The 238374-nt window shown below is 51.8% G+C and overlaps 9 protein-coding genes and 1 pseudogene across 24 annotated transcripts; 5 read left to right on the top strand and 5 right to left on the bottom strand.

The window, feature by feature from the left end:
* Positions 1 to 3763: 3763 nt before the first annotated feature.
* On the bottom strand, positions 3764 to 19535 carry GIPR (gastric inhibitory polypeptide receptor). The gene is made up of 13 exons (XM_033229273.1): positions 19317 to 19535; positions 18168 to 18267; positions 17482 to 17589; positions 15612 to 15715; positions 14069 to 14172; positions 13424 to 13568; positions 10530 to 10689; positions 10255 to 10315; positions 9837 to 9906; positions 9622 to 9710; positions 9374 to 9512; positions 4604 to 4645; positions 3764 to 4520 (listed from the first exon to the last, which is right to left on the bottom strand). Exons 1-13 carry the CDS (start codon positions 19386 to 19388, stop codon positions 4314 to 4316), a joined length of 1401 nt encoding a protein of 466 aa, XP_033085164.1. The 5' UTR covers positions 19389 to 19535; the 3' UTR covers positions 3764 to 4313.
* Positions 19536 to 39332: 19797 nt separating this feature from the next.
* On the top strand, positions 39333 to 77993 carry EML2 (EMAP like 2). 7 transcript variants are annotated; one of them, XM_033223703.1, is made up of 22 exons: positions 39333 to 39682; positions 42585 to 42803; positions 42888 to 43011; positions 43184 to 43288; positions 46691 to 46719; positions 46927 to 47056; positions 50764 to 50913; positions 52288 to 52357; positions 52456 to 52566; positions 55493 to 55588; positions 57136 to 57270; positions 59333 to 59432; positions 64393 to 64547; positions 64698 to 64823; positions 66844 to 66975; positions 68337 to 68404; positions 69165 to 69253; positions 69460 to 69557; positions 70110 to 70197; positions 71899 to 71994; positions 72915 to 73045; positions 77607 to 77992. In XM_033223703.1, the coding sequence occupies exons 1-22, from the start codon at positions 39511 to 39513 to the stop codon at positions 77730 to 77732; spliced, it is 2550 nt and encodes an 849-aa protein (XP_033079594.1). In that variant the 5' UTR covers positions 39333 to 39510; the 3' UTR covers positions 77733 to 77992. The 7 variants fall into 7 exon arrangements, 6 of the variants coding, with proteins under 6 accessions (XP_033079594.1, XP_033079593.1, XP_033079592.1 ...); XM_033223702.1 differs by having other exon boundaries at positions 43181 to 43288; XR_004440419.1 differs by lacking the exon at positions 69460 to 69557 and having other exon boundaries at positions 77607 to 77993.
* Positions 77994 to 84827: 6834 nt separating this feature from the next.
* Positions 84828 to 97045, top strand: GPR4 (G protein-coupled receptor 4). 2 transcript variants are annotated; one of them, XM_033223693.1, is made up of 2 exons: positions 84828 to 85177; positions 95000 to 97045. In XM_033223693.1, the coding sequence occupies exon 2, from the start codon at positions 95827 to 95829 to the stop codon at positions 96913 to 96915; it is 1089 nt and encodes a 362-aa protein (XP_033079584.1). In that variant the 5' UTR covers positions 84828 to 85177; positions 95000 to 95826; the 3' UTR covers positions 96916 to 97045. The 2 variants fall into 2 exon arrangements, with proteins under 2 accessions (XP_033079584.1, XP_033079585.1); XM_033223694.1 differs by lacking the exon at positions 84828 to 85177 and adding an exon at positions 87527 to 87914.
* A 5470-nt stretch (positions 97046 to 102515) lies between these two features.
* On the top strand, positions 102516 to 161548 carry OPA3 (outer mitochondrial membrane lipid metabolism regulator OPA3). Of its 3 annotated transcripts, none has more exons than XM_033223697.1 (2): positions 102516 to 103782; positions 159887 to 161548. In XM_033223697.1, exons 1-2 carry the CDS (start codon positions 103641 to 103643, stop codon positions 160285 to 160287), a joined length of 543 nt encoding a protein of 180 aa, XP_033079588.1. In that variant the 5' UTR covers positions 102516 to 103640; the 3' UTR covers positions 160288 to 161548. The 3 variants fall into 3 exon arrangements, with proteins under 3 accessions (XP_033079588.1, XP_033079589.1, XP_033079587.1); XM_033223698.1 differs by lacking the exon at positions 159887 to 161548 and adding an exon at positions 137483 to 138540 and having other exon boundaries at positions 103507 to 103782; XM_033223696.1 differs by lacking the exons at positions 102516 to 103782; positions 159887 to 161548 and adding exons at positions 136541 to 136881; positions 137483 to 138540.
* LOC117091408 (60S ribosomal protein L7a-like) lies at positions 150888 to 151775 on the top strand. Its single transcript, XM_033223695.1, has one exon. It carries the CDS (start codon positions 150910 to 150912, stop codon positions 151708 to 151710), a length of 801 nt encoding a protein of 266 aa, XP_033079586.1. The 5' UTR covers positions 150888 to 150909; the 3' UTR covers positions 151711 to 151775.
* A 781-nt stretch (positions 161549 to 162329) lies between the features above and the next one.
* Positions 162330 to 183478, bottom strand: VASP (vasodilator stimulated phosphoprotein). 4 transcript variants are annotated; one of them, XM_033223689.1, is made up of 13 exons: positions 183120 to 183478; positions 172168 to 172339; positions 171907 to 172072; positions 168179 to 168263; positions 167365 to 167414; positions 167007 to 167248; positions 166787 to 166887; positions 165883 to 165934; positions 165700 to 165736; positions 165438 to 165483; positions 164939 to 165029; positions 163317 to 163374; positions 162330 to 163180 (listed from the first exon to the last, which is right to left on the bottom strand). In XM_033223689.1, exons 1-13 carry the CDS (start codon positions 183122 to 183124, stop codon positions 163143 to 163145), a joined length of 1143 nt encoding a protein of 380 aa, XP_033079580.1. In that variant the 5' UTR covers positions 183125 to 183478; the 3' UTR covers positions 162330 to 163142. The 4 variants fall into 4 exon arrangements, with proteins under 4 accessions (XP_033079580.1, XP_033079582.1, XP_033079581.1 ...); XM_033223691.1 differs by having other exon boundaries at positions 165700 to 165733; XM_033223690.1 differs by having other exon boundaries at positions 166787 to 166884.
* A 5450-nt stretch (positions 183479 to 188928) lies between these two features.
* Positions 188929 to 193915, bottom strand: PPM1N (protein phosphatase, Mg2+/Mn2+ dependent 1N (putative)). Its single transcript, XM_033223699.1, is given in 6 exon segments — positions 188929 to 189414; positions 191350 to 191410; positions 191499 to 191580; positions 191583 to 191603; positions 191998 to 192115; positions 192651 to 193915. Coding segments are annotated over 6 exon segments (1290 nt in total). The 5' UTR covers positions 193590 to 193915; the 3' UTR covers positions 188929 to 189345.
* Positions 193916 to 194966: 1051 nt separating this feature from the next.
* RTN2 (reticulon 2) lies at positions 194967 to 208696 on the top strand. 2 transcript variants are annotated; one of them, XM_033223688.1, is made up of 11 exons: positions 194967 to 195242; positions 196941 to 196985; positions 197075 to 197554; positions 197660 to 197914; positions 198692 to 198910; positions 203861 to 204068; positions 204420 to 204558; positions 204698 to 204767; positions 204889 to 204935; positions 207872 to 207930; positions 208200 to 208696. In XM_033223688.1, exons 1-11 carry the CDS (start codon positions 195209 to 195211, stop codon positions 208279 to 208281), a joined length of 1638 nt encoding a protein of 545 aa, XP_033079579.1. In that variant the 5' UTR covers positions 194967 to 195208; the 3' UTR covers positions 208282 to 208696. The 2 variants fall into 2 exon arrangements, with proteins under 2 accessions (XP_033079579.1, XP_033079578.1); XM_033223687.1 differs by lacking the exon at positions 198692 to 198910.
* A 4300-nt stretch (positions 208697 to 212996) lies between these two features.
* Positions 212997 to 213899, bottom strand: LOC117091403 (annotated as a pseudogene). The gene has a single exon (XR_004440418.1). The product of XR_004440418.1 is annotated as a ferritin heavy chain-like (transcript).
* A 4439-nt stretch (positions 213900 to 218338) lies between these two features.
* FOSB (FosB proto-oncogene, AP-1 transcription factor subunit) lies at positions 218339 to 225520 on the bottom strand. 2 transcript variants are annotated; one of them, XM_033223685.1, is made up of 4 exons: positions 224799 to 225520; positions 222563 to 222883; positions 222212 to 222319; positions 218339 to 220952 (listed from the first exon to the last, which is right to left on the bottom strand). In XM_033223685.1, the coding sequence occupies exons 1-4, from the start codon at positions 224922 to 224924 to the stop codon at positions 220491 to 220493; spliced, it is 1017 nt and encodes a 338-aa protein (XP_033079576.1). In that variant the 5' UTR covers positions 224925 to 225520; the 3' UTR covers positions 218339 to 220490. The 2 variants fall into 2 exon arrangements, with proteins under 2 accessions (XP_033079576.1, XP_033079577.1); XM_033223686.1 differs by having other exon boundaries at positions 222563 to 222766.
* Between the last annotated feature and the right edge of the window lie 12854 nt (positions 225521 to 238374).

The following is a 238374-nucleotide window of genomic DNA, read 5'->3' as shown; positions in this document are numbered from 1 at the left end:
GGTACCAAGCCAGGCTTAGCGCTTTTCAAACATCCTCCCAACAGCTCTGGGGTGGGCCTGTTAATTTATTCTCCTCCTTTTCCAGAAGAAGGAACTGAGACACAGAGAGGCGATGTCACTTTCCAGGGGCAAACCAGCCAGGAAGTGGTAGTACGGTGATTTAAACTCACCTCCTGAGCCTGTGACTTCACCCCTGAGCTTTGCTGCCCCTCAAATTCAACTGCATTACCCTTGAGAGGAATTGTCTGACAAATATGGGGAGATAGATGGAGGTGGGAAAGGGAGGCGGGGAGGTGGTATATATTGGAGGAGGGATAAGGAAGTTCCCTGTGTTGCTCTGACACACACATCGTGTGTTCCCCATATCTTTGTGGGTGTTGTTTTTTTTTTTTTTTTGAGACATGGTCTCATTCTGTCTGCCAAGCTGGAGTGCAGCAGCACAATCATGGCTCACTGTAGCCTTGACCCCCCCAGGCTCAAGTGATCCTCCTGCCAGCTTTTTGTAGAGATGAGATTTCGCTATGTTACCCAGACTGGCCTTGAACTCCTGGGCTCAAGCGATCCTTCTGCCTCGGCCTCCCAAAGTGATGGGATTACAGGTGTGAGCCACTGCAGCAGGCCCTCCCCTCATATCTTTGTCTCTGCCTATGTCTCTGTCCTCTGGATATAGGCAAACACCTGAAAGGTGCAAGAGTTTGCAGCCCTGAGGTCAGTGCACACTCAATGAGATGTGTGGCCCACTCTGAGCTGTGAAAGGCACAGTCTGGGGCCTGGCGGAGTGCCTCACACCCTGTAATCCCAGCACTTTGGGAGGCCAAGACAGGCGGATCACAAGGTCAAGAGATTGAGACCATCCTGGCCAACATGGTGAAACTGCATGCCAGCCTGGTGGATGCACTCCAGCCTGGCAACAGAGTTAGACTCCATCTCAAAAAAAAAGAAAAAGAAAACAAAAGAAAAGAAAGGCACAGCCTGAGATACACTGTGAACATTGTGGCAGAGCTGGGACCCTGCAGCAGAGAGAGGCCTGATACACAGAAAGCAGTGGGTTATGGGGTTATAAAGGTGTGCATTTACTACATCTAATTGGAAACAACCATCTGTGGGGTAGATACTGGAGGTATCCTTTTTTTTTTTTTTTTTTTTTTGAGACAGAGTCTTGCTCTGCCACCCAGGCTGGAATGCAGTGGTACAATCTCAGCTCACTGCAAGCTCTGCCTCCTGGGTTTACGCCATTCTCCTGCCTCAGCCTCCCAAGTAGCTGGGACTACAAGTGCCCACCACCATGCCCGGCTAATTTTTTGTAATTTTAGTGGAGACGGAGTTTCACCGTGTTAACCAGTATGGTCTCGATCTCCTGACCTTGTGATCTGCCCACCTCAGCCTCCCAAAGTGCTGGGATTACAGGCGTGAGCCACTGTGCCCGGCCTTTTTTTTTTTTTTTTTTTTTGAGATGGAATCTCACCCTGTTTCCCAGGCTGAAGTGCAGTGGCACCATCTCGGCTCACTGCAACCTCCGCCTCCTGGGTTCAAACAATTCTCCTTCATCAGCCTCCCAAGTAGCTGGGATTACAGGCACCCGCCACCATGCCCAGCTAATTTTTGTATTTTTAGTAGAGACACAGTTTCACCATGTTGGCCAGGCTGGTCTCAAACCCCTGACCTCATGATCCACCCACCTCGGCCTCCCAAAGTGTTGGGATTACAGGCATGAGCCACCATGCCCGTCCTAAGTGATCCCATTTTATAGATGAGATAGTTGAGGCCAAGAGAGGGTAAGTGACTTGCTCAGGGTCACCCAGTTAGGAAACAGTGGTACTATTTCCAAACCCAGGGAGTCAGGTCCTCCGGAAAAAGTCTGAACTCTTGGGTAGCAAGATGGAGCTGCATTGTCCTAATCTGTAAAGTTGGGACAATGGGCATGCCACAGGAGGTCACCCGGGGTTTGTTTCTGATGCAGAAAGTAAAAGCCCTGGAGTCACAGTCCGGGTTCTGTTCCTGCCGGGAACAGGTGTTGACCTGTACTTACTGGGAAATGGAAATCAGTTTCCCCACCTTGCGGGTTGGCACCCAAGATTCCAGTCCTGGCCGTTCTGCTCAGCTTGTCTGAATTTCCTTCCTCACCGCCTGCCCCACATGCTTTCCATTGCGTCCGCCTTTAGAGGGTGAAATAAAAGCAGAGGTGGCAGGAATAGCCCTGGGCAAATTGGCCCAGCGTTGCCCACACACCAGCACCAGGCAGGGTCCTAAGTGTCACTCATGGGCATGTCAGGTCACCCGAGGATGCAGGTACCATCCGTTCGTATATGTCGCAGAGATCACATGTGACATGGCCACCTGGGGACTCTCTCAGGAAGGAGGGACGGTGGCAGCAGGTGTCCCGTTTTCGTAGCAACATGGATAAATTTGAGCAAAGCCACCACGGGTCCGCACCCCACCAGGCAGCCTGCCTCAGTCATTTCCCTTTGTGACGCTGCCAAGAAGATGCTTCTACCCAAGAAAGACAAAAAGCAACTGTTTCTTATACTTTATTTACAAGGGCCCTGCCCTGAGGCCCCCACCCCATGAGAACCCACAAGGTGGGGGGAAGGGGAAGCGGGCAGCAGGGCCACAAGCTTGAAAAGGCTGGGTTCAGCTTTGGGGCACATCGGTCCAGGGAGCCACGGACCCCAGGGAAAATGCTCGACAACACCCACACAGTAACTAAGTGTGCATATGTGTAGGGGGAGGATTTAGGGGTGAGGGTCTTGTGGGTGTATGTACAGGTGGTCCAGCTATAATGAGACTATCAGCAAGCCCCCTCATTCTCCCAGGTCCCAGAGGCCGCCCATCTCAGGACAGTGGGGATATGCGTCCTCACTCCGCAGCCAGCAGTGGCCCTGACTGCTCTGGATATAAGGTTTCAGCTGCGAGGCCTGCCTTGCCTCACCTGTGCTCCGGTCCACACCAAATCACCCTCTCAGGACTCAGTGCCTCTCACATTACTATCTCCAGCTCTCCCCTCTCCTGAGAGCGCCAGACCCTTACACTCAGTGTCCTGTCCTGTGGTGTCCTACAAACACTGCCAGCCTAACATTTCCAAAGAGCACGCGTGGTTCCCACCCTCCCCGAACCCAATCTCCCTCTTTCGGCTCTCCTCCATCCAAAACCAAGGAGTCCTCTCTGCTACTGTGTCCTCATGGGATCCTTCATGAAATTCTCTCACCTCCACCTTTGAAACAGCTTCAAATCTGACTGCTTCATACCCCTCAGTGGCCTCCATCCTGGTCCGGCCACCGTCACTTCCCACCTGCAGTCCCCTCCTTTCGGGGCTCCAGCTTCCACCCCTGCCCCTGTCAATTTGTCCTCCTACAGGGCAGACAAGAAGGATCTGCTGAAAACATTAGCCCACTTGGGCCAGGCGTGGTGGCTCATGCCTGTAATCCCAGCGCTTTGGGAGGCAGAGGTGGATCTGCCTCCCAAAGTGGATCACTTGAGGTCAGGAGTTCGAGACCAGCCTGGCCAACGTGGGGAAACCCCCTTTCTACTGAAAATACAAAAATTAGCCGGGCATGGTGGCAGGTGCCTGTAATCCCAGATACTTGGGAGGCTTGAACCCAGGAGATGGAGGCTGCAGTGAGCCAAAATTGCACCACTGCACTCCTGCCTGGGCGACAGAGTGAGACTCCTTTTAAAAAAAAAAAAGGCCAGGCGCAGTGGCTCATGCCTGTAATCCCAGCACTTTGGGAGACCCGTGGTGGGAGGATTACTTGAGCCCAGGAGTTCAAGACCAACCTGGGTAACAGTGAGATCCTGTCTCATTTTTAAAAAAATAAAATTATTACCCCCAAGAGACACTCTTAAGAATCTCCAAAGCACCTGAAATGAAATCCCAACTTGTGTGCCCCTGCCCACTTCTCTCTCTCTCCCCACCTGTTGGCTCTGACTTAATTCTACTCCAGCCAAGGCTGAGCGCCTTCCTGCCCATGGGCCTTTGCCTATGCTATCGCTCCCGCCTAGAATCCTGTTCTCCAGTTCTCCCCAAAATGATCTCCTTCACCTCTTTCAGGGATGGCTTAAATGTCACCTCCTTGGAGACACCTCCCTGACCACCCTAGGCCCCCTTCTCACTTCCCTTCATAACCATTCCATAGCGTGTGTGGAACTTAATGTTTTGTGTTCACGGTCTGTTTTCCCCACTCAGTTGTCATCTCCAGGAGGGACCTTTTTTCTGTTTCCTTCACCATTTCCCCAGCGTCCTCCATACTGGGCCTGGCACGCAGTAGGCACTCAATAAATCCATTCTAACTGAACAGACACACGGATCCCGCCCCCTAGCAGTAACTTTCCAACACCCGTCTGGCCTCATTCCCAGGCCCTGGGAGGGTCCCCGAGGACAAGCCGCGGCCGGTGGGGACCTCGCCGGGGCCGGAGCTGGAGGGCAGGGCCCGGAAGGCGCGCTCCGGGAGCTGGCGCTGCTCCTCGCCCAGGCTGCGACGCAGGCGGCAGTGGTGCCAGCCACGGCGGATCTCCGACTGCACCTGCGACACGATGGCGCTCAGAGGCTGCGCCGTACCCGGCGCTGCCGCCAGAGGGCGGGGGCGGCAGCCGGGGCTCTTCCTACCTCCTTGTTGATGAAGCAGTAGAGGAGGCTGACCAGCAAGCCCTGCCAGAGGAGGCGCGGGGGTTACAACGCTGGTGGGGACAGGACTGTAACCGCCTCCGCGCCCCCCTTCCTGTTTTTTTTTTTTTTTTTTTAAAGAGTCGGAATCTCGCTCTTGTTGCCCAGGCTGGAGTGCAGTGGCGCGATCTCGGCAAACTGCAACCTCCACCTCCCGGATTCAAGCGATTCTCCTGCTTCAGCCTCCTGAGTAGCTGGGATTACAGGCGCCCTACACCACACCCGGCTAATTTTTGTATTTTTGGTAGAGACGGGGTTTCACCCTGTTGTCCAGGCTGGTCTCCAACACCTGACCTCCGGTGATCCACCCTCCTCAGCTGGGATTACAAAGTGCTGGGATTACAGGATGAGCCACCACGCCCAGCCTATGTAATTGTTCTCTGGCCTTTTGCCAGGCCCTGAAACACCTCAGCTACCGCCACCTTTGTCCTAAACTATTAGGGTCATCTTTTCACTGGTTCCTGGCTTCCCCCACACCAATCCCACTGTTAGCCCCAGAAGGTTAGCTGAGCACTGCTGGCTGGGGGTTAAGAACTGTGGACCTTGGAGGTGGGCTCCCTGGACTCAAAAACCACCTCTCCACTTTATTTCCCATTTGGGCAAGCTGCTTAACCGCTCAGTTTCTTCATCTGGAAAATGGAGCAGTAATATAGTGGTAGTTGTGAGAATTTAGGCTGATTGTGTTGCTGTTTTTCTTTTTCTTTTTCTTTTTTTTTTGGAGACAGAGAGACAGAGTCTTGCTCTGTCGCCCAGCCTGGAGTGCAGTGATGTGATCTCAGCTCATTGCAACATCGGCCTCCCTGGTTCAAGAGATTCTCCTGAATTAGCCTCCTGAGTACCTGGGATTATAGGCACGTGCCACCACGCCTGGCTAATTTTTTGTATTTTTAGTAGAGACAGAATTTTTGCCATGTTGCCCAGGCTGGTCTCGAACTCCTGAGCTCAGGCAATACACCCGCCTCAGTCTCCCAAAGTGCTGGGATTACAGGCGTGAGCCAACACGCCCAGCCTGTTTTTGTTTTTTTGAGACAGGGTCTGGCTCTGTCGCTGGAGTGCAGTGGAGTGATCATGGTTCACTGCAACCTCAACCCCTGAGCTAGAGGGATTCTCCCAATTCAGCCTCCAGAGTGGCTAAGACTACAGGCATGCACCACACCAAGTTAACATTTTTTTTTTTTTTAAATACAGGTTCTTGTTTTGTTGCACAGGCTGGAGTGCAGTGGTGCAGTCTCAGCTCAGGGCAACCTCTGCCTCCCGGGTTCAAGCGATGTTCCTGCCTCAGCCTCCTGAGTAGCTGAAATTACAGGCATGTCCCACCTAGCCTGGATAATTTTTGTATTTTTAGTAGAGACAGGGTTTCTCCATGTTGGTCAGGCTGGTCCTGAACTCCTGACCTAAGGTGATCCGCCTGCCTTGGCCTCCCAAAGTGCTGAGATTACAAACATGAGCCACTGCACCTGGCCACTAATTTTTCATTTTTGGTAGAAATGGGAGTCTCGGCCAGGCATGGTGGCTCACACCTGTAATCCCAGCACTTTGGGAGGCCAAGGCGGGTGGATCACGAGGTCAGGAGATCAAGACCATCCTGGCCAACACAGTGAAAACCTGTCTCTACTAAAAATAAAAAAAATTAGCCGGGTGTGGTGGCGGTTGCCTGTAGTCCCAGCTACTTAGGCAGGAGGCTGAGGCAGGAGAATGGTATAGGTAAACCCGGGAGGCGGAGCTTGCAGTGAGCCTAGATCGCGCCACTGCAGCCTGGGCAACAGAGCGAGACTCCAGTCTCAAAGAAAAAAAAAAAAAATCTCACTCAGACCAAATCCTTCTGCTGAGAGCCCTCCCATGGACCCTGCTTCAAGCAGAGGAAAAGTCGAAGTCCTCACCTGGCCCCCCGAGGCCCCTCACCTCTCTGTCCTCATCTCCTCACAGCCTCTCTACTGGCTCCCATGCTTCAGGCACCCTGGTCTTCCTCCCTGTCGCCAGCTACGCTCCTGCCTCAGGGATCTTGTCCTTGGTATTTCCCTGCCTGAAACATTTTCCCCAAATACCTGCCTGGCTTGTCCCCTCATGTTCTTCAGGTCTCTGTTCCAATGTCTCCTCAGAAATGCTTTCCCTTGTCCCCACCTAAAACAGCAACCTGGCCAGGCATGGTGGCTCACACCTGTAATCCCAGCATTTTGGGAAGCCAAAGTGGGAGGATCACTTGAGCCCAGGAGCTCAAGACAAGCCAGAGGAATATAGCAAGACCCCATCTGTACAAAAAACACAAAAATTTGGCCAGGCGTGGTGGCTCATGCCTGTAATTCCAGCATTTTGGGAGACCGAGGTGGGAAGTCAGTTGAGGGCAGGAGTTCGAGACCAGCCTGGGCAACACAGTAAAACCCCAACTCTACTAAAAATACAAAGGTTAGCCGAGTGTGGTGGTGCACACCTATAATCCCAGCTACTCAGGAGGCTGAATTGCGTGAACCCAGGAGGCAGAGCTTCCAGTGATCTGAGATCGCACCACTGCACTCCAGCCTGGGTGACAGAGTGAGACGGTATATCAAAAAAAAAAAAAAGAAAGAAAACAGCTGGGTGCAGTGGCTCAAGCATGTAATCCCAGCACTTTGGGAGGCTGAGGCAGATGGATCACCTGAAGTCGGGAGTTTGAGACCAGCCTGACCAACATGGAGAAACCCCATCTCTACCAAAAATACAAAATTGGTTGGGCGAGGTGGCTAACACCTGTAATTCTAGCACTTCAGGAGGCTGAGGCGGGTGGATCATGAGGTCAGGAGTTCAAGATCAGCCTGGCCAAGATGGTGAAATCCCATCTCTACTAAAAATACAAAAATTAGCCAAGAGTTGTGGCAGGTGCCTGTAATCCCAGCTACTCAGGAGGCTGAGTCAGAGAATTGGTTGAACCCAGGAGGTGGAGCTTGCAGTTACCTGAGATCGCACCACTGTACTCCAGCCTGGGCGACAGAACAAAACTCTGTCTCCAAAAAAAAAAAAAAAAAAAAAAAAATTAGCTGGGCATGGTGGCACACCCCTAAAATCCCAGCTACTTGGGAGGCTGAGGCAAGAGAATCGCTTGAATCTGGGATGCGAAGGTTGCAATGAGCCGAGATCGTGCCATTGCACTCCAGCCTGGGCGACAAGAGTGAAACTCTATCTCAAAAAAAAAAAAAAAAAAAAAAAAGTCAGGTGTGATGGCTTGCTCCTGAGCTCCCAGCTACTCAGGAGGCTGAGGCAGGAGGATTACTTCGGCCCAGGAGTCCAAGGCTGCAGTGAGCTAGGATCACACCCGTGCACTCCAGCCTGGGCAACAGAGGAGACCTCATCTCTAAAAAAATAAAAATAAATAAAACAGTAACCCCATCCCTCAGTGGACATCTCTTTTCTTGCTTCATTCTCCCTCTAGGCACATCTCACCATCTGACATTCTATATGCTTTACTTCTTTTTTGTTTGTTTGTTTGTTGAGACATGGTCTCCCTCTGTGGCCAGGTTGGAGTGCAGTGGCACAATCTTGGCGCTCTGCAACCTCCACCCTCTGGGTTCAAGCGATTCTCCCACCTCAGCCTCCTGAGTAGCTGGGATTACAGGCGGCTGCCACCACACCTGGCTAATTTTAGTATTTTTTTAGTAGAGACGGGATTTCACCATATTGGTCAGGCTGGTCTGGAACTCCCGACCTCAGGTGATCCGCCTGCCTTGGCCTCCCAAAAAGCTGGGATTACAGGTGTGAGCCACCACACCCAGCTAAATGCCTTACTTCTATAGTGCGTTTAGTGTGTCTTTCCCACCAGAGGATAGGGACCATTTGGTTCTTGGCTATATCCCTATGATAAGCCTGGAGAAGTGCTTAGTATATATACATGCTCAGTAATTTTTTGCTGAATTTAATGAATGAACAGTCTTGTCCAGTGAGGCTGGTATTGTCCCCACTTTAGAGATGAGAAAACTGAGGCCGAATGAGGTGAAGCAGGTTGGGGACTCAGGTGAATCAAGCAAGTGTAGAGTGGGCTTTCAATTTTGGAATGAATCTTTCCTTAGATTCTGCACGTTGGCACTTCACTTACCTCTCCCTACCCTCAACCCTGAGGTGAAGGCCACACAGCTGGCAAACAGCTAGAAAGTGACAGAACCTGAATTTGGCCCCAGCTGTGTCCAGCCCCAAAGCCCTCACTCTTCACTAGCAGGCAGGACTGCTGGGGCTGCCAATCTCCTGTCCCGGTCCCTGCTGCTCCCCGTAGCCCAGGACAGTCCTATCTCAGTATTTTGTATTGAATGAATGAACGGGCTGGGCGCCATGGCTCACCTATAATCCCAGCACTTTGGGAGGCCGAGGCGAGTGGATTACCTGAGGTTAGGAGTTGGAGACCAGCCTGGCCAACATGGTGAAACCCCGTCTCTACTAAAAATACAAAATTAGCCAGCTGTGGTGGCACATTCCTGTAATCCCATCTACTCTGGAGGCTGAGGAAGAGAATCCCTTGAACCTGGGAGTCAGAGGCTGCAGTGAACTGAGATCGCGCCACTGTACTCCAGCCTGGGCGACAGAGCGAGACTGCGTCTCAAAAAAAAAAAAAAGAATGAATGAATGAACGAACTAAATCTCATCTTCACACCCCATTCAGTGGCTGCACCAGAGAACGACTGCAGCTCTCGTGCCCCTCTGGGGAGGAGGCCCTGGGTGGAAGGATGGAGCTCCTGCACCCTGCCTGAGCACCTGGAAGGAGCTGAGGAAGATCTCAAAGCCGAGCTTGGCGAAGCGCAGGGCGCCCCGGGCCTGTTCCTCGGTCACGGGAGCAAACACCACCTCGTGGACACCCAGCAGGGGCACCAGCGTCAGCGTGGAGCGAGCCAGCCTGGGGAGAGAGGGCAGCAGTGATCCCGCAGCCCTGTTTCCCCATCTCAGCCCTGGTTCCCCATCTCACACCCGGCCCCTTCCCCTCGGTCCCCACCGCATGCCCTCACCTCAGCCGGTAATCCCGGCAGCGCATTTGCCGTGTCCTCAGCTTGGACAGGAGAATGCCAAGAATGCGGATGAAAATGAGGAAATTAATCTGTGGGGAGAGATAAGGGCTGAGCCAGCCGCGATCCCATTCTGGAGGGGGAGGAGGAGGTGGCACCCCACTTCCCGGAATGGGAAATCCCTGAGGACGGCCTGGTGGAGGCGGGACCGATCCTACCAAGATGGTCATGAGGATGGGGGTCCGTATAATCCACCAAATGGCCTTGACTTCGTTGCGCTCCCAGCACCTGAGGAAGGCGGAGTAGAGCTAATAAGAGAGAGAAAAACTCTAGACTCACCGGTCACCAAGTTCATTTGCTCTCTAGGCCCCGCCCACCGCACTTGAGACTACACACATTCTCTAAGGTCCCGCCCATTCCCTAAGGTCCCGCCCATTACGATCCAGGCCCCACTCCCTCCCCTTGCCGGTTACCCTCGAACACAACCTTTCCTAGCTCCCCATTCCTTTGGATCCCGCCCACGTACCCCCAGCACCGAATAGCCTTCCGACCCTGCCCACGTTTCCATCACAACCCGCCGACGTCCCTCAAAGCCCCGCCCACCTCCCACGCCCCGCCCCAGACCCTGCAACTCACTGCGTGTTCTCGTACAGGTACCTGACGATCACCCAGGGAATGACGAAAAGCGCGGGGGCCCCTGTGCAGACCCCGACCCCGCCCCCCCACCCCGCCGCAGCTGTCAGCGCGCTCACGGGCCCCGCCAGGCCCAAGACCCGCGGAATTCCTCTGTCGGGGTGGGGGAGGCAGAAGCCTAGAGACGGGAGGAGACCCCCAGAGGCCAACCAGCAGGGCAGTTGGGGGAGCCCAGGAGAGGCGCGCTGGGTTGGGCGGGGGACGGGATCGGGGCTCACCCCAGCCGAGGAGCAGGTAGTAGCGGAAGTGGCCCTCCTCGGAGCCTCCCACGAGCACCAGGAGACTGTGCAAGTAGACGCCCTCCACCAGCAGCCACGTGTAGTTGGCACCCACGCAGTACTGGGTCACGATCTGGGCCGTGCGGCAGGCAGCGAGGGCCTAGGGAGTGGCCAGACCGTTAGAGAGGTAGTCAACGCTGCCTGGGTGTCTCCGAACCTCCCCCAACCTTGATCGCCCTTCCACCCCATCTCTTGCCATCAAAGGTTCTTCCACTCTGTGTCCTCAGTGAATGGTATCTGTGATTGGTTTCTCTCACCCTATTCCCTTTCCCTATATGGACTCTCCCACTCTGAACCCCTTAACAATTGGTATCTGGTTGGGCACGGTGGCTCACGCCTTGTAATCCCAGCACTTTCGGAGGCCGAGGTGGGCGGATCACCTGAAGTCAGGAGTTGGAGATCAGCCTGGCCAACGTGGTAAAACCCCATCTCTACTAAAAATACAAAAATTAGTCGGACATGGTGGCGGGCGCCTGTAATCCCAGCTACTTGGGAAGCTGAAGCAGGAGAATCGCTTGAACCCAGGAGGCGGAGGTTGTGGTGAGCCCACATTGCGCCACTGCACTCCAGCCTGGGCCACAGAAGGAGACTCTGTCTCAAAAAAAAAAAAAAAAAAAAAGAATTCGCTTCTTTTTTGAGACTCCGTCTCAAAAAACAAAACAAAACAAACAAAAAACAAAACAAAAGTGGTATCTTCCAGCATTGCCATCAGTTCCCCTAGATCCCCAAAATGTGACCTCTGTCACTGGTCACCCCAGCTCCTTCTAAGAACTGAACTCTCCTGCCAGTACCCACATTATGGACTCTCCTGCCCTATGGCTTCCTCTGTTTTTTTTTTTTTTTTTTTTTTTTGAGACGGAGTCTCGCTTTGTCACCCAGACTGGAGTGCAGTGGCCGGATCTCAGCTCACTGCAAGCTCCGCCTCCCAGGTTTACGCCATTCTCTTGCCTCAGCCTCCCATGTAGCTGGGACTACAGGCGCCCACCACCTCGCCCAGCTAGTTTTTTGTATTTTTTAGTAGAGACGGGGTTTCACCATGTTAGCCAGAATGGTCTCGATCTCCTGACCTCGTGATCCGCCCGTCTCGGCCTCCCAAAGTGCTGGGATTACAGGCTTGAGCCACCGCGCCTGGTCTTTTTTTTTTTTTTTTTTTTTTTTTTAAGATGGAGCCTTGCTCTGTCGCCCAGGCTGGGGTGCAATGGCACAATCTCAGCTCACTGCAATCTCTGCCTCCCGGGTTCAAGTGATTCTCCTGCCTCAGCTTCCCGAGTAGCTGGGACTACAGGCAAGCACCCCATGCCCAGCTAATTTTTGTATTTTTAGCAGAGGTGGGGTTTCACTATGTTGGTCAGGCTGGTCTTAAACTCCTGACCTTGTGACCTGCCTGCCTCGTCCTCCCAAAGTGCTGGAATTACAGGCATGAGCCACTGTGTCTGAACCCTCAATTTTTTTTTTTTTTTGAGACAGGGTCTCAGTCTTTCACTGGATTGCACTGGCGATGTCCCAGCAGCACAACTCACTGCAGCCTCAACCTCCTGGACTCAAGTGATCCTACCATCTCAGCCTCCCAAGGAGCTGGAAGTACAGGTGCGGGCCACTATGTCTGGCTAATTTTTGTATGTTTTTGTAGAGATGGGGTTTTGCTATGTTACCCAGGCTGGTCTTGAACTCCTGGGCAGAAAGCTATCCGCCCACCTCAGCCTCCCAAAGTGCTGGGATTACAGGCGTGAGCCACTGCTGGGCCATGCTATGGCTTTTTAAAAAATTTTTTTTGGCGATGGACTCTGGCTCTGTCACCCAGGCTGGAGTGCAGTGGCGCAATCTCAGCTCACTGTAACCTACCGGCTCCCAGGTTCAAGTGATTCTTCTGCCTCAGCCTCCTGAGTAGCTGAGACTACAGGTGCCCACCACCACGCCCGGCTAATTTTTGTATTTTTAGTAGAGACAGGGTTTCACCATATTGACCAGGCTGATCTTGAACTCCTGACCTCCTGATCTGCCCGCCTCGGCCTCCCAAAGTGCTGGGATTACAGACATAAGCCACTGTGCCAGGGTGTGTGCTATGGCTTCTTCTTTTTTTTTTTTTTGAGACAGAGTTTCGCTCTTTTTGCCCAGGCTGGAGTGCAATGGCGCGATCTCGGCTCACCGCAACCTCTGCCTCCCAGGTTCAAGTGATTCTCCTGCCTCAGCCTCCCAAGTAGCTGCGATTACAGGCATGTGCCACCACCCTGGCTAATTTTGTATTTTTAGTAGAGACACGGTTTCTCCATGTTGGTCAGGCTGGTCTTGAACTCCCAACCTCAGGTGATCCACCTGCCTCGGCCTCCCAAAGTGCTGGGATTACAGGCGTGAGCCACCGCGCCCGTCCACTATGGCTTCTTAACAATTGGTATGGTCCAACTTTCGACCAGATAGTTCTCACCACGTCTACTCCCAGCCTCTAGTCTCTCCCACCCTTTCTCCTAGTAACAAACTGGCACCTACCACATCCCAGTCCCCAGTTACTTTCTTGTATCCTGCCATGCCTCACCTCCAGCAGGTGGATTCTCTCATTGGTGAAAAAGTTCAATGATGGGTGAGATAATGAGGGAGAGGAATGGAAAATTCCAATATGGGAGTGATAGGCTGGGAGAGTTCAATGAAGGCGGAGGCCGAGTTGGGAGGTTCCCTCTCCAAATGTGTCTTGATCCCCCACCCCAAGACACATTTGGAGAGGGACCCTCCCAGCTCAGATAAACTGTGAGAGTGTAGGAGATAGGAAATGCACTGAGAACTTCCTGGTCCCACCAGAGAAGCAAGATTCCCATTTGGAGGAACGGAAGGAGGATGCCCACCTGGTTCCACAGCACAGGGGCCTGGTCCCCAAGGTAGGGGCCAGGTCGAGGTAGTAGACGGTCTCGGCTGAGAATCGCCACCGCTCGCAGCGTGAAAGACGTGAACAGGTTGATGTGGATATAGTTTCTAGTGCAATGTAGTCGCCTAGGGAATGTGGAAGGCAGTTTGGGGACCCCTGGAGAGCTGTCCTCAGCCACACAAAGCTCTATTTTTTTTTTTTTTTAAACCAGGGTCTCACTCTGTCACCCAGGCTAGAATGCAGTGGCACAATCAGGGCTCACTGCAGCCTCAACCTCCCGAGCTCAAGCAATCCTCCTGTCTCAGCGCCCCACTATAGCTGGGACCACAGGTGCACCACCAGCATGCCTAGCTAATTTTTTATTTTTCGCAGAGACAAGGTTTCACTATGTTGCCCAGCCAGATTTCAAACTCCTGGACTCAAGTGATCCTCCTGCCTTGGCCTCCCAAAGAGCTGGGATTACAGGCATCAGCCACCACACAGAGCTCCTTTAACCACCCCCACTGCTCCCCATAGAACCACCAGTGGATGGTTGGAGCTGGTGGAATCAGACCACCCCATCTTACTGGACAAACTGAAGCCGAGCTCACATCTCTGCCGCCACCACTCAGGGTTAAGGTCCCACCTGAACAAACTCAAGATGAGCAGGGCTAGCAGCAGTGTGGCGAGAGACAGGGAGTAGCCGACGGTGTACATGACCTGCAACCGCTCCAAGATGAGCCTTTGGTCCTAGTGGGGGTGAGAAGGGGAAGGGAACAAGGCTTGGCTCGAGGCCCCAGGCCCAGAGAGAGACTGGAAGGACCTCTACTCTATGTTTCTGCCCAAATACCCTATTTTCTCTTGGGGAACAGCTTACCCTTATTTGAGAAGGGCCGACTCCACCCTTCAGCTCCAGGGCATGAGGCATGTGACCAGCCAACCAGAGAATTTTTTTTTTTTTTTGAGATATAGTCTTGCTTTGTTGTCCTGGAGTACTCTGGCAGGATCATGGTTCCTTGCAGCCTTGCCCTCCAGGGCTTAAGCGATCCTCCCGCCCCAGACTCCAGAGTAGCTGAGACTACAGGTGCGCACCAACATGCCCAGCTAATTTTTGTTTTTTGTTTTTTTTTTTTTGAGACGGAGTCTTGCTCTGTCGCCCAGGCTGGAGTGCAGTGGCCGGATCTCGGCTCACTGCAAGCTCTGCCTCCCAGGTTCACGCCATTCTCCTGCCTCAGCCTCCCGAGCAGCTGGGACTACAGGCGCCTGCCACCATGCCCAGCTAATTTTTTTTTTTTTTGTATTTTTTAGTAGAGACGGGGTTTCACCGTGTTAGCCAGGATGGTCTCGATCTCCTGACCTCGTGATCCGCCCGTCTCAGTCTCCCAAAGTGCTGGGATTACAGGCTTGAGCCACCGCGCCCGGCCTAATTTTTGTATTTTTAATAGAGACGGGGTTTCACCATATTGGCCAGAATGGTCTCAATCTCTTGACCTCGTGATCCGCCCACCTCGGCCTCCCAAAGTGCTGGGATTACAGGCATGAGCCACTGCTCCCGGCCAAAGTTTTGTATTTTTTGTAGAGATGGAGTTTCACCATTTAACCCAGGCTGGTCTCAAAATCCTGCGCTCAAGCAATCATCTTCTCAAAGTGTTGGAATTACAGGCATGAGCCACTGAGCTCAGCCCAACTAGAGCATTCTTGTATTTAATTATTTATTTTTTTGAGATGGAGTCTCGCTCTGTCACCCAGGTTGGAGTACAGTGGCACGATCTTGGCTCACTGCAACCTCTTCCTCCTGGGTTCAAGCAATTCTCATGTCTCAGCCCCCTGAGTAGCTGGGATTATAGGTGCACACAACCACGCCCGGCTAATTTTTGTATTTTTAGTAGACACGGGGTTTTGCCATGTTGGCCAGGCTGGTTGCAAACTCCTGACCTCAAGTGATCCACCCTCCTTGGCCTCCCAAAGTGCTGGGATTACAGGCATGAGCCATAGCACCCAGCCATCTTATTCTTTTCCATCACAGAAGCCAATACATCTTTCTCTCTCGCTCTTTGAAGCAAGTCGGAGTTGAGCTTCTCTCACAACGCAGAGCTCTGAACAGTCCAAGGGATTTCAGGCCCTGCCTGAATCTACTGCCTTTCCTTCTCTCCCTGGACTCCTAACCTGAAGCCCTCACCTCTTCTTACCAGAAAGGCCTCATTCTTCTCTGGGTTCTCACATTGTGTGTGGTCTCTCCAAAGTCCCCATTGGCCATCACTGCCACACTGGCGGAGGACGAAACCTGCAGCCACTGTGGGGAAAGAAGAGAGGGAATGAAGGCACACAGAGAAAGAGATAAATACAGAAAGACAAACCGTGAGACAATAACAGAGAGGGAGAGAGCTGAAGTGACCATGATGATGATGATGATAAACCCTTATATGGCATGTTATATGTATTAATTTAATATTCATACAAGCCCATGGAATTGGTAATATGCTTAACCTAGTTTTACATATGGGAAAATTGACATACAAAAAGTTAAGGCCGGGCACGGTGGCTCACGCCTGTAATCCCAGCACTTTGGGAGTCTGCGGTGGGCAGATCAGGAGGTCAAGAGATCGAGACCATCCTGGCCAACATGGTGAAACCCTGTCTCTACTAAAAATACAAAAATTAGCTGGGCGTGGTGGCACCCGTCTATAATCCCAGCTACTTGGGAGGCTGAGGCAGGAGATTGCTTGAACCTGGAAGGTGAGGTTACAGTGAGCCGAGATCACACCACTGCATTCCAGCCTTGCAACAAAGCCAGACTCCATCTCAACAACAACAACAAAACAACAAAAACAACAAAAGTTAAATAGGCCTGTACTCCCAGCGCTTTGGGAGACTGAGGTGAGAGGATCCCTTGAGGCCAGGAGTTTAAGACCAGCCTGGGTAACATGGCAAGACTCCGCCACTGCCAATTAAAAAAAAAAATTAGCTGGGTGTGTTAGCATGTGCCTGTAGGCCCTGCTATTTGGGAGGCTGAGGCAGAAGGATCGCATGAACCCAGGAGTTTTGAGGCTGCAGTGAACTATGATGCCGCCACCACACGGGTGACAGACCCAGACTCTGTCTCAAAAAGAAAAAAAATAGGGGCCGGGCGCGGTGGCTCACGCCTGTAATCCCAGCACTTTGGGAGGCTGAGGTGGGCGGATCACGAGGTCAGGAGATCGAGACCACGGTGAAACCCTGTCTCTACTAAAAAAATACAAAAAATTAGCAGGGCATGGTGGTGGGGCCTGTAGTCCCAGCTACTTGGGAGGCTGAGGCAGGAGAATGGCGTGAACCCGGGAGGTGGAGCTTGCAGGGAGCCGAGATCGCACCACTGCACTCCAGCCTGAGCAACAGAGTGAGACTCTGTCTCAAAAAAAAAAAAAAGAAAAAAGAAAAAAGAAAAAAAATAGGTTAAATAAATAAACTGTCTGAGGTGACATAACCAGTTAGGCTAAGATGCCCAGAGACTGACCGACTCAGGAAAAGGAGACAAAATAAGAACGCTGTGGTGGCCGGGCGTGGTGGCTGACACCTGTAATCCCAGAACTTTGGGAAGCCAACCCCGGCAGATCACTTGAGGTCAGGAGTTCGAGACCAGCCTGGCCAACATGGTGAAACCCCGTCTCTACTAAAAATCCCCCCCACCAAAAAAAAAAAAAAAATAGCCGGGTGTGGTGGCGCAGGCCTGTAATCCCGGCTTCTCGGGAGTCTGAGGCTGGAGAACCGCTTGAACCCGGGAGGCGGAAGTTGCCGTGAGCCGAGTTCATCCCACTGCACTCCAACCTGGGCGACAGAGCGAGACTTCGTCTCCAAATAAATAAATAGAAATAGAAAGAGATATGGAGACAGAGAAGCTGCATTATGTGAGAGAGTCAGGGTTGGACAGACAGGAGAAACCCAGCCTGCTGGAAAGGAGTAGGGGGCAAAGAGCAGGAGAGGGGTGCAGGTGAGCTGCGGGACTCGGATGTAGGATTCCGGGGGCAAGGGTTAGCAGCTGTTTGTGTCTGAGGAGGGCTCTGGGCCCAGGGAACACCTCACCGTGGTGGTGCCAGGGCAGGTACCAGGGGCAGGACGCACGGGCAGTGGCGTTGGGTGCAGCATAGTCCCAGCAGACGTACATATCGAAGGACCCGTTACAGGCGAGGCCTGGGAGAGGGCATGAGGGCCAGGTGCCCAGTGGACCTACCGCGCAGTGGGCCAGTGCTTCTCCGCCGGCCACACCAAGCCTGGCTCTAGCCCCGCCCACTCGGAAGGCTTTCCGTCCCGGCTGGGCCACAAGCTCCTCCCACCAGCCTCAAGCTCCGCCCCTCCTCCCTGTCCCACTCTGGGCTCCTCCCACCAAACAAGTCCCCTCCCCAGATCGTCCCACCTGGAGGGGCCCGTCAGTCTCCATCCCAAACCCCGCCCCCTTCAAGGTTTATTTATGTGCTGGCCTTGTCCAAGGCTCCACCCATTTCGAGCTTCTTCTCAGGCCTTCCGAAGGAACTGTGGTCCTGCCCCAGTTCCCACCACGCTCAGGTCAGCCCCCGGGCCTCTCCAGCCCACATCGCCCCGAGATTTCTTCTCCGCCCGTCAGCCCGAGGCCCACCCCAAGTCCACCCCTCTCAGCCTCAGCCCTCCTGGTCACACCTGAAGGCGGTTCCGCGGCTGCCCGTCTGCCCGAGGCCCACCCCAGCCCACTCCAAGCCCACCCCTCTCAGCGTCCCCAGCCCTCCTGGTCACACCTGAAGGCGGTTCCGCAGTTGCCAAGGTCTCCTGGCACTCCCTGCGGTACCGTTCCCAGCGCTGGTACAGCTCCCCCGCCGTCTGCCCTTCAGAGCCTGTCTAGGAAAAGAAAGAAGGGAGGACCCTCCAGACTGACCCCCGCTCCCAGGCTGCTAGTTCCATGTGGGCCAGAAGCGCCCCAGAGAGACTTCAAGGGGCTATCGCGTTTTGCTCGGGAGTCTTTGGTGGCTTGGAAACCAGTTCCAAGTTTTGGGGTGGGGTGCCTGGAAGCCACCCCATGGAGTTGCTATGGGAGACGGAAAACCTTCAAGAAAATTGGGGAGGGGGTGGCTGGAAATTATCAGGAGCATTTGTTGGGGGAAAAAAGGGAGTGGAAACAATAATCAAAACTTGAATCTGGGCCCGGGCGCAGTGGCTCAGGCCTGCAATCCTAGCACTTTGAGAGGCCGAGGAGGGTGGGTCACTTGAGGCCAGGAGTTCGAGACCAGCCTGGCCAACACGGTGAAACCCCCGTCTCTACTAAAAATCCAAAAATTAGCCGGGCGTGGTGGAGTGCGCGTGTAATCCTAGCTACTTGAGAGGCTGAGGTGGGAGAATCGCTTGAACCCGGGAGACGGAGGTTGTAGTGAGCCGAGATCATGCCACTGCATCCCAGCCTCGGTGACAGACTGAAACTCCGTCTCAAAAAAAGAAAACAAACAAACAAAATACCACCCAACAACTTGAATCTGGGCAAGCGGGACAGTCTTGAAACTCTCTTTGCGCTAAGGGAAGCCTTTTTTCTTTTCTTCCTGAGACAGGGTCTCACTCTGTCACCCAAGTTGGAGTGTGGTGGCACGATCTCGGTTCACTGCAACCTCTGCCTCCCGGGCTCAAGTGATTCACCTGCCTCAGCCTCCCGAGTAGCTGGGATTACAGGCGGCCACCACCACACCCGGCTAATTTTTGTATTTTTTTAGTAGAGAGGCAATTTCACCATGTTGGCCAGGCTGGTCTCGAACTCCTGACCTCAGGTGATTCACTCGCCTCGGCTTCCCAAAGTGCTGGGATTACAGGCGTGAGCGACCGCGCCCGGACGAGGGAAGCCCTAAAACCGTCCCCATACCTCCCTCCAAGCCTGGAGCTCCTCTGGCTCCTCGCGTCCTCACCTCCGCCCTCCGGAGCAGCAGCCCCCACAGTGAGAGCCGCAACAACAACTGCAGGATCGGAGAGGTAGTCATCGTGAGGGCGGCGAAGGGTCTGGTCCGTGTAGGAGCGATCAGGCCCGGAGGGTCCCAGGGCAGGGTCAGCACCTCTGCCCTCCGACTCCAACCCCAGCGTCACCCCGCCTCAAGGATTCACACACGCGGACTCCGAGGCAGCACACCCGCTCCCCCAACTCCCAGGCGTGATGATCTGCGGGGAGGGAGAGGCACAGGAGTGGATGGGACTCCGGTGGTGGGCGGGGCCCCTTAAGTGATTCCCCGGCCGCCCCTGACTGTTGCTGGGGCAGCAAAGGTGGAAGGAGGGTGTTTGCTGAGCGGGCGGTTGCCCTAGAGCTACGCTGGGCGGAAGTGTCAGTGTCACTGCGAGTCTGGACCTACAGACTCCTGGGAACCGGGGGACCGCCTTGGAGAGGAGAGAGTAGAAACCGTCAGCCTAGCCCCCTTTTCTATGGGGAACTGAAAAACTGGAAGGTTTTCAGTAACCCCTAGTGGGGTACTTGAAACGCCCATCTGAGTTCCCATAGCCTGGTGGAGAACTTGAAACGCCCATCCGATCTCCCACTCTCCAAGCCCAAAGGGTTTTCTAGCACAGATAGGAACCCAACCTTATAAAACTTTCCCCGCTGGGGGTAGATAAAGCCCAGAGTAAGTGGAACAACCCTTTTCCAGCATCCAAATACTGAGGGACTAGAGAAGCGACGGATCCGGGGTTAGGTGTGCAGATGCCTGGAAATCCATCTATCTAACGCCCAACAGCCACTCACCCGCGCCCCCCGGCCCCACGTAGAGAAAGAGGGAAGCAGAGAGGATCTCAGGTCCAGCCCCAGAAAGACAGACAACGACGTCACAGACACAAGAGACAGAAATATAAAGACTGAGAGGCGCAGAGACGGAGGGACAGAATGAGACCCCCAGCCAGAGACCAGAAAACAACAAACGCAGAAACAGATACAAATGTGGGCTAGGAGACAAAGAGGAGGCAGGGACGTGGAGGGAGACAGAGCGGGGGAAAGAGAAGTTATCTAGCAGCTAACCAGAGATGGAGACACGCAGACAGAGACATCAAGAGACAGAGATGAGCAGAGACTGTGGTGGGCACAGAGACAGAGAGACAAAGGCGGGGCAGAGAAGCAGAGAGGGAGAGTGCCAGAGACTTGAGGCGTCAAGGAGGGCAGGGAGAATGGGCTGGGATTGGGGAGCCCTCACCTGTCCCCAGTCCTGCTCCTGGTCACTTGCTCCTGCAGCCCCCTGCCACTGCTGTTCCACTGCCTCGTCTGGGCTCTGGGAGAGGTGACAGACACTGGCAGCCCAGGGTGGTGGGAGGGGGCGGGGCCAAGGCGGGACAGGGAACGGAAGTGGGGAGCTCTGGGGCAGAGAGCCGAGCAGGGGGCAGTAGTCAAGGTCATGAGTGAGGGCAGTTACTGAATGGTCTTTATCGTCCTGAGGACCCCTGCACCAAGTGTGTACAATCTCTCATGCTGTCCCACCCACAGGTACCCACCCCCAACTGCCACTCATTCCCACAGCCTCAGTCACTCAATCAAACATGCAGTGTCACACACAATCCCATAGGCTGAGCCATGAAAAGGCACAGTCATAGAACCTCACAAGCTCTTACTCACAGTCACACATTTAATCACACCCATACAGTCCCACCGTCACACCCAGACAGCCACAGTCTCTCACTCACAGGTTGACAGTCATTGACAGTGAAACAGTCACACAGCCAGGGCCACGGACTCCTGCACACACAGTAACACTCATAGTGTCCCACAATTCCAACAACACTGTCAATCACACACACGCATTCACGCAATCACTGGCTTTCATCACAAACACCCTTGCCCTGCTAGCCTGTGTGGCCCGGGAGGGCAGACCACTGGGTCCCCAGAATCATTCAGAGCAGGAGTTCAAGGAAGGATTGTCATGAAATAAATATATGCAGTATGCAGTTGTGTGGTTACTTGCAGACATACATTTTTTTTGTTTGTTTTTTTTTTTGAGACAGAGTCTCCCTCTGTTGCCCAAGCTGGAATGCAGTAGCACGATCTCAGCTCACTGCAACCTCCGCCTCCTGGGTTCAAGCAATTCTCCCACCTCAGCCTCCCAAGTAGCTGGGATTCCTGGCACACACCACCACACCCGACTAATTTTTGTATTTTTAGTAGAGATGGGGTTTCACCATGTTGCCCAGGCTGGTCTCAAACTCCTGACCTCAGGTGATCCACGTCTTGGCCTTCCAAAGTGGTGGGATTACAGGTGACAGCCACCACACCCGGCCCATACAATCATTTTTAAATTTTATTTATTTATTTATGAGAGTGCAGTTCACTGGCACAATTATAGCTCACTGCAGCCTCCACTTCCTGGGCTCAAGGGATCCTCTCACCTCAGCCTCAGCTGGGATGACAGGCATGAGACACCACGCCCTACCATTTTATTAAAAAATAATTTCAACTTTTTTTTTTTTTTGAGACAGGGTCTCACTCTGTCACCCAGGCTGGAGTGCAGTGGTGCCATCTCGGCTCACTTCAACCTCTGCCTCCAGGGTTCAGGAGATTCTCCTGCCTCAGCCTCCCGGGTAGCTGGGACTACAGGTGTGCGCCACCACACCCAGCTAAAATTTTTGTATTTTTAGTAGAGATGGGGTTTTGCCATGTTGGCCATACTGGTCTCCAACTCCTGGCCTCAAACAATCCTCCCACCTCGACCTCCCAAAGTGCTGGGACTATAGGCATGTGCCACCACACCCAGCCTCAACATTTATTTAATTTAATTAATTTATTTATTTTAATTCATTTTATTTATTTATTTTTTTAGTCAGGGTCTCACTCTGTCACCCAGGCTGAAGTGCAGTGGTGCTGTCTTGGCTCACTGCAACCTCTGCCTCTTGGGTTCAAGCAATTCTTGTGCCTCAGCCTCCAGAGTAGCTGGGACTACAGGTGTGCGCCACCATGCCTGGCTAATTTTTGTATTTTTAGTAGAGATGAGGTTTCACCATGTTGGCCATGCTGTTCTTCAACTCCTGGCCTCAAGTGATCCTCCCGCCTCGGCCTCCCAAAGGGCTAGGATTACAGGTGTGAGCCACCGCACCCGGCCTTAACTTTTATTTTAGATTCAGGGGGTACATGTGCAGGTTTGTTATAGGGGTGTATTGCATGATGCTGAGGTTTGGGGTACAAATGATCCCATCACTCAGGTAGTGAGCATGTCACCCAACAGGTAGTTTTTCAGCCCTTGTCTCCCTGCCTGCCCCCTCTAGGAGTCCCCAGTGTCTGTTGTTCCCATGTTTGTGTCCATGTGCACCCAATGCTTAGCTCCCACTTCTAAGTAAGAGCATCTGGTGTTTGGATTTCTGTTCCTGTGTTAACTCGCTTAGGATAATGGCCTCCAGCTGCATCTATGTTGCTGCAAAGGACATGATTTCCTTCCTTCCTTCCTTCCTTCCTTCTTCCTTCCTTCCTTCCTTCCTTCCTTCCTTCCTCTTTCTTTCTTTCTTTCTTTTTCTTTTCTTTCTTTCTTTCTTTCTTTCTCTTTCTTTCTTTCTCTCTCTCTCTCTTTCTCCTTCCTTCCTTCCTTCTTCCTTCCTTCCTTCCTTCCTTCTCCGTTCTGTTTCTTTTCTTTTCTTTTCTTTTTGGATGGAGTCTCGCTCTGTCACCCAGGCTGGAGTTCAGTGGCACAATCTCAGCTCACTGCAACCTCTGCCTCCCAGGTTCAAGCAATTCTCCTGCCTCAGCCTCCCAAGTAGCTGAGATTATAGGTGCCTGCCACCATGCCCAGCTAATTTTTTTTTTTTTTCTGAGTCTCCCTCCGTAGCCCAGGCTGGGGTGCAGTGTTGTGATCTTGGCTCAATGCAATCTCCACCTTCTGGGTCCCGGTTCAAGCAATTCTCCTGCCTCAGCCTCCCAGGTAGCTGGGATTACAGGCATGAGCCACCATGCCCAGCTAATTTTTGTATTTTTAGTAGAGACAGGGTTTCATCATGTTGGCCAGGCTGGTCTGAACTCCTGACCTGGTGAACCTCCCGCCTCGGTCTCCCAAAGTGCTGGGATTACAGGCGTGAGCCACCACATCTGGCTATTTGTGTGTGTGTGTGTGTATGTGTGTGTGTGTATTTTTAGTAGAGATGGGATTTCACCATGCTGGCCAGGCTGGTCTCAAATTCCTGACTTCAGGTGATCTACCTGCCTCGGCCTCCCAAAGTGCTAGAATCACAGGCATGAGTCACTATGCCCAACCCTTTTCTTTTTCTTCATGTCTATATCATACAATCTTTTTATGACACAAGCTGAAAGTCACACACAATGTCATGCAACCATACCCATTAACACTGTCACATTTCACAGTCACCCACAGAGTCCTCAAGTCACATTCCAACAACACACATTCCCCAACTGTCATGAGGCACACACCCTCACATGGTCACCCTCACCCCCAGAGTCACACTGAGTGACATGGTTATACAGACTCACAACTCTCCCTTATTTTCACCCACATTCACACGTCACATACATACGTGTCACATACACAACCTCACTAGCCCACAGCTATGCACATGCCACAGTGACTTGTCACACCCTGCAATCCCACCTCCCACAGTCACGCAGGTGCACACAGGGTCACACACACCATCATCTCACAATTGCACACTAACCCATAGCCTCACATGGTCTCATCGCCACAGTCGCCAGTGAATCACACACATTCTCTGCTGTCTCTACTTCCAGTCTGTTCCTTTGTCCTAAATATGGGGAACATCTGTACGTGACTGGGGGTGGGGGACAGGCTCAGAGCCCAGTCCCAGCTCCCAGCTCTCATCTCCTGTTAATACAAACTACTGATTCCTGCACATTCATCATGCAAGGAACATTTGTGAGCGTGCACTCCCCTGGGACTCTAAGTGGGACAGAGGGGAGTCTGCCCATTTTGTAGAGGAGAAACTGAGGCCCCAGGAGGGACAGGGAGTAAGGGGTGGCATGAGGTCTGCACCAGAGGCTGGAAGGAGACAAGTCTCGGGGGAGGCGAGGGTCCAGGGTCCTCGTTTCCTGGCCTTAGGCTGCCAACCCGCTCTCTGCCCCACATTCCTGGCGCCCTCTGGGTCCTGGGAAAGGCTCCAGTCTTGGAGTGGAGAGGGAAGGGGGTCTGAGATTGCCCAGCACCTTGGGAGAAGTTGGGGTTGGAAAGGAGTCTCTCCTTGGCCCCACTGAGGGCCTGGGGTCACTCCACAGAGGAAGGCAGTGAGGGGTGGGGAGGCTGAAGACGGGGAAGGGAGAGGCTGGCAGAGAGGGGGAAGCAGTGGAGAGGAAATGAGCTGGTGGTGTGAGACAGGAAAAAGAGCCAAGAGCCTAGTGTGGTAGCTCAAGCCTGTGATACCAGCACTTTGAGAGGCCGAGATGGGAGGATCACTTAAGCCCAGGAGTTGGAGACCAGCCTGGGCAACATAGTGAGACCTTGTCTCTAAAAAAAAAAAAAAAAAAAAGGCCGGGCACGGTGGCTCACGCCTGTAATCCGAGCACTCTGGGAGGCCAAGGCGGGTGGAATACCAGGTCAGGAGATCAAGACCATCCTGGCTAACAAGGTGAAACCCCGTCTCTACTAAAAATACAAAAAATTAGCCGCGTGTGGTGGCGGGCGCCTATAGTCCCAGCTACTCAGGAGGCTGAGGCAGGAGAATGGCAGGAACCCAGGAGGTGGAGCTTGCAGTGAGCTGAGATTGCGCCACCGCACTCCAGCCTGGGTGACAGAGTGAGACTCTGTCTTAAAAAAAAAAAAAATTCTTTTTTCGGTTTTCCAATTAAAAAAAAAATTACCTTAAGTTCTGGGATACATGTGCTGAACGTACAGGTTTGCTACATAGGTATGCATATGCCATGGTGGTTTGCTGCACCTATCAACCCGTCATCTAGGTTTAAAGAAAAAAAAATTTTTTTTTTTTTGAGACAGAGTCTCACTCTGTCACCCAGGCTGGGGCAGAGATTGCAGTGAGCCAGGTTCAAGCGATTCTCCTGCCTCAGCCTCCTGAGAAGCTGGGATTACAGGCACCTGCCACCATGCCCGGCTAGTTTTTTTGTATTTTTAGCAGTCAGGTTTTCACCAAGTTGGTCAGGTTGGTCTTGAACTCCTGACCTCAGGTGATCTGCTCTCCTCGGCCTCCCACAGTGCTGGGATTATAGGTATGAGCCACCGCACCTGGCCAATTTTTTTTTTTTTAATTTTGAGATGGAGTTTTGCTCCTGTTGCCCATGCTGGAGTGCAATGGCACAATTTCAGCTCACTGCAACCTCCGCCTCCTGGATTCAAGTGATTCTCCTGCCTCAGCCTGCTGACTAGCTGGGACTGCAGGCATGCACCACCATGCCCAGCTAATATTTTTGTATCCTTAGTAGAAATGGGGTTTCACAATGTTAGCCACGGCTGGTCTCAAACTCTTGACCTCAGGTGATCTGCCCGCCTCTGCCTCCCAAAGTGCTGGGATTACAGGCGTGAGCCACCACGCCGGCCTCTCAAATTTTTTTTTTTTTAATTAGCCAGGTGTGGTGGTGGTGCACCTGTGGTCCCAGCTACTTGGATGACTGAGGCAGGAGGATTGCTTGAGCTCAGAAAATTGAGGCTACAGTGAGCTGTGATGATCGTGTCACTGCGCTCCAGCCTGGGTGACAGAGTGAGATCCTGTCTCAAAAAAAAAAAAAAAAAAAAAGAAAGAAAAGCAAAAGAAAAAAGAAACCAAGGACCAAGAAAGATCTAGAGTGGGAGACAGATAAGACAAGAACAGAGGCCAGACGCAGTGGCTCACGCGTGTAATCCCAACACTTTGGGAGGCCAAGGCGGGCAGATCACCTGAAGTCAGGAGTTCGAGATCAGCCTGGACAACATGGTGAAACCCCGTCTCTACTAAAATACAAAAGTTAGCTGGGTGTAGTGGTGCGCGCCTGTAATCCCAGCTGCTCGGGAGATTGAGGCAGGAGAATAGCTTGAATCCAGGAGGCGGAGATGGCAGTGAGCTGAGACTACACCACAGCACTCCAGCCTGGCCATCAGAGTGAGACTTCATCTCTAAAAAAAAAAAAGAGAAGTAAGGAGAGATTCTGGGCTGGGTAGATGCCTGGTCTTCTGCCCACCTCAGCCCTCCTGGGGTCCTCTGTTGTCTCCCAGGGTCTGCAAAGGTGCTGGCTGCACAGGCCCCCTCCAGCTGCCTTGCTCATGGCTTCTGAAAACTTCAGGCCAAGAAACAGCACGCACCATCCCAACTCAGCTGCTCCCAGACAGCTTAGTCCCACGCCCCACTCCCGCAACAAGGGACTCAGAACGAGAGAAGACTCGTGCCCCAGCCTCTCCTCTCCCTCCTCCATTTTCCTTGTCTAGTCCTGTCTATGTTTGGCAAGCCCTCTCCCCCAACCCCTCTGCCTCTCCCATCTCTCTCCCACCTCCCCCGACCCAATGTTTCTCTCTCTCTCTCTGTCCATCCTACCTTATTTCTCTCTTTCAGCCAAATCTCTCCTTACTCATTTTCTTGTCTTTTGAGACAGGGTCTCCCTCTCTTGTCTAGGCTGGAGCACAGTGGCACGATCACACCTTACTGCAGCCTCAACCCCTACCTGGGCTCAAGCAATCCTCCCACCTCAGCCTGCTGAGTAGTTGGGACTACAGACACATACCACCATGCCTGGCTAATTTTTGTTGTTGTTGTTGTTGTTTGAGATGGAGTCTCACACTGTCGCCTGGGCTGGAGTGCAATGGCACGATCTCGGCTCACTGCAACCTCCGCCTCCGGGTTTCAAGCGATTCTCCTGCCTCAGCCTCTGTAGTAGCTGGGATTACAGGTGCCTGCCACCACGCCCAACTAATTTTTTGTATTTTTGTTTAGCAGAGACTGCGTTTCACTGTGTTGGCCAGGCTGGTCTTGAACTCCTGACCTCATCATCAGCCCGCTTCGGCCTCCCAAAGTGCTGGGATTACAGGCGTGAGCCACCGTGCCTAGCCTTTTTTTTTTTTTTTTTTTTTGAGACAGAGTCTGTCTCTGTCACCCAGGCTGGAGTGTAGTGGCGCCATCTCATCTCGGCTCACTGCAAACTTCACTTCTCGGGTTGAAGCGATTCTCATGCCTCAGCCTCCCAAGTGTCTGGGATTACGGAATGCGCCACCACACCCAACTAATTTTGTATTTTTAGTAGAGACGGGGATTTGCCATGTTGGCCAGGCTGGTCTCGAACTCCTGACCTCAGGTGATCCACCTGCCTTGGCCTCTCAAAGTGCTGGGATTACAAGTGTGAACCATGGTGCCCAGCCAATTTTTCTACTTTTTGTAGGGATAGTGTCTTGCTACATTGCCCAGGCTGGTCTTGAACTTCTGGGCTCAAGGAATTCATCTGCCTCAGCCTCCCAAAGTGCTGGGATTAAAATCCTTATTTCTTTTCTCTGAGCCCACACTCAGGTTGCCTCTGTCTTTCTCTCCTGTCTGTTGGGAAGGCTTTTCTCTTCTCTTTTTCCATTTTTCATTCTGCCTCTCTGCTGAGTTCTTTCACTCTCTCTCTCCCTCTGGATTAGCCTCTTTTTGCCAGTCTTTAAAGTTTCTCCTTTCTCTTCCCCTTTTTCTATCTCCTCTCTGGGATTGCGTCTGTTTCTCTCTATCCATTGCCCCTGGTCCCTGATCTCCTGGCTCTGGTCTCCTGCCCTCCTGCCTCCCTTCGCCCTCCGGCAATGACCAGGCAGTGCCCCTACCCAGGATGCAAGGGTGGGGTGGAAGCTGGAAGGCCTGTGTCTCCCCCCATGGGGCTGCCTGGCTAAGCAGAGCCTGCGGGGAGCAGGCGGGGGCCTGGGGTGCTGGCAGATGGTGTCGGAGAAATGAGGCAGAGAGAGATGGGGAGAGGGGGCGCCCTGTGGGGACAGAGACCAGGAATGGGAAGCTGTGACAGCCCCCGCTCCGTCCCCGAGATTCAGGACTGCAGAGAGATGAGGCCTGAATGCTAGAGACCCAGAGACACACAAAGACACAGAATGAGAAGAGATACAGAGAGTGAGAGAGACAGCAGAGCTGAGACAGAGACCTGGTGAGAGATGTGGGTCCAGGCACATACAGACAAATGGATAGGAACCAGAGAGAGGGGAGCCCAGAGATGGGAAGAGACAGAGATCCCGAGACAGGGGCCTGGAGAGGCAAACAAAAAATATAGAGACCCAAAGACAGACACAGACGTGAAACCCAGGGAGAGACAGAGACATGCAAAGACAGAAACACAGAGATGGGGACCCAGAGAAAGAGGGACAGAGAGGAGAACCAGAGAGATAAGACCTAAGAAACAAGGCCAGGTGCGGTGGCTCATGCCTGTAATACCAGCGCTTTGGGAGGCCAAGGCAGGTGGATCACCTGAGGTCAGGAGTTCGACACCAGCCTGGCCAACATGGTGAAACCCCGTCTCTACTAAAAATAAAAAAAATTAGCCGGGTGTGGTGGCGGGCACCTGTAATCCCAGCTACCCAGGAGGCTGAGACAGGAGAATTGCTTGAACCCGGGAGGCGGAGGTTGCACTGATCCGAGATCGCAGGATGAGGCAGATGGATCTCTTGAGCTCAGGAGTTAGAGACCAGCCTGAACAACATGGCAAAACCTCATCTCTACAAAAAAATATTAGCTGGGCGTGGTGGCACACACCTGTATTCCCAGCTGCTGGGGAGGCTGAGGTGGGAGGATCTTTTGAGCCTGGGAGGTGAAGGTTGCAGTGAGCGGAGATCATGCCACTACACTCCAGTCTGGGTGACAGAGTGAGACCCTGTCTTCAAAAAAAAAAAAAAGGGAGAGAGAGACAGGGAGAGGGAAGGGGAGGAGAAGGGGAGGAAAGGGAAAGGAGGGGAGCAGAGAGGGGCAAAAACAGAGAGAGGGACTTATAGCCCAGAAGAGAACAGGGATTAACCTCAGACTCCATGAGACAGAGACACATGGCTCCCCTCGGCCTCTTCCGGCCTAGTGGGGGAGGGCACATCTCCATAGCGACCTCCCCAGATCCTGAGGGCAAATATTGTCCTGGCCAGAATCGTCTGGGCTATGTTGACATAATCTCATGCAGGGTGGGGTGGGGGCTCCAGGGGCTCAGAGGCCAGCAGAGGGGCTCTCAGCTGGGGCCCTAGAGACAGCTCCAGCTTTCCCTGCCTCCAAAACCCAGTGCAAACAGCCAGCAATGTGCAGGATCAGTTGAAAGATTCAAACCTGTAGGGGTCCCTGATTGCTCCCTGGTAGTGCTCAGCAAGCCCCTAAGCCCCTTTTCAAGACTCAAGGAAAGCGGGCAAACCTGGGCCTTTTCCTCCAGGCTTTTTTTTTTTTTTAGAGCAGCGTCTCGCTCTTTCGTCCAGACTGGAGTGGAGTGATACAATCACGGCTCACTGTAGCTTTGACCTCCTGGGCTCAGGTGATCCTCTCACCTCAGCCTCCCCAGTAGCTAGGACTACAGGCACAGGCCACCAAGTACAGCTAATTTATTTATTTTTTTAATTATTATGAGTTTTTGAGATGGGGTTTTGATCTGTTACCCAGGCTAGAGTGTAGTGGCACGATCTCGGCTCACTGCAACCTCTGCTTCCCAGGTTCACGCGATTCTCATGCCTCAGCCTCCTGAGTGGCTGGGTTTACAGATGCCCTTCACAATGCTTGACTATATTTTTATTTTTTTTAGAAACGGGGTCTCACTGTGTTGCCCAGGCTGGTCTTGAATGCCTGTCCTAAAGAGAGCCTCCTGGCTAGGAGTCGTAGCTCACAGTTGTAATTCCAGCATTTTGGGAGGCCAAGGTGGGTGGATTGCTTGAGCCCAGGAGTTTGAGACCAACCTGGGCAACGTGGTGAAACCCTATCTCTACAAAAAATACAAAAAATTAATGGCATGGTGGTGCACGCCTGTAGTTCCAGCTAGTTGGGAGGCTGAAGTGGGAGGATTGCTTGAGCCCGGGAGGTCCAGGCTGCAGTGAGCCAAGATGATGCCACTGCACTCCAGCCTGGGTGACAGTGAGACCTTGTCTCAAAACAAAACAAAACAAAACATAAAGAAGAGATCCCATTGGCCGGGCGCAGTGGCTCACACCTGTAATCCCAGCACTTTGGGAGGCTGAGGAGGACGGATCACGAGGTCAGGAGATCGAGACCATCCTGGCTAACACGGTGAAACCCCGTCTCTATTAAAAATACAAAAAAAATTAGCCAGGCATGGTGGCGGGCGCCTGTAGTCCCAGCTGCTGGGAAGGCTGAGGCAGGAGAATGGTGTGAACCCGGGAGGCGGAGCTTGCAGTGAGCAGAGATCTCACCACTGCACTCCAGCCTGGGCGACAGTGCAAGGCTCCATCACAAAAAAAAAAAAAAAAAAAAAAAGAGAGATCCAGTCCGGGTGCAGTGGCTCATGCCTGTAATCCTAGTGCTTTGGGAGGCTGAGTTGGGTGGATCACCTGAGGTCGGGAGTTCGAGACCAGCCTGGCCAAGATGATGAAACTCAGTCTCTACTACAAATACAAAAAATTAGCTGGGTGTGGTGGCGTGCACCTATAATCCCAGCTACTCAGGAGGCTGAGACAGGAGAATCGCTTGAACCCAGGAGGTGGAGGTTGCAGTGAGCCAAGATCGCACCACTGTACTGCAGCCTGGGCAACAAGAGCAAAACTCCGTCTCAAAAAAAAAGAAAAAAGAGATCCACCACCTCAGTTTCGTAAAGTGCTGGGATTATAGGTGTGAGCCACCATGCCCAGCACTATGGGCCCTACGTGGGCAAGACTGGGGCTGTCTCAGTCACTGCTGTGTCGCCAGCACTGCCCAACATTGGTTCAGCAGAGGTCAGAGTTCAATGCATTTTACTGGACATTTGTTACATGCCAGGCTATGAGCTTGGCAATGTTGGGGACCCTGGTGACTGGGACAGCTCTTACTCTGGCTTCATGAAGCTCCAAGCCCAAACATAAACCCAAATAGGGAGATAGACTGACAGAATGAGACATAGGGAGAGAAATACAAAGAAAGAAAGAGGCCAGACATGGTGGCTAACACCTGTAATCCCAGCATTTGGGGAGGCTGGGATGGGAGGATCGCTTGAGTCCTGGAGTTCGAGACCAGCCTGGGCAACATAGTGAGACCCTGTCTCTACAAAAAAATTTTTAAAAATTAGCAAGGCACGGCTGCTGGTGCATGTAGTCCCAGCTACTCAGAAGGGTGAGGCAGGAGGATCACTTGAGCCTAAGAGGTTGAGGCTGCTGTGGGCCATGATCGCACCACTGCACTCCAACCTGGGCAATAGAGTGAGATTCTGTCTCAAAAAACAAACAAACAAAAAATGAAAGAACAAAAGAAAGCGGCCGGGCGTGGTGGCTCACGCCTGTAATCCCAGCACTTTGGGAGGCTGAGGCGGGCGGATCATGAGGTCAGGAGTTTAAGACCAGCCTGGCCAAGATGGTAAAACCCCATCTCTACTAAAAATACAAAAAATTAGCCAGGTGTGGTGGCAGGCACCTGTAATCCCAGGTACTAGGAAGGCTGAGGCCGGAGAATTGCTTGAACCTGGGAGGCAGAGTTTGTAGTGAGCCGAGATCTCGCCACTGCACTCCAGCCTGGATGACAGAGCGAGACTCCATCTCAAAATAAATAAATAAAAGAGATGCTAAGAGAAAAACAGAGTCAGAGATTAGTATCAGTAATAATAATAATAATAATAATAATGGCCACCATATTGGATATTTTACACATCTATATCTCCCTTCTCATAACAGACCTGTAGCAGAGGTGTTATATTATCCCTATTTTCTGGATAGGGAAACTGAGGCCCAGAGAAGGGAAGTAACTTGCTCAGGGTGACATGTCTCATAGGTGATGAAAGGAAGACCCAGTTTGTCCAACTTTTTTTTTTGGAGAAGAAGTCTCATTCTATTGCCCAGGCTGGAGTGCGGTGGCACAATCTCAGCTCACTGAGTGCAATGGTGCGATCTCGGCTCACCACAACCTCCACCTCCTGGGTTCAAGCAATTCTTCTGCCTCAGCCTCCCAAGTAGCTGGGATTACAGGCGCCCGCCACCACACCCGGCTAATTTTTGTATTTTTAGTAGAGACAGTGTTTCTCCATGTTAGCCAGGATGGTCTTGATCTCCTGACCTCGTGATCTGCCCGCCTCGGCCTCCCAAAGTGCTGAGATTACAGATGTGAGCCACCACACCCAGAAATTTTGTATTTTTAGTAGAGACAGGGTTTCTTTTTTTTTTTTTTTTTTTTTGAGACGGAGTCTTGCTCTGTCGCCCAGGCTGTAGTGCAGTGTCCAGATCTCAGCTCACTGCAAGCTCCGCCTCCCAGGTTTACGCCATTCTCCTGCCTCAGCCTCCGGAGTAGCTGGGACTACAGGTGCCCGCCACCTCGCCCGGCTAGTTTTTGTATTTTTTAGTAGAGACGGGGTTTCACCGTGTTAGCCAGGATGGTCTCGATCTCCTGACCTTGTGATCCGCCCGTCTCGGCCTCCCAAAGTGCTGGGATTACAGGCTTGAGCCACCGCGCCCGGCGAGACAGGGTTTCTCCATGTTGATCAGGCTGGTCTCGAACCCCCGACCTCAGGTGATCCACCCACCTCGGCCTCCCAAAATGCTGGGATGAAATCCAATTTCTAGACAGAGATATGAAGAAAAACAGAGATAGAGATGAGAGCCACAAGCCTCAGGGAGAAGGAAACCTGGAGGCAGAAAGACAAAGAGACCGTGAGCCCTGCCTGCCCCCACCCCCTCCTCACACAGAGCCGTTCTCTCCCCATGCCTGCCTCCCACATCCTTGACATCTCCCTGCGAAAGCAGTTGTAATCAAACCACTTCCATTACCTGTACCCCCAAACCACTGTGCTGGGCACTTTATGAGCATGAGCCCATTCAACCTGCTCTGCTCCCCTGGGAAGTGGGGGCTGGGTTGACTCCTGTTTTGCAGAGGAGGAAAAACCAAGCCACTGAGCCAAGATCACTTAGCTAGCATGGACCCCGACAGTGTCGGTCCCCGCACGGAGGCTGGGGGCGCCTCAAGGGCAAGGACTGGGTCTGACTCATCTTTGTGTGCCATCTCCCACCTCCCATAACTCATCAAGCTAAATCCCTGTGCCTGGCTCTCCTGCCTCCTCCTCCTGCACCATATGGAGCCCCTGGATCTGATCTTCCCTGGGACTCCGCGGTCCTCTCGGGACACCCCGGTAACAGCCCTTAACACTTTGCAGCCTGCTTCAGAGTTCTGTATCTGGGTGTCTGACTTCCCCTCTCCTAGAATCTGAGCTCAAGAGGATTGGGGGAGTGGGAGAAGCGGGATTTGGGAGGCAGAAAACCTCCTGCATTGTTTCTATCAGTAACACAATTAGTGATGATCGTGAGAGGATAAGGACCCATGGCTATTTTGGTCATCACTTTGAATCCATCATTGATTTTTTTATTTGTTTATTTATTTTATTTATTTGTTTTGTGTGTGTGTGTGTGTGTGTGTGTTTAAGAGATGGGGTCTCACTATGCCACCCAGACTGGAGTGCAGTGGTGCCATCCTAGCTCACGACAGCCTCGAACTCCTTTCTGGGCTTAAGTGAGCCTCCGGCCTCAGGCTCCCAAGTAGCTGGAGCTACATGCATGAGCTACCAGGCCTGCCTATTTTTCTTTTTTTAGACCTGTTCAACAAGAAGTAAGCCCAACTGGCCAGGCACGGTGGCTCACGCTTATAATCCCAGCACTTTGGGAGGCCAAGGCGGGTGGATCACCTGAGGTCAGCAGATCGAGACCAGCCTGGCCAACACGGTAAAACCCTGGCTCTACTAAAAATACAAAAATTAGCCAGGCATGGTGGCACATGCCTGTAATCCCAGCTACACGGGAGGCTGAGGCAGGTGAATCGCTTGAACCCAGGAGGTGGAGGTTGCAGTGAGCAGAGATCACACCATTGCACTCCAGCCTGGGCAACAAGAGTGAAACTCCATTTGAAAAAAAAAAAAAAAAAAAGGGCCGGGCGCGGTGGCTCAAGCCTGTAATCCCAGCACTGTGGGAGGCCGAGACGGGTGAATCACGAGGTCAGGAGATCGAAACCATCCTGGTTAACACGGTGAAACCCCGTCTCTACTAAAAATACAAAAAAATTAGCCGGGCGAGGTGGCGGGCGCCTATAGTCCCAGCTACTCGGGAGGCTGAGGCAGGAGAATGGCGGGAACCCGGGAGGCGGAGCTTGCAGTGAGCTGAGATCCGGCCACTGCACTCCAGCCTGGGGGCAGAGCGAGACTCTGTCTCAAAAAAAAAAAAAAAAGTAAGCCCAGCTAACTATTTTTTTTGAGACGGAGTCTCGCTCTGTCGCCTAAGCTGGAATGCAGGGGCCAGATCTCAGCTCATTGCAAGCTCCGCCTCCTGGGTTCACTGCCATTCTCCTGCCTCAGCCTCCCGAGTAGCTGGGACTACAGGCGCCCGCCACCTCGCCCGGCTAGTTTTTTTTTTTTTGTATTTTTTAGTAGAGACGGGGTTTCACCGTGTTAGCCAGGATGGTCTCGATCTCCTGACCTTGTGATCCACCCGCCTTGGCCTCCCAAAGTGCTGGGATTACAGGCTTGAGCCACCGCGCCCGGCCTGTTTTTCACTTTTTAAGAGATAGGTTCTCGCCGTGTTGCCCGGACTGGAGTGCAGTGGCTATTCACAGGCGCGATACCACTACTGCCCAGCATGGGAGTTTTACCCTATTCCCTTTCTGACCTGGGCCAGTTCACCCCTTCTTAAGCAACCGGGTGGTCCCCTACTCCAAGGAGGTAGCTGAACTGATGCTGAACTGAGTGCAGACACCCAATTGCCATAGTGGACTACAATCCAGAACTCGTGAGCTCAACGGATCCTCCCACCTCAGCCTCTGGAGTAGCTGGGACTACAAACATGTGCCACCACGCCCAGCCCATCATTGATGCCTCATTGTGTGCTAGGCACTGTACTCAATGTATAACTTTTTTTTTCTTTTTTGAGACAAAGTCTTGCTCTGTTGCCCAGGCTGGAGTCCAGTGGCACCATCTTGGCTCATTGCAACCTCTGCCTCCAAGGTTCAAGCCATTCTCTCTCAGCCTCCTGAGTACCTGGGATCACAGGCAATGCACCACCACGCCTGGCTAATTTTTGTATTGTTAGTAGAGACGGGGTTTCGCCATGTTGGCCAGGCTGGTCTCGAACTCCTGACCTCAAGTGATCCACCCACCTCGGCCTCCCAAAATGCTGGGATTACATGCATGGCCTGGCCACTCATATATAATTTATATCTGTGACTCACTGTGGCTTGTGGAGGATACAGTGACAAACTGCCAAAGTGTTCCCCCAGCCTTTGAGGCCCTGTAAGATATGGAAGGCCCATAGCCTCCCTGACCTCGCATCCTCGCCTTCTCGTCTATCTCCACAGCTTCATCCTCATCAACCTTCTGGGTCCCCAGGAATATGCTAAACTCAAACCAACCTCAGGACCTTTGCACTTCCTCTTTCCTCTGCCTAGAAATCTCCTGCCTCCCAACTCCAGGCATAACTGCTTCCTTCTTGTTTTTCTCTTTCCTTCTTCTTTTCTTCCTTTTTCTTTTCTTTTCTTTTCTTTTGAGCTGGAGTTTCACTCTATCACCCAGGCTGGAGTGCAATGGCTTAGTCTCTGCTCACTGCAAACTTCACCTCCCTGTTTCAAGCAATTCTGCCTCAGCCTCCCGAGTAGCTGGGATTACAGGTGTGCACCACCATGCCTAGCTAAGTTTTGCATTTTTAGTAGAGACAAGGTTTCACCGTGTTGGCCAGGCTGGTCTTGAACTCCTGACCTCAGGTGATCTGCCTGCCTCGGCCTCCCAAAGTGCTGGGATTACAGGTGTAAGCCACCGCGCCCAACCCTTCTTGTTTTATACATGTCAGCTCAAATGTCACTTCCTCAGAGGTAACTGCCTGGCTCTATGGTCTCTAAATGAGCCTCCTGCTCCCTTTTTGATTATATTATCCTGTCTGTAAACCTTCTTGCTCTGTTGCCCAAGCTGGAGTGCAGTGGCATGATCATAGCTTGCTGCAGTCTTGACCTCCTGGGCTCCAGTGATCCATCTCAGCCTTCCAAGTAGCTGGAATTACAGGCATGCACCACCATGCCAGGCTGACAAAAAATTTTGTTTTGGCCGGGTGCAATGGCTCACACCTATAATCCCAGAACTTTGGGAAGCTAGGGTGGGCAGATCATGAGGTCAGGAGTTCCAGACGAGCCTGGCCAGCATAGTGAAACTTTGTCTCTACTAAAAATACAAAAATTAGCGAGGCATCGTGGCCCCAGCCTGTAGTCCCAGCTACTTGGAAGGCTGAGGCAGGAGAATCGCTTGAACCAGGGAGGCGCAGGTTGTGGTGAGTCGAGATCGCACCACTGCACTCCAGCCTGGGCAACAGAGCGAGACTTCATCTCAAAATAAATAAGTAAATAAATACAAACAAATAAAAATACAAAAAAATTAGCCGGGCGTGGTGGTGGGTGCCTGTAATCGCAGCTACTCGGGAGGCTAAGTCTGGAGAATTGCTTGAACCCGGGAAACAGAGGTTGCAGTGAGCCAAGATCGTGCCATTGCACTCCAGCCTGGGCCACAAGAGCAAGACTCTATCTCAAAAGAAAAAAAAAAAAAAGGAAGAAATTTTGTTTTGTAGTGGCATGGTCTTGCTTTGTTGCCTAGACTGATCTCGCACCCTTATAATCCCCCTTCTTTGGCCTTCGAAAATGCTGGGAATTAACAGGTTGTAAGCCACTGCCACACTGTTTCTGTATAATCATCTCTAAAATAGTGATTAAAATAGGGATTTTGCTGGGCGCGGTGGCTCACGACTATAATCTCAACACTTTGGGAGGCTGAGGCGGGAGGATCACTTGAGGTCAGGAGTTAGAGACCAGCTTGGCCAATATGGTGAAACCCTGTGTCTACTAAAACTACAAAAATTAGCCAGGCATGGTGGTGCACACTTGTAATCCCAGCTGCTGGGGAGGCTGAGGCACGAAAATCGCTTGAATCTGGGAGGTGAAGGTTGCAGTGAGCCAAGATCATGCCACTGCATTACAGGCAGGGCAAGAGTGAGTGAGACACATCTATTATTCCACACTTTGGCAGGCCCAGGCTGAAGGATCACTTGAGGCCAGGAGTACGAGACCAGCTTTGGCAATATAGCAAGAGCTCCTCTCTACAAAATATTTTTTTTTTTTTTTTTTTTTTTGTTGAGACGGAGTCTCGCTCTGTCGCCCAGGCTGGAGTGCAGTGGCCGGATCTCAGCTCACTGCAAGCTCCGCCTCCCGAGTTTACGCCATTCTCTCGCCTCAGCCTCCCGAGTAGCTGGGACTACAGGCGCCCGCCATCTCGCCCGGCTAATTTGTTGTATTTTTTTAGTAGAGACGGGGTTTCACCGTGTTAGCCAGGATGGTCTCGATCTCCTGACCTCGTGATCCGCCCGTCTCGGCCTCCCAAAGTGCTGGGATTACAGGCTTGAGCCACCGCGCCCGGCCAAAATATTTTTAAAATATAAAAAAACAGGCCGGTGCGGTGTAATCCCAGCACTTTGGGATGATGAGGTGGGCAGATCACGAAGTCAAGAGATCGAGACCATCCTGGCCAACAAGGTGAAACCCCGTCTCTACTAAAAATACAAAAATTAGCTGAGCCTGGTGGCGCGCGCCTGTAGTCCCAGCTACTTCGAAGGCTGAGGCAGGAGAATTGCTTGAACCCGGGAGGTGGAGTTTGCAGTGGGCTGAGATTGTACCACTGCACTCCTGCCTGGGTGACAGAGCGAGAATCCGTCTCAAAAACAAACAAACAACAACAAAATAGGGCTTTTGGTGAGGATAACTGAGTGTTTTGCCCATAGTGACTGCTGATTAAACGTTAGGTATTGTTATTTATTTTATGTATGATTGTTTACCTCTTCTATTGAATGAACGATTCATGAGAGGAAACAGGTTCACTTAGTCACTCCTGAAACTTCAGCACCTAGAACAGAGCCTGGCCCGTTAGGCACTTAGTAAACATTTTTGAATGAATGAATGAGGCAGGCACGATTATGAGGCCCCACTTTCCAGATGCGGAGGTGGAGCTTTTGGGTCATGAAACCAGACAGTGGAGGAGTCAGGATTCAAACCCAGGTCAATCTGGTTCCAAAGCTTCTACTGTTCGTCTCTGTATCCAGAGGGAATTCTTTTTCGACTCTAGACTTCACTTCTCCTGCCTATACTCTAGGTGTTTACCCTCGTTGGAGACTTGTGGAAGGCGGTCCAATATTCTTGAAATCCATTGTCGGGTTTTCTACCCTCCCCTTTTCCCCCACAACTTTCGAGCCATCTCTGCCTGACACGCGGGCTAGTCCAAGCCTCACAACTGGGCCTGTGCCAAAGCCCGGAGTGGATAATACGGTTGTGGGAGGCTAGGGCTCTAAGGGCGGAGTTAAGGGCCTGGGGCCGCAGACAGAGTGGTGGGGAAGGTTGGGGAGGGACTGACAGACTGCGGGGGGAGGGGTTTAAATTCCGAGGGCGGAACTAATCCTATAAGAAGGTCCTGTCCAGAGCTCTGGAGAAGTACTATACTATAAACCCTTGGAGGTTCAGGGGGCGGTGCTAATGATTCTGTGGGCAGGAATAAAACTTTAGCACCCGCAAGATTCCGGGGGTGGGGCTAAGAGCTTGGGGGTGGGCCTAGATGTAATAAACAAGAGCTCCCTGAGCGGGTCTGGGGCTGTAAGGTCGGGCCCTGGTCTTAAGGAGGGAGCTTTTGGCAAATCCAATGAAAATCTGAAGAGAAGGTTTTGGGGATAGGGGAGTGACTACCTCCACCCCATCCTCCTCCCGGAGCTCTGGGCTGCGCTTCAGGCTGAAAGCAGGAGAGGCCCTGCCCCTTCCAATCCCTCTGCATCCCTATTGGTGGAGGGCCCTGCGCGACAGTCTCTCATTGGTTCTGAAAGGGCGAGGAGGGGGGTCTAGAGAGAAAACACTCTGGTTGTGGGCGGGACCAGACGGTACCTAGGGGGATCTGGGCGCAGCCAATCCTGGCCCGAGGATTGTGTTGGGGGGCTTGGCAGGGGGTGTCCTACCCCCCTTTCTGGGCATCCTGGGGGATGACCCCAGCGCCAGGCCCGGCGCCGGCCGCCTGATGCCAGGCAAGCTGAGCTGGGGATGCTGGAACGAAGGGCGTTGCTATGGCAACGGGAGGCAGGGCCTGGTGGGGGGGACCGGGCCCGAGCTGGGACCGGGGGGGCCGGCGGTGGCTGTGGTGGGACGATGGCGGAGCGCGGCCCGGCCTTCTGCGGCCTGTACGACACGTCCTCGCTGCTGCAATACTGCAACGGTGAGACCCCTCCTCAGTTCCGACCTTGGCCCCGCCCAAGGCTGGACCCATCTCTTCTTGCCCCAACCTCCTCCTTCCAAGTCCCCATCCCCCTCCCTTGCTGAAGATCCCCCTTTCCTCTCCCTCAGCAGGACCCTGACCCAAGAGAAGGTCCCTGGTCCCCAAAACCCAGATCCCAGCCCCCCATCCACTTGGATCCTCCGCTACTCCAGAGGTGGCTAGACGGAGAGGAGAGAAGGGCAGAACACGAAGGAACCAGGGATTGGAAGGGGGAAGGACCTCGGAGTCGATTGGGCCTGGAACTCTGCCCTTTCTCCCTTCAAGCTTCTGGAACGCTCCCCTATCTCCGTAGCAGGGGGACAGACAGAGGGGGTGGGGATGGATTTGGTGTGGAGTTGAGGGCAGAGTGTGGGACTGGAAAGGGACAGTCAGAGGACTTTGCCTTTAGGATATGTCCCAAATCCTCTGGCCCTGGCCCTCCCGTGCATTAGGACCATCCCTTCTCCCTAGACAAATGCGTGTGATACCAGAAGGACCACTGTGGGTGTCAGGCTCAGGTTAAGGGAGATAGGAGAAGAGGGGAGTTGGGAGGGAAAAGTGGGAAGTGAGGCCTGGTCTCTGAGAAAAAAGGGCTGAGGATGGGGGGATGGTCAGGAGGGAGCAGAGGGCTTGAGTCACAGGGGTGGGGATGGTGGAGGTGTGAGGGTTGGCAGGATGGGCTGGCCAAGGCCTGACAGTGCAACTGGCCGCTCTGGGTGGGGCACAAGTGTCAAGATGAAAGCACCTCTATTTAACTCAGTTTGGAGGTTCAGTCCTCTGGGCACACACCCTAGTGCCAGGGACCACTGGAATTAGCAGGGGACCCAGGATTCTTATTTTGTCCTCCTCTGTCCCTCTAAGAGCCAGAATGACAGGGTGGCCATTCCTGGGTTAAGTATGGGTTCTTCCATTGATCGGCTGTGTGTGCATGTAACAAGTAACGTCACCTTTCTGGGCTTCAGTACCCTTCCTCCTCCTCTCCTCCTAAAATGGATTATGCCACTACGACTACTAGAGTTGCCAAAAGCATTAGGTATCATAAAAATAGTTAATCCTATTCTGGATTTATCGAGCATCAACATGAGCCAGGAACGTGCTAAGTGTTTTGTGTGAGCAGCGCCTGGCACATGTAAGCTCACGGTATCAGATGCCATTTTTTTCTGGTCGTATTATTAATGGTAGGTAGGACCAGGCTGAGCAAAGGAGGTGATTGGGTCCCCCGCCCCCACTTACTGGCTGGGTGATCTTTGGCGTGTCTCTGCACACACCTGCTAGCCTCCTTCCTTAGTTTCCCGTTTGCAAAACTTGATGCCAACAAGACCCCTAGAGGTTTCCCACTGTTATGAGTTCTAAGTGCTGACGGCTCACTCCTTCTGACCTCAGGAGGCTCCTACCTCCCTCTGCAGGTCCAGGCACCGGACCTGGGAGGCGCTGAGTTGGGGGCAGGGCGGACAAGCCTCGGCAGGCGATTGGGCTACGGGGGGAAGGAGGGAGGAGCGGCGGCTGCACTGCGGAGCCCAGAGGGCCAGTTGGGCGGCCTATGGACGCGGGATGGCAGGTGCGAGCTCCACGCCCTGTCCCTGTCTAAGCTACCACCTTTACTTCCACCAGGCTGGGAACCAGGGCTTCCTTGGTTGTGGTCAGCAATGAGTCTGGGTATGAGTATTCTGGGGGAAAACGGGGAGAGGGACCCCTTGGGTCTCCGCCCCTCCCACTTTGGGAAAATGAGCGGGGTTGGGGGGGCCACTCGGGGAGTCATTTTGGTTGCATCCATAGGCTGGAGAGCCAACTCTGGGGCGCGGGGTAGAGGCGAAATAAAGAAGGAGAACAGAAAAGAGGAATGCCTGCTGGGGAAGAGTTTAGGTGTCATCCCCGTCCGCATTCTCCCCTGGGTCTTCTGGGTCTGCGATGCGCTGCCTGCAACCCCCAAGTCCGCCGCCAGGGGCCGCCGAAGCTCTGTCCTTGCAGCTGGCTCTAGGGTCGAACCCCAGGGTGAGGAGAGGAGGGGACATGGGAAGGCTAGGCATGACCTTTTGACTGGGAAAGTCTTAGAGACAGTGAAGAGACGTTGGTATTCATAACAGCATCTTCGTCGGAGGATGTTGGGGATCAATTCTAGAACTTTAGTGTCATTAGGAGTAGGTTAGTGTGTCATTTTGCAAATGCTCTTATCACTCATAGATACTTAAAAGTCTTAGTCATAGAATCTTTTTTTTTTTTTTTTTTTGAGACGGAGTCTCGCTCTGTCGCCAAGCTGGAGTACGAGTGCAGTGGCGTGATCTTGATTCACGGCAACCTCTGACCCTCCGGGTTCAAGTGATTTCCCTGTCTCAGCCTCCAGAGTAGCTGGGCCTACAGGCACACGCCACCACGCCCGGCTAAATTTTTTTGTTTTTGTTTTTCTTTTTGTATTTTAGTAGAGATGGGGTTTCACCGTGTTGGCCAGGATGGTCTCGATCTCCTGACCTCGTGATCCGCCCGCCTCGGCCTCCCAAAGTGCTAGGGTTACATGCGTGAGCCACCGCGCCTGGCCACATCTTAGTCATAGAATCTTAAAGCCAGAGCGAGAGGTTCCTGGGTTCACAGAATCTTAGAAAAATAAGAGGGAAGGGACTTCCCCAAGGTCACAGGGCCAGCGCGCTGCAGCAGAGAGGAGTGTGGGGATGGTTTGGAGAGCGGTGGGGATTTCCTTCCCCCTTCAGAGTCCTCTTCCTTGGCCCATCTCCAAGTGTCCCAGCCCCAGGTAGCGGGACAGGAAAGGGGCGTGGCTGGCCCCCTCGCTTAGACCCAGGAAGGCGGGAGGGACCCGTTGGGTACTGGAGCTCCTGGGTGGCCCTGCAGCCGACACTCCCCCGTCTTCCAGATGACAATTTGTCGGGCACGAGCGGTATGGAAGTGGACGACCGCGTGTCGGCGCTGGAGCAGCGGCTGCAGTTACAGGAAGACGAGCTGGCGGTCCTAAAGGCGGCGCTGGCGGATGCTCTGCGTCGCCTGCGGGCGTGCGAAGAACAGGGAGCTGCGCTCCGCGCGCGGGGCACCCCCAAGGGCCGGGCGCCTCCGCGCTTAGGCACCACTGCCTCGGGTATCCCGGTTAGACTGGAGGGGTGGGATGGGGAGGACGGGGCCTGGTCCTCATACTCACCCTCTTCTGTCCCTATCCCTCCAGTGTGTCAGCTCTTGAAAGGCCTTCCCACCAGGACGCCCCTTAATGGCTCGGGACCCCCGCGGCGCGTGGGTGGCTATGCCACGTCCCCATCCTCTCCCAAGAAGGAGGCGACCTCCGGGCGCAGGTAAGGCACAAGGCCGGGACCCCCAGCCTCTTCCAAGACCTCGTGGGAGACAGAGGTGGTTTGTTTGCCTGAGCTCCAGCAGCAGAAGGTGCAGGGAGGATCTCGCCTGCTCACGGCACTTGCCTGCTGGCCTCGAAGGCTCTGCCCACAACTGTGTGCTCTCTTTTAGCAGTGTCCGCCGCTACTTGTCACCAGAGCGCCTGGCCTCGGTGCGCCGCGAAGACCCCCGCAGCCGGACCACATCCTCCAGCAGCAACTGTAGCGCCAAAAAGGAAGGGTAAGGACTGGGGCGGCGAGATAGGGAGGAAGTGGTCGAGAAATGTAGTCATGCCCCAGGCCACGAGGTCGTAACCTAGAGTGGGGCCAGCTGGTTCAAATGCGGGGACAGTGCCAGAGCCTCGGAAGGACCAATCTTGAGGTGGCACGGTAACAGAGGAAGGTCTGGGAGGGCGGAGTCAATATTTGAGGGGCGTGGCCAGAGTTTTTAGGAGCTGGGCAGTCAGGTCTACAGGGCGAGGAAGTCAGGGAGGAGCTTGGCTTATGGACGTGGTTTTTTTTTTTTTTTTTTTGAGACGGGGTCTGGCTCTGTCGCCCAGGCTGGCGTGCCGTGGCCGGATCTCAGCTCACTGCAAGCTCCGCCTCCCAGGTTCACGCCGTTCTCCTGCCTCCGCCTCCCAAGTAGCTGGGACTACAGGCGCCCGCCTTGTCGCCCGGCTAGTTTTTTGTGTTCTTTAGTAGAGACGGTGTTTCACCGTATTAGCCAGGATGGTCTCGATCTCCTGACCTTGTGATCCGCCCGTCTCGGCCTCCCAAAGTGCTGGGATTACAGGCTTGAGCCACCGCGCGCGGCTGGACGTGGTTATTAAAGTAAAGGAGAGAAGTTTCAGGGATGAAGCAAGGGAGCAGCCACTGAGTTTCTGCAAGGAAAGAGGGAGTCTGAGGAATTTAAAGGTGCGGCCAGAGTGTTCGCCTGGGCGAAATTAAAACCTGGGGTACGGGGTAACAGAGGCTGAGACCAGGTGGAGGCATGCCAGATTCCGGAAGCCTTGACATCAAAATCAGGGGGCACTGCCTGGTGGAAAAGGGCGTGGTTTAAAGGTTAGGCGGGGCCGTAGGGGCGTGGCCAAATGCCAAGAGGTGGAGCCAACTTGGAGGCCTTGAAGGTACTCAACTAAGGAATACGTGAAAATGGACTTAATCAGAATGCCTGGCGGGCCGGAGAAGGAGCTTTGCCGGGAGGTAGCAGTCAATTCTCAAGCGACTGAGTCAACTCAGGAACAGGGTTAGAAGGGAGGAGGTGGTTGAGATCAGAATGACAGGCGTGGTCAACTCCAGAGGCAGGGCTATACTGAAGATCTGGACCGAGTAAAAACCTGAGGTTATAATTCTAGCAGTTTGGGAGGCGGAGGCGGGATCATCGTTTGAGCTCAGGAGTTCGAGACAAGGCTGGGCAACATAGCGAGCCCTCGTCTTTACTAAAAATGAAAATAAATTAGGCCTGGCGTGGTGGCTCAGGCATGTAATACCAGCACTTTGGGAGGCCTAGGCGGGTGTTTCACAAGATCTCCATCCTGGCCAACATGGTGAAACCCCCTCTCTATTAAAAATACAAAAATTAGCTGGGCGTGGTGGTGCGTGCCTGTAGTCCCAGTTACTCGGGAGGCTGAGGCAGGAGAATCACTTCAACCCGGGAGGCGGAGGCTGCAGTGAGCCGAGATCGCGCCACTGCACTCCAGACTGGCAACAGAGCAAGACTCCGTTAAAACAAACAAATAAAAAACAAAAACAAAAAAAAAAAAGAGAGAGAGAGAGAGAGAAAATAGCCGTACGTGCTGGCCTGCGCTTGTCGACCCAGTTACTTGGGAGGCTGTGGCGGGAAGATCACTTGAGCCTAGGAAATTCAAGGTTTCAGTGAGCCATGATCACGCCATTGTACTCCAGCCTGGTCGACAGGGCAACACCCTGTATCAAAAACAAAACGAATCAAAATCACCCTAAAGCTGGAGTTATGGTGTAGTGGGCGTGGTCAGAGCTAGGAGGCCACGCAAGGGCAAGACCAAAGTCAAAAGTTGCACATTTCAACTCTGCTCAAATATAGCAAACACAAATACAGCGTTATGTATACGCCAGGCACTTCTCAATAATTAACCAATTTCATCCTCTCAACTATCCCCTGGAGGTGTGGGTTCTCTTATTTATTTATTTATTTATTTAGAGACAGAGTCTTGCTCTTGTTGCCCAGGCTGGAGCACAATGGCACGATCTTAGCTCACTGTAACCTCCGCCTCCCTAGTTCGAATGATTTTCCTGCTTCAGCCTCCCAAATAGCTGGGATTACAGGCGCCAGCCACCACGCCCTGCTAAGTTTTGTATTTTTAGTGGAGATGGGGTTTCACCACGTTGGCCAGGCTGGTCTTGAACTCCTGACCTCAGGTGATCCGCCCGCCTCGGCCTCCCAAAGTGCTGGGATTACAGGCGTGAGCCACCGCGCCCGGCCGGGTACTCTTATTATCCCCGTTTTTTTTTTGTTGTTTTTTTTGTTTGTTTGTTTTTGTTTTTTTTTTTGAGACGGAGTCTGGCTCTGTCGCCCGGGCTGGAGTGCAGTGGCCGGATCTCAGCTCACTGCAAGCTCCGCCTCCCGGGTTTTTACGCCATTCTCCTGCCTCAGCCTCCCGAGTAGCTGGGACTACAGGCGCCCGCCACCTCGCCCGGCTAGTTTTTTTTGTATTTTTTTTTTTTAATAGAGACGGGGTTTCACCGTGTTAGCCAGGATGGTCTCGATCTCCTGACCTCGTGATCCGCCCGCCTCGGCCTCCCAAAGTGCTGGGATTACAGGCTTGAGCCACCGCGCCCGGCCTATCCCCGTTTTTAAAATGAGGAAACCGAGGCAGAGGTTGGACGACCTATGTACACTGCTAGGAATTAGCAGAACGGGGGTTTTAACTCAAGCAGGCGCGCTCCCGAGTCCATCTTCTCAACCAGTCTCCCCCACCCACCCTGAAAGAACCTGGGATCGGGAGTCCACAGCCCGGGATGTGTGACCCGGTGGGACCCTCCGGCTCCAGGGCGGCCGTGGAGGGCGGGGCAGGGGCGCGGCAGTCCGGGCGCCTCCCAGGGCCGGAAGCGGCAGAGCCGGTCCCGGCTCCACCCCCGGCCCTGAAGCTCCGCCAGCCGCCGCCATGAGTAGCTTTGGAGCTGGGTGAGACCCTTTTGCAGACGACCCCCCATCTCCTCTCCGCGCTCCAGGGGCTTAGATCTCAGGTCTTCCCCATCCCCTGGGACCCAGGCCGGCGTGGGGACACGCCCCTTCCCTTAAACTCTCCAGGTTTCTCCCGCTGCTTGACGTTTGGGGTGCTGGGGGACTGCGGGTGGGGGGCGTTGGGAGCACCGTGCTGATTAGGAGGGAAGGGTCCTTGGTGACTCCGTTCTTTCAGGATCGCGTCCCTGCCACTTCGTGCTGTGTGATCTTTGGCGATCACTGCCTCTCTGGGCCTGTGTCTTAGGCTCTGCAAGATCAACCGAGCAAAGCACACGGCCTGCAGAGAGGCAGCGCTCTGCCCCTTACTCGGCCCCGTTTTCATCGGAGACCTCCGGGGAGCGATGGGGAGGAGGAATGGTTTCTCCCCTTTTCTGACCTGACTGCTAAGACCTTTTGTTTTTCTTTGTCCTTTCCTGACAGCAAAACCAAAGAAGTTATCTTCAGTGTGGGTGAGTGGGGAGATGGGGAAGGGCTTGGTGGAAGCTTGCTTGCTGGGGTGACAAGCTGGAGCCAGAGGTCAGGAATCCTGGCTACTGGGTCTTTGCCTTTCTGGCCTCAGTTTCCTTGCCTTTAAAAAAAAAAAAAAAAGCTGGAAGAGGAGAGGGAATAGGGATGGGGCTGGTGTCAGTGCCTGACCTCTGGGGGTGTCCTGGCAGAGGATGGCTCCGTGAAAATGTTCCTGAGGGGCCGCCCTGTGCCCATGCTGATCCCAGATGAGCTGGCACCCACCTACAGCCTGGACACACGCTCGGAGCTGCCTTCTTGCAGGCTCAAGCTGGACTGGGTGTATCCTTTTCTGGAAACCCCTGAGTGCTCCCATCTCTTCAAGAGGAAATAGAAAGGCGGTCAAGGCAGCTCAGGCCTGTAATCCCAGCACTTTGGGAGGCTGAGATGGAAGGATCGTTTGAGGCCAGGAGTTTGAGACCCACCTGGGCAACACACAAAAAAAGGTACAGCACGTTCAAGGGCTGTGTGACCAGAGTAGGAATGGTGCATTTGAGCAACAATGAGTTGGGAATGGCTGGGAGCCTGGGCTTTGGAGTCTGACAGAGATGGGATCAAACCCCGTCCAGCCCATAGCTGGCTGTGTGACCCGGGAAAAGTCGCCTTGACTCTGTGTGTTAATTGCCTTCTCTGAAAAATGAATTTCATGGCTGAGGCAGGAGGATCACCTGAGGTCAAGAGTTTGAGACCAGCCTGACCAATATGATGAAATCCCGTCTCTACTAAAAATACAAAAATTAGCTGAGCGTGGTTGCATGTGCCTGTAAACCCAGCTACTCAGGAGACTGAGACAGGAGAATCACTTGAACCCAAGAGGTAGAGGTTGCAGTGAGCCGAGATTGCCCCATTGCTCTCCGGCCTGGGCCACAAGAGCAAAACTCCGTCTCAAAAAAAAAATAGCCAGACATGGTGGCATGCTCCTGTGATTCCCAGCTACTCTGGAGGCTGAGGTGGGAGGATCACTTGAGCCTGGGAGGTCGAGGTTGCAGTGAGCCATGATTATACCATTGCACTCCAGCCTGGACAACAGAGTGAGACCCTGTCTCAAAAACAAAACAAAACAAAAAATTCAAAATAATAATAACTCAAGCACTTACTATGTGACAGACACTGTTCTAAGTTATTCCAGGTATGAATTTGTTTTTTTACAACTAGTGGCCTCTGAGAGCTCTCCGAGGCCTACAGTTTGGAAATTATTATACCCCCTTTCCAGATATGGAAACTGAGATTATAGATAGGGACAAGAATCCTGATTCTGGGACTCAAACTTTTTCCTAAAAGCCTATCGAGCTTGGAGTCCATACCCCAGGAATCCGGTCCGTGTCTGCTTCTCTCTGAGCCTTGGTTTACTCTTTGGAGGAGACAGGGTGGTTGGTGAAATGGCCTGGCCTTCTGGGAGCCCAGAGCTTTCTCAAGGCAGCTGGAAACATCCCTGGAATCTGTCCCGAATGTCCTGCCAGTGGGGCTTGATAAGCATCTGATGAGAGGTGGCTGAGACTGCAAAAGCGTGGACCTCAGATTGCTCCCCTCTGCAGTGACTGCAGGGCACAGCAGTTTCCACTGGGTCAGGATATATGTATACTGACAATCATTCAGATATTTTCTTGTTTTTGAGACACCCAGGCTGGAGTGCAGTGGCACGATCTTGGCTCACTACAATCTCCACCTCCTGGGTTCAAGCCATTCTCCTGCCTCAGCCACCCGAGTAGCTGGGTGGCATGCGCCACCATGCCTGGCTAATTTTTTTGTGTGTTTTTTTTTAGTCAAGACAGGGTTTCGCCATGTTGGCCAGGCTGGTCTCGGACTCCTGACCTCAAGTGATCCACCTGCCTCGGCCTCCCAAAGTGCTGAGATTACAGGCGTGAGCCACCGTGCTTGGCCCATTCAGATATTTTCTGAACATCTGCGACATAGGGCTGGGGACCCAGTGCTGACCATGACAGCATCCACCTGTCCTCCTGGGGCATACAGTCTAGCATGGGAACAGACTCGTTGAGAGTGACAACCCAGAGTGTGCAAGGCTGGGATGGGGAATCCACAGGGATGGGGCTGACCCAGCCTGGGGTCATGGAGGGCTTCCTGGAGGAGGAGATACAGAAATGAAAAGAACAGCCCAATCTCAGCCACCATGGAACTCACAGTCTTATCGGAGAATATGAGCAGTTAACAAATAAACCAGATAACTATCAGCCTGGGCAGCAAAGCGAGATCCCATCTCTACAAAATTTTTTTAAAAAATTAGCCAGGCAAGGCCGGGCGCGGTGGCTCAAGCCTGTAATCCCAGCACTTTGGGAGGCCGAGACGGACGGATCACGAGGTCAGGAGATCGAGACCATCCTGGCTAACACGGTGAAACCCCGTCTCTACTAAAAATACAAAAAACTAGCCAGGCGAGGTGGCGGGCGCCTGTAGTCCCAGCTACTCGGGAGGCTGAGGCAGGAGAATGGCGTAAACCTGGGAGGCGGAGCTTGCAGTGAGCTGAGATCCAGCCACTGCACTCCAGCCTGTGCAACAGAGCGAGACTCAGTCTCAACAACAACAACAACAAAAATAGCCAGGCAGGCTGGGTGCAGTGGCTCATGCCTATAATCCCAGCACTTTAGGAGGCCAAGACGAGTGGATTGCTTGAGCCCAGGAGTTTGAGACCAGACTAGGCAACATGGCAAGACTGTATCTTTACAAAAAATATATAAAAAATTAGCTGGGCATGGTGGTGCATGCCTGTAGTCTCAGCTATTTGGGAAGCGGAGGCAGGAGGATCACTTAAGCCCAGGAGATTGAGGTTGCCTCTTCTGTCGTTTATAAGGACACTTGTGATCGGATTTAGGGGTCACTCTGATAATCCAGGATGATCTCATCTTGAGATCTATAATTATATCTGCAAAGACCCATTTTCCTTGTAAGGTCACATTTGCAAGTTGAGGGGATTAAGAAACAGACATAGGCTGGGCGCAGTGGCTCACACCTAGAATCCCAGCACTTTGGGAGGCTGAGGCAGGCGGATCACCTGAGGTCGGGAGTTTGAGACCAGTCTGACCAATATGGAGAAATCCTATCTCTACTAAAAATACAAAATTAGGCGGGCATGGTGGCGCATACCTGTAATCCCAGCTACTTGGGAGGCTGAGGCAGGAGAATGTCTTGAACCCAGGAGGCGGAGGTTGCCATGAGCCGAGATCACGCCGTTGCACTCCAGGCTGGGCAACAAGAGCGAAACTCCATATCAAAAAAAAACAAAAAACAAAGGAAACAGACATGTTTTTTTTGGAGTGGGAGGGAACCATCAGCCCACTACAGGGGTGAGAGTGGAAACAGAAAAACCTCATTCCAATGAGCTTGTTGAGTCTGGTCCTCAGCCAGTGTGTGTTATGCAAAATACATTCCTTGGCCGGGCGCCAGTGGCTCATGCCTCTAATACCAGCACTTTGGGAAACCAAGGTGGGTGGATCACCTGAGGTCAGGAGTTGGAGACCACCCTGACCAATATGGTGAAACTCCATCTGTATTAAAAATACAAAAATTAGCCTGGCATGGTGGCATGTGCCTGTAGTCCCAGCTACTTGGGAGGCTGAGACAGGAAAATTGCTTGAACCGGGAGGCGGAGGTTGCAGTGAGCTGGGATTATGCCACTGCACTCCAGCCTGGGCGACAGACTCCATCTTAAATAATCAAAACAGGCCGGGTGTGGTGGTGCACGCCTGTAATCCCAGCACTTTGGGAGGCCGAGAGGAGATCAAAACCATCCTGGCCAACATGGGGAAATCCCGTCTCTACTAAAAATATAAAAATTAGCTGGGCTTGGTGGCGTGTGTCTGTAATCCTAGATACTCAGGAGGCTGAGGCAGGAGAATCGCTTGAACCAGGGAGTCGGAGGTTGCAATGAGCTGAGATTGTGCCACTTTTCAAAAGAATAAATAAATAAATAAATAAACAGAAAACAAACAACAACAAAAAGACACATTCCTTAACCGGCCCCTGGGTGGCTCCAGCTATGGCTACCGTGGCCGAGACTGCCGGGCCAACCTTTATTTGCTGCCCACCGGGGAGATAGTGTACTTTGTGGCCTCCGTGGCTGTGCTATACAGCGTGGAGGAGCAGAGGCAGCGACACTACCTGGGACACAATGATGACATCAAATGGTGAGATGTGGGAGGGAGGGGACGGGAGGGGGCTGTGGTCGGAGGTGGAGCTCCAGCCCCTGCCCCTCTAGGCCTCTTTTCACATTGCTGCCCTGTGGGGTTTGGGGCGAGGCCAAGACTTGGCTCCCAGCTGCCCTCCAAAGCCACCAGCTGCCCTCAGGCTGAATTCAGTGGCAAAATGGATTGAATATCAATATTTCAATATTTCAGATGTTTTAGTTGGGTGTGGTGGTGAGCCCCTGTGGTCCCAGCTACTCGGGAGGCTGAAGCGAGAGGATTGCTTGAACTCAGGAGGTCGAGGCTGCAGTGAGCTGTGATTGAGCCACTGCACTCCAGCCTGGGTGAAAGAGCCAGCCTTGTCTCAGAAAAAATTCAGACAGTGAATTCACTCAATTCCTGGATCTTTCCCTTCTTTTGAAAATCTGGGGCCAGGCCCAGTGGCTCACACCTGTAATCCTAGCACTTTGGGAGGCCAAGGCGGGTGGATCACGAGGTCAGGAGATCGGGACCATCCTGGCTAACACGGTGAAACCCCGTCTCTACTAAAATCACACAAAAAAATTAGCCGGGCGTGGTGGCGGGCACCTGTAGTCCCAGCTACTCGGGAGACTGAGGCAGGACAATGGGGTAACCCCAGCAGGCAGAGCTTGCAGTGAGCCGAGATGACACCACTGCACTCCAGCCTGGGCGACAGAGTGAGACTCCGTCTCAAAAAAAAAAAAAAAAAAAAGGAAAAGAAAAAGAAAATCTGGGGCCGGGCGCGGTGGCTCAAGCCTGTAATCCCAGCACTTTGGGAGGCCGAGACGGGCGGATCATGAGGTCAGGAGATGGAGACCATCCTGGCTAACACGGTGAAACCCCGTCTCTACTAAAAAAATTACAAAAAACTAGCCGGAGGTGGTGGCGGGCGCCTGTAGTCCCAGCTACTCCAGAGGCTGAGGCAGGAGAATGGCGTAAACTCGGGAGGCGGAGCTTGCAGTGAGCTGAGATCTGGCCACTGCACTCCAGCCTGGGCGACAGAGCAAGACTCTGTCTCAAAAAAAAAAAACCAACAACAACAACAAACTGAATAGGCATTCCAGACAATTCCTGGTGGTTGGAGCAGGGTGGTGTAAGCCCCCTTAAATCAGTGTGCTCTCCTGGCCACTATTTGAAGTACAGACCTGCGTCCTGCTGGCAGTTGAGTTAGAGACCCCAGGCCTGAGTCTTGCTTCTGAGCCAGCGTACCCGGAGGGCATCCGCTTAAGGCTATTAATGGACTAAATACATGTTTATTGACTAAACTGAACCAGTCAATTTGTGGAATGAATGTCCTGGGTAGCTGGGAGCCTCCTCTTTCCCACTGAGCTTTGGTCTGTCTGTCCCTTTCTGCAGCTTGGCCATCCACCCGGATATGGTCACCATCGCCACAGGACAGGTGGCGGGCACCACTAAGGAAGGGAAGGTAATGAAAGGGAAGGGAAAGCAGAAAAGAGTGCAGGACGCAGTTGTGGGGGACAGGCAGCTGGCCCCCTCAAGGTAACAAGCCTCTCTTCCCTGCAGCCGCTGCCACCCCACGTGCGCATCTGGGACTCAGTTTCCCTCTCCACCTTACACGTGCTGGGCTTGGGGGTGTTTGACAGAGCCGTGTGCTGTGTGGGCTTCTCCAAATCTGTAAGTCCTCCGCCCACCCTAACCCCGCCCCCTCACCCCCAAAAGGAGGGCAAGTGCCCGCACCGCAACGTTTCACCCGTCACTTGGGTTGAGAGCTAGGAATTCTGCTGGAGGCGTGGCCCGCCTCTGTGACGTCACAATGAGGGCGTGGCCTCATGCCAAGGGGCGGGTGAGTTACCGCGCCTGGCCAGCTCTCTCAGGCATTTTTAAACCCAGTACCTAGGGCCCAGCTGCTCCTTGCCCATTTGCAGGCGGGTTTTGGCATGTCCGGGCAGAGATAAGTACAGAAAGCGAGAGTAAGCCTTTAGGAATTTGGAGAGCAATTTGACAGCAGCACAACATCCAAGTGTGTGATTGTGGGCTTTTTTTTAAAAAATTGTATTTTGGCTGGGCATGGTGGCTTATGCCTGTAATCCCAGCACTTTGGGAGGCTGAGGTGGGAGGATCATTTGAAGTCAGGAGTTTGAGACCAGCCTAGCCAACACAGTGAAACCCGTCTCTACCAAAAAAATACAAAAATTAGCCTGATGTGGTGGCGGGCGCCTGTAGTCCCAGCTACTCGGGAGGCTGAGGCAGGAGAACCGCTTGAACCCGGGAGAGGGAGGTTGCAGTGAGCCGACATCACGCCACTGAACTCCAGCCTAGGCGACAGCGCGAGACTCCATCTTAAAAAAAAAAAAAAAAAATTCTAATTAGCTGGGTGTACTAGTGTGGGCCTGTACTCCCAGCTACTTGGGAGGCTGAGGTGGGAGGATTGAATAAGCCCAGGAGATCCAGGCTGCAGTGAACTGTGATCACACCACTACACTCCAACCTGGGCAATATGGCAGGACCCTGACTTTAAAAAGTAAAAAATGAATAAAAATTGGTCAGATGCGGTTCATGCCTGTAATCCCAGCACTTTGGCAGGCCAAGATGGGTGGATCGTTTGAGGTCGGTGGATCATTTGAGGTCAGGAGTTCAAGACCAGCCTGGTCAACATGGTGAAGCTCCATCTCTACTAAAAATACACAAAAATTTTTATGTGTGATGGGCATCTGTAATCCCAGCTACTCAGGAAGCAGAGGCAGGAGAATCATTTGAACCTGGGAGGCAGAGGTTACAGTGAGCTCAGATCCCACCACTGCACTCCCGCCTGGGGGACAGAGTGAGACTCTATCTAAAAATATGTATGTATATATATATATATATCTCATGTTTTACATTTGTATCATTTTTGATTAAAATATTGGTCTTCAATGGATTAGGGAGTAAAAAATAGCCAGTCTCCTGCACAGATAACTTAAGAAGCACTGGATTGGAGCCTCACGGGTTTTCTGAGGCCTAAAGAAATGTTTAAGAGCTTGGGGTGGGGGTAAGCTATATTGTTACCAAAGGTGTGGGGAAAATAAAACCTTGCCAAATCAAAATTAACCTGTATTTAATGAAGGGTATAAAAACCCAACACTGGCCGGGCGAGGTGGCTCATGACTGTAATCCCAGCACTTTGGGAGGTGGAAGTGGGTGTATCACCAGAGGTTAAGAGTTCAAGACCAGCCTGACCAACATGGTGAAACCCTGTCTCCACTAAAAATACAAAACTTAGTGGGGCATGAGGTGGCATATGCCAGCTACTTGAGAGGCTGAGACAGGAGAATCACTTGAACCAGGGAGGTGGAGCTTGCAGTGAACCAAGATCGTGCAACTGCACTCCAGCCTGGGCAATAGAGTGAGACTCAGTCTCAAACAAAAAACAAACAAAAATAAAATTAAAATCAAAAACCCAATATAATACCAACTTGGTTAATTGCTGAATTTGACCTACATCAGTCATTCTATATATATGTAAACGCAAATGAAATGATGTCAGCAAGAATTCCTGGCTAGGGGTGCTGGCTGCAGAGAAACAATAGCTGAAGGCAAATGAGATGAGTTTCTTAGGGATGAGTCATTTCAAGGCATAGTATGAAAACCATTTCAGATGTCTTCACAGCTTCTAATGGAGGGTGTATTTTAATGTGTTTCCTGCGAAATGGCAGGGCCTTTGAAGGTCTTTTTTTTTTTTTTTTTTGAGACTGAGTCTCTCACTGTCGCCCAGGCTGGAGTGCAATGGCATGATCTTGGCTCACTGCATCCTCTGCTTCCCAGCTCAAGAGATTCTCCTGCCTCAGCCTCCCAAGTAGCTGGGATTACAGGCACCTGCCACCACGCCTGGCTAATTTTTTGTATTTTTAGTACAGACGGGGTTTTACTATGTTGGCCAGGCTGGTCTTGATCTCCTGCCCTCGTGATCCGCCCGCCTCGGCCTCCCAAAGTGCTGGGATTACAGGCGTGAGCCACCATGCTCAGCTTTTTTTTTTAATATTTAAATTTGTTTTATTTAAGAGACAGGGTCTCCCTATGTTGCCCAGACTGGCCTCAAACTCCTGGGCCCAAGCGATCCTCCCACCTAGACACCTAGACCTCCCAAAGTGCTATGATTACAGGCATGAGCCACTGTGCCCAGCCTGAAGTTTTTTTTTTTTTGTTTGTTTTTTTTTTTTTTTTTTTTTGAGACAGAGTCTCGCTCTGTCGCCCAGGCTGGAGTGCAGTGGCCGGATCTCAGCTCACTGCAAGCTCCGCCTCCGGGTTCACGCCATTCTCCTGCCTCAGCCTCCCGAGTAGCTGGGACTACAGGCGCCCACCACCTCGCCCGGCTAGTTTTTTTTTTTGTATTTTTAGTAGAGACGGGGTTTCACCGTGTTAGTCAGGATGGTCTCGATCTCCTGACCTCGTGATCCGCCCGTCTCGGCCTCCCAAAGTGCTGGGATTACAGGCTTGAGCCACCGCGCCCGGCAGCCTGAAGTTTTTAAAACAGGCCTGTGTGGTGAATGCCTTGATGGGCATGGGGGGAGGATGGGTCCTGATTCCCCTTGCCTCTGTCCCCCTCCTCTCTCCTGCTCTTTAGAATGGGGGCAACCTGCTGTGCGCAGTGGACGAATCCAATGATCACATGCTCTCGGTGTGGGACTGGGCCAAGGAGACCAAGGTGGTGGATGTTAAGGTGAGGTGACTTTTCTCATCTTCTCCCCCTGGGTGCTAGTGTGGGACTTGCCCAATCTCAGTGGTTAGGAATCTGCAATCAGATAGACCCGTGTTTAAGCCCTGGCTTTACTCCTTGCTGGCTATGTGACTTTGAGCAAGCTGCTTGCCATCTCAGAGCCTCGGTGGCCTCATCTGTAATATGGGGATAATAGGCTGGGCAAGGTGACTCGCACCTGTAATCCTAGCACTTTGGGAGGCCGACATGAGAGGATTGCTTCAGCTCAGAAGTTTGAGATCAGCCTGGGCAACATAAGGAGACCTATCTCTACTTAAAAAAAAAAAAAAAGGCCAGGTGCAGTGGCTCATGCCTGTAATCCCAGCACTTTGGGAGGCCAAGGCATGCGGATCACCTGAGGTTGGGAGTTCGAGACCAGCCTGACCAACATGGAGAAACCCTGTCTCTACTAAAAATACAAAATTAGCCAGGCATGGTGGCGCATGCCTGTAATCCCAGCTACTTGGGAGGCTGAGGCAGGAGAATCTCTTGAACCCGGAGGTGGAAGTTGTGGTGAGCCAAGATCTCACCGTTGCACTCCAGCCTGGGCAACAAGAGCTAAACTCTGTCTCAAAAACAAAAAACAAAAAAACAAAAAAAAACCCTGGCACTTAAAAAAAAAATTAGCTGGATGTGGCGTGCACCTGTAGTCCCAGCTACTTGGGAGGCTAAGGTGGAAGGATCGCTTGAACCTGGTAGTTTGAGGCTGCAGTGAGCCATGATTGCACCATTACACTCTAGCCTGGGCAACAGAGTGAGATCCTGTCTCAAAAAAAATAAATAAATAGATAAAATAAAATGGGGATAATAGTAGCATCTTCCTCGTAGGGCCTTGGTGAGTAGCATCTTCCTCGTAGGGCCTTGGTGAGGATGTGGGGATATGCGGTGCAGTGGACCAGGCCCAACAGAAGGGTGGGTTTGAGGTGGCTGCTGACTCTGCAGTCCTGTGGTGTCTCGATTTGCCTCTCTGGAAGGTGACCTATTTTATGGATGAGGCATGGTGAGGGGAAGACATACTTGCCTCGGGTTGCACACCTATCCTGGCTGGGGGCAGGAAACCTGGGTTTTGTTCTATTTATTTACTAAAAAAAAAAAAAAGCCGGGCGCGGTGGCTCACGCCTGTAATCACAACACTTTGGGAGGCTGAGGCAGGCGGACCACAAGGTCAAGAGTTCGAGACCAGCCTGGCCAACATGGTGAAATCCCATCTCTACTAAGAATACAAAAATTAGTTGGGTGTGGTGGCACGTGCCTATAATCCCAGCCACTCGGGAGGCTGAGGCAGGAGAATTGCTTGAACTCAGGAGGCGGAGGTTGCACTGAGCCAAGATCATGCCACTGCATTCCAGTCTGGGTGACAGAGCAAGACTCCTTCTCGAAAAAAAAAAAAGGAAAAGTTCACGTGTGCAGCATACAACCCAAACAGCTGTATAGGGCAGTCCTGTGAGGGGCGGGTATAGTAGCCTTGGGGACTTTGAGATCTTCATTCAGAATCTCCCCCACCCCCAAAGTGCTCCAACGAGGCTGTATTGGTGGCCACCTTCCACCCCACGGACCCTACTGTGCTTATCACCTGTGGGAAATCTCACATCTACTTCTGGACCTTGGAGGGGGGCAGCTTGAGCAAGCGGCAAGGCCTCTTTGAGGTGAGTGCCAGGGATTTGGGGGACAGGCTGGCCCTGAGAGAGGTAGTCAGGGACAGGCAGGGAGGTAGTAAGATCCCCCACAGGGTGGCAGGGGTTTGGGGTTACAGGGACGCTGAGATGTTGCCTGCTGGGGCCTCAGTTTCTTTCTCCATACCATGGTGATGATCCGCCTTAACTCTGGATTTAAGAGGGTGGCTGGGCACCATGAGGTGGAAGGATCACCTGAGTCTGCGGCTGCAGTGAGCCGTGATCACTCCAGCCTGGGTGATAGAACGGGACCCTGTCTCAGAAAAAAAAAAAAAAAGTCGTGAGAACTCAAAGGGATGAAGAGTATAGCAGCTCCTAGCAGATAGTAAATGCTCAACAAATGGGTACTGTGGCGAGGTGGCTCTCGCCTGTAATCCCAGCATTTTGGGAGGCTGAGGTGGGAGGATCCCTTGAGCCCAGGAGTTCGAGACCAAACTGGGAAACATGGTGGGACCTCATATCTACAAAAAATACAAAAATTAACTGGCATGGTGGTGCGCACCTGTAATCCCAGCTACCTGGGAGGCTGAGGTGAGAGGATTGCTTGAGCCAGGGAGGTTGACACTGCAATGAGCCAGGATGGTGCCACCGCACTCCAGCCTGGGTAACAAAGTAAGACCCTGTCTCCAAAAAAAAACAAAAAAACAAAAACAGAAACAAAAAAAACTGGGGTGCTGCGGTTGTCAATATGAGGGATAATCAGGGAACTCAGAGGCTGCCTGGCTGAGAGAGCCACAAGCTGAGGCAGACAAATTGAGTGGGAAGCAGAGGGTGGGAAGACACGGGGCTTCCTCCTATAGGGCTCATTGCCTTTGGTGAGAGATGGGGCTTCCACCCCACAAAGGGAAGCCCAGAGAACACTGGGCATGGGGATGAAACAGAGACACTGAGAAGGAGAAGTGAGGCAGGGAAGGGGACATAGAGAGACAGACTGAAGATGAGGAAGGAGGAGGAGAGACAGGACGAATGATGCGCCGACAGGAGTGGAGAAGTCAGGGGGACCAGGCCGGCTGCGGCGACTCACGCCTGTAATCCCAGCACTTTGGGAGGTGGAGGCAGGTGGATCACGAAGTCAGGAGTTCGAGACCAGCCTAGTCAACATGGTGAAACCCCCGTCTCTACTAAAAAAAGTACAAAAATTAGCCGGGTGTGGTGGCAGGTGCCTGTAATCCCAGCTACTTGGGAGGCTATGGCAGGAGAATCGCTTGAACCCAGGAGGCGGAGGTTGCAGTGAGCCGAGATTGTGCCACTGCACTCCAGCCTGGCGACAGAGTGAGACTCCATCTCAAAAACAAAAACAAAAACAAAACAAAATTAGCCGGCCGTAATGGTGCAGGCCTGTAATCCCAGCTACTTGGGAGGCTGAAGCAGGAGAATTATTTGAACCCGGGAGGTGGAGGTTGCTGTGAGCCGATATGTACCACTGCACTCCAGCCTGGATGACAGGTGAGACTATGTCTCAAAAGAAAGAGTCGGCCGGGCGCGGTGGCTCAAACCTGTAATCCCAGCACTTTGGGAGGCCGAGACGGGCGAATCACGAGGTCAGGAGATCGAGACCATCCTGGCTAATACGGTGAAACCCCGTCTCTACTTAAAAATACAAAAAACTAGCCGGGTGATGAGGCGGGCGCCTGTAGTCCCAGCTACTCGGGAGGCTGAGGCAGGAGAATGGCGTAAACCCGGGAGGCGGAGCTTGCAGTGAGCTGAGATCCGGCCACTGCACTCCAGTCTGGGTGGCAGAGCAAGACTCCGTCTCAAAAAAAAAAAAAAAAAAAAAAAGAGTCAGGGGGACCAGAGAGAGGGCAGGAAGTGGGCCCAGGGGTAGGAAAGCGAGACAGTTGTGGTCAGAACCTCTAGGCCACCAGAGCATTGCAGGCGGGATGGAGGCAGGTGGGAGAAGTGATGCTCCACGCAGAGGCTTACACCCAAATGCATACAGGGGATTCCCTGGCCACGGTCCTGGGTGACAGATGACCTCTGGGAGGCTACCTGCTTCAGTGACGCTCTGAAACCTTCCTTTCCTCTCCCACCTTAGAAACATGAGAAACCGAAGTATGTGCTGTGTGTGACCTTTTTGGAAGGTGGCGACGTGGTCACGGGGGACTCTGGGGGGAACCTCTATGTTTGGGGCAAAGGTCAGTGTCACCCTATTTGTTTGGTCCCCAATCCAGTCTTCCCAAACACTCCTGGCTCTGCCTCCCTTCGTGGAATGCTGCTTGTGTGGAATGAGTGTAAACGGATGTCCAATTCCAACACCCCCATCAAGGCTCAGCTCAAATATTCCCATCTCCAGGAAATCTTTATTGACTCCCCTCTGCCTTGACCTCTGGAAATCCCCTGTTAGGGATCAAGTCCAGATGATCAATGAATGGGTTAGTTCAGTTGTGGTTAGATGATGAATGGATGGATGGGCGGATGGAAGGAAGGACGGATGGACAGATGAATGGATGCATGGACAAGTGCTTTGTCCCAGAGTGTGGATCAATGAATGAGTGAACGAAGGAATGAATGAAGGTGTGATCCTAGGAAATGGATGGAAGAATAAGTAAATGAATGTGTCATCCTCCTTAAAGGGAGAGTGACTGGGTAAAGGAACAAATGAGTGGGTTGTTACCACTAATGGCTATGTTAGTGAATAGGTTTTGTCTCAGGCAGTGGATCTATACAGCAATGAACGAATGAGTGAATGAGTGAGTGAATGAATGGATGGTTGTTTCAGCCAATGGATTAATGTGTTATGAAGAACAGATTGTTCCAAGAAGTTAATCAATGATTGGATGAATAAATGACTTCATTGTCTTAGCCAATGGTTGGGTGAAGAAATGCTTGTTCCAATCAATGGATGACTTTATTTTTGTTTATTTTTTATTTTTTATTTTTTATTTTTTTGAGGCGGAGTCTGACTCTGTCGCTCAGGCTGCAGCACAGTGGCCGGATCTCAGCTCACTGCAAGCTCCGCCTCCCAGGTTCACGCCATTCTCCTGCCTCAGCCTCCCGAGTAGCTGGGACTACAGGCGCCCGCCACCACCTCCGGCTAGTTTTTTTGTATTTTTTAGTAGAGACGGGGTTTCACCGTGTTAGCCAGGATGGTCTTGATCTCCTGACCTCGTGATCCACCCGTCTCGGCCTCCCAAAGTGCTGGGATTACAGGCTTGAGCCACCGCGCCGGGCTGGATGACTTTATTAATAAACTAATGGGTTGAGGCTAGGAGAGTGGCTCATGCCTGTAATGCTAGTACTTTGGGAGGCCGAGGCAGGAAGACTGCTTGAGCCCAGGAGTTCTAGACCAGCCTAGGCAACATAGTGAGACCCCGTATCTACAAAAAATAAAAAAATAATAATAACATGCTGGGTGCAGTGGCTCATGCCTGTAATCCCAGCATTTTGGGAGGCCAAGACAGGTGGATCATTTGAGGTCAGGAGTTCGAGACCAGCCTGGCCAACATGGTGAAACCCTGTCTCTACTGAAAATACAAAAGAATTACCCAGGTGTGGTGGCATGTGCCTGTAATCCCAGCTAGTTGGGAGGCTGAGGTGTGAGAATTGCTTGGACCTGGGAAGTGGAGGTTGTAGTGAGCTGAGATTGCACCACTGCACTCCAGCCTGGGTTACAGAACAAGACTCTGCTTAAAAAAAAAAATTAGCCAGACATGGTGGTGGGTGCCTGTAATCCTAGCTACATGGGGGGGGGGGGGTTGAAGTAGGAGAATCTCTTGAACCCTGGAGGCAGAGGTTGCAGTGAGCTGAGACAGTGCCACTGCACTCCAGCCTGGGCAACAGGGCAAGACTCCATCTCAAAAAATAAAAAAATAAAAATAAAAAAGAGAGCCCAGCTCACCTGGAGGAAGTGAAACCACATTTGAGTCTTGAAGGATGGGAATTAAAGAGAATTATTGTTTCTTCCTCTTCTATCTCCGTCTCCTTCCTGACCTCACAGTCTTCAGCCTCGCCACCTCCAATTAGGTTTGTTCCCAGAAGCAAATGTGAATCTGACCCAATCCCTCCCCTTCCATTGCTCCCAGGTTCCCTTATGACAAGTCTATGCTCCTCACTGAGGCCTCCAGGACTCTGCCTGATCTGGCCCTGCCGTCTCCTGCCTTGACATGCATGCCCTTGTATGTTACACTTAATCACACCAAATCTCTATTAGTTCCCTCAGTTATCGATAGTCTCGCCTACTCTCTGCTTTTTGCAACAGAAACTTGTTCCTTCCACTTGGAACATTTTCCCGTCCTCTCTTGTCCCAGCTGACTCCTACCCCACCTCCCGATCCTTGCTCAGCTATCTCCTCCTCCAGGAAGCCCTCCCTGACTCACCTGGCTGGGTGGAGCCCTCTATGGGATCTCACAGTCTCCTGGGTGTGCACCTGAGTCTTCTGGGCCTGAACACCTGGGGTTGGCGCTGACCTACAATGAGCCCTGCAAGGGTAGGGTGTGTGGTTGCCTTGGTCACCACTGTGTCCCCATATGAACCTGGGCCCAGAGCAAATACTGGTTAAAGAATTATTGATTGAATGGGTTAATGGATGAAAGAATGGATAGGCCGATTGCCAGATGGGTAGATAGAGGGGTGAATGGGTAGATAGATGGGAAAATAGAAAATGGGTGGATGTTTGTTTTTTGTGTTTTTTTGTTTGTTTGTTTTTGTTGTGTTTGTTTGCTTGTTTTTGAGATGGATTCTTACTCTGTTGTGCAGGCTAGAATGCAGTGGCGCGATCTCGGCTCACTGTAATCTCTGCCTCCTGGATTCAAGCGATTCTCCTGCCTTAGCCTCCCGAGTAGCTGGGACTACAGGCGCGTGCCACCACACCCAACTAATTTTTGTATTTTTAGTAGAGAGGGAATTTCACCATGTTGCTCAGGCTGGTCTTGAACTCCTGACCTCAAGTGATCCACCCGCCTCGGCCTCCCAAAGTTCTGGGATTACAGGCGTGAGCCACCGCACCTTGCCTAAAATGGGTAGATAGAAGGATGCATTAACTGGTGAATGGTAGTTGACTGAAAGAGAGGATGGGCTGGTTGAGCCCAGGAGTTTGAGACCAGCCAGGGCAACATAGTGAGACCTCATCTTTACTTTTAAAAGGTTTTAGGCCAGGCACGGTGGCTCACACCTGTAATCCCAGCACTTTGGGAAGCCGAAGCAGGCAGATCACATGAGGTCAGAAGTTCAAGACCAGCCCGGCCAACATAGCAAAACCCCATCTCTACTAAAAATACAAAAATTCGCCTGGCATGGTGGCGAGCACCTGTAATCCCAGCTAGTCGGGAGGCTGAGGTGGGAGAATCGCTTGAACCCAGGAGGTGGAGGTTGCAGTGAGCAGAGATGGTACTATTGCACTCCAGCCTGGGGGCTAGAGTGACACCCTGTCTCAAACAAAAAAAAAAATTTTTTTTAATAATTTTTTTTTTTTTTTAAGACAGGGTGTCACTCTAGCGCCCAGGCTAGAGTGCAGTGGTGCCATCACAGCTCACTGCAACCTCTGCCTCCCAGTCTCAAGTGATCCTTCTGCCTCCCAAGTACCTGGGACTACAGGTGCCCACCACCAGGCCCAGGTAATTTTTGTATTTGTTATAGAGATGAGGTTTTGCTATGTGGTCCAGGCTGGTCTCGAACCCTTGAGCTCAAGTGATCCAACCGCCTCAGCCTGCCCTCTCTCTCTTTTTTTTTTTTTCTTTTTGAGATGGAGTCTCGCTCTGTGCCCAGGCTGGAGTGCAGTGGCATCATCTCGGCTCACTGCAAGCTCCGCCTCCCGGGTTCATGCCATTCTCCTGCCTCAGCCTCCCGAGTAGCTGGGACTACAGGCACCTGCCACCACACCCAGCTAATTTTTTGTATTTTTAGTAGAGACGGGGTTTCACCATGTTAGCCAGGATGGTCTCAATCTCCTGACCTCATGATCTGCCCGCCTCTGCCTCCCAAAGTGCTGCGATTACCGGCATCAGCCACCGCGCTCAGCCAGCCTGCCCTCTCTTTTTAAAAAATTGTCTTTATTAGGTTGGGTGCCATAGTTCATGCCTGTAATCTTGGCACTTTGGGAGGCTGAAGCGGGCAGATCACTTGAGTCAAAGAGTTTGAGACCAGCCCGGCCAACAGAGTGAAACCCTGTCTCTACTAAAAATACAAAAATTAGCCGGGTGTGGTGGCACATGCCTGTAATCCCAGCTACTCCAGAGGCTGAGACATGAGAATCACTTAAACCCAGGAGGCAGAGGTTGCAGTGAGCCAAGATCGTGCCATTACACTCCAGCCTGGTCAACAGAGCAAGACTTTGTCTCAAAAAACAAAACAAAACAAAACAAAAAACAAGAGAGGGCAAATGATTGGATGAGAGGTGGGTTGATGGGTAGATGGCAGGGTGGCTGACTGGATGGATCAGTAGAGAGATGGGTGGATGAATGGGTAGGGTGATGAATGGATAGTCTGGTGGATGGATGGGTGATGAATGGATGAGTGGATAGTGTTCATCTAACAGACCAGTAGATAAGTGAGTGGATGGATGGACGGGTGGGTGTATGGGCCAAAGGATGGATGGATGGATGGGTAGATGTTAGTTCAGATGGTTTAATGAATGGATGATAAGGTATTATATTTGAGTGGGTATGTGGCAGTCGCTTGGGTGGTTGGGTGGGTGGAAGAGCAGATAGAAAGGTGGAAAAGTGGGGCCGGGCATGGTGGCTCATGCCTGTAATCCCAGCACTTAGGGAGGCCGAGGAGGGTGGATCATTTGAGGTCAGGAGTTTGAGACCAGCCTGGCCAACATGGTGAAACCCGTCTCTACTAGAAAAAAAATTAGCCAGGTGTGGTGGCGGGCACCTGTAATCCCAGCTACTTGGGAGGCTGAGGCAGGAGAATCGCTTGAACCTGGGAGGCAGAGGTTGAAGTGGTCCGAGGTAGCACCACTGCACTCCACTCCAGCCTGGGTGACAGAGAGACTCTGTCTCAAAAAAAAAAAAAAAGAAAAGAAAAGAAAAAGAAAAAGAAAGGTGGAAAGGTGGGTGAGAATGTATGGACATAGGCTTGAGAGTTCAAGATGCTTTCAGGGGTCAGCACAGGGGTCGCTTCTCCCTGTTGACCCTGCCCCTGGCCACCCTGCAGGTGGGAACCGTATCACACAGGCGGTGCTGGGCGCCCATGACGGTGGCGTGTTTGGGCTCTGCGCCCTGCGGGACGGGACGCTGGTGTCCGGAGGGGGCCGTGATCGGCGGGTGGTCCTGTGGGGTTCTGACTACAGCAAGCTGCAGGAAGTGGAGGTGAGGAGGGGCAGTGGGCTCAGATGGGGGTGGAGAGACCCCCCCATCTCACCAGGGCTGCCAACACCAGACCCTCCTCCCCACAGCATGTCACCCCACGCCCACCCCTGTGTGCATCCTACTCCTCTTCCCTCTTATCTGCCCACCTAGGTCCCCGAGGACTTTGGCCCTGTGCGCACTGTGGCAGAGGGCCACGGTGACACACTGTATGTGGGGACCACCCGCAATTCCATCCTGCAGGGCTCCGTGCACACAGGCTTCTCGCTGCTGGTCCAGGTGCGCCTCCCTCCACTTCACCCCTCCCTCTTCCCAACTCTTCCCTTGTCTTCCCTGCATTATCCACTCCTCCTCCCCACTCCTAGTTCTCCTCACCTCCCTGCTCTGTCCCTTCTCTGACCTGGCCCTGACCCAGGACCCCTTCCCAGGATCCAGCAACCAAGAGTTTAACTCCGAGCACAGCAGAGGGGCCCCAGGCCCCTGTTCCAACTGTGCTGCCTCCTGCCACTCTGATTGGGGGTGGCATCCTTCAGGTTGGTGAGTGTCCCTACAGGTTGTCCCATGGCTGCAGACACCCTGGCCACACACCTCTCGGTCTCCAGCTCCACAGATTGGGGAAGGCCCCGCTGCAGTCTGCTTGCATTTCTTCTCGAAGCTCAAATGCCTGCTCCTCCCTTCCTGGCCTCCTCCCTCCCTCCCTTATCCCCGACCCAATTAAAGAACTCACCTACCAGGAAACACTATATTTATACTTTTTTTTTTTTTTTTTTTTTTAATTTTTGAGACAGAGTCTTACTCTGTCACCCAGGCTGGAGCACAGTGGTACAATCTTGGCACATTGCAACCTCTGCCTCCCAGGTTCAAGAGCTTCTCCTGCCTTACCCTCCCGAGTAGCTGGAATTACAGGCATGTACCACCACACCCAGCTAATTTTTGTATTAGAAACAGGTTTTCACCATGTTAGCCAGGCTGGTCTCAGACTCCTGACCTCAGGTGATCCACCCACGTCAGCCTCCCAAAGAGCTGGGATTACAGGCATGAACCACTGCGCCCAGCCCACACTATTATATTGGCTATAATAATTATTAATTGTAATATTAATATTACTTTGGAACACCGAGGCAGGCCGATCACTTGACATCAGAAGTCGAGACCAGCCTGGGCAACATGGTGAAACACCATCTGTACTAAAAATACAAAACATTAGCTGGGCATGGTGGCATGTGCCTGTAATCCCAGTTACTCAAGAGGCTGAGGCAGAAGAATTGCTTGAACCTGGGAGGTGGAGGTTCCAATGAGCTGAGATCCTACCACTGCACTCAGCCTGGGTAACAGAGTGAGATCCCGTCTCAAAAAAAAACTTGTTATAAATAATAATAGTTAGACATTTCCATTTTGTGACCACATTCTCTGAATTATCCTTATGTTTAGCATTTTATTTATTTATTATATCACGCAGCCTGGAATGTAGTGGTGCCATTTCGGCTCACTGCAACCTCCATCTCCTGCGCTCAAGGGATCCTCCTGCCTCAGCTTCCAAAGTAGCTGGGACTACAGGTGTGCACCATCACACCTGGCAAATTTTTGTATTTTATGTAGAGATGGGATTTTGCCATGTTGCCCAGGCTGGTCTCGAACTCCTGAGCTCAAACAATCTTCCTGCCTCAGACTCCCAGAGTGCCAGGATTACCGGCCTGAGCCACCGTACCCGGCCAGCATTTTCCATCCATGATTTGAGTAAGCACAAGAATGCTATGAGGCACACATACCAATTGGCTCCATTTTACAGACGATCAAGCTGAGGTTCCAAGGAGATGTCACCTGCCTAGGTGACTGCCCTCGGTCAGTAATAGAAGGCCGAGGGTCAGAGCCATCAGGTTTAGTGCCCTCCATGAGGTCCCTCAGACCTCTGGGCTCTGTCTGGCTGCAGGCAGACTCCAGGAGGGCCTTCCCAGATCCTTGGAGCTGGAGACCTGGGAGATGTGTAGCCAGGGTGCAGCCTATTTGACCCCTGAGATCAAGCTCTGAGCCACCATGCCCTCCTGCCTCCCATTGTGCAAAGAAGAAAGCAGAGGTCCCTGGAGAAGGGGCAGGGTTTGCCTTGAGTCACACACTAGGGCATGGGTTCAGATGCCCAATCGAGGCCCCCTTCAGACACACCGGGAAAGGTCTTCCCTGGGTCCCGCTGGGGCAGGGTGAGTTATCCAGCACTTGTTGGATTAGGGTTGGGTTGGATTAGGGTTGGGTGGGAAAAGGCCAGGGCTGCTGTCTCCATCCTGCTGTCCTCCCTTTCCACCAGGGCCACGTGGAAGAGCTGTGGGGCCTGGCCACACACCCCAGTCAGGCCCAGTTTGTGACCTGTGGGCAGGATAAGCTGGTGCATCTGTGGAGCTCAGAGTCCCACCAGCCCCTGTGGAGCAGGATCATTGAGGTGAGGGGCCCGGGGACTGGAAACGCACCGTTCCAACAGAACTACCTTTCTCCATGTATCAGAGCTCAGCACATTAGACTGAAACCAAACAAGGTCTTTTTTTTTTTTTTTTTTTTTCTCTTTGAGATGGAGTCTCACTCTGTCACCCAGGCTGGAGGGCAATGGCATGATTTCGGCCCACAGCAACCTCCGCCTCCCGGGTTCAAGCAATTCTTCTGCCTCAGCCTCCCGAGTAGCTGGGATTCCAGGCACACACCACCACGCCCAGCTAATTTTTGTATTTTTAATAGAGACGGGGTTTCACCATGTTGGTGAGGCTGGTCTTGAACTGACCTCATGATCCGCCCACCTTGGCCTCCCAAAGTGCTGGGATTACAGACATGAGCCACCAAGCCTGGCCCAAACAAGGTCTTTTTAAGCAGGGTGGGGGTTTTGTCCAGGGAACTGGGTGCTTAGAAGCTCTCTCAGAAGGGTTGGAGGAGTAGGTTCCTGACTGGAAGGGAACCCAGGATGACACAGAACCATCCTATTGGGAGCTGCCATGAGGAGCGGGGAGTCAGGAGCCGCTGAGTTCAAGGAAGGTGTGACTGCTGCAACAGTCAAGTGTAGAGCTACACTGTCCCATAGGGTAACCACTGGCCACACATGGCTATTCACAATTAATCAAAATGTAAACAGAATAAAAATTTCAGCTGGGTGTGGTGGCTCACACCTGTAATCCCAGCACTTTAGGAGGCCGAGGCAGGTAGATTGTGTGAATCCAGGAGTTTGAGACCAACCTGGGCAACATGGCAAAACCCCATCTCTACAAAAAGTGAAAAAAAAAAAAAAAAATCAGCCGGGCGTGGTGGTGGGTGCCTGTCATGTCAGCTACTTGGGAAGCTGAGGCAGGAGAATTGCTTGAACTTGGGAGGCAGAGGTTGTAGTGAGCTGAGACTGTGCCACTGCACTCCAGCCTGGGCGACAGAGCAAAACTCCATCTCAAAAAAATAAATAAAAATTTTAAAAAAATAAAAATAAAAAGAGTCTTAAAATTCTGGATGCCCTTTGTCCCAGCATTCCCACATCTAGGAAATTATCTAAAGAAGTTGTCTTGGATGAATAAAGCTGTGGGAATTTAGGAGTAAGGAAGGATCCTGGGACAGTGGTGACAGGAGGAATGTTTTCTGTTCGGGCTAACATGTTACAGGAATGGAAAGAGGAATGGCTGCCATGGTGTCTGGGGCGGTGGTGTCCCAAAGGGCAGCAGAGGCAGGGGAGAGCCCTCATCCCAAGATTAGACTTGGCCCTGAGGCAGGAGAATGGCCAGATGGACATGGGGCCCCAGCTCTGAGCCCTGCCTCTTCTCTCTCCCTTCTCAGGACCCTGCCCGCTCAGCCGGCTTCCACCCCAGTGGCTCCGTCCTGGCTGTGGGTACAGTGACTGGCAGGTAAAGCTGAGGAGAGCATTTCGGGAGGGCTTCTCTGCTCCCTGGGTAACTGGCCCTTCTTCCTTCTCTCCTACTTGCCCAAATCCCACTATTTAGTGAGCCCCGATCCCTCAATATTCCTCTGGCTCACTGCAGCCTCTGCCTCCCAGGTTCAAGGGATTCTCCTGCCTCAGCTTCCCAAGTAGCTGGGATTACAGGTGGCCACCACTATGCCTGGCTAATTTTTTTGATTTTTAGTAGGGATGGGGTTTCACCATGTTGGCCAGGCTGGTCTCGAACTCCTGACCTCAAGTGATCCACCTGCCTCAGCCTCCCAAAGTGCTGGGATTACAGGCGTGAGCCACTGCACCTGGCCTTGTTTTGTTTGGGATAGAATCTTGCTCTGTTGCCCAGGCTGGAGTCCTGTGGCACGATCCCAGCTCACGCCAACCTCTGCCTCCCAGGTTCAAGCAATTCTCGTGCCTCAGCCCCCCGAGTAGCTGGGATTACAAGCACATGCGCCACCACGCCCGGCTAATTTTTGTATTTTTAGTAGAGACGGGGTTTCGCTATGTTGGCCAGACTGATTTTGAACTCTTGACCTCAAGTGATCCACCCGCCTCGGCCTCCCAAAGTGCTGGGATTATAGGCCTGAGCCACCGTGCCCAGCCCAGATCTTTTCTGGGGTCCTTCTGATCCCTCCCTCAGACCCCACAGATTGCGGCCCCTCTCTGTCAGATCATCTCACCCCTCCTCCCCCCACCACGCCCTCTCCTTCAAGATGGCTGCTGCTGGACACGGAGACCCATGACCTGGTGGCTATCCACACAGACGGCAATGAACAGATCTCAGTGGTCAAATTCTCCCCAGGTAAGCGGCAGGCCTGGGACACCCAAGCGGCAGGGCCAGGGGACAGAGGCTCAGAGTTCTTGGCAGGGGGAGGGGTGGAGCCTTCGAAGGGAGGCCTATGAGGGATGCAGTGGGGATGGAGCTGGGGACTGTTGAGGGGGCTGAGTCTGGGCGAGGAGGGGGCAGAGCCTGGGTGCCTCCTCATAGCCCCCCTCCCCCTCCCCCAGACGGGGCGTACCTGGCCGTGGGCTCCCACGACAACTTGGTGTACGTGTACACGGTGGACCAGGGCGGCCGCAAGGTCAGCCGCCTGGGCAAGTGCTCGGTGAGTGGGCAGTGGCCCCCAGCCCGCGCCGCCACCCCGCCCAGGGGGTGCAGAATTAACCAATTTTCTACCTCAAGGGAGCGCAGCTTTCAACACTCAACTGACTGCCCTGATCAGAGCAAGGAGTCTTGGCCCCGCCCACACATTCACCACCTCGTGTGTTCTAAGCCCGCCCCTTTGTGTAGCCCCGCCCCACGTGCTAAGCTCCCCATCTGTGTAGCCCCGCCCCTCACGTTCCGAGACCGCCCCTCTGTGTAGCCCCGCCCCTCACATTCAAAGCCAGCTCCTCCGTGTCTAGCTCTGCCCACCTGTTCTAAACTCCCATTGTGTTCTAAGTGCTTTTTGTCTAGCCCTGCCCATCACAGTCTGGCCCCGCCCACAGTAGTCTGGCCCTGCCCCCACACTCCAAAGGCCTGTGGATCCTTCCTTTAGTCCCCTTGTGTTCTTGCCCTACCTCTGTATCTGACCTTCCACTTTCCTGATTTAATCCTGTCCCCCTCTCCTTGGTTCCGCCCTCTGCAGCTCTAACACCATCCCTTCCCTCCCCCGCAGGGCCATTCCAGTTTTATCACCCACCTGGATTGGGCCCAGGACAGCAGCTGCTTTGTCACCAACTCCGGGGACTATGAGATTCTGTACTGTGAGTTCTCCGGGACCCAGAGATATTTCTTCCTCCGTCTCATTTGCAGACTTCCCTGAATTCTGGGACAGGAGGCAGGGGCTTCAGGTCTCGCTCCCTTAGTATTCAAGGCTGGTTCTGATTTGGAATTCAGGGACTGCTGGCTTATTTTCCCCCTGGTGTACCCCACTTTTAGTCAATTCCTCCCCTTTCTGGTTGGATGAGTAGGATGCAGGGATGCAGGTTTCTTTTTTACATTTTTTAATTTTTAATTTTTATTTATTATTATTATTGTTACATATTTTTTGAGACGGAGTCTTGCTCTGTCCCCCAGGCTGGAATGCAGTGGTGCGATCTCCGCTCACTGCAAGCTCCGCCTCCTGGGTTCAAGTGATTCTCCTGCTTCAGCCTCCCGAGTAGCTGAGATTATAGGCGCCTGCCACCACACCCGGCTAATTTTTTAGTAGAGACGGGGTTTCACCGTGTTAGCCAGGATGGTCTCAATCTCCTGACCTCGTGATCCGCCCACTCAGCCTCCCAAAGTGCTGGAATTACAGGTGTGAGCCACCGCGCCCAGCTGTTTAATTTTTATTTTTTGAGATGGAGTCCCACTGTGTTGCTCAGGCTGGAGGGCAGTGGCACCATTTTGGCTCACTGCAGCCTCCACCTCCCAGGTTCAAGCCATTCTCCTGCCTCAGCATCCCAAGTAGCTGGGATTACAGGAGCACACCACTATGCCCAGCTAATATTTCTGTTTGTATTTTTTTTTTTTTCTGAGACGGAGTCTCACTCTGTCGCCCAGGCTGGAGTGCAGTGGCCGGATCTCAGCTCTATTGCAAGCTCCGCCTCCCGGGTTCATGCCATTCTCCTGCCTCAGCCTCCCAAGTAGCTGGGACTACAGGCGCCCGCCACCTCGCCCGGCTAGTTTTTTGTATTTTTTAGTAGAGACGGGGTTTCACTGTGTTAGCCAGGATGGTCTCGATCTCCTGACCTCGTGATCCGCCTGTCTCGGCCTCCCAAAGTGCTGGGATTACAGGCTTGAGCCACTGCGCCCGGCCTGTATTTTTTTTTTTTTTGGAATGGAGTTTCCCTCTTGTCTCCCAGGCTGGAATGCAGTGGTGTGATCTCGGCTCACTGCAGCCGCCATCTCCCAGGTTCAAGCGATTCTCCTGCCTCAGCCTCCTGAGTAGCTGGGATTACAGGTGTCTGCCACTACGCCCAGCTTTTTTTTTTTTTTTTTTTTTGTATTTTTAGTAGAAATGGGGTTTCCCCATGTTGGCCACGATGGTCTTAAACCCTGACCTCAGGTGATCTGCCTGCCTCGGATTCCCAGAGTACTGGGATTACAGGCATGAGCCACCACACCCGGCCTAATTTTTGTATTTTTAGTAGAGATGGGATTTCAGCATCTAGGCCAGGCTGGTCTCGAACTCCTGACCTCAGGTGATCCAACGGGATGTGGTGGCTCATGCTGCCTCCTGGGATTACAGACATGAGCCACCACGCCCTGCCAGATGCAGGTTTCAAAGCAGATGCTCCCGCTTATGCTGCTGGCTGTGAAGACCCAGCATGCAGCCTTCTCAACCAGTCCTGACAGGTGGAATGAGCCCTGGGACCTTAGCCTCCTCTGTCTTGGACCTCAGCTCCCATTATCTAAGAAAGGGATGGGTTTACTGCGTAGTTCTTCCAACTCTGAATGTCTCCTCCCATTTTCTGCCCCAGGGGACCCGGCTACCTGTAAGCAGATCACCAGTGCAGATGCTGTGAGGAACGTGGAGTGGGCCACAGCTACTTGTGTCCTGGGGTTTGGGGTGTTTGGTGAGTTCTGGAATGAGAGAGGTCTCACTGAGGACAGGAGTTCTGAGAGACATCCCCGCTGGTGGTTTCCAGAGTCTTACTGCTTACCTCCAGTGTGGGAAGCTCACTCCTTTACTGCATGTGGGCTGTGTTTGTGTAAGAGGAAAGGGTAGAGTGAGATGACTGGTTAGAGCTGTAATAAAATGAAACCAAATGGGCATGGTAACTGGCCAGGAGAGACCACACTGCTGGTGCCCTAGCCACCCCTTCATTCAGGCACGAAATCAGCGAACACATACTCCCTGAGCAGTTCTGTGCCCGCCATGGGCTTGGCAGTGACCATGACTGAGGGCCCTGCTCTCCTGGGGCTCTCAGTCCAGTTGAGGAGGCAGACTTGTCCCCAGACGGTGATGACCCAGAGTGAGCAGGGCTGGGACAGGGAAACCCAGGGTAGGGCATCTGGCCTAGTCTTGGAGGGAATCAGGGAGGGCTTCCTGGAGGAAGAGACATCTGAGCTAGGACCTGGAGGATGAGCAGTTACTTTCCAGGGCAGTGAAGAAGGAAAGCGGTCTCTAGGCAAAGGGAATAGCACATACAAAAGCCCAGGCGTGACACAGAGCGTGGCATTCGGAGAAATGCAGGGAGGCAGGGTGGCTATAACGGGAGCACTGATGAGGGATGAGGCTGGAGCAGTGCATGGAGCCCGCTGAGGCTTAGAACCATAGACCTTCTTCTAAGGTCACCAGGGAGCCATGGAAGGGTTTTGAGCAGAGCAGGGGCAGGCTCAGATTCACATTTTAAGAAGGTCATTCTGAGTCGTATCCTTGGATAGATACAGGCTAGGTTGGAACAACTTAGGGTGGCTGGTGTGGCAGTCTGCTCCTCTCGGCAGTCCCTGGCTCCAGCTGACATCTTACAACTTACCTCCATCTTGCCCACAGGGATCTGGTCTGAGGGGGCGGACGGCACTGATATCAACGCTGTGGCCCGCTCCCATGATGGGAAGTTGCTGGCTTCAGCGGATGACTTTGGCAAAGTTCACCTATTTAGCTACCCTTGCTGTCAGCCTCGAGTGAGTCCCTTGGGGAGATGGGGGTGGACAGGGGTCGCAAGCAGGGGTGGGGACAAGATTCAGGCAGCTCTGGTCCAACCCCACCCCTTCTCTAAGCCTCAGTTTCCCCATCTGTACAAGGAGGACAGTGGTCTTGATCCCAAGGGCCTTTCTTAATCCAAAGGTGGATGAATTTCAGAGTGTGCCATGCTGAAGACATGGTTCTCTTTTTTTTTGAGATGGAGTCTCGCGCTGTTGCCCAGGCTGGAGTTCAGTGGTGTGATCTCGGCTCCCTGCAAGCTCCGCCTTCCGGGTTCACGCCATTCTCCTGCCTCAGCCTCCCGAGTAGCTGGGACTACAGGCGCCCGCCACCACGCCTGGCTAATTTTTTGTATTTTTAGTAAAGACAGGGTTTCACCATGGTCTCGATCTCCTGACCTCGTGATCCACCCGCCTTGGCCTCCCAAAGTGCTGGGATTACAGGCGTGAGCCACCGTGCCCAGCCGAAGACGTGGTTCTCGAAAATTCTGAGCAACTGCAATTCTGAGCTCTTTGGTTCTTTTATCCTTGTTAACTCAGTAAATATTTATTGAGCACCTACTATGTACCTGGGCACAGGATATACAACCAGATCTTACAAGTTTTTAAGGGAGGCCAAGGTCAGGTGCAGTGGCTCACACCTGTAATCGCAACACTTTGCAAGACTGAGGCAGGAGGATCGCTTGAGGCCAGGAGTTCAAGACCAGCCTGGGCAACAAAGTGAGACCCCCATCTCTATAAAACACACATGGTGGTGCATGTGTGTTTTATACCATGGTGGTGCACGCCTGTAGTCCCAGCTACAAGAAAGTCTGAGGTGGGAGGATTGCTAGCCCAGGAGGTTGAGGCTGCAGTGAGCCATGATTGCACCACTGTACTCTAGCCTAGGCGACAGAGCAAGACTTTGTCTCAACACAAAGACGAAAACAAACAAACAAAAAAGCTGGACGTTAATTTTACCATTCTCTGGTTCTAACAGAAGAGGGGTTTTTTCAGCATTTTCCTAGGAAATTTTCATGCATAAAAGCAGAAAGACTAGTACAGTGACCCCTCCTGTACCTGTTACCGATGTTCAACTATTACCAAATTTGGTATATTTATTTCATTTGTTTCTTCTTTCTTCTTTCTCTTCTTTTTTTATTTTTGAGACAGGGTCTCACTCTGTTGCCCAGGCTGGAGTGCAGTGGCATGGCACAATCTCGGCTCACTGCAGCCTTGACCTCCTGGACTCAAGTGGTCCTCCCACCTCAGCCTTCTGAGTAGTTAGGACTACAGGCGTGCATCACCACACCTGGCCAATTTTTGTATTTTTGATAGAGATAGGGTCCCTGCTGCCCAGGCTGGTCTTGATCTCCTGGACTTGAGCAATCCTCCCCACCTTAGTTTCCCAAAGTGCTGGGATTACAGGAATGAGCCACAGCACCTGTCCTGGTCTGTAGTTTTAAGAAACTGCATATGTAGCCGAGTGTGGTGGCTCATGCCTGTAATCCCAGCATTTTGGGATGCCAAGGTGATGGACCACCTGAGGTCAGGAGTTTGAGACCAGCCTGACCAATATGGCGAAACCCCAACTCTACTAAAAATACAAAAATTAGCTGGACGTGGTGGCAGGTGCCTGTAATCCCAGCTACTCAGGAGGCTGAGGCAGGAGAATCGTTTGAACCCGGGAAGCGAAGGTTGCGGTGAGCCAGGATCATGCCACTGCACTCCACTAAGCGACACTGCACTGAGCAACAGAGTGACAGAGTGAGACTCTGTCTCAAAAAAAAAAAAAAAAAAAAAACAAAAATTAGTCAGGCCTGGTGGTGCATGACTGTAATCCCAGCTACTGGGGAGGGTGAGGCAGAAGAATTGCCTGAACCCGGGAGGCAGAAGCTGTAGTGAGCCAAGATCGTGCCATTTTACTCCAGCCTGAGCGACAGCAAGGCTCTGTCTTAAAAAAAAAAAAAAAAAAAAAAAAAACCACACACACAAAAACACATAGGTTATCTTTTAGCCCTCTAAATTGAGCATTCATGTCTAAAAAAATAAGGATAATTCTGGCCGGTCACGGTGGCTCATGCCTGTAATCCCAGCACTTTGGGAGGCCGAGGCAGGTGGATCACCTGAGGTCAAGAGTTCAAGACTAGCCTGGTCAACATGGTGAAACCCCGTCTCTACTAAAAATGCAAAAAAGGCTGGGCGCGGTGGCTCAAGCCTGTAATCCCAGCACTTTGGGAGGCCGAGACGGGCTGATCACGAGGTCAGGAGATCGAGACTAGCCTGGCTAACATGGTGAAACCCCGTCTCTACTAAAAAATACAAAAAACTAGCCGGGCAAGGTGGCGGGCGCCTATAGTCCCAGCTACACGGGAGGCTGAGGCAGGAGAATGGCGTGAACCCGGAAGGCGGAGCTTGCAGTGAGCTGAGATCCGGCCACTGCACTCCAGCCCCGGCGACAGAGCAAGACTCCGTCTCAAAAAAAAAAAAAGTGCAAAAAAATGAGTCGTGGGTGGTGGTGGGCGCCTGTGATCCCAGCTACACAGGAGACTGAGGCATGAGAAATCACTTGAACTTGGGAGGCAGAGGTTGCAGTGAGCTGAGATTGCACCACTACACTCCAACCTGGGCAAAAGAGTGAGACTCTGTCTCAAAATAATAATAATAATAATAAAAAGAAGAAGAATTCTTACATATCCACAAGCCTCTGACCACTCCTACTCATTAACATTAATTTCTTCTTCTTTTTTTTTTTTTTTTTTTGAGACAGAATTTCGCTCTTGTTGCCCAGGCTGGAGTGCAATGGCCCGATCTCAGCTTGCTGCAACCTCCGCCTCCCAGGTTCAAGCGATTCTCCTGCCTCAGCCTGCCAAGTAGCTGGGATTACAGGCTTGCGCCACCATGCCTGGCTAATTTTGTATTTTTTAAATAGAGACAGGGTTTCTCCACGTTGGTCAGGCTGGTCTTGAATTGCCAACCTCGGGGGATCTGCCTGTCTCGGCCTCCCAAAGTGCTGGGATTACAGGCGTGAGCCACCGCGCCCGGCAACATTAATTTCTTTTTTTTTTTTTTTTTTTTTTTTTTTGAGACGGAGTCTCGCTCTGTCGCCCAGGCTGGACTGCAGTGGCCAGATCTCGGCTCACTGTAAGCTCCGCCTCCTGGGTTCACGCCATTCTCCTGCCTCAGCCTCCCGAGTAGCTGGGACTACAGGCGCCTGCCACCTCGCCCGGCTAGTTTTTTTGAATTTTTTAGTAGAGACGGGGTTTCGCCGTGTTAGCCAGGATGGTCTCGATCTCCTGACCTCGTGATCCACCCGTCTCGGCCTCCCAAAGTGCTGGGATTACAGGCTTGAGCCACCGCGCCCGGCCAACATTAATTTCTTATATGCCTCATCCCTAGGGAGGCAAAAACAAAACATCAATTCCTAAATATGATCTCATAGCCAGTACATATTCACATGTCCCTGATGTGCCCCAGACTGGCCTTCTACGGTTGGTTTGTCTGAATCAGGGTCCAAACTGCATTTGCTTATGTCTCAAATCTCAGCATGTAGAACAGCCTTCCCCATGTGCATGCTGTTTCTTGCATTTATGCCATTAACTTGTTCAATAAACCAATTCAGTTGCCCTGCTGGGTTTTTTGTTGGTTTGTTTTTGTTTTTTTGACAGTCTACCTCTGTCGCCCAGGCTGAAGTGCAGTGGCATGCTCTCGGCTCACTGTGACCTCCGCCGCCTGGGTTCAAGTGATTGTCATGCCTCAGCCGCCCAAGTAGTTGGGGCTACAGATGTGTGCCACCACACCCAGCTAATTTTTTGTATTTTTAGTAGAAACTGGGTTTCACCACATTGGCCAGGCTGGTCTCGAACTCATGACCTCAAGTAATCCACCTCCACCTCGGCCTCCCAAAGTGCTGGAATTGCAGGCGTGAGCCACCACACGCAGCTCTTCTGTTGGTTCCTTTTTTTTTTTGAGATGGAGTCTCACTCTGTCGCCAGGCTAGAGTGCAGTGTCACAATTTCGGCTCGCTGCAACCTCCAACTCCCTGGTTCAAGCGATTCTCCTGCCTCAGCCTCCGAAGTAGCTCAGATTACACCACGCCCAGCTAATTTTTATATTTTTAGTAGAGACGGGGTTTCACCATGTTGGCCAGGATGGTCTTGATCTCCTGACCTTGTGATCCTCCTGCCTTGGCCTCCCAAAGTGCTGGGATTACAGGCGTGAGCCACCGCACCTGGCCTCCGTTGATTCTTCAAGGGCTTATTAGCCCTGGCAACATTGGGACACCCCATCGCTATGAAAGTAAAAAAAATTAGCCAGGTATGGTGGCGCATATCTGTGATCCCAGCTACTCGGGAGACTGAGGTGGGAGGATCCCTTGAGCCCAGGAGGTTGAGGCTGCATTGAAGCTGTGCTCATGCCTCAGTGACTTCACTCTAACCTAAGTGATTTAAAAAAAAAAAAAAAAAAGGAAGAGCAGAGACGAACTGGGTCAAGACAAGATGACCATGATAGAGTGGCATTGTCCCCACTGACCTTTCTTCACTTACTTCTTTCCTTGTAACAGGCCCTCAGCCACAAGTACGGTGGACACAGCAGCCACGTGACAAATGTGGCCTTCTTGTGGGATGACAGCATGGCCCTGACCACGGGGGGCAAGGACACCAGTGTGCTACAGTGGCGGGTGGTCTGATGAGGCCAGGGAAGAGTCAGGTGTCAGGGCAGGAATTCTATTTTCGGGAGATGTCTATTGCCGTGTAGAGTAATATATACCCAGAGTATGTCTATAGCAGAGGGGTTTATGGGGGCGGGAGGGTAGACTGACAGAAGTCTCTATTTATCCGGGTGGGATGAGGGAATCACATTGCGTTGGGTATCCACTGGTGTTTGGTTTGGGGTGTTTTTTAAGTTTTTTCTTTTATATCATCCAGAAATAAAGACACGTGCACTATGGTGTGTCTGGGTCTGTGTATTTGTATGGTGTGTGCCTACACAGTTGTGTATGTGTATGGATGTGTGTGTGTATTAGTGTATTAGCCCATTTTCATGCTGCTGATAAAGACACACCTGAGACTGGGTAATTTACAAAAAAAAAAAAAAGAGGTCTATTGGACTTACAGTTCCATGTGCCTGGGGAGGCCTCACAATCATGGTGGATGATGAAAGGCACAGCTCACATGACTGCAGAGAAGAGAAGAGATCTTGTGCAGAGAAATGCCACTCGTTTTTTGTTTTTTTTTTTTGGGACGGAGTTTTGCTCTGTCACCCAGGCTGGAGTGCAGTAGTGCCATCTCGGCTCACTGCAGGCTCCGCCTCCTGGGTTTACTTACGCCATTCTCCTGCCTCAGCCTCCTGAGTAGCTGGGACTATAGGTGCCCACCACCACGCCCAGCTAATTTTTTGTATTTTTAGTAGAGACAGGATTTCACCATGTTAGCCAGGATGGTCTCGATCTCCTGACTTCGTGATCCGCCCACCTCGGCCTCGCAGAGTGCTGGGATTACAGGCGTGAGCCACTGTGCCCGGCCAAAATGCCACTTTGTAAAACCATCAGATCTTGTGAGACTCATTCACTATCACAAGAACAGCATGTGAAAGACCTTCCCCAAGATTTAATTACCTCCCACCAGTTCCGTCCCACAACACCTGGGAATTCAAGATGAGATTTGGGTGGGGACCCCGCCAAACCATATCAGTGTGTTACAGTGCTTGTGATGAGGGACCATTGTTATTTAGGTCTTCATTGGAAGCAAGCAATAGAAACCATCTTGCTCTAACTTGGATTAAAATAAAACTTTCTGGCCCGGTGCGGTGGCCCACACCTGTAATCCCAGCACTCTGGGAAGCTGAGGCAGGTGGATCACTTGAAGTTAGGAGTTCCAGACCAGCCTGGCCAACATGGTGAAACCCTATCTCTATTAAAAAATACAAAACAAGGCCGGGCGCAGTGGCTCAAGCCTGTAATCCCAGCACTTTGGGAGGCCGAGACGGGTGGATCACGAGGTCAGGAGATCGAGACCATCCTGGCTAACACGGTGAAACCCCGTCTCTACTAAAAAATACAAAAAACTAGCCGGGCGAGGTGGCGGGCGCCTGTAGTCCCAGCTATCCGGAGGCTGAGGCAGGAGAATTCCTTGAACCTGGGAGGCAGAGGTTGCCGTGAGCCGAGATCACACCACTGCACTCCAGTCTGGGTAACAGAGTGAGACTCTGTCTCAAGAAAATTAAAATAACATAAAATGAAACTTTTTTTTTTTTTGAGATGGTGTCTTGCTCTGTCTCCCAGGGTGGGGTGCAGTGCCATGATCTCAGTTCACTGCAACTTCTGCCTCTCAGGTTCAAGTGATTCTTCTGCCTCAGCCTCCTGAGTAGCTGGGAACACAGGTGATTGCCCCAACACCTGGCAAATTTTTGTATTTTTTTCTTTTTTTTTTTCTTTTAGACAGAGTCTCACTCTGTCACCCAGGCTGGAGTGCAGTGGTGCGATCTCGGCTCTCTGCAAGGTCTGCTTCCTGGGTTCACGCCATTCTCCTGCCTCAGCCTCCGAAGTAGCTGAGACTACAGGCGCCCGCCACCTCGCCCGGCTAATTTTGTTTTGTATTTTTAGACGAGGTTTCACTGTGTTAGTCAAGATGGTCTTGATCTCCTGACCTCGTGATCTGCCCACCTCGGCCTCCCAAAATGCTGGGATTACAAGCGCAAGCCACCATGCCCAGCCTGTGTTTTTTAATAAAGAGTTTTCACCATGTTGGCCAGGTCGGTCTCGAACTGACCTCAGGTGATCTGCCCGCCTTAGCCTCCCAGGGTGCTGGGAATACAGGTATGAGCCACCATACCCGGGCTGATCCTTCACTTTTTTTTTTTTTTTTTTTGAGACGGAGTCTTGCTCTGCCACCCAGGCTGGAGTGCAGTGGCCGGATCTCAGCTCACTGCAAGCTCCGCCTCCCGGGTTTATGCCATTCTCCTGTCTCAGCCTCCGGAGTAGCTGGGACTACAGGCGCCCGCCACGTCGCCCGGCTAGTTTTTTGTATTTTTAGTAGAGACGGGGTTTCACCGTGTTAGCCAGGATGGTCTCGATCTCCTGACCTCGTGATCCGCCCGTCTCGGCCTCCCAAAGTGCTGGGATTACAGGCTTGAGCCACCGCGCCCGGCCTGATCCTTCACTTTTTTTAAAGCCAACACCCTCTACAGTCACATTGTCTTATGCACCAGCCATTTGAACCCTCCCTTTCTGAACTTGTCCACTGCGGAACTCCTATTCAGCCAGCAGTGACCAGAGCTATGATGGAGATAGGACACCAGCCCCAGTGAGACCCAAGCCATCACAACCCTTAAGGCAGAAGGGACAGGGAGGGAATTTGTTACCCATCTCCAGGGACAGGCAGAGTTCCCAGAGGAGCTATGGTTCAGAGGAGGAGGCCACGGCCACTGTGGGACTAAGGGAAGCAGTAAGGGGCCCAGGAAGTGCATGTACCCTGACCTCTCTCCACCGACCCCGTGGATGGAGTTTGCACTAGCCTTATCCTATCACCCTTAGGTCTAGAAGACAGTTTTCTGCCGCTCTTGGGTCAAAGCCTCTTCTCCTCCTCCCTTCACTCCCTACCTTTCATCCCTTCACTACCTACCTTTCATCACTTCCCCATTGCCCAGGTTCTGGGAAAGTGGCCCAGCGCTGCGAAAGCGGCCCTTTCATTGGGAATCCGGGTGCTCTTTTGACCCCTCGTGGCCAGACTTGGACCTGCATGGAAAAATGCACCAAGAAAGTTCTGCTGGAAAAGTGCTGGTGATTCTCCACGTGACCCTCCTCCACCGCAGGGTCACTCTCAGCCTTCCCTCCCTGGCTGGGGGCCCTGGGAGAACGTCATGTGCAAACTCTATCCGCAGGGTCGGTGGAGAGAGGTCAGAGTATTTGCTTCCTGGGCCCCTCCCTGCATCCTGCACTCACAGTGGCTGTGGTTCCCCTCCTCTGAGCCGCAGCTCCTCTGGGAACTCGAGCAGTCCCTGGAGACAGTAATAGATTCCCTCCCTGTCCCTTCTGCCCTAGGCTGGCGATGGCTTCGTGCCCACTTCGGCTGGTCCCCTGGTGCCACCCCATCCTTTGTGGCTTTCTCCACTCTGCCCATCCCTCCATAAACTGCCCATAAACGCTCCCAGTTAAACTTGGGACTGGCCACTTGCTTCCCTCCAGGACCCTGATCAAGTCTCAGCATAAATTTAGGGTAAGCCAGAGAGAGAAGGGGACTGTAAGCCCACCAATGAACATTCAGAATTTATCTTTTTATTATTATTATTTTTTGAGTCATTCTCACTCTGTTGCCCAGGCTGGAGTGCAATGGCACGATCTTGGCTCACTGCAACCTCCACCTCCCAGGTTCAAGTGATTCTCCTGCCTCAGCCTGCCGAGTAGCTGGGATTACAGGCACGTGCCACCATGCTGGACTAATTTTGTATTTTTAGTAGAGATGGGATTTCTTCATGTTGGTCAGGCTAGTCTCGAACTCCTGACCTCAGGTGATCCACCTGCCTTGGCCTTCCAAAGTGTTGGGATTACAGGCATGATCCACTGCACCCGGACTATTTATTTATTTATTGAGACGGAGTCTTGCTTTGTCGCTCAGGCTAGAGTGCAATGGCGCGATCTTGGCTCACTGCAACTTCCACCTCCTGGGTTCAAGCAATTCTCCTGCCTCAGCCTCCCAAGTAGCTGGGATTACTGGCATCCACCACCACACCCAACTAATTTTTATATTTCTACTGGAGACGGGGTTTTGCCATGTTGGCCAGTCTGGTTTGAACTCCTCAACTCAAGTGATCTGCCCACCTCAGCCTCCCAAAGTGCTGGGATTACAGATGTGAGCCAGTGCACCTGGCCAATATCCTGAGTCTTGATTTGGGTGTTTAATTACATGGTGTATCCAATTTTCAGGATTCCTTATATTGTTCCCTTAAGATCTGAACATTTAAATTAAATTTTTTGAGACTAATTGTTAATTAAATGTAATTTTTAATTACATTTATATTTTAATCACGGTTAATTTTTAATTTTTTTTTTTTTTTGTAGAGATGGGGGTCTCACTTTGTTGTCCAGGCTGGTCTCAAACTCCTGGGATCAAGTGATCCTCCCACCTCGGCCTCCCAAAGTGCTGGGATTATAAGCATGAGCCGCAGAGCTTGACTGCCCTTTTTTCCCTCTGTGTTTCCCAGGCTGTAGTGCAGTGGTGCGATCATGGCTTACTGCAATCTCTGCCTCCTGGGCTCAGGTGATCCTACCACCTTGGCCTGCGCAGTAGCTGGGACCACAGGCACGCACCACCACCCAGCTGGCTAGTTAAATTTTTTTTCTGTAGAGACAGAGTCTTGCTATGTTGCCCAGGTTGATCTCAAACTCCTGGCTTCAAGTGATCCCCCTGCTTTGGCCTCCTAAAGTGATGGGATTACAGGCATGAACCACCATACCTGGCCTACATTTTAATTTTAATTTAAAAATAAACAAAAAAGAGCCAGGCACGATGGCTCACACCTGTAATCCCAGCACTTTGGGAGGCCAAGGCATGCTGATCACTTGAGGTCAGGAGTTCGAGACCAACCTGGCCAACATGGTGAAAACCTGTCTCTACCAAAAACACAAAAATTAGCCAGGTGTGGTGGCACGCACCTGTAGTCCCAGCTACTCGGGAGGCTGAGGCAGGATAATCACTTGAACCTGGGAGGTGGAGGTTGCAGTGAGCCGTGATGGCACAATGGCACTCCAGCCTGGGGGACAGAGCAAGACTCTGTCTCAAAAAAACAAAAAACAAGCTGGGCACCATGGCTCATGCCTGTAATTCCAGCACTTTGGGAGGCCGAGGTGGGCAGATCACCTGAGGTCAGGAGTTCGAGACCAGCCTGGTCAACATGGTGAAACCCTGTCTCTACTAAAAAAAAAAAAAAAAAAAAAAAAGCTGGGTGTGGTGGTACATGCTGATATTCCCAGCTACCAGAGGCTGAGACAGGAGAATCACTTGTACCTGGGAGGAGGAGGTTGCAGGGAGCTGAGATCATGTCCTTGCACTCCAGCCTGGGCACAGCAAGACTGTCTCAAAAAAAAAAAAAAAATCAAACCCCGACAGGTATCATTTTTTAGTGTTGTATGCCACGTCTATCTGCGGTCCCTTTACCAATAATGAATTCTCATGATTAGTTTATGAAAGATGTAATGTCAAAAATAAAAATAAGCTAATGTTTTAGGAGCACTTATCATTCATTTGTTCACTCCCTGAAAACAGTGTATTTTTTTCTTTTTTTTTTTCTTTGAGATAGAGTCTTGCTCTGTTGCCCAGGCTGGAGTGCAGTGGCGTGATCTCAGCTCACTGCAAGCTCCACCTCCTGGCTTCTTGCCATTCTCCTGCCTCGGCCTCTGGAGTAGCTGGGACTACAGGTGCCCACCACCACACCCGGCTAATATTTTTGTATTTTTAGTAGAGACGGGGTTTCACTGTGTTAGCCAGGATGGTCTCGATCTCCTGACCTCGTGATCTGCCTGCCTTAGCCTCCCAAAGTGCTGGGATTACAGGCGTGAGCCACCGTGCCCAGCCCGAAAACAATGTATTTCACACCTGTCACCTGCCCAGCTGTCTTGTAGGCAACAGACATGCAACAGTAAACAAGCCAGACACAAAAATGACACTCCTCCTAGTAGGAAGGCAGACAACTAGAAAAAAATAAGGGAGACAGAGAATGTCACCTTCCCCAAAGGGTAGGGGGAAAGTGAGGCAGAGAAAGATGGGGAGTGTTGAGGTTTGACTGGCATATTTTACAGACTTGATAGCATTGACACAATGAAATGAAACCCCCACGAGAAAAGGACCATGATGACCAGCCTCGGTGGCTCAGTCTTATAATCCCAGCACTTTGGGAGGCCAAAGCAGGAGGATGGCTTGAGCCCAGGAGTTTGAGACCAGCCTAGACATAGTGAGACCCCTGTCTGTAGAAAAAATTTTTAAAAAATTGGCCAGCTGTGGTGGCGCATGCCTGTGGTCCCAGCAACTCAGGAGGCTGAGGTGGGAGGATCACTTGAGCCTGGAAGGTTGAGGCTGCAGGGAACCATGATAGTGCCATTGCATTCCAGACTGGGCAACAGAGTGAAACTCTGTCTCAAAGAAAAAAAGACGTCGGGCACGGTGGCTCACACCTGTAATCCCAACACTTTTTGGAGGCTGAGGTGGGCAGATAGCTTGAGCTTAGGAGTTTGAGACCAACCTGGCCAGCATGGTGAAACCCCATCTCTATTAAAAATACAAAAATTAGCTGGGCATGGTGGTGCACGCCTGTAATCCCAGCTACTCGGGAGGCCAAGGCAGGAGAATTGCTTGAACCTGGGAGATGGAGATTGCAGTGAGCCAAGATTGTGCCACTGCACTCCAGTCTGGGCAACACAGCATGACTCCTTCTCGAAAGAAAGAAAAGAAAGAAAAAAGAAAAGCAAAGAAAAGAAAAGAAGGAAGGCAGCAAGCAGGCACCATGAGTGACCACCTTGATTCAAAGAGGAAACTGGGGCACAGAGATGTCACTAGCCTGAGGTCTGACCAAGAGGCAGGCTGGAAGTGCAACCCTAGAGCTCCTTCTAGGGGTGGCCCTGACTTTGGAGTTGGGGACCTAACAGAACCCTTTATTCTCCCCCTCCTAGCGGTGGAAGATGCAGCAGGTTAATGGCCAGAAGATGAATGACTGAGGCCTGGGGTCTCTAAGGGAGGAAACGGCTCAACTCAGGGAAGGTCAGTAGCGGGGGCCTCCTCTTCCCATAGCTGAGGGCCTGATAAAGTTGGGGGTGTGTGGTTCGAGAGAGGAGACCTTACAGCTGGGGACTTGGAAGGACTAGGGGGTGTTCCAGCAGCAGATGAGCCTCACCGGGGGCTGGAGGCGTTGAATGGGGTGAAGTCTGAAAGGGGTTAAGGGGCAGCGGCAGTGGTGGGGTTAATGGGGGCGGGCCTGGCCGGGGCGGGGCCTCGGCTGACGGCTCAGGCCCGGGGGCCGGGAGGAGTAGCCGCTGTTCTGCCCCGCGGGGGCATCCGCTGGGTCCCCGCGCCGTCGTTCAGACCGGAGACCCGGACGCAGCCGAGAGAGGTGCCACGGCCCGCCCCGTCCAGTCGCCGCGCGCAGGTAAGTGCCGGGCCCTCCTCGGCCCCCGCGATGCTGCGAGGTCTCACTAGGTTGCCCTGTTCGCGGCGGGACCGCTCCTCCCCGCCCCTTCGGGGGCTGCCTCAGTCTCCCGCGCCGTCTCGGTGCCCGCCCCCTCTGTTGCTCTCCCTGGCTCTGCGTCTGTCTCCAACTCCCGTCTGATGTCTCTGTGTCTGTGGTCCCTCTGCCTCTGGACGTGTCTTTCTTTCTGTGTCTCTGGATGTCTCTGTCAGTTTCTTGATCTCTGCCTCTCCAGTCTCCGTCTGTCTCTGTCTGTCTCTGTCTCTCTGTTTCTGGGTCCCACCTCCCTCTGCCCCTGCCTCTGCCTCTCCCCCATCTGTTGTGGGACCTCTGTGGATGTCTTTGCCTCCATCTCCATCTCTCCCCGTCTCTGTGTATCTCTTTGCTCTCTCCCTTCATGTCTCTCCATCTCTCTCTCTATTGCCCTGTCTCTGTCTCTCCATCTCTTATAACCCTGTTTTGGCACCTTCTGCTCTGTCTTCTCTCCTTCCAAATCCTCCGCATCCCGGAACTTTCCTCTGGACTGGGAAGCTGCTTGGGAGTCGGGTAGAGGGCAGGAGGCTTGTGACCTGGGGCAGGAGGACTCTAAGTGACACCATGACCCCAGCGCCCTCTTCCCGGAGCCACCCCACTGCCCCTGAAGTCGCACCCACCCCGCCCGCCAATTTCAGGAATTCCTGGCTGGGGGGTGAGCTTCCTCCCCTACTTCCTCTCTTCCAGGATTTGGCTGGGTCACCCTTAACTCTTTCCTGCTTCCGCCTCACTCTCCCCCCTGGAACTGGACAACCCCTCCTCCCAAACTAGGCTGAGGAACAACTCTAGAATGTCTGGGAGGCATCGGTTGTGGGATGTGTGTGTGCGCACTCAGGCTAGATGTGCATTGGGGAATTTGTTTGGGGCAGAAGTGGAGAAGATGGGGCCACACTCGCCAGTGCCCCCTCCAGAGCCCATCATCAGCCCCCCTCCTCCTGAACCCACCAAGGGGGCACCCGCCCCTAGATCTGTCTCTGTAGATGAACTTGACTTCAGGTTTGGGGTGAGGATGAGGAGGTTTTCTTTTCTGGGGGAATCCCAGCTGAAGAGGATGAGAGACCCATGGGGGCCCCTGGAACCCTGGGAATCATATGATCAAGAACCTTGAACATGAATATCTTTTAATGGAAGGGCTCAGATGGAAGAAGGATCAGAGGGGAGGCCTGGAAATTCCAGATCCTTCCAATCAAAGGTCCTGGGGATACTGGAGTCCTTCAATCCAAAAAGAGGAGTGTTGAAATCTTGGTACATTTCAGTGATGGCAGCTGAGAGTTGGAAAGGGTTTGCAGAGCCACCTAGGCCAACTCCCCCTGCCCCCATTTTATAGATGGAGAAACTGAGGCCCAACAGCAGAAGTCCCCACAGTGAGTCAGTGCCAGGCTAGAGGGTTGGGACCCCAGTTTTCAACCAAAGCCCAAATCTGGAGAGCTGGCTGCTTCTCCTACCGCTAAGCTGGATTAATTTGGGGAAAGAGGTCTTCTCAATGAGGAGAGAGAGATGCCAGGGTGAGTGGAAATGGCTGGAATCCAGAAGGGAGGGTTTTAGAAGCAGAGGAGAGAAAATATTTCTAAAACCATGGTGGTGGGGAGGGAGAGGGGCAAGAGTTGGTTTGGGTGGAAGGGGTGGAGTTTCGGGAAGAGAAGGAGGGAGGTGGAGGGGAACTGGGATTAACTCCAGCTTCAGTCTCCTGACCCTCCGCCTGGAGCCCACCGTTCCCTCGGGGACAGGGCCTATAATTTGGTTTGTGTCTAGACAAATAATAACTCAGCTGGTGTGAGCGGGGAGGGCTGAGGCTAGGCCCACTAGGGAAAGGGTAGAGAGGCGGCCTGGATATCTCATGTCACCCCCAGGTGGTGAGAATTTAGGAGTCAGGTGGAGGTGGTGACTAACACGCCCCTCTCTTTCCTCTGTGAATCCATAGTTTCTTAGAATTCTGCACAATCTTAGAAATTAGGCTGCTGGAATGTTCAAAAGCAGGCGAGAGAAGGGGGGAAAGGAACGGAAGTGGGGCTCACCGTATTTAGTGTACGTTCCCATTTCTGTAAAAGAGAAAAGGGAAATACGTATTCCTGTTTGCTGGGGAAAGATAAAAATCACTGACGGTTTAATAATAGATTATGAAAGTCATAGAATGCTTAAAAAAATCATAACATGTTCTAACAATAGAACTTTCAAATCTTGGAATGTGACACTCCTAGAATATTGGAAACTTAGGGTAGGTACTTACAAAGCCACGATGTAATAAATAGAATGAAAGAAGAGTAACGCTCTAGAATGTTATAATAGAACATTCAACTGCGAAGTGAACTAAGGATAGAACCTGAAGATTGCAGAACCGTAGGGACTTAGAACGTCAGCGAGACAGTCTAAGGACTGGTGTCCCTAATGAGCAGTGTGGGCGTGGGGGACACAGAGACCCCCTCGGTTGAAACGGGGATACTGAGGTGCAGTGGGGCGGTTAGGGTGGCCCGATTGCCCCCTGGTTTCCACCGGCCGCCAGGGCACCAGGTGGGGAGCGAGGACCGGTGATCACATTTCGTCCCTAATGAGCAGACCGGAGCTGGCTGGTCCCCTGGGGCTGCTGGGGGAAGGCGGGGGAGCAGGAGCCCACAGAGGAGGAAAAGGGGGAGGTGAGATAGCCCTGGTGGCATCGGGGACAAGGCCGGTGAGTGAGCTGAGGGGTGCTGGGGGATGTCGGGGGCTGTAGCACTTCTCCCTCTTGTCCTGGAAATCCTCCAAGTTTTTCAGCTTTGCTGGGTTTTGGGGTGGCTGTCAGGATGCAGCCGCCGAGGCTGCTAAAGTGGGGCAGGGGGCTGGGTCTTCCTAGTCTTTCCTGTCCCACTATCGCTCCACTCTTGGGTATATTTCTCTTCCCCCCAACCCTCTGGAAGGGGCCAGCAGGGACCCAAGAAGTGGGGGCCTGTGGGACAGACAAGGGGAGCTTCTTGTGGACTGTGGGGTTTGGGGGTTCACCCCCTCAACAGAGCCTAAGTAAGGGGCAGAACTTAGAACCAGAGAGGGTCCTGGAAGGGGAACGGGGTTATGGGGAGCAGGTGATGGAAGGTCGCTTGCTTTCTTTGTGGGGAGAAGGTCATACCTTCCAGTAGGTTCTCAGAGGGGCCAGAGATGCTCGGAAAGACTTGAGAAAAATTACAGAAGTTCAGAGAATGAAGAGAAAAACCTCAGTGGAAGGGAAGCTGTTTAGTTAAGAGCGACAGGAGGTGTGCCCAGTCTTGAGACATCAAGTGACTTAGACAACTGCCTTGCTACCGCGGGCCTTGGTTTCCCCATCTGTACCAGGAAGGGGTCAAAAATAGCCTCGCACCCCCAGCTGTCACATATACGTCGGCTGCACTGTGGCATTCTAAGAGTCTGACGTTCCATGTTGACTTTTGGGGTTTCCACGTTGGGCAGATCTCACGTGGGGAAGAAGAGAGGGCTGTCTGGGCACCCCTCCCCCCATGTCCACCGTCCCCAAGATGCCAGCAGGTTGGGGAGGAGGGGTGGGAGGAAGGAGTGGTGAGAGCTAGACCGGTTCCCCCTCGAGGAAATTAGCAATGGGAAGTGTATTTCCTCCGCTGGCTGGCGGAAATGTTTCCTGCCATGGTCCCCCAGTTAGGTCAGCAGAGCCCTGAGGGTTGACAGAAAGTAGGGCAAAGGGGACTTCTAGCCCTCGGTGGGTGCCTCCTGCCATGAAGAACTGGTTCATTTCTTGTCTCAACCCCCTAGTCCCGGGGGAATAATGATTGTTCAAATCCTGCACGTTATGGAGCTGATATCACATTCTTGCAAGGACGTTCCAGTCTGTCATGTGATGAGTATAAAGGCTGTGCCCCCTTTTACAGAAGGGGAAACTGAGGCTCCTAGAGACGTAATTCTCTAAATGTCACAGGAGGAAGGGAGAGACTAGGGGCAGAGAGATGGGGAGACAGAGGGCAGAGGAGACGGGAGGGAGATATTTTGAGTGACTTGGTCTGGGTGGCAGGTTTCTAATGGAAGGGAGGGACTGGATCGCACTGTTCCAGCCCAGAGTACGCCCCCACCCATTCCATCTCCACAGGATCCACAAGCTTCTGTCCAGGAGTCTGAGGCAAGGGAGGCAGCTCAGCCGCTGAGGACCCCACAGGGGGCAGGAATTACTGAGCAGGACTCAGCCCTGACCTTTCAAAGTCAATTAAGAAGCGGATAGATCCTGCCCTTTCTAACTCTCCCCTGTCCACCTCTTCCCCTGGGAACTGACTCCTCCCCCTCCCTTCCCCCTCCTCCCCATGCCCTTGTTTGAGCCTGGGGTGGGGTGGGGCAGCCTCATGGGCAGAGAATATGTTTTTACTCCCTGCCTCTGGCCTCTACAAAGCTTCTGGAATGGTTTCTGCCATTGGCAAATGGCTCCGTGCTCCCTGACCATGACCTTGGTAATTTATTGAGCACCTACTGTATGCTGGGCCTGTCCTGGGTGCTAGGGATACAACAGTCAACAAGACACACAGAGTCTCTGCCCTCCTGGAATACATATTCTAGACAGTCAGACACAAACAAGACACAAGGTGATGTGAGGAGAGGGTCCTGGGGCAGGGGAGATTCGGGGACTGAGTGGAGAGGCACTCCCAAGGAAGTGAAGGAGGGAACGGAGCTACTCAGGCTATCTGAAGAAAGAGGAGTGGCTCACATCTATAATCCTAGCACTTTGAGAGGCCAAGGTGGGTGGATCACTTGAGGCCAGGAGTTCGAGACCAGCCTGGCTAACATGGTAAAACCCCATCTCTACTAAAAACACAAAAATTAGCTGGGCATGGTGGTGCACACCTGTAATCCCAGCTACTCAAGAGGCCAAGGCAGGAGAATCACTTGAACTCAGGTGGCAGAGGTTGCAGTGAGCCGAGATGGTGCCACTGCGTTCCAGCCTGGGCAACAGAGGAAGACTCTGTTTCCAAAAAAAAAAGCATTCCAGATGGAGAGTATGGTAAATGTGCAAAGGTTTGAGGCTGGAAAGAAGGTCAGTGGCCTTGAGCCTGCTGAGGCAGGAAGGAGAGGTGGGTGAGATGGCTAGGCTGCCCCAGCAGGTCAGACAGAGCCTTGTGACTCCAGATGAGGAGTCTAGATTTTACCCCAAGTCCATTTAGAAGCCACTGGAGGGTTTCAAGCAGGGAAGTAACAAGAACTAGGCCAGGTGCGGTGGCTCATGCCTGTAATCCCAGCAAGGCAGGAAGATCATTTGAGCCCAGGAGTTGTAGACTGGCTTGGGCAACATGGGGAAACCCCATCTCTATAAAAAATAGAAAAATTTGCCAGGTGTGGTGGCACACACCTGTAGCCCCAGCTACTTAGGAGCCTGAGGTAGGAGGACCACTTGAGCTCATGAAGTCAAGACTGCAATGAGTGAAGATTGCAACACTGCATGACAGAGTGAGACCCTGTCTCAAAAAAAAAAAAAGAAAAAGAAAGAAAGAGCTGATTTTCATGTTAGAAAGATCTTGGCTGGGCACAGTGGCTCACACCTGTAATCCCAGCACTTTGGGAGGCCAACACGGGTGGATTACCTGAGTTGGGAGTTGGAGACCAGCCTGACCAACATGGAGAAACCCTGTCTGTACTAAAAATACAAAATTAGCTCAGCGTGGTGGCTCATGCCTGTAATCCCACCTACTCTGGAGGAAGGGGCAGGAAAATCACCTGAACCCGGGAGGCAGAGGTTGCGGTGAGCCAAGATCAGGCCATTGCACTCCAGCCTGGGTGACAAGAGCAAAACTTCGTCTCAAAAAAAAAAAAAGAAAAGATCTTTCTGGCTGCCATATGGGAAGTGATTTGAAGGAAGTCAGGGTAGCAGCCCAGAAAAGCAAGGTAATGCTACTGCAATGATCCCAGCGAGCGATGGCGCTGACACTGACACAGAGTGGACAGTGGCAGGTGTTTGAGAGAGACACACACAGATTCAGGAAGCACTGGGGAGGTGGAGCCGAGAGGACTTTGCCATGGAAAGATGCTCTGGCATCTGGGAGGCTCCCATGGACCTCCTTCCTTCCCCTCTGTGGTGCTCGGTTTCCTCATCTGTCAATAGACTTCACCTTAAACTCCACTTTAAAAATGTTTTAAGGCCAGGTGTGGTGGCTCACGCCTGTAATCCCAGCACTTTGGGAGGCCGAGGCGGGTGGATCACGAGGTCAGGAGATCGAGACCATCCTGGCTAACAAGGTGAAATCCCGTCTCTACTAAAAATACAAAAAATTAGCCAGGCATGGTGGCGGGCGCCTGTAATCCCAGCTACTCAGGAGGCTGAGGCAGGAGAATGGCGTGAACCCAGGAGGCAGAGCTTTCAGTGAGCCGAGATCGCACCACTGCACTCCAGCCTGGGCAGCTGAGCGAGACTCCATCTCAAAAAAAAAAAAAAAAAATGTTTTAAAAGTGCATCCTGGGGATTCTTCAGAGGTGGCCACTCCCCCCCACCTCGTTTCACCAGAGCAGCTAGCAGCTCACCCTTTTCACTGTTTTAGATTGGTTTCTGGTTAAGATCTTGTTGGAAAAAAAAAAAAAAACAGACTTCACATCCAAAATAACTAAATCAAATGACCCCTGGATGGAATGGCTCCTGAAGCTGCCTGTGACTCTGGACTTAGCTCCGCTTCTCTCTGGGGTTGATGACAGGGGCTTGGTCCATGAATATCCTTTACCCTGTGTGTGCAGATCTTCCCAGAACAAAGTGGGTGGCAGGCTCAAGGTTCTCACTCAGGAAAATTGGGGGGTGGAAGGGCAGAGACAGTGAAGGGAGTGGTCCCTGAGGGAGGAGACTGCTGGCGCTAACCCCAGGGCTTCCCCAGGCTCCCTGACCTTGACTGTTCCCAGCAACTCCTGACTCTCCCCTTTCCCTTACTCTTCTGCAGCTTTGGTTCCCAGTCCCCACTGGCAGCCCAGGACCCTTTTCTGTCCAGTTATTCTTTTTTTTTTTTTTTGTGAGATGGAGTTCGCTCTTGTTGCCCAGGCTGCAGTGCAATGGCACCATCTCAGCACACTGCAACCTCCGCCTCCCAGGTTCAAGCAATTCTCCCACCTCCGCCTCCCAAGTAGCTGGGATTACAGGCATGCGCCACCACACCTGGCTAATTCTGTATTTTTAGTAGAGACAAGGCTTCTCCATGTTTCCATGTTGCTCAGGCTGGTCCTGAACTCCCGACCTCAGGTAATCTGCCTGCCTTGGCCTCCCAAAGGGCTGGGATTACAAGTGTGAGCCACCGTGCCAGGCCTTCTTTTTTTTTTTGAGATGGAGTCTCTTGTCTCCCAGGCTGGAGTGCAGTGGTGCTAGCTCACTGCAACCTCTACCTCCTGGGCTCAAGCAATCCTCTCACCTCAGCGTCCCAAGTAGCTGGGATTACAAGCACGTGCCACCACACCCAGCTAGTTTTTGTATTTTTAGTAGAGACAGGGTTTCACTATGTTGGCCAGGCTGGTCTCGAACTCCTGACCTCAGGCGATCCTCCTGCCTTGGCCTCCCAAAGTGCTGGGATTACAGACATGAGCCACTGTATCTGGCTAGTCCAGTTATTCTGGGGTGGAAACTGAAGCACAGGCTGGAGACGAGGACTGAGAGCGGCAATGGCCGCACTCTAGACATCAGGACCTTGGACAGGTCTCGGAACAGCTCTGTGCCTCAGTTTGTCAAAGAGGAAGAACAACTACTTTCCTCATAGGAGTCCTGAAAATTTCAGTGAAGTAATATCCATAAATCGGCCAGGCATGGTGGCTCACTGCTGTAATCCTAGCACTTTGGGAGGCCAAGGTGGGAGGATCTCTCTTTTCATTTTTTTTTTTTTTTTGAGATGGAGTCTGACTCTGTCACCCAGGCTGGAGTGCAATGGTGTGATCTCGGTTCACTGCAACCTCCACCTCCCCCAGGCTCAAATGATTCTTCTGCCTCAGCCTACCAAGTAGCTGGGACTACAGGTGCGTGCCACCATGTTTAGCTAATTTTTGTATTTTTAGTAGAGATGGGGGTTTCACCATTTTGGCCAGGATGGTTTCGATCTCTTGACCTCATGATCCACTCGCCTCGGCCTCCCAAAGTGCTGGGATTACAGGGGAGGGTCTCTTGAGCTCAGGAGTTCGAGGCCTGCCTGGGCAACACAGGAAGACCTCCATCTATACTATGGTGGTGCATGCCTGTGTTCCCAGCTACTTGGGAGGCTGAGGCAGGAGGATCACTGGGAGCCCAGAAAGTCGAGGCTGCTGTGAGCTGTGATCATGCTATTGCATTCTAGTCTGGACAAAAGAGCAAGACCCTGTCTCAAAAAATAAATAAATAAAAAGAAATAATATGCGTAAAAATGCCTGGAATGGGATCTGCTATGTAGTAGGGCTCGATTGACGTTTGCTGTTATTATCCTTGTTGACAAGAATGGGATTCCTGGGTAAGGAGTGGGAGGCTGGCCCCAGCCCTGGTCCTATTGCTTCCATGCTGTGCATCCTTAGGGAGGTGACTTAGCCTCTCTGGACCCCTTCTCTCTGTCTGTGACATGATAGAGTCAGACTAGTCTGGCATTTCCTGAAGCATGATGTGATACCTGTGCCAGTTTTACAGGGCTTCTGCAAGAAAGTGCTAAAATCTGAAATCTCTTTCTTTTTCTTTTTTTTTTTTTTGAGATGGAGTCTCGCTCTATCGCCGGGGCTGGAGTGCAGTGGCCGGATCTCAGCTCACTGCAAGCTCCGCCTCCCGGGTTCCCGCCATTCTCCTGCCTCAGCCTCCAGAGTAGCTGGGACTACAGGCGCCTGCCACCTCGCCCAGCTAGTTTTTTGTATTTTTTTAGTAGAGACGGGGTTTCACCGTGTTAGCCAGGATGGTCTCGATCTCCTGACCTCGTGATCCGCCCGTCTCAGCCTCCCAAAGTGCTGGGATTACAGGCTTGAGCCACCGCGCCTGGCCTCTCTTTCTTTCTTTCTTTTTCTTTTTTTCTTTCTTTTTTTTTTTTTGACAGAGTTTCACTCTTTTGCCCAGGCTGGAGTGCAGTGGCATGATCTCGGCTCACTGCAACCTCCGCCTTTTGGTTTCAAGCAGTTCTTCTGCCTCAGCCTCCTGAGTAGCTGGGATTACAGGCACACACAACCACACCTGGCTAACTTTTGTATTTTTAGTGGAGACAGGGTTTCACCATGTTGGCCAGGCTGGTCTTGAACTCCTGACCTCGTGATCCACCCGCCTCAGCCTCCCAAAGTGCTGGGATTACAGGTGTGAGCCACTGCACCCAACCTTTTTTTTTTTTTTTTTTTTGAGACAGGGTCTCATTCTGTTGCCCAAGCTGGAGTGCAGTGGTACGACTATAGCTCACTGCAGCCTGAATCCCCTGGGATCAAGTGATCCTCCTACCTCAGCCTCCCCAGTAGCTGAGACTACAGGTAAGCACCACCACGTCTGGCTAATATTTTTATTTTTCCTTTTTGTAGAGACTGGGTCTCACTGTGTTGCCCAGGCTGGTCTTGAACTCCTAGGCTCAAGCGATCCTCCCACCTCAGCCTCTCAAAGTGTTGAGATTACAGGCGTGAGCCACTGTGCCTGGCCTGAGTTGAGTATTCTAACATCCATCAGGGGAAAAATATGCCTGACACCTCAAATCTGTGTTCTCAGAGAGTGGTTGCTTAGGGTGGGGCTCAAGTAGGCATTGTTGGGGTGTCCACTCTCTGCAGTCCACAGCAATTATGGTGAGGAGTGTGGGGAGAAGAAGGTCAGAGTGTCCGTGACTCCCTCACTGTTGTCCTCTCTCCCAACAGGCACTGCAAAGTCAGCGGTGAACTGACTTCATCCCAATCTCTCAGCCCCCACCAGGACCAATCTGGAGTCCCTCCCCTGCCCCCATTCAAATTTCCCCTGTCCCCAAACTCATCTCTGATCTAGACCTTACTCACTTGCTTCCTGTTTCCTAAGACTCCTTCCTGCAGTCCCCAGACTGAGCCTTTTGTCTTTGTCCACCCTGAGCCAGACACCTCCTTTTCCAGAACCTTCTCCTTACTAGTGACCTTGTCTCTGTTTCTTTCTGGGGTCCTAGGAAATGCCACCACTCCCACTCGCATTGCCTGGACTTTTCGACACTCCCTAACTGCCCTGTGTCCTATCTCAACACTGTCTCATGTATTTCCTGTGTCTTCTAGAACATACCCCCGCCATTATTACTTCAGTATGGCTACACATACTTCCTAACTGCCCTGCAAACATCTCCTTCTCACTGTTGCCCAGCAATGCTTTCATCCCCTCCATAAACACTCCCCAAGACCAATTTTTGTGTCACCCCTATACTCCCTCATTGACACCGATTAACTCTATACATAACCTCCTTGACAAACCACTTTAGTAATCTCATCATCCTCCAGACTTCCTTCCTGTCATAATTCCATCCCTCCTCCAACTTTTCCCTCTCAAGCTCTGCCCTTCCCAGCCCAGCCCAGCCTACCCAACCTCAACTCTTCCCTGTAGACTACATCCCACCATGTTCCCCTGAGCCTCCAAGGAAGGGGCTCGGGGGCCCCATGGCCTCCCGCTCCCCGTGGCCCCACAGCCCCCGTGGGCCAGGGGAAGCGCCCCAGAAGCCGAAGTGCCCACCATGGGCAACCACACGTGGGAGGGCTGCCACGTGGACTCACTTGTGGACCACCTCTTTCCGCCATCCCTCTACATCTTCGTCATCGGCGTGGGGCTGCCCACCAACTGCCTGGCTCTGTGGGCGGCCTACCGCCAGGTGCAACAGCGCAACGAGCTGGGCGTCTACCTGATGAACCTCAGCATCGCCGACCTGCTGTACATCTGCACCCTGCCGCTGTGGGTCGACTACTTCCTGCACCATGACAACTGGATCCACGGCCCCGGGTCCTGCAAGCTCTTCGGGTTCATCTTCTACACCAACATCTACATCAGCATCGCCTTCCTGTGCTGCATCTCGGTGGACCGCTACCTGGCCGTGGCCCACCCACTCCGCTTCACCCGCCTGCGCCGCGTCAAGACCGCCGTGGCCGTGAGCTCCGTGGTCTGGGCCACCGAGCTGGGCGCCAACTCGGCGCCCCTGTTCCATGACGAGCTCTTCCGAGACCGCTACAATCACACCTTCTGCTTTGAGAAGTTCCCCATGGAGGGCTGGGTGGCCTGGATGAACCTCTATCGGGTCTTCGTGGGTTTCCTCTTCCCGTGGGCGCTCATGCTGCTGTCGTACCGGGGCATCCTGCGTGCAGTGCGAGGCAGCGTGTCCACCGAGCGCCAGGAGAAGGCCAAGATCAAGCGGCTGGCCCTCAGCCTCATCGCCATTGTGCTGGTCTGCTTTGCGCCCTATCACGTGCTCTTGCTGTCCCGCAGCGCCATCTACCTGGGCCGCCCCTGGGACTGCGGCTTTGAGGAGCGTGTCTTTTCTGCATACCACAGCTCACTGGCTTTCACCAGCCTCAACTGTGTGGCGGACCCCATCCTCTACTGTCTGGTCAACGAGGGTGCCCGCAGCGACGTCGCCAAGGCTCTGCACAACCTGCTCCGCTTTCTGGCCAGCGACAAGCCCCAGGAGATGGCCAACGCCTCACTCACCCTGGAGACCCCACTCACCTCCAAGAGGAACAGCACAGCCAAGGCCATGACTGGCGGCTGGGCGGCCACTCCGCCCTCCCAGGGGGACCAGGTGCAGCTGAAGATGCTGCCACCAGCACAGTGAACCCTGCGTGGCACAGAACCCCCAGTTTTCCCCTCTCATCCCAGTCCCTTCTCTCCTGGTCTGGTGTATGCAAATTGTATGGAAAAAGGGCTGTGTTAATATAAGAATACAAGAACTTAGGAAGAGTGAGGTTGGTGTGTCGCTGGTCAACCTTTGTGCTCCCAGATGCCATCACAGTTTGGCAGTTGTGGAAGGCCTCCTGGAGGAGGAGATGAGTAAATATTTTTTTTAGAGACAGGGTCTCGCTGTGTTGCCCAGGTTGGAGTGCAGTAGTGCAATCGTGGCTCACTGCAGCTTCCACCTCCTGGGCTCCAGAGATCCACATCAGCCTCCCAAGTAGCTGGGACCACAAATGTGCGCCACCATGCCTGGCTAATTTTTGTACTTTTTGTAGAGACTGAGTCTCACTATGTTTCCCAGGCTGATCTTGAACTCCTGGGCTCAAGAGATCCTCCTGCCTTGGCCTTCCAAAGTGCTCGGAGTAGAGATGTGAGCCACCATGTCTGGCCAGATAAATTAAGTCAAACATTTGGTTTCCAGAAAATAAAGACAAATAGAGAAGGTTAGATTTTTTCTTTCCAACAAGTGGATAAAAGTCTGTGACTCCGGGAGAAAGTGGAAGGAGAAACACAGCGGATATAGAGTCATTATGTTTGTAAAGCCCCTGGTCATACAGGGGAGAGAACGTAAGACAGCAATTCTCAGTTTCTGGATAAACAGCGATCTCCAAGTCAGGACTGAGGATGAAGAGGGAGAATGTCAGAACTCAAGTGAAGGGCAATCAGAGCAGAATGCCTGGAGGAGTGATGCAGGAAGGTTTGGGAAGAAGGTTTGGGACAAGAGGAAAGGGTATTTATTTTATTTTATTTTATCTTATTTTTTGAGATGGAGTCTCGCTCTGTCGCCCAGGCTGGAGTGCAGTGGTGCGATCTCAGCTCACTGCAAGCACCGCCTCCCAGGTTCACACCATTCTCCTGCCTCAGCCTCCTGAGTAGCTGGGACTACAGGTGCCCGCCACCATGCCCAGCTAATTTTTTTGTATTTTTAGTAGAAACGTGGTTTCACCATGTTAGCCAGGATGGTCTCGATCTCCTGACGTCATGATCCACCTGCCTCGGCCTCCCAAAGTGCTGGGATTACAAGCGTGAGTCACTGCGCCCGGCTACGTATTTATTCATTCATTCAACAGAGGTTTATGTAGCGCACTGTGCTGGGTGGGGCTGGGATACAGCAATGACTGAGGCAGCCTGGCCTTGCCTTCACAGGGCTCGCCATACACAAGTAAATAAAAAATATGTAATGTTTGGAATTGCTAAATGTGAAGGGGACATTTTTCTGTGTAAGGCCAGTTGAGGGGATAGAGGATGACTTGGAGTCTGATCTAAATAAGGAGGGCAGAGGAGGGCTTGTTGCAGTGGCTTTCCAGCCAAGACTTGAAGGATGTGCGGCACTCAGCCCTGTGGCTGTCGTGGGAAGAGCATTTCAGGCAGAGGGAACTGCAGGTGCAAGGGCCCTGGGGTTGGAGAGTGTCTGAATTTTCGGCCGGGCATGGTGGCTTACACCTATAATCCCAGCACTTTGGGAGGCCAAGGCCGGCGGATTACCTGAGGTCAGGAGTTTGAGACCAGCTGGTCAACATAGTGAAACCCTGTCTCTACTAAAATACAAAAAAAAAAAAAAATTAGCTGAGCATGGTGGTGGGTGCCTGTAATCCCAGCTACTCAGGAGGCTGAGGCAGGAGAATTGCTTGAACCCAGAAGGCAGAGGTTGCAGTGAGCTGAGATTGTGCCCCTGTACCCCAGCCTAAGCGACAAGAGCAAAACTCCAGCTCAAATAATAATAGACTGTCTGAATTTGAAAGATAGCAGGTATGGCAGTGTGGCTGCAGCAGAGGTGGGGAGGACAACAGGAAAGGAGAAATGAGACAGGAGAGGGGACAGCAGGTCGTGTAGGGCCATGTAAGTCCCAGTGAGGACTCTGCCTTTTAATCTGAGATAAATGGGAGCTATGAGGGGGTTCTCAGTAGAGGATGAAGGTGATTTGACTTAAGTATTAACAGTATCCCATGGGCTGTTGAGTAGGGAGTAGACTATGGGAGGTTGGCTGGGCATGGTGGCTCAAGCTTGTAATCCCAGCACTTTGGGAGGCTGAGGCAGGAGGATTGCTTGAGGCCAGGAGTTTGGGACCAGCCTGGGCAACACAGGGAGACCCAGTTTCTACAAAAAATTTAAAAATTAGCCAGGCATGGTGGTGTGCGTCTATAGTCCCAGCTACTTGGGAGGCTGGGATGGGAGGATCACTTGAGTCAGGAGGTGGAGGCTGCGATGAGCAGTGATTGCACCACTGCACTCCAGCCTGGGCGACAGAGCAAAACCCTGTCTCAAAATGAAAAAGGAATATGGGAGACAAGGAGAGAAGCCGGGAGTTCAGTGAGGAGGTGACTGCAGGAGTCCAAGAGGGATGTGCTGTCAGTTGGGCCAGGTGGATTTAACAAGGAGCAGTGATCAGCTTTTGGAGTTTTATTTTTGTTCGTTTATTTATTTTTTTTGAGACAGAATCTCACTCTGTCACCCAGGCTGGAGTGCAGTGTCAGGATCTCGGCTCACTGCAACCTCTGCCTCCTGGGATCAGGCAACTCTTGTGCCTCAGCTTCCTGAGTAGCTGGGATTACAGGTGCGCACCACCACACCCGGCTAATTTTTGTATTTTTAGTAGAGACGGGGTTTTGCCATGTTGGCCAGGCTGGTCTTGAAATCCTGGCCTCAAGTGATCCTCCTACCTCAGCCTCTCAAAGTGCTGAGATTACAGGCTTCAGCCACCATGCCCAGCCTTGGATTTATTTTGAAGGATTCCTGTAATGGAGGAAGCACAGGGGCCAGCGGGATTATGGAACACGACTACCTCTCCCATTCCGGGAAAAGGGTGACTAGGGGGTCTGAGCAGAAAAATCTTCCAGGAAGGATCCCAGGCCCTAGTCTAGGGCGGTCACCAGAGAGGCCAGGCAACCAGTCCAAGGTCGCATGGCTGGTGAGTCAGCGCTGGAGCCAACTTGGGCTCCCTCTCCCCTCCCCATCTCTGCTTGTATTCCCACGCCCCAGGGTGGCCAAGGCTGCCCTCCCTCCCCTGGTCTCAGGGGTCACCAGGAATGGCCACTGTTCCGTAACTAGGCTGGAGAGCAGGAAGAAGCACCCAGCTCTGAACAGGCCTCGACCTTCAGAGAAGGTCTCCTCTCCCTTTCCTCCTCACAGGTGTGTAAACAGACTCCTGAGGTGTGACGATCCACCCACAACTCTCCTACCCTGCCCCCTCCCGTGCCCTCCCCTCCCTCCACAGAGGTTCACAGAAGACTTTCCTGGGAACCATTCTCAGAGAAAGAAAGAAGGAGGAGAGAGATAGGGGGAAAAAGTGCACTCAATGATTTTTCTGGGGTGGAGGGAGCACAGAGATGGGGGAAATCCAGGCTTTGGTGTTGGAGTGCTGGAGGGCTAGAGAAGAGAGGGAGGCCTGGGATCTGGGAGGCCTAGTAGTCTTCCCACCCTATCCCACTGCCGTAAAGCTACTGGAATGGAGATGTTGGGGCCAGAATATATATATATATTTTGAGACCGAGTTTCGCTCTTGTCCCCCAGGCTGGAGTGCAATGGCACAATCTCGGCCCACCGCAACCTCCGCCTCCCGGGTTCAAGCAATTCTCCTGCCTCAGACTCTCGAGTAGCTGGGATTACAGACATGTACCACCACACTCTGCTAATTTTGTATTTTTGGTAGGGACCGGGTTTCTCCATGTTGGCCAGACTGGTCTCAAACTCCCGACCTCAGGTGATCCACCCGCCTCGGCCTCCCAAAGTGCTGGGATTACAGGCGTGAGCCACTGCACCCGGCTTGGGGACAGAAATTTTAATTTTTTTTTTTGAGACAGGGTCTCGCTGTGTTGCCCAGGCTAGAGTGCAGTGGAGCTCATGGCTCACCACAGCTTCAACCTCCCAGGCTCAAACGATCCTTCCATCTCAGCCTCTTGAGTAGCAGGGACTACAGAGGCAAACCACCATGCCCTACTAATTAAAAAAAAATATATATATATTTTTGTAGAGATGGGGTCTCGTTATGTTCTCCAGGCTGGTCTCAAACTCCTGGCTGCAAGCAGTCCTCTTGCGTTGGCTTCCCATAGTGCTAGGATTACAGGTGCGAGCCACCATGGCCTGCCCCAGAAACTGTTTGAACACAGTCTCTTTGAAGAATCAGATGAAAACCTGCACACTACTCCTTCCCTCCAAATGCTCATTTGCATTCATTCAATAAAATTAATTAAGCACTAGGCTGGGCGTGGTGGCTCATGCCTGTAATCCCAACACTTTGGGAGGCCGAGGCGGGTGGATCGAGTAAGATCAGGAGTTAAAAACTAGCCTGTCCAACAAGTTAAAATCCCATCTATACTGAAAACACAAAAATTAGCCAGGCATGGTGGTGCGAACCTATAATCCCAACTACTCCAGAGGCTGAGGCAGGAGAATCACTTGAACCCGGGAGGTGGAGCTTGTAGTGAGCTGAGATCCTGCCACCTCACTCTAGCCTGGGCAACAGAGCCAGACTCCATCTCAAAAACGAAAACAAAAAAGGCCGGGCGCGGTGGCTCATGCTTGTAATCCCAGCACTCTGGGAGTCCGAGGAGGGTGAATCAGGAGATCAGGAGATCGAGACCATCCTGGCTAACATGGTGAAACTCCATCTCTACTAAAAATGCAAAAAATTAGCCGGGCTTGGTGGCGGGTACCTGTAGTCCCAGCTATTCGGGAGGCTGAGGCAGGCGAATGGCGTGAACCCAGGAGGCAGAGCTTGCAGTGAGCCAAGATCATGCCACTGCACTCCAACCTGGGCAGCAGAGTGAGACTCCATCTCAAAAAATAAAATAAAATCAATAAATCCCCATTTTAGCTCCACCCTGATCTCCTCTGGAACTGTGGGCAAATCCTTTTCATCCTCTGGCCTCACTTGACCAGTCTGTAAAATGGGAAGGGGGCTGGTCCCAAGTGAATGATGAACCTTAAGTAGTCCCAAGTTCCTGCATACCTTCAGTCTGGAAGGGACCCCGGGAAAGGTTGTTTTTATGGAATCGTGGCATTCTTAGCAATTCAGAATATCAGGGTTCACACACACCAGCACCATCATTACAGATGAGGAAACGCAGGTCCCTCAGTGCCAGGAGCTTCACAAAGGAAACTGAGAGAGTCAGAGTGGATACCAAGGAAGTCCAGAGCCCCCTGATTCTGTGTCCTGCATGTATGTTTCCTCCTGCACACCACTCCCCTGTTCCTGCTTTCTTTTTCTTTTCTTTTTTTTTTTTTTTGAGATGGAGTCTCACTCTGTCACCAACAAGACTGGAGTGCCGTGGCATGATCTCCGCTCACTGCAACCTCTGCCTCCCAGGTTCAAGCAATTCTCCTGCCTCAGCCTCCGGAGTACCTGGGATTACAGGTGCCTGCCACCATGCCCGGCTAATTTTTTTTTTTTTTTTTTTAGTAGAGATGGGATTTCACCATGTTGGCCAGGGTGGTCTCAAACTCCTGACCTCAGGTGATCCACCCTCCTCAGCCTCCCAAAATGCAGAGATTACAGGCTTGAGCCATGGCGGCCAGTCCTCTGTTCCTGTTTTTCTTCTGTCCCTCTGCCTCCCAGAATCTCTCAATTACCCACCAGCACTCCATCATCCAGGAATTTCTCTCAACCCCTTCCTGACATTGTTTATATGATTTTACTCCCTGCTGGGTAAGAAAGGACAGTCTGGGACATGTCCTTAAACTTATTTCTGAACTAGCTCCCTGGGGACTCTACCTCCTAATGAAGGAAGTTGGGTTGCTTGAGAACGGGTATGGTTTTATTAGCCAAGATGCTAGGCTATCAACCTCTGCAGGAATCTTCTGCCACCCCCTGCCCCGCTGTGGGCCTCAGTTTCTTTGTCAGTTACTTGGGAAAGGGTTGTATTCGCTGCTTCTGGGGGCGAAATGCACCCTCACGCTGGAGTTAGCAATAATAATGCAATCATTACCTGTATAGTAAGACGGGCTATTTACTGAGTGCTTAACTATATGACTGGCACCATTCTAACCACTTCCCATGGTCTACTGTTTTACACTCAAGATTAGCGCAGAAGCCTCACAACAACCCCAAAGAGGCAAGTGCTATTAGGATTCCCATTTGGTAGAAGGTAATACTGAAGTCCAGAGAGGTTATGCTACTCATCTAATATTTCACAGCGAGGAAATGACAGAGCTGGGATCCCAACCAAGGTCTGTATGGCTACGTGGCTTCCTCTTAAACCCAATGAGAGCCCTAGCTTGCAGAGGACGGTGTATTTGGGGCTCATAGGACTAATTAGGACTAATTAAGAGCCTCCTTTGGGTGGGGACGCCAACTCGTTACATGACATCACGAAGGAGCACAGTGACGTCGGCCAAGGCGGGCGTGGGAATCCACGCGCCTTCCAGCATCCGTTAACGGAACCGCCCCCCGACCCGTCTCATTTCCGTGTATATTTGCATATTCAGCGAAAGGACGTCGATACGTCAGCGTCGACGGGGTGACGTCAGGGTGCGCCTCTGCAGTTTCCCCCGAGCGTACGTACATACGTACTGACGCACGCATGGCCACGAGAGGGCGGGGGAGGAGTGAAGAGGTTGAGGCGCCCCGCCCAGTCAGCCGGGTTGCGCGTGCCCTGTGAGACCGCCAAGATGGTGGTGGGCGCGTTCCCTATGGCGAAGCTGCTATACTTGGGCATCCGGCAGGTCAGCAAGCCGCTTGCCAACCGCATTAAGGAGGCCGCCCGCCGAAGCGAGTTCTTCAAGACCTATATCTGCCTCCCGCCGGCTCAACGTGAGTCTGACCCGAATTCCCTCCAACCTTTTTCCTTTCTCCAACCCCCTCAGGTGGTTGCTCAGGGGATGGACTTCTGTTTACGACCAATCACAGCCCGAACCGGCAAAGTCCAGTGGCCAATAGGGAGGGTTCCTGATAGAGGGGCGTGAGGGTGGCCCAATAGTGAGGGCGGGGCGTGGCGTAAGGGGCGGGCTAGGGCGCCGCCGCGTGAGTAGGAAATGCCAGCCAATAGAGGAAGAGAGCGCTTGGAGACTGATGTCCTGTTAAGCCAATAGTGTGAGGGATGGGAGAAATTTGGACGGAGCTTTCCAGGATAGAGGAACTAGGGGAGGGGCTGAGGAGAAACCTGACGGGGTCCTTTGCCCGGCCGTCCTTGGGCAACTTCGTTTCAAAAGTTGCACCCTGTGCCTCAGTTTCCCCTGATCTGGGAGGTGCTTGTATATCCTCCGTTTAGGACGTCGACGTGCCTCAGTTTTACTGTAGGCAGTAAGTCTGGATTAGGGGCATGGTTCGGGGGTGAAGTCTGGAGGCATGGCCTGGGAATCTGGAAAAGGACTTTGAACCAGAGAGGACATTCATCTGTGTACTCATTAATGCGCTCATACGCCGTCCTTTCATTCGGTAGACAGACTATGCGGCCTTTTTGCTCAGCACTGGGAGATACACTCCTGATCCATCACTGTCAACCCAGAGTGGTCGGGGAGTGGGAGCCCCGGAGCTCAGAGGAGCTCCTGGCCCAAGGACCTGAGGCCAGCAGGGCTGCCTAGAGGGGGCCGCCCGAGCTCAGATCTAAAGGGCATAGTAAGGTCCGGCGCGGCGGCTCACACCTGTAATGCCAGCACTTTGGGAGGCCGAGGTGGGCGGATCACATGAGACCAGGAGTTCGAGACCAGCCTGGCCAACATAGTGAAATCCTGTATATACAAAATATACTAAAATTAGCTGGGTGTGGTAGCCCACGCCTGTAGTTCCAGCTACTTGGGAGGCTGAAGCAGGAGAATCGCTTGAACCCGGTAGGTGGAGGCTGCAGTGAGCCTCAATTATGCCATTGCGTTCCAGCCTGGGTGATACAGCAAGACTGTCTCAAAAAATAATAAATAAATAGAAATAAAGGGCATAGTAAACACCAAAAATATAAACTACTTTAGAAAGGTGATCTGTGTGCTACGTGGGACATAACATAAGGGAATTTAGCATGATTGGCTGGGTCGGAGAACCACTGAAACCGCCTTTGCAAAATTATGACTGACACAGTGAAAGAGATTTAACTTAACCGACTCCATCTTGCTTCTAACCTCCAAGCTATCCTTGTTCATTCCTGGGCGAAGGCTGAACTAACTTTGAGAGAGATTTAGTTTCTAGTTTCTAGTTTCTAGTTTAAACAAACATGGTAACAGCCCTTTCCCAAAGCAAACCTCCTTCTTGTCTGGGGACTAGATTGCCTTTGTAGGACTAACATTAGCCACAAGATTAGAAATTATGGTTTAGGAGTCATGCAGTTGGAGGCTACAAGATTCTGACCCTCCCTAAACTGCTCCTAAGATCAGTGCTTGAGATATTCTGCAGACCCTGCACTTGATGGATCAGCTGGCCTTACCCAGATCAATAAACTGGCCCATCTGATCTTGTGGCCCCCACACACGGACTGACTGAGTGCTGGAAGACTGCTGGGACTCCCTATGATTTTATATCTGACCAATCAGCACTCCTGGCTCACTGGCTTCCCCCACCCACCAAGTTATCCTTAGAAACTCTGCTCCAGCTGGGCCCATGGGCTTAGGCCTGTAATCCCAGCACGTTGGGAGGCTGACGCAGGTGGATCACCTGAGGTCAGGAGTTTGCGACCAGCCTGGCCAACATGGTGAAACCCCATCTCTACTAAAAATACAAAAGTTAGGCGGGCATGGTGGCAGGTGCCCATAATCCCAGCTACTCGGGAGGCTGGGGCATGAGAATCACTTGAACCCGGGGATGGAGGTTGCAGTTAGCCAAGATCACGTCGCTTCACTCCAGCCAAGGCGAAAGAGTGAAACTCCATCTAAAGAAAAAAATATATATATATACTCCCTGAATGCTCAGGGAGACTGATTTGAGTAATAGTAAAACCCCTGACTGGGTGCAGTGGCTCACACCTGTAATTCCAGCACTTTGGGAGGCTAAGGTGGGCGGATCGCAAGGTCAGGAGTTCAAGACCAGCCTGACCAACTGGTGAAACCCCATCTCTACTAAAAATACAAAAATTATCTGGTGTGGTGGCGCACATCTGTAATCTCATCTACTCAGGAGGCTGAGGCAGGAGAATTGCTGAACCTGAGAGGCAGAGGTCGCAGTGAGCCGAAATTGTGCCACTGCATTCCAGTCTGGGCAGCAGAGCGAGACTCTGTCTCAAACAAACAAAAAACCCTCCCGCACAGCCAACTCTTCGTGAATTACTCTTTGTCTTGCAGTTCTCCTGCCTTGATGAATCAGCTCTGTCTAGGCAGCGGGCAAGGTGAACCCTTTGGGCGGTTACACACCATTCATCCCTCCATCCATTCATTACTTCCTTTAGCTAGTATTTTGTGAGCTTCTGCCCTGTGCCAGGTCTTGTGCTGGCAATGCTGGCGAAACAGCAGGGACCAAGCCAGCACCAATCTGTGCCCTCAAGGAATTCCTAGTCCAGCGGGGGCAGAGCTGAGATGGGGGAGCCCACTGGGCACCTGATGTGGCATGGGGTTCAGGGAGGGCTTCCTGGCAGAGGAGACAGCTGAACTAGGACCTGAAGGGTGAAGACAACACCAGGACAAGGAGCAAGGAAAGCACTGGGGCAGAGAGAGGAGCACATACAAGGCCCACATAGTTAAGGGAATGCACCTTTTTTCCCCTCTGTAAGTTTGGATGCTTAAAGTTTGCTTTCCAGAGCCCAGAATTCTTGGTTCTTCGGTGTTTGGTGGGGTCATTGTTGGGTCTGCAGCTCTTAGAATGGGAAAGTATTAGATTTCACGGTTACCACAGTGCTTTCCTGTTAGCCATCTCATTTGACCCCCACAACTGTTTTGTCCCCATGTCCAGAAAGAGAAATGACTTCCTCTGGTTTACAGAAGAGAAAATGGAGGCCTTGAGGGCAGAAGTTAATTGCTCAGGTCATACGCAGAGATTTGTGCCAGAGGCAGGACTTTGGACACTGAATTCCTAGACCCAGTTTGTTTCCTGTCTCTGTCTGTCTTCCAAACACTGTGACATTCTTAGCATTGTGGTTTAGAAAATGGTTTCTGGAGGCCGGGCGCGGTGGCTCAAGCCTGTAATCCCAGCACTTTGGGAGGCCGAGACGGGCGGATCACGAGGTCAGGAGATCGAGACCATCCTGGCGAACACGGTGAAACCCCGTCTCTACTAAAAAATACAAAAAACGGGCATGGTGGCGGGCGCCTGTAGTCCCAGCTACACGGGAGGCTGAGGCAGGAGAATGGCGTGAACCCGGGAGGCGTAGCTTGCAGTGAGCTGAGATCCGGCCACTGCACTCCAGCCTGGGCGACAGAGCGAGACTCCGTCTCAAAAAAGAAAGAAAGAAAGACAGAAAGAGAGAGAGAGAGAGAGAGGGAGGGAGGGAGGGAGGGAGGGAGGAAGGAAGGAAAATAGGAAGGAAGGAAAATGGTTTCGGCCGGGCGCGGTGGCTCAAGCCTGTAATCCCAGCACTTTGGGAGGCCGAGACGGGCGGATCACGAGGTCAGGAGATCGAGACCACCCTGGCTAACACGGTGAAACCCCGTCTCTACTAAAAATACAAAAAACTAGCCGGGCGAAGTGGCGGCGCCTGTAGTCCCAGCTACTCGGAAGGCTGAGGCAGGAGAATGGCGTGAACCCGGGAGGCGGAGCTTGCAGTGAGCTGAGATCTGGCCACTGCACTCCAGCCTGGGTGACAGAGCGAGACTCCGTCTCAAAAAAAAAAAAAAAAAAAAGAAAATGGTTTCTGGAGCCGAGCGCAGTGGCTCACGCCTGTAATCCCAGCACTTTGGAAGGCGGAGGTGAGTGGATCATGAGATCAGGAGTTCAAGACCAGCCTGGCCAACATGGTGAAACCCCATCTCTACTAAAAATACAAAATTAGGCAGGCGTGGTGGCGCACACCTGTAGTCCCAGCTACTTGGGAGGCTGAGGCAGGAGAATTGCTTGAATCCAGGAGGCAGAGGTTACAGTGAGCTGAGATCATGCCACTGCTCTCCAGCCTGGGCAACAGAGCGAGACTCTGTCTCAGTAAATAAATAAATAAATAAATAAATAAATCAATAAAAAGACTTCTGGGCGAGGCGCAGTGCCTCCCACCTATAATCCCAGCACTTTGGGAGGCCTAGGTGGGTGGGTCACCTGAGGTCAGGAGTTAGAGACCAGCCTGACCAACGTGGAGAAACCCCGTCTCTGCTAAAAATACAAAATTTGCCAGGCGTGGTGGCGCATATCTGTAATCCCACTCGGGAGCCTGAGGCAGGAGAATCGCTTGCACCTGGGAGGCGGGCAGTGCAGTGAGCCGAGATCGTGCCACTGCACTCCAGCCTGGGCAACAAGAGTGAAACTCTGTCTCAAAAAAAAAAAAAAAGTCCGGGCATTCCTGTAATCCCAGCACTTTGGGAGGCCAAGGCGGGCGGATCACAATGTCAGGAGTTAGAGACCTGACTGACCAACATGGTGAAACCCCTCCTCTACTAAAAATACAAAAATTAGCTGGTCATGGTGGCGTGCGCCTGTAATCCCAGCTACTCAGGAGGCTGAGGCAGAAGAATCACTTGAACACAGGAGGCGGAGGTTGCAGTGAGCCGAGATCGCACCACTGCACTCCAGCCTGGGCGACAGAGCGAGACTCCATCTCAAAAAAAAAAGAAAGAAAATGGCTTCTGGAGTCAGACTGACATAGGTCTGAATCCCTACCCAGTCTGGTGACTTTGGGTACATCCTTTAGCCCCTCTTAGCTTCAATTTCCACTTCTGTACAGTGGGTGTTATGTAATAGTCACATTAACTGGGCTCGTATTTTGTACCAAGGCTTGTCTTGAGCACCTCCCAGCCTCTACCATTGGGTCCTCACCAATTATGATGAGGTAGATGCTATTAATATTCTCATTTTGTGTATATACTATATATGCATTATGCTGTAAATAATATTTATTGTGTTGTTGTGAGGATTAAGTAAATGGATATAAAATGTTAAGTCAGTGCCTGGCATAGGGTCATAGCTGTCATGTAGATATTATAGATACAACAGGCAGGAAAAAGCAAAACATCTTGCCCTCAGGTACCTTACATTCTTGTGGAGGAAGCCAGACAGTAAATGAAATAAATAGTTGGCTGGGCCCAGTGGTTCACGCCTGTAATCCCAGCACTTTGGGAGGCTGAGGAGGGCGGATCACTTGAGGTCAGGAGTTTGAGACCAGCCTAGGCAACATGGCGAAACCCCATCTCTACTAAAACTACAAAACTTAGCCAGGCATGGTGGCGAGCACCTGTAATCCCAGCTACTCGGGAGGCTTAGGCAGGAGAATCGCTTGAACCCAAGAGGCAGAGTTTGCAGTGAGCCGAGATTGCACCACTGCACTCCAGCCTGCGTGACAGAGTGAGACTCCATCTCGAAAAAAAAAAGAAGTTAAAATATGAAATATATTAGCAATAATTACTCTAGGAGAAAAAATCAGGGTTGTAGAACAAGGAGTATTTAAAGGAAGGCTATAAGCGTAGATAGGATTATCAGGGAGAACTCACTGAAAATATGCAAAGGAGGGAGGGAACGAGCAGTGTTGGTATCTGGGGGAAGAGGCGTTCCAGCCCAGAGGATCCCGCATGCACACAGGACCTCAGGCATGAGCGTGCCTGGCACACAGTACAGAGGAAACTGATGACGGGAAAGGGGGACAGTTTGTATGGGGCCTGTGGGTCACTGCAAATGCCTTGGCTTTACTCTGAGTGGAACAGGACTCACTGAAGGGTCCTGTGCAGATGAGGGACAAGATCAGAGTTCTATTTTATTTTATTATTTATTTATTTATTTTTGAGACAGAGTCTCACTCCGACACCCAGGCTGGAGTGCAATGGTGCGATCTGGGCTCACTGCAACGTCTGTCTCCCAGGTTCAAGCGATTCTCCTGCCTCAGCCTCTCGAGTAGCTGGGATTACAGGCGCTTGCTACCGTGCCTGGCTAATTTTTGTATTTTTAGTGGAGGCTGGGTTTTGCCATGTCAGCTGGGCTGGTCTTAAACTCCTAGTCTCAAGTGATCCACCGGCCTCGGCCTCCCAAAGTGCTGGGATTACAGGTATGAGCTATCGCATGCCCAGCCCACAGTTCTATCCCTTTATTTATTTATTTTTGAGACAGAGTCTCACTCTGTCACCCAGGCTGGAGTGCAGTGGTGTGATCTCTGCTCACTGCAACTCTGCCTCCCGGGTTCAAGCAGTTCTCTGCCTCAGCCTCCCAGTTAGCTGGGATTACAGGCGCCTCCACCACGCTCGACTAATTTTTGTATTTTTAGTAGAAACAAGGTTTCACCTTGTTGGCCAGGCTAGTCTTGAACTCCTGACCTAATGATCTGCCTGCCTCCGCCTCCCAAAGTGCTGGGATTACAGGTGTGAGCCCGGCCTCACAGTTCTATTTTAATAGGATCCTTTCGGTAATCCTAGGGTGAAGGAGGAGGTGACTATTATAGTTCAGAGAGGAAGTGAGTGACAGTTAGGGGTCAGGTTCTGGAGATTTTTGTTTATTTTTTGAGACGGAGTCTTGCTCTGTTGCCCAGGCTGGAGTGCAGTGATCCAATCTTTGCTCACTGCAACCTCCCCGTCCCGGGTTCAAACTATTATCCTGCCTCAACCTCCCAAGCAGCTGCGATTACAGGCACCCATCACCATGCCCAGCTAATTTTTCTATTTTTAGTAGACGGGGTTTCACCATGTTGGCCAGACTGGTCTTAAATTCCTAACCTTGTGATCTGCCCACCTTGGCCTCCCAAAGTTCTGGGGTTACAGGCGTGAGCCACTGCACCCGGCCCGGAGATATTTTTTACCCAACTTCTTTTCATATTTTCAAGCCCTCAGAAAAGTTGAAAAAAATAATATAATCATCTATTTATCCTTTACCATCTAATTCATCATGTATTAACTTTAAACAAGTTTGCTTTGTTTTTGCTCTCATCTGTGTATATCTATGTGTATATATACACACGATTTTTTTTTTGAGACGGAGTCTTGCTCTGTCACCCAGACTGGAGTGCAGTGGTGTGAGCTCGGCTCACTGCAAGCTCTGCCTCCCGTGTTCATGCCATTCTCCTGCCTCAGCCTCCCCAGCAGCTGGGACTACAGGTGCACGCCGCCCTGCCCGGCTAATTTTTTTGTATTTTGAGTAGAGACGGGGTTTCACTGTGTTAACCAGGATAATCTTGATCTCCTGACCTTGTGATCCTCCTGCTTCGGCCTCCCAGAGCGCTGGGACTACAGGCATGAGCCGCCGTGCCCGGCCACACGTGATATTTTTTAACTATTTGAAAATGAATTGTGGACGTGACACTTCAATCCTAAATATTTCAACCTGTATCTCCTAAGAACAAAGACATTGCCCTGTATAGCACAGTACCAGTATCACACCTGATTAATTGAACACTGATAATCATATTGATAATAATATTATTTAATATATGGCTCTTCAGTTGTACCCCAAAATGTCCTTTTTAGCTGTTTATTATTATTTTACATCTAGAGTCTGCCCAGGGATCATGTACTGCATTTAATATCTTGCCTTTTTAATTTCCTTTAATCTTCCTTTAATATCTTTCCGTGTTTGGCAATCCGGCCCACTGCCTGACTTCGTAAATAAAGTTTTATGGTATCACAGCTGCGCCCATTTGTTTATGTATTGTCTTTGGCTGCAGAATGGAGTTTGTATGGCCTGCAAAATCTAAACTATTATTTATTTATTTATTCTTGACACAGAGTCACGTTCCATCTCCCAAGCTAGAGTGCAGTGTTGCAATCTCGGGATCTCGGCTCACTGCAACCTACATCTCCCAAGCGATTCTCCTGCCTCAGCCTCCGGAGTAGGTGGGACTACAGGTGCCCATCACCACTCCCAGCTAATTTTTGTATTTTTAGTAGAGATGGGGTTTCACCATGTTGGCCGGGATGGTCTCGAATTCCTGACCTCAAGTGATCCGCCCACCTTGGTCCCCCAAAGTGCTGAGATTGTAACCACCCAAGGGGTTCACCTTGCCTGCTGCCTAGACAGACCCTATTCATTAAGACAGGGGAACTGCAACAGAGGGAATAATTCACGCAGAGCCGGTTGTGTGGGAGACCGGAGTTTTATTATTACTCAAATCAGTCTCCATTCAGGGAGCAGAGGTTTTTTCTTGTTGTTGTTGTTTTTAACACGGAGTCTCACTCTGTCACCCAGGCTGGAGTGCAATGGTGCGATCTTGGCTCACTACGACATCGGCCTCCCGGATTCAACTGATTCTCCTGCCTCGGCCTCCCGAGTAGCTAGGATTACAGGCATGCGCCACCACGCCTGGCTATTTTGTATTTTAAGTAGAGACGGGGTTTCTCCATGTTGGTCAGGCTTGTCTCTAACTCCCAACCGCAGGAGATCCACCCGCCTTGGCCTCTCAAAATGGTGGGATTACAGGCATGAGCCACCGCGCCTGGCTGGGGGAGCAGAGTTTTTAAGCATAATTTGGTGGGTGAGGGGAAGCCAGTGAGCCAGGAGTGCTGATTGGTCAGAGATGAGGTCATAGGGAGTCAGAGCAGTCGTCTTGCGCTCAGTCAGTTCCTGGGTGGTGGAGGTTGGGGAGGGGGGCATAAGATCAGATGAGCCAATTTGTTGGCCTTTGTGGGGCCATCTGATCCATCAAGTGCAGGGTCTGCAGAATATCTCAAGCACTGATCTTTTTTTTTTTTTTTTTTGAGACGGAGTTTCTCTCTGTCACCCAGGCTGGAGTGCAGTGGCCGGATCTCAGCTCACTGCAAGCTCCACCTCCCGGGTTTAGGCCATACTCCTGCCTCAGCGTCCCCAGTAGCTGGGACTACCCCGGCTGGTTTTTTGTATTTTTTAGTAGAGACGGGGTTTCACCGTGTTAGCAAGGATGGTCTCGATCTCCTGACCTCGTGATTCGCCCATCTCGGCCTCCCAAAGTGCTGGGATTACAGGCTTGAGCCACCGCGCCCGGCCTCAAGCAGTGATCTTAGGAGCAGTTTAGGGAGGGTCAGAATCTTGTAGCCTCCAGCTGCATGACTCCTAAACCATAATTTCTAATCTTGTGACTGATGTTAGTCCTCCAAAGGCAATCTAGTCACCAGGCAAGAAGGAGGTCTGCTTTGGAAAAGGGCTGTTACCATGTTTGTTTATTTTATTTATTTTATTTTTTTTTGAGATGGAGTCTTGCTCTGATGCCCAGACTGGAGTGCAGTGGTGCTTCTCGGCTCACTGCAACCTCCACCTCCCGGGTTCAAGCAATTCTCCTGCCTCAGCCTCCTGAGAAGCTGGGATTACAGGCACCCACCACCACGCCCAGCTAATTTTTGTATTTTCAGTAGAGACGGGTTTTCACCATGTTGGTCAGGCTGGTCTCGAACCCCTGACCTCATGATCCACCTGCCTCAGCCTCCCAAAGTGCTGGGATTACAGATGTGAGCCACTGCGCCAGGCACTATGTTTGTTTAAACTATAAATGATAAGTTTCTCCCAAAGTTAGTTCAGCCTTTACTCAGGAATGTACAAGGGCAGCTTAGAGGGTGGAAGCAAGATGAAGTCAGTCAAGTTAGATCTCTTTCACTGTGTCAGTCATCATTTTGCAAAGAGAGGTTTCAGGATTACAGGCGTGAGCCACCGCGCCCGGCCTCAAAATCTAAAATATTTACTCTCTGCCCCTTTACAGGAAGAGTTTGCTGACCCTGCTGTAGAATAGTATCCCTGCCCTTGTTTTTTATGACACTGGCATCGGAGCCAGTCCTCTGATTGATAATGTGTCCCGCTGTCTGGAGTCTCCTGATTGCTTCCCCTGATTGGATTCATGTTGAACATGTTTGGCGGGAGCACCACAGACTCGAGGTGCCTCTTAAGGCCATCCCTTCAGGGGGCTCCTGAGGTCTGTTTGTTCCGTCATTTGTGATGGTAATTTGGATCGCTTGGTTAAGGTGTAACCATGTCGAGAACCTTTCCTTTTCCTCTTCATGATGAATAAACCAGTAGATTTGTTTACAAGGTAGAGCCGGCAGGATTTCCCATGGATTGGGTGTGAGACGGCCGACTGGAGAAGGGGCAGGTTGGACAGAAAGACCTGGAGCTCAGTTAGGGACAGGTGGAGTTGGAGATGCTACCGGATATTGCGATGTACTGGCTTCTTACATTTACACATTTTAATTACATCATTAGTGTCTTCACACTGCTAATTGCCCTTTGCTCTGGCCCCCAGCCATGGCAATTGGAATTTCCCAGGGTACACTGGTGGCCCTGCGTTCTCTCAGGTCAGGTGTCCCGAGCTGACCAATAAATCCAGTATCTGTACCTTGGCTGAGATACTTTTGACTCAGCGGGCTGGGCCCAGCTGTCTCACAGGAGAGGCTGCAGCAGTAGCTGTGGCTGCCTGAGGAGAGAATAGTACATGCTAGAAGCATAAATCATCGATGATGCACCCTGCTGGGGAGGCAGAGATCTTTTTTTTTTTTTTTTTTTTTTTTTTGAGACGGAGTCTCGCTCTGTCGCCCAGGCTGGAGTGCAGTGGCCGCGTCTCAGCTCACTGCAAGCTCTGCCTCCCGGGTTTCCGCCATTCTCCTGCCTCAGCCTCCCGAGTAGCTGGGACTACAGGCGCCCGCCACCTCGCCCGGCTAGTTTTTTGTATTTTTTAGTAGAGACGGGGTTTCACCGTGTTAGCCAGGATGGTCTCGATCTCCTGACCTCGTGATCCGCCTGTCTCAGCCTCCCAAAGTGCTGGGATTACAGGCTTGAGCCACCGCGCCCGGCCCAAAGATCTTTTTAAACACAAAATTCCTTTGTTTACATTATTTTAACCCAAAAGTAAAGGAGGTTGGTGATGCTAGGCAGGTTGAAGCCACGCCTGCAAGTTCACTTTTGGTGCACCCAGGGAGGCTGTGAGATGTCTCTGGGCAGTGGGAAAATTCCAGCTCGTCTCTGTTTATTCCTTTGGAGTGCACTGGTCCTTTTCCTGGTTTATCACACATGGTAGGCAGTAGAGTGACTGGTCCCCCAAAGATGTCCACATCCTAATCTCAAGAACCTGCTGAGTATGTTACCATGCACAGCAAAGGTGACTTTGCAGATGTGATCAAATTAAGGATTTGGGGATGCAGAGATGATCCTGAATTACACAGGTGGGGTCAGCATGATCACAGGGGTCTTTATAAGGGAAAGAGGGAGGCAAGAGAGGGAATGATTTGAGGGATGTTGCCTTGCTGGCCTTGAAGATGGAGGAAGGAAGGCATGAGCCAGGGAATGTGGGCAGCCTCTGGAAGCTGGAAAAGCCAAGCCAAGGAGATGGATTCTCCACTGGAGACTCCAGAAAGGAACATAGCCCTGCGGACACCTTGAGATTAGCCTAGTGAAAGCCATTTTGGACTTTCTTTTTTTTTTTTGAGATGGAGTTTCACTCTTGTTGCCCAGGCTGCAGTGCAGTGGCACGATCTCAACTCACTGCAACTTCTGCCTCCTGGGTTCAAGCGATTCTCCTGCCTCAGTCCCCTGAGTAGCTGGGATTACAGGCACCCGCTACCACACCTGGCTAATTTTTTGTATTTTTAGTAGAGATAGGGTTTCACAATGTTGGCTAGGCTGGTCTTGAACTCCTGACCTCAGGTGATCCACCCGCCTTGGCCTCCCAAAGTGCTGGGATTACAGGCATGAGCCACCATGCTTGGTTTTTTGTTTTTTGTTTTTGAGACAGGGTCTCGCACGGTCACCCAGGCTGGAGTACAGTAGTGTCATCTCAGCTCCCTGCAACCTCTGCATTCCGGGTTCAAGCGATTCTCCTGCCTCAGCCTCCTGAGTAGATGGGATTACAGGTGCATGTCACCACGCCCAGCTAATTTTTGTATTTTCAGTAGAGACGGGTGTTTACCATATTGGCCAGGCTGGTCTTGAACTCCTGACCTCAGGTAATCCACCCACCTTGGCCTCCCAAGGTGCAGGGATTACAGGCGTGAGCCACCACACCTGGCCCCCATTTCAGACTTCTGACTTCTGGAACTGTAAAATAATAAATTTAGGACAGGTGTGGTGGCTCACGCCTGTTATCCCAGCATTTTAGAAGGCCGAGGCAGGAGGATCACTTGAACCCAGGGGTTCAAGACCAGCCTGGGCAACACAGCGAGACCTTGTCTCTACTAAAAATAAAAAAAAAACTAGTGGGGCATGGTGATGCATGCCTATAGTTTTAGCCACTCAGGAAGCTGGGGCAGGATTGCTTGAGCCCAGGAGAATGAGGCTGCAGTGAGCTGTGACCGCACCACTGCACTCCAGCCTGGGTGATAGAGCAAGACCCTGTCTCAAATAATAATAAATTTGTGTTGTTTTAAGCCACTGCATTTGTGGTAGTTTGTTATAGTGGCCGTGGGAAACGGATACACCACAATCATTCATTCAGGTTGCTGAGGTCATTTTTTCAGAAGTGTTCAGCTCTGTGGCCATTCTTATGAATTTAGCCCATGGACTTGGTTTCAGTTTTCTTTTTCTTCATAACCATCTGATCCAAAGCTTGGTGGCTTAACATAATAACTCTTAGCTAGATGCAATGGCTCATGCCTGTAATCTCAGCACTTTGGGAGGTTGAGATGGGTGGATCACTTCAGGCCAGGAATTCAAGATCATCCTGGGCAACATGGCAAAACCCCTTCTCTACTAAAAATATAAAAATTTAGCGGATGCCTTTGGTCCCGGCTTCTCAGGAGGCTGAGGTAGGAGAATCGCTTGAACTCGAGAGAGGTGGAGGTTGCAGTGAGCCAAGATCGTGCCATAGCACTCCAGCCTGGGCAACAGAGCAAGACCTTGTCTCAAAAAGACAAACAAAAAACCCAGTCACTCTTAGTTTCTGTTACCTTTGTGGCTTGCCTGGGCTCAGCCGGACAGTTCTTTTGCCGGTTGCTGCTTGGCGGGCTCTTATCCAGGTACAGGCGGAGGTGGCTGGGCTGGAGTCATCTGGAATTGGCACTGGGCAGTTGGTTCCCTCTCAGCATAGTCTCTGGGCCTCTCTTCTCCACGTGGTCTCTCCTGCAGCTACAGCCTCCCAAGTAGCTGAATATCTCCACGGCTGCTCAGTACTCCCCAATAGCCAGATTTTCATGCAGGAAGAAGCAAAAGCTGCAGGTTATTTAAGGGCAAGGCCTGGAACCTTCCAGCGTCATTTCCACCACACTCTATTGGTCAAAGCAGCCCTAGGCACAGACTACAGTGAGTGTGGGAAAGGGCTGCACAGGGTATGATACGAAGGGGTCCCCGATGGCAGTCTGCCACAGAGTAGGCACTCTCGGCTTCAGATCTTGGCACTGCCTCTTATTAGCCGTGTGATTTTGAGCAGGCAGCTTGACCTCTATGAGCCTCCATTTCCATATTTATCAAATGGGATAATAATAGAACTTATCTCCCAGGATTCTTGTGAGGATGCAACAGGATAGTGGATAGGCGAGCCCAGGCCTGGGACATGCCCATCTGGTTGCTACTACAGGATGGGGTATACATGGAATCCTTTTTTTTTTTTTTGAGACGGAGTCTAACTTTGTTGCCCAGGCTTTTGCCCTCCTGAGTAGCTGGGATTACAGGTGCCCGCCACCACGCCCAGCTAATTTTTGTATTTTTAGTAGAGATGTGGTTTCACCATGTTGGTCAGGCTGGTCTCCAACTCCTGACCTCAAGTGATCCGCCTGCTGTGGCCTCCCAAAGTGCTGGGATTACAGGCGTGAGTCACCGCACCCAGCCGGAATCCCTTCTTGTCATTACTGCCCAAGTACCAAAACCTCTGCTTCTGGATAAAGACTTGGTGCACTCAGATCCTTGCCCCGCTGTTGACGTGGTGTGTGTCCTGCATGAGTCACTCTGACTTTCTGTACCATATAGCACTTACCTCATAGGTCTGATGTTCCCTTAGCACCATTCAGTAAACAGTGTTTACTGTTTACTCTTTACAGCCTGGCCTTGAACCAGGCTGCCCGCTTATCCATCCCTGCTCTGCCACTTTCTGTGTGACCCCAGGGAGAGTTATTTAACCTCTCTGGGCCTGTTTTATGCTTGTAATTGGGTTGTTATGTGGATATTCATATCCATAAAACATAGAACTGTGCCTGGCCCTCAAATACTCTGTACATGTTTATTTACTTTTTATTTATTTTATTTTTTGAGACAGAGTTTCACTCTTATTGCCCAGGCTGGAGTGCAATGGCATGATCTCAGCTCACCGCAACCTCTGCCTCCTGGGTTCTAGTGATTCTCCTGTCTTAGCCTCCCAAGTAGCTGAGATTACAGGCATGCCCCACCATGCCCGGCTAATTTTTTGTATGAATGTAATTTTTTGTATGAATGTAACTTTTTGGGTGAATATAAGATGAGATTTGGGTGGGGGACACAGCCACACCATATCACTTGGCCTGGGGAATGGGGACTATGCTGTGGGGGAACTGGCCAGGAGACAGCCGGGTCTCCGCCAAGGTACCTGGTAAACTAGAAAAAACCTCCTTCTTAAGGCACACAAGACTTTGCCCTAGGTAGAGACTGATACATTCTCCTTTGAGAATTTGTAGCTACTGACTGTCCCTCATGTGGACTTGGGGCCTCTTTGAAAGGTCCTAGAAGTTGCATGCTGAGAATGAACCCCTGGGGTACCTAATTGTGTCTAAGCACCTGGCAAGGACAAACATAAACTCTTTCTGCCTGTGCTCTCTTTGCCCGAGCCTTGGAGAACTCCTTCAGACAGAGTTCCAGCATACAAGCTCACAGTAAAAAAAAAAAAAAAAAAAAATATATATATATATATATACCGTATGAAAAAAGCAGCCACCATGAACGAGAGCCAGCAGAAAAACATGGCAGGTCACAACCTGCAAACATGTGAAATGATCAGATGTAGATATAAATTACCTAAGCTTATCTGTTAAAAGGATAAAAGAGAAGGATCTTAAAACACAAGTAAAATAAAAAATTGCCAGGGAGCTAGAAAAAGAATTAAATAGAACTTCTAGAAAGGACAGCTACAACAGTTGGTGTTCAGCTCTCAATAGAGGGGCTGACTACCCACCAGATTAAACACAAGTGCCGAGAGGATTGGGGAGCTGAAAGGTGTACAATATGGAGGAAAACTAGTGAGCTTTGTGGGGTGCTTCTGGTAGATGCCCAGGAGTGCTACCTGCAGGTCCTGATTTGGTAGACGTGGGGAAGGGGTGGACGTGTTTATTTTTAGCAGTCTCCGGAGTGCATTCTCACACGCACCAGTGTTTGAAAATCACTTTGCTGGAGTCTATTTATAATCACCAGAGCATCACATCAGTTATATTATATGGTAGCCAGGCTGCTGCTGGTAACCTCCAAATGTTTGTTATTATATTCTCCTATCAAGGAAACATTTCTGAGGTTCCTTCCCTAGCATATATATATATGCATGTATGTACACATATGTAAAAATTATTTAGCAGTCAGCCAGGCACAGTGGCTCACGCCTGTAATCCCAGCACTTTGGGAGGCCAAGGCGGGTGGATCACCTAAACCCGGGAGTTCAAGACCAGCCTGGGCAACGTGGCAAAACCCCAATTCTACCAACAATAAAAAAAACTAGCTGGGTGTGATTGGTGTGCGCCTATGGCCCCAGCTACTTGGGAAGCTGAGGTGGGAGGATCACTGGAGCGCATGAAGTCGTGGCTGCAACGAACCTTGGTCACACCACTGTACTCCAGCCTAGTTGACACCGTGAAACCCTGTCTCTCTAAAAAAAATAAATGCCGGGCACAGTGGCTCACACCTGTAATCCCAGCACTTTGGGAGGCCGAGGTGGGTGGATCACCTGAGGTCGGGAGTTCGAGACCAACCTAACCAACCTGGAGAAACCCTGTCTCTACTAAAAATACAAAAAATTAACCAGGCGTGGTGCTGCATGCCTGTAATCCCAGCTGCTTGGGAGGCTGAGGCAAGAGAATCACTTGAACCCGGGAGGTGGAGGTTGCGGTCAGCCAAGATCGCACCATTGCACTCCAGCCTGGGTGACAGAGCGAGACTCTGTCTCAAAAATAAAATAAAATAAAATAAAATAAATAAATAAAAGTATTTAGTGGTCATGTATGGCGCTAACATATAACAGTATGGCTGTTATATGCATTTAAAACCATACACAGAAATTAGAGGGATGAAATGAACATGTAAACATTTTAAAAATAAACTTATTCATGCCCCCCCAAATATTTTTACTCTCACTGAAAACATTCTCCTATACAGACATTATTAAGTAAATTTGGAAACTCTTGGTGAAACCCTCTGTGAGAGTCTGGCTTTGACTTTTTTTTTTTGAGATGGAGTCTCGCTTTGTCCCCCAGGCTGGAGTGTAGTGGCACAGTCTTGGCTCACTGCAACCTCCACCTCCCAGGTTCAAGCGATTCTCCTGCCTCAGCCCTCCCGAGCAGCTGGGATTACAGGAGTGTGCCATTATACCCAGCTCATTTTTTAAATTTTTTTTTTTAATTTTTAGTAGCGATGGGGTTTCACCATGTTGGCCAGGCTGGTCTCAAACTCCTCACCTCCAGTGATCTGCCCGCCTCAGCCTCCCAAAGTGCTGTGATTACAGGCGTAAGCCACTGCTCCCGGCTGGCTTTGACATTCTTTGTGGCTGTCACAGCTGGCAAAGACCTAACTAAGGCACACAGTCTCAGATGGAAGAAGTGTGTCATTGGCTTCATTTAATCTCGCTGCTCCTTTTTTAGTCCCACCCTTCATTATGCAGAGGCATTTGCTGGAATTTGCTCATGTTCTCATGGCTAAATCTTCTGGCCGATTTGTTTTGTTTTGTTTTTTGTTTTTTTTTTTTTTGAGGCGGAGTCTCACTCTGTCGCCCAGGCTGGAGTGCAGTGGCCGGATCTCAGCTCACTGCAAGCTCCGCCTCCCGGGTTTACGTCATTCTCCTGCCTCAGCCTCCCGAGTAGCTGGGACTACAGGCGCCCGCCACCTCGCCCGGCTAGTTTTTTTTTTTTTGTTATTTTTTTAGTAGAGACGGGGTTTCACCGTGTCAGCCAGGATGGTCTCGATCTCCTGACCTTGTGATCCACCCGTCTCGGCCTTCCAAAGTGCTGGGATAACAGGCTTGAGCCACCGCGCCCGGCCAGGAGTGTTTTTCAGAAGCCCCTGTGTAGAGGGCTGACTGATTTGCAACCTGAGTGCATCCCAGGGAATCTACTTGTCCTGGCCGCAAGCAATATGTCAAGTGGACAGGAGAGGGCGTCCGTGTCAGCCTGGGGATGGCGCCTGCCTGAGAAAGCACAGGAAGCCATCTGTAATTGACCGGTGTATCTCTGTATCAGTTTATGCTCATCTGTAATTAATTGAAAACCCAGCCAGTAAATGTCAATCAAGCCTTAAATCAAAAGGGTGTTTTTTGCTGGCTTTTCAGTAAGCCCTAAGGAAGGCCTCTTCGTGGTTGGTTTGGTGGCTCAGTGGTGTCATTAGGAACCTGAGGACTGTGTCTCTGCCGTGTTGGTGCTCAGGCAGTCCTCATAGCCTCAGTAGGGCTGCTGCGGCTCCAGGCATTGTGGCTTTATGTTTCCTAAGGGAGGAAGTCTGTCCGTTTGTGTATGGAGGGGTGGGTGGTCAGATAGTGAGGATAGCGCCTCAAGGAGGAATATCCTTTTCCAGAAGTCCCTAGGAAACTCCCCTCACTGCCAGCTTACCACAGCCGGGTCACCTCCTGCCCCTTGGTGTATAGGAGATTGCAGTGGTGAGTATCGGCTTCTAAACCCTAATGGAGGTAGGGAGGATGGAATTACTAAGACAGTAGAGAATTATATAAAGTAGCACTGGTAATTAGAAACACTAAAGTTGTTCTGAAATCTTTTTTGTTTGTCTTGTGACGGAGTCTCACTCTGTCGCCCAGGCTGGAGTGTAGTGGTGCTCTCTCAGCTCACTACAACCTCTGCCTCCTGGGTTCAAGCGATTCTCCTGCCTCAGCCTTCTGAGTAGCTGTGACTACAGGCACCCGCCACCATGCCCAGCTAATTTTTGTATTTTTAGTAGAGACGGGGTTTCACCATGTTGGCCAGAGAGGTCTTGAGTTCCTGACCTGAAGTAATCTGCCTGCCTTGGCCTCCCAAAGTGCTGGGATTACAGGCGTGAGCCACAGCGCTCGGCCCTAACCTCTCTGTTAATTGCTTCTAGAAACTCCTGAGTGTCCTCTATACCAAGTTGAGTTGGTCTTTCCAGGCCTGGGAGGAGATTAGAGGTGGGGATCGTTTTCTGGGGTGTGGCTATGGTTCAGTCCATTAGGAGGCTGAGTAATTCATTCACTCAACAAATCTTTATTTAGTGCCTGCTGTGTGCCAGGAACTGTTCTGAGAGGCATGACTCAGTAGTCAACAGAACAAAGATCCCTGGTCTCATGGGGCACATTTGAGGGTATTAGTTACCTGCCCAGTGACCCCAGGGTACAGAGGGGTGCTTCAACCGGGATTTCCCGCTGAATTCCCAGGCTGAATCGAGTGGCCCACCCTGCGTCACATCCCCATCCCGCCACAGTCTCTGTGACCCAGGGAAAGCAGTGCCTTAATTGGCCAGACTCAGGAGTGGGGTTACCTCCTCCTGAATCCCTTGAGCCAAAAGTTGGGGAGATACGCTCCCCCAAGATGCTGGGCAGATGGAACCAGTCGTGCCCCTCTGGTAACTGGAGCACTGTGCATTACTGCAGTCTCAGTTGCTATAATGGAAAGATCAAGCCAGGTCTGTGAGAGGAAGCACTGCCTGGCTATTGTGGCCTGCACAATTCTATTAAAACTTGGAACACTGTTAGGGCAAGCTTAAAACTGGCTGGATTGGGCGGGGCACAGTGGCTCACGCCTGTAATCCTAGCAATTTGGAAGGCCAAGGTGGGCGGGTCACCTGAGGTCAGGAGTTCGAGACCAGCCTGACCAACATGGTGAAACCCCATCTCTACTAAAAATACAAAAATTAGCCAGGTGTGGTGGGGCATGCCTATAATTCCAGCTACTCCGGAGGCTGAGGTAGGAGGATGGCTTGACACCAGGAGGCGGAGGTTGCAGTGAGCCGAGATCGTGCCACTGCACTCCAGCCTAGGTGACACAGCAAGACTCTGTCTCAATAAATAAATAAATAAATAAATAAATAAATAAATAAATAAAATACATAAATAAACTGGATTGCCAGGTGTGGTGTCAAACACCTGTAATTCCAGCATTTTGGGAGGCTGAAACTGGAGGATCACTTGACCTCTGGAGGCTGAGGTTGTAGTGGGCTGAGATCACACCACTGCATCCCAGCTTGGGTGATAGAGTGAGACCGTGTCTCACAATAATAATCATCATCATCGTCATCATCATCATCATTTGGCTGGATCACATCTGGGGAAGGGCAGCCACCGCAGAGACTGGCTTGAAGCTATGTTTACCCTGAATAATAATTTATTGACTGATAACAGCTTTTATTTAAAATGCTTTCCATTATCTCAGCAAATGATCTTAACCACCTTATTAGGGAGTTTATGACCATCCTGGTTTTGAGTGAGGAAATCTCTCAAAGCGAAAGGAACAGATTCCCTGAGGCAACACAGGATAAGAAGTCACATCCCACTGGCTCCCAAACTCCTCTTATGTTTAATTATTGGCACTTGATTTTTTGGTATATTCTTTGTTAGGATATAGTATCTATACAATCTAAAGGCTACAGTTCAATGAGTATTGGTAAATGCATATACCCATGTAACTAGTACCCGAGATATAAAACATCATCATCATTCTAAAAAGGTCCCTCCTCCCCTGCTCTGTCTCCCTGACTTCTCTCCTTATTGATTAGTTCTGCCTGTTGTTCAACTTGATGTAAATGGAATCATACATTATGAAATTTATGTTTAGCTTTTGTTCATTTGATACTTTTGAGATACTTCTTGCTGCATGTATCAGTAGTTCATTTCTTCTTCTTTTTTTTTTTTTTTTTTTGACACATAGTCTACCCCTGTCACCCAGGCTGGAGGCAGGGGCACAAACACGGCTCACTGCAGCCTCAACCTCCTGGGCTCAAGCAATCCTCTTACCTCAGCCTCCCGAGTAGCTGGGACCACAGGCACATGCCACCATGCCCGGCTCCTTTATTTTATTTTTTGTAGAGATGGACCTCACAGGTTGCCGATAGTGGTCTTGAACTCATGGGCCCAGGTGATCCTCACCGCTTGGCCTCCCAAAGTGCTGGGATACAAGTGTGAGCCACCACGCCTGGCCAGTTTATTTTGTTTGCTACTCTTAATAAAAGTGTATTCTTTTATTTTATTCCAGTATATTAATATGCCATGCTGTGTTTGATAACTGTCCTAATGATGGACATTTGGGTTGTTTCCAAGTTATTGCAAGTAAAGGTGCTATGAACATTTGTGTACAAGCCTTTATATGGATGTTTTCATTTCTCTTGGTAGAAATGATATTCTCCCAGTAATTATCTAGGAGTAAAATTTCTGGGTTGTATGGTAAGGGTATATTTAATTTCGTAAGAAACTGGCTGGGCACAGCAGCTCACACCTGTAATCCAGCACTTTGGGAGGCTGAGACGGGCGGATCACCCAAGGTCAGGAGTTCAAGAACAGCCTGGCCAACATGGTGAAACCCGTCTCTACTAAAAATACAAACAGCTAGATGTGGTAGCGGGTGCCTGTAATCCCAGCTACTCAGGCAGCTGAGGCAAAAGAATCGCCTGAACCTGGGAGACAGAGGTTGCAGTGAGCTAAGATCCCGCAACTGCACTCCAGCGACAGCAAGACTCCATCTCAAAAAAACGAAAACAACAACAACAACAAAAAAAAAAATTTATAGGAAACTACCAAAGAGTTTTGCCATGTGGTTCCAGTTGCCCCATATCCTTGCAATATTTAATATTTTCACAGTTTAATTTTAGCCATTCTGTTTGGTATAAAATGGTAACTTATTTGCTTTTCTTTGGTGAATGGTGCTATTGAGTACTTTTCCATGTGATAATAAATAAACATTTATTATGTCATACAGTTCTTAAGAATCAGGAATTTAGGAACGGCTTTGTTGGGTGGCCCTGGCTGGGAGTCTGTGGACCCGAAGTCTTGCCCAGGGCTGGAGGATCTACTTCCAAGAAGGTTGATTCACTTGAATCAAGAATGAAAGTGACCAAGACTAAAGAGGCAGTGTCTTCATAAAATTTTGGAAGTGACATATTACTTCTACTATATTCTGTTGGTCATACAGACCAATCCTGGTACATGTGGGAAGGGAGAATACAGGGCTGTAAACACCAGGATACAGGGATTGTTGGGGAGGAGGGCATCTTGGAGGCTGGCAACCACAATTCTATTACTACAATCAGTTAAAAATAATTGATTTTTTAAAGAATATTAAATCAGGCGGGTGGATCACCTAAGGGAGTGGTGGCTCACCCCTGTAATCCCAGCACATTGGGAGGCCAAGGCGGGTACATCATCTGAGGTCAGGAGTTAGAGACCAGCCTGGCCAACATGGCAAAGCCCTGACTCTACTAAAAATACAAAAATTAGTGGGGCACAGTGGTCTGTGCCTGTAATCCCAGATACTCGGAAGGCTGAGGCAGGAGAATCACTTGAACCCTGGCAGCAGAGGTTGCAGTGAGCTGAGATTGCGCCTTTGCACTCCGCCTGGGCGACAGAGCAAGACTCCATCTCAAAAAAAATAATTAAAAAAATAATATTAGACCAATCTTATATTCCTGCAGAAACCCCACTTGATTATGCTGTATTATGTATTTTATATGTTGCTGGCATTGGTTTGCTTATATTTTCCTAAAGATTTCATCTGTGGTCATCAGTGACATATTCTATAATTTTATTTTCTTGTATGTATTTGTTAGATTTGATTGATTGATTTGATTAAGACCACGTGTCACTCTGTCACCCAGGCTGGAGTACAGTGGCAGGATCATGATTCACTGCAGCCTTGAACCTGGGGGCTCAAGTAATCCTCCTATCTCAGTCTTCCGAGTAGCTGGGGCCACAGGCATGCACCACCATGTAGAGCTAATTTAAAAATCTTTTTGTGGCTGAGCACGGTGGCTCATGGCTGTAATCCCAGCCTTTGGGAGGTGAGACAGGTGGATCACCTAAGGTCAGGAGTTCAAGACCAGCCTGACCAATATGGTGAAACCCCGTTTCTACTAGAATTTCAAAAATTAGCCGTAATTAGACTAAATACAAAAGTTAATCTCACTCTGTTGCCCAGGCTGGAGTGCAGTGGCATGATCTCAGCTCACTGCAACCTCTGCCTCCCGGGTTCAAGCGATTCTCCTGCCTCAGCCTCCCGAGTAGCTGGGATTACAGGGGCATGCCACCACGCCTGGTTAATTTTTGTGTTTGTAATAGAGACGGGGTTTCACCATGTTGGCCAGGCTGGTCTCGAACTCCTGACCTCAGGTGATCCATCCGCCTCGGCCTCCCAAAGTGCTGAAATTATAGGCATGAGCCACCGCGCCCAGCCACTAAACATCAAATTATGTAATGCTTGCTGTTTTGGTCAGTGGTATACTAATAGCAATTGCATGATAATGCAATCCAAAAGAAAAGTTTTTTTTTTCTTTTTCTTTTTCTTTTTTTTTTTTTTTTTCTTGAGACGGAGTCTTGCTCTGTCGCCCAGGCTGGAGTGCAGTGGTGCCATCTGGGCTCACTGCAAGCGCCGCCTCCCAGGTTCACGCCATTCTCCTGCCTCAGCTTCCCTATAAGCACCCGCCACCACACCCAGCTAATTTTTTGTGTTTTTAGTAGAGACTGAGTTTCACTGTGTTAGCCAGAATGGTCTCGATCTGACCTCGTGATCCGCCCGCCTCGGCCTCCCAAAGTGCTGGGATTACAGATGTGAGCCACCGCGCCCGGCTGTTTTGTCTTTTTTTCTTTGTTTTTTTTTTTTGGTTTTTTTTTTTTTTTTGGAGACAGAGTCTTGCTCTGTCACCAGGCTGGAGTGCAGTGGCACTCTCTCGGCTCACTGCAACCTCCGCCTCCCAGGTTCAAGCAATTCTCAGGGATCAAGCAATCCTCCTGCCTCAGCCTCCCGAGTAGCTGGGACTACAGGTGTGCGCCACCATGCCCAGCTAATTTTTTGGTTCTGTATTTTTAGTAGAGACAGGGTTTCATCATGTTAGCCAGGATGGTCTGAATCTCTTGACTTCATGATCCGCCCGCCTTGGTCTCCCAAAGTGCTGGGATTACAGGCGTGAGCCATCGCACCCAGCAGAGAAAAGTTTTAACTAAAATCACAAAGAATGAAATTTTTGGTTTTAATTTATAGATACGTTTTTGTTTCAGAGACATATGACAGGATATTGAGCATAAAAAGTCACATTAGGATAAAACTTTATAGAGAAAGTAAAATGTAGGTGGAACTTCAAAGACAGCAGGGAACAATGCAAACTCTTAAAAAAGAACTGGTTGGTGTATTTTTAAGTGGCTTTGGAGGGAGACAGAGGAGCAGGGGTCTGGGAGCCACTAGGATGTCTTTGACCCAGATCTTTCCCATGCTCATCACCCCATGGCCAGGCTCACAGCTAAGCAGAGCCCCTGTCTGGACCTCAGTGGCAGGTGTGGTTTTGTCCCCAGCAACACCCGGCAGGGTCACTGGAGTTCAAGGCCAAGGCTGAGTGGGCTCTGATGCCTGCATTGCCCACCAGCCCTATGCCAGAGGAACAGGCTTGTTTGCAGTGTGGCACTTGCCCCCTGGGCTGTTCTCGGAGTCCTCCTGGTTCACCCCCAGTCAAGGAGGGATTCTGGGCTTAACCCCACCCTCAACCACCTGGCACGTGTGGTCCTAGTCTCCAATTCCTTCTGCTTCTTGCCACCACTCTTTCCCCCTCTCCCCTTCCTCCCCCTACCCGCCCCGTTCCATGAGTGCCTAGGTCTCAGCAGCCTCCCTGCTGGCTCAGTTACCTCTCAGCCATCTGCTCCCGCCTCAAGGCTTGCATCATTGATTCCCTCCCCTTCTGCCTAGTCGCATTACCACCCCCCTCACCTCCCCCCCCAGCCAGCTTCCCTTTGTTCTTGTGACTTCTGCTGTCTTTCCACCTAAGACTGCTGTTTGTTTTTTTTTTTTTTTTTTGAGACGGAGTCTCGCTCTGCCGCCCAGGCTGGAGTGCTGTGGCCAGATCTCAGCTCACTGCAAGCTCCGCCTCCCGGGTTCACGCCATTCTCCTGCCTCAGCCTCCTGAGTAGCTGGGACTACAGGCGCCCGCCACCTCGCCCGGCCAATTTTTTTGTATTTTTTAGTAGAGACGGGGTTTCACCGTGTTAGCCAGGATGGTCTCGATCTCCTGACCTCGTGATCCGCCCATCTCGGCCTCCCAAAGTGCTGGGATTACAGGCTTGAGCCACCGCGCCCGGCCAAGACTGCTGTTTTATTGGGTCTTGAGAAGGGAGCAGCAGAGGTGCAGGGGTAGAGGCTTAACCTGTGGAATCCTGGGGGCCAAGGTGGCTTGTTTGATTTTTTTGAAAAAAGCTTTAATTATCTGTTTTGGCCAGGCACAGTGGTGCACACTGGTAATCCCAGCACTTTGGGAGGCCAAGGCAGGCGGATCGCTTGAGCTCAGGAGTTCAAGACCAGCCTGGGCAATGTGACGAAACCTCATCTCTATTTAAAAATAAAATAAAAGGCCGGGCGCGGTGGCTCAAGCCTGTAATCCCAGCACTTTGGGAGGCCGAGACGGGCGGATCACGAGGTCAGGAGATCGAGACCATCCTGGTTAACACGGTGAAACCCCGTCTCTACTAAAAAATACAAAAAACTAGCCGGGCGAGGTGGCTGGCGCCTGTAGTCCCAGCTACTCGGGAGGCTGAGGCAGGAGAATGGCGTGAACCCAGGAGGCGGAGCTTGCAGTGAGCCGAGATCCGGCCACTGCACTCCAGCCTGGGCGACAGAGCGAGACTCCGTCTCAAAAAATAAAATAAAATAAAAGACCGGGCACAGTAGCTCACGCCTATAATCTCAGCACTTTGGGAGACCGAGGCAGGTAGATCATGAGATCAGGAGTTTGAGACCAGCCTGTCCAACATGGTGAAACCCGGTCTCTACTAAAAGTACAAAAATTAGCTGGACATGGTGGCGTGCGCCTGTAATCTCAGCTACTCGGGAGGCTGAGGCAGGAGAATCACTTGAACCCGGGGGGTGGAGGTTGCAGTGAGCCAAGATCATGCCACTGCACTTCAGCCGGGGTAACAAGAGGCTCTGTCCCAAAAACAAAATTCGCCAGGCGTGCTGGTTCTTGCCTGTAGTCCCAGCTACTTGGGAGGCTGAGGCAGGAGGATTGCTTGATCTCTGGGATTCCAGGCTGCAGTGAGCCATGATCCTGCCACTGTACTCCAGTCTGAGTGACAGAGTAAAACCCTGTCTCAAAACAAAAACAGAAAGCCGGACTTCCTTACTCTATTTCAATTGCTGACAGAAATGCTGGAATTTATGAGATTATAGTGTCGGAGGGTCTCTCTTGGCTTTTTAATTGTCATCATCCACTGTGCTGCAGGATTAAGGAGCCCAGCAAGGCCTTTCGCACCTGGACAGATGAACCTGGCATAAATGCCCAGAAGCAGAATGACTGACTCCAGGGTGTGCACGGATTTACACTTACACCAGCAAATGGGTGAGAAGGTCCATTTCCTCACAGTCGAGCCACCTGGGGGCTGTGTCTGTTTTCGTTTTTTCTACTTTGAATTAATTTTAGACTCAGAGAAAAGTTACAATAATAGTACAGAGAGTTCCCGCATACCTTTCACCCAGAGTCTCCAGATGATAACATTTTACATAACCACAGTGCAATGAGGCGACCCAGGAAATGAACACTGGTATAAAGCCTGCAGGCCTCATTCCTATCTCAGCAGTGTTTCCACTGGTATCCTTTTCTGCCTGTTCCAGGATCTTCTCCAGAAACGCACGTTCATTTAGGTGTCATTTCTTTTATTTATTTATTTTTTTTTTTTTTTGAGACTGAGTCTCAGTCTGTCACCCAGGCTGGGCAGTGGCGTGATCTCGGCTCACTGCAACCTCTGCCTCCTGGGTTCAAGTGATTCTCCTGCCTCAGCTTCCCAAGTAGCTGAGATTACAGGTGTGCGCCATCACACCCAGCTAATTTTTTTATTTTTAGTAAAGACGGGGTTTCACCCGGCTGATCTCAAACTCCTGACCTCAGGTAATCTGTCCACCTCAGCCTCCCAAAGTATTGGGATTACAGGCGTGAGCCACTGCGTCTGGCCTGTCCTATTTGTCCATAAGCTTCTGAGCCCCAGTCCCCCACCATGGAGGGAGCTGTTTTGTCTTAGCAGCACATTTCCTGAGGAAAGGATTGCATTCCAGCCACCTGCAGTTTCATGCACAGAAAAATCTTGAACAATAGTTAACTGTGGCCAAGTACGTCACTTTACTTGACTCCGTGGGTTAAGATATCCCTCCTTTCTCTGGGAAATCTCCTCCCTGGGCCTGGTCAGCCATTGTGTTGTGACCTAGAGTGTCTGAAGTGCCTGTGACCTGGAGCTCTGGGGCTAAGAGAGATCTGAGCTCAGGAGTTTGGGTCCTGAAGTTCTGAGTGGCCCCTGGAAGTGGATGTGACAGTCGAGTAAGAAAAGGGCTTGGGAAATGGTACCCTGAGAAATGCCAGCCACTGAGGCCGAGGAAAGGGTCTATACCAGAGACAGACGGGTGGAGGGGGGCCTGGAGCCAAGAGAAGCACACATTTCCAGGAGGAGGGGTGATGCACAGTGCCACATTCTCGAGGGGACAGATAACACCAAAAGCATCAGGAGAGAGAGAAGGGGGATGGGGAGCCAGAGACAGGGAGCCATACCCATTGTCCATGGCCACCTCCTGGGCACCTCCACAGATCAGCTTTTTCATTAAGTGCCTGCTGTGTGCCTATCTGGGGCTGGGGACAGTGCAGTGACCGAGTTAGGCTCAGGCCCTGCCTGCATCGGCCTCACAGTCCAGTTGGAGAGAAAGACTTGTCACCATGCAGTGAGGACCCAGAGCAGTCAGAGCTCGGATGGAGGAGCCCAGGGGTCTGGAGGTCAGGGAAGGCTTCCTGGAGGAGGGGACATCTGAGTTGGGATTCTCTGTTATGGAAGACAGATGAAAGGGAGTGAGTCTGGAGGGAGAGAGTTCAGGGAGGAGACAGAAAATGATTCTATGTAACCCAAGAGTAGATTCAGACCAGTGGGTAGGACGTACTTCCAGGAATAAAATTCCTAATAGAAGTCAGGAAGAGGATATTAGGTTAACATTTACAAACTGAGCGTTTTCTCCCTTACTCTGTCATTGCCATTCTCCCAGTCCTGCCAGTTGAGTATTTTGAGTCCTAGTTTGGATGAGGAAACACCAGGGCTCAACTTGCATATCCAGAAAGTGACAGAACCAGGATTTGAGTCCAGGACTATGTGACTCCAAAGTTCTTGCTGCCATTTATTAAGGCTGGCCTTGTGTTAAGCCCAGGGAGCTTTGAGAACCTTGAGAATATGTATGACCCAGCCTGTGGTTCAGGGAGGGCGTCCTGGAGGAAGGGACAGTTCAGCTGCGATCTGAAAGAAGAATTGGGAAAAGACAGGAAAAGAGAAATGGAGGAGGCCGGCTGCGGTGGCTCACGCCTGTAATCCCAGCACTTTGGGAGGCCGAGGCGGGTGGATCACATGAGGTCACGAATTCGAGACCAGTCTGGTCAACATGGTGAAACCGTGTCTCTACCAAAAAATACAAAAATTAGCCAGGTGTGGTGGTGTGCATCTGTACTCCCAGCTACGTGGGAGGCTGAGGTGAGAGAATCACTTGAACCCGGGAGGTAGAGGTTGCAGTGAGCTGAGGTCACACCACTGCAGTCCACCTGGGACAGCATGGTGAGACTCAATCTCAAAAAAAAAAAGAAAGAAAGAAAGAAAAGAAAGAAAGAGAAAGAAAGAAAGAAAAAAAAAGAAAGAAAGAAAGAAAAGAAAGAGGGAAAGAAAGAGGGAAAGAAAGAAAGGAAGGAAGGAAAGGGAAGAGAAGGGAAGGGGGAAGGGAAGAGGAGGGGGAGGGGGACAGAATGGGAAGGGGAAGGGGAAGGAGAGGGAAGGATACTATTGTCCAAGTTCTTTTAAGAGAGAAGTAGGACCACTGACTTATTCATTTTATGAGTCCAATAGAATACTGATATCAAAGCCTGACAAAGCCATTACAGAAAAGGAAAATTATAGGTTAAGATCTCTCATGAAGTTGGAGTCAGGCCAGACATGGTGGTTCACACCTGTAGTCCCACTACTTTGGGAGGCTGCGGTGGGCGGATCACTTGAGGTCAGGAGTTTAAGACCAGCCTGGCCAACATGGAGAAATCCCGTCTCTACTAAAAATACAAAAGTTAGTTGGGCATGGTGGCCGGCGCCTGTAATCCCAGCTACTTGGGAGGTTCAGGCAGGAGAATCACTCGAACCCGGGAGGCAGAGGTTGCAGTGAGCCAAGATCAAGCCACTGCACTCCAACCTGGGCAACAAGAGCAAAACTCTATCAAAAAAAAAAAAAAGCACTGAAGTCTCATGAAGCAGCACTCAAGAGGGTCTCCTCTCTGCCTTAGTCACACCACACCGGAGAGTGTTTCCATGGCCACTGCACCGTATAGCCAAGATCACGCCACTGCACTCCAACCTTGGGGACAAAGCGAGACTCCGTCTGAAAAAAAACGGAACATAGAATAATAAAAACTGCACACAAATCCCCTGTAGAAATGGGGGAGTGGAGGAAGGGCAGGCCGTGTGGGGACAGAGTGCTCACGTTTCATAGTGGCGCTGGATTATGAGTAGCTAAAAAATGGTTTAGATCTGGACAAACCTCCATTTGAAGAGCTCAGAAATGAGTGAAGTGTGCTTACTACGGGCTGTCCAGGAGATGGCGCTAGGGGAAAACAGGCTGACAACAGCAGTAGTTGAGGGTTCCTCTGAGGGAACTTTGACTAGGTTTTATAGTTTGAGTACTTTGTTTTCTTGCAATGTGTTACTTTTATTTGTGGTGGGGTTGGGGGTGGGGGCGACGGGGAATGGTAGGTCGTTCTTTTCTTTCTTTTTTCTTTTTAATTTTTTTTTTTTTTTTTTGTGAGACAGAGTCTTGCTCTTGCTGCCCAGGCTGGAGTGCAGTGGCGTAGTCTTGGCTCACTGCAACCTCTGCCTCCCGGGTTCAAGCAATTCTCCTGCCTCAGCCTCCCGAGTAGCTGGGATTACAGGGGCCTCCCACCACGTCCTGCTAATTTTTTGTATTTTTAGTAGAGATGGGGTTTCACCATGTTTGCCAGGCTGGTCTTGAACTCCTGACCTCATGATCTACCTGTCTCGGCCTCCCAAAGTGCTGGGATTAAAGGCCTGAGCTACCGCGCCTGGCCAGTTTGTTCTGTTCTTCTCACCAGTTCCTTCTGATTGCTGCGTGGAGCATAATTGCAGAGGGTGAGGCTGGGGCCGGCAGATGGGAAGGAGGCTGGAGGCGGGACCCACTTATGTGTTAAGCTTAGATCTCATGAGCATCATGCGTGTGCCTGGCCTGGCACTGGGCAGTGCTAGGGACACAGCAGTGACTGTGACAGCCCTGGGCCCTGCCCTTGTGAGGCTTACAGGACAGTGGGGAGACTGATTGCAGACAAGTAACTGGATAGCCACTATTCCTGGTTGTGATAGGCACTCGGAAGTGGATAGACAGCCTGTATTCCTCCTATTCAGGAGGTCAGGGGAACGTTGGTCAGAGCTGGGATGGATCCTGGACCAGGACAGCAGAAGGGAATCCACTGGGAGAGATGTTCAGGATGCAGAATGGACCCGACACGCAGCTCAGAGGCTGTGGGAGGAGGGGAACAGCTGGGATGAGGCCCCAGTCTCTAGTGGGGGGACAAGTGTGGGGCCGGGAGCTGGGTTCAGGTTTGGACATGCTGAGTGTGAGGGGTCTAGGAGACATCTGGAGCCTGTTGACCCCGCAAGTCTGGTGAGTCCTCCAGCTTACTCTGTCCTGGCCCCTTGCAGCTATCACTTCTAGAATCACAGCCCTGTTATGATTCATTCCCACCTGGGCCTTGTTTCCTGAAGCCCACATCTGACCGCTGACCCGAGAGAATGCCGTCGGCCCCTGCTCTAAGAGCCCTGAAAGCCCATGCCTGCGCGCACACACACACCCTCTTTGATTTGATTTCCTGTGGCCTGGGTACGTGCCCACTCCCATTGGCACACCCACACCCACCTGCTGGCCCAGATCCCCATGCGTGGTCTATGCTGAGACACTTGCAATTGCACGCTGGGAACCCCACCCGGGAAGGCCAGAGGAGCTGGAACCCTCAGCCCTCACCACTCTCTGGCCACCGTGCTAGGTGTCCCTGACATGAAGGAGGCAGTGACAGTTACGGGCCCAGCTCTGGGCCACCACCAGGGCTGGCGAGTGTCATTGTCAGGATGATGCTGTCCTTCCTGTGTTACAGAGGGGGGCTCGGGGCAGGCTGTCATTGACCAGAGAGCAGGTGGCGGAGCCCTAGGGGGACCCCAGGTCAGCCTGACCCTAAGACCTCAGTGTGGGAGGGATCTCCACAGCCTGGACCCCAGGAACCCATAAGCCCAGGGCCTAAGCCACAGTCAGCTGTAACAGTAACTGCAGCAGCTGACAGTGACAGTGACAGTGACTGCTCGGGCCCTGGGCTGGTGCCTCAGGTCTTCCCTCCAGCTCCAGCAGAGCGCCCCCAAGCCTTCCTGCCGCCCCACCCCTTTGAAGATGAAAGATGTGTAGTGGCTGGGCGCAGTGGCTCTCTCCTGTCGTCCCAGTACTTTGGGAGGCTGAGGCAGGATGATTGCTTGAGCCCAGGAGTTCAAGACCAGCTTTGGCAACATAGCAAGACCCCATCTCTAAAAAAACAAAACAAAACAAAATTGAAAACAGCCAGGCATGGTGTGGCATCTGTAGTTCCAGCTGCTCCAGAGGCTGAGGTGGGAGGATTGCTTGAGTCTAGGTGTTTGAGGTTGCAGTGAACTGTGATAGAGCCGCTGCCTTCCATCCTAGACCACAGAGTGAGATCCCATCTGTTAAATACATAAATAAATATGATGGAATATGGCAAGAGCCCATCTCTACTCAAAAAAATAAAATTAGCCAGGCATGGTGGCATGCGCCTGTAGTCCCAGCTACTCAGGAGGCTGAGGCGGGAGGATGACTTGAACCTGGGAGGTGGAGATTGCCATAGCACTCCAGCCTGGGCAACAGAACAAGATCCTGTCTCAGAAAAAGAAAAAAAAAAAAAATTGTGTGCCCTCTAGTGCATTTTCAAGTTGACAAGTAAAACTTTTTTCATAACCTTAAGTAGTTGTAAAGGATGGAATTTCTGGTTCTGGTGTGTTATGATATTGACATGTCTGGACGGCTGGTGTATCCTTCCCTTCATATTTATTGCAAATTACATACAATAATAATGATTTGATGCCTACCAATGTCTGGTTTAAGGAGATATATATATACATACATATATCTCAGGCATAGTGGCTCACACCTGCAATCCCAGCACTTTAGGAGGCCGAGGCAGCCAGATTGCTTGAGCCTAGGAGTTCGAGACCAGCCGGGCAACATACTGATAACCCCCATCTCTATTTAAAAAAAAATACAAAAATGGCCGGGCGCAGTGGCTCACGCCTGTAATCCCAACCAACACTTTGGGAGGCTGAGGTGGGCGGATCACGAGGTCAGGAGATCGAGACCATCCTGGATAACATGGTGAAACCCCGTCTCTTAAAAGTACAAAAAAAATTATCCAGGCGTGGTAGCGGGCACCTGTAGTCCCAACTACTCGGGAGGCTGAGGCAGGAGAATGGTGTGAACCCGGGAGGCAGAGCTTGCAGTGAGCCAAGATCGCGCCACTGCACTCCAGCTTGGATGACAGAGCGAGACTCCGTCTCAAAAAAAAAAAAAAAAATTTTAGCCAGACATACCTGTAGTCCCAGCTACTCAAGGGACTGAGGTGGTGGGAGGATCACTTGAGCCTGGAAGGTCGAGGCTGCAGTGAGCCATGATTGCACCACTACACTCCAGCCTGGGTGACAAAGCAAGACCCCGTCTCGAAAATAATAAAAATAAAAACAAGCTCTTCTTTTTCAGTCAGAAATTTCACATGGTTTCTTTTCATTCGTGTACTTTTGTATTTACAGTCCATATACCCACAGAATTCCATCTAATGATTTATATGTCGGCAACCAAAATACATACAGAAATTTACATGTTAATTTCCTGTGACCATAAGGTTCTAAATGCTAAATTGTTTTCTTCTGGATTGAGTTAATTTTGAAATTATTATTAGTGCAGTTACTTTAAAATGTTAATCTTTTGGCTGGGAGCAGTGGCTTACAGCTGTAATCCCAGCACTTTGAGAGGCCAAGGCGAGTGGATCACAAGGTCAGACGATCGAGACCAGCCTGGCCATGGTGAAACCCCTTCTGTACTGGAAATACAAAAAATTAGCCAGGCATGGTGGTGCACGCCTGTAGTCCCAGCTACTCAGGAGGCTGAGGCAGGGAAATTGCTTGAACACGGGAGGCAGAGGTTGCCGTGAGCCAAGACTGTGCCACTGCACTCCAGCCTGGCAACAGAGCAAGACTGCATCTCTAAAACAACGACAACAAAAGAGTTCATCTCTTATACATTTTCATGAATAATTACTAAACCTTTAAAGTAAAAGAAGATGTTGCAAATGAGTCTGCAAAAGCACCAGACAAGGGTTCCCTCTGTGGTTTCATGTGCCCTTGGATGAATATTAATTGTTGCAGGAGTGAGTCAGGGTGCAGCATCAATTCTGCACTGGTTTTAAAGACTCAAGTGCTGAGAATCTTCCTTCATAAAGAAGCAGCTAGGCAAGGAAGGAGTTTTTGTTCCAGCAGCACCACTCACTTCTTGAGCTCCCACCAAGGTATGTGCCCAAATCCTCTCTGTGAAGAGCTCGCAGCTCTTAGCTGCACCTTCAGGGCTGATGAAATTCTAGGATTGGAGCCATCAGACTTGCAAAACTGATTGATTATTACAAGTGTATCTAAGTGTTCAGAGGCACTTAGCATCGATTGCCACCTTAAGCTGCCCTTTGGAGCCAGGAGCCCCCATTCCCCCACCCATCTGCAGCCCCAACTTTGCACTTTGGGAAAATAAGGCAAGAAAGGGGGTTGGTCTTTCTCCTGGGAAGTGGGTGGGGTGACAGTGCCAGGGCAGGACAGCCTGGCTGGCGGTGGCTTAAGGGAGGAACACAGGGAGCTAAGCATCTGGCAACTGGACCTTTACACCGTCCATGAACTTTGCGCTGTGGAAGTCCCTGGTGTCCTTCTTGGGGCGTGGCCCCTCAAGTCTGAGGACCTCCTTTCTGGGGCAGTGTTTCTCATCCCTGGCTGCTCGCTAGAATATTCTGGTCTTTTAAAAGACCCCTGGGTTACCCAGGCTAGGTGACTGCATTCCCTGGGTGAGAGGGGTGGGGCTTGCAGGGGGCTCCCAGAGCGCAGCCTGACCCCTGTCTTCCCCCGCAGTGTACCACTGGGTGGAGATGCGGACCAAGATGCGCATCATGGGCTTCCGAGGCACGGTCATCAAGCCGCTGAACGAGGAGGCGGCAGCCGAGCTGGGCGCGGAGCTGCTGGGCGAAGCCACCATCTTCATCGTGGGCGGCGGCTGCCTGGTGCTGGAGTACTGGCGCCACCAGGCACAGCAGCGCCACAAGGAGGAGGAGCAGCGCGCCGCCTGGAACGCGCTGCGGGACGAGGTGGGCCACCTGGCGCTGGCGCTAGAAGCGCTGCAGGCGCAGGTGCAGGCGGCGCCGCCACAGGGCGCCCTGGAGGAACTGCGCACAGAGCTGCAAGAGGTGCGCGCTCAGCTCTGCAACCCCGGCCGGTCCGCGTCCCAGGCAGTGTCTGCGTCCAAGAAATAGGAGCTTGCTGGACCCTGAATTTGGACATGGCCTATGTACCTAACGTGGCCTTCTTCCCACACCACCCCTGCCTGTGCTGGCCCAGTGGAAACCACCAGGATCTTGGTGCAACTTGGCATTTGGTTAGCCCTGCTGATAAGAGCAGCAATTACCTGCCACTGGTACCAGCAGGTGAAGCCTTGCAACATAGCCCCCTCCATCATCCTTCACTCCCTAGTCCCCACTCCAAACCAGGACGACCTGCAAGGTCCCAGCCAGCGGGACACCGCGGGCACTCTGGCAAATGAAAAAATGGAACCTGGTCTTGAGCTGAATCAATGTGTTATTGTTACCCCCACAGCGGGTTTACCTGATCAGTGTTAACCGTTACCGGGACACTCATCTGTTACACTGGAACACCCCCTTGTTTTTGTCAATCGGTACAGACCTCTGTAAGGAAATGCAGTGTGTTGCAGTGGCCTTTTCTCCCCGTCACCTTATAAGGTCAGCTCTAGCTGAGCATCACTGCTCTCTTTAGGAGAAAAAACAAAGGTGCGACTGGGAGCCATGGCTCACACCTCTAATCCCAGCACCTGGGGAGGCTGAGGCGGCCAGATCACTTGAGGTCAGGAGATCCAGACCAGCCTGGCCAACATGGTGAAACCCCATCTCTACTAAAAATACAAAAATTAGCCAGGTGTGGTAGAGTGCGTTTGTAATCCCAGCTACTCGGGAGGCTGAGGCAGGAGAATCGCTTGAACCCACAAGGTGGAGATTGCAGTGAGCCAAGATGGCACCATTGCACTCTAGCCTGGGCGACAGACAGAGCATGACACTGTCTCAAAACCAAAAGTTAACCAGGCGTGGTGGTGGGTGCCTGTAATCCCAGCTGCTTGGGAGGCTGAGACAGGAGAATTGCTTGAACTTGGAAGGTGGAGGTTGCAGTGAGCCGAGATTGTACCACTGTATTCCAGCCTGGGTGACAGAGTGAGACTGTGTCTCAAAAAAAAAAAAAAAAAAAATCCTGGCCGGGCACGGTGGCTCACGCCTGTAATCCCAGCAGTTTGGAAGTCCAAGGTGGGTGGGTCACTTGATGTTGGGAGTTTGAGACCAGCCTGACCAATATGATAAAACCCCGTCTCTACTAAAAATACAAAAATTAGCCAGGCGTGGTGGCATATACCTGTAATCCCAGCTACTTGGAAGGCTGAGACAGGAGAATTGCTTGAACCCGGGAGGCAGAGGTTGTAGTGAGCCGAGATTGCACAATTGCACTCCAGCTCGGGAAACGAGCAAAACTCCATCTTAAAAAAAAAAAAAAAAACCCTGGCTGGGCGCAGTGGCTCACGCCTGTGATCCCAGCACTTTGGAGGCCGAGATGGGTGGATCACCTGAGGTCAGGAGTTCGAGACCAGCCTGACCAACATGACAAAACCCCGTCTCTACTAAAAAATACAAAATTAGCCAGGCGTGGTGGCGCATGCCTGTCATCTCGGCTACTCGGGAGGCTGAGGCAGAAGAATTACTTGAACCTGGGAGGCGGAGGTTGCGGTGAGCCGAGATCGTGCCATTGCACTCCAGCCTGGGCAACAAGAGCGAAATTCTGTCTCAAAACAAACAAACACAAAAGGTCCTGGCCTGCAGTCAATCCATGGAATCATTGTACCTTCCCTTGCGGCCCCAAGTGAACTGTTCCAACAGAACACTCATCCTTGAGTCTGTGGCATGACCCACTGGAATGGCGCTACAGGATCTTTTCTGTGAATGTCCTCCAACCCCCTTTCCATGGTGGGAAATTTGATCCTAACTAGGGCTAATCCAGCCTGTCCTTCTGCCTCAGCCCCCTATTTTCCTGTCCTCCGAGTCCCTGGAGCTTGTACTGTGTGGCGTGTCCTTTCTTGCCTTTCCCACCTTGCTCAGCATTTTTCAGGGCCCCAGTCGAATCCAAGCCCATGGATTCAGTTGTCACATCCTTCATCTTCCATCCGCGTCTCCTAATCTGTATGTTCTTGCTTTCTTTCCTCGGAGCTCTGGACTGACCCTTCAGCCCGTCTTCATGTAGTGGTACCCTCCTGCCTCCATAGCCCCCAGTCCCACCCCCATCCTACCAATTAGGCCACCAGTTGGCCTTAACTCCTTGGTTAATTTCCTGGGGCTGCCATAACAGGTCACCAGTGGGTGGTGAACTTGATGGCTTCAGTCTAACAGGAATTTAATTCACACGGTTCTGGAGTCCAGAAGTCTGAAACCAAGGTGCTGACAGGGGCACTCTCCCTCTTCCAGCTCCTGGTGATTCCAGGCCTTCCTTGGCTCTGCCTCCAGCTTCACATGGCCTTTTCCCTCTTCTGTTTTGTCACTTGCCAGAACATCTGTCATTGTATTTAGGGCCCATCTTGAGTTCAGGGTGATCCCACCTCAAGACCCTTAATTACATCTAAAAAAACACTTTTTCCAAATAAACTGTCTTAAGTACAGGTCCTGGGGGTTAGTATGTGGACCTGTCTGTTGGGGGCCCACCATTCAAGCCATTCAGCCCATACTCCTCCTCACCCCAAGAGTATGCTGGTGTCCAGGTGCAGTGACACACCTGTAATCTTGGCACTTTGGGAGACCAAGGCAGGAGGGATCTCTTTGAGCCCAGGAGCTGAAGACCAGCCTGGGCAACATAGTGAGAACCCATCTCTACAAAAATAAAATAAAAAAATTAGCCAGGTGCGGTGGTGCATGCCTGTAGTCCCAGCTACTTGGGAGGCTGAGGCAGGAGGATCACGTGAGCCCTGGAGGTTGAGGGTGCAGCGAGCTGTGATTGCGCCACTATACTCCAGCCTGGATGAGAGAGCGAGACCCTTTCTTAGAAAAAAAGTACCCTGGGACTCCCGCCAACCCTGCAGGCGATTTAGCCTTCCCGCTAGCTGAGAGGAACAGTCCAGGAACCACCCTTTGCTACTGGGCTTCTCTTCCCGGATCTGCCACTGAAGCAGGGGGCGGGTGGGTCCCACTAGCCTGCAGTCTGCCCTTCTGACTGTAGCTGTCTCCTAATAGAGGAGCCGCAAGGTGATGAAGGCATCCTGAGGCTGTATGTGAGAACCATCATGTGGATCTCCACAATGGGTACAGAGCTTATTAAAATAAACTGATGGGAAGAGTTCTGATGGGGAGAGGCCCAAGAGTCACCCTATGAGGTGGGGAAACTAAGGCCAAGGGTAAGCAGCAAAGGGACTTGCCAGAAATGCCACAGCCAATGAGGGGCTGACTGCCCAGGGCAGTGAAGTAGTAGAGGCAGAGTGAGTGGCTTGGATTACCCTGACTGCAGAGTGAGGAGGGAGAGGCGATGGCTGAGCAGAGGCTGGGAGGGGTGGCGATCTCTACACAGAGGCCCAGGCCATCCCAGAGGTGGTGTTGACAGTGGGAGACCCTCTCTATCCCCTCTCAGAGCAGCCCCGGATCATACCTGAGATCATAGCATTGTGTAAACGGAGCGACCATTCCACCTGGGCCCGCTCTCGGGAAACTGCAGGTGAAAGTGGGAGGGCCGGGCTTTCCCCCACTTCCGTCCTCACCTCCCTTCTCTAAGGAGGTAAAAATGGCCCGGACCAAGATCTGCCCAGATAGAAAGCCAAGAAACAGGTTCTGAAACAGCTTTTCTGTTCTTTTTTTTTTTTTGGAGACAGAGTCTAGCTCTGTCACCCAGGCTGGAGTGCAGTGCTGCGATCTCGGCTCACTGCAGCTTCCACCTGCCAGGCTCAACCAATTATCCCGCCTCAGCCTCTGGAGTAGCTGGGATTACATGCGGCCACCACCCACGGCTGGCTAATTTTTGTATTTTAGTGGAGATGGGGTTTCACCAGGTTGCCCAGGCTGGTCTTGAACTCCTCACCTCAGGTAATCCACCCGCCTCGGCCTCCCAAAGTGCTGGGATTACAGGTGTGAGCCACTGCACCTGACCTGAAACAGCATTTCCGTTCCTTCTGGAAAAGGGGGAGAAGTTAGAGCAGAGGGGACTGATCGAGTGGGTCCTGAGTGGGGCTGTGTTTAAAACTGGGAGTGGGCCAGGCGCGGTGGCTCAAGCCTGTAATCCCAGAACTTTGGGAGGCCAAGGTGGGTGGATCACGAGGTCGGGAGATCGAGACCATCCTGGCTAACGGGGTGAAACCCCGTCTCTACTAAAAAATACAAAAAACTAGCCGGGCGAGGTGGCGGGTGCCTGTAGTCCCAGCTACTCAGGATGCTGAGGCAGGAGAGTGGCGTGAACCCGGGAGGCGGAGCTTGCAGTGAGCTGAGATCCGGCCACTGCACTCCAGCCTGGGCGACAGAGCGAGACTCCGTCTCAAAAAAAAAAAAAAAAACTGGGAGTGACCCAGGCTGGGCATGGTGGCTCACGCCTGTCATCCCAGCACTTTGAGAGGCCGAGGTGGACGGATCACATGATGTCAGGAGATAGAGACCAGTCTGGCCAATATGGCGAAACCCCATCTCTAATAAAACTACAAAAATTAGCCGGGCGTGGTGGCACATTCCTGAATCCCAGCTACTCGTGAGGCTGAGGCACGAGAATTGCTTGAACCCAGGAGGCGGAGGTTGCAGTGAGCTGAGATCACACCACTGCACTCCAGCCTGGGTGACAGAGTGAGACTCTGTCTTCTCACACACACACAAACATACAAAAAGACAGAGGTGGGAAGGTGAAGACAGGCAGGAGCTCCAATTCCTGACCCCAGCGCCGTCCTGACCCGGATGGAGTGCTGCTCTCACATCTCAGAGACTTCGTACTCAGTCCTGCCCTGCCCTGACAGGCGGCCAGTCCTTGTGGGCAGCAGGGCCATCTACTTCCCCCACTGCGGTGCCAGGGGTGGCCAGGGTGTGTGGAAATGGAAAGAACGTCCTCTCAAAATGCAGGAGGCCAGAGGATGATTCACTGCTCGTGTGCTCTACTAGCTAAAATTCTGTATACCTTGCAATGTGGGGAGAGGGGTTAGAATAAATTTGTAAATGAAGCTGATTGTCTTCAAGTTGATGCATTTTTTTTCATATTTAAAAAGTCCTTGGGGCTGGGCGCGGTGGCTCACACCTGTAATCCCAACACTTTGGGAGGCCAAGGCGGGTGGATCACCTGAGGTCAGGAGTTCAAGACCAGCTTGACCAACATGGTGAAACCTCGTCTCTACTAAAAATCCAAAAATTAGCCAGGCATGGTGGCGTGCACCTGTAGTCCCAGCTACTCGGGAGGCTGAGGCAGGAGAATCACTTGAACCCGGGAGGCCGAGGTTGCAGTGAGCTGAGATCATGCTACTGCACTGTAGCCTGGGCAACAGAACGAGACTCCATCTCTCAATAAATAAATAAATAAAGTCGGTTGGCTGGGTGCGGTGGCTCAAGCCTATAATCCCAGCAGTTTGGGAGGCCGAGACGGGTGGATCATGAGGTCAGGAGATCGAGACCATCCTGGCTAACACGGTGAAACCCTGTCTCTACTAAAAAAAAAAAATACAAAAAACTAGCCAGGCGAGGTGGCGGGTGCCTATAGTCCCAGCTACTCAGGAGGCTGAGGCAGGAGAATGGCGTGAACCCGGGAGGCGGAGCTTGCAGTGAGCTGAGATCCGGCCACTGTACTCCAGCCTGGGCGACAGAGCAAGACTCCGTCTCAAAATAAATAAATAAATAAATAAATAATAAATAAATAAACAAACAAACAAATAAATAAATAAAGTCCATGTCAACCTTAGGAAAAAATATCCTTTATTTATTCTTTCACTCGAAAAACTCACTGAGGTGGTGCCGCACCCGGGCATGGACCCAGTGTCCTCAGTGGAGCATCTCCCGTAAAAAAAAAAAACTCAGTTACCCACTCACTGCCCTACCCCGTGCTGGGGTCACAGCGGTGACAGAGACAACCTCAGCCCTGCCCTCACCCAGTCTTACTTACAGATGTTCACACATACATTTATTTTCCAGTGTTCCCTGCCCCACCCCATAGTTGTTTAGGAAGCAGGGGCTGGGCTGAATGCAGACTCCCCCCTCCGGAGTGACTCAGGACTATAAATCCATTCATCCCAGCTCACAAAACCCTGGGAGGTGCCCTGAGGGCTGTGCCTCTCCCATCTCCTGGTAGGCCGTGCTGTCCCCCTTGTTGGTTTCTCTGTAGGGCATGCCCTTGCCTGGAGGGGGGCAAGATGGCTGAGAGCCACCCCAGGAGAAAATGGACTTTACGTAAGCCCCAACCTGATCTATTGGCCCACGGAGCCACTCTTGGGCCCTTCACTGTGTTACTGAGTGGCGGGCTTGGGTCCCCCAGTGGCAATGGCTTGTAGCTGGAGTTGGTGTGGACAGAGAGAGGAGAAGCATGGCATCTCTGAGTGTATTGAGGATCGACTGCGCCAGGCTCCGTTCTAGTAGCTGGGAACCAGTTGGGAGCAAGCAGAGGCCCTCACTGGAGCTGACTTTCTAGTGCCAGAGAACGGCAATAAAGAAGGAAAGAGTGGTCGGGCACGGTGGCTCACGCCTGTAATCCCAGCTATTTGGGAGGCCGAGGCAGGCCGATCACCTGAGGTCAGGAGTTCGAGACCAGCCTGACCAACATGGAGAAACCCCATCTCTACTAAAAATACAAAATTAGCAGGGTGTGGTGGTGCATGCCTGTAATCCCAGCTAGTTCCAGACTCACGGGCACCGCCGATCTGGACAGGTGGGCAGGGAGGAGGTAGCGCTTCAGATGGAGGGAGATAGAGGGCTGTGAGTATCTGTGAAAGTCCTAGGACAGATGTGGCGTTGGCCTGTTCCTGGAACAGCAAGAGGTTCTGGCTGTCAGAATAGAGCAGTGGCTCGCTGACCAAGGCCTTCGGGCCAAATCAAGGGGACCCTTGCTACCTGTCTTTGTAAATGAAGACTTATTGGAACCCAGGCGCTCATTCGTTTCGTGTTTTCCGCGGTTGCTTTTGCAGTATAGTGACAGAGCTGAGTATTTGCACAGAGATCCTAGGGCCCTTGTACTCTCTGGCCCTTTACGGAAAAAGTTTACCTTCCCCTGGAATAGAGTAAGCGAGGGGAGAGGCTGGGCGAGGGGTCCAGGCAAGCAAAGGCTGCCCCTTGCCTTGATTGGCACAACTATGGAGGTCATCCCAGCTCTGGAGCCCCCACAGGATCACTCAGGCCTCTGCTTCCACCGCATCTGGCTTCAGCTTCCCCCCCTGTGGAGTCCTCCCTCCCTCCCTCCTTCCCCACAGGAAATATCCCCAGCGCTCAGCAGTAACCCCCACTGCATGCAGATCTCAGAACCTCCACCTCAATCTACAGCCACGTGCCACAATAAGAAGCAGAGTTTTAGGCCAGGCGCGGTGGCTCACGCCTGTAATCTCAGTACTTTGGAAGACTGAGGTGGGAGGATCACTTGAAGTCAGGAGTTCGAGACCAGCCTGGCCAACATGGTGAAACCCCGTCTCTAATAAGAATACAAACATTAGCCGCGTGTGGTGGTGCACGTCTGTAATCCCAGCTACTTGGGAGGCTGACATAGGAGAATTGCTTGAGCCCGGGAGGTGGACGTTGCAGTGAGCCAAGATTGCACCACCTGCACTCCAGCCCTGGTGCCAGAGCAAGACTTGGTCTCAAAAAAACAAAAACAAAAAAAATTAGCCAGGCATGGTGGCACACACCTGTAGTCTCAGCTACTTGGGGAGCTGAGGCAGGAGGATCGCTTGAACCGGGGTGGTTGAGGCTGCAGTGAACTGAGATCATGCCCCAGCACTCCAGCCTGGGGGACAAAGTGAGACCCTGTCTCAAAATAAAAAAAGCAGAGTTTGTATAATCCGTAGTGTGCATATTTATACAATAATTTATAATTCTATGTATTTTAAAAGTATACAATTCATGTACTATGTGACATACAATGGAATATAAAATATGTATTTTATGTCGTGTAACATAAATCGTATATTATATGTAGTGTATATGCTTATGTACATATCATTCGAATGAAAGCTTCATTCAATAATTACCCTTAATATTTGCAGTTCCTGTTTCCTATTTTCTTATATTCCATTTCATGAAGAATACAGATATATGTGCATTGTATATACTTAATATATATTATAAACGTATGAAACCCATTATGTGTGTTCTATAACACATTGATGATATGTTAATATCATGCATTATATGTTATATGTCTTGTTAGAATAAGTTTCTCTGAATAATAATTGCTCTTATGTGTGATGGGCAACTGTTACTTTTTTTTTTGAGACAGAGTCTCGCTCTGTTGCCCAGGCTGGAGTGCAGTGGCAAAATCTCAGCTCACTGCAAGCTCTGCCTCCCGGGTTCATGCCATTCTCCTGCCTCAGCCTCCCGAGTAGTTGAAACTACAGGCGCCTGCCACCATGCCTGGCTAATTTTTGTATTTTCAGTAGAGACAGGGTTTCACCGTGTTAGCCAGGATGGTCTCAATCTCCTGACCTCGTGATCCGCCCACCTCGGCCTCCCAAAGTGCTGGGATTACAGGCGTGAGCCACCAGGCCAGGCCAACTTTGTTACTTTATATTCTCCTTTATTTTGTTTCTTATAGAAAAGCATGGCCTGTCACACCTGTAATCCCAGCACTTAGGGAGGCCTAGGTGGGAAGATTTCCTAATCTCAGGAATTCGAAACCAGCCTGGGCAACATGGTGAAACCCCGTCTCTACTAAAAATACAAAAAAATTATCCGGGTGTGGTGGCGGGCGCCCCTGTAGTCCCAGCTACTTGGGAGGTCGAGGCAGGAGAATCGCTTAAACCCAGGAGGCAGGGGTTGCAGTGAGCCAAGATTGCACCACTGCACACCAGCCTGGGTGACAGAGTGAGACTCCGTCTCAAAAAAAAAAAAAAGAAAAGGAAGAAAGAAAAGCATGTACATATGATGTATGTGTTATACAAACCTGTATAACGTGGGCTGTGTTGGGCCAGCGTAAAGACTAAATTTTACTATGGGAAGAGACTTCTAAGCTGGGATTATAGATGTGAGCCACTGTGCTCAGCCTCTGTTTTTTGTTTTGTTTTTGCTTGTTTTTTGGGTTTTGTTTTTGTTTTTTGTTTGTTTGTTTGTTTTGTTTTGGACAGTGTCTTGCTCTGTCACCCAGGCTGGAGTGCGGTGATATAATCACAGCTCGCTGCAGCCTCAGCCTCCTAGGCTCAAGCAGTCGTCCCATGTCATCCTCCAGAGTAGCTGGGACTACAGGTGTGCCACAGCCACACTCAGCTAATTTCTTAATTTTTTGTAGAGATGGGTATCTCTTTATGTTGCCCAGGCTGGTCATGAACTCCTGGGCTCATGCCATCCACTCTTCTCAGCTCCCAAAGTGCTAGGATTACAGGTGTGAGCCACCACAAGCAGCCCCTTTTTTCTCTGTTTTGTTTTGAAGTAGACTCCCATCCTGCCTTGTCTTGATTTGATTTCCTTTATTTATTTATTTATTTTTTTGAGATGGAGTCTCCCTCTGTCACCCAGGCTGGAGTGCAGTGGCGCCATCTCGGCTCACTACAACCTCCGCCTCCCGGGTTCAAGTAATTCTCCTGCCTCAGCCTCCTGAGTAGCTGGGATTACAGGCGCCTGCCACCACACCTGGCTAATTTTTGTTTTTTTTGTTTGTTTTTGTTTTTTTGAGATGGAATTTTCCTCTTGTTGCCCAGGCTGGAGTGCAGTGGCACGATCTTGGCTCACCACAACCTCCGCCTCCCGGGTTCAAGCGATTTTCCTGCCTCAGCCTCCCAAGTAGCTGGGATTACAGGCATGCACCACCATGCCCGGTTAATTTCCTATTTTTATTTATTTATTTATTTATGTATTTATTTATTTTGAGACAGAGTTTCGCTCTTGTTGCCCAGGCTGGAGTGCAATGGCATGATCTCAGCTCACTGCAACCTCCACCTCCCAGGTTCAAGCGATTCTTCTGCCTCAGCCTCCTGAGTAGCTGGGATCACAGGCGTGCGCCACCACGCCCAGCTCATTTTGTATTTTTGGTAGAGATGGGGTTTCTCCATGTTGGTCAAGCTGGTCTTGAACTCCTGACCTCAGGTGATCGGCCTGCCTTGGCCTCCCAAAGTGCTGGGATTACAGGTGTGAGCCACTGCGCCCGGACAAATGTTGTATTTTTAGTGGAGACAGTGTTTCATCATGTTGGTCAGGCTGCTGTCGAACTCCCAACCTCAGATGATCCGCCTGCCTCGCCCTCCCAAAGTGCTGGGATTATAGGCGTGAGCCACCGCGCCTGGCCCCCATCATCCCTTTTTATGGCTGAATAATAGTCCATTGTACGGCTAGAGCACAATTTGTTTCTTCATACCTCTGTGGAACGTTGGGGTTGTCTCCGCCGCGTGGTGGCTATGAATAGGGCTGCTATGAACGTGCATGGAGCGTGCAGTCTTTTTAGGCTTAGATCGTTCGTCTCGAGAGCAGTGAAGCATCATGGGAAGGGCATGGGCTCTGATCCCAAAATGCTTGGAGTCAGTCCCTAGCTCTGCCTCAGTAGGGCGAGCTTGGGCCAGTCACTGGGTATCTTGTGCCTGATAACAGAACTTCCTTTGTAAAGTTATTATGAAAGTGAATCAATCAATACATGCAAAACACTTAGTAAGCTGCTTAGCCCAGAGTAAACAGTTGCAAAATGACTCTGCATTGCCAGCAACAGGAACCTTCCTGGGCTAACTGAAGCAGAAAAAGAACTTACTGGAAGGATATCAGGTAGCTCACTGGCTAAGAAAACTAGCAGGAACCTTGAGAGGTTTATAGTTACAGATGCTGATTCTGTAACAGAGACCCAAGATGTGTAATGATACTGAGTGAATGGAGTTTCCTTCTTGCTCTTAAAACAGTAACGTCGGCCAGTTGCAGTGCTCACACCTGTAATCCCAGCACTTTGGGAGGCTCAGGCAGGAGGATTGCTTGAGCTCAGGAGTTGGAGAACAGCCTGGGCAACATAGCAAGACTCCTCCTCTACAAATAAAAATAAATCATAAAAATTAAAATACAGCTGGGCACAGTGGCTCAGGCCTGTAATCCCAGTACTTTGGGAGGCCAAGGTGGGCAGATCACTTGAGGTCAGGAGTTCGAGACTGGCCTGACCAACATGGTGAAACTCCATCTCTGCTAAAAATACAAAAATTAGGCGTGGTGATGTGTGCCTGTAATCTCAGGTACTCAGGGGGCTGAGGCAGGAGAATCACTGAAACCCAGAAGTTGGAGGTTGCAGTGAGCCAAGATTGCATGACTGCACTCAAGCCTGGGCAACAGAGCGAGACTCTGTCTCAAAAAAAAGAAAAAAAAATTAAAATTAAAAATAAAAATAGGCTAGTCGTGGTAGCTCATGCTTGTAATCCCAGCACTTAGGGAGGCCAAAGCTGGAGGATCACTTGAGCACAGGAGTTTGAGACCAGCCCCTGGGCAATATACAGAGATGCTATCTCTACAAAAATACAAAAGTTAGTCACATGTGGTGGCTTGCTCCTCTAGTCCCAGATACTCAGGAGGCTGAGGTGGGACGGCTGCTCGAGCTGGAGAGTTGCAGCTTGCAGTGAGCTGAGATTCTGCCACTGCACTCCAGCCTAGGCAACAGAGTGAGACCCTGTCTCAAAAATAAATAAATAAATAAACAAAATAAAACAGTGAAGTCATGGGCCGGGCATGGTGGCTCACACCTGTAATCCCAGCACTTTGAGAAGCCAAGGTGGGTGGATTGCGAGGTCAGGAAATCGAGACCATCCTGGCCAACATGGTGAAACTTGTCTCTACTAAAAATACTAAAATTAGCTGGGCTTGGTGGCACATGCCTGTAATCCCAGCTACTTGGGAGGCTGGGGCAGGAGAATCGCTTGAACCAGGGAGGTGGAGGTTGCAGTGAGCCGGGATCGCGTCACCGCACTCCAGCCTGGTGACAGAGCGAGACTCCATCTCAAAAAAAAAAAAAAAACCAAAACAGTGAAGTAATGTTACCACATAATGAGGTTTCTGTCAACAACAAACTGCATATACAACAGTGGTCTCGTAAAATGATAATAGCGTATTTTTACTGTACCTCTTCTACGTTTAGATGTGTCTAGACACGCAAATACTTACCATTGTGTTATAACTCCCTGCAATTTTCAGTACAGTCACATGCTGTTTAGATTTACGGCCTAGGAGCAGAAAGCTCGACCACGTAGCCTAGGTGTGTAGCAGGCCACACTCTGTGTTTGTGTAAGCCCACTCTGTGATGTTTGCACCATGACGAAATCACCAAACAATGCCTTTCTCAGACCGTGTCCCTGTCATTAAGCAATGCACAGCTGTACTAGCTGGGAACAGGTTGGCAGGGCAGCCCTCCTCCTCCACACAGTCATTCAGGGACTCAGGCTGTTGCAACTCTGCTATCTTCAGTGTGTTTATTTCAAGGTCAGCCTGGGGATGGTCTTCATGAGGATCACAGCATGGCTTGTATGGACCAGGGCTGGAAGTAACCCACTTCACTTGGCTGGCTTATTTTTCCTAGAACTTGGTGCCCTGACCACACCTAACTGCACCTAACTATAGTCCCTGGCTGGGCAGCCACTTCTCAGCAAGGAGTCTGTCTGTTGGGTTGCAGCAAGCATGAAGCCCTGGGGGACTCCAAGTCAGAGGGCTGTCAGCACCATGGGTACCACCCCCCCCCCACTGCCCTGGACCTACCCCACACCCTAACATGGATCCTTGGGGTCTCTTTGTATCCTTGAAGCCTTCCCCAAGATTTCAGGTTCAGGCCAGGTATGGTGGTTCACACCTGTAATATCAGCACTTTGGGAGGCCAAGGTGGGAGGATCGCTTGAGCCCAGGAGTCCAAGACTAGCCTGAGAAACATAGTGAGACCCTATTTCTATAAAATGTTTTAAAATGCGCCAGGTGTGGTGGTGCGTGCCCATAGTCCCAGCTACTCAGGAGGCTGAGGCAGGAGGTTTGCTTGAGCCCAGGAGGTCGAGGCTTCAATGAGCCATCATTGCACCACTGCACTCCAGCCTGGCTAGCAGAGTGAGACTCTTTCTCTAAAAAAAATTTATCTTGCTCCTCCCGCCACCCAAGATGCTGAAAGGAAAGAAGGCCAAGGGAAAGAAGGTGGCTCTGGCCCCTGCTGTCGTGAAAAAGCAGGAGGCCAAGAAAGTGGTGAATCCCCTGTTTGAGAAAAGTCCTAAGAATTTTGACATTGGACAGGACATCCAGCCCAAAAGAGACCTCACCCGCTTTGTGAAATGGCCCCGCTATATCAGGTTGCAGCGGCAGAGAGCCATCCTCTATAAGCGACTGGAAGTGCCTCCTGTGATTAACCAGTTCACCCAGGCCCTGGACCGCCAGACAGCTACTCAGCTGCTTAAGCTGGCCCACAAGTACAGACCAGAGATAAAGCAAGAGAAGAAGCAGAGGCTGTTGACCCGGGCCGAGAAGAAAGCTGCTGGCAAAGGGGATGTCCCCACTAAGAGACCACCTGTCCTTCGAGCAGGAGTTAACACCGTCACCACCTTGGTGGAGAACAAGAAAGCTCAGCTGGTGGTGATTGCACACGACGTGGATCCCATCGAGCTGGTTGTCTTCTTGCCTGCCCTGTGTCGTAAAATGGGGGTCCCTTACTGCATTATCAAGGGGAAGGCCAGACTGGGACGTCTAATCCACAGGAAGACCTGGACCACTCTCGCCTTTACACAAGTGAACTCGGAAGACAAAGGCACTTTGGCTAAGCCAGTGGAAATTATCAGGACCAATGACAACAACAGATACGATGAGATCCACCGTCACTGGGGTGGCAATGTCCTGGGTCCCAAGTCTGTGGCTCGTATCGCCAAGCTCAAAAAGGCAAAAGCTAAAGAACTTGCCACTAAACTGGGTTAAATGTACACTATTGAGTTTTCTGTACATAAAAATAATTAAAATACAAATTTTCCTTCAAAAAAAATTTATCTTATTTATTTTGTTTTATTTTTTAGTAGAGACCAGGTCTCCCTGTGTTGCCCAGGCTAGTCTCAAACTTCTGGACTCAGATGATCCTCCTGCCTCGGCCTCCCATAGTGCTGAGATTACAAGCCTGAGCCGCTACACAAGGCCCCAATTAAATGAAGGGTGACTACGTATCCAGCCAAGAACAATGGACCTCCCAGACCCCCCTATAGTACAGGATGGCTATGTGGCATGGGGGTTCTGTAAAATTCAGTGGCTTTTCCATAAAAAGTGACAGATTAGGCCAGGCGCGGTGGCTCAAGCCTGTAATCCCAGCACTTTGGGAGGCCGAGACAGGCGGATCACGAGGTCAGGAGATGGAGACCATCCTGGCTAACACGGTGAAACCCCGTTTCTACTAAAAAAAAAACAAAAAACTAGCCGGGCGAGGTGGCGGGCGCCTGTAGTTTCAGCTACTCGGGAGGCTGAGGCAGGAGAATGGCGTAAACCCGGGAGGTGGAGCTTGCAGTGAACTGAGATCCGGCCACTGCACTCCAGCCTGGTTGACAGAGCGAGACTCCGTCTCAACAAAAAAAAAAAAAAAAAAAGTGACAGATTAGACATACACTTCCTCTTACACCCCTGCCCCCACCTCCTGCCTGGAAGGAGGCTGTGATGCTGAGGGGTGGCAGGCGTCTTTTGGGCTTGTGGCTAAGAGCCCCGTAATCAGGAGGGTAGGGCTGAACCAGGAGCCTGGGTTCCCAGTGACATCATATGGCAGCCTTCTGGTTGTGGGAGAATAGTCCCCATATGGGGAAGCCATGGGTTTCTCCAGTTTCTGTTGCAGGCTGTTCCTGACTCGGACTCACAGCAGTGGCGTGTCCCCAGTCCAATAGAGGGGTTTAGATTCTGGAAAATCAAAAACCTCAGAAATACAGACATTCATTCCTGAGGTCTCTGAGTTAGGTGAGATCCACTCGGGCCCAGCATAGAGACTGTGAACCTCACCCCCCCACCCACCCACCTACCATTCCAGACAGTATTTGCTAATTCCAGTGAGAGAGGTCCTGGACCCCGGTGTTCTGGCTTTTTTGCTTGTTTGTGTTTTGAGACGGAGTCTCTCTCTGTCACCCAGGCTGGAGTGCAGTGGCGCCATCTTGGCTCACTGCAACCTCCACCTCCCAAGTTCAAGTGATTCTCCTGCCTCAGCCTCCCAAGTAGCTGGGATTACAGGCGCCTGTCACCACGCCCACCTGATCTCAGGTGATCCGCCTGCCTTGGCCTCCCAAAGTGCTGGGATTACACATGTGAGACGCCGCGCCTGGCCTTTTTTTTTTCTGAGATTCAGTCACCCAGGCTGCAGTGCAGTGGTGCAGTCACAGCCCACTGCAGCCTCAACCACCCAGGCTCAAGCAATCTTCCCACTTTAACCTCCCAAGTAGCTGGGACTACAGGTATGAGCCACCGTGTCCTGGCCTGTTTTGTTTTTTTAAACAGCTTTCTCAAGGTATAATCTACACACCATGAAACTCACCCTTTGTTTTCTTTTATTTTTTTATTTTTAATTTTTTAATTTTTTTGAGACAGAGTCTCACTCTGGCACCCAGGCTGGAGTGCAGTGTCGTGATCTCAGCTCACTGCAACTTCTGCTTCCTGGGTTCAAGCGATTCTTCTGCCTCAGCCTCCCGAGTAGCTGGGACTACAGGTGCCTGCCACCACACCCGGCTAATATTTGTATTTTTAGTAGAGACGGGGTTTCACAATGTTGGCCACAATGGTCTCAATCTCCTGACCTCGTGATCCACCTGCCTTGTCCTCCCAAAGTGCTGGTATTACAGGCATGAGCCACTGCACCCGGCCAAAGCTCACCCATTTTAAGAGTACGATTTGATGATTTTCAGTAAACGGACATGGTTATGCAACCATCTCCACATTCCAATTTCAGAACATTTCCATCATCTCCAAAAGATCCCTCACGTTCATTTGCAGTGACTCTCCATTCTCCTTCTTCCTTCATCCCCTAAAAATCACTGATCTCAGTAGATTTCTGCCTCAATAGATTGCATTATTTGAGCATTTCATATAAATGAAATCATACAATGCATGGTCCATTTTATTGCATGAATAGCTCTTTCCTTTTTTTTTTTTTTTTTTGAGACAAGGTCTGGCTCTGTCGCCCAGGCTGGAGTGCAGTGACACGCTTTCTGCTCACTGCAACCTCAACCCCACCCCCGTCCAGTAGCTGGGACTACAGGCATGCGCCACCATGCCTGGCTAATTTTTGTGTTTTTTGACTGGGTGCAGTGTTCATGCCTGTAATCCCAGCACTTTGGGAGACAGAAGTGGGTGGATAGTTTGAGGTCAGGAGTTTGAGACCAGTCTGGGCAACATAGTGAAACGTCATCTCTACTAAGTATACAAAAATTAGCTGAGCGTGGCAGAAAAAGTGAAAATATTAAAATTCTTCTGTGATGTTTTTGTAGAGAAGGGGTTTCACCATGTTGCCCAGGTTGGTCTTGAACTCCTGGGTTCAAGCGATAAGTAGCCTCCCAGAGTGCTGGGAATACAGGTGTGTAAGCCACTGTACCTGGCCTGTTTAACTTTTTAAGAAGCTGCCCAGCCAGCCGGGCGTGGTGGCTCATGCCTGTAATCCCAGCACTTTGGGAGGCCAAGGCAGGCGGATCACGAGGTCAAGAGATCGAGACCATCCTGGCCAACATGGTGAAACCCCGTCTCTACTAAAAATACAAAAAATTAGCTGGGCGTGGTGGTGCGTGCCTGTAGTCCCAGCTACTCGAGAGGCTGAGGCAGGAGAATTGCTTGAAACCAGAGGGCGGAGGTTGCAGTGAGCCGAGATCACACCACTGTACTCCAGCCTGGGCAACACGAGCAAAACTCCATCTCAAAAAGAAAAAGATACCGTCCTCTTTTGTGAGTCAAGTCCTTTTCCACTGGGTTCTCTACCTTTCCCCTTTTGATTGGCAGGAGGTCTCTGTATGTCCAGAATTTGAGTTATTTGTCGGATTGATGTATTGCAATCAATTTTCCACTGGGTTCTCTACCTTTCCCCTTTTGATTGGCAGGAGGGTTCTCTACCTTTCCCCCTTTTGATTGGCAGGACGTCTCTGTATGTCCTGCATTTGAGTTATTTGTCAGATTGATGTATTGCAAATGGCTTCTTCCAGTCTATGATTTGCCTTTTCCCTCTCTTGGTGGTGTCTTTTGAAGAATGAAAGTTCTTTTTTTTTTTTTTTTTTGAGACAGAGTCTTGCTCTATTGTCCAGGCCTGAGTGCAGTGGCACCATCACAGCTCACTACAGTCTTCAACTCTCGGGCTTAAATGATCCTTGTAGCACAGCCTGCTGAGTAGCTGGGAGGCGGAGGTTGCAGTGAGCCAAGGTTGCACCACTGCACTCCAGCCTGGGCGACACAGCGAGACTACATTTCAAAAAACAACAAACAAAAAAGAAGTTCGAGACAAGCCTGACCAACATGACGAAACCCCATCTCTAATAAATTTTTTTTTTTTAATTAGCCTGGCATGGTGGCAGGTGCACCACCATACCCGGCTAATTTTTTTATTTTTTGTAGAGATGGGGTTTCACCATGTTGCCCAGTATGGTCTTGAACTCCTTCTCTGAAGCAATCCTCCCACCTTGGCCTCCCAAAGCACAGAGTTTATAGACATGAGCCAGTACACCCAGCCTCCTACTTTTTTTTTTTTTATAAAAGTGTTATATTTGTGCCTCTCATGTTTTGATCAACAATCCCTGTGGAATAAATTTTTGTGTATTATGTGAGGTAGATGTTCAGGTTTATTTTTTCTCTTTTTTTTTTTTTTTTTTTTTTTGAGACGGAGTCTCGCTCTGTCGCCCAGGCTGGAGTGCAGTGGCCGGATCTCAGCTCACTGCAAGCTCCACCTCCCGGGTTTACGCCATTCTCCTGCCTCAGCCTCCCGAGTAGCTGGGACTACAGGCGCCCGCCACCTTGCCCGGCTAGTTTTTTGTATTTTTTAGTAGAGACGGGGTTTCACCGTGTTAGCCAGGATGGTCTCCATCTCCTGACCTCGTGATCCGCCCGTCTCGGCCTCCCAAAGTGCTGGGATTACAGGCTTGAGCCACCACGCCCGGCCTATTTTTTTCTCTGTGCATATTCAGGTGATCCAAAAACATGTCTGGAAAAGGCCATTCTTTTTTTTTTTTTGAGACAGAGTCTCGCTCTGTCGCCCAGGCTGGAGTGCAGTGGCCAGATCTCAGCTCACTGCAAGCTCCACCTCCCGGGTTTACCTCCTCCTGCCTCAGCCTCCTGAGTAGCTGGGACTACAGGCGCCCGCCACCTCACCCGGCTAGTTTTTTTGTATTTTTTTTTTTTAGTAGAGATGGGGTTTCACCGTGTTAGCCAGGATGGTCTCGATCTCCTGACCTCGTAATCCGCCCGTCTCCTCCTCCCAAAGTGCTGGGATTACAGGCTTGAGCCACCACGCCCGGCCAGAAAAATAAAATAATTTTAAAGCCCAATGGACACTAAACTTCCCTGTATGTTTGGACATTTTATAATCAAATTTTAAATGAAGACTATGAAAATCAGGGGGAAAAATAAGTTCTGAAAAGTCAACAAAACCTCCCACTGGTGTAACAAAAAGGAGCAATGAAAAAAACAGGAAAGGAAAATGAGATCAGTGCAGGGTGGCATTCCAGACTGGGAAGGGGTAGGAGAAAGGTAGGAGAAAATGGAGAGGAGGCAACGGATAAGACACAGTTAGGGGGTCACCAAGACCACCCTCACTTCTGACATTGACTGCAAGCCCAGGAGTCTCCAAGGCCACCATCAGTTTCAGTAATTTGCTAGAAAGACTCACAGAACTCACTAGGATCAGTTATTCTCATGGTTGTGGCTCATTACAGTGAAAAGAATCAGATTACAATCAGCCCAGGGAAGAAGTCCATGGGTCCAGGAGAGTTCCAAGTGCTAATTTAATACCTGGTGCAGTTGTGGACAGCACTAACTTCTCCCAGTAATGATGAGTGACATGATATCACCCATCAGGGAAGAATCCCTGAGCCTCGGTGTCTAGGGTTTTTAATAGGGATAGGCATGTGGATAAGGCTGACCTCTTGTGTGGCTCCCCTTAGATTCTAGCCCCTCTGGAGGTTAAGCTGATACCACATGGCCCAAAGCCCCTACCATAAATCACCACTATTAGCACAAACCATTTGGTGTGGCCCAAGTCCCCATGTAAACTCAGGCTGTACGTTCCAAGAACTAAAAAATTACCTCCCAGGAGTAAAAGGCAAAAGTCAGACCTCTATTTGGGTGAGGTTAATCCTTTACTGAGCAGACAAGAAAAATTCAAAGGGCTAAAGAGAGAAACAGAATTTGGATAGAAGATAGTTTAAAGTAGTTTAAAGTAAGGGGAATGAGAAAAACATGCATCTTGGTGCAATGTAAGTGCCACAGGGATGACAACAAGCCCGTCTGCCTTTACACATCATGGAACCAGGCCACCAAACTGCTGAGGAATAGGATTTAGAACTAGTCATTCTACGCTGGGCGCGGTGGCTCACGCCTGTAATCCCAGCACTTTGGGAGGTGGAGGCAGGCGGATCACGACGTCAGGAGATCGAGACCATCTTGGCTAACACGGTGAAACCCCGTCTCTACTAAAAATGCAAAAAAAAATTAGCCGGGTGTGGTGGCGGGCACCTGTAGTCCCAGCTACTCGGGAGGCTGAGGCAGGAGAATGGCGTGAACCTGGGAGGCAGAGCTTGCAGTGAGCCGAGATTGTGCCACTGCCTCCAGCCTGGGTGACAGAGCGAGACTCCGTCTCAAAAAAAAAAAAGAACTAGTCATTCTGGGGCTAGAATTTATCATCTAATCTAATGTGAAGGTGGAAAAACATATTTCAGATATTCAAGGACTCAAAACACTGAGGTACTAAGCATCCTTTCTGCAAAATGTATTTAGGGATATACTCCAGGAAAACTAGAATGAAATTTAACAAAGAGGATGCAAGTTCCTCAAAACAGGAGGAGCAGTATGAAGGAGAACAGTCCTGCAGCAGCCCAGAGAACAGCCAGTGTGTCCATGACTATTTATTTAATAAACAGAATAGGAGCAAACATCTGGATGATCTTAGTCCCATGGTGAATTTTTGTAGGTTGCATAGTTTGAGAATCATCATTCTAGGAAAAAGTAAAACCTTCATACAGTAACGTCCAAGTTGAAATAAAAGAAAACAAAAATGTGGCACGATATGAAGTAGTGAGTACAGCTGGCATTTAATGATAATGCTTCACACACCACTGGTTTAGTGAAATAAAAATACATCTTCATTATGGATCTACAGGATTAATATTTCCATAACCTTCATATTTTACATGGTCTATATTTTCAATTTCAGGCAGCACAAAGCATTGCACAAAGCAATTACATAGGTTACCGATAAACAGTAAAAAAAATAGTCTGGGCGTGGTGGCTCATGCCTATAATCCCAGCACTTTGGGAGGCTGAGGCAGATGGATCACTTGAGGTCAGGAGTTCGAGACCAGCCTGACCAACATAGTGAAACCCTGTCGCTACTAAAAATACACACACACACAAAAAAAAGTAGCTGACATGATGTCGCACGCCATTGATCCAAGCTACTTGGGAGGTTAAGGCACCAGAATGGCTTGAATCTGGGAGGCAGAGGCTGCAGCGAGCCGAGATCACACCACTGCACTCCAGTCTGGGGGACAGAGTGAGACTCTGTCTCAAAATAAATAAATAAATAAATAATAATAAATAAATAAATAAAGGCTGGGCGTGGTGGCTCACGTTTGTAATCCTAGCACTTTGGTCGGCTGAGGCAGATGGATCATTTGAGGTCAGGAGTTCGAAACCAGCCTGGCTAAGATTGTGAAAACCCGTCTCTACTGAAAATACAAAAATTAGCTGGAAATCGCTTGAACCTGGGAGGTGGAGGTTGCAGCGAGCTGAGATGGTGCCACTGCACTACAACCTGGGCAACAGAGCAAGACCCTGTCTCAATTAAAAAAAAATACATAAATAAAAATAAACAGTAAAAGAATAAAAATAAAAACCACTTGTAAAAATTGGGAGGGGAAAGGGAAGGAGGTAGAATATGTGACGAATTTCATATAGTTCATGGGGTTGGGGGGGAATGCAGTGAAAAATCAAGTTACAATTTTTTTTTTTTTTTTGAAATGGAGTCTCGCTCTGTCTCCCAGATTGGAGTACAGTGACATGATCTCGGCTCACTGCAGCCTCTGCCTCCCGGTTTCAAGCGATTCTCCTGCCTCAGCCTCCAGAGTAGCTAGTATTAGAGGCACGCGCCATCACGCCTGGCTAATTTTTGTATTTTTAGTAGAGTCAGGGTTTCACCATGTTGGCCAGGTTGGTCTCGAACTCCTGACCTCAACTGAGCCACCTGTCTCAGCCTCTCAAAGTGCTGGGAATACAGGTGTGAGCCACCGCGCCCAGCGAAGTATGAATTCTTGATGGAATTAAGAGTTAGCCTCAGGGCTGGGCACTGTGGCTCACACCTGTAGACCCAGCACTTCGGGAGGCTTTGGCAGGAAAATCGCTTGAGTCCAGGAGTTGGAGACCAGCCTGGGCAACGCAAGGAGACCCCGTTTCTACCAAAATATATATATATATATATTTTATATATATATATAATAATTAGCCAGGTATGATGGCGCACACACGTTGTCCCAGTTACTCTGGAGGCTGAGGCAGGAGGCGGATCGCTTGAGCCCAGGAATTTGAGGCTACAGTGAGCCGTGATATCGGCACTGCACTCCAGCCTGGACGATAGAGCGAAACCCTGGCTCAAAAGAAGAAAAATTAAAGAAAAAAAACAAAAGAGCATCAGCATCTTCTGTGTTTATAAAGATGCAAAAGCTGACACTCCACGTTCACGTGAGTAAGTCATTAGTTAAGGAAGTTTTCCCTAGAGGATTCTGGGTGTGAGGCCTGCGCTTGTCTTCGTTAAGGCTCCCCCTCCAGCACGCGTCCGATTGTGGGGATCACATCCCCATTGCTACATCGGGGACATCGAGGCACAGAGTGGCTGAGCTTGCAGGAGGCTGCCCTGCAAAAGATCCCTGACTCCGGTCTTTCCCCGCAGTGTACCACTGGCTGGAGATGCGGACCAAAATGCGCATCATGGGCTTCAATGCCGCTGCCGTCAAGCCGCTGAACGAGGGGGCAGCCGCCGAGCTGGGCGCGGAGCTGCTCGGCGAGGGCATCATCTTCATCACCGCCTGCAGCTGCCTGATGCTGGAGTACTGGCGCCACCAGTTGAAGCAGCGCCGCAAGGAAAAGGAGCGACGCATTGCCAGGGAGGAGCTGCGGGGCGAGATGGGCCACTTGGGACTGGCGCTCGAGGAGCTGCAGACGCAGGTGCAGGCCACGCAGATGCAGCTCGCCCTGGAGGAGCTGCGCGCTCAGCTGCAAGAGGTGCGAGCCCACCTCTGCCTCCCAGACCCGCCGCCTGCGCCCCCAGTTGTGCCGGCGTCGGAGAAATAGGAGGTCTCGGGGCCCTGGTCTTGGAGGTGACTACTGCCTGGACTGCGAATTCTCCGTCTTGGCCTATTCTCCGCACTGTCCCATCCTGGACCGGCCCAGCTGACACCACCCAGTCCTTCGAGGGCGCCGGAGATCCTGGGCTGGCCCAATCTCCCTACTAAACTGCTCCAGTGGTACCTTCCACTGGGACTCCCCGCCTCCTGCAGGTGGAACGTTCCAAGAAGGAACCCGCCCTCTCCCACCCCGCCCCTGCCAGCGCATTGGTTGAGCACTTTGGAAAGACAGCGTCTTTTATCAGACCCCACCTCCATCCGGCTAGGTAGGCCAGCAGGACGTCCACCTCTTTTGGCAAATGAAAATTGGATTCTGCACCTGGATTTAGCCACCTCTCATTCTGTCACCCGCACCCTCACTCACCTGAGTGGAGCCTTCCCCTAGGACGCTCATCCTTTGCACCAAACACCCCCTACCTCCACCTCATCGGTACAGACCATTGTAAAGATGCACAAAGTTCGTACGGACTTCCCGACCCGCCCCCTTCCATGTACCTCAGTCTTAGGGGGAAGGAAGGTGGGGGTGAATCCTGCACAGTGTTAGCTCCAATGAGTCACCACCCTGTGGCTCCTGACCTTAATCCATCTTAGTACCTGCCATTGTCATCCTCCCCTCCCTGCGTGGATCGACCCAACAGAACCCCCCTCTTCTTCCGCCTATGGCGCACCCTACTGGCATGGCTATGCTGGGTCTTCCAGGGCGACGCCTCCATTCTGTAGTCTGTTCCAGCAGGACGTGGCCTTTTGGGAGGAAAAACCCATCTTGACCAGGGCTAGTCCATTCTAGCTCACCAGTCCCCAGTCCTGGACCTACTGCTACTGTCCTTTTATCTGGTCATCCCTCGCTGTCCTCTTCAGTTGCCTTTGCTAGGGACCGGCCTGTCCCTCTACTACCTAAGTCATCGTCAGTTCGCCCAACTTCCCTCCAAATCTGCCCCTCAGAGTACTCAGGGATCGCCCTTTCTTCCTACCTTTGGACTGGCCCAGGTCTCCCTCCGCCCTCCTTCTTGCAAAGGCCTCCTCCAGGGGGACTACCGGTCCCTCAGCCCTGAGGTCCCCCTGTCCAAGCGGGGTATTCCACCAGGGTATAGGACCTACCCACCCGACAACTGAAGGGGGCGTGGGTGAGCTCTGTGACTCTGAATGCTACTTTTTACATAGACTGTCAGCTTGTTATAATTAAAGGAGCTCTGGGGTAAAGATCTTAAGAATGTGCCTGAGAATCATGATGTGCGTCTGCAAAATGTCACTGAAATTAGGAAAGAAGGTCAGACACAGTGGCTTACGCCTGCAATTCCAGCACTTTAGGAGGCCAAAGCAAGAGGACTGCTCGAGGACAGGAGTTAGAGACCAGTCTGGGCAACATAGCAAGACCACATCTCTATGAAAAATAAAAATATTAGCTGGGCGTCGTAGCAAGCGCCTGTAGTCCCAGCTACTTCGGAGGCTAAGGCAGGAGGATCCCTTGAGCCCAGGAGTTCAAGGCTGCAGTGAGCTGTGATCCTGCCACTACACTCTGGCCTGGGTGAAAGAGCAAGACCCCACACATTAAAAAAAAAAAAAAAAAAAAAAAAGGAAAGAAGTTTGGAGAGTGGCAGAGTGGAGGCAGAGAATCATCTTATGAGCCCTTTCCCAAATCAGAAACTGAGGCCTGGGGTAAGTAAATGGACTTGCCCAAGGCCACACAAAGTGAGGCTTCTTCTGCCCCTCCTCCCCCCAGGGTGGTGAAGGGCAGGATGGGATGGGGAGGAAATGGCCTCCTAAGGGGCATGAGGAGGGAGGCTGGAGGGGCCAGAGATCATCCTGGCTGCGGCCTGAGGATGTGGGAGCAGGTACAATGTGCAGGGTGGGAAGGAAGATGAGGGGAACGTGGATTCCTGGGCGGAGGCAGGGGTTCTCAGTAGAGGACCAAATCTTCCTGGAGAGGCACCGGGGGCCGAGCACGCCTCCATCCCCATCAGAACAGCCCTTCAAATCACTCCAGAGATCTTAGCATTTATAAAAACTGGCAGATTTATTCTGCAGGGGCCCATTTTCAAGAAGCTAAAGGTGAAGGTGGGAGGGGAGAAGTTTCCTCCCCTTTTCCTTTCTCTCTCATCTTATTTTCTCCAAGGGGTAAAAATATGACCTGGACCCCAAAACCTACCCAAATAAAAAATCAAAAAACTGAGGTTCCAAAAAGTTACAGCATCTTAATTCCTCATAGAAAAGGGGGAGGAGCCAGAGAGAAGGGGAGTCCCTGGGGTGGGGGGAGGCACCCCCCAGCCCGGTGAGACATCGCCTCCCCTTAAATAGCTGCCCCAAATGGGGTAAGCCCGGGGCTATAGCATTTAAAAACTCCCACACCCCATTTTATCAAAACCAAAGAGAAAAAAAAATTTCCCTTTTCCCCCAAAACCCAAATATATATATATATTTTTTTTCTTAAAAAAACAAAACTTTGAAGGCATTAAGCGTTAAAGTGAATCTAGAACAAGGGAATGTGAAATTCCCTCCTTCCTTCCCCCTTCCTGTGGGGTTCATTGGTGCATCCCCAGCAGAGGAACCGGCCCCAAGGGGATGGCAGAGGGGAAGGACCAAAGGGAGAAAAGGGCGGGGGCCTCCCCAGCCAATCAGCAGCCAGTGTGAGTGTGAGCAAGGAAGCCACGCCCCCTTGGAGTTTTCCAAGTGGGATGGGGAGTGGGAACGATGCATTCCTGTGTAGTCTTCAGCCAATTCCAAGTCAAGTAGAGGCAGGGAAAGCAGGGTGACAGGCGGGGTGTGCAGAAAGGAGAAGCGGGTCTTCTGGGTCCGTTCCTGTGGTCAGGGAGAACCCCGCTTCCTCAGCTCCTGGACAAAGGCTGGAAGGAAACAAGGAGCAGAGGTCAGGGGCAGAGTCTCTGCCTCCTCCCTTCCAAATCAGGGCTCTTGCCCAGGGACATGATGCCTCCGAAATAAGTAAATGTTTAAGAACCAAACCAAACCAAACCACCTCACCTTCAATGATTTCCTCTTTCACTTTCTGCAATTCCTTCTTCACCTCTTCCAGAAGCTCCTGAAATTAATGGGGTACAACTAATCATGAGTGGGTACTGGGACTTGCAGGAACGAATACCCCTTCTTTTACTTTTTGAGACGGGGACTTGCTCTGTTGCCCAGGCTAGGGTGCAATGGCACGATCACAGCTCATTGCAGCCTCAACTTCCCAGGCTCAGGCAATCCTCCTGCCTTAGCCTCCCAAGTAGCTGGGACCACAGGCACCTGCCGCCACAATCAGGTAACTTTTTCTTTTTTTTTTGAGAGAGTCTCCCTGTCGCCCAGGCTGGAGTGCAGTGGCCCAATCTCATCTCACTGCAACCTCTGGCTCCCGGGTTCAAGCGATTCTCCTGCCTCAGCCTCCCAAATAACTGGATTACAGGTGCCCCCGACCAGGCCCAGCTAATTTTTGTATTTTTAGTAGAGACAGGGTTTCACCATGTTGGCCAGGCTGGTCTCGAACTTTTGACTTCAGGTGATCCTTTCCCATCAGCCTTCCAAACTGCTGGGATTATGGCTGTGAGCCACCACGCCCTGCCTAATTTTTGTATTTTTAGCAGAGATGGGGTTTCACCATGTTGGCCAGGCTGGTCTTCAACCTGACCTCAGGTGATCCACTCACCTCGGCCTCCCAAAGTGCTGGGATTACAGGCATGCACCTGGCCTTCTCAGGTAATTTTTTTTTTTTTTCCTGAGATGGAGTCTCGCTCTGTCGCCCAGGCTAGAGTGCACTGGCGCCATCTCGGCTCACTGCAAGCTCCGCCTCCTGGGTTCACGCCATTCTCCTGCCTCAGCCTCCTGAGTAGCTGGGACTACAGGCACCCACCACTGCGCCCGGCTAGTTTTTTTGTATTTTTAGTAGAGACGGGGTTTCACCGTGGTATCGATCTCCTGACCTCGTGATCTGCCCGCCTCCGCCTCCCAAAGTGCTGGGATTAAAGGCGTGAGCCACCGCGCCCGGTGGAGTCAGGTAATTTTTAAACGTTATTTTTAGAGATGGGGTCTCCCGATGTTGTCCCAGGTTGGTCTCAAGCTCTTGACCTCAAGCAATGCTCCCACCTCAGCCTCTCAATGTGCTGAAATTACAGACATGAGCCACCGTGCCCTGCCAGAGTCCCCTCTTTCTTGTTGATGGAAAAGCCAGAGGGAGTAGGTTTGAGACCCACCCCTACCTGGACACCATGACATCGCTGTCAAGGTCGCAGAGTGACTGGAGGATTCTAGGGGAGAATTCTGGATCCTTGGAGCCGGAAAAGTACTGGAGAACATCCAGTACCAAGGTTGGCAAGTGCGTTCCAGCCTCCTGCCAACTCCAATTGGTGACGGACAGCTGGGTCAATGTGTGGAAAGGATTCAAGGCACTCATCGGGAATGAGCGTGGTGACAGATTAATAATGTCTGTCACAGGCGCCAGAAAAGGGGGCGTGGGGTCTGGGTCATCCTTGATCCAATCCAGCCTCTCCATTTGTCAGATTGGAAACCTGAGGTTTCTGAGATGTTATCTAGGATCATACGGCACGCCCGCGGCAGGGGCCAGACCTAGAACTCTCTTGCTGTGGTTCCCAACCTCCCCTCCAAGTTACCTGTTTCACCCTCTGTAGGTCCGAGTCATCGCTGGAGCTGGGCGTGCAGGGGTGGGTCTCGGAAGTGGTCACCGAAGAAGATGACTTCATCCTGGGGGAGTTGGTGTGGTTTGGGAGAGCAATGAAATTAAAAAGAGGACCTGCTTCCCCACCTCCTATTCCAGGGATCACACTGAGTTCCGCCTTATAAATTGGGCAAGTCCAAGTATTTTGAGGTCCCCAGTTGTTTTTTTTGTTTTGTTTTGAGACCGTCACATTCTGTTTCCCAGGCTGGAGTGTAGGCACGATGGCGGCTGGCTGTGGCCTTGACTTCCTGGGCTCAAGTGATCCTCCCACCTTAGCCTCCCGAGTAGCTGGGACCACAGGTAAGTGCCACCACGCTTGGCTAATTTTTGTAGAGTTGGGGTCTCGCCATGTTGCCCAGGCTGGTCTTGAACTCCTGGGCTCAAGCGATCTGCCCGTCTTGACCTCCCCAAGGGCCCCAGTACCAGTGGCCTACCTTGGCAAGGTTGTGCTGTTCTTCTCCCAGGGTCTCCGTACAGATTCTGGGGATAGGCAACAAATCAGAAAGATCAGGGACAAAAGATTGCCCCCCAATCAATCTTACTCCCCAACCTCATCAGCCCCTGTTAAAAGCCCCATCTCAGGAGACTACAATCCCCAGCACCATCGCCCTGACTCTCCCGTGAAGGCACTTAACATGTGAGAACAGGGCATTCTGGGATTTGTAGTTCCTGTGGCTGGACTGGGCACTCACTCACCACTCTGGGCCGGGACTCTGGCCTCTGGCTCCTCCTGCTGGTAGGAAATAAAACTGCCATGAGCCAGCCCCTGCCGCACCTCTGCGCATTTCCTCTTTCAGGTTCAAACCCCACACACCCCCACTATCCCTACCCTCATGGTCCGGCCTAAGAGGTGAAGGGCAAGAAGAGCCCCTGACTTACATTAGCAGATTCATCCTTGGGGGTTTTCTCCCCAACCTGTGTGGCTTTCCTTCTGCAGGAGAGAAAAGCAAAAACACATGCTCTGTAACCCAACCCATCCCATTCCGAGGTGAGTTCTAGAAACGTAGATGCTAGGGCATAGAATTCTGGAACTCAGAAAACCTAAGGAAAGTCTAGTTTTAGAAATTGAAGAGATTGTGGTGGGCGCAGTGGCTCTCGCCTGTAATCCCAGCACTTTGGGAGGCTGAAGCAGGCGGATCTCTTGAGGTCGAGAGTTCAAGATCAGCCTGGCCAACATGGTGAAACTCTGAGTCTACTAAAAATACAAAAATTAGCCAGGCGTGGTGGCTCATGCCTGTAATCCCAGCTACTCAGGAGGCTGAGGCAGGAGAATTGCTTGAACCCTGGAGGCAGAGGTTGCAGTGGGCTGAGATCTTACCACTGCACTCCAGCCTGGGTGACAGACTCCATCTCAAAAAAAAAAAAAAAAAAAGAAAGAAAGAAAGAAAAAGAAAAAAATAAATTCAAGAGACTGCGGTTCTATAATCAGGGTGGAGAAGGTTCTATGATTCTTATATTAGGGAATAGTAAGATTCCGAGGGTGGAGCACTGCTGTGTTAGAACACTGAGATTGCAGGAATCTGAGTTCCCAGAATTCCAAGGCAGGATCTCCTACGGTTCTAGAATTCTGGGTTTCAGAACATTCTACAGGCTACCTAGGTGGTTGCAAGCCTCAGCCATTTCAGGAAATGATAAACCCCACCATTATATCCCAAACCTGGTTATCAGAGTGGGGAACATTCACCAGAAGAAACAAACCAAACAGGAATCGGAGCCCTCCCCTGACTGGGCCCTACTGAACTGGAATCTCCAGTTGACTCGGGGGTCCCAGGCTCAGGCTCACCTCCGGGCCAGCATGGCGTTCATCTCTTCCATGAGTCCCCCACCTCCGCTTCGACCACTCTCAGCTTTGGGAGCTGTGGGCCCCCCTGAGGCCTCCTCCTGCTGGAGAAATTTAAAAGGGGCAGGAGCTTTAGGGGCAGGCCTATGACACCGCTGGCAGCCCTGGCCTCATCCCCCATAAAAGCCCTGTTGCCCCCTGCCCACCTCTCCCGGCCCCTCACCTTGCTGACTTTCCTGAGTTTGGCTCCAGCAATAGCTGCGGCCAGGCCTGGGGCCCCAGCTCCCCCACCACCAGGACCCTGTGCTGCCGGAAGAGGGGGTGCAGGGGGTGGCCCTCCCCCTGCTCCATGTGCTGCAGCTGGGACCCCTGAGGAGGGCAAACCTGGGGGTGGGGGGGGACCTGGAGGAGGGGGAGGTCCTGGTGGTGGGGGTGGACCCCCAGCTGGGGGAGCAGGTGGGCCTCCTGAAACAAACACAGAAAAGGGGGCAGCTGAAAGAGAAGCTTCATTCTTCACTGTCCAGCTAGTCTCTTCCTCCAGGGAGGCCCCCTCCCAACTCCCAAAGCCATTTGAGCATCACCTGCATTGGAGACCCGGCGCTCTAGGTGCTCCGACGGGCCGGACTGCTGCCTGTGAGGGGGAGGCAAGGGAGCTGCCATCAATCAGGGCCCTAAGGATGGCCAGCAAAGGGGGCAGCGACCTCCATCCTCTCTCTCAGAGGTCTCCAGGGACGCTGGCTCCTAATCCTCACCCAAGCCTTCCTCCCCTAGGGAACCAATAATGGGGCTGGGTGAGAGTGGGGGGAATGGAGGGCAGGGCAGCGACAGGGAGAGATCTGAATGCAAGATCTCAGTCACTAAACTGTCAGGAACACCCGAATTACAAAATGCCCAAGATTTTTTTTTTTTTTTTGAGACAGAGTCTCACTCTGTCACCCAGGGTAGAGTACAGTGGCTCGATCTTGCCTTTACTGCAACCCCCGCCTCCCAGGTTCAAGTGATTCTCCTGCTTCAGCCTCCCGAGCTAGGATTACAGGCACGGGCGCCACCATGCCCGGCTAATGTTTGTATCTGTAGTCGAGACGGGATTTCACCATGTTGGCCAGGCTGGTCTCAAACTCCTGACCTCAGGTGATCTGCCTGCCTCAGCCTCCCAGAGTGCTAGGATTACAGGCGTGAGTCACCACGCCCAGCCACGAGATTCTTTCACCCACCATATTCTGATTTCCAGGAATCTGCAGGGACCAGGAGGTTCTGCAACTCTGAGTGTCAGAAATTTCTTGAACATTCTGAAAACTGCAAGTTGGCTGGGTTCTGAACTCTAGGAGTCAAGGGTTCCAGAACATATGGAACTCTGGCCACGGCTAAGGTTCCCCACCCAGGGCCCAGCCCCACCTTTTCTGCTGCTCCATCTCCTCTGGGGAAGGACCGTTCGGGACTGACCAGGTGGGAGGTGCTGGGGGTGGAGGGGGCCCACCTCCTAGAAGGTGAGAGAGAAAGGGCCAGGAGTCAGTCCCGGAACTCTGCCCAGCCCTTAGCGTTTCCCTTGCTCTCCCAGGCCTCCCAGGAATCCTGCCCAGGGCACTCACTTCCTCCTTCCTGAGGCCCTGAGGCTCCAGGCCCAGGAGGACCCACCTTGGGAGGTAAGGCAGCACCAGCCTCCCTGGCCTGAGTTGCCCTAAGGCAGGTGCTATTGTGATGTCCCAGTGACAGGAGAAGCTAAGGCCCAGGGGACAGTCACTTGCCCCAAAGTTCTCCAGGTTGGAATGTGCAGGAACAAGACTTGAATTCAGGCTGATTCCAGCAGCCAGGCTTTTAACTACTGTTGGTTTGTTTCGAGACAGAGTCTCACTGTCACCCAGGCTGGAGTGCAGTGGCGCAATCACGGCTCACCACAGCCTCAGTCTCCCCAGGCTCAGGTGATCCTCCAACCTCAGCCTCCCGAGTAGCTGGGACTACATTTCACCACGCCTGGCTAATCATTTATTTTTTTGTACAGATGGGATTTTGCTGTGTTACCCAGGCTAGTCTCAAATGCCTGAGCTCAAGCTATCCAACCACCTGCTAGTCTCAAATGCCTGAGCTCAAGCTATCCAACCACCTCGGCCTCTCAAAGTTCGGGGATTACAGACATGAGCCACTGCACCTGGCCAGCTCCTTTTTTTTTTGAGATGAAGTCTCGCTCTTGTCTCCCAGGCTGGAGTGCAATGGTGTGATCTCAGCTCGCCGCAACCTCCGCCTCCCGGGTTCAAGAGTTTCTCCTGCCTCAGCCTCCTGAGTAGCTGGGATTACAGGCACCTGCCACCACTTCTGGCTAATTTTTCTATTTTCAGTAGAGACGAGGTTTCACCATATTGGCTAGGCTGGTCTTGAACTCCTGACCGCAAGTGATCCACTCGCCTCAGCATCCCAAAGTGTTGGGATTACAGGCATGAGCCACTGCACCTGGGCCCTAGCCAGTTCTTAACCACTGTCACAGCCACTTGGACCTTACCTAAGAACCTGGAAAGGTAAAGAGCTTCTTCCTCACCTACCTCCAGGCCGCTGGCCCCAGCACTCACCTGAATTGAATTGGCTATGAATTAACAAGAATTAGCCCCATTTTACAGATGACTACACTGAAGCGCACTGTATTTTTCTGTGTGCCCCAGAGGAGCAAACCCCTTCTGCACTAGCACAGAAATTGCCCCACAAAGCAAACACCGCTGCATTTGGTGACTTTCAGTTCCACAGCAGTGATTCCAGGCCAGATGCACTGCAGTCACCTAAAACCTCGCTACTCAGTCACGTCCGCGGACCAGCAGCCTCGGTATCACCATGTCCGCGGACCAGCAGCTTCGGTATCACCAGGGCACTTGTGAGAATGCAGAGTCTCAGTCTCCCTAGCCCACTTGCACCGGAGCCTGCACTGTAACCAGATCCCCAGGTGATTCACGTGCATGTTAAGGTTTAAGAAATAGCGACCAGGCTGGGTGCGTGGCTTGCGCCTGTAATCTCAGCACTTTGGGAGGCCAAGGCGAGTGGATAACCTGAGGTCAGGAATTCGAGATCAGCCTGGCCAACATGGCGAAACCCCATCTCTACTAAAACTACAAAAATTAGCCAGGCATGGTGGTATGCACCTGTGGTTCCATCTACTCGGGAGGCTGAGGCAAAATTGCTTAAACCCAGGAGGCGGAGGTTGCAGTGAACCGAGATCACACCACTGCACTCCAGCCTGAGACAGAGTGAGACTCCGTATCAAAAAAAGAAAAAAAGAAAAAAAAGAGGCCGGGCGCGGTGGCTCAAGCCTGTAATCCCAGCACTTTGGGAGGCCAAGACGGGCGGATCACGAGATCAGGAGATCGAGACCATCCTGGCTAATACAGTGAAACCCCGTCTCTACTAAAAAAAAATACAAAAAACTAGCCGGTCGAGGTGGCGGGCGCCTGTAGTCCCAGCTACTCGGGAGGCTGAGGCAGGAGAATGGCGTGAACCCGGGAGGCGGAGCTTGCAGTTAGCTGAGATCTGGCCACTGCACTCCAGCCTGGGCAGCAGAGCGAGACTCTGGCTCAAAAAAAAAAAAAAAAGAAAGAAAGAAAGAAAAGCAACTGGGCTGGGTGTAGTGGCTCATGCCTGTAATCCCAGCACTTTAGGAAGCTAAAGTGGGAGGATCACTTGAGCCCAGGAGTTTGAGACCAGCCTGTAGACCATCTCCACAAAAAGTAAAAAAAAAATTTTGAAATGATCCAGGTGGCTGGGCGTGGTGGCTCACACTTATAATCCCAGCACTTTGGGAGGCAGAGGCAGGTGGATCACTTGAGGCCAGGAGTTCCAAACCAGCCTGGCCAATATGGTGAAACCCCTTGTCTACTAAAAACACAAAGGCCGGGCGTGGTGGCTCACACCTGTAATCCCAACACTCTGGGAGGCCTAGGTGGGCAGATCACAAGGTCAAGAGATCGAGACCATCCTGGCTAACGTGGTGAAACCCTGTCTCTACTAAGGATACAAAAAATTACCCGGGTGTGGTGGCTCACGCCTGTAGTCCCAGCTATTCGGAAGGCTAGGGCAGGAGAATCGCTCGAACCCGGGAGGCGGCAGTTGCAGTGAGGCGAGATCACGCCACTGCACTCCAGCCTGGGCGACAGAGCGAGACTCTGTCTCAAAAAAATAAATAAATAAAAATAAAAACAAAATACAAAAAAATAGCTGGGCATGGTGGCGCATGCCTGTAATCCCAGCTACCCAGGAGGCTCTTTTTTTCCTGGGATGAAGTCTCGCTCTTGTCCCTCAGGAGAATCACTCGAAGCCAGGAAGTGGAGGTTGCAGTGAGCTGAGGTTACACCACTGCGCTCCAGCCTGGGCAACAGAGCAAGACTCTGTCTCAAAAAAAGAGCCAGGTATGGTGGTGCACACCTGTATTCCCAGCTACTTAGGAGGCTGAGGCAAGAGGATCACTTGAGCCCAGGAGGTAGAGGCTGCAGAGAGCCATGAGTGTGCCAGTGCACACCAGCCTGGGCAACAGAGCGAGATCCTGTTTCTGGGGTGGTACCTACCTATGTCTTGATCTGGGAGGTGGTTTGCCGGGAGTGTGTAAAGTTCATGGAGTACTGATCCCTGAGTAATCGTGCATTTTTTTTGTGTTTGTTTTCTTTTTGAGAAGGAGTCTTGCTTTGTCGCCAGGCTGAAGTGCACAGTGGCACGATCTCAGCTCACTGCAACCTCCACCTCCTGGGTTCAAGTGCTTCTCGTGCCTCAGCCTCCCAAGTAGCCGGGATTTCAGGTGCCCGCCACCACGCCCAGCTAATTTTTGTATTTTAGTAGAGACGCAATTTCACCATGTTGGGCAGGCTGGTCTTGAACTCCTGACCTCAGGTAATCCACCTGCCTCGGCCTCCCAAAGTGCTGAGATTACAGGCATGAGCCACCACACTGGGCCAATCATGCATTTTATACATAGGTGCGCACAGGCACACTGGAATGCACAAAATCCTCATGATAATTTTCCATGATAGCAATGAATTCGCTCCATTTTACTGATGAGTAAACAAAGTCCCAGAGTGGTAAACCGGCAGCCTGAGGCCACACAGCCGCATTCAGTGGTCCCCTTTGCCCACCCACTGCCCACCGCTGTTTCTGACCTTCCAACGCCTCTAGGGCACTGGCCATGCCAGCGGCAAACTGGGCCGCATCCTCCTTGCTGCCAAAGTTGAGGCCCCAGACCTGGCGGGCATCGCGCCACTGATGGAAGTTGGGGGTGGCCTGATTATACTTGACTCCCCGGACGATGGAACAGTTGATGACCACCTGGTGGGAGGGGAAAGGGGGGTGAGGGGTGGCAGGCGCAGGGGTGGGGCAGGTAGGGGCTGAGCCCGCAGAGAGGGGCCTGCGGGAAGCTGCACCTGCTGATCGGGCTGCATCTTCCGGCCTACGACGCGAAAGGAATTGGCCGTGGGGTTGTGGTAGATCTGGACGCGGCTGAAGGCCTGGGGACCTGTGCCAGCAGGGAGCCATCGCTTATTGCCGTCATCATAAAGCATCACAGTGGCCCGGCTGGAACAGATGACAGTTTCGCTGCAGGCAGAAGGAAAAGGGAGAGGGGCCGGTCACCTTCTCATCTGGGTCTCCCTGGGAGATTCCAAGGGACAAAGACAGAGTATGGAAGGAAGATAGTGAGACACAGAGGGAGGCAGGAGCCGGGTGGACAGAAAGAGAGCGGGGAGGGAGATCATGAGAGAAAATCAGACCAGGAGAGACAGGCAAACACACAAATAAGACATAAGACAGACACGGGGAGGGAGAAACTGGAAGTGGAAGAGACAGATGCAGAGAGAGGTGGGAAAGGGAGAGTTGGGTTGACAAAGGGGAGAGAGACAGACTGAAAGGCAGACAGACAGACAGATGAACAGATAGGGGAGGGGTGGGGAAAAAGGATGGGCAGACAGGGGACCTGGAGGAAAAGGCAGAAAGACACAGAAAGAGATCAAGATGGTCTTGGCATGGTGTCTCACACCTGTAGTCTCAGCACTTTGGAGGCTGAGGCAGGAGGATCACTTAAGCCCAAGCATTTCAGACCAGCCTGGGCAACACAGTGAGACCCCCATCTCTAATACTAATTATTTTTAGTTTTAGTTTTGTTTTCGAGACAGAGTCTTGCTGTGTCACCCAGGCTGGAATGTGGCCTCGATCTCCTGAGCTCAATTGATCCTCCCACCTCAGCCTCCCAAGTAGCTGGGACTACAAGCATGTACCACCACACCCAACAAATTTATTTTTTATTTTTTTATTTTTAAGACAGCGTCTCACTCTGTCACCCAGGCTGCAATGCAGTGACATGATCTTGGCTCACCAAAACCTCTGCCTCCCAGGTTCAAGCCATTCTCCTGCCTCAGCCACGTGAGTAGCTGGGATCACAGGCATGCACCACCAAGCCCAGCTAATTTTTTGTATTTTTAGTAGAAACAGGGTTTCACCGTGTTGGCCAGGCTGGTCTCGAACTCCTGGGCTCAAGTGGTCCATTTGCCTCAGGCCCCCCAAAGTGCTGGGATTACAGGGGTGAACCACCATACCCAGACTACAAAAAAAATTTTTTAATGAAAAATAAAAAACACGACACAACAAAACTAACAAGAAGGAAAAGATAAATATGGAGGCCAGGCACGGTGGCTCATGCTTGTAATTCCAGCACTTTGGGAGGCCGAGGCGGACGGATCACGAGGTCAGGAGACCATCCTGGCTAACAAGGTGAAACCCCATCTCTATAAAAAATACAAAAAATTAGCCGGGCGTGGTGGCGGGCGCCTATAGTCTCAACTACTCAGGAGGCTGAGGCAGAATGGCGTGAACCTGGGAGGTGGAGCTTGCAGTGAGCCAAGATCACACCACGGCACTCCAGCCTGGGCGACAAGTGAGACTGTCTCAAAAAAAAAAAAAAGATAAAGATGGAGAGATAGGCTGAGAGGTGTAAGAGGCTGAGGCCAACGCCGGCGGGGAGGGATGCAGGTTAGCAGAGCGAGGGCATGAGGGAAGACAGAGGGGCCAGAAGGAGGCCAAGAGCCCAGAGTTGCACTAGGGACCAGCCCCTGCCTGGCCTCAGTTTCCCTATCTCTACCAGGAGGCTTGGACACGCCCCCACGCCACCACTGCCTGCTCAGGAAGAAGCTGAGACTTGGAAGGGGAAGTGTGAGGCCTGCAGCAGGTTGGGGATCCATCCCAGACCTCTGAGCTCTTCCTCAAAAGGGACTTCCCGCTGCCCACCCATCGCCTGGCTTCCCAGGGCACTAGCGGCCATTCCCCAGATACTCCCTGCTCTGTGTCTGGCCCTTGTTGGGTGGGGCTGGGGATGAAGACACAGAAGTGACCCAGACAGCCCCGGCACCACCCTCCTGGGGCTCACAGTCCAGTGTGGGAGACACAGCTGTCCCCAGACAGTACCAACCCAGGGATAGGACCAAGGAGCCCAGGGTCTGGTGGTGCCCTGAAGGAACGCCTGCCCCAGCCTGGAGAGTCGGGCAGGACTTCCTGCAAAAGGCAGCGTCTGACTCAGCCTGGGGGGGAGGTGTCAGTAAACTGGTGCAGAGTTCAGGAGCTGATATCCCCAGACCTGGGTTCAAATCCCCACTGAGCCACCTACTTCATGTGACTCAGGCACATGACCTTCCCACTCAAGAACGCTTCTTGCCTGTGAACTGGGAAAATGACAGTCCCCAGCGCCAGGGCAGTGGGGGAGGGGCACATGAACCTGGGCACCTAAAGTGCCTGGTATAGCCGGGTGTGGTGGCTCACGCCTGTAATCGCAGCACTTTGGGAAGCCGAGGCGAAGGGATCACTTGAGCTCAGGTGTTCGAGACCAGCCTGGGCAACACGGTGAAATCGTGTCTCTACAAAAACGTACAAAGATTAGCTGGGCATGGTGTATTCTGAGCTACTTAGGAGGCTGACTCAGGAGAATCGCTTGAACCCAAGAGGTGGAGGTTGCAGTGAGCTGAGATCACGCCATTGCACTCCAGCCTGGGCGACAGAGCGAAACTCCATCTCAAAAAAAAAAAGCTAAGGGCTTGGTATAGCGCTCAGCACACACCGAGAGCTCAGTAACTGTCCACCTCCGTCTCATGGGCACCACTGGGGCCCAGGACAGCTACAACCCTCAGGACCCTCCCACCAGTCCCTCTGGAGGTTCTATCCCCTCTCTCCCAGTGAGGAACCGCAGGCCTACGCAGGAACTCAAACAGGAAGTGACTTGCCCAAGGTCACACAGGGGAAGGAGAAGCACTGGTCTCCCCCCACACCCCCCCAATGGGCTTTTTCCTGAAATGGGGAAGTTGGTGGTCAGAGGTTTCCGGGGAGAGAAATTAGACCCCCCCTGCAAAGCCTCTGTCTCCAGGAGGGCTGGGGGCTGGGTGTGACACTGACGCTGGGAAGTCAGGGCAGAGAAAGTCCCTAGACAGACTCAGCTGTGGGTAGGAACCTGGGGTAGGGACCCTCGGATTTACATAATTGTGCCATCCCCCTCTTACCAGACATTTCGGGAGGATCAGGGGCCCTAAACCCTCCCCCAAAGTCACTCATTTAATTCTCACTGCAGCTTATCCAGAGAGCCACTCTTTCATCCTAATTTTGCAGGTGAGGACCAGAGGCCCAGACAGGTTGAGTGACTTGCCCACAGTCACACAGCTAGTGAGGAAGAGAGTGAAGATGTGAATTCAGGCTCCCAAGCCCTAACCCCGGGGAACTGCGTGAGCCCCACCCAAACACCAGGTGCCCTTTCCAGACAAGCACAGCCTCGGGGGCTGTTTCTGGCTCCTGCTGCCCCTGGCAGGGCAGGGTTAAGGCCTCGGCCTCACCCACACCTGCCACCCACACCCAGGGCACACTCTGGCCGGGAGCCCGGGGCTGCCGCTGCCCCGCCCTGGCTGCACTTTGCTCTCCCAGGCGGCCCTGCCCTGCTGAGGCTCTGGACTGGCCGGAGAACGAGGCACCTGCTGGGTGACGAAGGGGTGGTCTTGCCCCTCTCCAGGGCACACTGTCCCCACTGTAACAGAAGGATCCTGTTAAAACACAAGGTAGGGCCAGGAATAGCGGCTCACACCAGTAATCTCAGCACTTTGAGAGGCCGAGGAGGGAGGATTGCTTGAGCCCAGAAGTTCAAGACCAGCCTGGGCAACATAGCAAGACCCCATCTCTAAAAAACAAAACTAACTAACAAAAACCCACAACGTGGAATGTCCCTTCCTCTTCTTGAAAGCTCCAGGCTCCTACAGAATCAACACCAAGTTCTCTCCAGGGCCTCCATGATCTGTGTGTCCTCAGATCTCATGTCTTCCCGCTCCACTGTCCCTTGGGGACTCTGTTCCAGACCCTATGCCTCCTACCCCCATGCTGCTCTTCCTGCAGGCCAGACACATTCCTGCCTCAGGCCTGTGTGCTGCTTCTTCCTCAGGCCTAGCCTCTCCCCACTTTCAGGTCTCTCCTTAGATGTCACCCCTTCTGAGAAGCCATCCCTCACTCCCTTAGCTGGAAACACTTCTCTCCTTTTCATCCCCTGCTGCACAGCAGTGACCCCTGCCCAACACAATATTTGTCTGTCTCTGCTACCAAAAAGGCAGACATTTGTGTCCCAATTGTTCACTGCTGTGTCCCCAGAACCTAGAATGGCACCCAACACATAGTAGTGACTCAATAGTTACTAAACATCTGTAAAAAAGGGCAAACTTTGGCCAAGGGAGATGGCTCATGCCTGTAATCCCAGCATTTTGGGAGGCTGAGGCAGGAGGATCACTTGAGCTGAAGAGTTCGAGATTGGCTTGGGAAGGCCCGGTGCAGTGGCTCATGCCTGTAATCCCAGCACTCTGGGAGGCCAAAGCAGGTGGCTCTCTTGAGGTCAAGAGTTCGAGACCAGCCTGGCCAACATGGTGAAACCCTATGCCTACTAAAAATACAAAACTTAGCCAGGCATGGTAGCTCATGCCTGTAATCCCAGCTATCCGGGAGGCTGAGGCAGGGGAATCGCTCGAACCCAGGAGGCGGTTGCAGTGAGCCGAGATCGGACCACTGTACTCCAGCCTGGGAGTCTGGGAGACAGATCGAGACTCTGTCTCAAAAAAAAAAAAGAGAGAGGAGAGAGACTGGCTTAGGCAAGATGGTGACCTCTGTCTGTACAAAAAATTTTAAAATTAACTGGATGTGGTGGCACTTGCCTGTAGTCCCAGCTATTCAGGAGGCTGAGGCAGGAGCATTGCTTGAGTCCAAGAGGATACGGCTGCAGTGAGCCATGTTCAGGCCACTTGCCCTCCAGCTTAGGCGACAGAGCGAGACTCTCTCTCAAAAAAAGGCAAACTTCTACCAAGGGCACCGAACATTTCTCAGTCAGCCTGGGTCCCAGACACTCTTCTTGGTGCTGGACACCAATTTCCCTGCTGCACGGCTCTACAACCTCATGGGATAGGCTCTGACGCTCACCCTTTTGACAAGAGGGAACTGCAGGCACAGAGGAGTGAAGGCACTTGCCCCAGATCACACAGCAAGTAAGCAGAGGGGCTCATGGTTGAAACCAAGTTCCCACAAGTTCTTATCTTCATTTAAAGATGAAGAAGCAGAGCTAAATTGAAATTTGTAAAAGCCAAAGTACAAGGTAGTGTTGATCAGAGGCTTTAAAAAGAAAAGAAAAAAAGGGTCGGGCGCAGTGGCTCATGCCTATAATCCCAGCACTTTGGGAGGCTGAGGCGGGCAGATCACAAGGTCAGGAGTTTGAGACCAGTCTGGGCAACATAGTGAAACACTGTCTCTACCAAAAATACAAAAAATTAGCCAGGCGCGGTGGCAGAGGCCTGTAATCCCAGCTACTTGGGAGGCTCAGGCAGGAGGATCATGTGATCCCGGGAGGCAAATGTTGCAGTGAGCCAAGATTGCACCACTGCACCCTAGCCTGGGGGACAGAGCCAGACTCTGTCTCAAAAAACAAACAAACAAAAAGCAGGCTGGGCGGGGTGGCTCACACCTGTAATCCCAGCACTTTGGGAGGCCAAGGCGGGTGGATCACGAGGTCAGGAGATCGAGACCATCCTGGCTAACATGGTGAAACCCCGTCTCTACTAAAAAAATACAAAAAAAATTAGCCAGGCGTGGTTGCAGGCGCCTGTAGTAGTCCCAGCAACTTCGGAGGCTGAGGCAGGAGAATGGCGTGAACCCAGGAGGCCGAGCTTGCAGTAAGCCAAGATTGCACCACTGCACTCCAGTCTGGGCAACAGAGACAGAGCAAGATTCCGTCTCAAAAGAAAGGTAGGCCAGGAGCAGTGGCTCACGCTGTAATCCCAGCACTTTGGGTGGCTGAAGCGGGCAGATGTCTTGAGGTCAGGAGTTTGAGACCAGCCTGAATAACATGGTGAAACCCTGTCTCTACTAAAAATACAAAAATTAGCTGGATGTGGTGGCGCATGCCTGTAATCCCAGCTACTCAGGAGGCTGAGGCAGGAATATCGCTTGAACCTGGGAGGTGGAAGTTGCAGCGAACTGAGATCGCGCCACTGCACTCCAGCCTGGGCGACAGACAGAGCAAGACTCCATCTCAAAAAAAAAAAAAAACAGTGAGGAACATATAAATACATCTGTACCCAGAGGGGTCATATATGCAGAGACTGTTTCCCAAGACACTAACTGTGGCTGCTTCCATTGTGGGAAACTCAGGGACTGGGGAGGGAGGAAACAAATATTTTGCACCATTTATCTTTTGAGACAGAGTCTCACTCTGCGCCCAGGCTGGCAGTGGCGTAATCTCGGTTTACTGCAGCCTCCACCTCCCAGGTTCAAGCAATTCTCCTGCCTCAGCCTCCTGAGTATCTGGGATTATAAGCGTGTGCCACCATGCCAGGCTAATGTTTGTATTTTTAGTAGGGACGGGGTTTGGGCGTTTGCCACATTGGCAAGGCTGATCTCAAACTCCTGACCTCAGGTGATCTGCCTGCCTTGACCTCCCAAAGTGCTGGGATTACAGGCATGAGCCACCAGGCCCAGCCACCATTTCAATAATTTCAATAAGTATTTCAAACTGCTTATTATTTCTTTTCTTATCATGGGTTGAAATTCCCTATAAAAACCTAATTCACTACTTAAGTTCAATAAATAAAACTGTAAACTACACAAAAGCTGGAACAGAAAATCCCATAGCTATAAAACGGGAGTGCCGGGGCTGTGAGATGGAAATGAGGTCTGCCTGTTTCCAGTGTTCTCCTGAAGTCTAGAATCCTCCATTGGACATGAGAGCGCCTTAATGTTCCAGTCAGCCCAGGACTCACTCCTCCCTGCAAGTCCCCACATTTTGGAAAACTCTAGCACATGGCGGATGAAAAGACCGTTCAAGTTGCCTCTTTGTTGTGTGGCTTTGCCTCTTTGAAACTCAGTTGCCAGCCCTGGAAACAATAACTCACTGGGTTCATTGTAAGGATTAAAAGATATATTGGACAAAAAGCCCTAAACGCAGGACCTCTAACTTGGTACACGCTCCACATGAAAGAGACAGTTTCCCATCACCGGAGGTAATCAAGCACGGTGAATCCGGTTTTCACAAAACTTCCAGACCACAGTCTTACCCTTCCCTTCACTGCCCCCCGAACCCAAGACTTACCCCATGCCCTCCTTATACCATAAAACCTGTGAATACATATACACCATCCTTCCAAACGACAGATCTTCTTAGCAACCCTAAGTAAGGAACCAGGTCTCAACTCTCTGGGGCCTGTGCGGACTACTCTAGTCCCTTCCTCCTGGTGGGCCTCAGTTTCCCATAAGTGAACAGCAAGATAAATGTTGCAGCTTCCATTTCATTTAGCTTATCTGAATTATCTTAAGTGTTTTCACAGTGAAAGCAAGTTCCGTTTTTTTTTTCTTTTTCTTCATTGAGAACACAGAAAGCATGTTATCTGTATTTTTCTTTTTTTTTTTTTTTGAGACAGGGTCTTACTTTGTCACCCAGGCTGGAGTGCAGTGGCAAGAATACGACTCATTGCGGCCTCAACCTCCAAGTGATCCTCTCACCTCAGCCTCCAGAGTAGCTGGACCTACAGGTGCATGCCACCACACCCAGCTAATTTTTGTATATTTTATAGAGACGGGGTCACACCATATTGCCCAGGCTGTTCTCAAACTCCTGGACTCAAGTGATCCTCCTGCCTTGGCCTCCCAAAGTGTTAGGATTATAGGCATGAGCCGCAGCACCTAGTCCTGTTTGACATTTTTTTTTTTGAGACGGAGTCTCGCTCGGTCGCCCAGGCTGGAGTGCAGTGGCGCAATCTTGGCTCACTGCAAGCTCCGCTTCCCGGGTTCACGCCATTCTCCTATCTCAGCCTCCCCGAGTAGGTGGGACTACAGGTGCCCGCCACCACGCCCGGCTAATTTTTTGTATTTTTAGTAGAGACGGGGTTTCACCATGTTAGCCAGGATGGTCTCCATCTTCAGACCTGGTGATCCGCCCGCCTCGGCCTCCCAAAGTGCTGAGATTACAGGCATGAGCCACCGTGCCCCGCCCCTGTTTGACTTTAATAGGCACCTTGCTTAACTTTCCTGTGCCTCAGTTTCCCCATCTATAAACTGAGTACTGGGGTGGGGAGGCCACAAGGCTGTAATAGTACCATTGTTAGAATTGCTGTGAGGGGTCAGGTGTGGTAGCTGATATATGTAATCATAGCACTTTAGGAGGGCGAGGCGGGTGGATCACCTGAAGTCAAGAGTTTGAGACCGGCCTGGCCATTATGGTGAAACCCCATCTCTACTAAAAATACAAAATTTAGCCGGGCATGGTGGCAGGCACCTGTAGTCCCAGCTACTCGAAGGTTGAGGCAGGAGAATTGCTTCAAACCAGGAGGCGGAGGTTGCAGTGAGCTGAGATCGCGCCATTTCACTCCAGCCTGGGCAACAAGAGCAAAAAAAACCCCAGAATTGCTGTCAGGCACAAAAATGCCCCACATAAAATAGATGCTTGATCGAATGGTCTCTTATTTTTAAAAAAATAAAAATAGCTATTATTAGAAGAAGAAAGAAATAGACCCCAGTTCTCCCCAAGTCCCTTCTGCCCTGAGATTCTAGACCTCTGCCTCGCTTCTCTGTCTTCCCAGCACCCCAGCTCCAGTCCGGGACACAGCCGACATTCAACAAATATTTGTCAAATTGGGAGAAAAAGAACTATATTTTGTAATTTTCCATCTTAACCTCCTCTCTTCCAACTGCCCCCAGGACTGTCCCCCAGCCAAACCAGCCAGAAATCAGAGGATGCTAGGTTCCTCCACCCCTCCAACATTGCCTAGGAATTTCTGAGGGATCTTGGCCATGTCTTTTCCTCTTTGAGCCTCAGTTTCCCCAGCTGGGTAATAGGGGCATGGATTTTGAATCCTGGCTGTCCTTGGAGAAGAGGCACAGCCCAGCAAGTCGGGTGTGACCACCTGCAGGGGAGACCCCTGGAAAGGTGGGAGTGGCCTTCTGGTGGGACAGGCATCTGGTCACTTCTGCACTGCACCCCACCCCAGCACCCCCACAAGGCGGGATGCTTGATCACCGCCCCAGCAAGAGGTGGGCCCTGTGGAGGGCCAGGGCTTCCAGGGCTGGTGGTGGTGGTGGTGGTGGTGGGGAGGGCAGGGGGCCGGCCCAGACACCACTCCTGCCCTTTTACGGTTGCAGTGAGTGAGGCAGCACTAACTCGGACATCCGCCATCCGCCTTCCACCGAGCCTGGGACCGGAAACGCGAGGGGGGGTGGAGGGGCGGGGCTGGGGGGCAAGGGGAGAGAAGAGTCCCGGAGGAAGAGGGCGAAGGAAGAGAGCGACGCTCCCTAAACTGACCCCTCTCCAGGGCGGACTTGGAAGGGATGTTGCTATAATGGGCAGCGGATAGGCAGGAAGTCTTGAGGGTATCTGTGGGTGTCCTCCTTGCTCCAAATTTTCCAGCCATGCCTTTCACATCAGAAGGAAGAAATGCGGGAGGGGGATTCTCTAGTGGTCACAAAAAGGAATGCCGCGCCACTCTGATGTCAAAGGGCAGGGATTCAGGAAATGCGGGGGATGTGGGCACCACGGGGTTAATCCCCAGCCGTCCCCAGGGGCCTCCCTGCTAAGGCTGGGGGCTTTGGGGCAGGAAGTCCCAGAGAGAGTGGAGGAAGGGAGATAGTATTGTCAGGCTCTGGCCCCATGGGAGAGATTATAGGGGGCCAGGGGAGGGGAGAATGGGAGGATGGTTGGGTCCCCCTGCCCACACTGGCCCCGCCCTCAGGTGAGTCCAGGAGTTCGGGGGAGACCCCGGCCAGACCAAATCCCTGGGTCCCTTGGGCCGCCGCCCCCAGGATTAAATTCCTGGGAAGATAGCTGGAATTATCTGGGAAGCCTGGGTCCCTAGGGAAGAGGGCTATGACCTTGAAGCTTTCCAGCTCCCCCTCCTCCAACCCCAAGGCTCCGGATGGATGGGGGGGGCGGTGAGCAATGGGGGAGGCGCCGTGGTGGGGAAGGCAGCCGGCCCACAGCGCTCGGTGCCCGCCCCCCACACCAGCTGTCTCGACAGGTGAGTCAGGAAGACAAAGGCCCCCTTCCCCCAGCTGCTGCGTCCCCTCCCTCCCCAGGGCCGCGCAGGTGGGGGAGCCGGGCCGCCCTTATGGCCCGGGGCAGGGAGCCGCCCTCCGCTCCGAGCGCCCGCTCTGTCCTAGGCACTGCCTGTTAAGCAGATTGCGTGCGGAGCGACGGGGGAGGGGAGTCCCATCAGACTCCCGAGGCTGCGTCCGGGTCCCTGGATCGGTTCACACCAGCCTCTTCCACAGGAAGACCTAAGTGCCCCCCAAAATTTAGGGGATTAAGAAGTACCCCCGAAGTTCAGGAGCGCGGTCTCACTTGGGGAGACTTTTTCCAGCACCACGTAAACGGGGTCCCTGCACACCAAGGGTCTGAGTCTCAGTCTCTCTTCCAAGTCCCAGGGTCTTCCAAACCAGTCCCCCACAATCCTTCCCCGACCTCGAGCTGAAGTTTGGGGGGAGGGGGAGGAAAGTCTGAGCCCTGCCTCAATCCTGGCATCCCTGCGGGGAGTCGCTGCCAACTTTTGAGGTCCTCTGAAAAAAAGTCTTAACAATTCGGGAGTCCTCCGAGCGTCCCCAAATCTTGAGGGCTCCCAGGGGAACCTCACCGCCACCACCCCCCGAGCTTGGGAAGTCAGTCGTGGAGAAGTGATCGACGGTTTTGGAGCTTGTCTTAGGGGATTCAGCCCAAATCCGAGGCTCCGAAGGCTCTGTCCCCAAATTCCAGCCCGGAGCGAGCTGGGGGGGAGGGGGACAAAGGCGGGGCGCGGAGCCCGCCCGGGTGGGGACGGGTCGGGGGGCAGGTCCGGCTCACCTCATGGCTGATCGGCGGGCGGGCGGCGCGCCCACGGACTGGCTGCTCCCGGGGCGCCCCTGGCTGGAGGTTCAGGGGTTCGGGGCTGGCTCCGGGCTCGACTCAGGCTCCCCCAGGGTCCCGCCCCATAGAGTCCAGCTTCCTGGGTAGAACGTGGACCCGGCCGGGGCGGGTCTCCGGGCGCCGCTTCCCTCAGGCGGTCTGATGAGAGGTCCCTGCGGCAGAAAGGGGATGCGGCGTCCGCTCCCCGACGCGCCCCCCTTGCCGGCAGCGGCTACACTGTTACTCTTACTACTGTACTTCTCTTCGTTACATTTGGTTCCAAAATTCCACTCCCCGCACCCACAATGCCCCGCGCCTTAAAGGGGCCGCGCGCGCCTCCAGGCAAGGGGATGGAGGGCGCTTAAAAGGGCAACTAGGCACCCTTCGCTTCCGCGATCTTGCTCCTCTCCCCAACGTTGTCGTCCAGGGGTACACCCTGGGAGTCACCACCGCATGGAGGGGCAAGCTTGGTGAAGGGGAAGGCGACCTCCCTTGCTCCCTAGTTCGCTTCCACTGTGGGAATTCTCAGGAGCGTCTCGGAAGGGGCTCGATTTCTTTCCCCATCGACTTCTCCATCTCGTACTCCGCTCAATTTTGGGGGTCGAAGAGGACCCTCCAGTTAAGCAAGTGGTCTCAGATTTTCTCCCTGAAATCCCATCTTCGGAACCCCGCCCCTCCCCAGCGTCTCTCTTCTGTCAATTTCGGAGGGGTTACTAAGGGGGCGAGCCCCCCACCCGCGCGGAAGGGGAGGTGGAGGGAGTAGGGCCCCACCCCTCTCACCCCACCCCGCCCGCCCCGGGAAGGTGAGGAGGAAGTGGGCCAAGGGGGCGCGGTCGGCCGCTGACTCACAGCCGCAGGGTCGGGGGTGGGGTGGGGGTGGAGGTGGGGACTGGCGAGGAGTGCCGGAGTTGGGGGCCTGGCATTCGCCCGGGGAGGGGGGCAGGAGGCGCCGGCTTCTTGGGTATGTAAAGTCTCCGACCCACGTACGCCCCGCTCTGACTCAGTTTCGCCTGCGGAGGACAGCAGGATCATCCCAGCCCTCAGGAGGGCCCAGAGGTGAGGAGACCCTCCCCGGAGCCCCCGCCCCCACACGCTGGCTCCGGGCTGAGCCCAGACACCCTGCGAGGCTTCCGCAGCGTGTCTTGCCGGCCACGCCCCGAGTGACGTCACTGATGTGGTCGCGCCCCTTGGGTAGAGCGCCACCTGGCCCGGGTGAGGCGCCCGAGCCCTGGGAAATCAGTTTCACGTTTACACATGGGTAAACTGAGGCCTGGAGACAGGGAATGAATCTGGCCTATGACCCTCTTGCCTGAGCCCCCAGAACCCGGAAAGCCACCAAGATCTGAGTGTAAAACCAACAATTCTCAGGGCTAGCTGACTAGGTGAGAGAATCCACTTTTCCAGCGTATTTCCAAGCCAAGTCCCATGTCTGGATGTTGTCCTGACCTCCTTTACCTGGAGAGCACTTCCTCCTTTCAGGCCAAGCTCTGACATTAATTCCCCTCCCCTTCTCCACCCCACTCTGGGAGATCTTGAGCCCTGATCCCCAGACGTTATCACTGTTTCTCAGTGTGTCTCCTGAGGCTGAGCTGTCTGGGAGAAGGGGTCGACTTAATTTCTTTTTTCTTTTTTTTTTTGAAATATAGTCTCCCTCTGTTGCCCAGGCTGGAGGGCACTGGCATGATCTCGGCTCACTGTAACCTCCCCCTCCTGGGTTCAAGCAATTCTCCTGCCTCAGCCTCCTAAGTAGCCGGGATTACAGGCACGGGCCACCAAGCCCAGCTAATTTTTATATTTTTAGTAGAGATGTGATTTCACCATGTTGGCCAGGCTGGTCTCGAACTTATGACCTCAGGTGATCCACCTTCCTCAGTCTCCCAAAGTGCTAGGATTACAGGTGTGAGCCACTGCACCCAGTTGACTTAATCAATTTCCAGAGCTCACTCGCCCCAGCCAGGCCCAGCTCAGCAACTCAACAAACTTATCTAGCTGAATGAGAACTCCAGTTCTGTGTGACCTTGGGTAACTACTTTCTCCTCTCTGGGTCTCAGCTTCCCCGTCTGTGAAATAGGAGGGGTGGTATTTCTGGGTGCCACTTACACTACAGCAACAGTCAGCAAACGTGGTTTTTTGTCTGTTTGTTTGTTTGTTTGAGACAGGGTCTCTGTCGCCCATGCCGGAGCGCAGTAGCATAACGAGGGCTCACTGCAGCCTCCACCTCCAGGGCTCATTCAATCCTCCAACCTCTGCCCACTGAGTAGCTGGGACTATAGGTGCACACCACCATGCCGGGCTAATTTTTTGTAGAGACAGGGTTTCGCTATGTTGCGCAGGCTGGTCTCAAACTCCTGGGCTAAAGTGATCCGCCTGGCTCAGCCTCCCAAAGTGCTGGGATTGGAGGTATGAGTCACCATGCCCAGCCAGCAAACTTTTTCTGTAAAAGTTCAAATACAAAATCTTTTAGACATGCTAGACATAGGGTCTGGTTTACACACTCTTCGGTTTTTCTTTTTACTTACAATCCTTAAAAAAATGTAAAAAAACTCTTCTTAGCTTAAGTGCTGTACGAAACAGGTAGCAAGACCCCTGCGTAAGAGAACGCTTGCATATGTACATAACAATCTTTATGGCAGCAGTGATGTGACAGCAAGAAATTGGAAATAGCTTAAACGTCCATCAAGAGGACAGGGGAGGCTGGGCGCGGTGGCTCACACCTGTAATCCCAGCACTTTGGGAGGCTGAGGCGGATGGATCACTTGACTCAAGTTCAAGACCAGCCTAGCCAACATGGTGAAACCCCATTTCTACTAAAAACAGAAAATTAACCAGGCATGGTGGTACACACCTGTAATCGCACCTACTTGGGTGGCTGAGGGGCTGAGGTGGGAGGATCACTAGAACCGGGGAGGCGGAGGTTGCAGTGAGCTGAGATCGTGACACTGCACTCCAGCCTGGGAGACAGAGCAAGACTCCTCAAAAAAAAAATTAAACAAAACAAAACAAAAAGACAAGGGCAGGGAATAGTGAAACCCTTGGACATCCCTTTCGGAAGCACGGAGTGAACAGCAACTAAAGGAGGTGTGGACTGGGCACGGTGTGTCATGCCTGTAATCCAGTGCTTTGGTGCTTTGAGAAGCCAGGGCGGGAGGATCACTTGAGGTCAGAAGTTTGAGACCAGCCTGGACAACACAGTGAGGCCCATCTCTCTCTCTCTTTTTTTTTTTTTTTCCAAGACAGAGTGTCATTCTTGTTTCCCAGACTGGAGTGCAATGGCGCAATCTTGGCTCACTGCAACCTCCGCCTCCTGGGTTCAAGCGATTCTCTTGCCTGAGCCTCCCGAGTAGCTGGGATTACAGGAATGCATCACCACCACGTCCGGCTAATTTTTGCATTTTTTAGTAGAGATGGCGTTTCTCCATGTTGGTCAGCCTGGTCTCCAACTCCTGACCTCAGATGATCCGCCCACCTCAGCCTCCCAAAGTGCTGAGATTACACATGTGAGCCACTGCGCCTGGCCGAGACCCCATCTCTAAAAAAAAAAAAGGCCGGGCGCGGTGGCTCAAGCCTGTAATCCCAGCACTTTGGGAGGCTGAGACGGGTGGATCACGACGTCAGGAGATCGAGACCATCCTGGCTAACACCGTGAAACCCCGTCTCTACTAAAAAATACAAAAAACTAGCCGGGCGAGGTGGTGGGCGCCTGTAGTCCCAGCTACTCGGGAGGCTGAGGCAGGAGAATGGCGTAAACCCGAAAGGCGGAGCTTGCAGTGAGCTGAGATCCGGCCACTGCACTCCAGCCTGGGCAATAGAGCCAGACTCCGTCTCAAAAAAAAAAAAAAAAAAAATTTACTGGGTGTGGTTTCATCCATCTGTGGTCCCAGCTACTTGGGAAGATGAGGTAGGAGGATTGCTTGAGTCCAGGAGTTCCAGCCTGTGGTGAGCAATTATTGTGCTATTATACTGCAGCTTGGGAAAGAGACTTAGACCTTGTCTCTTAAAAAAACGGGTGGCACGAAGTGTGTAAATGACTGGATGACACAGAATGAAAACATCCACTGAGTGGATAAAAAGTTGCCAAAGATACAAAGGGAATGAAAAAAATCAAGGAAACACCCAAAGTACCATATATTAATACATGTAAAAAGTCCACTTTAAACTCATTGCAAGAGTTACCAGTAAGATAGAGAGTGTGGGATTCTAGGGAATTTGGTGGTCACAGAGTTTTTTTTTTTTTTTTTTTTTTTTTTGTAGAGACAAGGTTTTGCTATGTTGCCCAGGCTGGTCTTGAATTCCTGGAATCAAGCTGCCTCGGCCTCCCAAATTGCTGGGATTACAGGCATGAGCCACTACACTTGGGAGGTCTCAAGTCTGTCTTGAAAATGCCAAATTTGGCCAGACCTGGTGGCTCATGCCTGTAATCCCAACATTTTGGGATGCCGAGACGGGTGGATCACCTAAGGTCAGGAGTTCGAGACCAGCCTGACCAACATGGTGAAACCCAGTCTGTAGTAAATACAAAAAGTTAGCCGGGTGTGATGGCACGTGCCTGTAATCCCAGCTACTTGGGAGGCTGAGACAGGAGAATAGCTTGACCCAGGAGGCGGAGGTGGCCGTGAGCCAAGATTGCACCATTACACTCCAGGCTGAGAAACAAGAGTGAAAACTCTGTTTTTTTTTTTTTTTAAAAAAGGCCAAATTTTATTCTGCTTCTAAACTTTCATACTGGTTGTTTCCTCTGCCTTAGAACACTTTCTGGGGTATTTGCAGAGCTGACTGTTCTCTGTCAGGTCCCTGCTCAATTGTCCCCTCCTCAGAGACCTTTCCTGATTCCCCTGTTTCAAAAGCCACCTCCCCCACCATGGAAAATTGAGCGGCTGAAGTGTGAGAGGGATGGAGAAAGACTTCATTGTATGCCATGTCACACTCTTTGCATTTCAAACCAAGTGAATTTATTGCCCATTCAAAACTATGTAAATAAATAAATTAAAATTTAAAAAATCGAAAAAAGTAAAAAACCTGAAGTAGCTCCCCTAGTCATTTTCTCAACACATCCTCCTGTTTTATTTTCTTCGTGACACTTGTCAGTGTGCGAGATGACTTTATTTTATTTTTTTATTATTAATTACAGATTGGGCGGGAGAATGGCGTGAACCCGAGAGTCGGAGATTGCAGTGAGCCGAGAGAGCGCCCTTGCACTCCAGCCAGAGTGACAGAGTGAGACTTAAGTCTCAAAAGAAAAAAAAAAAAAAATTACACATTGCGTCTTGCTATGTCGCCCAGGCTGGTCTCGAACTCTTGGGCTCAAGTGATCCTCCCACCTCAGCCTCCCCAAGTGCTGAGATTACAGGTGTGAGCCACTGCACCTGGCGAGATGACTTTGTTGGTTGATTCCCTTGTTTGCTGTGTCTGATGACCAAGATGTCAGCCCTATGGTGGCAAGGATCTTGGTGAAGTCAGTCTGGTTCATGGCTGTGAGGCTAAGGCCAGGCACACAGCAGCCCTATAACATATTTGCTAACAGATTAGGCAAACCATGTTTGTTGTTTGTTTGTTTGTTTGTTTGCTTGAGATGGAGTCTCGCTCTGTCGCCCAGGCTGGAGTGCAGTGGCCGGATCTCAGCTCACTGCAAGCTCCGCCTTTCGGGTTTACGCCATTCTCCTGCCGCAGCCTCCCGAGTAGCTGGGAATACAGGCGCCCGCCACCGCGCCCGGCTAGTTTTTTGTATTTTTTAGTAGAGACGGGGTTTCACTGTGTTATTCAGTGTTTGTTTTTTACAAGAAAATGTATTTGGAATCACTTACGTAAATAAAGTTTAATAATCAAAACTCTACTTCCCCTCAGAAACAGATGAATAATAAGAAGGAAAGAGGTTATTGAACTGGTTGATCTCTCAGAATCTGTTCAGCTCTGAATATTTCAAAGACATTTGGTTGGGGGTTTTTTGGGTTTTTTGGTTTTTTTTTTCGTTTTGGGCTTTTTTCTTTTTGGTCTGGATGTTGGTGGAATGTCCCCTCTCGTAAGCCTTTTCTGTGAGAGGGAAGTAAGAGAGGAAGTAAGCATTTTGGGTTCCTACATTGGCCTTCCTTCCTTCCGCTGGTACATGTAGTTGGGGAAAGGGTCGGTTTTCTTCTTTAGTTCTGTTGAGGCCCCAGTGGAGCAAAGGATCCCCAAAGGACAACAGCTGTCAGGTCTCCATGTCCAAGGCTGAGCCCAAATGCGTGGGGGTGGACTTCCCAGGGCCATTCTGCCCCTTCTGTAACACAAAATGTGGGAGAAGGTAATTAGAAATCCTGTCTTGTCTCCTGGCACCTCTTCCTTTTCCTTTGAGGGACCAACATACCCCATCTCACAATCCATTAAGGTTTGAATGGAGTGGACCCCAACCCCAAATGCGACCCCAGCCTGGCCAATCAGAGACACAGTGACTGGTCAGGTATGTGACCTGGTGTGGCCAATGAGAACCAGCCCCCAAAGACCACTGCTGCACAACTCCTGGGAAATTGGCAAACTCTCTCCACCGGGGAGGATAGGCTGCTGGGCTGTAAGCCTGGAACTGCAAGTCTCTGCTATCTCAGGAGGAGACCCTGAAAGGGAATGAAGCCAACTCGGAGAAAATAAAAAGAGCCCATTCACGATGACATCATCTCTGACAACTGGATGCAGCCATGCCTTAAGACTCTGAACTCTTCAGTTACATGGCCCAGTAAATTCCCTGTTGTGCTTTCCCAGCTTGAATTGGGCTTCCGCCTCTCACGACTCAAAGAAAACTGACAAATAACCTCCTTCAGCTACTGAGAAATTATCAACAGTCCTCCCTCATCAACACGATAATAACCAAACTCCCATCTCTGCCATGCAAAGGCCTTGGGGCTCGGCCAGGCGTGGTGGCTCACGTCTGTAATCCCAGCACTTTGGGAGGCCGTGGCAGGCGAAGCACTTGAGGTCAGGAGTTTGCGAGCAGCCTGGCCAACATGGTGAAACCCAGTCTCTTCTAAAAATACAAAATTAGGCCAGGCATGGTGGCTCAAGCCTGTAATGCCAGCACTTTGGGAGGCCGAGACGGGCGGATCATGATGTCAGGAGATCGAGACCATCCTGGCTAACATGGTGAAATGGCCTCTCTACTAAAAAATACAAAAAACTAGCCGGGCAAGGTGGCGGGCACCTGTAGTCCCAGCTACTCGGGAGGCTGAGGCAGGAGAATGGCATAAACCTGGGAGGCGGTTAACCTGAGCTGAGATCGGGCCACTGCACTCCAGCCTGGGCGACAGAAAAAAAAAAAAAATTAGCTGGGCGTGATGGCGCGTGCCTGTAATCCCAGCTGTAATCCCAGCTACTCGGGAGGCTGAGGTGAGACTATCGCTTGAACCCAGGAAGTGGAGGTTGCAGTGAGCTGAGATTGCGCCATTGCACTCCAGCCTGGGCAAGAAGAGCAAAACTCCATCTCAAAAAAAAAAAAAAAAAGAAAAGGCCTTGGGGCTCTAAACCCAGCTTTCTCCCTCCCATTTCTTCCCTGATGCCACTCCATGCCCTAGTCCACCACTACCTCTTTGGATATCTTCGAATTCTCCTTAGCTATCTGGGCCCCATTACAGCTTCTTTCGTCTAAGATCTGGACCATACTCATATATGTCCTGATGGTATCTGCTGTGCATCCAGGCCTTAGAATTAGTCATTAGCATTCCCTGAATGTTTCCATCTTATTCTTGGATGTGGGAAGCACTTGGGCTGATTGGGCAATGTAGAGCATTGCAGGTCCGCATTTCTTGGAGGGAAATCACAGTCTCTTCTTTGCATCTGCGTCTTCCTCATCATGCCTTGCACAATGCTTCAGGGCTGGGAGTAGGAATGTATTAATATAGCAAGCTGACTGGGTTGCAGTGGCTCCCACCTGTAATCACAGCACTGTGGGAGGCCAAAGCAGGAGGATCCCTTGAGCCCAGGAGTTTGAGACCAGCCTAGGCAACATAGCAAGACCCAGTCTCAAAAAAAAGAGAAAGAGAGAGAAAAGAAAAAAAGGAAGGAAAGAAGAAAAAAAGAAGAAAAAGAAAGAAATAAAGAGAAGAGAAAAGAGGAATAAAATATATCAGGCAAATCCCTTATCCTCACTGGCTTCAATTTCCCTGTCACTAAGAGGGGTGGGGGGATCCTCTCCTAAGAGAAACATTGGAGAACACAGAATCCTTACCTCTCTGCACTCTTCTGAGACCTGGCAGATCTGAGAATAAGCTTCAGCAATGACAGTGGCCCTGGAGAGCACAGGAAGGCCCTCAGGAGGGGACTCTCCTCCTTCCACCCCACCCCCATTCCACCCCACCCTTCCTCACCCCAACTCACTTGCAGTCCAGCCCTCCCCCAGGAGGTAAATCTGGGATGTCCTCTGAGGCCAGAGTCCTGAAAACTGCGTTCAGGCTGGGCGCTCCTGAGCAGAGGCACACAGTTCTGAGAAAGGGTCAAGAGTTAGGCTGGGCACAGTGGCGCAAGCCTGTAATCCCAGCACTTTGGGAGGCCGAGGTGGGCGGATCACTTGAGGCCAGGAGTTTGAGACCAGCCTGGACAACATAGTGAAACCCTGTCTCTACTAAAAATACAAAAATTAGCTGGGTGTGGTGGTGCACGCCTGTAATCCCAGCTACTCAGGAGGCTGAGGCAGGAGAATCCGCTTGAACCGGGAAGGTGGAGATTGCAGTGAGCCAAGATTGTGCCACTGCACTCCAGCCTGGGCAACAGAGCAAGACTCCATCTCAAAAAAAAAAAAAAAGAAAAAAAGAAAAAGTTATGGCAGAGCCTTCGCTGGCCAACCACCCCTCCAGCTGGGCCCCCGGAGCCTGCTCACCAGCGATTCTGCGGCCCAGGGCTGCGTCCAGTGCGAGCTCCCTCCTGATCGCCTCCTCAGAAGGCCTAGGGGCCCCGGGAAAGCAGACCAGGATGCAGGTCATGTTGTCCAGGCTACCCTGAAGCCGGTGGAGAAAACGGAGCCCAGTGGGGGAGAATCGAAGGCAGAGTTCCCAACAATCCCCAAGTTCAAGTCCCCCACTTCATTCTGGTTATGCCCCTTTCTTTCATGTCCCACTCACCTGCCAGTCCTCTCCTACTGGGACCAAACCCGGTCCTAGGCCCTCCCTATTGAGAGAATAATGCCCTTTCCCTAGAGCTCCGCCCGCTCTGATGTTTACCTGCTCTTCCACCTTCCAGCACTAATCATACTTCAGGCCTGGCTCCTACGACCCAGAATCGCCCCATTCCAAAAGACCAAGCCCTTTCTCTTAAATCCCTTCCACTAACTCTCCCCTCCTGCCTCAAAGCATCCCTCAGGCTCCGCTCCTGTATTTTGGCCCTGCCCACTTCATGCCACGCTCTTCGCTTGAGCCCCATCCCCTCCTCTAGCTTTACTCTTGCTTCTGCATCAAAGCCCTCCTCCCCAAAACCCCGAGGCTTTCTCCCTTTGCTGCACCAAGCCTCAAAGATACCACGCCACGCCCCCAGGACCTTGCACAGGCACGTGTCCAACAGCTGCGCGCAGAGAAGCTCTGGGGCCAGACCCAAGCGGAGGCGCGAAGCCACCAGTCCCGCCAGGGCAGCACCAGACATAGTGTCCCAGACGCCATCAGAGGCCAGGAGCATGAACTCGTCCTCAGCCTGGCGTGCCAGTGCGGCCACCTCAGGCTCCGCAGAAACGAGCTGTAGCTCGGGGGGCCTCCCTGGAGCCTCTTTGTAGGCAAAGTCGCCCAACGCTCGCGACACGGCCAGAGAGCCCTCGACACGGCGGCGGCGGATGGTGCCGCCAGCGGCGTGGATGCGCTCGCGTTCCCGGGGTCGAAGGGGCCGGTGGTCCTCTGTGCTGAAGGCCACGGCGCCAGCGCGGCTCAGCACCGCGCGGGAGTCACCGCAGTGCGCCAGGTACAGAAACCGCGGGGAGACCAGCAACGCCACGGCCGTGGAGCCGCCTGTTTCCACGCGGGGCCAGAGGGAGCGCAGGCGCTTGTCGGCGCTCAAGAAGGCTCGGCGCAGCGCCTCGCGCACGCCCTCGGGCTCGCTAGGCTCCGGGCCCAGCTCCTCGAGCACATGGTCTGGCAAATGGCTTGCACCGAAGCGGGCAGCTCGAGCCCCACCGTGGCCGTCGAGGACGGCAAACAAGGCCCAGCCCGGGGGCAGACCAGGTAACGAAAGCCAAGTGCAGTGAGCATCCTCCATGCGCGCGCGCCAGCCTTGCGCTGCGCTCGCCCCGAAGCGCAGGCCCCAAGACGCCTCGGCACCCCCGTGCGGCCGCTGGGCGCGGCGCGGCGCTGTCAACAGAGACCGAGGCCCATCTAGGGCCCCGCGCCCCTCCTCCTCATCCTCCTCTTCCTCTTCCCCCTCCTTCTCCCTCTCCTTTTTCTTGCAAGCGGTCCAGAGAAGACGCTGCAGCTGGCGGGCCAGGGCCTCCATCCTTCAGCCCTGGGATCAGGAAGGCTCCACCCTGTACACCTGCCCGCCCCCTCCATTAATCCCCTCCGCTATGAGATTTTAAACCATCTAAATCTCCTTCCTGTCCTTTGACCCTCTTTAGGCGGGTCACTAGAAGGAATTACACTTCTGGGTCTCCTCTCTCCTGCACCTAGAAAGCGGGGTTTGGGATCTTAATCAGGAAAAAAAGAAAAAAGATAATACTGTATCAGTAGCAAACTATCACATAGTACTAATGTGTCACACGCTGTTATACATCATCATCTCCAGTTTACAGATGAAAGAAGAAACAGAGTCACAGAAGTAACCGGTGTTACAGGGAAACTAATTCTAGAATCTGTGTTCTCAACACAACATCCAATCCAAGCTCCTCCCGCCTCGGTGGTACAGCCCCCAGCCTCAAAACCTGTAAATAGCATACTTGGCCGGGCGCAGTGACTCCCGCCTGTAACCCCAGCACTTAGGGAGGCCATGGCAGGCGGATTGCTTAAGCCCAGGAGTTTGAGACCAGCCTGGGAAATATAGCGAGACCCCGTCTCTACAAAAATTAAAATTCAGCCAGGCGCGGTGGAACACACCTATGATCCTAGCTACTCAGGAGGTTTAGATGGGAAGATTATCTGAACCCAGGAGGTCGAGGCAGCAGTGAGCCGTGATGGCATCACTGCACTCCAGTCTGGGCCACAGAGCGAGACCCTGTCTCAAAAACTATATATATATATATTTCTTTTTCTTTACTTTTTTTAGTTCGACCCCTCCCCTCTGGGGCTTCAACTATTTTCTCTTCCAGGCCCCGCCCATCCAGGATTCACGCACACGGCTCCAGACCCTTCTAATTTTCGCAGACTTGGAATTGCCTGGAATCCGACCGCACCCAGTTATATTTGAATAATTCCCCGTTGCTTTAGCCCGCCCATGTTTGAGCGCCTCTGCGTGCCGCAAAAGTTTCTGAATTGTTTCTTTCGGCCCCCTTTCTCGCTCCCTCTGCAAATCTAGGTTCGGACCCTACCTCAGAGCATTAGAATCTTTCCACCCCCTCCTCAATGGCACCTCTAGCTCCACCCCAACACACTCAGGGATCCACGCTCCCATCCTCTCTGCCAAGGCTCTTTCACCATCCTCTCCCATGTCCCTCGCCCGACTCCAAGCCTCGGCCCCTCTTCCCCTAAACGCTGCGCCCTCTGCGGTCTAGGCCCCGCCCTTCAGGCCGCTTTCCACTCCTTTCTGGCACTGTTGCCCACCCTCTTGGTTCCGCCCCTTTAGTAAGAAGGCCACGCCTCTCCGCCTGCTCCTCGGCGTTTCCCCGCCCCTCGCCCTCCCTCTGGTACCGCCCCGCCCATCCTCTGGCCCCGCCCCCGGCCGCGCGCTGCAGTGCCTTTCCCACCGCGGCCCCGCCCGCCCCCGCCGAGCCGAGCACAGGGCGGCGGCGGCGGCGGCGGCGGCGGCGGCGGCGGCGGCGGCTGCTGGAGCAGCCCAGGAGGAGGAGGCGGCGAGGATGGCAGCGGCGTCGTGGGCGCGGCGGAGATGAGCGCCCGCGGCCCCGGGCCCAGGGCGGCGCAGCCGGAGTGGGCGGGGGTCCCGATGCAGGCCCGAGGGGGGCCATGGGGCAGGTCCTGCCGGTCTTCGCCCACTGCAGTGAGTAGAGCGAGGCTGGGGCCTCGGGTGGGTCCCAGACGTCCAGGTGGGGCACTCCCCGGTGTCCCCTCAGCGCTTGCCCGCAGGAGAGCCGGGGTGGGGGGAGGAGGCATAGGAGACAAAGGAAGCTCTCCCCTCCCCCGCTCTCTGGCGGCGACGGGGGCAGCCTGACCCGGAGGACCTGGACGAAACAGGGCGGAGGTGAGGGGCCACTGAGACAGCCGGCGGGGGGCGCGCTGCGCTCTGGGATGTGCCTCCCGGCCCCGCCCGGGAACGTGGACGCGCGCGGGGAGCTGTCCCCAGGCTCTGGTGCTGGCCACAGCTGGCGGGGAGGGGGTTGAACGGAGGGTAGAGCCAGGATGGAAAACAGGGGTCTGGCTCCTAATCTCTCGTCTTTGCATCCCACCCCCGTTTTCTGTCCAAGAGGAAGCCCCGACCTCGCCCAAACTGTCCAACCCCCTGTCCCGGGAAAACAGCCATCCGTGGTTTGGGGACAAGGACTCATGGGTCCTTAGTGGCCTTTACCACTGATTAATGGTAATCCTGGAGAAGACCCACACCACTCCAGGCCTCCCATTCCCCAGCTGAGAAAACAAGGTGAGGGCACAGGGCGTCAGATTTCAATTTCTAAACCGCATTGAGCATCATCTACGTGCAAAGCTCTGAACTAGCTCTAAGGGGCTGGATTCCCAGCTGAAAACGCCTAGCTTGATCCTCCCAATCTCTGAGCTCACAGCTGTAACAGTCCATGTCTACCGTTCTCTGTCCCGCACATGGGGGTTCTGACAGCCGGGGATTTCAACACCCTTAGATCTAGCCACTTCCATGTCTTGGGTGTCCTGATGCCAAAATTCTAAGAATTGGTGATTTCAGCATTTCCGAGTATCATCCCAACATTCTAAGATCTTGTTGTTAACTTCGGATTACAAAGGGAGGACCATCTCATCTGTCCCTCCCCACCCCCCTTACCTCTCTGTCCTCACCTCCCACCCTTCTCCTCCTCAGTCTCTCTTCTCCAGTCACATCTTCGCACCTCTCTGTTCCTCAGATGCCAATCTTGGTACCTGGCTCAGGGCCTTTGCACTGGTTTCCTTCTGTACCTGGAAGTCTTCCCTGAACATCTGCTTGGCTTCCTCACTTCCTTCAGATCTCTGCTCAAACGTCGTCTTATCAGAGAAGCCTTCTTGACCACCCTATGAGAAACAGCACCCCTTCACTTTCTTCACTTTCTCTTCCCCTACCTTTCTTTACTTTGCTCCATATGCTCATCTGCACCCGACATCATATATTCACTTGTTTATTGTTTGTCTCTCCCAAATAGTGTCAGCTCTAGGAGGGCAGGGATTTTGTCTGTTTTCTTCACAGCTATATCCCCAGGACCTAGAACAGTGCCTGGCACATAGTAGGTGCTCAACAAATGGTTGTTGAACGAATGAATGACTTGAAACCTCCTAAGATTCCTACTTTGTTGGCCACCCAGCCCAGCTTAGAGTCTTGAAGACTCTAAGATTAAGATTCTTGGATTTGGACTTCTAAGACTCTGAGCTCCATCAGGCAGTGATGCTAGGTTTTAGAGTCTGTGTGCAGAATTTTCTAAAAGTCCCGTGATTCAAATATTCTAAGATTCCAGGACTGGCACACTTCTGTGATTCGGACAGTCTAAGCTTCTAAGAGTCTTCGATTCTTTCCCTCTCGCAGAAGAAGCTCCGTCTACAGCCTCCTCAACCCCTGATTCCACAGAAGGTAAGTGGAGGGGAGCATGTGAAGGGGTTCAGGGCTGGGCAGCTCAGGGGCCTGCTGAGGGAAACAAAGCTCTCCTTCACCCGCTGCAGGAGGGAACGACGACTCTGATTTTCGGGAGCTGCACACAGCCCGGGAATTCTCAGAGGAGGACGAGGAGGAGACCACGTCGCAGGACTGGGGCACCCCCCGGGAGCTGACCTTCTCCTACATCGCCTTTGATGGTGTAGTGGGCTCCGGGGGCCGTAGGGATTCAACTGCCCGCCGCCCCCGCCCCCAGGGCCGCTCAGTCTCAGAACCACGAGACCAGCATCCTCAGCCCAGCCTGGGCGACAGCTTGGAGAGCATCCCCAGCCTGAGCCAATCCCCAGAGCCTGGACGCCGGGGTGATCCTGACACCGCCCCTCCATCCGAGCGCCCCCTGGAAGACCTGAGGCTTCGGTTGGACAAGCTGGGCTGGGTGGCCCGGGGAGTGGGATCCGGGGAGGACTCTTCCACCAGCAGCTCCACCCCGCTGGAAGACGAAGAACCCGAGGAACCCAACAGATTGGAGGCAGGAGAAGCTGGGGAAGGTGAGATGTCCGAGGTGCTGGGACCGAAGCCAAGAGGGGTGGGTGGTTTCTCCTCGGGGCACCTCCAAGAAGAAAGCTCATGGCCTTCTCTCTCTACCCTGTCAGAACTGGACCTACGACTCCGACTTGCTCAGTCCTCACCGCCCGAGGTCTTGACTCCCCAGCTCAGTGCGGGCTCTGGGACACCCCAGGCCGGTACTCCGTCCCCATCCCGATCGCGAGATTCGAACTCTGGGCCCGAAGAGCCTTTGCTGGAAGAGGAAGAAAAGCAGCGGGGGCCACTGGAGCGAGAGCCAATAAGGGGACAGTGCTTTGATAGCACGGACCAATTAGAATTCACGGTGGAGCCACGCCTTCTAGGTAAGCAATGTGTGTGAAGATGCTGCCTTGGACCACACAAGGCAAAGGGAGAGAGGATTTTGAATTAAAGGGACCAGCCCCGCAAAGGAACAGCAGATAGTGGAAAAAGGAAGAGGTATTGCTACTGGCTAGACGTGATAAACTCCGCTCTTTTAAAAATATTCCCCGGCCGGACGCGGTGGCTCACACCTGTAATCCCAGCACTTTGGGAGGCTGAGGCAGGCGGATCACTTGAGGTGAGGAGTTCGAGACCAGCCTGGCCAACATAGTGAAACCCCGTCTATAGTCGGGAGACTGAGGCAGGATAATCGCTTGAACCTGGAAGGCAGAGGTTGCAGTGAGCCAAGACCGCACCACTGCACTCCAGCCTGGGCGACGGAGCGAGACTCTGTCTCAAAAAATAAAAATAAAATAAAATAATCCTCCCTCTTCTGGAGTGCTCCTCCTAGTGGCTGATTTTGGACAGACCAAATTCCTGAAAAAATGCAGTTCTTTCCTTATTTAGATGTGGCCGTAGAATATTTATAAGTAAATTCTGTGCCTTTTAAAAACTCTTCTTTTTGGCCGGGCGCAGTGGCTCATGCCTGTAATCCTAACACTTTGGGAGACCGAGGTGGGAGGATCCTTTGAAGCCAGGAGTGCAACACCAGCCTGGGCAACATAGGGAGACTCGATCTCTGTTTGAAAAAACAAACAAAAGCCGTCTTTTTCCTGACCACATCTATTGACCAGTTGTAAAATGACCCAGCCTTACTTTAAAATATGCTCCACCTCCAGGAACAGCTATGGAATGGTTAAAGACATCATTGCTTTTGGCTGTTTACACGACGGTTCCAATTTTGGAATTGTCCCCACCTCTATGGACAGCCATTGGCTGGGTCCAAAGGGGCCCCACCCCCCCTACTCCTGTCCTCCGGGTTCTACTGAAGTGGGCAAAATCCCCGAGAAGCAGCGGTGTCCCCAGCCTCTCACTCGGAGCCGATATGGGGAGTAAAGGTGGGCTTGCGAAACGGGCTGAACGGGGGCTGAGGTCGGCGGAAGGGGGTCCAGACTCGCCCTTATCTCCTGCACCTCCAGAGCACGTTTGTTACTGGTCTGCTTCCCCAGCGTTGCAGGCTGGGGCTAGGGGGCCGAGGGGCAGTCTAGGGAGGACCTAGAAGGAGAATGGGGTCCCTTCTCCTTCGAGCCAGCACTTTGGGGCCCAGGAGCAGGGAGGACCCCCTCCCCCAGCCTCGTCCCAGGCAGCGCTGTCACTCAGGGGCCGGACGGGCCAGAACAGCTGCGGGGAGGCCCCCTCCCCCCAGCATGCCTAAACTTAGCCCCCGCCTCAGGCGACCTGGCCCCTCCCCCATCCACTGGCTCCGGCCACTAGGAGCCTGCCTGGGAGGGCCCTGCGACGGGGAGGGAGGGGGCTGTCCTATTTCGAGGTAAATGAGAGATGCATCGGAAGGATACCAAAGTGAGGGGTGAGCCTCTAAGAGGGACAGGTCGGAGGGGTCAGTTGGAGGGAGGGTGGGAGGATAGAGAGGATCTGGAAAGAAATAGAAAGGTATCGAGTTCCTGGTTTTCAGGACTCAAATGAAAGCAGACTACTAAAGTGTCTTTTTCTTTTTAAGCGACAGAGTCTGTCGCTCTTTCTGGAGTGCAGTGGTGAGATCATAGCTCATTGCAGCCTGGAACTCCTGGGCTCAAGTGATCCTCCCACCTCTGCCTCCTGAGTAGTTGGGACTACAGCCACAGGCCACCACACCCAGCTAATTTTGTTATTTTGTTTGTAGAGACAGGGTCTCACTATGTTGTCCAGGCCTCAGGTGATCCTCCTGCCTCAGCCTCCCAAAGTGTTGGGATTACAGGAGTGAGCCTAAAGTTTAGACAGATGAGATGAAGGTTTGGGTACAAAGGTCACTGCTCAGGGCTGAGGTTGGGTTTAGGAGGTGTGTTTTAGGGTCTCAGAAAGGGGTCAGAAATTTGAATTAGGCCCTGGAAAGGAGTATGGCGTTATTAATACATTTAGGACTTAGAAACATGTGTTGCTAAGGGCATCAAGGGGATATCACTTTACACCTGACAGATTGGCAAAAGTTAAAAAGAACTATAACCCATTGCAGGGCAGGATGCTGGGAAAAGATCTTTCTCTTGCTTCTTGTGGAAATAAGAACTGTTATGGTCTTACTAGTAAGCAGTGTTTCAAAATTTAAGACATTAAAAATTACATATGACTGGGCACGGTGGCTCATGCCTATAATACCAACACTTTCGGAGGCCGAGGCGGGAGGATCACTTGAAGCCAGGAATTCAACCTGGGCAACATAACGAGACCCTATCTCTACAAAATATTTAAAAATTAGTCGGCCGGGCGCGGTGGCTCAAGCCTGTAATCCCAGCACTTTGGGAGGCCGAGACGGGCGGATCACGAGGTCAGGAGATCGAGACCATCCTGGCTAACACGGTGAAACCCCGTCTCTACTAAAAAATACAAAAAACTAGCCGGGCGAGGTGGCAGGCACCTGTAGTCCCAGCTACTCGGGAGGCTGAGGCAGGAGAATGGCGTAAACCCGCGAGGCGGAGCTTGCAGTGAGCCGAGATCCGGCCACTGCACTCCAGCCTGCGCGACAGAACGAGATTCGGTCTCAAAAAAAAAAAAAAAAATTAGCCAGGCCAGGCATGGCAGCTCATGCCTGTAATCCCAGCTACTTGGGAGGCTGAGGCATGATAATCTCTTGAACCCAGGAGGCAGAGGCTGCAGTGAGCTGAGATCATGCTCACTGTACTCCAGCCTGGGTAACAGAGGAAGAATTTGTCCAAAAAAAAAAAAAAAATTAGCAAGATATGGTGATGCCACCTATAGTCCCAGCTGCTAGGAGGCCAAGGTAGGAGGATTGCTTGACTCTGGGAGGTAGAGGCTGCAGTGAGCCGTGATCATGCCACTGCACTCCAGCCAGGGTGACAGAGTGAGACCCTTTCTCCAAAACTAAAAATAAAAAATACGGCCGGGCGTGGTGGCTCACGCCTGTAATCCCAGCACTTTCGGAGGCCAAGGCGGGTGGATCACCTGAGGTCAGGAGATCAAGACCACCCTGGCTAACACGATGAAACCCCATCTCTAACTAAAAATAACAAAAAATTAGCCAAGCATGGTGGCACATGCCTGTAATCCCAGCTACTCGGGAGGCTGAGGCAGAAGAATCGCTTGAACCCAGGAGGTGGAGGTTGCAGTGAGCCGAGGTCGCATGCACAATTGCACTCCAGCCTGGGCAATAACAGCGAAACTCTGTCTCAAAAAAAAAAAAAAGAAAAGAAAAAAGACAAAGCCAGGCGTGGTAGCTCACGTCTGTAATCCCAACACTTTGGGTAGAAGGATTATTTGTAGTCAGGATTTCAAGACCAGCCTGGCCAACATGGTGAAACCCCATCTCTACCAAAATATAAAAAATTAGCCAGACATGGTGGCGCCATCCTGTAATCTCAGCTACTCAGGAGGCTGAGGCAGGAGAATTGCTTGAACCTGGGAAGCGGACGTTGCAGTGAGCCAAGACTGTGCCATTGTACTCCAGCCTGGGCAACAGAGCAAGACTCCATCTCAAATAAACAAAGAAACAGACAAACAAACAAACAAACACATAACCAGTCCACCCAGCAATTCCACCCTGGAAATCTATCTCAGAAATAGTCGCTCCAGGAAGTGAGAATATCTGTTGAAGGATGTTGCTTGCAGCCCTGCTTGTGGTGAAGGGGTTAGGAAACAAACTGACCCAGCAATAGGTACATGGTTAAATAAAATGAATGATAGCACAGCCACAACACAGAATACTATGCAGCTCTTTAAAAGAATGAATTAAGGCCAGGCGTGGTGGCACATGCCTATAATCCCAGAACTTTGGGAGGCTGAGGCAGGTGGATTGCTTGAGGCTAAGTGTTTAAGACCAACCAAGCAAACATAGCAAAACCCCATCTTTACTGAAAATACAAAAATTAGACAAGCATGGTGGCATGTGCCTGTAGTGCCAGCCACTCAGGAGGCTGAGGTGGGAGGATAGCTTGAACCCAGGAGGCTGAGGTTATAGTGAACCAAGATCACGCCACAGCACTCCAGTCTTGGCAACAGAGTGAGACTGTCAAAAAAACAAAAAAGAATGAATGAATTAAAAGCTAATCGGGGATGGTGGTTCACATCTCTAATCCCAGTGCTATGGGAGGCCAAAGGTGGAGGATCACTTGAGCCCAGAAGTTCGAGGCTGCAGTAAATTATGATCACACCACTGCACTCCAGCCTGGGCAACACAGTAAGACCCTGTCTTTGGGAAAAAAGCGGGAGAGGGAGCTATTTCAGTTGATTAGGAGGAAAAGTGGAGTGAAGTATGCATGATGCAGAAAAGTGTGTATATAATTCCATTTGTCTTCTTTCTTTTCTTTCTTTCTTTCTTTCTTTTTTTTTTTTTTTTTGAGACAGAGTCTTGCTCTGTCTCCCAGGCTGGAGTTCAGTGTCGTGATCTCAATTCACTGTAACCTCCACCTCCCAGATTCAAGTGATTCTTGTGCCTCAGCCTCTCGAGTAGCTGGGATTACAGGCACCCGCGACCAAGCCCGGCTAAATTTTGTATTTTTAGTAGAGATGGGGTTTCACCGTGTTGGCCAGGTTGGTTTTGAACTCCTGACCTCAGGTGATCGGCCTCCCAAAGTGCTAGGATTACAGGTGTGAGCCACCACACCCAGCATAATTCTGTTTTTCATAAGAAATGACCAAGAAGCATCAGTTTGTATTTCTGTGTCCACATATAATTATATGGGAAGGAGTACAATTAATAGGACTGGCTAGATGGTTAACTTGGGTTTTCTAGAGGGAGAAGAAGGGAGATAAGCATGGAAGAAAAGAGGCCACTAAAAATTTGAGGCCGAGCATGGTGGCTCACTCCTGTAATCCCAGCACTTTGGGAGGCCAAGGCGGGTGGACCACGAGGTCAGGAGTTCGAGACCAGCCTGACCAACATGGTGAAACCCCGTCTCTACTAAAAATACAAAAATTAGCCGGGAATTGTGGCACATTCCTGTAATCCCAGCTACTCAGGAGGCTGAGGCAGGAGAATCACTTGATCCAGGGAGGCGGAGGTTGCAGTGAGTGGAGATTGTGCCACTGCACTCCAGTCTGGGCAACAGAAGAAAAAAAAAATTTTTGAAAATTGGGCTGGGTACTGTGCCTCACACCTATAATCCCAGCATTTTGGAAGACTGATGCAAAGGGATAACTTGAGGCCAGGAGTTCGACACCAGCCTAGACAACACAGCGAGACCCCCACCTCTAAAAACAAACAAGGCCAGGCGCAGTGGCTCATGACTGTAATCCCAGAACTTTGGGAGGCCGAGGCAGGCGGATCACGAAGTCAGGAGATCGAGACCATCCTGGCTAACATGGTGAAACCCCATCTCTACTAAAAAAAATTAGCAAGGCATGGTGGTGGGCACCTGTAGTCCCAGCGACTCAGGAGGCTGAGGCAGGAGAATGGCGTGAACCCGGGAGGTGGAGCTTGCAGTGAGCCAAGATAGCACCACTGCACTCCAGCGTGGGTGACAGAGCAATACTCCGTCTCAAAAATAAATAAATAAATAAATAAATAAATAAATAAATAAATAAAAACAGAAGCAAAAAAAAAAAAAAAAAATTAGCTGAGTGGTGGTGCATGCCTGCAGTCCCAGCCACTGAGGAGGCTGAGGTGAGAGGATCACTTGAGCCCAGGAGGTCGAGACTGCAGTGAGCTATGATGGCACCACTGCCCTCCAGCCTGGGCGACAGAGTGAGACCCTGTCTCTCAAAAAAAAAAAAAACGCGGAAATCAGGTTATGCTCAAACAAATGTGTCAAGAAGTCATTTTTCAGCTGTAGGACAGGGAGAGGGAGGTGAGGAGACCAGCCGGGTCAGCAACAAGCCCTAATACCCCCACCCCTCCACAGTGGCGGACCTGCTGTACTGGAAGGACACGAGGACGTCAGGAGTGGTCTTCACAGGCCTCATGGTCTCCCTCCTCTGCCTCCTGCACTTTAGCATCGTGTCCGTGGCCGCGCACGTGGCTCTGTTGCTGCTCTGCGGCACCATCTCTCTCAGGGTTTACCGCAAAGTGCTGCAGGCCGTGCACCGGGGGGACGGAGCCAACCCTTTCCAGTGAGAACCCCTGGCCCCTGACCTGAGCCCCTGTCCTGACCTTAAAGCATGACCCATGACCTCAAATCAGGCACTTACTCCCACCCAGACCCCGACTTATCTTGATTGTTTTTCATCCCGATCCTCTAACCTACCCTCCAATCCTAATCTCCGATCCTAACCTAGTACCCTTCATCCTCCATCCCTGACCCTGACCCTGACCCCAGCCCTCTACACGTGGTTCCTTGGAGCTGCCCCTCACTCCTAACTCTGGTCTTCTCGACCGCCATTCCTCGCCCTTGTTTCAGCTGCGCCTGCACCAGTCTGAGCTGGTCACCCACTGAGTCGCCCCACACTCTTTTGTCCCCGCAGGGCCTACCTGGATGTGGACCTCACCCTGACTCGCGAGCAGACGGAACGTTTGTCCCAGCAGATCGCCTCCCGCGTGGTCTCGGCGGCCACGCAGCTGCGGCATTTCTTCCTGGTAGAAGACCTCGTGGATTCCCTCAAGGTGGCCTGGAGCTCTCAGCCCCTCCTGGGTTCCCCTCTCACCTCTGCACAGCTAGGGGGTGGGAGGGTGACTGTTGGGTAAACTCACAGGTGGGAGGGAACTCCCGGTGGGCTCTGCTGACCCTGACCTTCACCCCCAGCTGGCCCTCCTCTTCTACATCTTGACCTTCGTGGGTGCCATCTTCAATGGTTTGACGCTTCTCATTCTGGGTGAGCTGGGAAGGCTGTGAGAGGCAAGGTGGGGACTTGGAGTCTGGTGGGGGACAGGGCTCCAGATGGAACTGTTCATCTCTTGGGAACACCCTGACGCCCCCCGTCTCTGTACCCACAGGAGTGATCGGTCTATTCACCATCCCCCTGCTGTACCGGCAGCACCAGGTGAGTGTGACACCCTCAGTTGTCAGCACCCCAGCTGAACATGGGGGGACTGACCATCTCCTTCCAGAATCAGGGTCCCATTGACAGATGTCCCAGCCAGACACAGGTGTCCTGGCTGTGGCACCTTCTTGATATAGCCAGAGTCTAACTAACATGTCTTATCAGCATCAGCCAGGGACAGGCTTTTGGTTTGTTTGTTTGTTTTTTTGTTTTTGTTTTGTTTTGGATTTTTTTGAGACAGAGTCTTGCTCTGCTGCCCAGGCTGGAGTGCAGTGGTGTGATCTTGGCTCACTGCAACCTCCGCTTCCTGAGCTCAAGTGAGTCTCCTGCCTCAACCTCTGAGTAGCTGGGATTACAGGCATACAGCTACCATGCCTGGCTAATTTTTGTATAAGCAGAGACAGAGTTTTGCCATGTTGGCCTGGCTGATCTCAAACTCCTGACCTCAAGTGATCTGCCTGCCTTGGCCTCCCAAAGTGCTGGGATTACAGGCGTGAGCCACCATACCCAGACTTCACTGCTTTTTTTTTTTTTTTTTTGAGATGGAGTCTCACTCTGTTGCCCAGGCTAGAGTGCAATGGTGTGATCTTGGTTCACTGCAGCTTCTGTCTCCCAGGTTCAGGCGATTCTCCTGCCTCAGCTTCCTGAATATCTGGGATTACAGGCGCCTGCCACCATGCCCGGCTAATTTTTTGTGTTTTTAGTAGAGACAGTGTTTCACCACGCTGGCCAGGCTGGTCTCGAACTCCCAACCTCAGGTGATCCACCTGCCTTGGTCTCCCAAAGTGCTGGGATTAGGCCTTCACTCTTTTTTTTTTTTTTTGAGATGGAGTCTTGCTCTGTCGCCCGGGATGGAGTGCAGTGGCTGGATCTCAGCTCACTGCACGCTCTGCCTCCTGGGTTCACGCCATTCTCCTGCCTCAGCCTCCCGAGTAGCTGGGACTACAGGCGCCTGCCACCTCGCCCAGCTAGTTTTTTGTATTTTTTAGTAGAGACGGGGTTTCACCGTGTTCGCCAGGATGGTCTCGATCTCCTGACCTCGTGATCCGCCCGTCTCGGCCTCCCAAAGTGCTGGGATTACAGGCTTGAGCCACCGCGCCCGGCCAGGGCCTTCACTCTTGATTTTAACTGGCATGTCAGTTAAATGCCACTGCATTCCAGCCTGGGTGACAGAGCAAGGGTCTGTTTCAAAAAAAATAGCCAGGTGTGGTGGCTCACGCCTGTAATCCCAGCACTTTGGGAGGCTGAGGCGGGCATATCATGAGGTCAGGAGATCGAGACCGTCCTGGCTAACACAGTGAAACCCCGTTTCTACTAAAAATACAAAAAATTAAGCCGGGCGTGGTGGCGGGCACCTGTAGTTCCAGCTACTCAGGAGGCTGAGGCAGGAGAATGGCGTGAACCCAGGAGGCGGAGCTTGCAGTGAGCCGAGATAGGGCCACTGCACTCCAACCTGGGTGACAGAGGAAGTCTCCATCTCAAAAACAAAAAGCAAAAAACAAAAAACCCAAACAATAAATAAATAAAATCAAAATAAAAGAGTGCGATGGCTGTTGCCCAGAAGACTGACATTAACAGGACCACTGACATCCATCCTATCCAGAGACAGGAGGATGGACTGACAGCCCCTTCTCCAGCACAGCTGGGAGCCTCATGATAATATGCCCTGCCTGTTAGTCCTAACTCTGTCCTTCATAGGCTGGAATCATCAAGACTCACAATTAAACTGTATTTAAATCAGGCCAGCCACAGTGGCTTACAACTGTAATCTCGGCACTTTGGGAGGTTGAGACAGGAGAATTGCTTGAGGCCAGGAGTTCAAGACCAGCCTCAACAACGTAGTAAGACCCCCATCTCTACAAAAAGGCTAAAAATTAGCCAGGCATGGTGGCACACACCTATAGTCCCAGCTACTCTGAAAGTTGAGGCAAGAGGATGGGTTGAACCCTAGGAGGTCAAGGCAGCAGTGAGCTGTGATCATGCCACTGCACTCCAGCCTGGGCAATAGAGCAAGACCCTATATTAAAAAAAAAAAAAAAAAAAAACAGTCTGGGCATGGTGGTTCACGCTTGTGATCCCAGCTTTGGGAGGCTGAGGCAGGTGGATCACTTGAGGTCAGGAGTTTGAGACCATTCTGGCCAACATGGTGAAACCCTGTCTCTGTTAAAAACCCAAAAATTAGCAAGGTGTGGTGGTGTGCACCTGTAATCCCAACTACTTGGGAGGCTGAGGCAGGAGAATCGCTTGAACCCAGGAGGCAGAGGTTGCAGTGAGCCGAGACTGCCATTGCCCTCCTGCCTGGGTGATAGAGCAAGATTCCATCTCAGAAAAAAAGAAAAAAAAATCTAAAAATTAGCCTGGCATGTTGGTGCACACCTGTAATCCCAGCTATTCGGGAGGCTGAGGCAGGAGAATCGCTTGAACCCAGGAGGCGGAGGTTGCGGTGAACCAAGATCATGCCACTGCACTCCAGACTGGGTGACAGAGCGAGACCCTGTCTCAAATAAATAAATAAATAAATAAATAAGTAAAATAAAAATAAATAATTTTTTAAAAAAAACACTAGTATATAAATCAATCCACTCAAGGACTCGGTGACCAATACCAGTGCTGTCTGTTCTCACCCTACCCCACAACACACACATATGCAAACTCACTCAAAAGTTAACCATCGTGCGCAGGACACGGCCTCACTGCCAGATACTTGTGCGTTCCACCTGACATCACTCTCCATACAGAGTATGGCCCAACTGACTGACCCTACAACTGGCATCTCTGGCATCTGATGTATTCTATGAAGTTTAGAGCCGGGGGTGGTGTGGTGGGCCACTCCTCACAACTCCTGATTTGGAGGTTGGGGAGGAAGCAGCCTCCTATGTGACTAAAGAGAAGAAACCCCTCCAATCCCTTCTTTCACCTTTTTTTGGTCTCCCCAGGCTCAGATCGACCAGTATGTGGGGTTGGTGACCAATCAGTTGAGCCACATCAAAGCTAAGTAAGAGCATGGGGCAGAGGTCGATGGGAGGGGGAAATGGGGGAGCTTGGGAACCTTTCCTTTTTACTCTCCTTGTCCGAAAACCTCCTGGTAATGTCCCCTTGAAAAGGATGAGGAGGCAATTCCAATGCAGGCCACTAGGTGGAGGGCAGGAGCTGGCTTCGGGCTCTTGGTCAGTTTCCCACCCAGCTTTCCCCGTAGTCCCCAGATGCCACCCCCACCCCCCCGTCTTTTGCCCCACCTCGTGATTCCACCTGTTTCTTCTTCAGGATCCGAGCTAAAATCCCAGGGACCGGAGCCCTGGCCTCTGCAGCAGCCGCAGTCTCCGGATCCAAAGCCAAAGCCGAATGAGAACGGTGTCTCTGCCCGCAGGACGCCTGCCCCCACCCCCAGCAGCCCTCTGCCCTCCTCCATCTCCCGTCCGTTCCCACCCACTCCCCTCCTCGGCCTGAGCCTTTTCCCGGTGGGTGTCAGGATCACTCCCACTAGGGACTCTGCGCTAATTACCTGAGCGGCCAGGACTACAATTCCCAAGAGGCTCTGCTCCAGGAGTCCAGGAAAGACGAGGCACCTTGGCCGCGGGGCCTGCTGGGACTTGTAGTTGCCTAGACAGGGCACCACCCTGCACTTCCGGACCCGCCGCTGGAGGCGCCGTGAGGCGTTGGTGTCTCCTGGACGCTACTAGCCCCTACGCCGGGGCTTTGCATGGGGCCCAGGGGAGGCCTGAGCTTGGATTTACACTGTAATAAAGACTCCTGTGGAAAACTCAAGGCCTCCTGTGCTTCCAGAACCCTCCAGTATTCACTTTTCTGCACTGAAAAGCACTTGACACTCCAGGAGAACCTTCCCCATCTGTGGGGAAGAAGCTCCCTCTGCCATCTGTGTAGGTTATGAAATGATTGAAGGGAGGCCGGGCACGGTGGCTCACATCCCAGCACTTTGGGAGGCCGAGGAGGGCGGATTACTTGAGGTTAGAAGTTCAAGAGCAGCCTGGCCAACATGGTGAAACCCCATCTCTACTAAAAATACAAAATTTAGCCGGGTGTGGTGGCACATACGTGTAACTCCAGCTACTCGGGAGGCTGAGGCAGGAGAATCGCCTGAACCCAGGAGGCAGAAGTTGCAGTGAGCCAGGATCATGCCACTGCACTCCAGCCTGGGCAACAGGGCGAGACTCCATTAAAAAAAAAAAAAAAATCTCAACTGGGAAAGGAGGAAGCAAAGGGGACCCATAGGGAGACTCAAGGAGACTGAGGTCTAAAGATCCACAGACCTGGGTTTGAATCCTGGCTCCACTACCCCTTGGTTGTGTGACCTTCAGCATATGACTTCACCTCTCAAAGCCTCAGTTTCCTCAGATGTAAAACTCATTAGGCCAGGCACGATGGCTCACATCTGCAGTCCCAGCACTTTGGAAGGCCGAGGAGGGAGGATCACTTAAGGCCAGGAGTTCGAGACAAGTTTGGGCAACATAGCAAGACCTCATCTCTACAAAATATTAAATCAGAGAAAGGCCAGGCGCAGTGGCTCACACCTGTAATCCCAGCATTTTGGGAGGCCAAAGAGTGGTGATCACCTGAGGTCAGGAGTTCAAGACAAGCCTGGCCAACATGGTGAAACCCCCATCTCTACTAAAAATACAAAAATTAGCTGGGTTTGGTGGTGGGCGCCTGTAATCCTAGCTACTCAGAAGGCTGAGGCAGGAGAATCTCGTGAACTCGGGAGGTGGAGGTTCTAGTGAGCTGAGATTGTGCCACTGCACTCCAGACAGGGCGACAGAGTAAGACTCCGTTTCTAAAGGAAAAAAAAAGAAAAAGAAAAAGAAGAAAACTGTCAACCATGACTATACCTACATGTAAAGCCCTTGGCATGGGGCCTGGCGTATAATAAATGCACAGTAAACAGTTACACTATTGTTTCCCAAACCTCAGTCATTCCCCTTATGACCTTCATCATCTTTCTACTACGTGTTCTGCTATTTACCTTTTTTTTTTTTTTTTTTGAGACGGAGTCTCACTCTGTCGCCCAGGCTGGAGTGCAGTGGCACGATCTCAGCTCACTGCAAGCTCCGCCTCCTGGGTTCACACCATTCTCCTGCCTCAGCCTGCCGAGTAGCTGGGACTGCAGGCGCCCGCCACCACGCCCGGCTAATTTTTTGTATTTTTAGTAGAGGCGAGGTTTCAGCGTGTTAGCCAGGATGGTCTCAATCTCCTGACCTCGTGATCCTCCCGCCTCAGCCTCCCAAAGTGCTGGGATTAGAGGCGTGAGCCACTGCGCCCGGCTGTTCTGCTATTTATCTAATATTTTTCTTGAAAATTGTTTTAATACTTAATAATATAATAATAAATGTATTTCAAGAAGAAAGCTTACTTTGCCACCAGAAACCAGTATTGCTTGCCAGAAATAGAAGATAATAGTAAAAATAAACACAAAAATATTGACATTTAAAATGTCTGTGCAGCCAGGCGCGGTGGCTCATGCCTGTAATGTCAGCACTTTGGGAGGCCAAGGCAGGCGGATCACCTGAGGTCGGGAGTTTGAGACCAGCCTGACCAACATGGAGAAACCCCGTCTCTACTAAAAATACAAAATTAGACAGGAGTGGTGGCACACACCTGTAATCCCAGCTGCTCGGGAGGCTGAGGTAGGAGAAACGCTTGAACCCGGGAGGCAGAAGTTGCAGTGAGCCAAGGTGATGCCACTGCACTCCAGCCTGGGCAACAAGAGCGAAATTCCATCTCAAAAAAAAAAAAAGAAAGAAAAAAGAAAAACTCACTTGTTTGTCATGACACATGTCACATATTAGGAGATAGATAATAGTGTTCCAAGGAGTCCTTACAGCCTCAGAAATTGTATAAAGAGGTGCCTAGCAGTAACTATCTAATTAAAACAAAGAGGGTTTAGGGGACGTATCTTGAATCGGGATTTGCCAAGCAGAGGCAATCCTTTTTTTTTTTTGAGACGGAGTCTCAGTCTGTTGCCCAGGCTTGTCTCGAACTCCTGAGCTCAAGCTCTCCACTCATCTCGGCCTCCCAAAGTGCTCGGATTACAGATGTGAACCATGGCGCCTGTCCAAAACTTTCTAAAGATGCTCTTAGTTAACAATTCCCATAAGACAAAATGCTTATTTATCTATCACAAAGAGTGGTGGAAGAGGATCTGATTGAGAATTTGGGTCCAGTTACGACTAAAGCCTCCAAGCTCAAAACAGATTGAAGATTCAAACAGCCTTTACTGGCCACGTACTGTGGCTCACGCCTGTTACTCAGCACTTTGGGAGGCTGAGGCAGGTGGATCACCTGAGGTCAGGAGTCCAAGACCAGCCTGGTGAATATGGTGAAACCCCATCTCTCCTAAAAAAAACAAAAAACAAAAATTAGCCAGGTGTGGGGGCAGGTGTCTGTAATCCCTGCCAAAAAAAAAGAGAAAGAAACAACATATATATATGTATATAGTCTCATTCTGTCGCCCAGGCTGGAGTGCAGTGGCACAATCTTGGCTCACTGCAACCTCAGCCTCCTGGGTTCAAGGGGTTCTCCTGCCTTAGCCTTCTGAGTAGCTGGGATCACAGGCGTGAGCCACCATGCCTGGCTAATTTTTGTATTTTTAGTAGAGATGGGGATTTACCATGTTTACCAGCTGGTCTGGAACTTCTAATCTCCTGTGATTCACTCATCTCAGCCTCCCAAAGTCCTGTGATTACAGGTGTGAGCCACCGCACCCCGCAGAAACAGCCTTTACTGAGCTCCTCCCAGTTGTCTCATCCAGTGTCAGACTTTTATATCATGATTTCTCCGGTAAGATCAGTTGTACTAGTCTGGTTATACAAATAAGAAAACAGGCTCAAAGAAAGATAGTGAGGCCAGGTGCTGTGGCTCAAGCATGAAATTCCAGCACTTTCGTAGCCCAAGGCAGAAGCATAGCTTGAGGCCAGGAGTTCGAGGCCAGTCTGGGTAACAAAGTGAGGCCCCTGTTTCTACAAAAAAAAAAAAAAAAAATTAAAATTAGCTGGACGTGGTGGCATATGCCTGTCATCCCAGGGAGGCTGAGGCAAGAGGATCACTTGAGCTTGGGAGGTCGAGGCTGCAGTGAGCTGTTTTTGAGCCACTGCATTCCAGCCTGGGTGACAAAGTAAGATCCTGCCTGGAAGAAGAAAAAAAAGACAGTGATAGTATTCTTTTATTCATTCCACAAACATTTACTGAACGTCTACTATGTTCTCAAGCACTTTTCAGGCACTAGAGATACAGCAATGATCAAAAATAAAATGCAAAGTTTGATGGCGCTGATATTCTACAGAAGCAGACAGACAATAAGCAAATAGACACAGAAAATGGCAGGTAGTGATCAGAGTGATGGGGAAATGTCTAACAGGGTAAGGGGAGAGAGTGACAGAGCTTGCTGTTTTTTTATTTTTATTTTATTTTATTTATTATTATTATTATTTGGAGAGGGAGTTTTGCTCTTTTCACCAAGGCTAGAGTAGGATATGCTGGAGTACAACGGCACCATCTCAGCTCACTGCAACCTCCGCCTCCAGAGTTCAAGCGATTCTCCTGTCTCAAACTCCCAAGTAGCTGGGATTACAGGCGTGAGTCACTATGCCTCGCTAATTTTTGTATCATTAGTGGAGACAGGGTTTCACCATGTTGGCCAGGCTGCTCTCAAACTCCTGATTTCCGGTGATCCACCCACCTCGGCATCCCAAAGTGCTGAGACTACAGGGGTGAGCCACCAAGCCCATCCACTCGCTATTTTAAACTGGGTGGTCAGGGAAGGCCTCACTGAGTGCTGGTCACTCAGTGAGTTTTTGGTATTTGATATTTAATCAGATAACAGAGTGAAGGGAGGTGATGAGCCACGGAAACATGTGAGGAGGAGATCTAGGCTAGGGGATCAGCAAGCACAAAGTCCCTGCGGAGGTAGCATGATCCATGTGTGCAACAAGACATCTGTTTGCCCAAAGCCAATAATATAAGGGAAGAGGAGTATGTGAGACAGGGTCAGAGGGGCCAAAGGGGTTGGATTACAGGGATTTGTGTTTTTTTTGTTTTTTTGTTTTTTGAGGGGGTACCAAATTTCTTTATTTGAAGGAATGGTACAAATCAAAGAACTTAAGTGGATGTCTTGGTATAACTTATAGAAAAGGTAAAGGAAACCCCAACATGCAGGCACTGCCTTGATGACCAGGGAAGTCACCCCATGGCTATAGGGAAATTAGTCGGAGGCTTAGCTTTCATTATCACTGTCTCCCAGGGTGTACTTGTCAAAGAGACACTCTGCCAAGCCAGATTTGGGTGCTCCCATCTTGCGCAAGTTGGTCACGTGGTCACCCAATTTTTTTGATGGCTTTCACCTGCTCATTCAGGTAATTTGTCTCAATGAAGTCACACAAATGGGGGTCATTTCTGTCAGTGGCCAGTTTGTGCAGTTCCAGTAGTGACTGATTCACATTTTTTTCCAAATGTAAAGCACACTCCATCGCATTCAGCCCGCTCTCCCAGTCGTCATAGTCTGGTTTCTTAATATCCTGAAGGAAGATTCGGCCACCTAGTTGGTTCTGCAGCTTCATCAGTTTCTCGGCATGTTCCCTCTCCTCATGAGATTGGTGAAGAAAGTATTTGGCAAAGTTCTTCAAAGCCACATCATCGCGGTGAAAGTGGTAAGACATGGACAGGTAAACGTAGGAAGCGTAGAGCTCCAGGTTGATCTGGCGGTTGATGGCGGCCTCTGAGTCCTGGTGGTAGTTCTGGCGCACCTGTGAGGTGGACGCGGTCGTCATGGCGGAGGCTAAGGACAGGCGGCGGCAGCGGTGGCTGCGCGGCGCTGGAGCGGCTGCGGGGGCCTTGGGACAGTCAGAGGACGCGGTGAAGAGGTGACGGAGGGCTGGCTATGGGTGGCCGGCCGGGATGGGGGACCAGCGCCGGGTTCCGTCCAAGCACTGTTGAAGCAGGAAACCTCGACGACTCTCGGCGAAGAACGTCTGGATTACGGGGATTTGTAAAGCAGGGTGAGAACTTTGACTTTTACTCTGAAATGGAAGTCATGGGAGAGTTTCATGCAGGAGAATGGTATTGTCAAAGAATCACTGACTCAGAATATTGAATAATTTTTCGTGATGAGTACACTAAAAGTCCAGATTTCACCACGACGCAATCAACATATGCATGTAGGAATCGGCACCTGTACCTTCTAAATACATAAAATTTTAAGAAAAAAGAATCACCTTTTTTGTAATAAAAATTGTAACACAAGTTCGATTTCCCTAAGTGGATGGGCCGTTTTAACCGGGATATGGTACTATCCATTTCTGAGTCTGTCTCAGTTTCCCCAACCATAAAACGCAAGTGCAGAAATTGGTTATGTCTAGTGTTTAAACTCAATCGGGACAGGATGTCTGTCGTCACCAGCACCGAGACAATCCCTGGGACTCAGTAGACGCTCAATAAACGTTTGAATGAACGCGGAGCTCCATCGGCCTACGCAATTCCATAAACGAACAGCAGGTGTCGCACCAGCCCTGTAGCCGCCTGCTCAGAGCCTTTGGGGCCAGGGTGAATCAGACTCTAACAGGAACCCACTCACCACTCCTCCGCAGAAGGAGAATTCGGAATTTTCCGAGAAGGCGCTTCTGAATGCCGAATCCTGAATATCTCCTCTTAAAAAGCTGACTTTTCATTTTGGAAAAAGGGGGTCCTGGGCCCTTTAACAGCTTGCCAGGTGCTCAGGCGCTGCTTCCCAGAATGCGTGGCGCTATGTAAATGAGACGGTTTTGTGAGCGAGGATGATTCATACTATATGAAGTGAAGGCAACATTTTACAAGGACATCTTTCATGATAAGTGAGTGGGGAGAATGTATAGCCCTTGAAGTCGACCATCTCACACCTGCCCAGATGACGCGACCATAACTCTAAAAGGTAAGTCTTTGCGATCCTTATATAGCTGCGCGGGAATCCTGTTACTTCGCCCGGATGATCCTCAGTGGTCTGGGGTGCAGGCTTCAAACCTGTAGCTGTCTAGCGACAGAGTGGTTCAATTCCACCTTTCGGGCGGCGGTCACGGGCGGAGCGCGATAACTCTTCCTTATTTTGCTGGTTTCCCGGAAGGCGCTTCTTCAGCCTGCACCTGGAGAGGTCGCTACGGCCCTCCGCATCGCAAACTATTTTCTCTGCTACTGCGCTCTCTGACTGTCGTTACTTACTTCCCCCTCCAGTGTATCAGAAACCACTCCAAAAGATGGAGAAAAAGTCATGTACACAGTTCTGGGATATTGGCAGTTTGGAAATTATCCTAGCTCTCTCCTCTTCAATTGCTTACTCATTCAGTGATTTGCTCACTCATGTATTTAATCACGCATGCACTGATTAATCAGTCAAATACTTGCTCATTTGTTCATCTGTCATCCACTCATTTGCTCAGGACGCAGCGGTGGTGACAGCCCTGGCCTTGGTCTCCTGATGCACTCAGCCCAGTGGGGGAGACAAACATTAAGCCATCATGTAGTTACACATTTAATTAACAACTGCAAAGGGGATAACGGCTGCAAAGGAAATAGAACAGGGAGGCACTCTCATAAGGAGAGCTGAGCTGGTAGGGTGTCACGGGAACATTAGGGAAGACACTTGAAGGATGAGAAGGGGGAGTATTATGGGATATCGAGGGATCAGGGTGACCCCAATAAAGATGATGGGGGTAATGATAATTGCACCGTCACTCTGCACTTAGCGCTGGCATGCACAAGCCTTGCAACTCCTCATAACGACCCCCATTCTACAGATGAGGAAATGGAGGCTCAGGGAGATGAAGTTTCTTCTTCAAGGTAACCTAGCCTTTTTCCTTTCTTTCTTTTTGTTTAAATTTTACTTTAAAAACTGCTCCTTGTAGAGCCGAGTTAACTTATAGGCAGTGTCTGTTTTTTTGTTGTTGTTTTTTTGTTTTTTGAGACAGGGTCTTGCTCTGTCACGCAAAGTGGAGTACAGTGATATGATCATAGCTCACTGCAGCCTCAAACTCCCAAGCTCAAGCAATCCTCCCACCTCAGCCTCCTGAATAGCTGGGACCACAGGTGCGTGCCACCACTCCCAACCTCACTCAGATCACTTGGCCCATGCTATTGATTACTGACCTGTATTTTCCTTCCCAAGCCGGCTGCTCACCAAGCCCCAGCTGTCCTGCCTCCCGAATGTCTCCTGAATCCTTCCCCTCCTCTCTGTCCCATGTCCCCAACCCTATTCTGGGCTCCTCCTCACCCCACCCTGCAGGATCCCCACCCCACTTCCCTCCCTGGTCTCCTGCTCAGTCTCACTCCTCTCCCTTCCAATCACCCTCAGTCTGGAGCCAGAGGGGCCTTTCCTAAATCACAAACCTGCCCCTGCCCCTCTGGTGTTCAAAACCTGCAATAGCTTCCCAGTGCCCTGAAGAAAAGATCTAATCTCCTTAGCCTGGGAATGTCCTTATAATACCTGCAGAAACTGGTCTCTACTAACCCCTCTCTCCACACCTGTGGCTCCAGTCCCCATGAATCTCTAAGCTTTCTCTTTTTGTTTGTTTTTGTTTTTTGAGACGGAGTCTTGCTCTGTTGCCCAGGCTGGAGTGCAGTGGTGCAATCGCAGCTCACTGCAACGTCCACCTTCCAGGTTCAAGCAATTCTCCTGCCTCAACCTCCTGAGTAGCTGGGATCACAGGTGCCCACCACCATGCCTGGCTAATTTTTAGCGTTTTTTTTTTTTTTTTCAGTAGAGACAGGGTTTCACCACATTAGCCAGGCTGGTCTTGAACTCCTGGCCTCAGGTGATCCACGCTCCTCAGCCTCCCAAAGTGAAGGGATTACAGGTGTGAGCCATCGCACCCGACCCTCTAAGCATTCTCAATGTATCAAGCCTTCTCCCCACCAACAGATCTTTGGCTGTGCTATTTTCTTGGCCTCGGTCTTTTTCTAGTTCTTTCCATACTCTATCCTCATCTAGGGCTCAGCTCAGCTGTCCCCTCCTCCAGGAATTTTTTCCCGACTCCCAGTCCAAGCTAGGTGTCCCTGCTCTGCTTCCCTAGCCCCATGGGCTCCCCCAACCCCATCCACTTTAGGTTGCCCCTGACTGGGAACTGGTGTGTGTCCCCTAATGGACTGTGAGCTCCACAAGGGCAGGACCTGAGGCTCAGTCCCTGTAGTACCCCCAACTCCCAGCACAGTTGGGTAGGTGCTTAGCACATATTTTTTGAATGAATTAATAAATGGATTCCACCATGACAACTTCCCTTGCTTATTCATTTACCAAAGCGTCTGAGCTACCGCTGGACCCTCACCTCAATTCCCAGAGGACTTGCTGTTATGCAAATAAGAGAGGGCTTGGATTTTGCAATGGAGATGGCTCCACTCTATCTCTAAACAAAAAAAAATGGTCATATATTTGTTTCTGTCAGTCTTGGGTTGGCCCCACTCGTGATCATATGGAAAACAAAAGGAAACACATCTTCAGTGTAAAATAATCACTTTTTTGTAGTTGTAGTTTGTAGAAAATCCAAGATGACTCCTCATTCCTAGCCTGAGTGGTCTTTAGCAGTTTGCTGTGCAAGTCTCTCAAGATCGTCTTTTTTTTTTTTTTTTCTCAACATAGTGATATGGGTCGGGGTCGGGGGGGGGGGGGTCTCACCATGTTGCCCCATGCTGGTCTCGAACTCCTAGCCTCCTACCTCGGCCTCCGAAAGAGCTGGGATTACAAGGGCAAGCCACTGTGTACAGCCTATTAGGCTTCTTGTGTGTATAGTTTATCTCCTTAGCGGCTGTCTTTAACCCATAGAGCATACAGGCTCCATCACTAAGAGACCTCTGTGACCCCATACCTGCAGGCTCAACTTCTGACCCATTACTTCTTTTTTTTTCTTTTGACAGAGTTTTACTCTGCCAGCCAGGCTGGAGTGCAGTGGTGCAATCTTGGCTCACTGCAACCTCCATCTGCTAGGTTAAAGTGATTCTCCTGCCTCAACCTCCCAAGTAGCTGGGATTACAGGCGTGCGCCACCACACCAGACTAATTTTTGTATTTTTTGTAGAGACAGGATTTCACCATCTTGGCCAGGCTGGTCTCAGACTCCTGACCTCAAGTGAGTCGCCCATCTTGGCCTCCCAAAACGCTGGGATTACAGGCGTGAGCCACCGCGACGGGCTGTGGCCCCTTACTTTTTCTACTAGGAGGCACTGCCTGTGCGTACAGGAAGTTCTCATGACTGTCTTCCTTTTATCCTGCTGTAGACCCATTGACTAGGAGTTCCTGCAAGGATGTGTGTGTGTGTGTGTGTGTGTGTGTGATCTCTGTGTGTGTGTAGTCCTTCGACAATCTAACTTCACCCTCTCTTACTAAAAGGAAGCCAGCCAATGGGTGTCAGGAGGAAGTAAACACCGCAGCCTGGTGAATGCGTTTTTAAGAGCTTTTTATTGGCAACAGTGCAGAACCAGGGGAGAGGGGACGGCCCATCGCCAATCTGCCCCAGCCCCCCGGGGTCAGGTGCAAAATACAAAAAGAGAACCACAAATACAGCATGGGGTCGGGGGGGTCGGGGATTCATTGAATTGTGGTTGGCAGGGGGAAGCCCTGCTCACACTCTCACACTTGCACCCAGAATTGTCAAAGATACAGATTGTAAAAATTTACGATCCCTCAGGCTTACTCACAAAAAATAAAATCTCATGTCCCCAATGAACCCAGAGTCAGACGACAGCTGGAGCATCAGCAGGGACAGTCAGAAAGGAGATAAGTGAAAACGGTCAGATGGACACAGGCAGGGGAGAAAAGACAGAGGGAGAGAGACCATCAAGAACAATCAGAGGGGCCGAGACGATCAGAAAAGGGTCAGCCTGAGACAGGCTGAGCCAGAGTTTCTAGAAGCAGTTTCCAATTCAACGGCTCGCTTTGAGGGCCAATGTGACCTAGGCTGAGGTTGCAGAAGCGCTCACACACTCACGCGCACGCACACACACACATCCATATATAATATATTTATTTATACATAATAGATATAATTGCCTTTCAGAAACCAGGAAAGGGATAAATAGCTACGGAATGGGTCTGGGATCAGGACAGGAGACGCGCGACAAGCGGCACGTGGAATGTTTTTCATGCAGCACGGATGGAAGGCGGCGTGGTCCACCCCCCGATATTAAAAAATATAAATTTGCCTCGTAAAGAAATCCTCATGAGATGAAGCGCAGGGAACGGCAGGGTGGGAGAGCCAAAACCAGCGTCAGGGCTGGGGGGACTTGGGCATGGAATCATGAGATTCCAGCCCCTTGAGTCTGGCAGTCCAAAAATACTGGGGGTTTGGGAGTACCAAAGCCTCAGCTCTGAAATCTTCTCCGGAAAAATGTCACACCCCCTCACTCCCTTCCTAGAGAGGATGTGGGGGGCCAAGGTGTGGGAGAAGTTGGCGTCCTAGGCTGGGGATCGGTCGGGGGGCCTTAAAGAAAAAGGCCAGGGCTGAGGGTCCTGAGGAGAGAGAGGCCACGTGGATGGAGGACTGTCACCCCCTTCTCGGCTCTGTCACCCCCTTAAGTCTAACTCACTATTGAGGGGAGGAAGAAGGGGGATGGACGGAAGGGAGACCGAGGAAAGGCTTTCGGGAGTGGGGGCATTATCCCTCTAGAGGGGTGCTGCCCCACCCAGCTGCACCCCACAATCTGGCCAACTCATTTCACAGTATAAATCACTCCAGCAGGACGGCATCACAGCACCCCCTGCTGCCTGAAAGCAGAGCGGCCCAACGAGGAAGGCCAGGAGGGCCGGCTGGCAGGGGGCAGGGTCTTGGGATAACACTGTCATGAGAAACAGGGCTGGGGGCTGATTTCGGGATGGGGAGCCTTAGGAGGCCAGAAATGCCAATCAGAGCCAGTTTTTCTGGGAGGGAATGGCTAGACAGTGAAGGAAGGATGTTCACATTTCAAAAGAAGTCTGGTCGGGGGATGAGATTATTCTAGGGGGGCATCAAATTCCCTTTAAGGGGGGGCTCACTTCTGCCCATAGTAAAGAGGATCTAACCCCATGGAAATGTGGGATCAATAAGCTAAGGTCAGGAGTGCAGGGGAAACCAACCTAGGCACCCCAAAAAAAGGGTGGGTATGGGAGACATTGGGTGGGGGGTGGCATTTTTCCTTGTTGAGCCTCTCTGGAGAGGACTGCAGCCCACCCCACAGTCTACCTCCCACCCCCGTCCCTTCATCCTCACACAGGACTGCCCGAAGGTGGGCGTCACCCCACCCCTCCTCCCCACCCATCCCCAGAGCTTGGGTTGACATCAGGGACCCAACAGACAGCTGGGGGTGTCCATTCCCTTCCCACCCCCTGTCCCCAAAGTCACCAGCTCTCTGGCCTCGCCGGGGCACAGAAACAAGAGGCAGGACAAAACACAAGGAATCCTCCTGTCCGATGGCAGTGGCGCAGTGGCCGCAGAGGGTCAGACGGAGGAGCCGGGGAGGCCACACGCCCACTTTGTCTCTTCCCCTCTCTCTCCTCCTCCTCCTCTTCCAAGTCTCACTCCCTCGTGTGTTTGTTTGTTTTGTGTGTCTAAAGAGTTCACAGAGCAAGGAGGGAGGGCGAGTTCAGGGGATCGGAAGGCTGGTCACTGCCGCTGGTGCGTTGGGCGCCGGCGAACGCGGAGACCTCCGGGCAGGTGAGGACAAACGAAGAAGTGTACGAAGGGTTAACAACGGGGAAGGGGTCGCCGAGGACTTGAACTTCACTGTGTGTAAAGAGAGAAGCCGTCAGGTTGGGGGGTGCGTCTTGGCTGGTCTGGAAGGGCAGGGGCGGTGGTGGCGGGGGCGGCAGCAGCCAGCTGAAGCCATCTTCCTTAGCCGGTGCTGAGCCCGGCAAATCTCTCACCTCCGCCAGCGGGCCCGGCCCAGGCCCCTCTTCGTAGGGGATCTTGCAGCCCGGTTTGTGGGCCACCAGCACAAACTCCAGACGTTCCTTCTCCTTTTGGAGCTCGGCGATCTCCGACTCCAGCTCTGCTTTTTCTTCCTCCAACTGATCTGTCTCCTGAGGCCGGGGAGGCCAGGTCACAGAAGAGAGGGAGGAAGGAGAAAAAAGCTTGTCAGTGACCGGGAAACTTGGGTCATGGCTCCCCTGGACTTGCTGCTGGAAGGCAGCCCCAGGCTGAGAAAAAAACACCCCCTGAGATGGAGTCCTGGTGGCCATGGGAGTTGGGGCAAGGGTCTTGCCTTCTAGGAGCCTCAGTTTCCCTCGTCTGTCCAAAGGATGGTAGGGAAGGGGCCAGGTTTATGGGGAAGTCTCTGGTACACAGGAGGCACTCAGAGGTTTGTTGAATGAATGAACAATCGTTATGTGGTTGGTTTTGTTTTGTTTTTGAGACAGTCTCGCTCTGTCCCCCAGGCTGGAGTGCAGTGGTGCAATCATGGCTCACTGCAGCCTGGACCTCCTGGGCTCAAGCAATCCTCCCACCACAGCCTCCAGAGTAGCTGGGACCACAGTGGTGTGCACCACCATGCCCAGCTACTTTTTGTGTGTGTGTGTAGAGACAAGGCCTCCCTGTGTTGCCCAGGCTGGTATCAAACTCCTGGGCTCAAGCAATCCTCTTGCCTTGACCTCTCTCAAAGTGCTGGGATCACAGGCATGAGCCACTGTTATATGTTTTTAATGTGTTTCCTTCTATTACCCCTCCATCTCTACCTCCCATGGAAGAGATCAAGCAGAGAAGGGAAGTTGACAATTCCCTTGTTCCCTCAAGGAGTAACAGCTCACCCTGCAGGCATACAGTAGGGAACTCTCAGACCAAGGGAGGACATAGGAAGGGAGTGGGTTTTGGGGGATGCCACTGGCACCAGGAGAGCTGTGGGTGGCTAGGGCAGGAGGTGGAATAATGTCATTTCATAGGCTTTCCAGAGTGTTAAGGGTAGAAGGAGCCTGGGAGATTTGATGAGGGTTTGGAGAGATGGAGAAACTGAGGCAAAATGTGTTGTTACTTGCTGAAGACCAGATGGGAGAAATGATGGGAGCGCCCCTCTCCTCAAGGGCCCCATGTGGCCCCTCGGGATGAAATGAAGGCTAGGAGAGTAGTGCTTGGGGTCAGGAAATGCTGGGGACCAGGAGTTGATTTAAGTACATGGGGGTCTGTGTTTGTGCCCTGGGCTACCCCATCTGGCCACACCAGTAACCTAGTTCCATATGCGGAACGTCTAGTTCTCAACCCAGGACAAGGGTATAGGTGGAGAGGAGGCAGAGAATGGGGAGAGAGCTCCCCTCAGCATCCCCTCTCCCACCCTAGGGCCTGTCCTCACCGCCTGGAGTCGGTCAGTCAGCTCCCTCCGCCGGTTCCTGCATTTAGCTGCTGCTAGTTTATTTCGTTCCCGGCGTACCCTTCGCTTCTCCTCTTCCTCTGGGGTGAGCTGAGTCGGGGAGATAGAGGCCATGAGATTTGGGGATACAGCACTCCTCCACCCATCCCAAACCTCTACTTCTTTCAGAACCCCCAGGAGCCAAAAAACAAGCCTCCAGTCCTCGCTCGTGTAGCAAGGATCTTGGGGTTTCTGTAACACTGAGGCCTTAGTGGAGTCTCCCTCCATTCATAAGAAACTTCTGCCTCTTTTGCTTCCCCCGACCGAGGCCAAGTTCTGATGCCCCTTACTCACCGTCTCTTCTCGGGGTCTCCTTGGCCGGGCTCGGGCTGGGCGGGCAGGCCCAGGCCCACTGGTGGTTCCGCTGGTGGAAGGCCCACCACTGCCACTCGCTCCGCCACTGCTGTAGCCACTCATGCCTGGCGTGGAGTAGCTGGTTCCCGGCATGTCGTAGGGATCGACGACCGGGGGCTGGGAGGCCAGTGGCTGCCCCTGGGACTGGGCCATGGAAGAGATGAGGGTGGGTTGCACAAGCCACTGGAGGTCCTGGCTGGTTGTGATGGCGGTGACCGTGGGCACGAAGGAACCGGGCATTTCCCCGAGACCGGCGCACTCCTACGGGGTGACACATACACACACAGGCGTAGACACACAAACAAAGACACCAACACACACACACCCAACACACATAACACACACCGACCCCGTGAGTGAGCACAGGGTGAGCGAGTGTGGATGTGTGTGTCACAGGGAAAAAGCCACGACACCCACCCTTCCACTACACCGTGACGCAGTGGTTAATGAGAGGATTTCTGCTCAACTGGCTTCTACCTCCTCCTTCTTCCTCGGGGAAAGGTTGCATGGTTCCAGCGGGTGGTGAATCACACCCCGGGTTGGTGACTCTTAGGTGTGGGGGGTGGAGAGGAGGCTGGACACAGCCGGCTGACAGAACCCCCGGGACGGAGCCACAGCCACACACACAGCCACAACACCCCACCCCCACCCCAGAGGCAAGGGGAGGGAGAAGGAGAGGCCTTAGGCCAAGCCTTCCTCTACACTCACACACACACACACACCCCTCTGCGCGAGGTCCCCTGTAGGGGCGGGGGTCCCAGTCAAAAGGGTGTTTGGGGGACGGGCCTAGGAGTTTAGAACAACGTTTCAAGTTACTGTCTCTTTTCAGAGTGAGACTGACGAGTGACAGTGTAGGGTGAACAGACAGGTAGAGAAAAGTAACCACCGAGGCTCCCTTAGATTGTCGCGGTAGGGGAATGGTGCGGAACCCGAGCCCCCAAGCTTCAGCGGCGCTCATCTCCCCCCTCCCGTAAATGGACTCCTGGAACTGCTCTGAAGGCTTAACTACTCTCTCGGGGGGGCGTGGTGAGGGAAGGGCTGGCTCTCCGGCCAATCAGCGTCCTGGGAACCCAGAGGGGGCGGAGCTCCTGGAGACCACCTGGCTGGTTGCCCTTCGGTTCGCGGTTCTAGTCCTGTCTTGGGACACACTGGAGGAACCGGGCATCCGGAGCAGAGGGAGTGGGAATCTGTCTGTGAGTGCCTGGAGAAGAGGGTGACAGCCACCGTATCTCTCCAAGAAACGCCGGCACACAAGCAGACACCCCCTGCTCCTGAGAGCCCAGGGACCAGATCCCCGCAAGGGTCTCGCAGATCCATTGGGTCGCAGAGAGCCGCTCTTGTCACGACAGGGATCCCCTCGCTCTGCCTCTAGAGGCGCGGAAAAGAGACCCAGCCGCCAAGGAACCACGGGTTCCGGGGACAGAGAGGGGGAAGGAAACTGCACCCTACAAATAGGAAGGGAAAGCTGATTGGCCAAGGCGTGCGCCCTGGCGGCCAATCGAAACGCCGGGCTGCCCCCTCCCTTAGCAACGTGGCCCCAGCGTTCCAAAATAGAACGCTCCCGGGACGTCAGGGGCGGGGCGGACGAAGGGGGCGCCGCGCGCCGTGCGTGCCCCGCGTCAGACGGAGGATTCCAGCGCGTCAGCCGTTACGCACGGGTCCCCCGTTACGTCTCCGCGCAGGAGGCGGAGGCAGCGCGGCTGAGGGTTCGAGGCCCCTCTTCCCGATGGGTGGAGGGCTACCTGGCACCGAAGTGAGCGCTCCGAAGAAGGAGGAAAGGAAAAGAGACTACTGGAAGCTTCCCCGGGATTTCCCCCACCTGCCTAACTGCGCTAGCTTCAGGTCTGGAACCCGAGCAGGGGGCAGTCCCGGGGCCGGCTCAAAGTTCTCAGCCCCGCTACCGCATACACGTTGCACTGAGCGGCACATTCCCCACCCCACCCCCACCCACCCCAAAGCCTACCCTCCCTGCCGCGTTCCCTCCTTGCGCTCCACGCACGCAACCAATTGCAAACATCTCCCGACTCTTTGCAGTTTGCAAAGTGCGCTGTGAGCCTTTTCCATCTCAGATCTAGGGTTCTGATGCGTCTTTATGTGGGGGTTGGGGGTTATTCTTTTCACCCTTGACTTAAAAAATAAAACCTACAAAGCAGCACCCCTAATATCAAAAACTTACCTGGGAGGCGGTGGCGGTGGGTGGACTGCCGAAAGAGTCCACCGAAGACAGATATTGAGACTCGGCAGAGGGTGAGGAACTGCACCGGGAGCCGGAGTCGTAGTCTCCGGGGAAAGCTTGAAACATTTCCCTGGGCACAGGGGGGGCCCTGTGACCACGCTGAGGTCGCCGGGAAGCCAAGGCTATGGCCGGGTTGGGGAAGTAAGGTGCGAGTCCGGGGTGAGCCGTGGGAGTCCCGGGTGAGCTGAGCGAGTCCTCAAAGTACGCTGTCCGGGGAAGCTCGGGAAAGGAGCAACGTCCCGTTCCAACAATGGCAAAGTTTCTGTGCAGTCTCCCTGCGGTGCCCAGGCCCCCACAGGATGCCGCTGTACCTCCTGAAAGTGCAGGCTCCGTAGGACCCAGGGGCGAAGGAGGGGTTGCTCCCCCAGGGGCAGAAAGCGCTGTCCCGCTGTACAGAATCAGCTTCAGCTACGGTCTCCTCCACGCGTCCGGCGGGTCCCACGGGGGGAGGGGAGTAATAAAGAAGACGAAAAAGTAAGTCGGTCCTCCAAAAGAAAATGAAGAAATATCTAGAAGAATCTTTCCAAAAACTTTCTCCCCGAAAAAAAAAAGATTAACGAAATTTCATAACCCCCAAGAAGAACCACAATAATCAAGTTTCCAAGTCCTGGTTCCGCGTGTCCCTGCAGTGGCGGTAGCTCTGAGTCTTATGAATGAAGCACAGACCCGCCAGCCTGTATTTATATGCCCGGGACCCGCCCCCCTGCTTACGTCACCCGCCCCTCGCTGAACAAACTTCCCCAAATCTCCGGACCCGCCAAATTGAGTCCCGCACCGTCCAGCAAGAGGTCTGTTCTAGACTCGATCTGGTCACTTGCATGACCCTCGGGGCCCTGGGGGTCTCGGGGGCTGGGTTCCGGGCCCCTCGGCGGGAGGGGATCCCGGCCCCGCCTCCCCGGAGTTCCTGTGACGCAATTAGCCATATAAGGAGCTCGGCCGGCGCGGCGGAGTGTTTGTTTGGTATCCTAGCAATGACGTCAGAGGGAATCCCTCGCTCGCTCGCGCGCGCGCCCGCGCTCCGCCCGCGCCTGCGCAGTGCCACGCCGCCCCGGGGGCTGGTATTAATAGGTGCTTACACTAGCCCCGCAGGGCCCCCGCTGACCCGGGCAGGGAAGACCCTAGCCTGCAGGTCCCCCTCACCTCTGGCGCCCCCACCCACCCTGTTCTACCGCTGGTGCAGCGCCCCCGTTCGAGAAGAAGAACAGATCTCTGAAAGGAGACCCTGATTAGTGTGGTGTGGTCACGTAGGTGGGGAAACTGAGTCCCGAGCGCGCTATGAGCTCAGGTGAAGGTGGAGGTAATGGAGGGATTCTGAGGCTCGTCCTGGTTTCTGTCCTATTCGCTGTGCGAGCTTGGGAAATATTTTCCCTCACTGAGCTTTAGCTGTAGGCTTCCCGGCTGGGCAAAGGATGTGTGTCTTGGACCCGGCTGGCCTCCCAGGTCTGGCGTTTGAGAGGGATGAGAGTTTGGAGGGGATGGGAAATGAAACTTAGGGAGAAGCCTCTCTTCTGATGGTGTTGGTAGCCTCTCTTCCCACCTTTTAATCCACCCGGAGTCAAAGAATGTGTAAGGGGGAGAGGATATTATTATTAATTTTAATAACAATAATTAATGCCTTGTATTTGGCACTTACCAAGCACAGCTTCTGTGCTATGCCTTTCAGTACAAGATTTGTTTTCCTTAAAACAGCTCTGGAAGGTTAAGAGAGAAAAATCTTCATTTTATAAAAGAAAAAAATGATACTCAGAGAGGTTAAATGACTTGCCCAAGATCCCATCACAAGAAATTCAAACTTACAATTGGCAAACTCCAGATTTCCTACCCTTTCCATTCTTTCCATTTCTTTTCTGATTTCTGAGACCCGCCTGGTTGGATGAAACTCCCTGAAAAACCTGTGTCTGGGGTTTGTTTAAATGATAATGGCAGTATTAGTAGCTTCCACTTGTCAGGTTTTTTTTTTTGAGACGAGTCTTGCTCTGCTGGAGTGCAGTGGCGATCTCGGCTCACTGCAACCTCCGCCTCACCTTAGCTTCTCGAGTAGCTGGGACTACAGGCGCGGGTACAGGCGCGGGCCACCACGCCAAGCTAATTTTTATATGTTTAATAGAGACGGGGTTTCACCATATTGGTCAAGATGGTCTTGAACTCCTGACCTCGTGATCCGCCCGCCTCGGCCTCCCAAAGTGTTGGGATTACAGGCGTGAGCCACTGCGGACAGGCTGTCAGGTCTTTCTAAGCTTTACAAACTCCCTCTTACTGCTGTTAGGGTGTACTGTTGCAATCTAGGCTCAGAAGGGTGGAGCTGACTACCTGAGAAAATCTACTTAGCAAATGGGGTTCAAGAGTCTGACGTGTTTTTTTTTTTTTTTTAAGATAGAGTCTCACTCTGTTGCCCGGGCTGGAGTGCGGTGGCACGATCTCGGCTCACCGCAGCCTCCACCTCCCGGGTTCAAGTGATTTTCCTGCCTCAGCCTCCTGAGTAGCTGGGATTACAGGTATGTGCCACCACACCTGGCTAATTTTTGTTTTGTTTTGTTTTGTTTTTTGAGACAGAGTTTTGCTCTCATTGCCCAGGCTGGAGTGCAATGGCACGATTTTAGATCACCGCAACCTCCGCCTCCCGGAGCTATTCTCCTGCCTCAGCCTCCCAAGTAGCTGGGATTACAGGCATATGCTACCATGCCCAACTAGTTTTTTGTATTTTTAGTAGAGATGGGGTTTCTCCATGTTGGTCAGGCTGCTCTCCCTCCCAACCTCAGGATATCTGCCCACCTTGGCCTCCCGAAGTGCCAGGATTACAGGCGTGAGCTATGGCGCCCAGCCTGATTTTTGTATTTTTAATAGAGATGGGGATTTCACCATGTTGACCAGGCTGGTTTCAAACTCCCAACCTTGGGTGATCTGCCCACCTCTGTCTCCCAAAGTGCTGCGATTACAGGCATAAGCCACTGTGCCCAGACTGACTCAGGTATTTCTGATGCTACAGCTTAAGCTCTTAAGCTTAAGCACTCTTAAGCACCCCCTGGGAAGGCTGCCACCAGCTATTTCACAAACCTCAGAGAACCCAGCACTTACCCACCAGTGCACAGCCTGGCCCAGCCCTGGGTACAGAGGAAGAAGCACTTTTAAAACATTGGATTTCATAGGTTCAGAGAGGGGCAAGGCCTGTCTCAGGGCCACACAGCAAGCCTGTGGCAGAGCCAGGGCGATGGTTCTTAATTTCCAGGGAGCCCTGATTCCCTGTCCCAATAGTAGGGAGGGTGTAGGGAGATGTGGAAGGCTAGAGGGACGTGGGGGGCATAGGCGGAGGTTCAAGTTTCCAGACAAAAGTCCAGCCTCAAGCCCACCCCCTGCCCTGTTCCCCCACACCCCCTCTGTCTGCCATCAGCCAGGAGGGAGGGACAGAGACTGGGAGATGACACAGCAGCCACTAGTAGTCAGTGACTCGGCCCCAGCATCAGACAGGGAGTGACCCCTCATTATTCTGTCCCATCCAAGCCCCTCATCTCCTCCTCCATGGAATAAAGGAAACATACAAAGACCTACCCTGGCTGGCCAGAGACTCACACCCGACACAGGCAACACAGGCATCCACACAGCCACCCACCAGATCGCATGTGGACAGTCACCCACAGCCACATAGAAACAGAAACAGCTTCACAGACCCACGCCAGCATGTGGAAACACACACTGTCGTATGGTTATCAACACACACGACACACATCCCTACACACACAAGAAGATGTAGGGTTCAGTTGTACAGCCAAAGACAGGTACAGACCCCCAAAACACACAGAGACCCCTACATCTTTACTAAAGATACACTATGATCTCACACATTGACACACACACAACACTCAAAGATCAAGAGAGCAACACACACATATACACACATATATACACACACATATACACACACATATATACACACATACACATATACACACAGATACACACATATATACACACACATATACACACACATACACACATATATACACACATATATATACACACACATACACACATATATACACACATATATATACACACACATACACACATATATACACACACATATACACACATATACACACACATGTATATACACACAAACACACAGACCAACAACCACACATCCTGCAGATGGACGCATGTAAAGCTCTTCACACAACCCTAGCAAGAGCTAATTCTTCCCAAGAGCTTATATTAACTTATTTAATTCTCACAACACTCCTGTGAGGTACAAATGATCGTTTTACAGGAAGGGAAACGGAAGCCCAGAGAGGTGAAGTTATTCACCTGGAGTCACACAGCAAGTAAGTAGCAAACCTGGAATAACACCATGCAGGGTGTCAGGCTTCAAAGTCTGTGCCTTGAACTATTATTATTATTTTGAGATAGGATCTTGCTCTGTCATTCAGGCTAGAGTGCAGTGATGTGATCATAGTTCACTGTAACCTCGACCTCCTGGCCTCAAGCAATCCTCCTGCCTCAGCCTCCCAAGTAACTAACACTACAGGTGTGTATCACCATGCTTGGCTACTTTTTTTTTGGGGGGGGGGACAGAGTCTTGTTTCTTCACCCAGGCTGGAGTGCAATGGCATGATCTTGGCTCACTGCAACCTCCGCCTCCCAGATTCAAGCAATTTTCCTGCCTCAGCCTCTCCATTAGGTGGGATTACAGGCATGTGCCACCACGTCTGGCTAATTTTTGTATCTTTAGTAGAGAAGGGGTTTCACCTTGTTGGCCAGGCTGGTCTTGAACTCCTGACCTCAAGTGATCCACCCACCTTGGCCTCCCAAAGCGCTAGGATTACAGGCGTGAGCCACTGTGCCCAGCCTAATTTTTTATTCAAAAAAATTTTTTTAGAGTCAGGGTCTCACTTTGTTGCCCAGGCTGATCTCAAACTCCCAGCCTCAAGTGATCCTCCCACCTCAGCCTCCCAGAGCGTTTAGATTGCAGAAGCAAGCCACGGCACCTGGCTTTGAACTTTATTAAATGGGTTTATGTATATCAATTTATTCACACACAGATGCTCATGTTCACGAAGACACTGGGCATTTCTCCCCACACCATCGCAGACCCAGAAGCTAGGTGGACTGGGCTTATGTTTTGTTTGTATCACCAAGTTAGCTTGGTGAACTTGAGCTAGGATATCTGGGGCCTCAGTTTCCCTACCTGACAAAGGAGAACAGGATATAGTACCCACCTCATGAGACTGGTGGGAAGATATCGTAAGGCTCCTGACAGATTGTAGGTGCTTGTTTTGGTTCTAAAACAAAGTCTTCCTGACCTTTATACATGTATACCCTCCTGACCCAAATCTGTGGGTCACTTAAATTTATCATGGGCCCTAGGCACTGTGCCCCTGGGCCTAAGGGAGAAATTGGCCCTGGAGACACACACACACACACGTGCACACACACACACACACCCGCACTCACAGACATGACACACACATCTGCCCACAGAGCATGGAGTGGGTAACTCAAGTTCTTCTCCACAAGGCTCATTCCTTGCCAGGGGCAGTGGCTCCTGCCTGTAACCCCAGCACTTTAGGAGGCCAAGGTGGGCAGATCACTTGAGACCGGGAGTTCAAGACCAGCCTGGACAACAATGGCAAGACCCCATCTCTACTAAAAATACAAAAACTAGCCGGGTGTGGTGGCATGTGCCTGTAGTCCCAGCTATTTGAGAGGCTGAGGTGAGAGGATCACTTGAGCCTGAGGAGGGCAAGGCTGCAGTGAGCCATGATCATGCCACTGCACTCCAGCCTGGGTGACAAAGTGAGACCCTGTCTCAAAAATAATAATAAATAGAATAAGAGGTTCCTCTTGGAAGGAGAGCTTCCAGGAGGAGGAGGACTTGAGCATAGGGGAGAGGGCTGGATCTCTGCTCTGGCTCCCAAGCGCTCAGCTCTGCTTGAGGTAGACGGGTGGGGGAGCCTTAGCCTTCTGCCTCCCACAGGGTGGAGGTGGGTGTCGGTGCCCATCCTGGCTTTCCTCAGAGTATCCTATAAACAGCCCCCTGGCAGAGACTGTGAAGGCCAGACACACCACGTCCTTCCCACCTTCATGTGGCCAAACCTCTGTTCCTCCGTTCCTCAGTTCCCTTATCTGTAGAGCAAGAAGGTTGAGTGACGGCGGTCTTCAAAATTCCTTTCCAGCTCTGAAATTTAATAATACAGAAGAGAAGGAGGGCTGGGTGTGGTAGTTCATGCCTGTGATCCCAGCACTTTGGGAGGCCTAGGGAAGAGGATCGCTGGAGGCCAGGAGTTCAAGACCAGCCTGGGCAGCATAGTGAGACCCCACCAATACAAGAAATTTATTTATTTATTTATTTATTTATTTACTTATTTATATTTTTATTTTTTAAGATGGAGTATTGCTCTGTCGCCCAGGCTGGAGTGCAGTGGCATGATCTCGGCTCACTGCAACCTCCACCTCCTGGGTTCAAGCAATTCTCCTGCCTCAGCCTCCTGAGTAGCTGGGATTACAGGTGCCGGCCACCACACCCGGCTAATTTTTGTATTTTTAGTAGAGACAGGGTTTCACCATGTTGGTTAGGCTGCTCTCACTCCCAGCCTCAGGTGATCTGCCCACCTCGGCCTTCCAAAGTGCTGGGATTACAGGCATAAGACACTGCGACCAGCAAAAAATTTAAAAATTACCTGGGCATGGTGGCATACGCCTGTAGTCCCAGCTACTTGGGAGGCTGAGGCACGGGCATCACTTGAGCCCTGAGAGACTGAAGATACAGTGAGCTATGACTGTGCCACTGCACTCCAGCCTGGGCAACAGAGTGAGACCCTGTTCCTCCCAAAATAAAAAAATAGAAAGAAGAAAGAGGAGCTGTTGAAAACAAGTGCTGGCCGGGCGCGGTGGCTCAAGCCTGTAATCCCAGCACTTTGGGAGGCCGAGACGGGCGGATCACGAGGTCAGGAGATCGAGACCATCCTGGCTAACACGGTGGAACCTCGTCTCTACTAAAAACTACAAAAAACTAGCCGGGCAAGGTGGCGGCGCCTGTAGTCCTAGCTACCCGGGAGGCTGAGGCAGGAGAATGGCGTGAACCCGGGAGGCGGAGCTTGCAGTGAGCTGAGATCCGGCCACAGCACTCCAGCCTGGGTGACAGAGCGAGACTCCGTCTCAAAAAAAAAAAAAAAAAAAAAAAGAAAACAAGTGCTTAGGAAGCTGTGCTTAGCACTTTCACACTCATTATCTCAGTTAAGCCTCATTCCACATCAGTCCTCTACATGGATTCTGTTTTGATCTCCTTGTACAGAAAAGGAAACTGAGATACAGGGAGGTTAAGCCTGAGAGCAGCGCTTCTCAATTCGTGGTGATCATGAATTGCCTAGAGAGTCGGCAGAACTGCTGTGGTCATCTTCTTATTTTTATTATTTTATTTTATTTTGAGACAGAATTTCACTCTTGTTACCCAGGCTGGAGTGCAGTGGTATGATCTCGGCTCACTGTAATCTCCGCTTCCCAGGTTCAAGTGATTCTCCTGCCTCAGCCTCCTGAGCAGCTGGGATTACAGGCGTGCGCCACCAAGCCTGGCTAATTTTTGTATTTTTTTAAGTAGAGATAGGGTTTCACCATGTTAGCCAGGCTGGTCTCAAACTCCTGACCTCAGGCGATCCACCCACCTTGGCCTCCCAAAGTGCTGGGATTACAGGCATGAGCCACCGTGCCCATTCTATTGTTTTTTTTGTTTGTTTGTTTGTTTGTTTGTTTTTTTTTGGAGACAGAGTCTCGCTCTGTCGCCCAGGTTGGAGTGCAGTGGCCGGATTTCAGCTCACTGCAAGCTCCGCCTCCCGGGTTTATGCCATTCTCCTGCCCCAGCCTCCCGAGTAGCTGGGACTACAGGCGCCCACCACCTCGCCCGGCTAGTTTTTTGTATTTTTTAGTAGAGACGGGGTTTCACCATATTAGCCAGGATGGTCTCAATCTCCTGACCTCGTGATCCGCCCGTCTCAGCCTCCCAAAGTGCTGGGATTACAGGCTTGAGCCACCACGCCTGGCCTCCATTTTATTATTATTTTTTTAAGACGGAGTCTCGCTCTGTCACCCAGGCTGGAGTGCAGTGGCACGACCTTGGCTCGCTGAAGCCGTCACCTCTTGGGTTCAAAAGATTCTCCTGTCTCAGCCTCCCAAGTAGCTGGGATTACAGGCGTGCGCTACCATGCCTGGCTAATTTTTTTGTGTTTTTAGTAGAGACAGAGTTTCGCTATGCTGGCCAAGCTGGTCTTGAACTCCTAACCTCAGATGAACTCCTGACCTCAAATGATCCGCCTGCCTCGGCCTCCCAAACTGCTGGGATTACAGGCGTGAGCCACTGTACTGGGTCATCTTTTGCATTTCCAACAAGTCCCCTGGTGGTGCAGAAGCTTTGGCTCCAGGGACACCCCCTGGGAGGAACAAGGTCTGTGGGTTTCTGAGGCTCCAGAGGAGGGGAGGGGTATGTTCATGAGTGTGCACGTGCACGTGTGTGTTCGACTGTTGTGACTGTGACCTCTGGGAGGGCAGATCCAGGCTGATTTAGTAAGGGCTGCCTCCTCAGTGCTCAGCACTGAATAGTGAGTGTGACTGGATGGCTGAGCTGCTCCACACTGAGCAATCCTGAGAGCTTCCTAGAGGGGATGTCCCTGGAGTTTCAGGGAAGCAGAGTAACCCAGATTGGACAGTTAGCTTGACCCTCCCAATACCCCTGCATCCTGCATTATACTCCTCCCCATGGCTCCTGAGGCCCTGCACAATCTGCTCTGAGGGTGCCCTGGTCTCATCTCTCCCCTCTCCTTTGTGTTTCGGATGCCTGGCCTCTCTCCCTGGACTTCAGGCCTTTGCATGTGCTTTTCCCTCGCTTGGGTCACTCTTCCCTTCGTTTCCTCTGGCTCATACTCTTTTCATCCAGGTCTTAACTCCTGTAACCTCTCCTCCAGGAAGCCCTTCCTGATCTCCAGGCTGAGTCAAGGCCCCCTCTCCTGGGGTCCCTCCCTCCAACTCTGCCAATCTGGGCTCATCATCGTCTGGGGACAGGTTTGTCTCCCTCACTGGGCTGTGAGCTGGGTGAAAGCTGGGCCGAAACTGTCCCGGTCACTGCCTTGTCCCCAGCATAGCATTTGGTACCCAATAGGTGGTTATTAAATATTTGTTCAAGCCAGGCACAGTGGCTCATGCCTGTAATCCCAGCACTTTGGGAGGCAGAGGCAGGAGAATCACTTGAGGCCAGAAGTTTGAGGCCAGCCCAGTCAACATAGTAAGACCCTGTCACTACAAAAAAGTTTAGAAATAAAAACAATATAATATAGGAATAAATGAGGCAGGGCTGGTGGCTCATGCCTGAAATCCCAGTAAATTGGGAGGCTGAGGCGAACAGATCGCTTCAGGTCAGGAGTTTGAGACTAGCCTGGGCAACATGGTGAAACCCCATTTCTACTAAATATACAAAAATTAGCTGGGCACAGTGGCATACACCTGTAATCCCAGCTACTTGGTGGCTGAGACACGAGCTTCTCTTAAACCCAGGAGGCAGAGGCTTCAGTGAGCCGAGATTACGCCACTGCACTCCATCCTGGGTGACAGAGCAAGACTCTGTCTCAAAAAAAAAAAAAAAAAAAGAAGAATGTTTGTTGTTGAGTAAATGGATATTCACCATTCATTCATTTACTAATTCCTAAACTCTGACAGACTCTCAGACAGAAACATATCTGAGCCTCTCTCTTTTTTTTTTTTTTTTGAGACGGAGACTTGCTCTGTCACCCAGGCTGGAGTCCCTGGCGCGATCTCGGCTCACTGCAACCTCCACCTCCCCCCAGTTCAAGCAACTCTCATGCCTCAGCTCCCTGAGTAGCTGGGATTACAGGCATGTGCCACCACACCTGGTTAATTTTTTGTATTTTTAGAAGAGACGGAGTTTCGCCATGTTGACCAGGCTGGTTTTGAACTCCTGACCTCAGGTGATCCGCCAGCCTCGGCCTCCCAAAGTGCTGGGATTACAGGCGTGAGCCACTGCACACCCGGCCAACCTCTCTTTTGCCTTGAGGTCAGAGACAGATACACACATAGACAGGCTGAGATGTCCATGTACACACCCTAGTCACAAATCTCAACAGGCAGACACCTTCCACCTTTGTCTGTACAGGCACCTGATGACTATTTGTTTATTTTCGTTTTGCCTTTTGTTTTGAGACAAGGTCCTGCTCTGTTGCCCAGGCTGGAGTGCAGTGGCACAATCTCGGCTCACTGCAGTCTGGACCTCCTGGGCTCAAGTAATCTTCCTGCCTAGGCCTCCCAAAGTGCTGGGATTATAGACATGAGCCACCACGCCCGGCGACATGATGACTATTTGAACACATGATCAGACACACAGAGCAAAACACGTGCAGTTGTGCAGACACATCACATAGGTGTTCACACCCCAAACACAGTAAATGACACACACCTTTGTCTACATAGACACATATCTCCACACATACACAAAGGGGTAGAGCTAGGACCCCTGCTCTCACAGTGATACCCTCAGAGCTGTGGACTTGAAGAATGTCTTCATTTTTTCTTTTTTTTTTTTGAGACAGGGTCTCCCTCTGTTGCCCAGGCTGGAGTGTAGTGGCTCGATCTCAGCTCACTGCAGCCTCCACCTCCCAGGCTCAAGGGATCCTCCTGCCTCAGTCCCCCAAGTAGTAGCTGGGACTACAGGCACCCGCTGCCATGCCTGGCTAATTTTCATATTTTTTGTAGAGACGAAGTCTCACTATGTTGCCCAGGCTGTTCTCAAACTCCTGAGCTCAGGCAATCCACCCACCTGGGTCTCCCAAAGTGCTAGGGCTACAGGCCTGAACCACTGTGCCTGGCCTACTTGAAGAATTTAGTAGATATCCATACAAACATGTGTGCGAAGGTTCACTCACAGTCACACTGGTACGAAAGAGCTCCTAAAGTTACCCACTGACTTGGCTGGGCGCGGTGGCTCATGCCTGTAATCCCAGCACTTTGGGAGGCCGAGGTGGGCAAATCATGAGATTAGAAGTTTGAGACCAGCCCGGCCAATGTGGTGAAACCCCCATCTTTACTAAAAATACAAAAAATTACCTGGGTGTATTGGTGGGCACCTGCAATCCCAGCTACCTGGGAGGCTGAGGCAGGAGAATCACTTGAACCTGGGAGGTAGAGGTTGCAGTGAGCCAAGATGGTGTCACTGCACTCCGGCCTGGGCAGCAGAGTGAGATTCCATCTCAAAAAACAAAAACCAAAAAGACCCACTGACTTGCTTGGAGTAGCATAGAAATCTATAGAACGCTGGGCGCGGTGGCTCAAGCCTGTAATCCCAGCACTTTGGGAGGCCGAGACGGGCGGATCACGAGGTCAGGAGATCGAGACCATCTTGGCTAACACAGTGAAACCCCGTCTCTACTAAAAAAATACAAAAACTAGCCGGGCGAGGTGGCGGGCGCCTGTAGTCCCAGCTCCTCGGGAGGCTGAGGCAGGAGAATGGCGTAAACCCGGGAGGCGGAGCTTGCAGTGAGCTGAGATCCGGCCACTGCACTCCAGTCCGGGCGACAGAGCGAGACTCCGCCTCAAAAAAAAAAAAAAAAGAAATCTATAGAACAAGGCACTCCAGGCACACAGATACACGGAATCACACGCCTAGCTTCCACTGCCATGCAGCCTGTTCCACACACACTCAAAACTACACACACATATGGGTTCACATATATGGGTATGCACAGAGTGGGGCAGACACACCTAGGTACAAACACAGACCTAAGCAGAGAGCCACCCTTGGAAGCAGACTTGTCCCAGGCCCTGGCTGGGGGTGCCACTCACTGTGGGGGTTATCTCTCACCTACTCCCAACCCAGGGGGCACACAACGTGCAGTGTATCACTCGCTGACTACAATCATTCCAGGCATTGGGTGGTGAGAGTGCTTAGTGAGGCTGGAGTAAGCCAGGAGGACTTCCTGGTGGAGGTGGATCTAGATAGTCATCATTGAGTTCTGAAGAGTTATGAATGAGGACGGAGTCCCTGAAGCACTCTCTCCCTATTACAGACATATATAACCAAAGAAGAGGCAGAAGGAAGGACTGCAGGGAGGTAAGAAGTAGAACTGGACCAAGGCAGTGAGGGTGACTGTTTTGGAGGCCTTCCTAGTTGGACTTAGGAATAAAAATACTGTGCATTTGGCCAGGCGCAGTGGCTCACGCCTGTAATCCCAACACTTTGGGAGGCCGAGGCGGGTGGATCACCTGAGGTCTGGAGTTCAACACCAGCCTGACCAATATGGTGAAACCCCATCTGTATTAAAAACACAAAAATTAGCTGGGCATGGTGGTGGGGGCCTGTAATCCCTGCTACTTGGGAGGCTGAGACAGGAGAATCGCTTGAACCCGGGAGGCGGAGTTTCCAGTGCGCCAAGATTGCACCACTGCACTGCAGCCTGGGCGACAGAGCGAGACTCCATCTCAAAAAGAAAAAAGAAAGAAACAGAAAAAGAGAAAATAATATGCTTAGTACTAAGAATCATAACAGAGTCACTTGAGAAAGCTTACCATGTACGTACCAAGTGCCACACATACAGATGCAGTTGACTCTTTTTTTCTTCTTCTTCTATTTTTTGTTTTGTTTTGTTTTGTTTTATTTTTTGTTTTGTTCTGTTACCCAGGCTGGAGTGCAGTGGCACAATCTCAGCTCACTGCAACTTCCATCTCCCAGGCTCAAGCGATCCTCCCACCTCAGCGTCCTGAGTAGCTGGGACTACAAGCATGAGCCACTATGCCCAGCTAATTTTTTGATTCTTTTGTAGAGATGGGATCTCACTATTTTCCCAGGCTGGTCTCAAACTCTTGGGCTCCAGCGATCCACCCACCTTGGCCTCCCAAAATGTCGGGATTACAGGCATGAGCTACCAAAAAAGCAAGAGTATCGCTTAAGCTCAGGAGTTCAAGACCAGCCTGGGCAACATAGTGAGACGTCATCTCCATTATTTAAAAAAAAAAAAAAAAAAAAAAAGTAGAATGCCTGGAACAGCACCTGGCAGAAAGTATGTTCCCCATAAGCATAGCTATTATATAATAGTGTTTTTTTTTTTTTTTTTTTGTGATAGGATCTTGTTCTGTTGTCTAGGCTGGAGTACAGTGGTGCAATCAATAGCTCACTGCAGTCTCAAACGCCAACACTCCTGCCACAGCCTCCTGAGTAGCTGGGACTACAGGCGCACACCACCACATCCAGCTAATTTTTAAATTTGTTCTTTGTAGAGAAGGGGTCTTCCTATGATGTCCAGGCTGGTCTTGAACTTCTGGCCTCGAACTTCTGGCCTCCAAGGGATCCTCCTACCTCTGCCTCATGAGTCACTGTGCCTGGCCTAATAATGATTGTTAATACCCCCACTCAACAGATGAGGAAACTGTCCCTCAGGCCTCAGTCCCTTAGGGAATTTGCCCTGACCGGCAGGCTTGTGGGTAGTGAGGCCCCACAGGCCTGGGGTGGGTGGAGTTAGGGCCTCCCCAG

This window comes from Trachypithecus francoisi, unplaced genomic scaffold, assembly GCF_009764315.1.
Source record: "Trachypithecus francoisi isolate TF-2019V2 unplaced genomic scaffold, Tfra_2.0 Lachesis_group12, whole genome shotgun sequence".
NCBI classification, from domain to species: Eukaryota; Metazoa; Chordata; class Mammalia; order Primates; family Cercopithecidae; genus Trachypithecus; species Trachypithecus francoisi.
The sequence above is the reverse complement of the archived record's forward strand: the minus strand, read 5'-3'. Positions and strand labels throughout refer to the sequence as shown.

Excerpts from the sequence above, each read along its gene's own strand:
- OPA3 (XM_033223696.1), top strand. The coding sequence starts at position 136,710 with ATGTGCCCTTGGATGAATATTAATTGTTGCAGGAGTGAGTCAGGGTGC. Across the intron at positions 136,882-137,482 it reads CTTCTTGAGCTCCCACCAAG|TGTACCACTGGGTGGAGATG; the intron begins GTATGTGCCCAA and ends CTTCCCCCGCAG.
- FOSB (XM_033223685.1), bottom strand. The coding sequence starts at position 224,924 with ATGTTTCAAGCTTTCCCCGGAGACTACGACTCCGGCTCCCGGTGCAGT. Across the intron at positions 222,884-224,798 it reads CCACCGCCACCGCCTCCCAG|GAGTGCGCCGGTCTCGGGGA; the intron begins GTAAGTTTTTGA and ends GTCACCCCGTAG. Across the intron at positions 222,320-222,562 it reads GGAGACCCCGAGAAGAGACG|CTCACCCCAGAGGAAGAGGA; the intron begins GTGAGTAAGGGG and ends TCCCCGACTCAG.
- EML2 (XM_033223700.1), top strand. The coding sequence starts at position 39,511 with ATGCTGGAACGAAGGGCGTTGCTATGGCAACGGGAGGCAGGGCCTGGT. Across the intron at positions 43,012-43,180 it reads GAGGCGACCTCCGGGCGCAG|CAGTGTCCGCCGCTACTTGT; the intron begins GTAAGGCACAAG and ends GCTCTCTTTTAG. Across the intron at positions 66,976-68,336 it reads TGTGGAGCAGGATCATTGAG|GACCCTGCCCGCTCAGCCGG; the intron begins GTGAGGGGCCCG and ends CTCCCTTCTCAG.
- VASP (XM_033223689.1), bottom strand. Across the intron at positions 172,073-172,167 it reads AGATGCAGCCCGATCAGCAG|GTGGTCATCAACTGTTCCAT; the intron begins GTGCAGCTTCCC and ends CCCTCCCACCAG. Across the intron at positions 166,888-167,006 it reads AACTCAGGAAAGTCAGCAAG|CAGGAGGAGGCCTCAGGGGG; the intron begins GTGAGGGGCCGG and ends AAATTTCTCCAG.
- GPR4 (XM_033223693.1), top strand. The coding sequence starts at position 95,827 with ATGGGCAACCACACGTGGGAGGGCTGCCACGTGGACTCACTTGTGGAC.
- GIPR (XM_033229273.1), bottom strand. The coding sequence starts at position 19,388 with ATGACTACCTCTCCGATCCTGCAGTTGTTGTTGCGGCTCTCACTGTGG. Across the intron at positions 18,268-19,316 it reads TGCTGCTCCGGAGGGCGGAG|ACAGGCTCTGAAGGGCAGAC; the intron begins GTGAGGACGCGA and ends TTCTTTTCCTAG. Across the intron at positions 4,646-9,373 it reads TCTTCCTCAGCTCCTTCCAG|GGCTTGCTGGTCAGCCTCCT; the intron begins GTGCTCAGGCAG and ends CTCCTCTGGCAG.
- RTN2 (XM_033223688.1), top strand. The coding sequence starts at position 195,209 with ATGGGGCAGGTCCTGCCGGTCTTCGCCCACTGCA. Across the intron at positions 196,986-197,074 it reads AACCCCTGATTCCACAGAAG|GAGGGAACGACGACTCTGAT; the intron begins GTAAGTGGAGGG and ends CACCCGCTGCAG. Across the intron at positions 204,559-204,697 it reads ACCTCGTGGATTCCCTCAAG|CTGGCCCTCCTCTTCTACAT; the intron begins GTGGCCTGGAGC and ends CTTCACCCCCAG.
- LOC117091408 (XM_033223695.1), top strand. The coding sequence starts at position 150,910 with ATGCTGAAAGGAAAGAAGGCCAAGGGAAAGAAGGTGGCTCTGGCCCCT.